The sequence below is a fragment of the Schistocerca cancellata genome, chromosome 9 (genome assembly GCF_023864275.1).
Source record: "Schistocerca cancellata isolate TAMUIC-IGC-003103 chromosome 9, iqSchCanc2.1, whole genome shotgun sequence".
In the NCBI taxonomy this organism is placed as follows: Eukaryota; Metazoa; Arthropoda; class Insecta; order Orthoptera; family Acrididae; genus Schistocerca; species Schistocerca cancellata.
Window position 1 is genome coordinate 37,123,407 of NC_064634.1, and position 288,358 is coordinate 37,411,764.

The following is a 288,358-nucleotide window of genomic DNA, read 5'->3' on the forward strand; positions in this document are numbered from 1 at the left end:
ATACTTCTGTGGGTACTTTGTTACACTCATCTTAAACATTGCCCTAGTTAAAACCATATAAATGTTCTACAGTCAAGATACATATATATCTCCCTTCACAAGAATACTTCTGTGGGTACTTTGTTATAGTACTTATACAGGTAAATGCAACTAGGGCAGGTCAGTCAAACTACTTCTGTTATGAACACAATTAGTAAATGTTCAAATCTACGTCTACTTCCTCATTACTAGCAAGTTTAATAAAAAAGTATAGATCTGGCCCTTTTTCTGCTTTTTTTTTTTTTTTTTTTTTTTTTTTCAGTCCGGGGTGATAGGTTACAATACAGCATCACCGGTCTATTGCGGTCTAACTGTGTTGGTGAGCCAGTAAATTTCCACTGTGCAGTGACTGCGTCACTGCAATTCACTTTGGAGGTGTGGCGGTGGGACTCGTGGTCCCGTACCACCCTCTGACGGTGATAGTACTACATGAGTCAGGCAGAATTTATTGCCTAACATGTGCAGGTGAAGGTGTCCCTTGGTCACAAACCTTATTTCTGAGGAAAATTGTATATTGAATCCATTTCCGTACATGTTCCGTTTCCGTGGATTTTAAGTCTCACGCAATTTACTTTTACAAGTCCTTCTTTCTCTTTATCTACCACGCTAGCGGCACAAACTTTCCTGTCTCGCTTTAGCGCGAAGAAGAGTAAATAAATCTCCTTTAGCAATCCGAAAATCTTCCAACCGATACTTTCCGAAGCTGTTCCTTTCTCTCTCCTCTCTCTATAATAACCATGGAGCATACATCTCTGTACCTCTGTTGTTCCAAAGAATAAACGTACTAGAAAAATACCTTGGCGTCGACGAGCTGTCGGCGCATATATTACTAGAAAATCTGCTCAGATACTTTTCAAACGTAAATAAATGTAGATGATTTGATTGACCATTATTAATTATTGCGTGGTAGAGGGTAATTTTCCGTGGGGAGATTACAGGTGGACTGCTTGCCTGAAATGTACGTATGTTGGAGTGTAAAGTTACTGTAGTCAATGTGCTGACATGTGGAAAATTATGTGCAGGACGCTATAGATACTATATTTCAATGGGCATTCCTGAGGTGGCATTTCTGGCACTTTGCCCATTGTCAGACTGCCGCAATCGTAATATTTTTTTTATTACACTGATAAACATGTGATGGTTTCCTAGAACGACTCTGGGCGTGTGTTGGAGATAGCCTGTAGCTGATGCTTTTTTCAGGGATTAATGAGACTTCCAGTCTGAGGACGGAGCTGTCCTGTGGCCGTCGGTTGACTTGGTGGGCGTGCAGCCACAAAAAAGGTAGCTTGCGTCCGCGCTCGTGGCGCTGTCTGGACAGGCGAATAGCGAACTAATAGCAGTGGCGTAGCGTGGTTGTAAAGGTTGGGGAGACTCTACAGTTATTATAGGGAGACACAATAGTACAATAAACAATAATTTAAACAAATGAAACAAAATGCATCAAATAAAACAACAACAACAACGACTACTACTACCACTACCACTTCAACCGCCACTAACAACAACAACAAACAATAATAATAATAATTACTAACTTATTCAAGAAACGGTGACAAATTTGTAGAACTCCAGCAGCAAGAGAAGAAGCACTTATATTTTCTTGTACAGAAGTGCAATGCGCCTGTCTTTTCTCTCCACGAGTATGTCTATAACTCGATCTACAAAGATCTGTCACTAGATAGCTCTCCAAGTAGTGTCTTTTCTATTGCTAACGTGCTCAAACACGACAGCCGGGTGTTGGACATTGAATTGCTTAAATAATTCTTCACTCGTTTAGGAGTACTCATGCTTCGTTCACTGCTTGCTGTAGTTGCGGGTACGGTCAGAACCAAACACAGTTATTCTGCACTGGGTAATTTTAAAGTGCCATGCTTACAACATAAGAGTTGAGTAGTAAAATAACACCACATTCCTTTTATTTTTGTTCCTAAGCCAGAAGGATCTATAAAAACTCCAACTGTTTTCATCTGTGCCACGAGCCCAGCGACATTTGCACCTTATATAAAACATACAGTGCCTGTAAACACCTACGACGTGAGGAAGATCCTCCTGTAACTCGACGGGTGGCTAATGGGAGTATGGATGTCCTTTTTGAAAAAGCCTTATAATGAAACTGGTCGCAGTATCACAAAAAACTTCAATCTTCAGGGTTCCTCCTGGCTATTGAAAGGCGTTATAGCTATGTTAGTGATGTTAGTGTGTAAGAGATGTGCGTCTGTGTAAGCCACAAAAATTTCCAGAAACCTTTAGCAGTCCTCTTCACGTAAATTAAACAATTAAATGAAAATGGCGTAAACATGAAATTGAAAGAGTATCACCTCCCCCGCTTCCCCCCCCCTCCCCAAATCATCAAAGCATAGAAAGGAAGCACTGTATTAATGATGCCCATTTGAAAACTTTCCGTTTCCTCTCTCAGCAACACCTGGTGTTTCTAAATTGGTTATACAAAACTAACCTTTAATTGTGGAAAGGGTAAACGACTTACAGAAATGTCTGATGCAGCACTGAACGGAATATGTCTTCAAGTTTTATTCCTGCCTAACACTGTTAGTACCCGACGTTCGTGCTAGGTGGCAAGCGCGAATGAGTTATTCCAACAGTCATCATGGACTCGGGTTGGACGTGGTGGAACAATATCCTGGCCAACATGTTGACGTGATTTAATCCTAATGGACTTCTGTGTGTGGGGTTACATTCAAGACAGAGTGTTTCTGCCTCCACTTTCGGGGAACGTCGAGCTGCGCCAACGGATAACGCAAGCAGTTGTCACCAGACATCAAAACTTGCTTCATAGGATTTGGCAGGAAACCGATTACAAAAATGGCTTTGAGCACTATGGGACTTAACATCTATGGTAATCAGTCCCCTAGATCTTAGAACTACTTAAACCTAACTAGCCTAAGGACAGCACACAACACCCAGTCATCACGAGGCAGAGAAAATCCCTGACCCCGCTGGGAATCGAACCCGGGAACCCGGGTGTGGGAAGCGAGAGCGCTACCGCACGACCACGAGTTGCGGACAAACCGATTACAGATGGAAAATTTGTCGTGTTACAAAAGGATAGCCACATTGAACATTTCTTAATAAAACTAGAACACATACTGCATTCAAATGCTGTACCAAACAATTATTTAAGTTGTTTACTTATTTCACAATTAAAAGTTATTCTTGTATAACTAATTTATAAACACCCTGTATACTGTAGTACTAAACTTTCAAAAACTGTTCAGAATATTCTATAGTGCACATTTTCGTACAAGTAGTAAATTTATTCATATCCTGCACATTGAAAACCGTACATCGTAAGTTTCAGCAACATGTAAGTATCCTAACATTGCTATGTGCGCGACTGCTACACCCTACATCAACTTAAATTATTGATTTCAAACCTTGGCATCCCTCCACAGTTTTCAACCCCAAACACTTCTTTCCATTACCTAATTTTGCATTTCCTGACGCATCAGAATGTGTTCTAGCAATTACCATATGTCTTCCTTTCCAAAAAATCTTTTCGTGCTACTGCTACCTTCATTTCTTCGTCCATCCTACGTAATATTACTACCTAAATGGGAGAAGTCTGTTACATCTGCCGCTACTGAATCGTTTCCATTTTTTGGTTAAGCGAGTCGTTTTTCCCCATTGTACTACTCTTTACTGTCTTCACCTTTCCTTTGCATAACATGAAACCATATTATGTGTTAAGTTAGTCGTGGTATGTTATCAACAATTCCGGACGGTTTATCTTATATTCGGCGGGAAGTGCTCTGTCATTCACTAATCTTATCTGTTCCACTGCGCTTTAATTAGTATTCAAAAGTTTTCTTTCACTTCTGCTCCTTCAACGTACGATAGCGTGGTAAGCTGCAAACATACATTGTTCTTTCTTAACACGAACTTGCTTTCCTTGATCATTCAGTTATCTACGGGTGGGTGGGGGAAAGGGGGGGGGGGGCTGGACAAAAATACGAAAACACCAAAAAGAAACACATTAAATGCCTAATACGTTGTAGGAAAACTGTGGGCATTCACAAAAGCGTCCAGTTGTCTCGAAGTGGATAAATACAGGGCATGTATTGTTTTTAAGGGAACGTTATACTATTCTTCCTGCAAAATAATCGCGCGCTCGGGTAACAATGATGGGGTGCATAGCGTTTACGCACAATTCTCTCTAAAGTAGACCATAAACTCACAATAATATTGAAGTCTGAAGACTGCAGTGGTCAAGGGAGGTGTGACGCTTCATCCTCGTGCTCACAAAACCAGTCCTAGGCAATGCGAGCTGTGTGTTCAGGGGCCCTATTGTCTTGGAATATCTGAAATCGTCATCGAGCCCTCTCTTTGGAAGTCGGCCAGAAATTGGACCCATCCGACAAAAATACGTTTTTCCATTGCTCCATAGCCCGGGTTTTATGGCTTCGTACAACGTGTTCTTGTTACAAGCGTCTGCATCATTGATGGGTTGTTTTGCAGTTCCAGCTCGCCATGAAATTACCTGCTTCTGGAGCTGCCTTCTTGGTGTTTTGGTGCTAGAGGGTTCACGCGTGCGACAAACGGGTCTGCAGTGGCTTTTGAAGCTGTCGTACTGTTATTTTTCATCACAATTCTAACGACCGTCCATCACGAACACTTAACACACAATTTCGTCCGCGTCGTGACGTAGTAGATGTTTTTTTCCGCTCTTCCTGTATGTGCTATAAGTCTCCAGTAGCCGGCCGGGGTGGCCGAGCGGTTCTAGGCACTACAGTCTGGAGCCGCGCGACCGCTACGGTCGCAGGTTCGAATCCTGCCTCGTGCATGGATGTGTGTGAGGTCCTTAGGTTAGTTAGGTTTAAGTAGTTCTAAGCTCTAGGGGACTGATGACCTCAGCAGTTAAGTCCCATAGTGCTCAGAGCCATTTGAACCATTAGTCTCCAGTAAATGGCCTGTTGAAACATCAGACAATGCGTCTACGTTGGTTACGGAAGCACCCATCACAGGAGCACTAACAGTTTGCCCAAGTTCGGATTCACTTAGCTCCGACATGATGCTCTCACAACTACTCACAGTGCTGTTCTGAGGACGACTGACGCATACAGCGTATAGAGCAAATTAGTTCGTGGTGAAACACAACTGCTCAATCTTCAGGCTTGCCTGGCATCTGCAGTTTCTCGCACATTTCCATATTTCAGCCTAAACCCTAGGTAATACTCCAACTCGAATTTTGTTTACATTGTTGATCATTCATCTGCCTCCGTAGTTTGCGTCCAGTCCTCTAGGGACTGTGTAGATTTTAATTCACGCTATATTGTCGAAGGGTTTCTGTAGGTGCATGGACACTTGGAACACATTCTAAATTTTATTCGGTTTTCCACTGAGAGCCAAATAATCGAAAGGAAAATACTTACGAGCGACAGCAATCAAACTTCCGTATCGTTTATTGATGACCTCAGATGCGGACGTGGGTACATTTACGAGAACTGTGTAGACCAACTGATGGTAATCTTGAGAAACAACTTCAGTGACGGATCAGATAACTGTGGTTAATCGAGAAGGGTCTGAGGAGGATAGCTGGAGACATATCGCGTGCCCAGTTATGCTCAAATGATGAATGAATTAACCCGCAAAATATTTGTAGTACAACTTCGCAATTATTGTTCTGTCAATCTACATAGAGTCTCATCTGCTGACACTTTTCAGTACTGCAGAGCCGCTACCTCTGTCACTGGCGACGGAGAAATGTTGTAATCAAAAGAAACAAAGTGCCTTTTCAAGCATCAGTCTGTCTCCGGCCCCAATTGACTCACCAATCACAACTACGCTGCCGGCCGGTGTGGCCGTGCGGTTCTAAGCGCTTCAGTTTGGAACCGCGTGACCGCTACGGTCGCAGGTTCGAATCCTGCCTCGGGCATGGATGTGTGTGATGTCCTTAGGTTAGTTAGGTTTAAGTAGTTCTAAGTTCTAGGGGACTGATGACCACAGAAGTTAAGTCCCATAGTGCTCAGAGCCATTTGAACCATTTTTGAACAACTACGCTCGACCAGCTGAACTGCACAGTATGGCTAAAAATATTTTTGTTTTTCACTCCTACATGTTCTGACTGGTTTGACGCGACTCGTCATGAATCCTTCTCCTTTGTCAACTTATCTTAGAGTAGCATTTGCAACTTACGCCCTCTATTATTTGCTGGATGTATCCAAATCTGTCTCTTCCTCTACAGTTCCTACTCTCTACAGCACTCTCTAGTAGCGTGGAAGTCATTTAAATGATGTCCTATCATCTTGTCCCTTCTCCATGTCAGTATTTTCCACATATTCCTTTCCTATCTGATTCTGCGCAGAACCTCCTCATTCCTTAACTTATTAGTCCATCTAATTTTCGAAGTTCGTCAATAACACCACTTCTCAGATGCTTCGATTCTCTTCTGTGTCGGTTTCCCATAGTCCATGTTTCATTACTATATAATGCTGTGCTCGAAACGTACATCGTTAGAAATTTCTTCCTCGAATAAAACCTATGTTTGATGCTGGTAGAGGAGTCTACTTCTTGCCAGTGCTGCTCTGCTGTCCTCCTTGCACCGTCCTTCAAGGGTTATTTTGCTGCCCAGGTAGCAGCATTCCTAACTTCATCAACATCGAGATCACCAATGCTGATCTTAAGTTACTCCCTGTTCTGATTTCTGCTACTTCTCATTTTTTAGTTTTTCTCCGATTTACTCTCAGTCCATTTTCTGCACTCATTAGACTGTTCATTTCGTTCAAAACAGATCATGTAAATCTGACTCACTTTCACTAAGCATAGCAATTTCATCAGCAAATCTTGACATTGATATCCTTTCACCTTCGGTTTTAATCCTACTCTTTAACCTTCCTTTTATTTCCGCCATTGCTTCTTCGACGATCAGATTGTACAGCAGCAGCGAAAGACTACATCCCTGTCTTACAACCGTTTTATTCCGTGAACATCGTTCCTGGTCTTCCACTCTTATTGTTCCCCCTTAGTTGTTGTTGATATTGTATATTATCCGTCTTTCCCTATAGCTTGCCCGTATTTTTCTGAAGACCTCGAACGTCTTTCTTGATTTGACATTGTCGAACGCTTTTTCCAAGTCGACGAATTGTATGAAAGTATCTTGATTTGTCTTCAGTCTTGCTCCCATTATCAACCGCAACGTCAGAACTGCCTCTCGTGCTTTCAGCTTTCTTAATGCCAAACTGATCGTCAGCTAACACACCCACAATTTTCTTTCCCATTCTTCTGTGTATTATTCTTGCCAACAACGTGACTTCATGATCAGTTAAGTATGAGCTGTAAAGCGGATTATGCAATAATTCTCGAACTTGTCAACTCCTGCTAGCTTCTGAATCGTGAGGGTGGCGTTTTGCCGAAAGTCTTATGGTATATCGCCAGTCTCATACATTCTATGCGCCAACGTGAATAATCCTTTTGTTACCACGTACGCCAATTATTTTCGAAATTCCAATGCAATGTATCTGTCCATTCTACATTATTTAATTTTAAGTCTCCCTAATGCCGATTCTAATGTGGATCCTCTATCTCTTCCCTATCGACTCCTGCTTTTTCTTCTTTCACATCATCGAGTAAGCCCTCCAACTCAGAGAGACCTTGAATGTATTCTTTCCACCTAACCGCTCCCTCCCCTTGATTTAACAGTGGAATTCGCATTGTGTTTGAGACTCAGGCCAAGGGTCGGGATTAATTTAAGGGAAACATGTGGAAGGGTGGCCTAACTTGATGCATCATTTATCATTCACAAACAAATGTTTTGATTTAAAATCAATTCTATCACGAGCCAACTAACAGTTGGCAAGATTCTTGCCAAATACATGCAAATAGTTAAAGTTTATAAATTAATATCACAGTGCATAAGGACATTTGCACTATACATAATAGTACAAATGGTACTCGAAGAACATTTCAACTGTGCAATACAATGGTGGCCCGATTACAAGCAGTTAATTGGTTAAATAAACCTGCGGCGGTACTCCGATCGCTCGACTAGCATCACAGCTGTGGGCTAATCTCATAACAGGACTTGAATGTGTGTTCAACAAACGTTAAAGAACAGACATTAAAAATGCATACATCTCAACTGGTTTTTCAGCTCTCATACAAACAACATACGGCCAAGCTGCCCGAGGATACCCACATGTAAAAACCGAAGCAAACAGTAGTATTTCACTGGCTGGCTACAAGCCTGTTACACATAAGTCAAGTTAAGTACTTAAATAAACTACCGGCCCCCAAAACACTATTAAAATGATAATGACGAAGAAATCACCTTTTTTTATAAAGAAATCAGGCAACCGACTGCTTGTTTGCCCTAAGGCTTTTAGCACACGCCCAGCAGGACCTTACAATAATAGAAATACTGAGTAAATTACTTCCTAATCCGGCGACATCCTTGCCGCGACACGATACCAAAAGAGTGGCAAAAAACTACTCAGCTTGAGACTGGAGCGGGATATCTGAAGAGGCGCGTGTGACCCGCCAACACCCAGACCTCGTGCGATGACGGATAAGTCGCGTTTAGCAGGAAGTAGACGTGTCCCTGCTCCGGGCCAGCGTAACAGCAACGCGTGAATAGCACAGTTTTGATAGAAATTAACATACACAGCAATAGTTAAACGGCCAATTAAAGATTATTTTCAAGGAAATAAACTATTAAAACATCAGTATAAGCATTGCAAGTTAGCCTACCTAGCTATAACAAGAAACAATGTACAAAGTCATTTAAAAACAAATAATTACATAATAATTGAAACAATCTTAAATAAGTCAAGGTACGCATGTACTGAGGCTACTTAGGGACTAATAGTCACTGTAATTCGGACAGGCATTAAAAGGTAGGTTGCCAATTAAAATGCATACCTATAGCCCGAAGGGCTCCTCATCGCGAGTAAGAGAGTGTGCAAATACAAATGCGCACGCACACGTGAGCCACACGTGCGTACCTTTAAGCTGAGGGCACACAACTTCAGTTATAGGCCATAAGGTCTACAACAAACAGAAATTACAATCAGCAGTATCAAATACTCAGTGGTAACAAACAACGATTTCAAGTACCATATTAAAATTGCATAGTACTAGCTTGGCGCTTACATAAAGCTCCAGACTGACACACTCAGTCCCAGATGGGGTCACTGAAAGATATAAAAGGAAACGGATTCCTGGCCAGCTCACAGCAGGGCACAATTAACAGTCTTGTAGGATGGCGGCTACAAACATGGAACATGAAATTAAAATAATGAGAATAAGCAACCATGACAGAGATATTATACAAACGCAAGAAAACTTCCACATCCAGGAAGCCATAGCAGAAAACAGACATGTGATAAACGAACGAACACACATCAGCACAGGCTCACTACTACACTTAATAAAGAAATGATAACATAAAACAAAAAAAAAAAAACTCTTCCGCCTTCACCTTCTGGATACACACACACACACACACACACACACACACACACGCAAACAGACACAGCCCACAAAAAAAAGTATCACACCAAATCACACACACAAATGCATACACGAACAGAGCACAGATACTTCAATAATTACACTCGAAAGTTTGGCAGTAACTTTCGATCTTTGGCAAAAACATTTGACAGGCGGCAACAGAAACCAAAACATTGCATTGAAACAAGCGTTCAGTTCATAGTGCTGTGGAATGGGGGAAAAACCGCAAATTGGCGTTCATAAGAAGAAGAACAACACCAAAAATGCAACAGGAGCGTAATATGTAAGAAATTGTCCACGCAACCTGTAAGTACAGCACAAAACATTACTACTTAATAGGAAATACCAACCACCAGAACTGTTTATTACCAACAGGTACAGTTACAAAAATGTAAATTAAATAGTAAACACATGTAAATATTCCAGGCCACTGATGATGCCTTGCAGAAAATAAAGGCGAAACGCGTATGGCACTAAAATTGTGTTTCATTCAGTTGCTGTCAGACGGTCCATAAGTAAAAATTATCAATATACCGTAATATTACACGAAACTGAGGAAGACAGAACTACAAAAGTTGAAGATGTTAAATAATTTTGTTTGAATTCATATAACTGTTAGCGAGAAATTTAATAAAAGTTCGTAATAATGAAAATAATACATGGAAAAGTACAAGTATTATCATTGCCTGTCGGTTAAGTTACCACTTGATTACAGCCTTTGAAGTAGATCACCAGCAAATAAAATAAATCGTTGTAGATGTACAAGAGAATGGCTTTAATTATTAAGTCCTAGTATGTTCTGACTAGAAAAGATAGAAAATTAAATTAATGTAAAGTTAATGAATCTTGATGTCTGAAGGGTTTTAACTTAACACCCACGCATATTACAACAATATATACAATGAAACAATGGTGCTAACGCAATCTTGAGCCTCAGTCAAATGATTGAAAGCAAGGAAGGAAGATCTGTTCTTAACATCGCTTCGACAATGAGGTCGTTAGAGACAGTGCACTAACTCGGATTAGGGAGGGATCGGGAAGGATATCTGGCATGCTTTTCCGAAAGAAATATTCCAGTATTTGCCTTGAGCATTTAGAGAATTCACAGGAAACCTAAATCCGTATGGCTAGAGGGGATTTCAAGCGTCATCCTTCCGAATGCGAGTCTATTGTTGTAACCACAGCACTACCTCACTCGGTAGAGATATGTAAAGCATCACCGCATGTATTGTGTAGAGGGTTCTAACATGCTGATTTGGCTAGTAGCTGCATTAGCCGTACAAGAGCTGATCCCTACGGCTTACTTGGAACAATAAACCAGTAATAGGAAGGGGTTCAGTGGAAATATATTAGCATATTGTTTCATATATCAATATAAGTATTTTGTCTTGGAACATACAAAGAAAATTCATATACCAAAACGGAAATGGCAAGTGAGGATTCCAGTTTGTTGGACTAAGTTTTCAGGATGAGTATTTATTAGGACAAGTGTAAAGAAAAATTACAGTTTGAAGCATAAAGCAACACAACTATGTTCCAGTGTCCAGGTAGTGAAGCCATACGCCATGTCTGTTAAACTCCTGTGTTGTTCCTGATCCAGGCTCTGTAGTAGCCCACACTGGTATAGGCGGTAGCGGCACTGATACAGTTGGGCCTGCTCCAGGAATCGATGCCGATCTGGGTGTCCCCGTAGACCAGGGGACTCCCCGAATCCCCAGTGCAGGTGGCCATGCTGGGGTCCCCCGCGCACACCATACCCAGCGTCACCGGCGCCACGTCGGCCAACATTTCACGGCAGGTGTCGCGGTCCACGACGTGCATGTCCGCCCGCTGCAGGTAGACGGGGATGGATTCACTCAAGGTTTGGCCCCAGCCAGAGACGGTGGCCGGCAGACCTGCTGCAGGGTCGTATCCGTCGGCAGGGAGGTTGACCGCTCGTATGTTCGAGCCTAATGGGAAAGGCTCAGAAGGCTACGTACAAAGTAAAGACCAAATCACGTCTACTGCAGGTACGAAAACGTGTCAGCGAAATGCTTGGAACGCTGAGAATGTATTGGAACATTCTATAGGAGACACAAATGCTACAATTAATCAAGCAACATAAGAAATTGTAGATGATGTTCTTTAAAAAAATTATATATTTTTCTTAGCTGGTAGACTATCTCTTAACTCATTCAGTTCAGTACAGCACATAAAATAATACCAATAATTAACATAGTTTGTGAACAAAAGTTGTTGAGTATGGCAGAATGAACCATGTTTTAGGGGTACAACTGATTAGGATTTGAATCAGAAGAAACATAGTATCGAGGGTTTCTAAAATGTAAATCCAGTAATTAAATTTTCCTCCAGACATTTAACTCTCACCTTTATCTACAATAATGATGGATCTGAAGAAATTAACTAAAATTGTGCTATGGCCAGTACTTGAAACCAGGGTCCTTGTTAGTTAGGCAGGCATGCTAGCCATTACACCATGTAACACTGTGAATCAGATTGCTGCATGGACTAACCAATTGCAATGCCCTCCGCAACACAAATTTCATATCTTCACCTTACTTTCCCTTCTGAAAGGGGGTGAGAGAATGGCAGTCTAGAGATTGTTGTGTTCAATATTTAGAATTAACTGTGATCTGTCATATCGAACTACTGTCTTGTGGAATACTTTTCAGTGGCCCAGGGTCCACCTGTCACTGAAACAGGACGGCGAAAACTACTTACTGGTAGAAAAATTTCATTTCGTTTTATAAATTTGAAGTATTGCCACAAGCAGATAATGCAGTTCGCGATATTTTCATTTTCCTTGGAATTGTGTGAGACAAAGGTTGATTATGCCCCTTCTGTGGCCCGGGAGGCATGTTTAGATTTCAGTATTCTGACTAAAATATTAGAAGGATTCCGTTAGGGATCGCATAGATCGCGAAAATTGTAAGCAGTGTGAATGAACAGTTTGTTTCTAAAAAAGTGGAAAAAGTATTTGCTACCAGATTTGATCTGGCTGACAGTGTCTTGTATAAAAATGACGATTTTGTTGACGTTTTAGAACTAGTTGTTAAACTAAAATGTTTCCAACTGATGGAGGCATCAATTGCGCCCTGCAGTATAATACACAATTTACCGAACAAGAGAAACATTTCCTGGGCATGGAATTGAACTAACCACTAATCAGAAGTTTTGAAAGAATACTTTACGGCACATTAACCTTACAAACGTTGGACATAGTATATAATACTTCTGAACTTAATAAAGCAGTATTAATAATGAAGGTGAAAGTGAGAAAGTAATTGACTGATATACTACTTCTGTAAAATGTTTTTGAGAGAAATGAGGTTGTTGTGCGATATTTTAATTTTTGTTTCCTCATTCAGGGGCCGAGGGGCATCCTGTCCCGTTCTGACTTCCACCTCAAGTGAAGCTACAAGAAATCTACAATGTTCTGTGCTTGCGCAGCAGGGAAGATAGCTGACACACGGTCTCGTTGTAATGTCCGTCTGCCAAGCTAACGAAATTATTGGTTCATATACCAAGAAATGTATATTTCAGGCAAAATTATGCTGAACAACAGGTGATTACTCAATAAAATCTCTATATCTCGCTTCATTAGACAAGTTAAAAGAAACGAATCTTAAAGTAAGACGTTGTTGCTTAGTCAGAATATTTGTTGATGCGGCTCTCCACATTAGCCTGACCTGAGGAGGTCTCTACATCTCTGTGTAATTATTGCAGTTTATGTCGATTTGAACCCGCTTACTCTGTTGTCCGATTTGTAATCTCTTTCCACAATTTTTACCCAACACTGTTTCGCCCTTTACTGTACTGATGATTACGTCAACCACTCCCATTCTTTTACCCTGGTTGTTCCTTAAACTTCTTTCTTTCCCAGATTGATTCACTCGCTCCTCGTCAGCTATTCAATCTACGCATCTAATCTCCAACATGTAGGGATTCTTAGTATAGTGCCCACAATCTGAAAGATTGTGAGATCTAATCCCGATCGAATCAAAGAGTATTTCAGTCTGTCCTTACCCACTTGACTACCATTGGGACGTCGGTATCCCACGATAGGTCATCAGAGAAGCAGCTGAAATTTGTAACATGTTATCGCTGTAAATCAATGTCTCACTGGTAAAGGGAAGCCTGCTAACGTTAGCGGAATTCTTATAACTGCTGTGTGTGCTTTCACCAAGTGTCATTGTTAACCCTAGTATCCATATCAACACATACAAATAGTTGGCACCTGCAGGTAGGTAAACCAATTACCAGATTCGCAAAGTGGGCTGCCTTTGTGCCTTCCTGGACACATTGTGTCAACAGCTTACACCCATGAACGGATGCTTGCCGCCGGCTGGAGTGGCCGAGCGGTTCTAGGCGCTACAGTCTGGAACCGCGTGACCGCTACGACTGCAGGGTCGAATCCTGCCTCGGGCATGGATGTGTGTGATGTCCTTAGGTTAGTTAGGTTTAAGTAGTTCTAAGTTCTAGGGGAGTGATGACCTCAGAAGTTAAGTCCCATAGTGTGAGAGTCATTTGAACCATTTGATGCTTGCCACATTGCAAACGAATCCCGTATTGACCATCTGTAGTGTGAGTTAAGAACTTCAAGAGATGCACTGTCCACTGATGTCTTGTTGTTTTTGTGCAGTCATCTTCTGCAACCCTGATGTACTTGTGAATAACCCTGTATGTCCTACCCCCAACCCCCAAACGTCCTTGGAAAACGAAACAGCGGAAAGTATTCCTTTCATATTGTTACTGATACTAAGACATTAATTAAAATGGCTAAACATTAATATTTTTCAAAGAAAACTGGTAGCCAAACATTTAACGTTACCTCCACCAGTAGATGGGGGGGAGGGGGGGCAAGGAGAGCATGAGCACAATTTGTTAATGCGGGTTGCCTACATCAGGGACAAGCATACATTCAGGGGCAAACCTATTGTTCTCTGGTGATTGACAGGCCCTTAACCCATTGTTTTGCTAAGAGACTTATGACCCCCTGGAGATAATTCTTCCTTGTGATTCACAGGTTCTTAACCTGTTGTCCTCCCAACTCTCCCCGTCCTCCTCACAACCCCTCAGGAACTGTCCAATATCCCTCCTCCCCCTTGATGGTGGAGGTACACATTCAGGCCTGAGTTATTCAAATAGACCCATTCTCAGTCTATCAGTTTGATTGACTGCTTCATTAAATTGATGAATTAATTAACCTGTCTCATTCTGACTAACCCCCAATCCTCCCCTTTCCTTCTCTCCCCCACCAAGAAATTTGTGGCTCTGTGCCGGAGTTGCAGGACCTCACAACAGCAAATTCAGTTACATAGCAGAGGGTGTATTGTTTCGTTCAAATGGTTCAAATGGCTCTGAGCACTATGGGACTTAACATCTGAGGTCATCAGTCCCCTAGAACTTAGAACTACTTAAACCTAACTAACCTAAGGACATCAAACACAACCATGCCCGAGGCAGGATTCGAACCTGCGACCAGAGCGGTCGCGCGGTTCCAGACTGAAGCGCCTAGAACCGCTTGGCCACACTGGCCGCCGGTGTATTGTCTATTTATTTAAAAAAATCCAGTTTGCAGGAGTTGGATCTCTCTTGCTCATCATTCTCTGCTGTTTGGGGAGAAACAGGTCTTGTAAAATACATCGAAAAAAAGTAGTTAAATTGATCGCTTTTTTCAACCCATTTGCAAATGAAATATGTAATTACACTGTTAAAAATCTTTTCATTGTGCAGCACTTACCATCCGTCCCCTGGCCACTGCCTCATACTCAATGCTGGCTCATGCCAATGCACACGCAGCTCACTCAGGGTCCTGCAAAGCGACGCTTGCCTGTCCAATAGTGTTTGCTTGGGCCCTTTGACAGACAGACCAGATGTCACACTAATACCCAAACAAAAGCAGCTAAGAAATTCTTGTCGAAACACGCGCTCTTCCTGTGAAGTGGCCACATCCTTTTCAGGCCACTGCTGAGGCTGTACGCACCATCAGTAATGGTTAGTACGAAATGCAAACCAAGTATCATTTATCTGGTAAACCTCTCCGGAATACTGATACACATGAGAACTCCTTCTGAGGGAAATACCTGTCTGATAGTCAATCGCGCCTTGGTCTCTGAAGTGCCACAGCCCCTCTGGCCCACTTTCTTGTGTGCATTTCACCAACTGCTTTGGGAGTTATTAGATCTGGTGTTGCAAAATACTGTCTCATACATAACTTCAAGATGTCACAGAAACTAAATGTACCACTGCACAAACAGAGAGCTCTCCAGATGATGGGTGAATATTTAAACGATTCTTAGGAATACCACCACTGCCACACTTGAACACATACTCTAAAAGAAAAGATCGCAACACATTTGTGAAACCGTTCCTGAGACACTTGGCGCTTTTGTGGGAAATACTCTTGTCTTTGAGCACGAGCTGCTTCAGGAGTTACTGAATACAATTGAATATGTCTCAAAACACACTTTAAAAAAATCGCTGCACACTAGTTTACCGCAGTTTTGCGATGTATACCACCACTTACTCTTAAAAAAGATAGCGGCACACTTGTGAAACCTCTCAGTTTTCCTCCACTAATCTAGAATATTTGTATGCATAAACAAATTAGGTGAAGTGCTTAACACATCAATACATTTGCAAATGCTACTACATGAATTTCAAATATAAGTAAATACACTCCTGGAAATAGAAAAAAGAACACATTGACACCGGTGTGTCAGACCCACCATACTTGCTCCGGACACTGCGAGAGGGCTGTACAAGCAATGATCACACGCACGGCACAGCGGACACACCAGGAACCGCGGTGTTGGTCGTCGAATGGCGCTAGCTGCGCAGCATTTGTGCACCGCCGCCGTCAGTGTCAGCCAGTTTGCCGTGGCATACGGAGCTCCATCGCAGTCTTTAACACTGGTAGCATGCCGCGACAGCGTGGACGTGAACCGTATGTGCAGTTGACGGACTTTGAGCGAGGGCGTATAGTGGGCATGCGGGAGGCCGGGTGGACGTACCGCCGAATTGCTCAACACGTGGGGCGTGAGGTCTCCACAGTACATCGATGTTGTCGCCAGTGGTCGGCGGAAGGTGCACGTGCCCGTCGACCTGGGACCGGACCGCAGCGACGCACGGATGCACGCCAAGACTGTAGGATCCTACGCAGTGCCGTAGGGGACCGCACCGCCACTTCCCAGCAAATTAGGGACACTGTTGCTCCTGGGGTATCGGCGAGGACCATTCGCAACCGTCTCCATGAAGCTGGGCTACGGTCCCGCACACCGTTAGGCCGTCTTCCGCTCACGCCCCAACATCGTGCAGCCCGCCTCCAGTGGTGTCGCGACAGGCGTGAATGGAGGGACGAATGGAGACGTGTCGTCTTCAGCGATGAGAGTCGCTTCTGCCTTGGTGCCAATGATGGTCGTATGCGTGTTTGGCGCCGTGCAGGTGAGCGCCACAATCAGGACTGCATACGACCGAGGCACACAGGGCCAACACCCGGCATCATGGTGTGGGGAGCGATCTCCTACACTGGCCGTACACCACTGGTGATCGTCGAGGGGACACTGAATAGTGCACGGTACATCCAAACCGTCATCGAACCCATCGTTCTACCATTCCTAGACCGGCAAGGGAACTTGCTGTTCCAACAGGACAATGCACGTCCGCATGTATCCCGTGCCACCCAACGTGCTCTAGAAGGTGTAAGTCAACTACCCTGGCCAGCAAGATCTCCGGATCTGTCCCCCATTGAGCATGTTTGGGACTGGATGAAGCGTCGTCTCACGCGGTCTGCACGTCCAGCACGAACGCTGGTCCAACTGAGGCGCCAGGTGGAAATGGCATGGCAAGCCGTTCCACAGGACTACATCCAGCATCTCTACGATCGTCTCCATGGGAGAATAGCAGCCTGCATTGCTGCGAAAGGTGGATATACACTGTACTAGTGCCGACATTGTGCATGCTCTGTTGCCTGTGTCTATGTGCCTGTGGTTCTGTCAGTGTGATCATGTGATGTATCTGATCCCAGGAATGTGTCAATAAAGTTTCCCCTTCCTGGGACAATGAATTCACGGTGTTCTTATTTCAATTTCCAGGAGTGTAATATATTGATACATATTTTGCATTTAATCAGTTTGCGGCAGGTGGGGTTCACCCACTTGAGTACACATCATGACTGCATCCCCACCCCTGATCGCCATGAGATGATAAATGTAATCACAAGCGAATGGAATGAAGTGAGGAATGGTAGCCACGTGTGTTCATATTGTCAGGGCGCTGCCACAAAAGTCAAAATAGTCCAGTGTCCTAATCCCAGATCACATTACTAAATACCATTAACCATGGACCGGATGTCGGCCTCCTTTGATCTCGTGGCTCCAAAGAAACCACCAAGTGCCAGCATTATGTTGATCGGCAAATTCCAGACTCGGTTCCTGTCTCTGTCGTTCTCAAGAAGCCACTCCCTGCTTGTCTGTGTGAACCAACGTCTCCAAACACGAAGATGGAGGTTTTCGTCTCTCCTGACAATACTGTTTTCCTATTGGCTAATGCTGGAAACTAAGGGAAACCTGACGCAATTTCGATAGGATTCCCGCTCACGCCGCGGTGAGGTACGCATAGCTGACTGTCGCTGTTGCTACTCGAGATGTCGGGACGCGGAAGGGGACGCAAAGCTGCTGCCTTGGCGGAGTTGCTGCTCACGATAGCAGGGACTTCCGGCAAGAAGAAGAGGAAGACTGCAGCGCAGTGCTTTCGCTGCCAAAAGCTTGGCCACGTCGCCAAGCACTGCTGCGGAGCAGTTGCGTGCTTGAAGTGTGCGCAAGCACACGACACACGTGACTGTAAGAAGCAGAAGGACGCCCCCTGCACCTGCGCCAACTGCGGTGGCGCACACGCGGCCAACGCCCGTTCCTGCGCCTACAGAAGAAATTGGCACGGACCGGAGAAGAAGACGCAGAAGCAAGTGACCACCACACACGAAGAGGTGGTCACTTGCACAGAAGACGTCGTCACCAGGCGCCTTAACGACGCCGTACAAGAAGCTATGTCCGCCTTCAAATCCACCATGGCGGAAGAGAGGGCGGCCATGCTGGCGGAACTGGGCGAGGCTCGGCGTCAGATTGCTGTGCTGACGCAGGAGCTTCGCTCAGCCAAAGAAGTCTCCGCCACAACAGAGGACACCGCCACCCAGACGACTCCTCCACGTGAGAAGGAGTTCGCGACGGTGGCCACGCAGACAGACGAGCCTGCCGAAGGGGAGGCGACACAGCACAAGAAGGACACCGAAGCAGCAGCGCAGGAAGGGGATTGGGAAGAAGTCCCATTCCTGCCGCTTCCATACATGTACAGCGCAAGCGCTGTGACGAAGAAGATCGCTGACTCGCTTCGCGATGGTACATACCCCCACCACGACAACCCTTATCTTTTCGTTCCACCTAACCTTTCTAAACCTTCACCCCCACACCAACCAGTTGAGTATCCAGAAGGCCTTGTTGGTCTTTCTAGGGAGGATTACGATCTGATCAATTCCTTCCCTATCTTCACAGAGTGGCAAATGCGCTACGTCATCTTCGCTCTGGTCCACGGAGAGTATGAAAAAGCAGGATAAACTATACCCACTATCCCAACCGAGGGAGAGCCCTCAGCAACAGCCAAGAAGAAGAAGAAAAATCGTCACACCGACAAGTACAGGAAATAGGTCATCGGCACTCCTTGCCAGTCCAGAAATACCTACCAGTACAGAAAGAAGATTCGACAAGATTCCCAGGGGAGTAAAGGCCAAACGGCCACAAACTTCCAATAGAACATCCTCACAGTGAGGAAGTCACAAAAGGAGAGCAGCAGCAGCAGCAATTTCGATATCAAAATTAGGAAGAAATAATCCATTTGCACTACCCTGTTCAATTAATTGTTTAACAATTTAAGGGAGTCAAATATATCGCTTGAAATACTCTCTTCCATTTTACGATGATCCTTCTTCATAATATAACATCTACATCTACATCTACTCCTACGTGATTACTCTGTGCCTGTCAAAGGGTTCAATGGACCAACTTCAAGCTGTCTCTCTACAGTTCGACTCTCGAACGACACGCGGGAAAACGAGCACTTAAATTTTTCTGTGCGACCCCTGATTTCTCTTATTTTATCGTGATGATCATTTCTCCCTAAATAGGTGGTTGCCAACAGAATGTCTTCGCAATCAGAGGAGAAAACTGGTGATTGAAATTTCATGAGTAGATCCCGTCGCAAAGAAAAACGCCTTTGTTTTAGTGATGGCCACTCCAATTCACGTATCATTTCTGTGACACTATCTTCTCTGTTTCGCCATAATACAAAACGAGCTGCCCTTCCTTGTACTTTTTCGATGTCATCCGTCATTCCCACCTGATGCGGATCCCACACCGCAGAGCAATACTCCAGAATAGGGCGGGCAAGCGTAGTTTAAGCAGTCTCTTTGGTAGACCTGTTGCACCTTCTAAGTGTTCTGCCAATGAGTCGCATTGATTTGCTCTACCCGCAATATTATCTATGTGATCGTTGCAATTCAGGGTATGTGTAATTGTAATCCCTGAGTATTTAGCTGAATACAGCCTTAAGATCTGTGTAACTTATGGCGTAATCGAAATTTAGCTGATTTCTTTTAGTACTCACGTGAATAACTTCACACTTTTCTTTATTCAGGGTCAATTGTCACTTTTCGCACCATACATGTATCTTATCTAAATCATTTTGCAAGTCGTTTTGATCATCTGACGGCAAATGACAGCATCATCTGCAAATAATCTAAGACGGCTACTCAGATTGTCTCCAATGTCGTTAATGTATATCACTAACAATAGAGGGCCTATGACACTTCCTTGGGGAACGCCTGGTATTGTTTCTGTTTTACTTGATGATTTTCCGTCTTTTACTACGAACTGTGACCTTTCTCGCAGGAAATCGAGAGTTCAGTCGCGATATTCCGTAGGCACGCAGTTTGATTAGAAGACGCTTGTGAAGAACGGTGTCGAAAGCCTTCTCGAAATCTAAAAATATGGAATCAATTTGACATCCCCTGTCGATAACACTTGTTACTTCATGAGTATAAAGAGCTACTTGGGTTTCACAAGAACGATATTTTCTTAATCCGTGCTGACTATATGTCAATAAATCTTTTTCTTCAAGTTACTTCATAATGTTCGAATACAGTATATGTTTTAAACCCTACTGCAAATCGACATTAGTGATGTAGGCCTGTAATTCAGTAGATTACTCCTAATTCTGTTTTTGGGTATTGGTGTGACTTTAGCAATTTTCCAGTCATAAGATACGGATACAGGTCTTTCTGTGAGCGAGTGGTTGTATATAATTGCTTAATATGGTGCAATTTTAGCAGCATACTCTGAGAGGAACCTGACTGGTATACAATCTGGACCGGAGGCCTTGCCTTTATTAAGTGATTTAAGCTGCTTTGTTACACCGAGGATATGTACTTCCATGTTTCTCATCTTGGCAATTGTTCTTGATTGGAATTCAGGAATATTTACTTCCTCTTCTTTGGAGAAGGAGTTTCGGAAAATCGTGTTTAATAACCCTGCTTAGTGGCGCGGTCGACAGTGACTTCACCGTTGTTATCGCGAAGTGGAGGTATTGATTGCGTCTTGCCACTGGTCTGCTTTATGTATTACCAGAATCTCTTTGGGTTTTCTGACAGATTTCGAGACAGAATTTCGTTGTGTAAATTATTAAGAGCATCAGGCATTGAAGTACGCCCTACATTTCGAACTTCTGTAAGACTTTGCGAATCTTGGGGACTTTTGTGTATCATACCCAAACATTATGCAAATAAAATAATGAAATTTCCGTCACAACTAGATCGTTTCTTCACTCCAAGTTTAAACGCAGCCAAAACCTCTCAGACAAACAGAAACTAAACGATATCAAAGTTAGCGTAAGGAGGGCTATGCGTGAAGCGTTCAGTGAATTCGAAAGTAAAATACTAGGTACCGACTTGACAGAAAATCCTAGGAAGTTCTGGTCTTACGTTAAATCAGTAAGTGGCTCGAAACAGCAAGTCCAGACACTCCGGGATGATGATGGCATTGAAACAGAGGATGACAAGCGTAAAGCTGAAATACTAAACACCTTTTTCCAAAGCTGTTTCACAGAGGAAGACCGTACTGCAGTTCCTTCTCTAAATCCTCGCACAAACGAAAAAATGGCTGACATCGAAATAAGTGTCCAAGGAATAGAAAAGCAACTGGAATCACTCAACAGAGGAAAGTCCACTGGACCTGACGGGATACCAATTCGATTCTACACACAGTACGCGAAAGAACTTGCCCCCCTTCTAACAGCCGTGTACCGCAAGTCTCTAGAGGAACGGAAGGTTCCAAATGATTGGAAAAGAGCACAGGTAGTCCCAGTCTTCAAGAAGGGTCGTCGAGCAGATGCGCAAACCTATAGACCTATATCTCTGACGTCGATCTGTTGTAGAATTTTAGAACATGTTTTTTGCTCGAGTATCATGTCGTTTTTGGAAACTCAGAATCTACTATGTAGGAATCAACATGGATTCCGGAAACAGCGATCGTGTGAGACCCAACTCGCTTTATTTGTTCATGAGACCCAGAAAATATTAGATACAGGCTCCCAGGTAGATGCTATTTTTCTTGACTTCCGGAAGGCGTTCGATACAGTTCCGCACTGTCGCCTGATAAACAAAGTAAGAGCCTACGGAATATCAGACCAGCTGTGTGGCTGGATTGAAGAGTTTTTAGCAAACAGAACACAGCATGTTGTTATCAACGGAGAGACGTCTACAGACGTTAAAGTAACCTCTGGCGTGCCACAGGGGAGTGTTATGGGACCATTGCTTTTCACAATATATATAAATGACCTAGTAGATAGTGTCGGAAGTTCCATGCGGCTTTTCGCGGATGATGCTGTAGTATACAGAGAAGTTGCAGTGTTAGAAAATTGTAGCGAAATGCAGGAAGATCTGCAGCGGATAGGCACTTGGTGCAGGGAGTGGCAACTGACCCTTAACATAGACAAATGTAATGTATTGCGAATACAAGAAAGAAGGATCCTTTATTGTATGATTATATGATAGCGGAACAAACACTGGTAGCAGTTACTTCTGTAAAATATCTGGGAGTATGAGTGCGGAACGATTTGAAGTGGAATGATATTATAAAATTAATTGTTGGTAAGACAGGTGCCACCTTGAGATTCATTGGGAGAGTCCTTAGAAAATGTAGTCCATCAACAAAGGAGGTGGCTTACAAAACACTCGTTCGACCTATACTTGAGTATTGCTCATCAGTGTGGGATCCGTACCAGATCGGGTTGACGGAGGAGATAGAGAAGATCCAAAGAAGAGCGGCGCGTTTCGTCACAGGGTTATTTGGTAACCGTGATAGCGTTACGGAGATGTTCAACAAACTCAAGTGGCTGACTCTACAAGAGAGGCGCTCTGCATCGCGGTGTAGCTTGCTGTCCAGGTTTCGAGAGGGTGCGTTTCTGGATGAGGTATCGAATATATTTCTTCCCCCTACTTATACCTCCCGAGGAGATCACGAATGTAAAATTGGAGAGATTAGAGCGCGCACGGAGGCTTTCAGACAGTCGTTCTTCCCGCGAACCATACGCGACTGGAACAGGAAAGGGAGGTAATGACAGTGGCACGTAAAGTGCCCTCCGCCACACACCGTTGGGTGGCTTGCGGACTATAAATGTAGATGTAGATGTAGCACTAAACATATCCGAGGTCTTGTGCAGGCCCTCCTCCACCCCAACGTTTCCACTAAACATACCTGGTGAAAAAAATCCTGACCGTGAACAAACTCGCGATCACGAAGTGCACCGTCGGCGACTGCAGGGAAGCCCCGTCCACGTCAACCATGCCCATGCCTGTATCGAATGCATGCGTGCATGCAATGTAACTATCGGAAACAAAAAGTTGATCAATCCGAAATTTGACGTCGCAAATGTGTTTTTAAAAATACTATAGGCTTCCTAAATTGGTTCTCTCCACTGCATTCGGAAGGATGGAGGAAGGTTCTGCTGAGTGATATAATGGTGAGAATAGCAAACATCACTGCAAGACAGAGTCCACTGCGATGTATTGAGAAGCTGAAAACACTCTCACATCCTGAGGCCCACACGCAGTTCGTCCACCCCTCTCGTACAACGCCAGTGCTGACGTAAAGAGGTCAATAATAATTGCTGCCGCGGACACAGTCATGGATGCGTGTGTAGGCCAGAGTGCACCAACCTCCGCCCACGGACGACATCCGAGGATGGTTGATGTGGTAGAAATTCAGATGTTGTCAATACGTCCAGCGCAAATGTCCATCATTTTGAATCTTTTCTCATGTAGCACACACATGTCCGCTTCTGTCGCGCTCGCCCACCACACTGGTCATTTTGCAAACCCTCGCTGCCACGCGCAATATCAGAGAGGTAGGTGCACTCTTTGTACATGTCAAAGGCTGAGCTAATGTGTTACTTCACCGACTTTTCATGACTACCATGCGTAAGGACCTGCTATTGAAAACTCGACCAGAATGACTATATTACCATCACCCTGTATAAAAAAACGGTCTTGGATCTACGAGAACACACAAGAGTTGCTGATAGTGTGAAGCTTTCTAGTAGAATTTCTGTCTGTGATTTGGAATCAAGTCTCTCCATTCAACCACATACTTGCGCTGGATCCCATGTAGACGCCTTTTAATGATTAGAGCCACTGGTGAATAATATTCGTACCACTTTCATATCACAAAACGACTCACATTTTTCCAACCTATCTGCTACAGCGAAGCTCCAACGTGGTTTTAGACACTCCCTCTGCATCTTGTAACTGTTCCTCAGTCTCTGCAATGGCTTCCCTGCAGCTTTGTCCATATGATCATTGCAATTTAAGTCGGAACTGAATAGAAGTCGGAGAGCGCTATATCCACCATCTTCTGCAAGCGATATAGAAACAGCCTGAGCCTAGTTAATGCAACAAGATGAGCCGTCCCGGCGGCAATTGTGTCGTAAACAAATTTAAAACGAAAAAACTTGGACGGAGAAAGGTATATCACGACGGAATAAATCCACACGAACTTTATGTTTTTGCCTGACCCCATAGGCGGCGTAAGATATTCATGTCTTATAGTAAATATTAAATTAAATCGTAGTATCAAGAAGTAAACTATTTATGTAATAACTTATATATTAATAAGGGAGAAGAATGCTCCTACACTGTTCTTCTCTTTCTCTTTTTTCGCTTGTTTCTGGTGTTAAGAAGCAGACATCTTGCAAGCATTTATGTTGTTAACCTTGTTAACGTAGTACGTTAAAGTTTCTAATAGAGTTATTTCAATGTACAGTGAGCCTTCTGTCGTGTTCCTTGGTTTGGATTAATTTTTCTTAAGACTTTTATAGCTCCACAATTTTAGCGGCCGCTGCTAAAACGGACGCCATTACGCGTCGATCTAAAAAGCGAAATCTAAGGTTGCAGGTTCGAATCCTGCCTCGGGCATGGATGTGTGTGATGTCCTTTGGTTAGTTAGGTTTAAGTAGTTCTAAGTTCTAGGGGACTGATGACCTCAGATGTTAAGTCCCATAGTTCTCAGAGCCACTTGAACCATTTTGAGCCATAAAAAGCGAAATGGTAGCGGAAGCGCAGAGACTGCCCGCTTTAACATTTAACAAACATTTTTTCACAGTTATGAGCCACGTCGGAGAGCAGCATTTGTTTTAAGATTTTACTTTTCAGCTTACGCCGAGAGCCAGGATTCGACTACCACAGCCCGAATATGATGATAAGAGGAGTATTCTTCGAGTGTTGTGTGGGTCCACAATAACTTCAATATTTGGGTCGATGCTTTTTAAAGTACAAATTCGCCGAGGCTAATTAGCATACTATTACATTTTCATTCTCACGTAGTATTCTTGGAAGAAAAAAAATCAGTTAACAATTTTATCATATTGGACCATACAATTACATTTACGCGAGTTTTTAATGACACTGAACAAATAAATAAACAAATAAATAAATAAATATAATCCTCTAGAACAGCCACTTCAATGACCTTCTTTTGACCACTTCGTGGTAATGGGAAAATGTTGTCGTAGCTCCACCAACGAGGTACAGTGTGTAAGGTCAGTGCAAAAATAAAGCTTTCTCCGGCAACACGAGGTAGTATAAAAGACAGTATGAGCACTTATGGTGGTGTTTCTTATCGGGAAAATTAGCAAGACCCCACATCATACAGGAACTGGCAGTGTTTTGCTACAGCATTGTGTTGCGTTTCCAAACTACATACAGGTACTACAAACCAAAGGAGATCTGTGTGCCTCAGGGTGCATTCATATCAGTCACACAAACATTTATCATCGTTATTTTGTACCATCCAACAGACAATAAAAAACTACGAGCTATAAAATCTCTGCTAACTTCATCCAACAGAGAACTCAATAAGAATTTTACCACATCTCTCTCTTCCCGCCGGCCGAAGTGGCCGTGCGGTTAAAGGCGCTGCAGTCTGGAACCGCAAGACCGCTACGGTCGCAGGTTCGAATCCTGCCTCGGGCATGGATGTTTGTGATGTCCTTAGGTTAGTTCGATTTAACTAGTTCTAAGTTCTAGGGGACTAATGACCTCAGCAATTGAGTCCCATAGTGCTCAGAGCCATTTGAACCATTTTTCTCTCTCTTCCGATATATCGAAAACAAATACGTCTGTGTGCTGGCATTGAGCAAATGCGGCGATCCTATTAAAAATAGAGGTTTTGATCTATGGGAACAGGTGGCCAGTGACTGAAATCGTTTGCACAGACCAGTGTGAAATTTCATTGCCAGCACAGTGGGAGGACCGTATCCTCATATGTAAGACGCAAGAAAGGGTCACTGTTTTGTTGTTTTATACATGGTTTTGTTCTGCTACGACACGTTTTGTAAGTTGTCATTAACTTTGTTTCTTTCTGACATGACTTCGAGGCCTGTGTCATGTTCTAAACTAACATAAACGTGTTTCAATCCTTTGCTCTCACAGAAAACTAGATGTTGCATAGTGTAAGTCATTATGCTGCTGCTGCCACAACACACACTCTAAATGATTTTAAATAAAAGTCAGTCGCAACGTATGGAAACTGGAAAAACTTTGTGTCATTGTGGAGTGTTTCCAAAATGCTGTCCGAAAGTTATTGACAGCCTCTAGATTTAAACTGATCTTTCACATTGACCAAATAGCTGACAGCTCAGTGCTTCATTTCCACTGATTCCTCATGTTGTAGTCATGCAAGCAATCACTGTTTTGGTGCATTTGAATTGCGTTTTGATATCCGGTCAGTGGTAAGATGTATTAAGTAATGTGATCTGTAATTAGGACATTGGGCTATTTTGACCTTCGTGGTGGCGCCCTGACAATAGACGCATAGGTAATAGAGCCCAAGTGGTGGCTAATATGCCGCACGTCATTCCATTCCATTATGATTACAAATACTATGGCATGGGGAGCAGAAGTAGGGGGGGGGGGTTGCAGTCAAGGTGTCTATCCCAGTGGGCGAACACCATCTCCTGCAAACTGATTAAATGAGAAATGTGTATCAATATATTACTGACATTAATTTGAAGTTCATGTAGCAGCATTTACAAATGTATTGAGGTGTTAAACACTTTACGTAATTTGTTTATGTATGCAAATATTCTAGAGTAGTGGAGAAAAAATGAGAGGTTTCACAAGTGCACTGCGATCTTTTTTAGAGACAGTGATGGTATACATCGCAGAAGTGAGGTAAAATAGAGTACAGCAATCTTTTTGAAAGTGTGTTTAGAGACATTTTCAACTGAAGTAGGTCATGCTCAGAGACAAGGATATTTCCCACAAAAGCACCAAGTGTCTCAGGGATGGTTTCACAAGCGCGTCGCAGTCTTTTGTTTTAGAGTATGTGTTCAAATGTGGCAGTGGTGATATTCCTCAGAATTGTTTAAATATTCTCTCATCATATACAGAGCTTTATGTTTGTGCAATGGTACATTTAGTTTCTGTAACATCTTAAAGTTATGTATGTGACAATATTCTGAAACACACGATGTAACAACTCCTGAAGTAGTTCGTGAATTGCAAGACAAGAAAGCGCGCCAAGGATGCTGCGTCACTTTAGAGTCCATGACGTAATCGATTCTCAGACAGGTATTTCCCTTGGAAGGAGTTCTCATGTGCATCGGTATTCCATAGAGGTTTACCAGATAAACAATGCTTTGTTTGCGTTTTGTATCGAGCATGACTGATGATGTGTACAACCCCAGCAGTGGCTTTAACAGGACGTGGCCACTTCACAGAGAGAGAATGTGTTTTTACAGGAATTACTTACCTGCTTTTGTTAGGAGTTGGTGTTACATCTGGTCTGTCTGTCATGGGGCCCAAGCACACACTCTTGGACAGGCAAGTGTCGCTTTGTAGGACCCCAAGTGACTGCGTGTGTGGTGGCATGAGCTGGCATTGAGTACGAGGCAGTGGCCAGGGGATGGATGGTTAGTGCTTCATGATGAAAAGATTTTTAACAGTTTAATTACATGTTTCCGTATGCAACTGGGTTAAAAAAAGCGATCGATTTAATTACTTTTTCCGATGTATTTTACGAGACCTGCATCTCCTTAAACAGCAGAGAATGATGAGGAAGAGAGATCCAACCCCTACAAACCCAATTTTTTGTTAATGAACAGTATACCCTCTGCTATCCAATTGATTTCGCTGTCATGTGATCCTTCGTCTCCAGCACAGAGCTGCCAATTTCCTGATGGGGAGAGAATGGGAAGGAACAGTAGGTACATTTATCAGAGGGAGAGAGGCTAATTGCTTGATCAATTTAGTTAAGTAGTCAGTCAAACAGGTAGAATGAGAGGGGGCTATTTGAATAACTCAAGCCTGAAAGTTCATCTGTGTCAGCGATGGGGAGGGGGTAGGGTTGGTGATTTCCTAAGGGGATGAGAGGAGGAAGGTGAGAGGAAGGTTGAGGGAACAGTACATCTACATCTACATCTACATCCATACTCCGCAAGCCACCTGACGGTGTGTGGCGGAGGGTATATTGAGTACCTCTATCGGTTCTCCCTTCTATTCCAGTCTCGTATTGTTCGTGGAAAGAAGGATTGTCGGTATGCCTCTGTGTGGGCTCTAATCTCTCTGATTTTATCCTCATGGTCTCTTCGCGAGATATACGTAGGAGGGAGCAATATACTGCTTGACTCTTCGGTGAAGGTATGTTCTCGAAACTTTGACAAAAGCCCGTACCGAGCTACTGAGCGTCTCTCCTGCAGAGTCTTCCACTGGAGTTTATCTATCATCTCCGTAACGCTTTCGCGATTACTAAATGATCCTGGCTCTCCGTTGGATCTTCTCTATATCCTCTATCAACCCCATCTGGTACGGATCCCACACTGCTGACCAGCATTCAAGCAGCGGGCGAACAAGCGTACTGTAACCTACTTCCTTTGTTTTCGGATTGCATTTCCTTAGGATTCTTCCAATGAATCTCAGTCTGGCATCTGCTTTACCGACGAGCAACATTATATGATCATTCCATTTTAAATCACTCCTAATGCGTACTCCCAGATAATTTATGGTATTAACTGCTTCTAGTTGCTGACCTGCTATTTTGTAGCTAAATGATCTATATTTCTGTGTATTCGCAGCACATTACACTTGTCTACATTGAGATTCAATTGCCATTCCCCGCACCATGCGTCAATTCGCTGCAGATCCTCCTGCATTTCAGTACAATTTTCCATTGTTACAACCTCTCGATACACCACAGCATCATCTGCAAAGAGCCTCAGTGAACTTCCGATGTCATCCACCAGGTGATTTATGTATATTGTGAATAGCAACGGTCCTATGACACTCCCCTGCGGCACACCTGAAATCACTCTTACTTCGGAAGACTTCTCTCCATTGAGAATGACATGCTGCGTCCTGTTATCTAGGAACTCCTCAATCCAATCACACAATTGGTCTGATAGTCCATATGCTCTTACTTTGTTCATTAAACGACTGTGGGGAACTGTATCGAGCGCCTTGTGGAAGTCAAGAAACACGGCATCTACCTGTGAACCCGTTTCTATGGCCCTCTGAGTCTCGTGGACGAATAGCGCGAGCTGGGTTTCACATGACCGTCTTTTTCGAAACCCATGCTGATTCCTACAGAGTAGATTTGTAGTCTCCAGAAAAGTCATTATACTCGAACACAATACGTGTTCCAAAATTCTACAACTGATGGACGTTAGAGATATAGGTCTATAGTTCTGCACATCTGTTCGACGTCCCTTCTTGAAAACGGGGATGACCTGTGCCCTTTTCCAATCCTTTGGAACGCTACGCTCTTCTAGAGACCTACGGTACACCGCTGCAAGAAGGGGGGCAAGTTCATTCGCGTACTCTGTGTAAAATTGAACTAGTATCCCATCAGGTCCAGAGGCCTTTCCTCTTTTGAGCGATTTTAATTGTTTCTCTATCCCTCTGTCGTCTATTTCGATATCTACCATTTTGTCATCTGTGCGACAATCTAGAGAAGGAACTACAGTGCAATCTTCCTCTGTGAAACAACTTTGGAAAAAGACTTTAGTATTTCGGCCTTTAGTCTGTCGTCCTCTGTTTCAGTACCCTTTTGGTCACAGAGTTGCTTCCGCAGCAGTTTTCTAACTCGGTTGTTGTTTCACGGTGGCTCTTTTCCATCTCTTACGATCTTGCTTGGCACACACTCATCTAACGCATAATGTACGACAGTTCTGAACTTTGTCCACTGATTCTCAACACTATCTGTTCTTGAGACAAAACTTTTGTTTTGAGCCAACAGGTACTCCGAAATCTGTTTTTGTCACTTTTTCTAAACAGAAAAATCTTCCTACCCTTTTTAATATTCCTATTTACGGCTGAAATCATCGATGGTAGGTTAAGGACCTGCCAATCTAAAGAAACGATTATCCCCTGCAGGTCATAATCCTCTTAGCAGGATACTAGGTTAAGAACCTGTCAATCAGAACAGAACAATAGGTTTGCCCCTGAATGTATGCTTGCACCTTATGTATGCAACCCGCACTAACAATTGCGCTCGTGCTCTCCTTGCCCCCCTACGTCCATCTCTCAATGATGTGCAGATTCGTCAGGAACGACCCACGCCTCAGATACCACATCTGGTAGGATGACTGGTACTGCCTATGGACACACATGAATTGAAAGACATGCACCAGGCTGTTGAGCCATACGAAATTGGTATTATTATTATTGTCTCTGCATTTCAAACTCTATTTTGTGCTTGTCTGAACTGTTAATCTTCCACATATCACTTCTATAGAAGGCTACACTCACTGAAAAATACCTTCAGAAAAGACTTGCTTATGTTCAAGCTTATATTCAGTGGTATCAAAATTCCTGGTTTAGAGAAATATTCTACTTGCTCTTGTTGGTCTGCATATTACATCCTCTCCTTTTTGGCTATAAACATTTCTTTTGTTGTCCAGAGAAGAAAACACGTGTACTACATTTAGAATCTTATATTCTCAGTATCGCCTGATTTAATTCAACCTGATTCCATTACCTTTGTTTTACGTTGGTTGACGTTCGACACTATTCATTCCATTCAACTGAGATTTTATGTTCTTCGCCATCTCTGACAGGATTATAATGTCTTTCACAAATCTTAAAGGTTTTCTTCCTTCTCCTTGAACTTTTATTCGCCTTCGGCCGTGATTAGCACACTGGACTCGCATTCGGGAGTACGACGGTTCAATTCGAAATTACAGTAGTTACAATTGTCAACAACAGATGGCGCTGTGGTCTGGGAAACTCTATAGTACGATATTTTCCACATATCCACCATGCGTAGCAATAATATGGCGTAGTCTCTGAATGAAATTACCAGAAACCTTTGACAACGTGTCTGGCGGAATGGCTTCACATGCAGATAGATGTACTGCTTCAGCTGTTCTATTGTTTCTGGATTCTGGCGGTACACCTGGTCTTTCAAGTGTCCCCACAGAAAGAAGTCACAGGGGTTCATGTCTGGCGAATAGGGAGGCCAATCCACGCCGCCTCCTGTATGTTTCGGATAGCCCAAAGCGATCACACGATCATCGAAATATTCATTCAGGAAATTAAAGACGTCGGCCGTGCGATGTGGCCGGGCACCATCTTGCATAAACCACGAGGTGTTCGCAGTGTCGTCTAAGGCAGTTTGTACCGCCACAAATTCACGAAGAATGTCCAGATAGCGTGATGCAGTAATCGTTTCGGATCTGAAAAATGGGCCATTGATTCCTTTGGAAGAAATGGCGGCCCAGACCAGTACTTTTTGAGGATGCAGGGACGATGGGACTGCAACATGGGGCTTTTCGGTTCCCCATATGCGCCAGTTCTGTTTATTGACGAAGCCGTCCAGGTAAAAATAAGCTTCGTCAGTAAACCAAATGCTGCCCACATGCATATCGCCGTCATCAATCCTGTGCACTATATCGTTAGCGAATGTCTCTCGTGCAGCAATGGTAGCGGCGCTGAGGGGTTGCCGCGTTTGAGTTTTGTATGGATAGAGGTGTAAACTCTGGCGCATGAGACGATACGTGGACGTTGGCGTCATTTGGACCACAGCTGCAACACGGCGAACGGAAACCCGAGGCCGCTGTTGGATCACCTGCTGCACTAGCTGCGAGTTGCCCTCTGTGGTTGCCGTACGCGGTCGCCCTACCTTTCCAGCACGTTCGTCCGTCACGTTCCCAGTCCGTTGAAATTTTTCAAACAGATCCTTTATTGTATCGCTTTTCGGTCCTTTGGTTACATTAAACCTCCGTTGAAAACTTCGTCTTGTTGCAACAACACTGTGTTCTAGGCGGTGGAATTCCAACACCAGAAAAATCCTCTGTTCTAAGGAATAAACCATGTTGTCTACAGCACACTTGCACGTTGTGAACAGCACACGCTTACAGCAGAAAGACGATGTACAGAATGGCGCACCCACAGACTGCGTTGTCTTCTATATCTTTTACATCACTTGCAGCGCCATCTGTTGTTGAAAATTGTAACTACTGTAATTTCGAAAGTTTGTCCGCCTGAAAATGTACTGTTGTCCCAAGCATATTGCAACAAACAGTGTATTTCTATCGCTGCTCGTTTAGTTTTTATTGCCGTTTCAAATATACCGGTCATTTTTGAAACACCCTGTATATACAGCACCTGGTAGGCAAATTTACATTCAGCAAGATAATAATATTTTCCGCGGCTGATGATTTGTGACAAAATAATTAGAGGCACACCACACGGACACTGTGTCTTCGACATCAAAACCCTCAGGTCTTATGTGAGGCCATTTGACATGGGTCTAGGTTTATGGTACAGATTTGCTGCTCACAACTCGCCACTTTGTCCCGGTGATGATGGAAGAAGCCAAAAGGGTCTCACTGGCGAACCTAAACTGCACCACAGCGCGTCGCGCCCTGCTCGCTACAGGCCACGCCAGGACAGCTCTGTGTTCCGATTCACGCATCCCTCATCACCCGTCCTGATACTTGAGCTGTGGCTGGCGACTTCGAGGTCACTTTAGCAGCACCGATGTTAGGTGGGCTGCTCCTCGCTATAGGATCTCCCGTACACAATGCATCTGCATCTACACCTACATCCACACCCACACTCTGAAAATCAGTGTGAAGTGCATGACAGAAGCTACTTACTATTGTACCACACACATGGAGCGTGGAAAAATGGCTCTGTGCTTGGTGTTATTAGTATAATGTCGTCTTGGTGATTTCTGAAGGCATCGTATATTCCTACAATCATCTGTTGTTGCTTCGTAAGCAGTCTTTTGTGACACAGTTTGTGCTTTCTTCATGCACCTGCCAGCTGAGGTTTTTTCATTTTCGTAATACTCTCCCATTGATCAAAGATGTGAACAACGATGCTGCCTTTCTCTGTATGTTTTCAGTAAGTGTTGATAGTCCTTTCTGGCTTGGATCCAGCACACATGGGATGGGTCACAAGACTATTTTGCACTTCATTGCGGATAATGTCATTTGCAATCAATGTCCGGAAATTAATACCTTTATTTGACCTGAGATATCGTTCTCTCTTTTATTTTTTAAAGTATCAGGACGATAATCCGAAAGCAGAAGATATACATAGGTCTGGCAAGCAATGGCTTCCCCAATACGGCGTATTTGCGAGTGCAGTCACGCTAAAGTTACAGTACTGTTAATGTCTGAAGGTACACTGGTTTCGAAACACCTCAAGTGAGGCGTAAATTACACAGAGATAAAGATTACACAGAGATAATGTACTACCCACATTTGATTTTATCATCATTCTGGATATCTGAGTACTGATAAATAGCGATTGTAAACAAGTGCATCAGTCCTGGTTTGCAATACAGCGGCTACCACGCCCCCCCCCCCCCCTCCCCCCTGTCCAGCCCCGAGACGTGCATCCGTTCAAATTTATTGTGGGGGATATTTAAAAACAAATTGTGGGTGATTGCAAAGCATTCAGGACGCATTTTGGATTTTGGAACATGTACAGGCATGGCCGAAATATCCTGATGCCTGCCTTCAGTTGAAAGGTGTCGGTATGGAGCATTTGTTTTTATATGTTTGACATCAGTTGCACACATACAGATTGGACCCTTAGGAGATGTTCATGTACTCAATCACAGTACCAAGAACCAGACAAGTCATTGGTTTCTGGACTTACATTTATAAGGATTATTTGCTTGTTTCATTGTCCTCTACTCGTCTTTATTGTTTACACCTATAACAGTCAAAAAGCCTGCAGTACGTGAAGTAGGTCTGCATAAAAATGAATAAATATAACCTCAGGCTCAGTACACCTTCTAATCGCTCATTCACAGTGATTACGTTATTACGTTTGGTCGAATAATAATGTATTTAAGTATTCTGGTTCAACTTTATTTAAAATTAATTGTGACATTTTTGCGACTCACAATTTCTTGAAAAAATTCTCAGATAATTTTTGAGCTGTTGCTACAACTAGTGTAAATGCAGAGGAGAGAGCGAATAGGCGAAGGCCTGTATGAAGGGAAGGACTTACATGGTGATGTGAGTGATGAAGAAACAGCACTCGAAGGGGAAAAGACAGGAGATCCACTATTAGACTTTAAAAAGATTTTGGATGGCTCAGTATCGAATAAGACGGAATGGGTAGATAACATTCCATCGGAAGTTTTAAAACCATTCGGAGGATTCGTAACAAAAAGACCATTCACGTTGGTGATAACTTACCAGTAAGAGACTGGTGACATACGATCGTCCACACAATTCTGAAGACAGCAAGAGCCAACAAGTGCGAAAGTTATCGCACCATCATCTTAACAGCTCGTGCATTTAATATGCTGACAAGAAAATATACAGAAGAATGGAAAAGAAGAAATTAGATGGTGATCAGTTTACTTTAGGAAAAGTAAAAGTGCCACAGAGGCAGTTCTGACACTGAAGTAGATAACGGAAACATGACTGAAGGAAAGTGAAGTCACGCTCGTAGCACCTGTCGATCAGGAAACAACCTTCGAAAGTGTAAAATGGTGTAAGACGTACGAAATCCTTGGAAAATAGGGGGTATGGTGTAGGGTTGGTTCAAATGGCTCTGAGCACTATGGGACTCAACTGCTGAGGTCATTAGTCCCCTAGAACTTAGAACTAGTTAAACCTAACTAACCTAAGGACATCACACACATCCATGCCCGAGGCAGGATTCGAACCTGCGACCGTAGCGGATGGTGTAGGGAAAAATAGGTAATATACAATATACAATAGTGGATAATATACAATGCGGAACAGTACGAGTGGACGACGAAGAACGATGTGCCCGGATTAAAAAGGTTGTAAGACAGAGATGTAGGCAATGAAAGAAATAAAAGAACGGTTCTTGAGTGGGATCAAAATTCAAGGTGAAGCGATATCAGTGTTAATATTCGCTGATGACATTGCTGTCCTCAGTGTAAGTAAAGAAGAATTACAGAATCCGTTGAATGGGATGAGCAATCTAATGACTAAAGAATATGAATTGAGAATGAATCGAAGAAAGACAAAAGTAATTTGAAGTAGCAGAAACGGGTACAGCGAGAAACGTAACATCAGAATTAGGGCTCACAAAATATACGAAGTTAATGAATTGTGCTACTTAGGCAGCAAAATAACCCATAATGGACGGAGCAAGGACAACATAAAAAGCAGACTAACACTGGCAAAAAATGGGTATTCCTGGCCAATAGAAGTCTGCCAGTATCAAACACAAGCGTTAACGTAAGGAAGAAGTTTCTGAGAAGGTATGTTTGGAGCATAGCAATCTAGGGTAGTGAAACGTTTTAAGCATTGTTGAGCAGAATAGATATATATGAAAATTCGATTCAGTTTTACTAACGTCAATTCTGCAGAATAACAATTCATGATCATACTCACTCTCAGGCAGTAATTCGTCAGTTTTTATCCACATCTACATCATGTACAGCGAGTTGTAGATTTTCGTGCAGACATATCGAAAAAAATATAATGATAAATTTAATGAAACAGAACAAATAGTTTTAAAAGATTGTTACACCTAATGCCATTCACCATAAACAGGTTGAGATGATCCCTATGCCTCCAGTCCCAGATAGTTTTGCCTTTTTACGATTCGGTCTCATTCTCTAAACTATCTGATAATCTAACAACAAATATTACCATCTGGATTTGGTGGTTTCATATGATACCAAGAAAACGGATCCAGTCTACAAAGGAAACTGCTTAGAAATCACTGTTCTAGAGTATTGCTCAACTGTGTGGTTCCATACTAGACAGAGCTGTCAGGGAATACTGGACATACACTATGTGGTCAAAAGTAACTGGACAACCCAAAAACATACGTCCTTCATGTTAGGTGCATTGTGCTCCCACCTACTGACAGGTGCTCCATACCAGCAACCTCAGTAGTCATCAGACATCGTGAGAGAGCAGAGTGGGGCTCTCCACAGAACTCACAGACTTCGAACTTGGTCAGGTGATTGGGTGTCACTTGTGTCATACGCCTGTACTCGAGATTTCCACACTCCTAAACATCCCTAGGTCCACTGTTTCTGATGTTATAGTGAAGTGGAAACGTGAAAGGACATGTACAACACAAAAGTGAAAAGGCCGACCTCGCCTTTTGACTGACAGAGACCTCCGACAGTTGAAGAGGGTCGTAATGTGTAATAGGCAAACGTCTATCCAGACCATCACACAGGAATTCCAAACTGCATCAGGATCCACTGCAAGTACTATGACAGTTAAGTGTAAGGTGAGAAAACTTGGATTTCATCGTCAAGCCGCTGCTCATAAGCCACACATCACGCCGGTAAATGTCAAACGACGCCTCGCTTGTTGTAAGGAGCGTAAACACTGGACGATTATACAGTGGAAAAACGAGTTGTATGGAGTGATGAATCACAGTACACAATGTGGTGATTCGATGACAAGGTGTGAATGTGACGAATGCTTGGTGAAAGTCATCTGCCAGCGTGTGTAGTGCCAACAGTAAAATTTGGAGGCGGTGGTGTTGTGGTGAGGCCGTGTTTCTCATGGAGGGGGTTTGCAGCCCTTGTTGTTTTGTGTGGCACTATCACAGCACAAGCCTACATTGACGTTTCAAGCACCTTCTTGCTTCCCACTGTTGAAGAGCAATTCGGGGATGGCGATTGCATCTTTCAACATGATCGAACAGGTATTCATGAAGTACGTTCTGTGGCAGAGTGGTTACACGACAATAACATTCCTGTAATGGACTGGCCTACACAGAATCATGAGCTGAATCCTACAGAACACGATTTGAATGTTTTGGGACGCCATCTTCGTGCCAGGCCTCACCGACCGGCATAGATATCTCTACTCAGTGCAGCACTCCGTTAAGAACGGGCTGCCATTCCCCAAGAAACCTTCCAGCACCTGATTGAACGTATGCCCGCGAGAGTGGACGCTGTCATCAAGGCTAAGGGTGGGCCAACATCATTCTGAATTCCAGCATTACTGATGGAAGGATGCCACGAACTTGTAAGTCATTTTTAGCCAGGTGTCCGGATACTTTTGACCACATAGTGTATACAAACATGGCAGCATGAGTTGTGATCTGTCAGGAGGTACCACAAAGGGGCAGAAAAACTCAGGATGGCAGATGTTTAAAGGCAGACTGCAACTACCTCTTGTAATATTACTTAAAAGTTTCAACTACTCGTACCGAATGAAGAATCTAAGAGTATACAGTAGCCTCCTACAGATCTGACTTATGGTGCTTGTGATTAAAGCAATTACAGCTTGTGCAGAGGTATTTACAAAGTTATTTTTCTCACAATACGTACATGAATGTAACAAGAACATGCCTTAGGTGTGGTATAGTGACGAGTGCCCTCTCCTATGCACTTCACAGTGCTTTGTAGAATATGGGTGAGGGTGGGAATGTAAAAGTACTTATATGCTACACAAGATAGGCTGTAAAACAGGGTATAGTTCTTTGTACAATCAGTGCGGTGACATGACATAGAAACAGCCAAACACACCTCAAACTTCAGGACTGGCAGCGGTTATCGTTACTCCAAACACAAACCTTGCCTGAGTAGGATCGTAGCGAGCAGCGTGCGAGCGATAATGGTGCAGGCTAAGCTCCAGTAAGACTCATTGAATCGTTTCATCATCGTCGGACTATGCTAGCAAGCAGTGAGCAGTGAGGTTGCAGCATAATCGCACCCCAAATGTAAGCTAAATGTCGGCTCACCTGGACGACCCCGACGTCATAGTCGATCTCAGGGTGTGATTGAGTGGGGTACTGGAAGTCCTCGTGCATGATCAACTGGGCGATGTCGAGCAGAACGCCGCCGCTTTCGCGGCTGGACGAGCCGACACGCAAGCTCGTGTGGGCGGTGGGTGTCTGGGCCGAGAGGACGCAGTGCGCCGCCGTCAGCGCCCACGTGCTGCTGATGATCGATGCGCCGCATCCGGTGCTGTCCAGGATCCGCAAGAAGGCCATCCAGGGGAAGTCTGCGATGTCGGCCGGCGTGCCGTTGAGGATGCGTCCGTGGCCGCGAGTCCTGAGCCACGGAGCCGCCAGCGACGGTGGCGCCAGCAGACACGCCGCGGCGATGACGAGAACTGTGCGCTTCATAGTGGAACCAGCGAGCGAGGTGCAGCTGGCGAAGCCGCTTTTATACCGCCCAGGTACTTGTCGGGCCCTATCAGACTGCTACGTGAACAATGGCAGTATTCAATGTCTGACAATGTCGTATCTCAAGTGGCGTACCATATGCATAGATATAATACAGCGGCTTGTTATCACAAAATCTTCAGACGTCCAGCTATTTATCTATTCTGTAAAGGTCAAGTTGTTTCCGACTGTAGAACCCATCTCACAAACAATTACTTCAAAGAGGGGAGTGTGGCCCCACGAAGAACATATACACTCTCACTGAAATAACACAGCATACTGGTAGTTCTGAAGTGCTGTTGGTGGTGAAGGGCTTGTACCAGCGCCGGCCGAAGTGGCCCAGCGGTTCTAGGCGCTACAGTTGGACCTGCGCGACCACTACGGTCGCAGGTTCGAATCCTGCCTTGGGCATGGATGTGTGTGATATCCTTAGGTTAGTTAGAATTAAGTAGTTCTATGTTCTAGGGGACTGATGACCTTAGAAGTTAAGTCCCATAGTGCTCAGAGCCATTTGAACTTGTACCAGCCAGTGACGTGACCCACTACCAGTGAAATAGCCCACCACAGTGCAGGGGAGTATATGTAGCAGTCAGTTGTATGGAAACAAAGAACTGACACAAACTGACACAGAGACGTCACATACAGAAGCGTAGCAATGGATGTGTGTGTGATGCTGTCCGCTCTGGCTATCTGCCCTGGGGGGGTGACAGAACTTGTTAGATTCTGTGGCACGATTTCTCAAAACATTTGTTTGTTCTGTTTTGTCACTTCCTACCTGACACTTGGGACTGCGCAAGCACTTGGGAGTTTACAGTGTGTCTGAGTCCTTTGCATGCACGTCTTTTCCCATGCAAACAAGAGAGTGTTTGTTTATTGTCTACATTACTGGAATACTGTGATCAATTTGCGGTTGGTGTTACTGTTTCATGTTTAACTGCTACTATTGTGCGTCTGACCTGATGCAAATGTTGACGTTCTTCTACACTGAGGTGACAAAAGCCGTGGGATACCTCCTGGTGTCCGCCGCTGGTAGCTGAGTAGTCAGCGCGACGGAAATTCATACCTAACGGCTGTGTTCGAAATTTTTTCCGCTCAGGGAGTGGGTGTTGTGTTGTCCTTATCATCATCCTTTCATAACCATCGATGCGCAATTCGCCGAAGTAACTGCCAGCACGGTAGCTCAGTGTGTTCGGTTAGAGAGCCAGCTGGCCTCTGTAATAAAGAAACTGAGTGGAAGGATTAACAAAAGAGCTTCAACGAATGTCATGTAACGTCCGCAACGACAAAAAAAAAAAAAAGAAAAGAAAAGTGGCGTCAACTCGAAAGACTGGCACTAGGGGAACGGTCTACCTGACGGGAGGCCATAGCCACATGGCATTTTTTTTATAGCTCCTAATGTCGTGTCAGACCTCATTTTGCCCAGCGTACTGCAGCAGCTAGATGCTAGATGTGACATGAGCTCAACAAGCTGTTGGAAGTTTCCTGTAGAAATATTGAACCATGCTGTCTCTATATCCGTCTATAATTGGGAAAATGAAGTCCATGAGTGGCTGCAAATGGTCTTCGGGAAGCCGAACATAACCATTTCTAGTCAATGGTCGACTGAGTTGAACCAGAAGACATAGTCGATTCCCTGTAAACCCAGCCCACACCATTATGAGGCCAACACCAGCTGGCACAGTGCATTGTTGACAGTTTGAGTCCATGGCTTCGTGAGGTCTGCGCCACACTCGAATCCAACCATCAGCTGTTATCAACAGAAATCAGGCCTTATCTGACCATGCCACGGTTATTTAGTCGTCTAGGATCCAGCCGATATGGTCACGAACCCAGGATAGCCGCTGCATGCTATGTCGTGCTGTTAGCAAAGGCACTCGCGCAGGTGGTCTGCTGCCATAGCCCATTGACGCCAAATTTTGCCGCACTGTCCTAACGGATACGTTCGTCGTACGATGTACGTTGATTTCTACGTGATTTCACGCCGTGTTGCTTGTCTGTTACCACTGAAAACTCTACACAAACGCCACTGCTCTTGGTCGTTAAGTGAAGTTAGAGGTAATGCCTGCAATTCGGTACTGTCGACGTACTCTTGAAACTGTGGATCCAACTGTCTAACGATTTACAAAATGGAATGTCCCATGCATCTGTTCAAACTAACGTTCCGCTTTCAAGGTCTGTTAATTCCCGTCGTGCACCCATAATCATGTCGGAAACCTTTTCAAGTGAATCACCTAAATACAAATAACAGCTCCAACAACTCACTGCCCTTTTACATCTTGTTCACGCGATACTGTCGTCATCTGTATGTGTGACTATTGCTGTCCCATGTCTTCTGTCACCGTAGTGCAGAACCAGAGCCATTTTTCGCCGTAACTATTAGTATAGTACGAAATATTTCACAGTGTAATAACGAGACATTGAAAATTAAAAGAACCAACAATACATAGTGATTATTTAACGCAACTGTGACGTCAAATAATGGTTTCACTCAGTATTCACGTAGTAAGTTCGTTATTGTGAGATAAACTAACGTCCCTATTGTTTGTTGTCGGTCGGTTTCTGATCGTTATAGGAAAAAAATACGTGAAAGCGTATTCTCCTACAGAATATATGACGATTGATGAATAATTCATTCCATTTCAAGACCATAGCTCGTTTAAGCAGTATTTCCTTAAAAATCAAAATAAATTGGGATAAAACGTGGTTGCTGTAGTAAAATACAGAAAATTCTAGCTGCACACGTTTGAACTTCTTGGAGGAATGAAGTCCAATGGTTCGTTCAGACAGTCTAATTGTCTTTCGGATGTTCTTAAATACGTTACTACTCACATAAAAGCCTGGAGAGGAAACATAACCATTGATAACTGGCGTAGAACTGTACTTGAATTACTGCCCAATGATTACAGAGACGTTGAATACAAGTTTTCTTAGGGGTTTATGACGCAAAAATTTGTATCGTGTTTTACGTTCGGAGGAAGTCTCACTGTTTAATTCTGAAATAATCACGCCAAAGTGATGACAACTTACAAGAAGATTTAGGTACCGATAAAAAAGTGGCTTTCTACAATAGCACTAATGCACGATAGGACACATGCGAACGTCCATGCAATAAGTATAGCGTTGGACGGAAAGCAAGCACACCGTCCCTTTGCGGGCTTTCAAATGTGGTGGTTTGGCCCTCATCTACGCACCCTCCGACTCAGAGTTGAAATATTAAAAGTTTTGGCTGGTTTCGTTTTCTAGGGGCTGGGATACGTAGTTGCCGCAATACAAGCCAAATACTGCTGAGTCAACAGTATACAATATGAATAGACACATGAATCGAACGGTCAAAGTTCCTATCACTCGGCAATTGCGAATTTTGAACGTAACATCGACGTTTACAAATGAAAGACTGCAATTAAATAAAATCTGCAGGTACTATCTTAACGACTTTAAACGATGAGTACGATAGTAGAAGTACTTATGAGAATGTGGTATATTTCTGCAAAAACACTTATTGGTTCTTCTCATGGAGAAGTAATAAAAACGTTGAGGTTCGCCGATGACATTGTGATTCTGTCAGAGACAGCAAAGGACTTGGAAGAGCAGTTGAACGGAACGGACAGTGTCTTGAAAGGAGGGTATAAGATGAACATCAAGAAAAGCAAAACGAGGATAATGGAATGCAGTCGAAATAAGTCGGGTGATGCTAAGGGAATTAGATTAGGAAATGAGACACTTAAAGTAGTAAAGGACTTTTGCTATTTGGGGAGCAAAATAACTGATGATGGTCGAAGTAAAGAGGACTGGCAATGGCAAGGAAAGCGTTTCTGAAGAAGAGAAATTTGTTAACATCGAATATAGATGTAAGTGTCAGGAAGTCGTGTCTGAAAGTATTTGTATGGAGTGTAGCCATGTATGGAAGTGAAACGTGGGCGATAAATAGTTTAGACAAGAAGAGAATAGAAGCTTTAGAAATGTGGTGCTACAGAAGAATGCTGAAGATTAGATGGGTAGATCACATAACTAATGAGGAGGTATTGAATAGAATTGGGGAGGAGTTTGTGGCACAACTTGACTAGAAGAAGGGATCGGTTGGTAGGACATGTTCTGAGGCATCAAGGGATCAGCAATTTAGTACTGGAGGGTAGCGTGGAGGGTAAAACTCATAGAGGATTCAGAAGGATGTAGGCTGCAGTAGGTACTGGGAGATGAAGAGGCTTGCACAGGATAGGAGAGCTGCATCAAACCAGTCTCAGGACTGAAGACCACAACAACAACGTCTTATTGGTTTCGATGGTCCAGCAATTAAATAAAATATAAACTGAATAACAGGGAAAGAATAGATTCCTACTGCACATAATTAGTTGTGGTTCAAATGGCTCTGAGCACTATGGGACTTAACTTCTGAGGTCATCAGTCCCCTATAAGCTAGAACTTCTTAAACCTAACTAACCTAAGGACCTCACACACATCCATGCCCGTGGCAGGATTCGAACCTGCGACCGTAACGGTCGCGCGGTTCCAGACTCTAGCGCCTAGAACCGCTCGGCCACTCAGGCCGGTAATTAGCTATGAACAAGAACATAGCTCGCGAGATATTGACTTCTAAACGTATACTACGTATTCAGCGTAGAAACCTCGAAAATCTCAGAAGTTCACAAGTCCGCACGCCGACGTATTTGTATCTCTTCGCGACCACGCGCAAACCGCTGCACACTCCAAGTCTCTCTCGCGACTGTGCGTCTATCGTGCCGTACCGTCCCGAACTCCCCTCGCTCTGCACTCTTCCATACTCGCTTCGATCCAGTCTCCCCATTCACGAGCGCTGTGACTGGCTAGAGCGCTCGCGCCATGTCTTCAGTCCAACGCACGAACAGAAACATAATGAAAAACACAAAACACTGGAGTTACATTTAAATAACTTGAAATTAAATAAATATTCCTATGGCTTGACCATAAACACGCTCTAACACACATTATTAGATACATAAAAAAATTAAATAAACATATATCAAAGAAATAGAACAAAAGGTAGGCCAGTAGCCTAATGTCTCTGTGCTTTCTAAAACACAGTAAATATTTAACCAATTTCTTCATGAATAGTACATATCGGATATAAACATAGCCATAGATGAATAAGTATATTTATAAGCAAGCTGCTACCGTTTTTCCATGTAGCTGTGGAGTACTTACGGCCTGACGCGATCGATTGTAATCGGCCACTTTGACCTCCTATAACTCATGTACTATTCAAGCCCTCCCTCCCCCCCCCCCGTCTGCCCCCCCCCTTCCCCCCTCGTCCGGCTAGCGTTCTGCACCACGTGCTTGCTTCCGGGCCCCGGCTGGCCGAGCGGCTCGTGCGACCACTGCTTCCTCCGACTTATATTTTCAGGGCGCGACAACTCGCCCGTTACGTCACACCTTGTTGTGCTCTAGTTATCCGATACACAAAAAAGAGTATTTCTCAAGGAATTTAAAAATTGCATAGAATGGAAAATGTTCACAGGAAATTGGTATTAGCCATACATCATAATGTTATTAGAGAGAATGCAGCTGTTACTCACGGGTACAGGAACAGAAGCACGCACTCAATATCAGCGGAAAGAGCAACGAAAACAAATGTCACATCTGTAGTAGCAAAAACTTTAACTAACTGCATAAAAAGGGTGAGTGTGGAAAAGTCTTTTCAATGTCGCAAGTAAAAAATGTTTGGCGAACTGACTTTAATGGTGCAAAACGTTATACTGGAGGAACACTTTTTGTGGTTGATATTTATTTTGAACTTCACAATTTCAGTGTCATTAAGTACTGATAAGTACGTGTTGTTACTGAAGGAACTAAGACTTTATATATTATATATTTTTTATCAGTGAGCATTTGTTCTTATTGACTACAGTAAATAATTTTTTTGATTTAGTGTATTCCTTTTGGCAGAAATAGAAGTTAGAAATATGTTAAAATACGAAACGACGTAGTCCAAGTGGAGACCGCCAATAGCAAAAAACAGTGGATGGAAGTTTTGGAAATACATTTGCTAGTCAGCTCATTGCTGAAATTTGTTAAACCTTCTACATCAGCATCAAGTATTCAAGAGGCACCAGACCAAAATGATACGGACGAAGATATCGTAACATTATCTCAATCCGTGACTGTGTTTGTAGAAAAGGAAAGTAACAAAAGTGAAGTGCCAGTTAGAACATTCATGCAGAAACTGAAGATCTCCAAGAAAATGCAGAAAATCTTGTAGGTAATTATAATGTAAATGAGAACAGATTGGAGAACAGTGCACCAGTTGAAGAGCTAATGAATGAAGAAGAAAACACTGGCAGCAATGGGAATGTTTTGCTTTATGACATATTTCAATGGCCTTTCACTGTTCCAGAACATAGGAGGTATAAGGGTTGACGTAATTAAAATAAGGAGTAGGGTGATATGATTAACGGACGGTTGGCATCTGATTGGTTATAAACCAATCAGGAAATGGTGAGAAAATTCTAACAACGTTGATGGCATACTCATCTCCAAACTAAACTTTACCCTGTTTTCTATGTAGGCTCTTTAGTATAGACGGAAGTTTCAACAGTACATCTAAATTTATTACTGGTTTTCATCTTGGTGAGTTTACAACCATGAAGCCTCAGGGAAACGTTAAACTTGTTTTGAGAAATGGAGATACATTTTATATAGACTGCTAGATATGAGCATGTTTTCGGCCCAACAAAATCTTCCATTCCGTGGGCACAGAGAGCATGTGATGTCAGTAAACAAATGGAACTATTTTGCAGCTGATTAGGATGTTATCTTAATATGACTCTGTACCAAGGGCACACTTGGTCAGACTAGATCAATCCACCCAGTCACAGTTGGGAAAACTATTTACAAGTTCTTTACTACCCACCATACAAAATTAAATTCTCACTTCTCGACGGAATTCTTAAACAAAAGATTTTAAATTATGTAAAAAATTCTGAGCATTTTTGTATCACCTTTGACAACACGCCGGATATCCCACTCTTCAGATTAGTGAAACCATTTGTTACGTTCACATAGAAAACATAAAAGTAGACGTAAAAATGAGTTACTTCTAGGTTACTTTCAGAAAACTAGGAAAAAAGCCGTGAACAAAACGGAAGATATTTTTCATGTTATGAAATCACAAAGGTATGCATATAACAGCGTACCTAGGACAAGGCAACGACAACGCTTCGACAATCGCTGGAGCGCATTCAGAAGTTCAAACAATAATTTGTAAACTTAATACTGCGCAAACCACTCTCTCAATCCGTACACAATATACGTTTTTGAAACTGTTCCATTATGTGTGCCATTTTGTGGAACCATAAAAATTTTCTACTGCACATGTTTTACTGAGCTTCTACCCACAACTGGAAGATCATTCTGAAAACCACTGGAATTACAAAGGCTTTCAGGTACATGATGGAGTGCTCACTACGAAGCTGTTAAACATGAATTTCAGTGAGGAACTGCCTAATTCTTCAGAAACCATATAAATCAAAGGAACTTCTCCAAACCTGTTGCCTGCATTGTGCGATTTCTCCTTTTTTGTGTCTTGGAATACTGTCTTAGGAGAAGTAAACCACGCCCAAAAGTATTTACATATTCTTGGAGTCAGTTACACAATGTGTGTTACTAAGATGAGAAGTCATAAGCTCTTAGAAATTATATTGTCGAAGATCTTCGAGTTCCAAAGGATACAGAAGCTGGTGCTGTGTTTCGGTGGTCTTGTCTTGACTGCACATATTTTAATATTTGGTTCTCTTTGGCTGTGGTGTCGTCCTGTGTGCATATATAGACGTAAATCTTACGTAGTGTTGTCGCAGTATGCTAGCTCTTAATTTGTTATATATGAATAACACGGCGACGGAGCTTCAGTTTAGTTATTATACTCTGGTCACTTATAAGAATACAGATTAAGAACCAGCACTTCGCCGCAAGAAGACACGACTATAGTTTACAGTTACTGCGTGCGATTCTATTGAACTGTTCATTATACACGTTGCAAAACAGGCTGCGTCGACGTAATTATCTGGTCTGCACCAATGATCCGGTTTTTTAATTGTCAGTTTGCAAAGTGTATTGTCTTTCCTATTTCTTTTTCTTTAGAGAGGATAATAAAAATTCATTAAAAATTACCAAAATGTTCCAGCTAGCTCAAAGCTTACGTCCGACGAGAGATTATAAGAGTCCGCAGTACTGAAATCTTCTACTGACATTTGTATGCCGGTATCGATATTGTTAACTTTTGGAAATATTCACACTATAATACAGTTAGTTTCATCTTTTACTTTTCTGTTGATAATTCCGTTTAATGTGAAATATCACAAATCTTCATTTCTAAAGAGTAAAGAATCTATCTTTTTCTCTCTTTAAATGTATACAAGTGTCAGAAACGATATTTCTGGATTATGAAAATTACGCCGACTAAGCGCAGGTAATACTTTCGTAGAGTGATCGGTACACTTTTTAAAATAACTTGGTATATTTTCAGTACTTCACTCTGCACAACAAGCAATATTAGGAATCGCAAGAACAGTAATAACAGCTATCACAGGACAGGAATAGGAATGGGAACCGGAATAGTAATCGGAATAGTAATGAGCTAACCATGATGGTTACGTGAATATACAGGCAAAAATGGACAATGGAATTACAGGTTTGTTCTCTTATAACTTTACGTTATTAGTCTTTTACTTGCTTTTAATTAAAATTTTTACTTAAATATTTCAAATGATGCCGATTAAAATTATTATAAAGAAAGAATTACTGAAATATTTGACTAACACTGACGGAAATGTGAGAGTTGTTACAATACGTGTGATAATATGAGTGTTCCTGTGGAAATAGTCGAAATGTGGAGAAGAAGAGAATTATGTTGCTTAAAATCCGTCTTGATTGCAAACAGCACATTCCCCAGATCTCTCACCAATTGAAAACGTCTGGTCAATGGTGGCCGAGCAACTGGCTCGCACATAATACGCCAGTCAGTACTCTTGAACTGTGGTACCGTGTTGAAGGTATCTGGGCAGCTGCACCTGTACACGCCATCCAAGCTCTGTTTGACTCACTACCCAGGCCTATCAAGGCCGTTATAACGGCCAGAGGTGGTTATTCTGGGTACTGATTTCTCAGGATCTATGCACCCAAATTCCGTGAAAATGTAATCACACATCATTTCTAGTATAATATATTCGTCCAATGAATACCTGTTTATCATCTGCATTTCTTGTTGGTGTAGCAATTTTAATGGCCACTAGTGTACTAAGAGCGCCCTCTGGCGTCGCGATACAGGACGGCCGGTGGTAGCCGCACGCGCCGCTGGTGGTCGGAGCCACTTCGCAACACTATACTACTCAACCTCCGCCTAGTTGTGGCTCCGATTCCATCGTTCATCCTTGTTGAGCTGTACCTTATTCCATGCTGCTATACTTGAAACGAGTATTCGTTTGCTAGAAGAAAAACAAGTAATGTATATCTTCCGTTGACTGTGTTGTACATCTACATCTACATCCATACTCCGCAAGCCACCTGACGGTGTGTGGCGGAGGGTACTTTGAGTACCTATCGGTTCTCCCTTCCATTCCAGTCTCGTATTGTTTGTGGAAAGAAAGATTGTCGATATGCCTCTGTGTGGGCTCTAATCTCTCTAATTTTATCCTCACGGTCTCTTCGCGAGATATACGTAGGAGGGAGCAATATACTGCTTGACTCCTCGGTGAAGGTATGTTCTCGAAACTTCAACAAAAGCCCGTACCTAGCTACTGAGCGTCTCTCCTGCAGAGGCTTCCACTGGAGTTATCGTCTCCGTAACGCTTTCGCGATTACTAAATGATCCTGTAACGAAGCGAGCTGCTCTCCGTTGGATCTTCTCTATCTCTTCTATCAACCCTATCTGGTACGGATCCCACACTGGTGAACAATATTCAAGCAGTGGACGAACAAGAGTACTGTTTACTTCCTTTGTTTTCGGATTGCATTTCCTTAGGAGTCTTTCAATGAATCTCAGTCTGGCATCTGCTTTACCGACGATCAACTTTATATGATCATTTCATTTCAAATAACTCCTAATGCCTACTCCCAGATAATTTATGGAATTAACTGCTTCCAGTTACTGACTTGCTATATTGTAGCTAAATGACAAAGGATATTTCTTTCTGTGTATTCTCAGCACATTACACTTGTCTACACTGAGATTCAATTGCCATTCCCTGCAGCATGCGTCAATTCGCTGCAGATCCTCCTGCATTTCAGCACAATTTTCCATTGTTACAACCTCTCGATATACCATGCATCATCCGTAAAAAGCCTCAGTGAACTTCCGGTGTCGTCCATAAGGTCATTTATATATATTGTGAATAGCAACGGTCCTACGACACTCCCCTGCGGCACACCTGAAGTCACTCTTACTTCGAAAGACTTCTCTCCATTGAGAATGACATGCTGAGTTCTGTTATCTAGGAACTCTTCAATCCAATCACACAATTGGTCTGATAGTCCATATGCCCTTACTTTGTTCATTAGACGACTGTGGGGAACTGTATTAAACACCTTGCGGAAGTCAAGAAACACGGCATCTACCTGGGAACCCGTGTTCATTGCCCTCTGAGTCTCGTGGACGAATTGCGCGAGCTGGGTTTCACACGATCGTCTTCTTCGAAACCCATACTGACTCCTACAGAGTAGATTTCTAGTCTCCAGATAAGTCATTATACTCGAATATAATACGTGTTCCAAAATTCTAGAACTGATCGACGTTAGAGATATAGGTATATAGTTCAGCACATCTATGACCGGTGCCCTTTTCCAATCCTTTGGAACGCTACGCTCTTCTAGAGTCCTACGGTACACCGCTGCAAGAAGGGGGGCGAGTTCCTTCACGTACTCTGTGTAAAATCGAACTGGTATCGCATCAGGTCCAGCGGCCTTTCCTCTCTTGAGCCATTTTAATTGTTTTTCTATCCCTCTGTCTTCTATTTCGATATCTACAAAATTTTTCATCTGTGCGACAATCTAGAGAAGGAACTACAGTGCAGTCTTCCTCTGTGAAACATATTTGAAAAAGATATTTAGTATTTAGTATCTCGTTCGCTAGTAGAGGAAGAATGGGTAGCTTTCAGTAATGAAATAGTGAAGGCAGCAGAGGATCAAGTAGGTAAAAAGAGAAGGGCTAGTAGATATCCTTGGGTAACAGAATAGTTACTGAATTTAATTGATGTAATGAGAAAATACAAACAAATGTAGTAAGTGAAACAGGCAAAAAGGAATACAAACGTATAAAAATGAGATCGACAGGAAGTGCAAAATGGCAAAGCAGGCATGGCTAGAGGACAAATGTAAGGATGTAGAGGCTTATCTCACTAGGGGTAAAATGGATACTGCCTACAGGAAAATTAGAGAGACCTTTGGAGAAAAGAGAACCACTTGCATGAATATCAAGAGCTCAGATGGAAACCCAGTTCTAAGCAAAGAACGGAATGCAGAAATGTGGAAGGAGTATATAGAGGGTCTATACAAGGGCGGTGTTCTTGAGGACAATATTATGAAAATGGAAGAGGATGTAGATGAAGATGAAATGGGAGATACGATACTGCGTGAAGAGTTTGACAGAGCACTGATAGACCAAAGTCGAAACAAGGCCCTGGGAGTAGACAACGTTCCATTAGAACTACTGACAGCCTTGGGAGAGCCAGTCCTGACAAAACTACCATCTGGTGAGCAAGATGTATGAGACAGGCGAAATTCCCTCAGACTTCAAGAAGAATATAATAATTCCAATCCCAAAGAAAACAGATGTTGACAGATGTGAAAATTATCGAACTATCAGTTTAATAAGTCACAGCTGCAAAATACTAACGCGAATTCTTTACAGACGAATGGAAAAACTGGTAGAAGCCGACCTCGGGGAAGATCAGTTTGGATTCCGTAGAAATGTTGCAACACGTGAGGCAATACTGACTCTACGACTTATCTTAGAAAATAGATTAAGGAAAGGCAAACCTACATTTCTAGCATTTGTAGACTTAGAGAAAGCTTTTGACTATGTACAGAGAGCAAATGGCAGTTATAAGAGTCGAGGGGCATGAAAGGGAAGCAGTGGTTGGGAAGGGAGTGAGACAGGGTTGTAGCCTCTCCCCGATGTTATTCAATCTGTATATTGAGCAAGCAGTAAAGGAAAGAAAAGGAAATTCGGAGTAGGTATTAAAATCCATGGAGAAGAAATAAAAACTTTGAGGTTCGCCGATGGCATTGTAATTCTTTCAGAGACAGCAAAGGACTTGGAAGAGCAGTTGAACGGAATGGACAGTGTCTTGAAAGGATTGTATAAGATGAACATCAACAAAAGCAAAACGAGGATAATGGAATGTAGTCGAATTAAGTCAGGTGATGCTGAAGGAATTAGATTTGGAAATGAGACACTTAAAATAGTAAAGAAGTTTTGCTATTTGGGGAGCAAAATAACCGATGACGGTCGAAGTAGAGAGGATATAAAATGTAGACTGGCAATGGCAAGGAAAGCGTTTCTGAAGATAAGAAACTTGTTAACATCGAGTATAGATGTAAGTGTTAGGGAGTCGTTTCTGAAAATATTTGTGTGAAGTATAGCCATGTATGGAAGTGAAAAATGGACGATAAATAGTTTGTACAAGGAGAGAATAGAAGCTTTCGAAATGTGGTGCTACAGAAGAATGCTGAAGATTAGATGGGTAGATCACATAACTAATGATGAGGTATTGAATAGAATTGGGGAGAAGAGGAGTTTGTGGCACAACTTGACCAGAAGAAGGAATCGGTTGATAGGACATGTTGTGAGACATCGAGGGATCACCAATTTAGTACTAGAGGGCAGCGTGGAGGGTAAAAATCGTAGAGGGAGACCAAGAGATGAATACACTAAGCAGATTCAGAAGGATGTAGGCTGCAGTATGTACTGGGAGATGAAGCAGCTTGCACCGGATAGAGTAGTACGGAGAGCTGCATCAAACCAGTCTCAGGACTGAAGACGACAACTTCAACAACATCTAGTTCGCTAATCATTACGGTTCCTGTCCAGCTTGCCTACCACGACAGTTGCCACACTGCTCTGTAGCCCAACTTTCCTTACCGTTGTGCACGAATCCGTACAGAACGCCACCGAAAACACAGTGCAATGGTCGCAGGGTTGCGCCGCGCTGGGTACCGTCGCACCGCAGTGGGTGAAGGGCGGCGTTTGGCGCAGTGGTCCAGCCGGCAGGTGCGGCGTGCGGTTGCCATGGCGACGGCCGGCTGGCCCGGGGCCGCTATCGACTGGGGGTCACGTGGTGGCGCGCCGGCTCTCAAGTAGTGCGGCAGGGCCTCTGGGCGGCCAGTCCAGCCAGAGATGAGCCGGGGCGCGCGCTGCGTGCCGCAGCTGCTGCGGCTGCCGCTGCTGCTGTCGCTGCTGCTGTCGCTGTCCCTGCTGCTGGTCACTGCTGCACCGGCGTCCGCCGACACTGCTGGGCAGACGCAAGGTGAGCGTACTGCCGACAGCCGGTGTTTGCCTCCACAGCTAGTGTTTTAGTGCTCGACACACAGTAGGAAGGCACTCATTGACTGGAGTGGAATTCTCTTTATTGATGGGTACCGCTTCGAAATGAGTCTCTACAACCAGCGAAGATGTGTCTGCAGACAGGCCGGGACAGTGGTGGTGCGGCAGCGCGGTTCCTTCCGTGCCTTAACGACGGACCTGCACCTACGTGTGAACATTGTCTCAGCAGATCATCAGTAGGAAAGCCGAGCGAAACCTACTGTACTTCGACGTGAACCAGGCTGCAATTAATGTCACTAATCTACGTTCTGGGAAAAAGTTTTCACACGAAATGAAAGGTTGGAAATTTTGTACTCAATTAATATATTCTGAAACTTAGGTGAAGAAGTATCACTGCCAAGCCCGTGCTAGTCTTAACACAGTCACTCGCAATCCCTTTCACTCACATTAGCAAGTTTATGGTGTTGCATTTCCCGAAAACGTAATAGCTGCAGAAATACGGATTGTTTTTGATTGAGAATGCTCAAATGGCTCTGAGCACTATGGGACTTAACTACTGAGGTCATCAGTCCCCTAGAGCTTAGAACTACTTAAACCTAACTAACCTAAGGACATCACACACATCCATGCCCGAGGCAGGATTCGAACCTGCGACCGTAGCGATCACGCGGTTCCAAACTGAAGCGCTTAGAACCGCACGGCCACACCGGCCGGCTTGAGAATGCTCGACAAATTTTAAGTCTATAGGTACCTAATGCTGTCACAGTTTTAAGCCACCGACCTGCTCAATACGCCACGCGGAATTTATGTCTTTTCTCGTCACAAAATTCACTTAAAAATTCCCTAATTTCTACACACCCCATCGGAATAATTATGCCGTCACTTTACAACACTTTTGGTGTATGAAACACTGCTAGATCCGGCAACTTATCATTTCCATCAGAACTACTACTACACACGTCCGAACTGTTTCATGGCTAGGCTTCAACTCTTCTCTAGAATACTCTAAGTCTTCTCTAGCAGCAGAGAAAGGCGCGCGAAGAATACTGCTTTACCATTGGTCACTTTACTCAACAGCCAATAGCAAAACAACATTCTCCCGCGTCAATCGGCGCTTTCCATCAGTAACCAATCGCAAAATAGTAAACCTAACGAATGCACTTTTTACCGACGTAATCATCGAATATGCTGAAGTTTTGTTTATGCATAAAGTTATTTTTCTCTGCCTCGTGATGACTGGGTGTTGTGTGATGTCCTTAGGTTAGTTATGTTTAAGTAGTTCTAAGTTCTAGGGGACTGATGACCATAAATGTTAAGTCCCATAGTGGTCAGAGCCATTTGAACCATGTGAACCATAAAGTTATTTACTATTGTTATTTATACCTGAATCAACTTTCCCTTTACCATAAACTTACTTTACAAATCTATTCTACAAAAATTCCCTTTGTCCACATCCACACTTCTTCAGAAATGTTCCCACACTAAATTCCACTACATAACTCGTTAAACAATTATCTTCATATTAACCTTAAACCACACTTACGCATCATTCATTTTGCTAAAACACATTTATAGCATTTTACATACACAAAAAGACGTAATAACACTTTATGAAAATACTAGAACAGTTTATGAAAAACATTCTATTACTCTAGTGCACTCTAGTAGGTACAGTCGAACCTAAATCACAGTCCCCTATCCAGTACTGTCCTCTATCGGCTGATACATAAACTACGTGCGCGTCCAGTCTCGTGTCACTATCCAGGTCTGAGACACAATCTCCCACTTAACCGCCTCCAAGGTAGGATCGGTAAACGGCGATACGCCTCAGGGGCATACAAACCTGACTATCGCCCGGCATACTGCCCGTCAAGCACGAGTGATGGTCTGAGGTGCTAGCTGTTTTCATAGCAGGAACCCTTTAGTTGTCATTCGCTGCGTTCTTGGAAAGAATGGTTCGTCCATGATGTTCTACACCCTTTTTTGTTACCCTTCATGGCAAGCTACCCTGGATTTATATTTCAGCAATGCCCGCCCGTACACAGCAAGAGTTTTAAATGCTTGTCTATGTGCTTGTCAAACCCTACCTTGGCCAGGTCCCCCAACCAGCCAGGGTTTTAAATTATCTAACGCGCCAAGTGAACAGAATCTGGCATGTCTTAAGGACATCCAACACTTCTATCAATTAATGCCAAGCCAAATAACTGCTTGCAAAATGGCCAAAAGTAGACCAACGCGTTGTGGAGCTCTTTCTCTTTCTCTTTGTTTGTCTGTACATGTACATCACATCTACTGATCTCCGTCACATTCGGACAATTCCTTCCTTCTGTGTCTTTTTTTCTCTTGGGGAGTATTGAGCCTGGAAACTGATTGGCTGTGAAACATTCTAAAGCCAAGATTGCATAAATATTTCTTTATTTACAACAATCCGTTCCGACAGACTTTGCTGTCATTTTCATGTCTTCAAAAAATTACCGTACAAAATATGTTCATTTTGAGTTGGACCTCACGGCAAATCAGTATGTAGATTAAACTTATGAAATTATACGAAGCTCTCTCTTAAATAAAACATTAAAATCAAGTGGCGCCTAGAGGACGTGGCCATATCCATATCCGCAGCCTTTAGAGAATGTCTTTACGTCATAAAAAAACATTATACAATTCAACACATAGTAGCACACCTCCTAACGTTAGCCGAACGTGTTATAACCACTGAAGTTCACGTTAGACAGGTATAACGTACAGCCTCAGGCTAATCTGTCCCCTTTAGGCATCTTAATCCCTATATCTCTCCATAACTATTGCAACCTACCGTAGCCAATCATTGGCCTCTCTCTTCAGTTCCTCTCTCACCTCATCTGAATGTGTCCATTCAACCGATCTATTTTTCTCCTCAAATGCATACAAAACCTCTACGTCAGTTAACTCCGATTTATCCGTCCGATCTTCAGCATTTTTCTGCAGCAACTAATTTCTGCAATAGAGTGACCTCCGTGCGGCCAACTAGCACAGCTTCTGAAAACTTTGCTCTTGCGAAACCCGACTCGCGCTTTCCTCACGTGACGCCCTGAAAGCCATGAAGCGAGTCGGTCAGGTCGGTGCAGTATTTCTTTACTTTAAAAAAAAAAAACATTTGACTCGGTGGCACACCGACGCACATTAATAAATGTCCCAGGACAAACAAAATTTGTGATTAGATTATTTCTCGGCACAGAGGACACAGATTCTTATATCAGATGGAAAATCATCGACAGAAATACGAGATGTGTACAAAAACAAACCGAACTTCAGCCATACTACATTAACTGCTTATTGTACAACAGTTGAAGCACTGTCCCCCTCAAAACAGTCCACTCTAGTGACAATACACCTTTCCCATCGTTCCTTCCACTTTTCTAAAGCCTCCTGGAACGCATTTCTGGGACGGCATGCTGGATTCTCGTCGCATTGCTCTGAATCTCCCGTATGGTCTGGAAACGACGCCTTTTCAAGGTGGATTCGAGTTTGGGAAACAGGAAAAAATTTACTGAGGCGAAGTCCGGAGAATACAGTGGATGGGGCAGAACGTAAACGTGAGGTTTTACTAGATACATGCGGAAATGGGGTGACGCGTGGGTCTGGGACAGCCAAGTCTGGTTTTCCCACACGTCAGGCCTTTTCCTGTGCATAGCATCTCTCATGTGCGCTAGGATTCGTCAGCAATTTCCGGTACGATTTCATCCAGTCACTATACAAACTTTCTCGAGATGGTCATCATTCTTTGATGTGGAGGGTCGTCCAGACGTTGGATCGTCACCAGCCGACATTTTTGCTCTTTTGAAAACGATTGAACCACTAGTAGCATTGCACTCGTCTCATACAGTTCTCACAGTATGCTTGTCTAAGAAAGGTTTGTCAGATTTGTAGCAAAACTTCACACACACACAAACAAACACAAACACACTTTGTTCTTCAAGCTGTTTCTTGTCACTTCGACAGCATTGCCCAAACTTGCTCTATCGCGCTCCCTCTTATAGCTGATACGCTGTTTCAAAAGTTCAGTTTTCTTTTGAACAGACCTCTAAGAAGTAATTTCAGCATGCCCTAGAGGGTGTTGGGACCCATGCAGTTCATACTGTGCGCCAGTCATCCAGTCGACAATACTGACATTCACCTGTCACTTTTCCCGCGTCTTACAGTCATATACGGGGTGGTGAAAATAAAAGTGGCCCTGAGAACAGAGTTCCAGGGTAAAAAGAAACACTGTAGAGGAAAGGAAATGTAGAACTCACCATAGCAGATGTTAAAAGCGACCACCATTCATCTCTTGGCACTTCTGGACCCTGGTCAGCAAGCTGCTGAGGGCGGATCGAAGCTGGACTGCTGCAGTCTCATCCGAAACGTTCTGCTGAAATCCTTGAAGACTATGAGGGTTGTTGCGATACACGTTAGACCTGAGCCCCCCCCCCCCCCCCAACACGAAGTAATCGCACACTGACAGATCGGGTGACCTGGGTGGCCAGCTAGGGCCGCTACCGGGCTGACCTCTGATAACACCTCTGTTAGGCGTGAGGATTGTGTAAATGTGCACCAAGGTTCAGCCGGCTGTATGGCCGATTGCTCCATCCTGTTGTAAGTAACTGTAGATCTTTTCTTTCACCGTTAATGCCGCAAATGATTTCATAATGTTGGCAATGTAACGCTCCGAAGTCAGAGTCTGATGAAAGAATAAGGGGCCCGTAATGCGGAGTGAAGACACTGCACACCAAACCTCAATCATCTGATCGTGCAGTGGTGTTTCGTGGATGTTATGCGGATTCTCTGCTGCTCAGAACATGTGATATTGTTAGTTGACACAACCACTCAGGTGAAACTAGGCTTTATCAGACATAATGAACAGATCACGTCGAAGCCGCTCATTGTTATGATTAATGGAAAATCTCATACAAAGATGTGAAACAAATACTAACAAAGAGATAGAGGGGCTGGCCAGTACTTACCTCAGCTCAGTACAGCCGATAGATACACATAAAACAAAACCGAAAATTTATGTTCCTAGCTTTCGGAACAAATGTTCCTTCATCGGGGAGGAGAGAGGGGAAAGAAAGGGAAGAAGGGAAAGGAGATTCAGTTACTCACAACCCAGGTTATGAAGCAACAGGGAAAGGAAAATAGGGAGGGTAGCAAGGATGGAGGCATGATTGTCAGAGGGAAGCCAAAGATATTCTACTGTAAGTACTGTGCCAGCTTCAAACCAAAGAGGATGCATACAGAAGTAAAGAGGTATATAGTATAAAGATAAACACAACTATGCAGGATGAAAAGATGCGTGAATGGCTAAGAGGAAAGGGAAAGAGGAGAAGACTGAAGAGTAAATGGGAGTGAGGTTGTTTAACGTAGGTTCAGTCCAGGGGGATGGCGGGATGAAAGGATGTGTTGGAGTGCAAGTTCCCATCTCCGCAGTTCAGAGGGACTGGTGTTGGGTGGGAGAAGCCAAATGGCACATACGGTGTAGCAGGTTCCTAGGTCCCTAGAATTATGCTGGAGGGCATGCACCGCTACTGGGTATTGGGCATGCGTAAGTGGTGTGAAATGAGATCATCCCTTGACAAAATTCTCCCCACACCACCCAGAGTTTCCTTTCGTCGGCCCCCTAACCTCCGTAACATCCTTGTTAAACCCTACAATATTCCCAGACTACCTTCTCTACCCAGCGGTTCCTACCCCTGTAACCGACCCCGCTGCTAAACCTGCCCCATGCATCCCCCCACAACCACCTACTCCAGCCCCGCTACTGGTAAAACGTACACAATTCAAGGCAGGGCCACATGTGAAACTACACATGTCATTTATCAACTGACATGCCCGCACTGCACAGCCTTTTACATCGGCATGACAACAACTAAACTGGCTGAGCGCATGAACGGACACAGACGAACTGTCCGCCTAGGAGATGCCCAATACCCACTAGCGGAGCATGCCCTCCAGCATAATTCTAGGGACCTAGGAACCTGCTACACCGTATGTGCCATTTGGCTTCTCCCACCCAACACCAGACCCTCTGAACTGCGGAGATGGGAACTTGCACTCCAACACATCCTTTCATCCCGCCATCCCCCTGGACTGAACCTACGTTAAACAACCTCGCTCCCATTTACTCTTCAGTCTTCTCCTCTTTCCCTTTCCTCTTAGCCATTCACGCATCTTTTCATCCTGCATAGTTGTGTTTATCTTTATACTATATACCTCTTTACTTCTGTATGCATCCTCTTTGGTTTGAAGCTGGCACAGTACTTACAGTAGAATATCTTTGGCTTCCCTCTGACAACCATGCCTCCATCCTTGCTACCCTCCCTATTTTCCTTTCCCTGTTGCTTCATAACCTGGGTTGTGAGTAACTGAATCTCCTTTCCCTTCTTCCCTTTCTTTCCCCTCTCTCCTCCCCGATGAAGGAACATTTGTTCCGAAAGCTAGGAACATAAATTTTCGGTTTTGTTTTATGTGTATCTATCAGCTGTACTGAGCTGAGGTAAGTACCGTTCATTGTTATCTCAGCGAACAGCCACTTCCACAACTGGATGCACTGAGGAGCATCTGCTGGTTTTATGCGTGAACAACAGACACTTGGTAGGGATACATTTGCAGGTCCAGGTGGACTATTCGTCCTCATGGTCGATGTGGAATGCCTGTCTCTTTCGACAGGAGTCGGGTTGACTTGGTAGGACTCTGAAGCATTTTCTGGTGAACTGCAACCTCGGTGTGCGGGCACGTTTCAGGATATTTTTTTGACTTTTTTGACTTTTATCCTGTCTGACTCCATTTTTGGACTAAGCATTGCATGGCACCCTTTCCACTTTGACACCATTAAACTTCTCAGCAGGCAACTGACCACACCGTTTACACGATTTTGCTGTCACGTAACTTCCCACAACGAACACCCGCTGCTCCGCTGTGAATACCATCTTCCCCTTTGCACAGCCCGCACTACACTCTGAACTGGTGTGGATCACGTGACTATTTAACACATGTTATGCGTGTCACCGGTTGTGGTTATATGCATGCATTCACGTCCAATCGTACGCGCTCGGCCGGGCTACTTTTATTTGCTCCACTCTGTACGATGAAATGTTTGCTTGAAACAGTTGCACAAATATCCAGTGAGATCTTGTTAAGGTACCAAAGCTGTGTAAAGATTGGCAGCTTGCTTCACATGTGCAGAAACGTATTTTTGTGCACTGCACAAAACGCGGAGAAGCAGTACCGTATGACTACATTATCAGTACGTCACAGTTAGAATCAGTCAACCCTCATTTAACTCTTTGTGGGGATATGGAATTGAACTATAATATTGGCTCGGGCCTTGGTAAAGCAGCTGGCAGAGTTATGTTTATTGAAAGGACACTGGGAAAATGAACTGAGTAAACAAAAGAGACTTGTGCGTCTGGTATCACTGACGTGCGTGGATAATGAATGCATACAAAAAACGGCAGCACCAGTGGTCAGAAATGTTTTTGACTTATGGGTGAGCACCGCGGAAAAAAAAGAAAATACGGGGTTATTACAAATGATTGTAGCGATTTCACAGCTCTACAATAATTTTATTATTTGAGATATTTTCACAATGCTTTGCACACACATACAAAAACTCAAAAAAATTTGTTAGGCATTCACAAATGTTCGATATGTGCCCCTTTAATGATTCAGCAGACATCAAGCCGATAATCAAGTTCCTCCCCGTCCGCCGCTCGTGGTCTCGCGGTAGCGTTCTCGCTTTCCGAGTACGGGGTCCCGGGTTCGATTCCCGGCGGGGTCAGGGATTTTCACCTGCCTCGAGATGACTGGGTGTTTGTGTTGTCCCCATCATTTCATCATCATCCAGGAAAGTGGCGAAATTGGACTGAGCAAAGATTGGGTAATTGTACGGGCGCTGATAACCACGCAGTTGAGCGCTCCACAAACCAAACATCATCAACATCATCTCAAGTTCCTCCCACACTCGGCGCAGCATGTCCCCATCAATGAGTTCGAAAGCATCGTTGATGCGAGCTCGCAGTTCTGGCACGTTTCTTGGTAGAGGAGGTTTAAACACTGAATCTTTCACACAACCCCACAGAAAGAAATCGCATGGGGTTAAGTCGGAAGAGCGTGGAGGCCATGACATGAATTGCTGATCATGATCTCCACCACGACCGATTCATCTGTTTTCCAATCTCCTGTTTAAGAAATGCCGAACATGATGATGGAAGTGCGGTGGAGCACCATCCTGTTGAAAGATGAAGTCGGCGCTGTCGGTCTCCAGTTGTGGCATGACCCAATTTTCCAGCATTTCCAGATACACGTGTCCTGTAACGTTTTTTTTCGCAGAAGAAAAAGGGGCCGTAAACTTTAAACCGTGAGATTGCACAAAACACGTTAACTTTTGGTGAATTGCGAATTTGCTGCACGAATGCGTGAGGATTCTCTACCGCCCAGATTCGCACATTGTGTCTGTTCACTTCACCATTAAGAAAAAATGTTGCTTCATCACTGAAAACAAGTTTCGCACTGAACGCATCCTCTTCCACGAGCTGTTGCAACCGCGCCGCAAATTCAAAGCGTTTGACTTTGTCATCGGGTGTCAGGGCTTGTAGCAATTGTAAACGGTAAGGCTTCTGCTTTAGCCTTTTCCGTAAGATTTTCCAAACTGTCGGCTGTGGTACGTTTAGCTCCCTGCTTGCTTTATTCGTCGACTTCCGCGGGCTACGCGTGAAACTTCCCCGTACGCGTTCAACCGTTTCTTCGCTCACTGCAGGTCGACCCGTTGATTTCCCCTTACAGAGACATCCAGAAGCTTTGAACTGCGCATACCATCGCCGAATGGAGTTAGCAGTTGGTGGATCTTTGTTGAACTTCGTCCTGAAGTGTCGTTGCACTGTTATGACTGACTGATGTGAGTGCATTTCAAGCACGACATACGCGTTCTCGGCTCCTGTCGCCATTTTGTCTCACTGCGCTCTCGAGCGCTCTGGCGGCAGAAACATGAAGTGCGGCTTGAGCCGAACAAAACGTAATTGTAGTGTGTCGTGACCATATGTCAATGAATGGAGCTACAGTGAATTTATGAAATCGCTTCAATCATTTGTAATAGCCCTGTACTAGTTGGCTGTCGTTTGAAGACAGACCCCAGTTATTCAACGAAAACATACTCACACGCGAGATACGTTATTAAGTGAACAATGTGGGACATGCTACCGGTCCCTAAGTTTTGCGAACAGAAGAACCACGAAGGCAAGGTTAGGCTCATTGTGGGGCGCGCTGAGGAGTTTAAGCAGTCGTATGCGAGTGGAAGGGGCGACACCCTAACAAGGAGTGCAGTGCGAAGTACCCTCTAGCCTGCACTACATAGTCGTCTGTAGAGTATGTATTCAAATGTGGATATCAAAAGCTGCTTTTCCCCTCTTGTTTTCGTTTCCCTTTTCTTTACCGTCCGCGTTTCACTTCTGTACTCGGTACTCTCCAGACAAACACTTCCATCTACACGTACGTGATTACTCTGCGATTCAGAATTAGGTGCGTTGTGGCGGCTTCGTCGAACTACCTTCTAGCTATTTCTCTAACTTTCCGGAAAAAAAGCAAAGACTTCCGTGCGAGTTCTGATTTCTTTATTTTTAAATAATGATCATTTCTCACTGCTTAGGTGCACACCAAAAAAATATTTTCACACTGTGAGGAGAAAACTGCTGATTGAAATTTCACGAGAAGATCCTACTGCAGCGAAAAACGCCTTTCTTTTAATGATTGCCACTTCAATTTGCCAATCATATCCATGACACTCTTTCCCCTATTTCGGGATAACTGACGTCTTTGAACTTTTTCGATGCCCCACGTCAGTCCCATGTGATGCGGATCGCACACCGTACAGCAGTACTCGAGAAGACGGCGGACAAGCGTAGTATAAGCAGTCAATTTAGTAGACCTGTTGGATTTTCTAAATGTTCTGCCGATAAGTCGCAGTCTTTGTTTTGCTTTCCCCACAGCATTATCAATGTGATCGTTCCAATTTAAGTGATTCGTAACTGTAATCCCTAACTATTTAGTTTAATATACAGCCTTTAGATTTGTGTGATTTATCGTGCAACCGAAATTTAGCTGATTTCATTTAGCACTGGTGTGGACAGCTTTACACTTTTCGTTATTTAAAGTCAATTGCCACTTTGCACAAAATGTAGGTGTCTTGTCTAAATCATCTTGCAGTTATTTTTGATCATCTGATGACTTTACAGAAAGGTAAATGACAGTATCATCTGAAAACACTCTAAGAGGCTGCTCAGATTGTCATCTAAATCGTTTACATAGATCAGGAACAGCAGAGGGCGTATAACACTTCCCTGGGGAACGCCAGATATTCATGCTGTTTCAATCGTTGGTTTGCCGTCTATGAGTGCGAATTGTGGTCTTTCCGACAGGAAATCTCGAATCTAGTAACACAATAGAAGCTATAGCCCACAGGCATGCAAATTGATTAGAAGGCATTTGTAAGGAACTGTGTCAAAAGCCTTCTGGAATTCTAAAAATATGGTATCAACTTGAGATCCCCTATCGACAGCAGTCATTACTTCGTGAGAATAAAGCGCTAGTTGTGTTTCACAAGAACGAGATTTTCTGAATCTGTTTGGCTGTTCGTCAATGACACGTTTTCTTCGAGGAAATTCGCGATGTTTGAACACAGTAAATGTTCCAGAATTCTACTGCAAATCGCTAACGTATGTGCTGTAATTCAGCTGCCGGCCGCGGTGACCGAGCGGTTCTAGGCGCTTCAGTCCGGAACCGCGAGCCTGCTACGGTCGCAGGTTCTAATCCTGCCTCGGGAATGGATGTGTGTGATGTCCTTAGGTTAGTTACGTTTAAGTAGTTCTAAGTTCTAGGGGACTGATGGTCTCAGACGTCAAGTCCCATAGTGCTCAGAGCTATTTGAACCATTTTGTAATTCAGCGTATTACTCGTATTTCCTTTCTGTAGTACTGGCATGAGTTGTGCAGGTTTACAGTTTTAGGTACGGATCTCTGGAGGAGCAAACAGCTTTGTATGATTGATAAGTGTGGAGCTATTTTTTTAATGTACTCTGGAAGGAATGGTATACAAACTTGACCTGAGGACTTACCTTTATTGAGTTAAGCTGCTTCGCTACAGTGAGGATATCGATTCTAAGTTACTCATGTTAGCAGTTGTTCTTTTTTCTAATTCTTTCTTTTTTTTCAGAAGACTTCTCAACACTCAAACTTAAATTATATATTAAAATATTTCTTAAAAAACTCTTATTTTCGCTATTGCTAATTAACATCTTATTTTCTCTCTACTTTGACCGTTGTTAATTACTTTGCTGTCCAAATATCAACACATATCTACTCCTTTTTCTGACTCTTTTCATAATCTAGCTCCCTCAGAATTGTCTCGCTTGAGGCGACTCCACTCTGATACTCTTATTTTGTTGATGTTCATCTTATAAACTCTTTTCGTGATACTATCACGTTCAGTTTATCTTGCAAGTCCTTCGTGAGTGTTGAGCTCTTCATATCATATAAGACCTAAAACTCAGCATACAGAGTTAGACAAGCAGATTACTTTACGTAAACGTTGTTTCGCAACAAGAAAACGGATATAAGGCATCTGCAGCACATGAGTTCGTGAGGTTATCTCCAGGCCATAAAAAAAACTAAAAATACGTCCAGTGTGGTCTGTGTTCGCTTTACGGCGTCATAGTTTACAAACATTTCGAATGTCCTTCACAAGCATCAGCGGTACAGTGTGAAAAGGAAGTCCACGCCAGTCGAGCAACATCTCAGTGCCCTGGGTAGGGAAACCGGATGACTGGACGAGTGAACTTTCGGAAAGATACTGATTCAATACGAGATAAACGTCTCTTAAGGAAACCGTGTTCCTATGAAGTTCTTAGTCAGGATTCCATGCGAACAGAAAATGTCCTGACGGACTGAACGCAAGGAGTTATGCTATACGGACAGTCATCTACAGACGCTGAACTAACTTCTAAGGTGTTCCAGCAGGTGGGAGTAGGTGCTCATCATGTTATAATGAAAATTTCCCTGTTTAACACGTTATAACAAGGAAACTAATTACCATAAGAGTACCAAACTTGGTAGCATTAATGTCCAGAGTATGGGGTGCATGATTTCCATGCGTCGCAGCGCCACCTTCCAGTTCCAACTATGGCCACCAGGTGCCGTGATCACTCATCGTGATTCATAGACTCACATACCTCACCAGTTGCTGTGCACTTGTTGACGTGTCAACATGAGCTTGGACAAAAGGAGCAGAGCATTATTGGTGAAGCTATATAATGAAAACCACATTAATGCTGCAGCTTTGCTTCGAGAATATCGCCGTCTGAAGGGATTACGGAAGGCTCCTATTTCTCCACTTGCTGTGTGAAGGTTAATGAAGAAGTTCGAATCAACTGGAGAACAGGGCGCCTCTCCGGGAAGAGGCCGATGACCGGCTGCGCCAAAGACGGTTGAGGAAATCGTTGTTGCCACGGCAGACAACGCTGCGCCCAATTCCCGATCGTCAGGCAGTGCACGTGGTGTGTCACGACAGTTGAACATCCCGTGATCCACTGTACGGAAGGTGCTTTGAACCATTCTCAAATGGTATTCGTATAAGATCCATATCGTACAGCAGATTGCATCACAGGACGCACAACGACGTGTTGACTTCGCTCTCCACTTTCTCGCAAGGATTGAAGTTGACGGGGGCTGGTCCTGCACCATCCTATGGGCAGACGAAGCTTATTTTTCTCTGCCAGATAAGGTGAACACGCAGAAATGCCAGGTGTGGGTGTCTTTACCTCCAGTCACTGTGCATGAAGTTCCTCTGCGTGATGAACGTGTCATCGTATGGTGTGGATTCACGGCTTCATCATTGCCCCATTCTATTTTGAACTTGTTGTCGCTCAAGGACCAAAGACGTGCAATGTAACTGGCCAGCGTTACTGCGATGTGCTTCGCCAGCATATCATACCCGCCCTAAGAGATACGCATTGAACTCAACGGTTTTCACGCAAAATGGGGCCCCACCGCTCGTGAAGTTCACCTGCTTCTCCGAAACAGATTTGCAAATCATCGAATTATCAGGCGATCGTTTCCAAATGATTGGCCGGCACGATCACCTGATCTCACTCCATGTGATTTCTGGTTGCGGAGCTATCTGAAGGACAGCGTTTACCAGGTAAATATTCACACATATGCTGATCTGAAGCGGAGCACATCAAGAGAAATAGCCAGCATACCTATGGACATGCTTCGTTCTGCTGTGCAGAATGCAAACCTGCGCCTTCACACTCTTCTGGACACTACTGGGCGCCATATTGAGCACCTTTCGTTGCAGTAATGGTACCGGTGTGTAATGATATGATGTAGCGTAGCAGCGCATCAGAAGTGTTTCAGTCGAATTGATTCTGCATTACTTAATGCTACCAAGTTTGGTACTTTTACGGTAATTATCTTCCGTGTTATAACGTGTTAAATAAGCAAAGTTCAATTATAACCACACGGAACATGAACGACCTGGCGAATGACATTAATAGCGATGTCGGGCTTTGCACAGATGATGCAGTCATCTACTAGAAAAATTTGTACGCAATAACTTTTAGTATTATCCTGTTAGATCTCGACAAAACATTATTACGGGGCTAATACTAGAATTTAACTCTTAATCTATCGAAGCGAGAAGTTGTGTTTTTCACGAAATGATTGACTGTGGTATTGCTTGTGCGTAACTGAGTCAGACACATAATACAAATAGTTGGGAGTAACGATGCGTAGAGATATAAAGCACCGTACTAAGAGAATACAGATTCAAGGGAAGGTAGGAAACAAAAAAAAACTAAGCTTGTCCACAAGAAAGATTGCAGGCGAAACACTCCCACGACCCGTGTATGAATACTGCTGAGGGGTATAGGTCCATATCTGCTCTGACATGGAACATCTATCGCAAGCAAAGACGGGCGGTGTGTTGTGGATGGCTACATGTGGGAGCTTCTAACAGAAATGATGAAAAATTTTGACTGATGGATATTCGAAGAAGGACACCGTACGTCTCACGGAATGCTGCTTTAATAACTTAAAGAACCGTATTTCATTACAAAACAACGAAAGTTCTCCAACGCCCTATGTATTTGCCCCGTAGAGGCAGTATACGTAAAATCAGGCAAATAACATCTAGCACTGAGGCGTATAAGCTGTCGTCCCCACTTCATCCGTAACGGAGCAAGACGGGAAGTAATCATGCTACATGACACGATACGTAATACTCTCTTTTACTCTTTCATTATGATTGTCATAGTACGCAGGATATACGATAATCAAGGGCGAAAATTGACGCCGCTGAAAGTATACGATAATAAAAACGAAATTGTTCCAAATGTTCGCGAATATGTGGTTAGGACAACCATCAGTCACCCTTTAATCAGTCTGGCAAGCTACTTGTGTGTTACTTTCCCTCCACGTTTAAACGGTTCTGTTCAATCATCATTTTGTTGACTAGTACTGACAAGACAAACGAAGTATCTGTGTAGCTATATTCTTATGTATTACTTCAAAGAATATTCTTTGCATGGTGTGGAAGCTTGCTTTCTCTTTTTGCTCAGTACCTATTGTAATCCCCTGTTTGCTTTGCATTAAGAAGCGTCGTAACCTTGTGAAAGTCGCAGGTTCTGAACACGACACGTCTGATACTCTGATGACAACCCGTGTTGCCAGTGTTACGAAATTACTGAAATGAGGGGCACCGCATCATTCGCGTTCTCACATGCGAGAGCCAGGAAGACATGGAAACATAAAATCCACTTGTGAAATGATTTGTCCGATATGCGATTTTGGCGAGGCGCAACCACTCGGCAAGAGCGCTGAGCGATAGCATATAAATGGGATACGTCTCGAACATTCGTTATAGTTGGTTTAATAACGCTTCTGACAGTTCAGTTTGTACAGAGAGAGGTCAGCTGACGTATCGTCGGAAACCGTGTCGTAAGGAAGTCCACGCAAACTCAGCGGGATATGTATGAAGAAGCAAAATAGCCGCTTCATTATCGTACTAGACATTTCGTCATTTTACAGAAAATCACGAGAATTTAAAACAAGTTTCCGATCTCCGGTGCTCCCTACCCCGATTCGTTGCCTACATCTGCACCTGTGAGAACATCACTCACTCTATTTGACTTCATGTCGAAGCAGTCAGTGTAGTCACTTGCGATTCATTTGGTTTTGGTCATTGTTGTTTCGTTTACTCACGATAGTATAACTCACATCTTTTTGTTTTTTAGTATAAATACTGATACAGGTCGACAGCAGTTATCTGGATCTCATGCTGGGAAATGGATTAATGTTCCTTATAAAAGCACTTGGAAATTAAAACATTGTGATGTTATGAAAGTGTAATATTAAATTACAGTCAGTTCCTCAACAGGCGTGGCTCCAACTTTGACACATGATGAGCGAGATGTTTGGAATTTCATCTAGAACACTGACGCAAAGACTGGTGACCAGAAACTACACGCCACCACCTCTGCTCCGCTGGCCGGTCAAATACTGACTGTGAAAGTTTCAGCCATCACCAGTATTCGAACCGGCGTACTTCCGAATCGAGCTCCAGCGCACAGGCTAGCCTTAACGACCTCGTCTACGGCGGCGAGCTTACAGTATAATTAATAAATGTAGCCAAAACGCAAAAATAATCTGTTACAAAGTTCACCTACGGAGAAGTAGCAATTGCCGAGTAGAAAGTAGTCCAGTTTGTTTTTAGAACTGATTTCATTGTGTGATAGCTCATGTGTTTTTAACTCGTGAGGAACGTTTATGACTGCATACTGTGCTTCATCTTGTGAGCAAGTAAGTTTAACTCGAGTAGTGGCGGCAATCAGCGGTCCCTGTGTGATACTTGTGACCAAACACATGTTTTCAGGTTGCGAATAATCCTTCACATCAAACATCATCATAGAGTATATTTATTGTGAAGCTGCTGTTGGAACGCGTAGTTCTTGAACAGTTGCCTACACTGGAGTTGCTCAGAAACGTATTCCACATGAGTGGTAATATCCAACATAATCCAGCTTTCTGATGCTATCGTCACCACACGAAGAGTATATGTCTCTCATGGAAAGCGTTTCGAAAAATCGATACTATTTTAGCCCCACTTCTTTTTCTATGCGTCTGTCCTTGGGGTGGACTCAGCTGCGTTACGAGCAAGCAGTTTACTAAGTTCTCCCCAGTTAAATAACAATACAGACAGCACTCTTACAGAGAAGGATTGTCGCAGAACAACTTTACAGACATCTACGTCTGTACTCTGTGAATCACTGCCTAGTGTATTGCAGAGTACTTCTTATTGTACAATATAATGCGGTTTCTTCCTCTAAGGTTTCTTCCTCTACCATTCACAAATGTATCGTGGGAAGAATGGAAGAATGAGTGCTTATACTGCGATAGTGTAAGCTGCTAGTAGAATTAAGGGGTGGGAAATGCTTTTACAGAATAGTGATAGTGCGTTCAGATACCATCACCGACCAGGATTTGCTTTATAATGCTCCTGTACAACTGTTCCACCAATACCTCCACGTCTGTGCCCTATCGCGCAACTGAGGGAAAACCAAAGCTTTAAGAGTTTTTACATAAAAATTATGTAGATATTACATTTCATCATGGCCTCGTGGATTAGAGGGACATTTGACGTGCCTCATTTGCTGTACATGATTTCAAGGATCTTTAAAGGCACTCAAACCTTTCTCTAATAAATTTTATGTCTTACTTCTCGACAAATCATTTCACGAAACGTTTGACCATATTTTTTCAGTTTATTGTTTGTGTACTTAATCGGCACATACCTCGTTTTCACGATTCGCTTTTTAATCATTATTTCACTGGTTATGCACGTAGTGGCTCGATTCTTAAGTGAACAGTTTTGTCACTGCTGGTACCACAGAATCCGAGGAAATAACTTCTGCGTTTGTACGCTACATACACTCCTGGAAATTGAAATAAGAACACCGTGAATTCATTGTCCCAGGAAGGGGAAACTTTATTGACACATTCCTGGGGTCAGATACATCACATGATCACACTGACAGAACCACAGGCACATAGACACAGGCAACAGAGCATGCACAATGTCGGCACTAGTACAGTGTATATCCACCTTTCGCAGCAATGCAGGCTGCTATTCTCCCATGAAGACGATCGTAGAGATGCTGGATGTAGTCCTGTGGAACGGCTTGCCATGCCATTTCCACCTGGCGCCTCAGTTGGACCAGCGTTCGTGCTGGACGTGCAGACCGCGTGAGACGACGCTTCATCCAGTCCCAAACATGCTCAATGGGGGACAGATCCGGAGATCTTGCTGGCCAGGGTAGTTGACTTACACCTTCTAGAGCACGTTGGGTGGCACGAGACACATGCGGACGTGCATTGTCCTGTTGGAACAGCAAGTTCCCTTGCCGGTCTAGGAATGGTAGAACGATGGGTTCGATGACGGTTTGGATGTACCGTGCACTATTCAGTGTCCCCTCGACGATCACCAGTGGTGTACGGCCAGTGTAGGAGATCGCTCCCCACACCATGATGCCGGGTGTTGGCCCTGTGTGCCTCGGTCGTATGCAGTCCTGATTGTGGCGCTCACCTGCACGGCGCCAAACACGCATACGACCATCATTGCACCAAGGCAGAAGCGACTCTCATCGCTGAAGAGGACACGTCTGCATTCGTTCCTCCATTCACGCCTGTCGCGACACCACTGGAGGCGGGCTGCACGATGTTGGGGCGTGAGCGGAAGACGGCCTAACGGTGTGCGGGACAGTAGCCCAGCTTCATGGAGACGGTTGCGAATGGTCCTCGCCGATACCCCAGGAGCAACAGTGTCCCTAATTTGCTGGGAAGTGGCGGTGTGGTCCCCTGCGGCACTGCGTAGGATCCTACAGTCTTGGCGTGCATCCGTGCGTCGCTGCGGTCCGGTCCCAGGTCGACGGGCACGTGCACCTTCCGCCGACCACTGGCGACAACATCGATGTACTGTGGAGACCTCACGCCCCACGTGTTGAGCAATTCGGCGGTACGTCCACCCGGCCTCCCGCATGCCCACTATACGCCCTCGCTCAAAGTCCGTCAACTGCACATACGGTTCACGTCCACGCTGTCGCGGCATGCTACCAGCGTTAAAGACTGCGATGGAGCTCCGTATGCCACGGCAAACTGGCTGACACTGACGGCGGCGGTGCACAAATGCTGCGCAGCTAGCGCCATTCGACGGCCAACACCGCGGTTCCTGGTGTGTCCGCTGTGCCGTGCGTGTGATCATTGCTTGTACAGCCCTCTCGCAGTGTCCGGAGCAAGTATGGTGGGTCTGACACACCGGTGTCAATGTGTTCTTTTTTCCATTTCCAGGAGTGTATAAAGCGAGAGGGTCACAGTTCTCCATATTGAAAGGTAGTTGCTAACTTTCGTATAAGGGTGATATTTTATTAGGGTTCACTTCTTAGGTAGATAAAGTAGCTGTCGCTGATCTTAACAGCCCAGTCCTAAGACGGCCAGAGTATGTGATGAACCACCGACAACAGAGTGCTTTGGCACGTCAGTTTTTAACGAATTCTTAGAACTACATTAACAACCAATCACGACGGCAAAACCTGAGAATTTTAAATAAAGATTTTGAGGTCTAGCAGCCGAAGATTTCCAATGTAAATATGACCCTTACTTCTGCTTTCAGGCTTTAGCAAATATCCTACTGATCAGACGGTCACGGGTAATAATAACACCGAGTGAATCGTGTATAGGGACTGATGACCTTAACTGTTAAGTCCCATAAGATTTGACACATTTTTTTGAATCGTGTAACGGGTGCTGCCATCTTCATGATCGGGAAAGTAGCTAAAAGAATAAGCAAGCGGAATAAGAACCAACACAGTGACTGAATAAGTCTTCCGGAGACTGGAAAGAACCCAAAGCCACGAAGCATGGTACGGCTATCCCTTTCGACATCACAGATTTATGAAAATTATGTCGAGGTGCGAGGAGTTATTCAAAAAACGGAAATATTTGGATACCGCATACACCTCTACATTTTTTCTTTATTCGTTGTACGATTGCACAATTTGGGTCTTCAGTCATTGTCAAGTGTCTGTACAGCATTTTTTTTGTTTTGGTCATCAATCTATTGATTGGTTTGATGTGGCCCGGTAAGAATTCCCAACCTGAGCCAACGCCTTCATCTCAGAGTCGCACTTGTAGCCTACGTCCTCACTTACCTGCTGGTCTCTTTCTTCCTCTACAGTTTTTGCCCTGTAGTACCATGGAAGTCATTCGGTGACGTAACTATAGATGTCCTATCATCTGCTTCTCTCTCCTTGTCACTATTCAGCATAAGTTTCTTTCGTCGCCGATTCTGCGGAGAATCTCCATACCTTAGCAGTCCAACTAATTTTCTTAGCACCTGATCTCAAATGCTTCGATTCTCTCCTGACTCGGTTTCCTCACAGTTTATGTTTCATTACCGTATAATGCAGTGTTCCAAACTTACATTTTCGGAAATTTCTTCCTCAAATTAAGGGCTGTGCTTAATACTTTTAGACATCCCTTGGCCAGGAACGCCTTTTTTGCCAGTCCTAATCAGAGGGTGGTCTAGGGAACCATGTAGCACAAGTCCTGTTTCAGCAGGTCAACCACTACCGGCCATTAAAATTGCTACCCCAAGAAGAAATGCAGTTAATAAACGGGTATTCATTGGACAAACATATTATACTACAACTGACATGTGATTACATTTTCAAGCAATGTCGGTGCTGAGATCCTGAGAAATCACTACCTCGAATAACCATCTCTGGCCGTAATAATGGCCTTGATATGCCTGGGCATTGAGTCAAACAGAGCTTGGATGGAGTGTACAGGTACAGACAGCTGCCCATGCAGCTTCAACACGATACCACAGTTCATCAAGAGTAATGACTGGCGTATTGTGACGAGCCAGTTGCTCGGCCACCATTGACCACATGTTTTCAATTGGGGAGAGATCTGGAGAATCTGCTGGCCAGGGCAGCAGTCCAACATTTTCTGTATCCAGAAAGGTGGCATTCAAAGAGTAAACAAAAAAATAAAAATGTAGATTACTAATGCAACTCCAGCTAAAAAAAGATTCTTCAGTAAAGGTAACTGGTTCCATCTGGCACTTCGCCAGCGTTATCTGATATCTCCAACAGCGCCTTTGAAGTGTATCAGCAGCGGAGGAATTCTGCTTCGCTAGAGCCTTAAGGAAAACAGCAATCCTTGCAGTAGCCCGTCTCTTCCTTCTCACATCGCTGACAAGGCAGGGCGTTCAGCCGTAAGTGTGATGCGGCACAGAACATTAACCACAGCCTGGCACTCCCCAGCTGAGTGGGGGGCGGGGGGGTTAAAGAAAACACTGCGTAAATAATGTGCGAAGAGCGTACGGTATCTCGGAGCGCGTTCGAGGGCATTGTGACCATTTTGTATGAACCACCAGTAATCAAGCTGCTTTTTCTCTCCGTCGTTGAAGATATAGGCGACGGTAATTCCTTTGAACAATGTTGGCGCATGATATTTTGCAGCCGGAAAGTAAGTTTCATCGGGACAGAGTAGGGTCTGAGGGTCAATCATATCAGGTGTGACCTGGAGGTAACAAGCCAACATCTTCTGTGTTCGTCGCCAAACTCCGGACGATGATGCGCAAGTAAAACGATGTTCATCGGTATCCAAGAGGTGACAACCTGGCCAATAAGATGAGCCTGCCACTACAATAGCATGAAGCCGCTGTCGTGTCGCAATTTTTTGTTGGTGATCTGATACCACATCGAACGCACCGTGATAGACAGAAAGTTATGGTGTATCGTTTTCCACACTCTTGGACAATGAACCGTAGGGTACTTGTTTTCCAACACGTTATGGGGAACAGCCCGCAGAAGATTGGTATAAAAATCTTTCGCCTTTGGTGGACGTGTGGCGGGGAGGTTCGAGCTGACATAGCCCTAATCAAGAATGAAGATCGACGCATGGGAGAGCTGTGGTGCGACGTGCGCCACCGACACCGGCGGGACGTTAGAGACTGGCATGAGAACCTGTAGTAAACGACCCGTGAGAGAGGTATGTTGATTTTTCCATCGTTTCCTCATGTTGCTCATGTAAAGGGCAGCTGCTCTCGTCCTGACTTTGACCAATCGCAGCCCACCTTTGTGCACTGGGAGGGTAAGAGTATCGTATCGTACTTTAAATAAATAACATAGGTTTTACTAAAAGAGCATTAAGAGTTTTGACATAAAAAAATCAGAAGCATTACTTTTCAGCCCCTCTCCGTAGTTCCCTTCAGACCACCTGATTTACACTACTGGCCATTAAAACTGCTACACATCGAAGATGTCGTGCTACAGACGCGAAATTTAACCGACAGGAAGAATATGCTCTGATATTCAAATGATTAGCTTTTTAGAGTATTCACACAAGATTAGCGCTGGTGGCGACACCTACAACGTGCTGACACGAGGAAAGTTTCCAACCGATTTCTCATACACAAACAGCAGTTGACCGGCGTTGCCTGGTGAAACGTTGCTGTGATGCCAGGTGTAAGGAGGAGAAATGCGTACCATCACGTTTTCGACTTTGATAAAGGTCGGATTGTAGCCTATCGCGATTCCACTTTATCGTATCGCGACATAGCTGCTCGCGTTGGTCGAGATCCAGTGACTGTTAGCAGAATATGGAATCGGTGGGTTCAGGAGGGTAAAACGGAACGCCGTGCTGGATCCCAACGGCCTCATATCACTAGCAGTCGAGATGACAGGCATCTTATCCGCATGGCTGTAACGGATCGTGCAACCACGTCTCGATCCCTGAGTCAACAGATGGGGAGCCCGCATCTCGTGGTCGTGCGGTAGCGTTCTCGCTTCCCACGCCCGGGTTCCCGGGTTCGATTCCCAGCGGGGTTAGGGATTTTCTCTGCCTCGTGATGGCTGGGTGTTGTGTGCTGTCCTTAGGTTAGTTAGGTTTAAGTAGTTCTAAGTTCTAGGGGACTTATGACCACAGCAGTTGAGTCCCATAGTACTCAGAGCCATTTGAACCATTTTTGAACAGATGGGGACGTTTGCAAGACAACAACCATCTGCACGAACAGTTCGACGACGTTTACAGCAGTATGGACTATCAGCTCCGAGACAATGGCTGCGGTTACCCTTGACGCTGCATCACAGGCAGGAGCGCCTGCGATGGTGTACTCAACGACGAACCTGGGTGCACGAATGGCGATTTTTTCGGATGAATACAGGTTCTGTTCACAGCATCATGATGGTCGCATCCGTGTTTGGCAACATCGCGGTGAACGCACATTGGAAGCGTGTATTCGTCATCGCCATACTGGCGTATCACCCTGCGTGATGGTATGGGGGTGCCCTTGGTTACACATCTCGGTCACCTCTTGTTCGCATTTACGGCACTTTGAACAGTGGACGTTACATTTCAGATGTGTTACGACCCGTGGATCTACCCTTCATTCGATCCCTGTGAAACTCTACATTTCAGCAGGATAATGCACGACCGCATGTTGCAGGTCACCACGGGCATTTATGGATACAGAAAATGTTGGACTGCTGCCCTGGCCAGTACATTCTCCAGATCTCTCACCAATTGAAAACGTCTGGTCAATGGTGGTCGAGCAACTGGCTCGTCACAATACGCCAGTCACTACTCTTGATGAAGCGTTGTATCGTGTTAAAGCTGCATGGGCAGCTGTACCTGTACACGCCATCCAAGCTCTGTTTGACTCAATGCCCAGGCGTATCAAGGCAGTTATTACGACCAGAGTTGGTTGTTCTGGGTGCTGATTTCTCAGGATCAATGCACCCAAATTGCGTGTGAATGTAATCATATGTCAGTTGTAGTGTAATATATTTGTCCAATGAATACCCGTTTGCCATCTGCATTTCTTCTTGGTGTAGCAATTTTAATGGCCAGTAATGTAGATTATAACACACGTTCGGCACAAATCGTGAATACACGTCCATAAAATCGGCTAAACAGAGCATGGTAGAAAAATAAATTGAGCATCTTTGGACCTCCATCCGATGTGATGTGTCCAGTTACACTCTCCAGGCTAGGCAGCCGCCTTCCACCTATGAGCGCTCGCAGGTCCTCGGCGGTCCTGGACCTCCAACTGGCGACACCGCTGCCACCAACTCGCTTCCACATCGCTAGCTCAGCACGCTCCTGTATCCCCATCCGTCACTGCTTATGCGCCATCTTACGGATAGGGATCCTACATGTTGTGGATTGGCAAGAGAGCCAACCCACTATGAGAGGAAGCCGAAAGGCACGCGTTTTAGCAGACGCAGGCTGGCGTGAGGTCTGTAACAGGTCAAGGAAATGAGACTAGCAAAAAACGCACGTAGCTGCTGGAATACTTAACTTTAATCCATAACTGGTGAACATCCCTCTTGACGGTACATGTTTTACAGCATCAATGGTAACTGGTAATGGCGCCTTGCTAGGTCGTAGCAAATGACGTAGCTGAAGGCTATGCTATCGTCTCGGCAAATGACAGCGTAATTTGTCAGTGAACCATCGCCAGCAAAGTCCGCTGTATAACTGGGGCGAGTGGTAGGAAGACTCTTTAGACCTGCCGTATGGCGGCGCTCGGTCTGCAATCACTGATAGTGGCGACACGCGGGTCCGACGTATACTAACGGACCGCGGCCGATTTAAAGGCTGCCACCTAGCAAGTGTGGTGTCTGGCGGTGACACCACACTACACTTCCCCAGTAATGGGACAGAGACAATGACAGAGCAGATACAATCGATACTTGAGCGCCAATGGTGTTGCGTGAACGTGACACGAACCTGTACCAGAAATATGACGTGAGGTACCGATGTTAGCTTGAATCTGTCGGATTCTAGTGCCACTGGAACAAAATGTTCCACATAAAGACTCATCACTACTAGTGATATCAAAAAATGGTTCAAATGCCTCTAAGCACTATGGGACTTAACATCTGAGGTCATCAGTCCCCTAGACTTAGAACTACTTAAACCTAACTAAACTAAGGACATCACACACATCCATGCCCGAGGCAGGATTCGAACCTGCGACCGTAGCACTGGCGCGGTTCCGGAGTAAAGCACCTAGAACCGCTCGGCCACAGCGGCCGGCTTAGTAATAGCACTCTGCCCTGTGTGACATACATTTAGATCTATACCTCGGAAGCCATCTCATGTTATGCAGTGGAGTTGAATGAGCACCTCGGTAACACATGCACACCTACTAAAAGAAATGCGATTCTCTTCTTCGACAGGAAATTTTGTGTTGTGGGCATCCACTGCTGTGCAATCGAAGCACGATGAACAAGATTGCTTAAGCCGTATCATAAAACTTTACAGTTTTCTGATCCTTATGTGGATCAGAAATTAAGATTTATCATACAACTGAAGCTGTCTTATTCGTCATAGTTCTCTTCTTTGGATCTACTACGTCGATTATATACGGAAAGGGTCGCAAAATGGCGAGAAATACTGAAGTATTGGTCAAACGACGGGTATGTAAGCTGTCTCATTTGTGAGAATTCTTCAAATGAATCTCAGTCGCAACTGCCTTTCCGAGAATTAGTTTCATATGGTCGTCCCACTTTAAATCTCTCTTCTCACACACTCACAAATATTTAATCTGCATTACTGCTTCTAGTGACTGTTCAGGTACCGTGTTATCACAGAGAAATAGGGATTTCCTTCTGTGTAATGCGTTACATTTGTTTAGGCTGGCGATCATCTGCCACTGCGTGCACCAGCTTTCCTCTGCAGGCTTAATGCATTTTGGTACACTTACCTAGCATTTTGTCTTCTCTTTATACAACAGCAGCCTCCAGGAACAGTCTCATGGGGTTTCCGACGTCATCTGCTAGTCCATATACACGGCAATTCAGCTGCGTCGGGGTTTATACGAGCCCGCAACGCCTTTCAAAACGCGAGATTTTCTTGTTCTCTCGCTCGCTACGCGAAAACTCTTAGCTTACAGAAAACCTTTGTGTAGTAAATATAATGCAGATAAATTTTGTACTGGAGTACGTTGTAACTGGAGGCCACAGTTAACGAGTTATTCAAGACGAACGCATTTGAAGGTTACCTTGTACATTTTTCTCGAATAATTCGATAACTGCAGCCTCTAGTGAAAGCGTATCCCACTACAATAATTAAGTAAATTAAATTTCCTACAGAAGGTCCATTTTTCTGTAGGAGTAACAGTTTGCGCATAGCTAGCGAGAGAATATGAAAATCATGCGTGTAGTGTTTAAAGACGATGCACCTTGCGCAAAACCCATCGGTAAGCGCAACTGAATCAGCGTGTATATTGTGGACGAGTATAGCGCTACTACACTTTCTTGAGATGCAACCATTTGAAGAGTTTTCTCCATTAAGACTCCTATCAGTTACCTCATTAAGGCCACTGGTGAATCGGGAAACGTATTGTTATGAGAGCAGGCGCGTGTATCAGCCGAGGCAGAAAATGTATCTGTCAGGCACTGAGAAGTTGGAAATTTGTTAGGAGGGAGAAATGGGTGTAGGGGCGGTATCCTCACACGTGACGCAGGACAGACGCTAGATCTCACGGTCATCAGAAACGTAACAGGGGAGATCGCGGCTTAGGCGTAGCATTGCGTCCTAAACCGGGAACTCGCGAATTCGTTTTTTATGACGGGCCATTAGCAGCAATGAAAGGGCGACGGCAAGTGAGCCATTACAGCCGGCGCGGGCAGGACGAGTAGTGCAGTGGGCGCTGCCTCTGGACGTAGTCCTGCCTCCCGGTCAGGATTATTCTGGGACTGACTGTGACGCTCACACGTGAGTCGCTCTGACTGTCCCTGAAGAACTGTGCCCGCAGCAGCCATCTGCGGTCACCAAAACCTCACCACCTCTACAACAAGACTTGACGATTGCACTGTGCTGCAGCTTCAGGCAATTTGCTGTTCTGTAGAATCGTTGCTTGCAGACCGAGAGTTTATTTGCTTTCATTCCGTGCGGTTGTGGGTTGTCGTGTCCACAATGATTGCAGCCTATAGAGATTGCGGTTTATCGTATCGCGACATTGCTGATCGCATTGGTCGAGATCCAATGACTCTGTTAGCAGAATATGGAATCGGTGGGATCAGGAGGGTAATACGTAACGCCGTGCTGGATCCCAACGGCCTCGTATCAATAGCAGTCGAGATGACAGGCATCCTATCCGCACGGCTGTAACGGATCGTGCAGCCACGTCTCGATCCCTGAGTCGACAGATGGTGACGTTTGCAAGACAACAACCATCTGCACGAACAGTTCGACGACGTTTGCAGCAGCATGGACTATCAGCTCGGAGACCGCGTCTGCGGTTACCCTTGACGCTGCGTCACAGACAGGAGCGCCTGCGATGGTGTACTCAACGACGAACCTGGGTGCACGAATGGCAAAACATCATTTTTTCGGATGAATTCAGGTTCCTACTTACAGCATCATGATGGTCGCATCCGTGTTTGGCGACATCGCGATGAACGCACATTGGAAGCGTGTAATCGTCATCGCCATACTGGCGTATCACCCGGCGTGATGGTGTGGGGTGCCATTGTTTACAAGTCTCGGTTACCTCTTGTTCGCATTGACGGCACTTTGAACAGTGGACGTTACGTTTCAGACGTGTTACGACCCGTGGCTCTACCCTTCGATATCTGGGAAACCCTACATTTCAGCAGGATACTGCACGACCGCATGTTGCACGTCCTGTACGGGTCTTTCTGGATACAGAAAATATTCGACTGCTGCCCTGGCCAGCACATTCTCCAGATTTCTCACCAACTGAAAACGTCTGGTCAATGGTGGCCGAGTAACTGGCTCGTCACAATACGCCAGTGACTACTCTTGATGAACTGTGGTATCGTGTTGAAGCTGCATGGGGAGTTGTACCTGTACACGCCATCCAAGCTCTGTTTGACTCAATGCCCAAGCATATCAAGGCCGTCATTACCGCCAGAGGTGGTTGTTCTGGGTACTGATTTCTCAGGATCTTTGTACCCAAATTGCGTGAACATGTATTCACATGCCAGTTCTAATATAATATATTTGTCCAATGATTACCGATTTATCTTCTGCATTTCTTCGTGGTGTAGCAATTTTAATGGCCAGTAGTGTAATATGGGATGAAAATGTAGGCGGAAGCAGAAGCAGATAGAGGGCACGACAGTCGGCCAGAGGTGCAGCCAAACAAGGGCGCCTGTGAAGTAAGCATTGTCACAGATGGAACGTTAATTCTTTTTGAACTGCCAATTCCTTAACCTTTACTATAGAGGGAGTGAAGGACTTGACCCATACAGTGACCATTTCATTTCAACATATTTATATGCAAGATAGATAAATCGTTAAGAGAATTACAATAATAAATCAGATAACAATCTCTTTAATAAACGCCACTCAGGCAAACTTTACAAACTGCTTGTTATAAAAGCAAAAATGAATTACTCCTTTGAAAACATTTAAAAAAACGCCACTCGGGCCAAGTAAATCATTTAAAATAAACTTTACATCAAATAACCAGGCAATCAATTATTATTTCCACGTAGACTGAAAAGCTCCACCCCCCTCCGGGCGAGATATTACCAAACAACTTATATCTCCCCATCAAAATTGACATACGCTTCTGAGGCTCAATAATACTTCGATAAAATTGACAATAGTAAAACTAATTTCATTCCTATAAGCAGAACCACGTACACTAATGATGCAAACGAAACTGGCTCAATTTAAAAAAACGGTTTCAATTAAGACACATTCTTCTAGAAATCCCTCAAAATTATTAAGACAAATATTTAAAACATTTAACCCGGGCAACCTTGACTGATTCCGATCTCTGAAACATAAATCATAAGCGACAACAGGGAACCAAACCAACCAACCTTCACCTTAATACTCAAACTTATACAGAAAACTACTTCGACAAAATTGACAATAGTAAAACTATTTGCATTCCTATAAGCAGAACCACGTACACTAATGATGCAAACGAAACTGGCTCATTAAAACCCAAGCATCACATGAGCACCTTATGTGGGCCTGTAAGGTACCACATGGCAATCTTTAGACACAGACTATAGATCGCTCGGTAAGGCTGCGTACACGTAAAAAAATAAAAATTTTTTTTGACACTTACCAGCTCAAGTAAGAACAATACTATTAAGGAGCGAAGCACACTCTTAATAAGAGGCATGAAATATCACATCACAGTCCTTGCAACACTTTGCTGCCTCAAGAGCAATCATACTTATATTTCACTAATCGTTGGTAGGACTTGAATTACTTAACTTGATGCCAGCTGCTGGATCGATGTGGCGAAGACGACAGGCGTTGCTTGGTCCGATAGTAACAGCGTGTTCCTTCACGCAAGAGAGCACATGCATAGCTTCACGTGGTTGCCAAGAAGCCGCAGTACCAAGCGCTAACTGCCGCCCGTACTCAGGTACACTGCGCTCGCTGTCGTCTATCCAACGTCTCCATAATACGCGCACTTCCTCGTGCCGTGCCCAACGTTGTTCTCGCCCTTTCCACTCGGCACTGCCCGCTATATCCTGAGCCGGCCCAGGCTCCAAAGACAAACTTCTGCCAGTGGGAATCGATAGTGCCTAAGCCAAAGATACCCCTGGCGCCAGTCCCACCACAGCTCAAAAGAACTAATCAAGGAGAGTCTTAACACTATAAGGAAATGAGCAGGGTGACAGAATCAATGAGGCATGGACCTTACAAAAAAAGTAAGCAAGTTATTAGACAGAATTAATGAAGCAAGGTCCTTTGGAAGTTCAGTGATCAGACAGAATTAATGGAGCTAGATTCTCAGGCAGTAAAGGGGTAAGAATTAAGTCACAGAGTGGGTGCTGCAAGAGAAAAAGGGCGTTCGTGGAGGTAAATACACTGCGTCAAGAGAGGTTAATGAAGGTTTCAAGAGACCTTATGAAACGTCCCCTTAGAACAATTTATATACGACTGTGCTTAAACTGACACACAATATTTTTAGCGCAACGCAGTCTGACTTTCAAAAATCCCTACAATAGAATGGCCCTGACTAACATTAACCTATACCTTACACAAATGACTTACCTCACAAAAATCTTCGTTACTCGAACTACTGCAATATAGCGAGCGCCACTACTGCCAGGTAAATAAAACATTCAAACTACTGAAGGCACTAACTACTGATAGGCATAGTTAGCAAATGAAAGATTTTAAAAGAGAACAAACAATGTATTTACCTTAATAATCATAATATATATAGCAGTTCATGCCATCCAATCTTACAAATTTCAAAACTCCGCCATCTGTCTCCCCACATCCACCACTGCTGGCGGCTCACCTCCAACTGTGCAACGCTATGCGCTGTTAACAGCCAACTGAACAACACTACAATGGCAGACAACAATGCAAACTAGCCACAGCCTCCACACAGCACAGCCAGTGATTTTCATACCGAGCGCTACGTAACGTTGCCGATAACAAAACATAAACAGCCTACTTACATAGCCCCCATGCGCCCCACAAAAAATTTTACAAATTGTTTTCGGCAGTGGCCAATACAGATTTGAAAAAAATTATCATAGTTACTATAACAAAGATATCAAATGCACACACTTATTGATACAATGTTGGTCAAAAGCTAAAATTTTCTCACAGTCCATAAAGATAGTCCTGATCATTCATCAGAATAGTAATTACAGTTTTTGTTTTCACAAAGTATCATTAGTAAAAGAAATTGCACACAGAAGTAGTGCATTTCCATGCAGTCTTGAAGAAGTAGTGTTGTCCTTCCAACGGAGAGACAGTGCTGACTCTTGACATGCAGACAGGTAATGGGCCACAACAGAGCAAACCCACAGCAGAGTCAGTCGAAGTTTTGAAGAATATTGGTAGGTAGGTCATCACAGAGTAGACCCACTATAGTCCTGGTAGAGATTATGGTGCAGACCCACTGCAGTCCTTGTAGAAATAATGGTACTGGTGAGTCAGCAAATGTGTAGACCCACTGTAGTCCTTGTAGAACTAATGGGGAACGTTGTATCAATAAGTGTGTGCATTTGATTTCTTTTTTATTGTAATTACGATTATGAAAAATTTTAACAAATATGTATTGCCCAGTGCCCAAAACAATTTGTAAAATTTTTTTGTGGGGAGCATGGGGGCTATGTAAGTAGACTGTATAGGTTTTCTTATTGGTAACGCCACGTAGCGCTCTGCATGAAAATCACTGTCTGTGCTGTGTGCAGTCTGTGGCTAGTTTGCATTGTTGTCTGCCATTGTAGTGTTGGGCAGCTGGATGTTAACAGCGCGTAGCGTTGCGCAGTTGGAGGTGAGCCGCCAGCAGAGGTGGATGTGGGGAGACAGATGGCGGAGTTTTGAAATTTGTAAGATTGGATGGCATGAACTGCTATATATATTATGATTATTAAGGTAAATACATTGTTTGTTCTCTTTTAAAATCTTTCATTTGCTAACTATGCCTATCAGTAGTTAGTGCCTTCAGTAGTTTGAATGTTTTATTTAGTTGGCAGTAGTGGCGCTCGCTGTATTGCAGTAGTTCGAGTAACGAAGATTTTTGTGAGGTAAGTGATTTGTGAAAGGTATAGGTTAATGTTAGTCAGGGCCATTCTTTTGTAGGGATTATTAAACGTCAGATTGCGTTGCGCTAAAAATATTGTGTGTCAGTTTAAGCACAGTCACGTATAATTGTTCTAAGGGGACGTTTCACTTAAAACCGATTGCCCTTCTACTCAACCTCTGAAGAACAAAGCACAAGGATAGCCATTAAGACAGTGAGAAGCCCTTCGACAATTTGTCGTGTTGGGGACAGGTAGAACCAAAGGGAAAAACGAGACAAAATCCTAGAACTGAGCCCCTAGATGGGAGCAAGAAACTGGAACTCGGTGTCAGTGGGGTGATATCGTGGACGAACGCAGGCAGACTAAAGTCGCTGTGATAAATAATTAGCTGCGGGGCTCTGCTGGGCTCGGATTTTGTACTAAGGTCTCACTGAACAGACAGAAAGCTGATAAACAACGTCTCGAGAATAAGCACGTTGTCGCTGATCAATAGTATTATGTGAGCAGTAACGCTTCATTTTTATTGAAACCACGTAAAACCACACAGAAGATTTCTGGGGAAAGGGTGGGGGCGGGGGGCAGTTTCTGCCAAGGCACAGGTCCTCCCATAGTCTCGGTTTTGCCAGCATCTGCACACTGAGAGTGCTGGTTGATTCGCTAGTCAGGATCCACGGCTGCTCTTCAGACTTTCTCGTACGATGTCTTCAGTCTGCAGACCGCTTTGATACATTTCTCCACGCCAATCGAAAAAAAAAGTGTGTGAAATCTTATGGGACTTAACTGCTAATGTCTTCAGTCCCTAAGCTTACACACTACTTAACTTAAGTTATCCTAAGGACAAACACACACACCCATGCCCGAGGGAGGACTCGAACCTCCGCCGGGACCAGCCACACAGTCCATGACTGCTCCACGCTAATCCCTCCTGGGTAAACACATCCACCTCTATGTAACCACGGCAACCTACAGCCACTTGAACCTGATTGCTGTGTTGAAGACATGGTCTCTCCCGACTCTCGATACAATATTTAGCATCAACACTTCATTACGTAATTGACGACTGCTTGATATCTCGCTATGTTTACCAACTGCGGATCCTTGTTTTTAGTCAAACTGTGCTACAAATTTCATTTTTCCTCAGTTTGATATTATACCCATCCCCAACAGTTATTCTTTCAAACCCCACTTCTCTTCTGTTCCATTATTTTCTGAACTCTTTATTGCCCACATTTCATTTCTGTACAAGGCAATCCTCCAGGAAAATCCCTTCAGAAAAGAATTGCTAAAACTTAATCTTCCTGTTACCAGTCTGCATTTTATGTCCTCCCCAATTCAGTCATCGTTACTTCCTTACCTGCTAAAAAAAATGTATGTTCTACTTTTACTATCTCCTTTCCTAATTTAATTCCGTCAGCATCATCTAATTAATTTTGTATGGTTTCTGTTATCCTTTTCCTAATTAAATCTACATCTACATGTATATGGATACTCTGCAACGGACAGCACGCAGGAAAAATGAACTCCTATATACGAGGTGCATTCAAGTTCTAATGCTTCCGATTTTTTTTCTCCGGACTGGAAAGAGATAGAAGCATGCACATTGTTTCAAAATGAGGCCGCGTTCATTGTCAACACGTCCCAGAGATGGCAGCACCGTACGGCAGATGGAATTTTACCGCCAGCGGCGAGAATGAGAACTGTTTTAAATACTGAAAATGGCGATGTTTTCCTTACATGAACAGCGTGCAGTCATTCGTTTCCTGAATTTGCGTGGTGTGAAACCAATTGAAATTCATCGACAGTTGAAGGAGACATGTGGTGATGGAGCTATGGATGTGTTGAAAGTGCGTTCATGGGTGCGACAGTTTAATGAAGGCAGAACATCGTGTGACAACAAACCGAAACAACCTCGGGTTCGCACAAGCCGGTCTGACGACATGATCGAGAAAGTGGAGAGAATTGTTTTGGGGGATTGCCGAATGACTGTTGAACAGATCGCCTTCAGAGTTCTGTGCACACAATCCTGCATCACGACCTGAAAATGCGAAAAGTGTCATCTAGGTGGGTGCCACGAATGCTGACGGACGACCACACGGCTGCCCGTGTGGCATGTTGCCAAGAAATGTTGACGCACAATGACAGCATGAATGGGACTTTCTTTTCGTCGGTTGTGACAATGGATGAGACGTGGATGCTATTTTTCAATCCAGAAACAAAGCGCCAGTCAGCTCAATGGAAGCACACAGATTCACCGCCACCAAAAAAATTTCGGGTAACCGCCAGTGCTGAAAAATGATGGTGTCCATGTTCTGGGACAGCGAGGGCGTAATCCTTACCCATTGCGTTCCTAAGGGCACTACGGTAACAGGTGCATCCTACGAAAATGTTTTGAAGGACAAATTCCATCCTGCACTGCAACAAAAACGTCCGGGAAGGGCTGCGTGTGTGCTGTTTCACCAAGACAACGCACCCACACATCGAGCTAATGTTACGCAACAGTTTCTTCGTGATAACAACTTTGAAGTGATTCCTCATGCTCCATACTCACCTGACCTGGCTCCTAGTGACTTTTGGCTTTTTCCAACAATGAAAGACACTCTCCGTGGCCGCACATTCACCAGCCATGCTGCTATTGCCTCAGCGATTTTCCAGTGGTAAAAACAAACTCCTAAAGAAGCCTTCGTCGCTGCCATGGAATCACGGCTGCCATGGAATCAATCAGCGTTGTGAAAAATGTGTACGTCTGCAGGGCGATTACGTCGAGAAGTAACGCCAGTTTCATCGATTTCGGGTGAGTAGTTAATTAGGAAAAAAATCGGAGGCCTTAGAACTTGAATGTACATTGTATTTCTGTGCGACTTCTGATTTCCCTTATTTCATTACGATGACAATTTCTCCCTGTGTAGGTCGGCGCCAACAGAATGTTTTCGCATTCGGAGGAGAAAGTCGGTGATTGATGTTTTGTGAGAAGATTACGCCGCAACGAAAAACGCCTTTCTTCTGATAAAGTCTACCCCAAATCCTGTGTCATATCAGTGACACACTCTCCCCTGTTCCTCGATAATACAAAACATACTGCTCTTCCTTGAGCTTTCTCGATGTACTCCGTTAATCTTATCTAGTAATTATCCCTTACCGCCCAGCAGTATTTTAAAAAAGGACAGACAAGCGTAGTGTGGGGAGTCTCTTTAGTAGATCTGGTCCATATTCTTTCAGCCAATAAAACGTAGTCTTTGGTTCGCCTTCCCCACAACATTTTCTATGTGTTCTTTCCAATTTATGTTGTTCGAAATTGTAATTCCTAGGTATTTCGTTAAATTTGATTGATTTGTCGTGTAACCGAAGCTTGAAACATTCCTTTTAGCACTCATGTGGAGGACCTCACACTTTTCATTATTTAGGGTCAACTGCCAATGTTTGCAACATACGGATATCTTTTCTAAGTCGTTTTGCAATTTGTTTTGAGCCTTTGATGACTGTACTAGACGATAAACGACAGTATCATCTGAAGATGACTGCTCAGATTATCTCCTAAATCGTTTACGTGGGCAAGAAACAGCAGACGGTCTGACATTAATCTTATAACATCTTTTCAAGATACTACACTTTTAGTTAAGCTCATGTTCCAAGTCTGTGATTTCTGACAGAATTTCGATGTCCTCAGCAAATCTTAAAGTTTTTATTTCTTCTCGAAGAACTTTAATTCCCGCTTCGAAATATCTCACAGTAGAAACAAATTCATTCTTAAAGACTGTATGGTAGCTTCACGGTGAATTATTTCTTTATTAACGATTACATTTATTACGATATTTCGAAATTAAGTACAACATTGCGTGAAATTCCAGTAGTTTGCAGTGAAAAATAGCTGTCAGTTTACGTTTGGTGTACCTTAGATCACGCACTGTCTAGCCTGAATAATCACGTTTTCCACCGCAGATCGCTGTGGGACATTGAAAGTATCTTAGATAAAATTGTATCCCTTTTTAGTTGTGAAAGTATCATTGATAAGATTGTTCTAAATTAATTATTCAACAAACCTGCATCTTACTGCGTCTATGAACTTGTTTCTTGCACTCCTCCCTTTTGCCAGAAATGTAGCATGTATTTGACTCAGCAATCAAGTTTAAGAGAATAATGCCGTTTGTGCAATGGGATTAAAATGGCACTGGAAAATTAACTTTTGGCTCTGATGTTCACTTGGTTCTTTCATTGGTGGGTAACTTTACTCTACTACTCATTTTCATATTCAATTTAAGCAAAGGATGTGGATTATGATTCAGGCTGTTAGATTTAAACACAATGTTGATCTCAATATATATATTGTTAAAATTTTAAGTCATACACAAAACCTACCATTTCCAACATTTTTGTAGCACGAATCACTCTTACAAAAATTTTTCCAAACGCTTACTGTGTCAAACCTTGGACTTACAAATCTTAACTCTGAACATTATCTAACAAAACCAATTTGAAATCATTATATATCTTCTCTCATTTACGTGGGCAGCGAATGCGGCCTGCCTTAAAGCTGTCTGCACATGTCTGCTTCCCCCGGGCACCTACCTGTGACTCATCGGTTTTTTTACTGCGCGCGCCCGGCTCTCTTAACCATCAAAGATCCTCCTATTCAAAGATATTATACTCGTTCCACCTTGCGGTTGGCGACTACCCACTATTTTCTGGAGCTATCCTGATCAGACCTTAGCACATACGTTTCGTAGCCCCCTGGTCCAGTGGACCAGAATTTTGTGGGGGAATCTGTGCAGTTAGGCAGCTAGTCAGTTGTTGTTTAGAGTCAGTGAGGTTATGGAAGGTACAGACAGGGATGTGGAGCCATGCCAACTCCACTGCCGTGGCCAGCTGCACAGTGTGTATCGGTCCAACACCATGGTGCCAAGAGCCCGATCGAGGTGGTCTCATAGATACTCGATTGGCTTTAAATCCGGAGAGATTGGTTGCCTGTGGAGTACAGTAAAAAATCATCCTGGCACTCTTCGAACCACACGAGTGCACTGTGAGCAGTGTGGCATGTTGCTTTATCCATTTCTAGTGCTGCTATGTGCCGTCCGTGAGCGGTTATTGCACGTTGATGTTGAACATAGGCTGTAGTCACATTAATGCGACAGGACCATGTACATTCTTGCCTACGAAATGTAACATTTATATACTCCTAAACTCCGTCCGAACAAGCCTCTGAAGGCCTAAAGGTACCGACCGACCGCCGTGTCATCCTCGGGCAATAGGCGTCACTGTGTGCGGATATGGAGGGGCATGTGGTCAGCACACCACTCTCCCCGCCTTTGTCAGTTTTCGAGATCGGAGCAGTTACTTTCAATCAGTAGTTCCTCAATCACAAGGGGTGAGTGCACCCTTCTTACTACCAGCGCTCGGCAGACCACGATGGTCACCCATCCAAGTGCTAGCCAAGCCCGATAACGCTTAATTTAGGTGATCTGATGGGAACCGATGTTGTCATTGCGGCACGACTGTTGACAGCTTACATACTAATTATTTTTAATTTGCAAATCTCGAGAATATGGATAAGTGCTGCACTCACTTCCAACCACACACACCATCATACAGGGAGAGTGATCTATTCATAATATCTCTCGTATTTTATAAACAGTTCAAGTTCTCGAAACGAGTTTTTGTCAAATGACAGCATGCGAAGAGAAGAGTATTTTTTGATTTGTTTAGTAGATGAGACCTTAATATCTAACACGATATGTAATCAAGTAGAACTTTTGTATCACCAATGTGGGAATTTAAGGAGATGGGACCTGGATAAACTGACTAAACCAGAGATTGTACAGTGTTTCAGGGAGAGCATAAGGGAACAAATGGCAGGAATGGGGGAAAGCAATACAGTAGAAGAAGAATGGGTAGCTTTGAGGGATGAAGTAGTGAAGGCAGCAGAGGATCAAGTAGGTAAAAAGACGAGTGCTAGTAGAAATCCTTGGGTAATAGAAGAAATATTGAATTTAATTGATGTAAGGAGAAAATATAAAAATGCAGTAAATGAAGCAGGCAAAATGGAATACAAACGTCTCAAAAATGAGATCGACAGGAAGTGCAAAATGGCTAAGCAGGGATGGCTAGAGGATAAATGTAAGGATGTAGAGGCTTATCTCACTAGGTGTAAGATAGAAACTGCCTACAGGAAAATTAAAGAGACCTTTGGAGAAAAGAGAACCACCTGTATGAATATCAAGAGCTCAGATGGAAACCCAGTTCCAAGCAAAGAAGGGAAACCAGAAAGGTGAAAGGAGTATATAGAGGGTCTATACAAGGGCGATGTACTTGAGGACAATATTATGAAATGGAAGAGGATGTAGATGAAGATGAAATGGGAGATATGATACTGCCTGAAGAGTTTGACAGAGCACTGAAAGACCTGAGTCGAAACAAGGCCCCGGGAGTAGACAACATTCCATTAGAACTACTGACGGCCTTGGGAGAGCCAGTCCTGACAAAGCACTACCATCTGGTGAGCAAGATGTATGAGGCAGGCGAAATACCCTCAGACGTCAAGAAGAATATAATAATTTCAATCCCAAAGAAAAAAGGTGTTCACAGATGTGAAAATTACCGAACTATCAGTTTAAGAAGCCACAGCTGCAAAATACTAACGCGAATTCGTTACAGACCAATGGAAAAACTAGTAGAAGCCGACCTTGGGGATTATCAGTTTGGATTCCGTAGAATTATTGGAAAACGTGAGGCAATACTGACCCTACGGCTTATCTTACAAGCTAGATTAAAGAAAGGCAAACCTCCGATTCTAGCATTTGTAGACTTAGAGAAAGCTTTTGACAATGTTGACTGGAACACTCTCTTTCAAATTCTAAAGGTGGCAGGGGTAAAATATGGGGAGCGAAAGGCTATTTACAGTTTGTATAGAAACCAAATGGCAGTTATAAGAGTCGAGGGGCATGAAAGGGAAGCAGTGGTTGGCAAGGGAGTGAGAGAGGGTTTTAGCCTCTCCCCGATGTTATTCAATCTGTATATTGAGCAAGCAGTGAAGGAAACAAAAGAAAGATTCGGAGTAGGTATTAAAATCCATGGAGAAGAAACAAAAACTTTGAGGTTCGCCGATGACATTGTAATTCTGTCAGAGACAGCAAAGGACTTGGAAGAGCAGTTGAACGGAATGGATAGTGTCTTGAAGGGAGGATATAAGATGAACATCAACAAATGCAAAACGAGGATAATGGAATGTAGTCGAATTAAGTCGGGTGATGTTGAGGGTATTAGATTAGGAAATGAGTCACTTAAAGTAGTAAAGGAGTTTTGCTATTTGGGGAGCAAAATAACTGATGATGGTCGAAGTAGAGAGGATATAAAATGTAGACTGACAATGGCAAGGAAAGCGTTTCTGAAGAAGAGAAATTTGTTAACATCGAGTATAGATTTAAGTGTCAGCAAGTCGTTTCTGAAAGTATTTGTATGGAGTGTAGCCATGTATGGAAGCGAAACATGGACGATAAAGAGTTTGGACATGAAGAGAATAGAAGCTTTCGTAATGTGGTGCTACAGACGAATGCTGAAGATTACATGGGTAGATCACATTACGAATGAGGAGGTGTTGAATGTGATTGGGGAGAAGAGAAGTTAGTGGCACAACTTGACTAGAAGAAGGGATCGGTTGGTAGAACATGTTCTGAGGCATCAAGGGATCACCAGTTTAGTATTGGAGGGCAGCGTGGAGGGTAAAAATCGTAGAGGGAGACCAAGAGACGAATACACCAAGCAGATTCAGAAGGATGTAGTTTGCTGTAGGTACAGGGAGATGAAGCAGCTTGCACAGGATAGAGTAGCGTGGAGAGCTGCATCAAACCAGTCTCAAGACTGAAGACCACAACAACATGTGGTTTTTCATATGTAAGCAGGGTGTGTTGTCCTCAACTGTTTTATAATACAGTAAGGACTCCTCCGAAAGCACTACTGTGTCAACGTGTTGACAATTTGAACTTTTGCGAACTCTGCTGTGGTTTGGCAAAAGCAGTAAAATTTCTCTGAAAGGGAAAAAAGGTTAATGCAATTTTGTCGTATGATGACATGGTTGGAGACCGTAGCTGTTATTTGAAGACAAATGTTGATGGTGTTGGGACAGCAACCAGCCACAAATTTACTTTCAGTTCCTGTATTGAAAGGGTACCGTTACCGGTTTCGAATCGTTGTGAATCATCTTTGGGCAGTTTTCACGCTTTCCTTATAACATGTGGTGTGTTTTTTACAGACTTATTGTCCTAAATTATAAATAATACATAATTAAAAGAAGGCCACACACAGATGGTTGCGTTACAGATTTTCGTTGCATGTGGCGTACGTGAGATGTCGGTTTGCAGTGTTGGTTTTCATAACATTTGTCCAACAGATGTGAATACATTCCCACTGTATTTTTATTGTTGCACACGTAAATTTTTCTCACTGAACACTTTAGATATGTCACAGAGAAGATTTCTACCACGCATCACATGTTTAGATACATACAAAGAGCTTACACACATATGAGTATCAAAGATGCTATGATATAGCGTAAGATTTGAAGGTGTCCTATATTTGGAAAGGATCATAGTTTCACTTACGCAACTGAAATACATTTTACTCTAGTAAAGAGACATTGATTTTTTTGGGTTGATACTGTTACATTAAAAAAAGGTTGATTGTGCACTCGAAAATAATTCGTTGCAATTTCGCTGGAATCCTGTGACTCAGTGTTTCTCAATAACTGAAGGATTTTATTACTCCACTTGCGTGATTAATGAAGTGTGAAAATCACAGCAAATATCGTACCGTATTTTTGTTCCTATCTTTGTTTAGTGTGAAGAATTAACTATTTCACTCGAAGTATCTTCTATTTCAGGCATTAATAATCAGTATTCATCTTGAAACGTAGGTGGTTGCTTTCTTCAAATTGTCAAGAGTGTTCATAACATTAGAGCAACAAATATAGTGTCTCAACGGGAACTGCTATTTTGAGCCAAAAAGCAGAATAGTTCCATTCGAAACTGTAAAGCAGATGCGTTTATGTCTATGGATAACAAGGTTAGGAAAATATGCAGGTCATTATTTACGAGAAGTTTGCAAATGCTCTTCAGAGTGGAAATACAGGGCGCTTTTGAAACAAAAGGAAGAGGAACCAAAGGAATTTGAAGTCAACTATAATGGGATGGGAGAGCGAAGGAAACCATTTTGAGAGTTTTAATAATCAACAGCCTCAGTTGTACCGTTTACCTAGAATTTACCTAGATCTCAGTCAGGATAACCCAACCTTCTTCAGAAGAAGACGTAGGCATTTTGAGAGTCATCATTTTGACTTCAACTTACAGTGTTTAAATGGAGTGTTGTGACGCAACAGACAGGTAGAGAATTGCAAGATAAAAGCAACGAAGCTGTTTATTTCAACTTACGACTGATGTTTCTTCCTTACTGATGACGTGAAAACTGATGGCGTTAACAGAAATCTAACGCACTGACATCGCTGTGGTATCAGGAGAGAGCAGCATCCGCGTTACCAGAGAAACTGAAGGCTGGACTATCGAAAGCTGGTACGGATGAGTGAAGCTGCATCAGCCGCCAATCTGGCATCGTTCAGTAAGAGGCCACGGCGCAATGCTCGCCGCATTTCGCAGGAAACTGTCATTAACCGTATATCAGTAATCGGGATTTTGGTACTTCGCTGAAGCCCATGAGCAACACGTGAAGCAATAACAACAAGCTGAAACGTAGTTTTAATCTGCCAGGAAATTTCATACAAGCGCACACACCACAGCAGAGGAAAAATATCGTTCTGGAAAGCTTGAACCATCCGGAGTACACCCTTTAGCCTTTAGGCCTTTTCACTAGCCTTTACCTAGTTCTCGACATAGTGTGGCATGACTCGAGAATGAATAAGGATTTGTTCAAAACAGAGCGCCACTTATCTGATACGTCAAGTGACCCCTTTCCATTCGAAAATTACGAGTTCCATCCAAGATGGCCGCCATATTGGTAACGAGACCCATAGGTTTTTCCCTGTCTCCCATCTTATACTAACTGACTTTATGTTTCTATTTATCAACGTGCTTTTGATGTAGAATTGTGGTTCCGACTTCTGTACCACACTGTGGGTTAGATAAACTACCTGACAGAAAAAGTGAAGCTCCAAAGAGGCAAGGATACGGTTGTTGTTGTTGTTGTTGTTGTTGTTGTTGTTGTGGTCTTCAGTCAGAAGACTGATCCTGTGCAAGCTTCTTCATCTCCCAGTACTTACTGCAACCTACATCCTTCTGGATTTGCTTATTGTATTCATCTCTCGGTCTCCCTCTACGATTTTAACCCCCCCACACTTTCCTCAAATACTAAATGGGTGATCCCTCGATGTCTCTGTAATCTATCTTCTAAGATAAGTCGTAGGGTCTGTATTGCCTTGTGTGTTCCCACATTTCTCCGGAATTCGAAGTGATCTTCTCCGAGGCCGGCTTCTACCAGTTTTTTCCCATTCTTCTGTAAAGAATACATGTTAGTGTTTAGAACTATGTCTTGTCTCCACAATTCTGTTCAGCATCTCCTCATTACTTTCGTGACCTACCCACCTAATCATCAGCATTCTTCTATAGCAAAAAATTTAAAAAGCTTCCTTTCTATTCTTGTCTCAACTGTTTATTGTCCATGTTTCACTTTCATAAATGGCTACACTCCAGAGAAATACCTTCAGGAAAGACTTCCTAACACTTAAATCTATGTTCGACGTTAGCCAATTTCTCTTCTTAAGAAACGCTTTTCTTGCAGTTGCCAGTCTGCATTTCGTATCCTCTCTCCTTCGGACATCATCAGTTACTTTGCTGCCCAAATGACAAAATTAATAGCAGGTCGGTTCTAGGCGCTTCAGTCTCGAACCGTGCGACTGCTACGGTCGCAGGTTTGAATCCTGCCTCGGGCATGGATGTGTGTGATGTCCTTAGGTTAGTTAGACTGATGACCTCAGATGTTACGTCCCAAAGTGCTCAGAGCCATTTGAACCATTTGAATAAAATTCATCTACTACTTTAAGTGTCTCATTTTCTAAGCTAATTCCCTTAGCAATAACTGATTTAATTCGACTACGTTCCATTATGCTTGTTTTGCTTTTGCTGATGTTCATTTTATGTCCTCCTTTCAAGAGTGTCCTTTGCTGTCGGTAACAGAGTTGCAATATCATCGGTAACCCTCAAAGTTTTTAATTCTTTTCCCTGTACTTTCATTCCTACTTCAAAATTTTCTTTTGTTTTCTTTTCTTTTTCTTTACTGCTTCTTCAAGGAACAGTTTGAATACCACCGTGGCAAGCCTGAAACCATGTTTCATTCCCTTCTCAACCATTGATTCCCTTTCATTCCTCTTGACTCTCATAACTGCCGTCCGGTTTCTGTACAAGTTGTAAATAGCTTCTCAATTCTTGTATTTTACCCTGCTACCTTCAGAATATCAGAGTATTCCAGTCAACTTGTCAAAAACTTTCTCTAAGTCTACAAATGTTACAAACATGGATTTGCTATTCTGTAATTTATCTTGTAAGTCGTGGTGTCAGTACTGCATCGCGTGTTCGTACTTTTCTCCGGAATCAAAACTTATCTTCACCGAGCTCGATTTCTACAAGTTTTTTTCTATTCTTCTATAAAGAATTCGTGTTATTAATTTGAAACCATGACTTATTAAAGTGTTAGTTCGGTAATTTTCACGGTTGTCAGTACCTTCTTTCTTCGGAATTGAAATTATTACATTTTTTTTAAGCATGACGATATTTCGTGTGTCTCATACATCGTACACACCAGGTGGAAGAGTTTTGTGATCGCTGGCTCTCCCAAAGCAGTCAGTAGGCATGACGGAAAGTCGTCTACTCCTGCGACCTTGTTTCGGCTTATATCTTTCAGACCTCTGTCAAATAGTTCTCCCAATATCATATCTCCCCTCTCATCTTCAGCTGCGTCCACTACCCTTTATATAATGTTGCCTTCAAGGTTGTCTCCGTTGTATAGACCCTTTATATACTCCTTCCCCCTTTTAGTTTTCCCGTCTTTTCTTGGGACTGGCATTCCATCTGAGCTCTTGATTTTCATACAGCTGCCTCTCATTTCACCAAAAACCTCTTTAATTTTCCTGTAGGTGGTATCTATCTTTCCCTGAGTGAAATGTGCTTCTAAATCCTTACATTTGTCGTCTAGCCATTCCTGCTTAGTCATTTTGCACTTCTTGTCAATCTCAGGTTTTAAACGTTTGTATTCCATTCCGCCTTTTTCATAAGCTGCATCTTTACATTTTCTCCTTTCATCAGTAAAAAACAATATAGTATCTTAGGATTTGTACTACGCCTTGTTTTGATCCTCTGCTGCCTTCATTATTTCGTCTATTAAAGCCATCCATTCATCTTCTACTGTATTCCTTTCCCTGTTCTAGCCAACCGTTTCCTAATGCTCCCTCAGAAGCTCTCAGCAACCTCTGGTTCTTTCAACTTATCCCGGTACCATCTCCTTAATTTCCTACTTCCTCTTTTTTTCTTTAGTTTTAATCTACAGTTCAAAACCATCTGGCCCTGGAAATGTCTTAAAGTTAAAAATTTGGTTCCTAATTCTCTGTCTTACCGTTGTACACTCCTGGAAATGGAAAAAAGAACACATTGACACCGGTGTGTCGGACCCACCATACTTGCTCCGGACACTGCGAGAGGGCTGTACAAGCAATGATCACACGCACGGCACAGCGGACACACCAGGAACCGCGGTGTTGGCCGTCGAATGGCGCTAGCTGCGCAGCATTTGTGCACCTCCGCCGTCAGTGTCAGCCAGTTTGCCGTGGCATACGGAGCTCCATCGCAGTCTTTAACGCTGGTAGCATGCCGCGACAGCGTGGACGTGAACCGTATGTGCAGTTGACGGACTTTGAGCGAGGGCGTATAGTGGGCATGCGGGAGGCCGGGTGGACGTACCGCCGAATTGGGGCGTGAGGTCTCTACAGTACATTGATGTTGTCGCCAGTGGTCGGCGGAAGGTGCACGTGCCCGTCGACCTGGGACCGGACCGCAGCGACGCACGGATGCACGCCAAGACCGTAGGATCCTACGCAGTGCCGTAGGGGACCGCACCGCCACTTCCCAGCAAATTAGGGACACTGTTGCTCCTGGGGTATCGGCGAGGACCATTCGCAACCGTCTCCATGAAGCTGGGCTACGGTCCCGCACACCGTTAGGCCGTCTTCCGCTCACACCCCAACATCGTGCAGCCCGCCTCCAGTGGTGTCGCGACAGGCGTGAATGGAGGGACGAATGGAGACGTGTCGTCTTCAGCGATGAGAGTCGCTTCTGCCTTGGTGCCAATGATGGTCGTATGCGTGTTTGGCACCGTGCAGGTGAGCGCCACAATCAGGACTGCATACGACCGAGGCACACAGGGCCAACACCCGGCATCATGGTGTGGGGAGCGATCTCCTACACTGGCCGTACACCACTGGTGATCGTCGAGGGGAGACTGAATAGTGCACGGTACATCCAAACCGTCATCGAACCCATCGTTCTACCATTCCTAGACCGGCAAGGGAACTTGCTGTTCCAACAGGACAATGCACGTCCGCATGTATCCCGTGCCACCCAACGTGCTCTAGAAGGTGTAAGTCAACTATCCTGGCCAGCAAGATCTCCGGATCTGTCCCCCATTGAGCATGTTTGGGACTGGATGACGCGTCGTCTCACGCGGTCTGCACGTCCAGCACGAACGCTGGTCCAACTGAGGCGCCAGGTGGAAATGGCATGGCAAGCCGTTCCACAGGACTACATCCAGCATCTCTACGATCGTCTCCATGGGAGAATAGCAGCCTGCATTGCTGCGAAAGGTGGATATACACTGTAGTAGTGCCGACATTGTGCATGCTCTGTTGCCTGTGTCTATGTGCCTGTGGTTCTGTCAGTGTGATCATGTGATGTATCTGACCCCAGGAATGTGTCAATAAAGTTTCCCCTTCCTGGGACAATGAATTCACGGTGTTCTTATTTCAATTTCCAGGAGTGTATAATCAATCTCTAACCTTCCAGTGCTGTAGGTCTCTCCCACGTATAAAACTTTCATTCTTAAACTACTTGTTAGCGGTGATTAAATTATCCTTTGTGCAAAATTCTACCGGGCGGCTTCCTCTTTCATTCCTTACCCTCAACCCGTTTTCACCTACTACTTTTCCTTCTCTTCCTTTTCCTACTGTCGAATTCCAGTCTCCCATGACTATTTAATTTTTGTCTCCCTTAACTATCTGAATAATTTCGTCTTATCATACGTTTCCTCAATCCCTACTCATCTGTGGAGCTAGTGTTCGCCCCTGGTAGCTGAGTGGTCATCGCGACGGAATGTCATGCCTAACGGTCCAGGTTCGATTCCCGGCTGGGTCCGAGATTTTCTCCGCTCAGGGACTGGGTGTTGTGTTGTCCTCATCATCATCATTTCATCCCCATCGACACGGAAGTCTCCGAAATAGCGTCAACACGAAAGACTTGCACCAGGCGAACGGTCTACCCGATGGGAGGCGCTAGCCACACGACATTGCTGAGCTAGTTAGCATATAAACTTGTACTATTGTGATGAGCGTGGGGTTCGTGTCTACCTTGGCTACGATAATGCGTTCACTATGCTGCTCATAGTAGCTTACCCACGTTTCTATTTTCTTAATCATTACTTAACCCACTCCTGCAATATCCTTATTTGATTTTGTATTTGTAGCCCTGTAGTCACCTGACCAGAAGTCCTTTTCCTCCAGCCACCGAAGTTCACCAATTCCCACTAAATCTTTCAACGTATCCATTTCCCTTTTTAAATTTTCTAATACAGGTTACAGGCGTACAGCGTATACGATGATACTTCAGTGATTACAGCATCAAGTCAAATTTACAGAGAACTTGGCAGTGTGAACCTCCTTAACACTATGACGAGGACCCCCTCTGACAGGGATGCATACATTTATTCGGTTGGGGGTGGTATCATTAAGCCTTTGTATCTTCTCCTGAGGCAAGATGGCTCACAAATACGTAACGTATTGTAACTTGTCCTTGGTATCGAGGATACTGGTACAGGGATCTTGTTGGCCATGGAAGTACGCCAACCATCACGCAGATAGTTAATAGAGACAAATGCCATGTGCACCAGGATTTTCCTGTCGAAAAATGACAGCACGAGGATCGCCATGACTCACCGCCATGCAAACCGACGATGGTCATCTGACGTAATGCACAGCCGAAATTCGCTGCTGAAACCGATGTGGCGTCATTCATTGGTAGTCCATTCTTCTAGGTCACGGCATCGCTCCAAACACAAATGATGCCCAGTGTCTTTTTATATCTTGTGTACGTGGTACTGCCGCCATGCGTATACGTTCATATCGCTACGCCATAACTTTCGTCACCTCTGTGGATGTATAAACCTGACTGTGTTTTGTACTACGTAAGTGCGGCTGGTCCCGGCGGAGGTTCGCGTCCTCCCTCGGGCATGGGTGTGTGTGTTCGTCCTTAGGATAATTTAGGTTAAGTAGTGTGTAAGCTTAGGGACTGATGACCTTAGCAGTTAAGTCCCATAAGATCTCACACACATTTGAACATTTTTTGTACTACGTACACAGATTTTGCTTTGTTGTAGGATGGTATTGTTAGACTGGTATGCAAAGGTTTTAGGATCGTGGTTGATTTAAACGGACAGTAACATCATTAACGCTGACAAGTAAAGCAAAAAAGGCAAAAGTGGTCCCGGAGAAGCATGTTTTTAAATAAAATCTTCACGGGCTTCCATCCACGACAAGTGTTTACAATCCCACGAGCTGTCGACCTAGCTCCCTTCGACCATTGTCAAGCCGTAAACGACTGCCTTGTCGCCGCGGCCTCGCCTTCGTATATCTACATCTACATCCATACTCCGCAAGCCACCTGACGGTGTGTGGCGGAGGATACTTTGAATAACTCTATGGGTTCTCCCTTCTATTCCAGTCTCGTATTGTTCGTGGAAAGAAGGATTGTCGGAATGCCTCTGTGTGGGCTCTAATCTCTCTGGTTTTATCCTCGTGGTCTATTCGTGGCATTTACGTAGGAGGGAGCAATACACTGCTTGACTCGCCTGTAAATGTATGTTCTCGAAACTTCAACAAAAGCCCGTACCGAGCTACTGAGCGTCTCTCTTGCAGAGTCTTCCACTGGAGTTTATCTGTAATCTCCGTAACGCTTTCGCGGTTACTAAATGATCCTGTAAATATGCGCGGTGCTCTCCGTTGGATCTTCTCTATCTCTTTTATCAACCCTATCTGGTACGGATCTACGGATCCCACACTGGTGAGCGGTATTCAAGCAGTGGGCGAACAAGTGTACTGAAACCCACGCGCTGCTGGCTGTGACGTCACTGGTGCTCGCTTCCTCGCCAGATATGGTAATGTTTTCGTCTCGGTCCGTCTCGCCCATTTCATCCTCGCGATGGTCGGGCCTCAGGCTGTGCTGAGCGGCAAACCGCCGTCCTTTCGATGGTGTTCCCAGATATTTATTTTTCTATAGCTTCTTTTATAACTCTATCCAAAAATCCCTACGTCCTCATAATTAACAGACGTTTCGTCGAATAATATTCGGTATACAGGGTGATATTTATTGAACTATACGCAAAAAACCTAAATTAGTTGCACACGCTTTATTCAACATGTAAACGGCACTACAAATATTCGGATTTAGGTTATGACATGTTAGATATGTCTGACATCGTTGGCGACGATGTGGAGCAGACAAATAGCGAAATTCTGCACGGCCAGCTGAAATGCCGGAAGATCGATGCTGTTTGCAAATGAGATTTTCACTCTGCAGCGGAGTCTGCGCTGATATGAAACTTCCTGGCTGATTAAAACTGTGTGCCGGACCGCTACTCGAACTCAGGACCTTTGCCTTTCGCGGGCAGGTGCTCTACCAAATGAGTTACCCAAGCATGACTCACGACCGGTTCTCACACCTTCAATTCTGCCAGTACTCCTGGTAGAGCACTTGCCCGCGAAAGGCAAACATCCCGACTTCGAGTCTTGGTCCGGCACACAGTTTTAATCCGTCAGGAAGCTTCATCGTTGTCGTGATGACCTCCTGAATGGCTGTTTTCAGTTCAGCTACGGTTTTGGGGTTAGTGCTGCACACCTTGTCTTTAAACTACACTGCCACAAAAATGTATCACATGTCTTCAGATTCGGAGAATATGGGGCCGATAGAGGCCCATGACAGTGGCCTCTGGGTACCCCAGAGCCAGAATGCGGTCCCAAGAGTGCTCCTCAAGGACGTCGAACACTCTCCTACTTCGCCGGCTGGAGTGGCCGAGCGGTTCTAGCCGCTTCAGTCTGGAACCGCGTGGCCGCTACGGTCGCAGGTTCGAATCCTGCCTCGGGCATGGGTGTGTGTGGTGTCCTTAGGTTAGTTAGGTTTAAGTATAAGTCTAGGGGACTGATGACCTCAGAAGTTAAGACCCATAGTGCTCAGAGCTATTTGAACCATTTTTGAACTCTCCTACTTCGATGGGGCCGAGTCCCGTCTGGCATGAACCACATTTATTGGTAATTATGGTCGTTTTGGATAATGGGGATGAAATCATCTTCCAAAACGTTCACATACCGTTCGGTTCTCACTGTGCCTTCAACGATTATCGCACCGATTATTCCGTGACTGGACATTGCGCACCGTATAGTCACCCGTTGAGGGTAAAGAGACTTCTCAATCACGAAATGCGGATTCTCAGCCTCCCAAACGCACCAATTTTGCTTATTGACAGACCCAGCTAATGGAAGTGCGCTTCGTCACTGAACCAAACCACGCGCATGCACTTAGTAATTCCTATCAGCCCCCCGTGCAGTTTAAACGTCCTAACGAAAACGGTTCAGAAGATATGACGATTTTATTTCATATAATTCAATAACTGTCACCCTATAGGTATTCTAAAGCTGATTTTTCACGGTAGCACCTCTCATATTCCGTACGGCGTTGCTTCCAGTGCGTACTGTTTGGCTGATGTAGCAACGGCCCCACGGACATGGTCTCTTCTACACTCCAGGCGTCTAAGCCCTAGATCGTTTTTCCCGGGCCTCATGAACTGAGGTATTTTTCTTGGGGGTCTGAACTCTGATGGAATGTTGTGTCTCTTCTTGTTTTTTCCTTATAACAAGAAAAAAAAATTATTTCTGACCAGTCATGGCCAAAGAAAATATTTTACTGACATTAAACGTCAAATGACTAAAAAACACCGTCACTTCCATACGAGTCAAACAGTTCTACATTTGCTCTTTTTAATAATACTGCTATATATCTGAAATTCACTTTGACACAAAAAAGTAAATCTGTTCTCTATTCGAGTGTTGGCTTAAGCACTGCAGCCACTTACTGGTCGTCCTTACTGGTATGTCCTTATCTCTTCCCACCTGACTTCCCCAGTTTAAAGCAGATTCTGCACAAAGCTGCAACATGCAATTTTTTATGTTAATACATCACTGTAAGACGTGAAGCAAGTGATAAGACACAAAAAAGTACCGTTTGGAACAAAATACACCTGTTTGGATTGGAAGTCTTGCTGCATCAGTGAGCCACAAAAAAAAAAAAATGGTTCAAATGGCTCTGAGCACTATGGGACTCAACTGCTGAGGTCATTAGTCCCCTAGAACTTAGAACTAGTTAAACCTAACTAACCTAAGGACATCACAAACATCCATGCCCGAGGCCGGATTCGAACCTGCGACCGTAGCGGTCTTGCGGTTCCAGACTGCAGCGCCTTTAACCGCACGGCCACTTCGGCCGGCAGTGAGCCACACCCACATAGTTTTTCGTGATCACAAACGCAACAGTGTTCTCACGGAAAATGGTAATTTGCGAGAGACGTAAAATATACAACACTCAGTCTGCAGTCCTTTAACCCTCTCTGTGTTCTGGACAGCTGTCTAACCTTCTGTACCATCGACTGCTAGGCTGCCCGGCATGTTTTCGGTGGTAGTCCCAGTACTGTTTCGCTTCCAGTGTTCCCTGAGTGCTACCCACACTGGCCGATCAGCAGTTCTATTGGCGTCTCACATTACAGCCTGGATGACGAGTTCTCATAGAGAATGTCAATTAACCTGTGAGGCAAATCAGAATATCATGCACCCACTAGGTGCTCTGCAACCTTCTTCAAACGATTTTAAACAAACTATTAGGCAAGAAACTTTATTTTCTTGCACCTCACAGCTTCATTCGTCAGCTTCATGCCGAACTGTCGGTCACCTAGTCAATTTTATTGAGTACCAAATCATCTCAATGGTTGAAGAGATCGCTATAGCAACAATACCAGTATTGCTGGCTCCTGTTCTGATCACAACTGAGATAGAATCTCCCTACACGTCGGTCAGGGGCCTGAAGACGGTGTAGTAAAACGCAGAAACTGGCTGCCGAATAAAATGAGGTTGGAAACTAGACGGCTGAAAGGTGTTTAATTTCACATTGTGTTTGGTACTGGAAGTAAGACTGAAGAAAAATCAAGACATGCTCATAGGGTTCATCGAAGTTGGAAAAGCGTTGGACAATGTAAATGGGGCAAGCTTTTGGAAATGCTGAGGGAAATAAAAGTAAGCTGTAGGGACAGAACCAAGAAGGAACAATAAAACTGGATGACCAACAACGAAGTGCCCAGATTAAAAACGTTATAAGACAGGGATGCATCCCCCATCCCAGTCTCACACTCGCACTCCTCCGGTTGGGATTTATAGTATATATAGATTTATAATATATTGTTCATGGCACTTCCGTCAACAAATTTACAAAAAAACTTGCGACTACTCGTTTTTTCCCCCTAATCGACCTTTTCTGGAAAATTGGAAATTAGAGGTAAGGACTATGGGACCAAACTGCTGAGGTCATCGGTCCCTAGGCTTACTCACTACTTAATCTAACTTAAACTAACTTACACTAAGGACAACAAACACACTAATGCCCGAGGGAGGACTCGAACCTCCGACGGGGAGAGCCACGCGAACCGTGACGAGATTCCCAAGACCGTGAACTTTTCCCGTCTCTGTAGAATGGATACAGCAGGCCGACAGCGGCCGTATGTACCTACCCTTCTACGACGAAGGGTTTTTGACACTCTCCACGGACTGAGCCATTCAGTCAACCATGTTACGAGAGCGCTAGTACCGCATCGTTTTGTGTGGCGCTGTATACAGAAGAACTGCCTTACGGGGACACAGACTTGCGTTCCCTGGCGGAAGTGCAAAGTAACATGACACTAACGGCTTCCTCTCGGTAGTTTTGACATTCCAGAGGCACAATTGACACAAGCCCATCCTGGACTTGTTAGGAACACCCCCAGTCGCACGTAACTACTGGTACCTCCTCACAGTGATCGACAGACAGATCAAGTTGTCAGAGGTATTGCCACTGGCAACGCAAACCGCCGAGAATGTGGTGCACGCTTTCACATACGGTTGGATTATTTCACGTTTTGGGTTTCGCCAGCAAGTAACCTCCGACCAGCTACGGCAGTGGGAGGCACAAATATTTCATGCGATGGCCCGGCTGTACGGGATACTCATGATAAGGACTTCACCGTATCAGGCAGTCGCAAACGGTGTTGTGGAGGGCCTACTCCGTTCATACAGGGTGTTTCAAAAATGACAGGTATATTTGAAACGGGAATGAAAACTAAACGAGCAGCGATAGAAATACACCGTTTGTTGCAATATGCTTGGGACAACAGTACATTTTCAGGCAGACGAACTTTCGAAATCACAGTAGTTACAATTTTCAACAACAGATGGCGCTGCGGTCTGGGAAACTCTATAGTACGATATTTTCTACATATCCACCATGCGTAGCAATAATATGGCGTAGTCTCTGAATGAAATTACCCGAAACCTTTGACAACGTGTCTGGCGGAATGGCTTCACATGCAGATGAAATGTACTGCTTCAGCTGTTCAATGGTTTCTGGATTCTGGCGATACACCTGGTCTTTCAAGTGTCCCCACAGAAAGAAGTCACAGGGATTCATGTCTGGCGAATAGGGAGGCCAATCCACGCCGCCTCCTGTATGTTTCGGATAGCCAAAAGCAATCACACGATCATTCAGGAAATTAAAGACGTCGGCCGTGCGATGTGGCCGGGCACCATCTTGCATAAACCACGAGGTGTTCGCAGTGTCGTCTAAGGCAGTTTGTACCGCCACAAATTCACGAAGAATGTCCAGATAGCGTGATGCAGTAATCGTTTCGGATCTGAAAAATGGGCCATTGATTCCTTTGGAAGAAATGGCGGCCCAGACCAGTACTTTTTGAGGATGCAGGGACGATGGGACTGCAACATGGGGCTTTTCGGTTCCCCATATGCGCCAGTTCTGTTTATTGACGAAGCCGTCCAGGTAAAAATAAGCTTCGTCAGTAAACCAAATGCTGCCCACATGCATATCGCCGTCATCAATCCCGTGCACTATATCGTTAGCGAATGTCTCTCGTGCAGCAATGGTAGCGGCGGTGAGGGGTTGCCGCGTTTGAATTTTGTATGGATAGAGGTGTGAACTCTGGCGCATGAGACGATACGTGGACGTTGGCGTCATTTGGACCGCAGGTGCAACATGGCGAACGGAAATCCGAGGCCGCAGTCGGATCACCTGCTGCACTAGCTGCGCGTTGCCCTCTGTGGTTGCCGTACGCCTACCTTTCCAGCACATTCATCCGTCACGTTCCCAGTCCGTTGAAATTTTTCAAACAGATCCTTTATTGTATCGCTTTTCGGTCCTTTGGTTACATTAAACCTCCGTTGAAAACTTCGTCTTGTTGCAACAACACTGTGTTCTAGGCGGTGGAATTCCAACACCAGAAAAATCCTCTGTTCTAAGGAATAAACCATGTTGTCTACAGCACACTTGCACATTGTGAACAGCACACGCTTACAGCAGAAAGACGACGTACAGAATGGCGCACCCACAGACTGCGTTGTCTTCTATATCTTTCACATCACTTGCAGCGCCATCTGTTGTTGAAAATTGTAACTACTGTAATTTCGAAAGTTTGTCCGCCTGAAAATGTACTGTTGTCCCAAGCATATTGCAACAAACGGTGTATTTCTATCGCTGCTCGTTTAGTTTTTATTGCCGGTTCAAATATACCGGTCATTTTTGAAACACCCTGTAGAATGCCACTATATTGTGCCACAAGACGGATTCGTGAATTGAAGCCTTCCCAGTAGGGCTGTTGGATTTGTCCAGTGCATTACGAGGGTGGGCAGCAGGCCTCTCTGGCGGTGCTGGTGTATGGAGAATCTCCACGTCTTCCAGGAGAGTCCTTCAGACAACAACCAGGCCCATCGGGCTCTACTGAGGATTTCCTCGCGGAAATGCGGAGACAAATGAAGACCACGCTCACGAGTGGAGTTAAGCCGCACAGAAAACAGGCTACGACGAAGCACGTTTCCTTCCGACGCGGCCCATTGCGCAGATCACTAGAACCGCCCTAGCGAGGCCCTTACACAGTTACTGGTCGGTCTCATAGATCACGCACTGTTTGCAGTGAACAGGTAGACACGGCAGCCATCGATCGGTGCAAGCCAGTCAGCCTAAGTGCAGAAGACGCCGCCGCAGGTCGCAGAACAGCCGCCACTCCGCAGCGTCGCCGATGGCGGACAGAACCGCCTGCCTCGAAGCAGACTGGCCGCCGTACATCCACATGCAGCAGACGCCTCGCAATACCAGCCACACCATCAGCGCCCACCCACAACAGAAACTCGTTCAGGACGGAAAGTTCAAATGGTTCAAATGGCTCTGAGTACTATGCGACTTAACTTCTGAGGTCATCAGTCGCCTAGAACTTAGAACTAATTAAACCTAACTAACCTAAGGATATCACACACATCCAAGCCCGAGGCAGCATTCGAACCTGCGACCGTAGCAGTCGCACGGATCCGGACTGAGCGCCTAGAAACGCTAGACCACCGCGGCCGGCAACGGAAAGTACGGTTGCGATTAGATCCGGCAGATATTTCTCACCTCACGTTGGTTCCAATTTTAATTTTCTTAGCCCACAGAGCACTCCGTAACTCTCTGCTGACAAAGAACAATGCCGGAACGCCCGCGTTCTCCAGCCACAGAACACTGCTGTCTGCAGCGGTTCGTCAACTGGAGTGTGCGTAGTAGAGCACGTGCATTTCGTAACATAACCAGTGCGACGGTAATAGTGAATTATATATTGCTGTTGTGGTCTTCAGTCCTGAGACTGGTTTGATGCACCTCTCCGTGCTACTCTATCCTGTGCAAGCTGCTTCATCTCCCAGAACTTACTGCAACCTACATCCTTCTGAATCTGCTTAGTGTATTCATCTCTTGGTCTCCCTCTACGATTTTTATCCTCCACGCAGCCCTCCAATACTAAATTGGTGATCCCTTGATGCCTCAGAATATGCCCTACTAACCGATCCCTTCTTCTTGTCAAGTTGTGCCACAAACTCCTCTTCTCCCCAATTCTACTCAATACGTCCTCCTTAGTTATGTGATCTACCCATCTGATCTTCACCATTCTTCTGTAGCACCATATTTCGAAAGCTGCTATTCTCTTCTTGTCCAAACTAGTTATCGTTCATGTTTCACTTCCATACATATCTACACTCCATACAAATACTTTCAGAAACGAGTTCCTGATACTTAAATCTATACTTGATGTTATCAAATTTCTCTTCTTCAGAAACTCCTTTACTACTTTAAGTGTCTCATTTCCTAATCTAATTCTTTCAGCATTACCCGAATTAACTCGCCTACGTTCCATTATCCTCCTTTCAAGACACTCTCCATTGCGTTCAACTGCTCTTCCAAGTCCTTTGCTGTCTCTGACAGAATTACAATGTCATCGGCGAACCTCAAAGTTTTTATTTCTTCTCCATGGACTTTAATACCTACTCCGAATTTTTCTTTTGTTTCCTTTACTGCTTGCTCAATATTCAGATTGAATAACATCGGGGATAGGCTACAACCCTGCCTCACTCTCTTTCCAATCACTGATTCACTTTCATGTCCCTCGGCTCTTATAAGTGCCATCTGGTTTCTGTACAAATTGTAAATAGCCTTTCCCTCCCTATATTTTACCCCTGCCACCTTCAGAATTTGAAAGAGAGTATTCCAGTCAACATTGTCAAAAGCTTTCTCTAAGCCTACAAATGCTAGAAATGTAGTACTCATTTACCTTTGTGTGATGCAGATGTAGAGTACAGTGAGTTTATTTAGCACCTACAGTGGCGGTACTATCGTAACACGCTTGTTTTTCTTGTTTGTTTCGTTATTTAGGCTTTGCGTTACACGTACCATACAGCCAAAAATGGTTATAAAGTGCCAAGGAAACATAATTGCAAAAAAGCAGAATAGCACAAAATGACGATGTTAGCACATAAACACAGTCTTAAAGTAAAATAAAAGCTCAGTTACACAATCACCAGAGAGCCGACGGCAGTGATGACAATGGCATTGGAGCAGAATTACAAATAGCACTACACAGCAACATTATGACAAACATACATATGCTCTTACAGAAAGGACAAAACATGAAAGGGCAGACACTGTACATCACACAATAAGGACAACAGCAGCTGAAGAACAGAACTGCAAATAACATCATACAGCAATGTGAGAATTACACCTTACAGATAGACGTATTTAAAATGAAAGAAAAACCCAAAATGACAAACACAATACAACTAACGGTATGTACAATAGTGCTAGTAGAACAGTGACATAAAATGCACAAGAAAGGAACAATGAAAATTTAATGTACAAATAGAGGTCTGCTCGCAAATTAAAACACAAAACTAGGTACCCCACTACCCGACGGTGCTTTCAAATAGTCTGTGAATAAGTTATACTTATCAAAACGGTGGAGTAAAACAGAAACACTGGTAGGGAGGCGGTAACTTACCGCATCTATTTTCTCATGCAAATATGACTGTGCGGTCGTGTACTTGAAACTTGCCAATATGATGTGGTTAAGATCCGCAGTGTCCAGACGTAATAATCTTCAACCGATATAGGTGCGCGGGGTAGCACCCGTGTCCCAGCCTAATGTGAATGACGGAAGTCACATGACGTATATGAAGCTTCACCGAGGCGAACCGTGGTCTAGAAGAGCTGTTCCGTTGTACGGTCGCCACGTGACCGCCCTTAGACCACAGGCTTGTTTCACTAGCGAGGAAGTGGAACAGGAACGCTGAAAAATCTCTACTGACAGACGATCGAAGAAAGACATCGTACATCTCGCCGGAATGTTTAAGTGCCGTTTTTCAGTTCAGAAGATGAGAATCTCCAAACCCTTATTTATTTATCCTGTAAAGATCGTGCGGATAAAAATAGGCAGAGAAGGCTTACACGGCGACATGCAAGCAGTTGTTCTTCACGCGCTCCATTCGTCAGTGGAACGGAAAAAGGGTTAATACAAGATACGAGGGCAGTTCAATAAGTAATGCAACACATTTTTTTCTGAAACAGGGGGTTGTTTTATTCAGCATTGAAATACACCAGGTTATTCCCCAATCTTTTAGCTACACAACACTATTTTTCAACGTAATCTCCATTCAATGCTACGGCCTTACGCCAACTTGAAATTAGGGCCTGTATGCCTGCACGGTACCATTCCACTGGTCGATGTCGGAGCCAACGTCGTACTGCATCAATAACTTCTTCATCATCCGCGTAGTGCCTCCCACGGATTGCGTCCTTCATTGGGCCAAACGTATGGAAATCCGACGGTGCGAGATCGGGGCTGTAGAGTGCATGAGGAAGAACAGTCCACTGAAGTTTTGTGAGCTCCTCTCGGGTGCGAAGACTTGTGTGAGGTCTTGCGTTGTCATGAAGAATGAGAAGTTCGTTCAGATTTTTGTGCCTACGAACACGCTGAAGTCGTTTCTTCAATTTCTGAAGAGTAGCACAATACACTTCAGAGTTGATCGTTTGACCATGGGGAAGGACATCGAACAGAATAACCCCTTCAGCGTCCCAGAAGACTGTAACGATGACTTTACCGGCTGAGGGTATGGCTTTAAACTTTTTCTGGGTAGGGGAGTGGGTGTGGCGCCACTCCATTGATTGCCGTTTTGTTTCAGGTTCGAAGTGATGAACCCATGTTTCATCGCCTGTAACAATATTTGACAAGAAATTGTCACCCTCAGCCACATGACGAGCAAGCAATTCCGCACAGATGGTTCTCCTTTGCTCTTTATGGTGTTCGGTTAGACAACGAGGGACCCAGCGGGAACAAACCTTTGAATATCCCAACTGGTGAACAATTGTGACAGCACTACCAACAGAGATGTCAAGTTGAGCACTGAGTTGTTTGATGGTGATCCGTCGATCATCTCGAACGAGTGTGTTCGCACGCTCCGCCATTGCAGGAGTCACAGCTGTGCACGGCCGGCCCGCACGCGAGAGATCAGACAGTCTTGCTTGACCTTGCGGCGATGATGACACACGCTTTGCCCAACGACTCACCGTGCTTTTGTCCACTGCCAGATCACCGTAGACATTCTGCAAGCGCCTATGAATATCTGAGATGCCCTGGTTTTCCGCCAAAAGAAACTCAATCACTGCCCGTTGTTTGCAACGCTCATCCGTTACAGACGCCATTTTAACAGCTCCGTACAGCGCTGCCACCTGTCGGAAGTCAATGAAACTATACGAGACGAAGCGGGAATGTTTGAAAATATTCCACAAGAAATTTCCGGTTTTTTCAACCAAAATTGGCCGAGAAAAAAAAAGTGTTGCATTACTTATTGAACTGCCCTCGTAAAAGGAAAAAGGTTTGAATGGTGTCCTCTGACGCATTCTTCATAAAAGTTAGCAAGTTGTAGTAGCAGAAATCCCTCTTACTAAGATCTCTCACGTATTTTTCTTCTCTGGCCATGTTTCCGTAAACAGCCGTGATCACTGATGAGCACGTGACTCGCAAGCACGTATCAACAACGCTCCTACAGTTTTGTGGCCACTGTCGGCGTAGGTAGTCAACTGAATCGCACTGTCTGGTCAGCGCAGCTTTCGGCAAGCAGGATGCAGAATCAGCGATAGCGCAGTGCCTGAGACGACAGGGAGCAAGTTTACGTCCAGCGTCGGAGGCTGGCTGGCGGGCGGGCTGTGCTCGGATAGCTCAGTCAGGAAGAGCACCATCCGCGAAAGACGAAGCTCTTGCTATCTGATTCCCACTTACAGAATGGGCTATCCTGATGACAGTCACATTGCGTTTTTACTAGATATAGTGTTGTACTGTTAAAGCACCCCCCCACCCCCACCCCAGTCTTCGGAGTCACGAGTTGTGATCTTCCGTCGTACACTGGCGCCCTCGCTCATATGGCGAACCCCGACAGCTGTTTAGTATACAGCTGACCGCCGCGACTGGTGCTTTCCCCTCGGGTAAGCAACTACTGGGTATGTAAACTTCGTGCATTGGTATATTTGGACACTCATGTCATGCCAGGTGATCCATTAACCTGTTTTTCTGATTAATAGGTTTGCCTATATACACTACTGGCCATTAAAATTGCTACACCACGAGGACGACGTGCTAGAGACGCGAAATTTAACCGACTGGAAGAAGATGCTGTGATACGCAAATGATTAGCTTTTCAGAGCATTCACACAAGGTTGGCGCCGGTGGCGACACCTACAACGTGCTGACGTGAGGAAAGTTTCCAACCGATTTCTCGTACACAAACAGCAGTTGACTGGCGTTGCCTGGTGAAACGTTGTTGTGATGCCTCGTGTAAGGAGGAGAAATGCGTACCATCACGTTTCCGCCTTTGATAAAGGTCGGATTGTAGCCTATAGCGATTGCGGTTTATCGTACCGCGACATTGCTGCTCGCGTTGGTCGAGATCCAATGACTGTTAGCGGAATATGGAATCGGTGGGTTCAGGAGGGTAATACGGAACGCCGTGCTGGATCCCAACGGCCTCGTATCACTAGCAGTCGAGATGACAGGCATCTTATCCGCATGGCTGTAACGGATCGTGCAGCCACGTCTCGACCCCTGAGTCAACAGGTGGGGACGTTTGCAAGACAACAACCATCTGCACGAACAGTTGGACGACGTTTGGAGCAGCATGGACTATCAGCTCGGAGACCATGGCTGCGGTTACCCTTGACGCTGCATCACAGACAAGAGCGCCTGCGATGGTGTACTCAACGACGAACCTGGGTGCACGAATGGCAAAACGTCATTTTTTCGGATGAATCCAGGTTCTGTTTACAGCATCATGATGGTCGCATCCGTGTTTGGTGACATCGCGGTGAACGCACATTGGAAGCGTGTATTCGTCATCGCCATACTGGCGTGTCACCCGGCGTGATGGTATGGGGTGCCATTGGTTACACGTCTCGGTCACCTCTTGTTTGCATTGAAGGCATTTTGAACAGTAAACGATACATTTCAGATCTGTTACGACTCGTGACCTTACCCTTCACTCGCTCCCTGCGAAACCCTGCATTTCAGCAGTATAATGCACGACCGCATGTTGCATGTCCTGTACGGGCCTTTCTGGATAGAGAAATTGTTCGACTGCTGCCCTGGCCAGAACATTCTCCAGATGTCTCACCAATTGAAAACGTCTGGTCAATGGTGGCCGAGCAACTGGCTCGTCACAATACGCCATTCACTGCTCTTGATGAACTGTGGTTTGGTGTTGAAGCTGTATCGGCAGATGTACCTGTACACGCCATCCAAGCTCTGTTTGACTCAACGCCCAGGCCTATCAAGGCCGTTATTACGGCCAGAGGTGGTTGTTTTGGGTACTGATTTCTCAGGATCTATGCACCCAAATTGCGTGAAAATGTAATCACATGTTAGTTCTAGTATAATATATTTGTCGAATGAATACCCGTTTATCATCTGCATTTCTTCTTGGTGTTGCAATTGTAATGGCCAGTAGTAAAATATGGTCCCCTATTATCTGATATTTATTCTCGGTTCTTACTAGTTTTTGGTAAATATTTTAATTAAAGCTATAATACGGTTAGCCCTTCATTTGCATTCAATATGCACAAGGATGCACATACAGGTCCAAAAACAAAGTTAACGTCTTGCTTCCCTGTTTTTAATCTTGCGTAATTTTATTCTTCCTTCTAATAACGGGGTAGGTTAATGATGTACGCTTCTCAGACACACACTCGACGGGTGTATGTTATTTACACTTATTAGATTATAACCATATTTATTACGGTAGCTACGGTTCTTTTTGCCGTAGTGTCCCATCCCCTGCACTACTCGCCCCAATGCTGTGACGTTTATTATTTGTTGACGGCTTCCCCTCCCCTTGGGGTTGGGTTATGTGACAACGAACGTTGGGGTCCTCTCCGTGTGCTTATCCATGTGACTGCAAGTAGTTCTATTTAGGTTTACTCTCAATGGCAGCACTTAATCAATATTTTAATACGAGGGATATTCTGAAAGTGAGGAACGATAGGTCGGGAAATGGAAACCACTGTGAAAATCAAAACTGTTTTATTTGCAACAGTTAGCTAGAACTTCCAGCTACTTATCTCAAGAGTCGCCGATACGACTTAGACGTTTGTCGTAGCATTGTACCAACTTTCCAATACCCTCGTAGTAGAAGGCAGCCGCCCGTGCTTTCCGCCAGTTCTCTGTGCTGGCCTACAGCTCTTTGTCTGTGCAAAAATGTTGTCTTCATAGCCAGCGGTTCATGTGAGCAGAGATGAAACTCAGAGGGAGACAATTACGGGCTGTGTTATGGGTAATCAAACATTTCCAATTGAAAACGATGCAGGAGCAACTTCATTTCCCCTGCAGAATTCGACTGAGAATTCTGTTGAAGAAGAAAACGCACCACAGTTATGCAATGTTGGCTGCATAGCATCAGGCGAAATTTCTCACCAGGCCCTCCTACTTGGCGGGAGACACTACTGTTCTAGGTATCTTTATGTGCTCCCTGTGTGCTCAGAACTAAAAAGAACGACGTAACGTGATCGACGGGCATACTAGAGACTTTGCCCAACACACCTGCGCAAAACGACATCGAATTTTCACTGTGGTTTCCATTTCGTGACCGATCGTTCCTTACTTTCCGAATAACAAATGATCAAATGTGTGTGAAATCTTATGGGACTTAACTTCTAAGGTCATCAGTCCCTAAGCTTAAACAGTACTTAACCTAAATTATGCTAAGGACGAACACACACACCCATGCCCGAGGGAGGACTCGAACCTCCGCCGGGACCAGCCGAACAGTTCACGACTGCGGCGCCATAGACTCCGAATAACCCTCGTATATAGGTTTTTTTTTTTTTTTTTGGTCATCAGTCTGCTGACTGGTTTGATGCGGCCCGCCACGAATTCCTTTCCTGTGATAACCTCTTCATCTCAAAGTAGCACTTGCAACCTACGTCCTCAATTATTTACTTGACGTATTCCAATCTCTGTCTTCCTCTACAGTTTTTGCCCTCTACAGCTCCCTCTAGCACCATGGAAGTCATTCCCTTCTCCTTATCAGTGTTTTCCACATATTCCTTTCCTCTCCGATTCTGCGTAGAACCTCCTCATTCCTTACCTTATCAGGCCACGTAATTTTCAACATTCGTCTATAGCACCACATCTCAAATGCTTCGATTCTCTTCTGTTCCGGCTTTCCCACAGTCCATGTTTCACTACCATACAATGCTGTACTCCAGACGTACATCCTCAGAAATTTCTTCCTCAAATTAAGGCCGGTATTTGACATTAGTAGACTTCTCTTGGCCAGAAATTCCCTTTCTGCCATAGCGAGTCTGCTTTTGATGTCCTCCTTGCTCCGTCCGTCATTGGTTATTTTACTGCCTAGGTAGCAGAATTCCTTAACATCATTGACTTCGTGACCATCACTCCTGATGTTAAGTTTCTCGCTGTTCTCATTTCTACTACTTCTCATTACCTTCGTCTTTCTCCGATTTACTCTCAAACCATACTGTGTACTCATTAGACTGTTCATTCCGTTCAGCAGATCATTTAATTCTTCTTCACTTTGACTCAGGATAGCAATGTCATCAGCGAATCGTATCATTGATATCCTTTCACCTTGTATTTTAATTCCACTCCTGAACCTTTCTTTTATTTCCATCATTGCTTCCTCGATGTACAGATTGAAGAGTAGGGGCGAAAGGCTACAGCCTTGTCTTACACCCTTCTTAATACGAGTACTTCGTTCTTGATCGTCCACTCTTATTATTCACTCTTGGTTGTAGTACATATTGTATATGACCCGTCTCTCACTATAGCTTACCCCTACGTTTTTCAGAATCTCGAACAGCTTGCACCATTTTATAGTGTCGAACGCTTTTTCCAGGTCGACAAATCCTATGAAAATGTCTTGATTTTTCTTTAGCCTTGCTTCCATTATTAGCTGTAACGTCAGAATTGCCTCTCTCGTCCCTTTACTTTTCCTAAAGCCAAACTGATCGTCACCTAGCGCATTCTCAGTTTTCTTTTCCATTACTCTGTATATTATTCTTGTAAGCAGCTTCGATGCATGAGCTGTTAAGCTGATTCTGCGATAATTCTCGCACTTGTTAGCTCTTGTATATAGGTTACAGGGATGCTTTCTTTCACATGTAGAGCAACCTGTTGATGCTGCATTAACACAGTGAAACCAGTGTCAAAAATTATCATTTAACAGCTGTTTGCGGTATATTCAAGTTTTTACCACTGACACTTCTCTGGTTCATCATCATCATTATCATCATCATTTAAGGCTGATTTTGCCTTTCAGCGTTCAGTCTGGAGCATAGTCCCCCTCATAAAATTCCTCCATGATCCCCTACTGAGTGCTAGCATTGGTGCCTCTTCTGATGTTCAGCCTATTACTTCAAAATCATTCTTAACTGAATCCAGGTACCTTCTCCTTGGTCTACCCGGATTCCTCCTACCCTCTACTGCTGAACCCATGAGTCTCTTGGGTAACCTTGCTTCTCCCATGCGAGTAACATGACCCCACCATCTAATCCTGTTCGCCCTGACTGCTACATCTATAGAGTTCATTCCCAGTTTTTCTTTGATTTCCTCATTGTGGACACCCACCTGCCAATGATCCCATCTACTAATATCTGCAATCATCCTAGCTACTTTCATATCCGTAACCTCAACCTTATTGATAAGGTAACCTGAATCCACCCACTTTTCGCTCCCATACAACAAAGTTGGTCGAAAGATTGAACGGTGCACAGATAATTAAGTCTTGGTACTGACTTCCTTCTTGCAGAAGAGAGTAGATCTTAGCTGAGCGCTCACTGCATTAACTTTGCTACACCTCGCTTCCAGTTCTTTCACTATGTTGCCATCCTGTGAGAATATGCATCTTAAGTACTTGAAACCGTCCACCTGTTCTAACATTGTTCCTCCTATTTGGCAGTCAATCCGTTTATATCTCTTTCCCACTGACATTACTTTCGTTTTGGAGATGCTAATCTTCATACCACAGTCCTTACATTTCTGATCTAGCTCTGAAATATTACTTTGCAAACTTTCAATCGAATCTGTCATCACAACTAAGTCATCCGCATATGCGAGAATGCTTATTTTGTGTTCACATATCTTAATCTCACCCAGCCAGTCTATTGTTTTCAATATATGATCCATCTGGTGAGCAAGATGTATGAGACAGGTGAAATTCCCTCAGGCTTCAAGAAGAATATATTAATTCCAATCCCAAAGAAAGCAGGTGTTGACAGATGTGAAAATTACCGCACTATCAGTTTAATAAGTCACAGCTGCAAAATACTAACACAAATTCTTTACAGACGAATGGAAAAACTGGTAGAAGCCGTCTCGGGGAAGATCAGTTTGGATTCCGTAGAAATATTGGAACACGTGAGGCAATACTGACCTTACGACTTATCTTAGAAGGAAGATAAATGAAACGCAAACCAACGTTTCTAGCATTTGTAAACTTAGAGAAAGTTTTGACAATGTTGACTGGAATACTCTCCTTCAATTCTAAAGCTGGGAGGGGTAAAATACAGGGAGCGAAAGGCTATTTACAGTTTGTACAGAAACCAGATGGCAGTTATAAGAGTGGAGGGGCATGAAAGGGAAGCAGTGGTTGGGAAGGGAGTGAGACAGGGTTGTAGCCTCTCCCCGATGTTATTCAATCTGTATATTGAGCAAGCAGTAAAGGAAACAAAAGAAAAATGCGGAGTAGGTATTAAAATCCATGGAGAAGAAATAAAAACTTTGAGGTTCACCGATGACATTGTAATTCTGTCAGAGACAGCAAAGGACTTGGAAGAGCAGTGGAACGGAATGGACCGTGTCTTGAAAGGAGGATATAAGATGAACATCAACAAACGCAAAACGAGGATAATGGAATGTAGTCAAACTAAGTCGGGTGATGCTGAGGGAATTAGATTAGGAAATGAGACACATAAAGTAGTAAAGGAGTTTTGCTATTTGGGGAGCAAAATAACTGATGATGGTCGAAGTAGAGAGGATATAAAATGTTGACTGGCAATGGCAAGGAAAGCGTTTCTGAAGAAGAGAAATTTGTTAACATCGAGTATAGATTTAAGTGTCAGGAAGTCGTTTCTGAAAGTATTTGTATGGAGTGTAGCCATGTATGGAAGTGAAACATGGAAAATAAATAGTTAGGACAAGAAGAGAATAAAAGCTTTTGAAATGTGGTGCTACAGAAGAATGTTGAAGATTAGGTGGGTAGATCACGTAACTAATGAGGAGGTATTGAATAGGATTGGAGAGAAGAGAAATTTGTGGCACAAAATGAGGGAGTGGTTGGTAGGACATGTCCTGAGGCGTCAAGGGATCACCAATTTAGCATTGGAGGGCAGCGTGGAGGGTAAAAATCGTAGAGGGAAACCAAAGATGAATACACTAAGCAGATTCAGAAGGATGTAGGTTGCAGTAGGTACTGGGAGATGAAGGAGCTTGCACCGGTTAGATTAGCATGGAGAGCAGCATCAAACCAGTCTCAGGACAGAAGACAACAATAACAACAACAACATCCATAAATAATATGAACAACAGTGGAGACAGGTTGCAGCCCTGTTTACCCCTGGAACTACTCTCCCGTCAACTCTAACTGCTGCCTGACTATCTATGTAAAGACCTTTAATTGCTTGCGAAAAGATCTTTTGGTTACGCCGCCAAATGCCGGGTGATCGGCACAGGTTGGCTCTTGCGAAAGACCTCGCGCTCTTTCACTATCCGTCGTAAGGACATGCTGGTTGGGTGCCGCTCCCTTGTACGGAAAGCGATCTAGTCCTGCGAGAGCTTCCGCCACCGCCGCGGTAGGTGAGAAGCAGCTGTGTGCGCACCGCAATCAATATGGTTCCAGGGCGACGCGGCAGGGCCCGGGGGCACACCGCGCCAACACACTGCCAGGCCCGCTCGCTTCATCCATTCCTTCCTTCATTCACACTGTGTTTCGTGATTCCCACCAGCAAGGAGAGCGGGGCAATTTCTACATCATTTTCAAAGTTGATTCAATGAGGAATATCGTACTGCAGTTCCTCTATTAAATCGTCGCATGAACCTCAAAATGACAGATATGCTGTCAAGTGACTGCGATCTAGAAAATCGATTGAAATCGCTCAACAGAGAAAAGATCAGTGGGATACCTACACGATTCTTCATGAAGTATGCCTAAGAATGTACTCCTCTCCTAGCAGCAGCGCACAGTAGGCCGTTCGAGGATCGTACCTGTTTACCAGTTTCTTTGGCTCTTCAGCGTATAATCGATGTACCATAACGAGTTGCGTCTAGTAAGAAAGATACATCAAAAATACCTCACCTAACTAAACGAGTAATACAGTATATCTCTCGTTTTTGTTTAACTTTACTTGAGTGTTTCGGTTATACGAGATTAATTAGTGGCCCTGGAAGGCCTCCTGTGCCGACGAGTTTACGAAAGCGCTGTCATTCTTTTTACTACAACAGCATGTTATTTCCTTGACTAGACAGTTGAGCCCGTTCTTCATTTCACTAGCTGTAGGCTCTTTTAACACAGACATGGACATCCCTGCAGACTAAAAGACTGAACTTGCTGCTATATGGACATCCTAGCTTCTAGTTACTTCGCTATTAACAGTTTCGCGTGGTTGTCATGCTGCTGTTGCTCCTTTTTGCCCACAGAGTCTTTCGTAAAAGCGCAGTCTGTCGTATTCTTTTACATACTTCACTGAAAATGTTACAGTCCGATCACTCACTTAAGAGATTTTCTATTTTTTCTAACTTAACACTATTACTGTTCAATTGTCCTGAAACAAATAAATGTTATGGAATTACAGTTTCAAATTTGGTACACTGATTCTGTTGTTTGCCAAATGAGTTAGAGGGCCTGAAACCAGTGCATACACAAGCACTTGGTAGACATGCCTGAACTGGTTGAGTGGACCTATTTCTGACCTGTTCCGTTGCAAATCGATATGAGGTGGAACGAGATGTGAGAACTGTGTAGTGAAGGCGAGTGGTCGACTTTGGTATATAGGGAGACTTAGGAAAGAGTGGTTCACCTGTAAAGGAGACCACATATACAGGGTGTTACATAATATTTATAGGAGATAGAGATTTTAAACGTCATACTTATTTCGAGTTCACTATTGATAGAGTTGCTTAAAAACGCTGTTTTCAGAAATGTATACAGGGTGTTACAAAAAGGTACGGCCAAACTTTCAGGAAACATTCCTCACACACAAACAAAGAAAATATGTTACGTGGACATGTGTCCGGAAACGCTTACTTTCCATGTTAGAGCTCATTTCATTACTTCTCTTCAAATCACATTAATCATGGAATGGAAACACACAGCAACAGAACGTACCAGCGTGACTTCAAACACTTTGTTACAGGAAATGTATCCAGAAAGGCCTGTACAGGAGCTGCAACATGTGGTCGTGCATTATCCTGCTCAAATGTAGGGTTTCGCAGTTATCGAATGAAGGGTAGAGCCACGGGTCGTAACACATCTGAAATGTAACGTCCACTGTTCAAAGTGCCGACAAAGCGAACAAGAGGTGACCGAGACGTGTAGCGAATGGCACCCCATACCATCACGCCGGGTGATACGCCAGTATGGCGATGACGAATACACGCTTCCAATGTGCGTTCACCGCGATGTCGCCAAACACGGATGCGACCATCATGATGCTGTAAAGAGAACCTGGATTCATCCGAAAAAATCACGTTTTGCCATTCGTGCACCCAGGTTCGTCGTTGAGTACACCATCGCTGGCGCTCCTGTCTGTGATGCAGCGTCAAGGGTAACCGCAGCGATGGTCTCCGAGCTGATAGTCCATGCCGCTCAAAACGTCGTCGAACTGTTCGTCCAGATGGTTGTTGTCTTGCAAACGTCCCCATCTGTTGACTCAGATCCAGGACGGCTTTCCGTGTTACCCTCCTGAACCCACCGATTCCATATTCTGCTAACAGTCATTTGATCTCTCGAGCAGCAATGTCGCGATACGATAAACCGCAATCGCTATAGGCTACAATCCGACCTTTATCAACGTCGGAATCGTAATGGTACGCATTTCTCCTCGTTACACGAGGCACCACAACAACGTTTCACCAGGCAACACCGGTCAACAGCTGTTTGCGTGTGAGAAATCGGTTGTAAACTTTCCTCATGTCAGCACGTTGTAGGTGTCGCCAACGGCGCCAATCTCGTGTGAATGCTCTGAAAAGCAAATCATTTGCATATCACAGCATTTTCATCCTGTCGGGTAAATTTCGCGTCTGTAGCACGTCATCTTCGTCGTGTAGCAATTTTAATGGCCAGTGGTGGATAATAAGCTTTTTGCTTGGCCATCTTCCGCAACAGCTGTTAAAATTGGTTGTTATTGGTTGTTTCCTTTTGAGCTTACTGCTCTTTAATATGTCAAACGAAGTCTTTCACATCAACCGCTGCTAGCAGGGAGGGAAGAAGCAGTGGTTTGGAGAATATGTAGAGAAACACCGTATGTAACTTGCACTTCAACTTTATAAAGAACACAGTGTTTTTAATGAAAAACAATCAAAAATGAACAAACATTTGTATCCATAAATCCCTGGTTAATAGCCTGGTATGAGTGTGCATAGGACTCAATATTTCGGCAGTCGACCGCGTTGCCATCATCAGGTGCGCTGATGTACTGAACGGTGGTGGGCCGGCACCAGGTATATATAGGACAATCCCCCTCCCGCTCCTCCCTCAGGCGCTTCCTATGAGTCGGTGCGGTCCAGGTACAGCGTCCGTTCTGCCGCCGTCTGGGCGCTGCGTCCTAGGTCTTCTCGTTCAGGAGGGTCTGCCGGCACCGCTCTCGTTATTCTTCGTTCCTCCCCAGAAGTCGGTGCACTCTGGGAAATATCCTTTTTTTTTTCTTAATCCGGTTGATCGCGGTTTCCCACGCCTTGCTAAGGATGTAACCGCTGTCACGATTTAGTTGTGGCTCCCTTACTCTGATCTCTATGGCTTCTATGATGACACAGTCCCAGTTTTTGGAAGTTTGTGTCAGGACTTTGGTTTGGTCATAATCCGTGCTGTGGAGTTCCGACAGGCAATGTTCAGCGGTTGCTGACTTACTGGGCTGTTGCAGTCTAGTGTGCCGTTGATGTTCTCGGCATCGGTCCTCAATGGTACGAGTGGTCTGCCCTATGTATACACTACCGCATTGACAAGGTTTCTGATTTACGTAGACCAAGGTTGTCCTTGACACTACCAAGAAGGCTCTTGGTTTTGCTTAGAGGACGGAAGATGGTTTTCACTTGGTGTTTACGTAAAATGCGTCCAATTTTTCCGGATAAGGCCCCACAAAACGGAATAATAGCCAAAGCAGCCTCTTCGTGAGGTTCATTCTCAGTTTCCGCCGGTGCTGCAGGTGTGGGATGCAGAGCCTTCCGAATTTGCCCTTCCTTGGAACCGTTCCTCCGAAACACGGTCTTCAGATGGTCCACTGCTTGCTGGAGACTGTCCGTGTCGGAGATGGTGTGAGCTCCGTGTACAAGAGTTTTGAGCACGCTATTCTTTTGTGCCGGATGGTGGTAGCTATCCGCATGTAGGTACAAATCAGTGTGCGTCTTCTTCCTATACACGCAGTGGCCCAAAGTGCCGTCAGCTCGTCTTCTAATCAAAACATCTAGGGAGGGGAGCATCCCATCCGTTTTGATCTCAATGATGAACGTAACATTCTCGTGTCTGGAAATGAGATGCGTGAGGAAGTCTGCCAGTTTATCTCCTCCATGTGGCCAGATAACGAAGGTATCATCCACATATCTAAAGAAACAGATGGGTTTTAGATGTGCTGATTCAAGAGCTTCCTCCTCGAAATGTTCCATGTACATATTTGCGACAACTGGTGAAAGTGGACTCCCCATGGCTGCTCCTTCTGTCTGCTCGTGTTATTCACCGTCAAATAAGGACTAAGTTGATGTCAGAACACGTCTGAAAAGGTTGGTGGTCTCTTCGTCAAATTTCTGGCTGATGACTTCCAAGGACTCTTGTAATGGAACTTTAGTGAATAGAGATACCACGTCGAAGCTCACCAGTACGTCAGATTCCTTAAGCGTTAGGTTGTTGATGCGTCCCAGGAAATGCACGGAGTTACGGATATGGTGTGTACATCTTCCAACGTAAGGACTAAGCAGTTCGTTGAGGTGCTTGGCGAATAGATGCGGTAGGGCACCAATATTGCTGACAATGGGAAGTAACGGAATCGATTCCTTCTGCACCTTCGGCAGTGCGTAAAGTCTAGGAGGAACAGCAGCCCTCGGGCGTAGCTTCTACATCTACATCTACATCCATACTCCGCAAGCCACCTGACGGTGTGTGGCGGAGGGTACCTTCAGTACCTCTATCGGTTCTCCCTTCTATTCCAGTCTCGTATTGTTCGTGGAAAGAAGGATTGTCGGTATGCCTCTGTGTGGGCTCTAATCTCTCTGATTTTATCCTCATGGTCTCTTCGCGAGATATACGTAGGAGGGAGCAATATACTGCTTGACTCTTCGGTGAAGGAATGTTCTCGAAACTTTTACAAAAGCCCGTACCGAGCTACTGAGCGTCTCTCCTGCAGAGTCTTCCACTGGAGTTTATCTATCATCTCCGTAACGCTTTCGCGATTACTAAATGATCCTGTAACGAAGCGCGCTGCTCTCCGTTGGATCTTCTCTATGTCTTGTATCAACCCTATCTGGTACGGATCCCACACTGCTGAGCAGTATTCAAGCAGTGGGCGAACAAGCGTACTGTAACCTACTTCCTTTGTTTTCGGATTGCATTTCCTTAGGATTCTTCCAATGAATCTCAGTCTGGCATCTGCTTTACCGACAATCAACATTATATGATCATTCCATTTTAAATCACTCCTAATGCGTACTCCCAGATAATTTATGGTATTAACTGCTTCCAGTTGCTGACCTGCTATTTTGTAGCTTCTTGGTAATCTCGTCAGGGAAGCCGGAATCCTTGAGAAGCGCCAGAGTTGAGGTCAGGAGAGCGTGGAGGCCATGGAACTGGTCCGCCTCTACCAATCCATAGGTCACCGAATCTGTTGTTGAGAAGCGTACGAACACTTCGACTGAAATGTGCAGGAGCTCCATCGTGCATGAACCACATGTTATGTCGTACTTGTAAAGGCACATGTTCTAGCAGCACAGGTAGAGTATCGCGTATGAAATCATGATAACGTTCTCCATTGAGCGTAGGTGGAAGAACATGGGGCCCAGTCAAGACATCACCTCACACACAAACAAAGAAAATATGTTATGTGGACATGTGTCCGGAAACGCTTACTTTCCATGTTAGAGCTCATTTTATTACCTCTCTTCAAATCACATTAGTCATGGAATGGAAACAAACAGCAACAGAACGTACCAGCGTGACTTCAAACACTTTGTTACAGGAACTGTTCAAAATGTCCTCCGTTAGCGAAGATACATGCATCCACCCTCCGTCGCATGTAATCCCTGATGCGCTGATGCAGCCCTGGAGAATGTCGTATTGTATCACAGCCGTCCACAATACGAGAGCGAAGAGTCTCTACATTTGGTACCGGAGTTGCGTAGACAAGAGTTTTCAAATGCCCCCATAAATGAAAGTCAAGAGGGTTGAGGTCAGGAGAGCGTGGGGCCGTGGAATTGGTCCGCCTCTACCAATCCATCGGTCACCGAATCTGTTGTTGGGAAGCGTACGAACACTTGTACTGAAATGTGCAGGAGCTCCATCGTGCATGAACCACATGTTGTGTCGTATTTGTAAAGGCACATGTTCTAGCAGCACAGGTAGAGTATCGCGTATGAAATCGTGATAACGTTCTCCATTGAGCGTAGGTGGAAGAACATGGGGCCCAATCAAGACATCACCAACAATGCCTGCCCAAATGTTCACAGAAAATCTGTGTTGATGACGTGATTGCACAATTGCGTGCGGATTCTCGTCAGCCCACACATGTTGATTGTGAAAATTTTTCAATTTGATCACGTTGGAATGAAGCCTCATCCGTAAAGAGAACGTTTGCACTGAAATGAGGATTGACACATTGTTGGATGAACCATTCGCAGAAGTGTACCCGTGGGGTCCAATCAGCTGCTGATAGTGCCTGCACACGCTCTACATGGTACGGAAACAACTGGTTCTTCCTTAGCACTCTCCATACAGTGACGTGGTCAACGTTACCTTGTACAGCAGAAACTTCTCTGGCGCTGACATTAGGGTTATCGTCAACTGCACGAAGAATTGCCTCGTCCATTGCAGGTGTCCTCGTCGTTCTAGGTCTTCCCCAGTCACGAGTCATAGGCTGGAATGTTCCGTGCTCCCTAAGACGCTGATCAATTGCTTCGAACGTCTTCCTGTCGGGACACCTTCGTTCTGGAAATCTGTCTCGATACAAACGTACCGCGCCACGGCTATTACCCGTGCTAATACATACATCAAATGGGCATCTGCCAACTCCGCATTTGTAAACATTGCACTGACTGCAAAACCACGTTCGTGATGACCACTAACCTGTTGATGCTACGTACTCATGTGCTTGATGCTAGTACTGTAGAGCAATTAGTCGCATGTCAACACAAGCACCGGAGTCATTACCTTCCTTCAATTGGGCCAACTGGCGGTGAATAGAGGAAGTACAGTACATACTGACGAAACTAAAATGAGCTCTAACATGGAAATTAAGCGTTTCCGGACACATGTCCACATAACATCTTTTCTTTATTTGTGTGGGAGGTATGTTTCCTGAAAGTTTGGCCGTACCTATTTGTAACACCCTGTATACATGTCGCCGGCCCGCCGGCGTTCAGTACATCAGCGCACCTGATGATGGCAACGTGGTCGATTGCCGAAATATTGTGTCCTGTGCACACTCATACCAGGTTGTTCACCCGAGATTTATTTCGTCATAAAATACGCCTGGAGAAATCGAAGAAACACATCATGTGTATCCAGTTTGCAGAGTGGCCACGGAAGATGCTTCATAAATAACAGCGAAAAGCGTCTTGTCTAAAATTCTCTTTAATTAAATTGCAGTAATCTCCAGAGGGAAAACAAATAATAACTAACTAAAATATCGTTATTTGTTATCCTGTTGGTGTCATAGTTTCAGTGGCCAGCAGTGTATTCATAATAAACATTAAAATTGTGAGATTTGTTAGCACGTGCACCCACGAGCGCTCGGTTTTGCCGCGAGGTCATGTGAACTGAGGGAGGGTAGGCAGCTGGTGACGACGGAGCGGGTGTTGCAGCGTGGCGGTGCGCGCCGGGCGAGGCCTTCCTCACGGACGACCAGTGCGGGGTGTGCATCTGTGGCCGCGACGGCGACCGCAGCACCGCCTTCTGTGCGCGCCGCCGCTGCCAGAACGACGGTACGCAAGGCGGCGCCAGCTGCCGCGGCACATGCAGCAGTAGTAGAGGAAGAGGGGCCCCGGGCAAGCTCTTCCTGCCTCACGCTGCAGTCTTGCAACTGTGTCTGTTCTGACAAGTGCACGAAGAACAATTGCTACGGAACGTCTACCTGTCCTTCTTGCTCTTTGTCTTCACGACTGATGGTCATCAAAGGAGCATGTTGCTTATACTATACTTCGCTTACAAGGGAACATCCCCATCACACCCCCCTCAGATTTAGTTATAAGTTGGCACAGTGGATAGGCCTTGAAAAACTGGACACAGATCAATCGAGAAAGCAGGAAGAAGTTGTGTGGAACAATGAAAAAAATGAGCAAAATATACAAACTCAGTAGTCTATGTGCAAGATAGGCAACATCATGGAGAGCGTGAGCTAAGTAGCACCGTGGTCCCAAGATAGGCAACATCATGGAGAGCGTGAGCTAAGGAGCGCCGTGGTCCCGTGGTTAGCGTGAGCAGCTGCGGAACGAGAGAGGTCCTTAGTTCCAGTCTTCCCTCGAGTGAAAAGTTTAATTTTTTTATTTTCAGACAATAATCATCTGTCCGTCCGTCCGTCAGTCCGATGCGAGGTAACTGCGCCGTAGTACGGGGACGCTACACCTAAACAAACATCGAAACACACGACGTCAGTCGACTACAGCGCACGGAAGAGAGAGTATTCCTGCTAAAGAGGCTCCCTGGCTGGCAGTTGACTGTTCGCTACTTTGGACGGGAGTGCATTAAATACGTGAGATGTATTCCGTGGGCAAATGTAGCTCGCGAAAATAAAGTAAGTAAATTTTTCACTCGATGGAAGACTTGAGCCAAGGACCTCTCGTTCTTTTTTATCTTTTTGCGTTTTTTCATTTTTTTGTTTTTTTAATTTTTTTAATAAAGAAAGTAAACTTTTCACTCGATGGAAGACTTGAACCAAGGACCTCCCGTTCTTTTTTATCTTTTTGCGTTTTTTTATTTTTTATTTTTTAAATCTTTTTTAATAAAGAAAGTAAACTTTTCATTCGAGGGAAGACTTGAACCAAGGACCTCTCTCGTTCCGCAGCTGCTAACGCTAACCACGGGACCACGGCGCTCCTGAGCTCACTCTATCCTTGATGTTGCTTATCTTACGCATAGACTACTCAGTTTGTATATTTTGCTTATTTTTTCCATATTTCCACACAACTTTTTCCTGTTTTCTCGATTGATCTGTGTTCAGTTTTTCAAGGCCTGTCCACAGTGCCAACTTATAACTAATCTGAGGGGGGTTCGATGTTAGTACCTGACACTGATTCTGATTCTGAGATGGCGTCAGTGTGAAGCAGCATACTTGCTGGAACTGCCGCACTCGAAGGCTTGGTTCAAATGGCTCTGAGCACTATGGGATTTCTAAGGTCATCAGTCCCCTAGAACTTACAAATACTTAAACCTAACTAACCTAAGGACATCACACACATCCATGCCCGAGGCAGGATTCGAACCTGCGACCGTATCGGTCGCGCGGTTCCAGACTGGAGCGCCTAGAACCGCGTGGCCACCCCGGCCGGCCGCACTGGAAGCTCTGCACGAATTATGGCCTCTGCTGTCCATGAGATTCAGCGCAACCTGGCAGCGTGGTGATCGCGTGACACGGTAAGGAAACTATATAAGCACAGCAGAGAGGAATGGAGAACCTATCTAGCGACGATACAGGCACCAAATTGGAAATTCGCTGAGTCAAGCCACTTTGACGAGGAGCGGTGTGGTGCCTGGTATGGAGCGTATCGTAAACGGTGCTGCTAGTTGGCTGCTCGCGAACTGCTATCCTGAGCATGCTTGGAAGGTGAGTGGAGGAAATGTGAACGAGGAGTCGGCGACAACATGTTGGACGTCCGCTACTCATCACAGGATGTGGAGGTCGTATCCTTGCACGCTCTGTAAAGCAGAAAAGGCGACGATCCGTGCAGGTCCGACGACATAGTACAGTGCTGCAGCAGACAAATGTGTTTCGAAGAGCACTGTTTAGCGCACATTCTTGAACATGGGGATGCTCAGCTGACTCCCCTCCTTCCCCCCCACCCCCTCCGCGTGTTCCCTTGTTGACCCAATGACACCGTCAGTTATGACTGCACTGGGCTCGGTGTCAACGAGAATGGTCGTGTCGGTCAATGGAAACGTATTGCTTGCTTGGATGATTAGCGTTTCTTGAATCACCAGTTCGATGTTCGTATCTGGATACGTCATCATCCAAGCAAACAGCTGCTTGAAACACGCCGTGCACCGCGGACGCAGGTGAGTGGGAGACAATATTATGCCACAGCGACTTTACCTGCGTTTCTATGGGACCTGTGGCAGTAATGGAAGCCACCATGACTGCTGCGGACTACGTGCGAACCAGATACATCCCCTCAAAAATGGTTCAAATGGCTCAGAGCACTATGGGACTTAACATCTCAGGTCATCAGTCCCCTAGAACTTAGAACTACTTAAACCTAACTATCCTAAGGAAATCACACACATCCATGCCCGAGGCAGGATTTGAACCTTCGACCGTAGCGGTCGCGCGGTTCCAGACTGTATCGCCTAGAACCGCTCGACCACCCGGCCGGCGCATACCCTCACACTAGATCTCTGACTGGTTCAAATGGCTCAGAGCACTATGGGACTTAACATCTCAGGTCATCAGTTCCCTAGAACTTAGAACTACTTAAACCTAACTATCCTAAGGACATCACACACATCCATGCCCGAGGTAGGATTCGAACCTGCGACCGTAGCGGTCGCGCGGTTCCAGACTGTAGCGTCTAGAACCGCTCGGTCATCCCGGCCGGCGCATACCCTCACACTAGACAGTGATGGCAGCTTCCAGCAGGGTAACTGCCAGGGTCACAGGGTACGAACACTGCTGTGAGGAATGTGATAATGAACTCGGGTTGATGCCTTGTACACCAAATACGCTTCATCTGAGTGCAGTGGAACACATCTGGAATGCTACTGGCGCCCAGCTCCGCGCCGATAAACTGTCGACCCGTAATCTACTGTAGCTGCGTGACATGTCCCTATAGACATCTGTTGCCAAGTGCCTCCAGAAACCCATCATGGCCTTGTAAGATCAAAGCCAAGCAGAATCGCTGCTGTAATGCGATCCATCTACATCTACATATATATCCATACTCCGCAAGCCACCTGACGGTGTGTGGCGGAGGGTGCCCTGAGTACCTCTATCGGTTCTCCCTTCTATTCCAGTCTCGTATTGTTCGTGGAAAGAAGGATCGTCGGTATGCTTCTGTGTGGGCTCTAATCTCTCTGATTTTATCCTCATGGTCTCTTCGCGAGATATACGTAGGAGGGAGCAATATACTGCTTGACTCTTCGGTGAAGGTATGTTCTCGAAACTTTAACAAAAGCCCGTACCGAGCTAATCCATAGGTGGATCAGCACTCTGCTTAGCAGGCGAACGTAATGCCGTGTCTCAGTGGCATATCATTCCTGGCTGCAGACGTGGACTCGTCATTCGCTGTCGTAAACGCCAGAACAAGTTTCTGATATCTGGGGTGTAAAAGCACTTCTTCTGCCTGGTGACTGTGGTTCAGTCTGTACTATTTCCAAATACTTTGTGGTAGGGGCCTATCACGCTGGAAGTGATGCTGTGTCTTTCCCTTCACTAATTGGAAAAGAAGTCCAGACAGTACTACACCAGTGAACGCTTCCTCCTATCACAGAAACGTCGTTCCTATCCAATCATGAACATTTACTGCGATATATGCGAGAAAGTATCTCCCAAAGTCTGATAGCGCGCCACACTGTGCATTTAGCTCCCAGTAGAAGGCCTTATCGGGAGAGCCAAAACATCTGGTCGAAAGTTTCTGGAAAGAAATGACACACTATGAAAACCCAAGAACTTTTGACGTCATCTACACTGCTCGCGAAAGCCCGCGTGCTATTGTGATAACGCGTGATTTAACAATTAAGTAACTACTGCAAGTTTCAATTTACAAGGTATAAAACGTAATGTTTTTGGTTGGCAGGGGAGCCAACACCGTGATATTAGAGGAAGCCGAAAGGCACGCGTTTTAGCTCACGCAGGCTGGCGTGAGGTCTGGAGCAGGTCAAGGAAATTAGACTTTAGCAAAAAACGGACGTAACTGGTGGAATACTTAACTTTAATCCATTAATGGTGAACGTCGCTCTTGACGGTACATGTTTTACAGTATCAATAGTAACTGGTAATGGCGCCTTGCTAGGTCGTAGCAAATGACGTAGCTGAAGGCTATGCTAACTATCGTCTCGGCAAATGAGAGCGTATTTTGTCAGTGAACCATCGCTAGCAAAGTCCGCTGTACAACTGGGGCGAGTGCTAGGAAGTCTCTCTAGACCTGCCGTGTGGCGGCGTTCGGTCTGCAATCACTGATAGTGGCGACACGCGGGTCCGACGTATACTAACGGACCGCGGCCGATTTAAAGGCTACCATTTAGCAAGTGTGGTGTCCGGCGGTGACACCACACATAACACAACACAGGCTCCATTACCCAGGCTACGATTGTGGGGGAGCAGGTGAGGGGCTGGCGAACGTCCTCGCAGACGCGTTCTCGTATTCCGTTCATCCGATATGTTATGAAGTGCCAAGTGTGTATTCATCTCGTCTCGATAACCGTGACGGGTGCTTGTACCATATTAAAGAAGCAAGTTTCTGTCTTCATTTAGCGAAACATATGACATAAATAAAATAAAATTATACAGAGCACTACCCCTTCTTTTCTACACTCCTGGAAATGGAAAAAAGAACACATTGACACCGGTGTGTCAGACATACCATACTTGCTCCGGACACTGCGAGAGGGCTGTACAAGCAATGATCACACGCACGGCACAGCGGACACACCAGGAACCGCGGTGTTGGCCGTCGAATGGCGCTAGCTGCGCAGCATTTGTGCACCGCCGCCGTCAGTGTCAGCCAGTTTGCCGTGGCATACGGAGCTCCATCGCAGTCTTTAACACTGGTAGCATGCCGCGACAGCGTGGACGTGAACCGTATGTGCAGTTGAGGGACTTTGAGCGAGGGCGTATAGTGGGCGTGCGGGAGGCCGGGTGGACGTACCGCCGAATTGCTCAACACGTGGGGCGTGTGGTCTCCACAGTACATCGATGTTGTCGCCAGTGGTCGGCGGAAGGTGCACGTGCCCGTCGACCTGGGACCGGACCGCAGCGACGGACGGATGCACGCCAAGACCGTAGGATCCTACGCAGTGCCGTAGGGGACCGCACCGCCACTTCCCAGCAAATTAGCGACACTGTTGCTCCTGGGGTATCGGCGAGGACCATTCGCAACCGTCTCCATGAAGCTGGGCTACGGTCCCGCACACCGTTAGGCCGTCTTCCGCTCACGCCCCAACATCGTGCAGCCCGCCTCCAGTGGTGTCGCGACAGGCGTGAATGGAGGGACGAATGGAGACGTGTCGTCTTCAGCGATGAGAGTCGCTTCTGCCTTGGTGCCAATGATGGTCGTATGCGTGTTTGGCGCCGTGCAGGTGAGCTCCACAATCAGGACTGCATACGACCGAGGCACACAGGGCCAACACCCGGCATCATGGTGTGGGGAGCGATCTCCTACACTGGCCGTACACCACTGGTGATCGTCGAGGGGACACTGAATAATGCACGGTACATCCAAACCGTCATCGAACCCATCGTTCTACCATTCCTAGACCGGCAAGGAAACTTGCTGTTCCAAAAGGACAATGCACGTCCGCATGTATCCCGTGCCACCCAAGGTGCTCTAGAAGGTGTAAGTCAACTACCCTGGCCAGCAAGATCTCCGGATCTGTCCCCCATTGAGCATGTTTGGGACTGGATGAAGCGTTGTCTCACGCGGTCTGCACGTCCAGCACGAACGCTGGTCCAACTGAGGCGCCAGGTGGAAATGGCATGGCAAGCCGTTCCACAGGACTACATCCAGCATCTCTACGATCGTCTCCATGGGAGAATAGCAGCCTGCATTGCTGCGAAAGGTGGATATACACTGTACTAGTGCCGACATTGTGCATGCTCTGTTGCCTGTGTCTATGTGCCTGTGGTGCTGTCAGTGTGATCATGTGATGTATCTGACCCCAGGAATGTGTCAATAAAGTTTCCCCTTCCTGGGACAATGAATTCACGGTGTTCTTATTTCAATTTCCAGGAGTGTACATTATTGCTCACAAAACACGAAATTTGGTGTGTCCATTAGCAGTGATTCAAATTCTTAGATGACTGATCCCAATATGGTGAGCCCACTGATATGCAATTTGTACATCTGAAAATGTGACTAGGCAACATTACCAAGCTACTTTTAGTTTATCATACTCATGAAGCAAAATGAAACAGACTGCTGTGGATAAGTGACAGTGAATGTGATACGAGAGGGCAAAGAGGCTTTGGGTAGGGTGACATGGTATAAGGGAGAGAGGAAGAGTGAGTGAGTGAGAGAGAGAGAGAGAGAGAGAGAGAGAGAGAGAGAGAGAGACGGAGACAGAGACAGAGAAACATAGACAAAGCTGCGAGACGAGATGCAGATGACAAGATACGTGTTTACGTTTCTACAACGGAGGGAAAAGCTGTAGCCACAGAGACCTCTAGAGGGAACACCTGTTGATAATGACTCTGTAGAGCTTTCATTGCCCTGCACCAGTCTGATGACGTGTGATTTCTGTCAGTCCCACAAATACGTGTACGGGTATTAACTCAGTAGCACCTTTTTCTAGGTCTAAAAAAACCGCTTGCTCACACGTCGATCACATTCGATTTCGTTCGTATTTGCAGCTCTCTGTGGCTAAAATATTCGTTCAAAGATGTTCAGCATTCCCTTTACGTCAGTGGCCAATAATCTTAGCAACGCGGGGTAACGGCACGTTCGCGGTTCATGGTGGTGGTGGTGGTGGTGGTGATTAGTGTTTAACGTCCCGTCGACAGCGGGGTCATTAGAGACGGAGCGCAAGCTCGGGTTACGGAAGGATATGGAAGGAAATCGGCCGTGCCCTTTCAAAGGAACCATCTGGGCATTTGCCTGAAACGAGTTAGGGAAATCACGGAAAACCTAAATCAGGATGGCCGGAGACGGGATTGAACCGTCGTCCTCCCGAATGCGAGTCCAGTGTGCTAACCACTGCGCCACCTCACTCGGTTCCGCGGTTCGTTTAGTAACAGCTGATTTACCAGACGTCCATACGCATGTGCCCATGGTCACGCAGCAAATAGACGATCACGAATAATGGTTGGTTAGTTTTCACAATGAATCTTAAAATACTCCGGGAATACGAGTACATATCGCATGCATGTTCAGAGCCAGCAATGGACTGCCAAGTGCTCATGTGACAACTGTTTCGTGGAAATTTTGGAAATTTGTGGTAAGTTCCTGTGGTACCAAACTGCTGAGGTCATCGGTCCCTAGGCTTACACACTACTTAATCTAACTGACTTCCGCTAAGGACAACACACATACACATGCCCGAGGGAGGACTCGAACCTCTAACGGGGGCAGCCACGCGAACCGTGACAAGGCGCCTGTTTCATGGACCCCTGCAACCTCTTGTCGTCTGTGACAATGGAATTCTTGATTTATCTGGCCGGATAACGTCTCTCCAGTCCCAGGAATTCGGTGTCTTCGTTGATGTGTACTGTTAGTGCATCCTCCTCCATTTGTTCCAGTCATACGTCGCCACTGAGAAATGTCACTGCACCGACTGCGCCAACGTGTGCTGTGTACTCCAACGCACAGAGCTCTACGCAGACGTGTTCCGGAGACTGCGTTGTCACCGCTGGGAGATGATACCTTTAGGAAGGACAATTTTGTTATTGGCAGTCGAGGAGTAATGTAACTTGTAATGTTCGACGAGTTTTCCTCCAACCATAATTTCCGAATACTTCTTCGCTTTCAGATAAAACAGAGTCAGAAGAGGCCAGATGAAACACCATTTAGGCAGTTCCAGTGATGCTCGCTGATTTGCGCGGTTATCATCACAAAATGTTCTGCTGCCACCTTGAAAACTGATGCTATTATACTTTGAATGAAAAATTATTGTTTTGCATGTCTATACGATAATCAGTAGTGAGTGAAGCGTACTTTCATATTTTCGAGTCCTAACTTAAAGAAAAGTAAAAGTTCTGTAACGTTTTCACTGAGGAAAATTGGACCCTTATCTGTTTACCGCTTTTAACTAAGGTCTATCTTTCAGCGCGTTGTCTTATTGTTATCAAGCTTGTGGTGCTTAACAAAAATGGTTCATATGGCTCTGAGCACTATGGGACTTAACTACTGAGGTCATCAGCCCCCTAGAACTTAGAACAACTTAAACCTAACCAACCTAAGGACATCACACACATCCATGCCCGAGGCAGGATTCGAACCTGCGACCGTAGCGGTCACGCGGTTCCAAACTGACGCGCTTAGAACCGCACGGCCACACCGGCCGCCGGTGCTTAACAAGTTTAATTAAATGAATCTGCTACAAACTCCTTACTAATATTGCAGCGCAGCTATGAACAAATATACTTTTCTGTCTTCTATTAATTCCTTTCCTGCTTCTCAGCTTGAACGACACTGTAGCATGTATGCCATATGTTTCCTCTTATTCTGGCGAACTACTGCGCTTGGCTGGTTACAGAAAATGGGAATGTAAGGCAGGAAGTTGGTCTTTGGCAGCCTGCATTCCTTAGTTATCAATTACAATGTTCTACATGTCAATTTAAATATGTATTACACAAATTTTCTGCAAGATTTCGAATCACTTTGACTGTCTTGTTAATGTTAAATGAGAATTGCACATGTGTCACAGATAATGAGTTTGCGGAAAATGATTTCTATTAAAAGATTGAATTCTAATGTCTTAGAGAATAGCTACTGAATTGAACTAAAATCGAAATAAATATAATTGTACCAATCGGTTCTATTACTTGCAACATTCTACTACAGAAGTTACGTATTTAGCAAATATCTTTGGGAATATTCCCAGTTTATATATTACTTATATGACTGGTGAGAGAATGGTCATTCCAGACTATCAGCCACTGGGTCTTTACGAGTAATCTAGCGTAAACTAGTAATGTTGTAAGGAGAATGAAGAAGGCAGCTACAAATAAAGTATTAAATAGCATGTAGGAAATTTTTGAAATGGTTTCACGAAGAAGCTTTAAGTTTGGAACAGCCAAAGTTGATATAAATTTGCTCCTTAGAGAATATACTATACCCACTTGCCGGCCAGGGTGGCCGGGCGGTTCTAGGTACTACAGTTTGGAACCGCGCGACCGCTACGGTCACAGGTTCGAATCCTGCCTCGGGCATGGATGTGTGTGATGTCCTTAGGTTAGTTAGGTTTAAGTAGTTCTAAGTTCTAGGAGACTGATGACCTCAGAAGTTAAATCCCATAGTGCTCAGAGCCATATTCCCACTTCATGTGGTCTACCAACAAGAAATATTGCACAATGTCAAACGTTCGTAACTTTTTGGCTGTTCGTGTCAATCGTTATGTTGAGTCAAGGCAATCAAATCCCGTATGCTAGTTTCGAGAAGTTGGAAATATTAACTACAGACTCGCTATACTATTACTCGGCTATGTAAGTTATTTTCAACAGTGGGTCTGACTGTGAAAGATTATCGAGAATACATTTCTAGAAGGAAAATGATCTGCACTACTCACTATATAACACTGTATATCTTTAGCAGAAAAATGATTGAAATTTGTACTGTTGGCGATAGACAGATGTAAAAGAAAAACTGATTCGCTTGCTGGCTTTCGGAGGTAACAGTTTCTTTGTCAGGATGTGAGTCAGCTGCCCTTCCCTTTTAACCTACTCCAAATTACCCTGCGACAGTACCTAACGATTGCTGCCAGTGCAATCGTTCTTCCAAACAGCATCCCATACGAATAACCTAGTTGCGTCTTTACCTGCTGTTACTCGTACTTTACGTACTTGGGTATGCACGGGTTTGTTCAAAAAGAATAGTTCGATGTAGTCATGTTCCGCCGCACACATCTGCTTTCATGTCTCACAGCTTAATTTCTACAGACATGATTTGATTCAACAACTTGACCACTTATCGGACTGAACTAATACATTACAACAATATTTAGATAAAGAAATGTTATAAATATTCTGTCACACTAAGATCATTTATAGTAATCAGAAATAAAAGTTTGTTCATAAATAAATAAACTGGTATTACTATGCAAGTGCGCTCGCGTTAAATGACAACGACTTTTCGTTAATTATTGGTGCAAAAATTATTTATGCCCTCTTGACAGAAGTGTCCTTCGGTTTTCTTTTCAGTTCTGGTGTCGTATTCAGATTTGCTTTAGTACTCGATTGTAAAAATTGCTACACCAAGAAGAATTGCAGATGATAAACGGGTATTCATTGGACAAACATATTATACTAGAACTGACATGTGATTACATTCTCACGCAGTTTGGGTGCATAGATCCTGAGTAGCCAGAACATCCACCTCTGGCCGTAATAACGGCCTTGATATGCCTGGGCGTTGAGTCAAACAGAGCTTGAATGGCGTGTACAGGTACAGCTACCCATACAGCTTCAACGCGATACCACAGTTCATCAAGAGTAGTGACTGGCGTATTGTGACGAGCCAGTTGCTCGACCACCATTGACCAGACGTTTTCAATTGGTGAGACATCTGGAGAATGTGCTGGCCTGGGCAGCTGTCTAACATTTTCTGTAACCAGAAAGGCACGTACAGGACCTGCAACATGCGGTCGTGCATTATCCTGGTGAAATGTAGGGTTTCACAGGGATCGAATTAAGGGTAGAGCCACGGGTCGTAACACATCTGAAATGTAAATTCCACTGTTCAAAGTGCCGTCAAAGCGAACAAAAGGTGACCGAGACGTGTAACCAATGGCACCCCATACCATCACGCCGGGTGATACGCCAGTATGGCGATGACGAATACACGCTTCCAATGTGCGTTCACAGCGATGTCGCCAAACACGGATGCGACCATCATGATGCTGTAAACAGAACCTGGATTCCTCCCAAAAAATGGCGTTTTGCCATTCGTCCACCCAGGTTCGTTGTTGAGTACACCATCGCAGGCGCTCCTGTCTGTGATGCAGCGTCAAGGGTAACTGCAGCCATGGTCTCCGAGCTGATAGTCCATGCTGTTGAAAACGTCGTCCAACTGTTCGTGCAGATGGTTGTTGTCTTGAAAACGTCCCCATCTGATGACTCAGGGATCGAGTCGTGGCTGTACGATCCGTTAAAGCCATGCGGATAAGAGGCCTGTCATCTCGAATGCTAGTGATACGAGGCCGTTGGGATCCAGCACGGCGTTCCGTATTGCTCTCCTGAACACACCGATTCCACATTGTTCTAACAGTCCTTGGATCTCGACCAACGCGAGCAGCAATGTCGCCATACGATAAGCCGCAATCGCGATAGGCTAAAATCCGCCGTTAATCTATACAGCACGTAGCTGGGTATGTGTGCTGCCTAATGTCATCTCCGCAATGGAATTCTCACAGCTACAAATAATTAAAATGACCCTACCATTGACAGACTACATCTAGAGATTTTCATAAAACGAAGTATCGTATTACTTCATTCTTATCGGAATGCCACTAGAATGAATCACAACGGGAAACTGTAGATTATTTATCCTCAAGAAAAACATGTAGTGTGCAAAAAATGTAGAAATATGAAATAATCAATTTCAGACGGCACCCCACGTGTAATTTCGAGATTGGCAGAACATATTTTTGATATCAGGCCGCCCCCGCCCCCACCCCCGATTAGCGGTGAGAAACAGAGGACTCACACCCTGACTGGCATTTTCAGAAAAAGCTCAGTGGACAAGCAATGTAATGTACATTTACTGTGAGATTCTGCCAAACTGGAGTGTACATATCACCTACTGAAGTGCAGACAGTAGTTGTATTGCACCCATGATGTGCTAATTGGGGCGTTGGCCGCTGTGCGGATGATGCATGTGACGTACCAGCAATTCTGTACCTACTCACTTGTCAGTGGAGGCAGTACGCCGTCCGCAGACTCCTAGGGCCTGAGATTACCTCAGTACAAGACAGAACACGAGTCTGATTGCTTAGTGGCCAGGAACAGAAGTTCGGCACAAGTATTCTCCCTTAAAGAAGCACGTCAATATATGTCACACTCCGCAGAGAGCTAAAGAATCGTCACTCGAGTGAACAGAATAACAACACTGTCACAGAGGAACGTTTTCACCCAGAATGAGATTTTCACTCCGCAGCGGAGTGTGCGCTGATATGAAACTTCCTGGCAGATTAAAACTGTGTGCCGGACCTAGACTCGAAAGACAAAGGTCCCGAGTTCAAGTCTCGGTCCGGCGCACAGTTCGAATCTGCCAGGAAGTTTCATCTTCACCCACTCCTCGTGTTCATAGCAACACTTCTCTAAATTTAACCGCCAGGTTCTGCACTGTGGCTCTCGCCATCGAAGAGCCTTCGGTCGGTCACCAGAGGTAAATGCCCTCTCACGCCATATGCTACTCCCTACTGGACATGCTGAGTCTACGTTTGTACACAGGTGACGAATCCCAGCGGCTTGTACAAAAACATTATCTCCCACTGCATGGTTCTTAAATCTTCCAGCCAGTCGCCTGAAGCCCACACTCCTTTCAGAAGATTTTCTGGAGGGTTCCATTTCTCACCCTTCATCCTTAACACTCCTACAAACAAAAACGCTTCTCTGCATTTCGGTGGGAAGAGTGCTCCGGCACACACTAAAAGGATGTCCTTTCGACCTCCTTGACGCTCTTTCTCCAGTTACGCTACCCTGAAATTTTTTCTCGTCTAACCAGAGAGCAATCATTCACCCATTCTGTCCACGCTACAGGAGATCTGTACCAACTAGCCTCGTAAGCTACCGCTCTTCTGGTTCGACCCTTTGTGTCGGTGCTCAGTCCTATTTGACTCCCAAACATGGAATGCGACAAAAGTTGTTAGTATGTGGTGCTAGCTAGTATCAGCCAATGAAATGATTAATAAACCGATTGTGCATCGTTAATATGATCTAACATAAATAAAAATTTAGAAATATATTGAATGTATGGTGGAAAAATCATGCCGCCTTACAGCAGACTGACTATTACAGATAATGACGAAAAGCTCACAATAAAACAAGCAAGTAATCCCAGTAAAGATAATCCAGAACCCGATGATGAGTGGATGAACACCTTACAACAGAGTCCGCAAAAATCCAAACTGCAGATATGCTCTTGAGAACAAACTCTTTACAAGTGTTCCACATGGCCATCGTTCATATGGAGGCGGACTACAGCCCGTCTCCACATCGATGTCCATAAATGTTCAGAAATTCCAGGCGTTTTTCCAGCTGCACTGACAATCATGCGTTATTCATTCCAAGACTTGTCGACAAGGCTGATTTGCAGCAAAGATAATATTAAATATCTACACACACACACACACACACACACACACACACACACACACACACAAATTAAATTGATTCAAGTCAAGGAACCTAGGAGGCCATGATATTGGGAACCAAAGGTCGATACACTTCTTGTCGAAGATTCGTGATACGTATTCCAGTAGAGCAACAAGACGAATCATTATAAATCTACCACATACACATCATTTCATGATAAAGAACTTCATCCAGATAGCCGACTACTGGGGATTACTGGAAAAATCATTCGTATGTGGAACCATGTTTATTAGGGTTATTTGCTTGATTCATTGTCCCCTACTTTCCCGTTTCATTTGCACCTATAATAGACCAAATGTATATACATTGTAGAGGCGAATGGGGAACCATTATAGTGACAAAATGGGCTATTGTGTAAATGGGAAAACCCACAGAAATAAGCAACTTTCATGAAAGGTAGATAGTTACGGCCCAACACCTGGGAATGAGCTTCTTGGAAACAGCGGAATGGGTTGACTGTTCACATGCAACTGTCATGGTGTGTAAGGAAAGTTGTCCAGCTACAGTGAGACCAGGCCTAGTGACAACGTGTTGAAGATGCCTACTCTGTAAAGCACGGCAGAGGTGTCCTGTGGTAGTTTGGATGAGACTGTAGACAGGCACAAGTGTTTTGGATCACACCATTCACCGCACACCATTGAACGTCTTGCTCAACAGAAGATGATCCCTGTGTGTTCCAATGTTGGTCCATCGACATTTCAGTTACAATTGCAGTGGGCACAGCATCATCGTGATTGAACCATGAATGAACGGAAACATGTCGCCTGGTCAGATGATTCACGTTTCTTGTTACATCAGGTTGATGGTCGTTTTCAGATATGCTGAAACTGCAGTGAATGGCTACTCACGGCAAGCACTGCACCAAAGACACACCGAGCGAGATGGCGCAGTGGTTATCATACTGGACTCGCGTTCGGGAGGACGACGGTTCAATCCCGCGTCCGGCCATCCGGATTTAGGTTTTCCGTGATTTCCCTAAATCGCTCCAGGCAAATGCCGGGATGGTTCCTTTGAAAGGGCACAGCCGACTTCCTTCCCCATCCTTCCCTAATCCAATGACCTCGCTGTCTGGTCTCTTCCCCCCCAAACAACCCGAAGGCACAGGCTGGTGGGCAGGAAGTATCACATGATGGGAGGGATTCATCTTAGCTTCAGTGGGATCTGTTTTAGTAATCGAAGCCACCATGACAGTTGTGGGGTATATATACGAGGGTCGGAACTTAAATACACTCCTGGAAATGGAAAAAAGAACACATTGACACCGGTGTGTCAGACCCACCATACTTGCTCCGGACACTGCGAGAGGGCTGTACAAGCAATGATCACACGCACGGCACAGCGGACACACCAGGAACCGCGGTGTTGGCCGTCGAATGGCGCTAGCTGCGCAGCATTTGTGCACCGCCGCCGTCAGTGTCAGCCAGTTTGCCGTGGCATACGGAGCTCCATCGCAGTCTTTAACACTGGTAGCATGCCGCGACAGCGTGGACGTGAACCGTATGTGCAGTTGACGGACTTTGAGCGAGGGCGTATAGTGGGCATGCGGGAGGCCGGGTGACGTACCGCCGAATTGCTCAACACGTGGGGCGTGAGGTCTCCACAGTACATCGATGTTGTCGCCAGTGGTCGGCGGAAGGTGCACGTGCCCGTCGACCTGGGACCGGACCGCAGCGACGCACGGATGCACGCCAAGACCGTAGGATCCCACGCAGTGCCGTAGGGGACCGCACCGCCACTTCCCAGCAAATTAGGGACACTGTTGCTCCTGGGGTATCGGCGAGGACCATTCGCAACCGTCTCCATGAAGCTGGGCTACGGTCCCGCACACCGTTAGGCCGTCTTCCGCTCACGCCCCAACATCGTGCAGCCCGCCTCCAGTGGTGTCGCGACAGGCGTGAATGGAGGGACGAATGGAGACGTGTCGTCTTCAGCGATGAGAGTCGCTTCTGCCTTGGTGCCAATGATGGTCGTATGCGTGTTTGGCGCCGTGCAGGTGAGCACCACAATCAGGACTGCATACGACCGAGGCACAAAGGGCCAACACCCAGCATCATGGTGTGGGAAGCGATCTCCTACACTGGCCGTACACCACTGGTGATCGTCGAGGGGACGCTGAATAGTGCACGGTACATCCAAACCGTCATCGAACCCATCGTTCTACCATTCCTAGACCGGCAAGGGAAGTTGCTGTTCCAACAGGACAATGCACGTCCGCATGTATCCCGTGCCACCCAACGTGCTCTAGAAGGTGTAAGTCAACTACCCTGGCCAGCAAGATCTCCGGATCTGTCCCCCATTGAGCATGTTTGGGACTGGATGAAGCGTCGTCTCACGCGGTCTGCACGTCCAGCACGAACGCTGGTCCAACTGAGGCGCCAGGTGGAAATGGCATGGCAAGCCGTTCCACAGGACTACATCCAGCATCTCTACGATCGTCTCCATGGGAGAATAGCAGCCTGCATTGCTGCGAAAGGTGGATATACACTGTACTAGTGCCGACATTGTGCATGCTCTGTTGCCTGTGTCTATGTGCCTGTGGTTCTGTCAGTGTGATCATGTGATGTATCTGACCCCAGGAATGTGTCAATAAAGTTTCCCCTTCCTGGGACAATGAATTCACGGTGTTCTTATTTCAATTTCCAGGAGTGTAGTTGCAACTATTTATTCACGACCGATGCAAAAGAGTTACATGTTTGCACCTGTTTCCGTCTTTCAAAGTAGTCAGCAGCGTTGTGTAGAACCCGTTGACAGCGATGTGGAAAACGTAGTATACCGATAGCAGGGCCTGTTGTGTTGATGGTGTGAACGGAGCGGTCTAAAGTTATGGTGATTCTCGTGTACGACTGTGGTGGTGTTACCCTAACGCATTGCGTTCCTCCACGGCAGGCCGTCAGTGCAGAGTATTACTGTTCGTTTTTGGAGCACACCGTGCGACCAGCTTTGCGAAAGAAGCCGCGACACTTTCCACGCAACCCACCCATAATTTTGCACGACAATGCGAGGGCGCATGCAGCGCAAGCTGTGGCTGCTCTGTTCGGTCGATGGGACTGGGAAGTACTGTACCATGTATCATACTCCCCGGATTTAAGTCCTTGTGACTTTGATTTGATTCCGAATATGAAGGAACCATTTCGTGGCATTCGCTTCAGAACTGTTCCAGAGATCCGACAGGCAGTGAGCCGCTCCTTTCGCACCATCAACAGAACAGGCTCTGCTAACGGTCCATCATCGCTGGCAACGGGTTCTACACAACTCTGGTGACTGCTTTGAAGGACAATAATAGGTGCAAACATGTAACTCCTTAGTATCGGTTGTGAATAAATAGTTGCCACTACTTAAGTTCCAACCCTCGTATACTTATTTTGGGAAAGCCAAGATCGCTTCATTTTAAGACCTTTATTACAATTACTAGTTTCGACGGAATCGTGCTGTCGTTTTCAGACTGGCATTACAAATTGCATGTATTTTCACATACATGTGTCGTTGACACTTTGAGAACAAAGTGTAACTATGTTAAAAAAACTAGTAATTGGAATTAAGGTCTTAAAAATCAAGCGACTTTGTCTTTTACAAAAAAATATGTAAAACCAGAGTTCGCCCCAACAACATGTGTAAGTTACATAGCTCTGGGCTTTGGGATTGAACATTAATGCAGTCACCTGTCTGTGATGACAAAATGGTTCAAATGGCTTCGAGCACTATGGGACTTAACTTCTGAGGTCATCAGTAACCTAGAACATAGAACTACTTGAACCTAACTAACCTAAGGACATCACACTACACCCAGTCATCACGAGGCAGAGAAAATCCCTGACCCCCGCCGGGAATCGAACCCGGGGACCCGGGCGTGGGTAGCGAGAACGCTACCGCACGACCGGAAGTTCTGTGAAGATTAACATTTTTGATAGACTATGTAAGAGAGGAAAAGATCGAATATTTTTCCAATCTTGGAAGAATTTCGGAAAGAAAACTTTATTCAATTGGCAGGTGATGTTCAAGAAAATACCACTGAACTTCTTTCTCAGATGCTAATGACTTTAATTGAAACATAATTTTTTATTTATAAAAATTTACCGAAGATAGTATCCATGTTTGAGTATGAGTGACTCGTAAAACTTCAGAAAGCTAATTTTGCTTAAAACATGCATTTTATTCTGCGCCATTCAACGACTTTACAAAGCAATACCCGCAAGTGGCTAAGAAAGCTGCCACCCCAGCACTGATCCCTTGTATAACATGCGAGAGTTATTTTCAGCTTACAGCAACACAAAAACAAATTTCGGATTGCACTGACTGCTGAACGAGAGGTCAGAATTCAACAGTCACACTAATTAAAATTACTGTTGAAATGCGAATGTTGTTCGACGAACTACATTCGTAACTGCACTTGGACCCGACGCTCCGTCGCTATCACAGTGAGGGGAGGGGCTGATGTAATTTACTTGCCTTGTCCAGGACGTACTGTGCTAATTTATACAGTGACCTCTTACTGGCTGCTTTAGTTGCCACCCAGACGTTACTCGATTAAGTCTCGACTTTTTGTTTACACTGACGTTGACAAAGCTGGATTATTTGTAGAGTTTAATATGGTCAGTGGTCCAGCTACTTAACTGTTTCACCGTACTCACGGGCCATACGTTTCAACTGAGTTCACTAGCGCTGAATAAAAAATAAAAAAATAATAAAAAACTGAGTGACAGTCGCAAGCACTCTGACACTCTTATTTTCCTTCGGTTGGTCGGGTTTCCTCAGTTATTAACCGCATAATGCGGTACAGCTGGACATCAAATGGTTCCAATGCTCTGAGCACTATGGGACTCAACATCGGAGGTCATCAGTCCCCTAGAACTTACAACTACTTAAACCTAACTAACTTAAGGACATCACACACATCCATGCCCGAGGGAGGATTCGAACCTGCGACCGTAGCGGTCGCGCGGTTCCAAACTGTAGCGCCTAGAGCCGCTCGGCCACTCTGGCTGGCTCTGTGATGACAGGGATGGAATCTTCTAAGAGGATAACTGTCAGTGTCAGAAAGCCCGAACGTCGCTACACTGATTTGAGGAGAGTGACAATGAAGTTGATGTCTTTGTCACCAAATTCACTTGATCTGAAACTGATGAGGCACGCGTGGGACGCTATCAGGCAACAGTTGGTGCTCACAAACCACTGGCCTGAATTACGTATAGGAATTGTGGAACCTTGCATAAACATCTGATGCCACACAACTCTAGAAATCTATCAAGGACTTGTCGAATCGATGCCCTGGCCTGAAATACGTATAGGAATTGTGTAATCTTGCGTAAACATCTGATGCCACACAACTCTAGAAATCAGTCTAGGACTTGTCGAATCGATGCCCTGTGTAATCACTGCTGTAGCGCGTTGTAAAGATGGACCAACACGTTATTAAGTAGGTGGTCATAACTACTTAGATTCCCGCATCTCGTGGTCGTGCGGTAGCGTTCTCGCTTCCCACGCCCGGGTTCCCGGGTTCGATTCCCGGCGGGTTCAGGGATTTTCTCTGCCTCGTGATGGCTGGGTGTTGTGTGCTGTCCTTGGGTTAGTTAGGTTTAAGTAGTTCTAAGTTCTAGGGGACTTATGACCACAGCAGTTGAGTCCCATAGTGCTCAGAGCCATTTGAACCATTTTTTGAACTACTTAGATCGTCAGTGTATGTTCATTTACTCGGTGCTCCTCTTCGTTTTTCTATTTTAAAAATTTGTAATTTTCTTCACAAAGTACTGAGATTAGTTTTTATTCTGTGAAATCTCCTTGCTATGGTCCTGAAACTTATTTCTTACGAAATACGCTTAACATTCCAGAATGAGATTTTCACTCTCCAGCGGTGTGTGCGCTGATACGAAACTTCGTGGCAGATTAAAACTGTGTGCCGGACCGAGACTCGAACTCGGGACCTTTGCCTTTCGCGGGCAAGTGCTCCTTTCTTTCAGGAGTGCTAGTTCTGCAAGGTTCGCAGGAGAGCTTCTGTAAAATTTGGAAAGTAGGAGACGAGGTACTGGCAGAAGTAAAGCTGTGAGGACGGAGCGTGAGTCGTGCTTGGGTAGCTCAGTTTGTAGTGCACTTGCCCGCGAAATGCAAAGGTCCCGAGTTCGAGTCTCGGTCCGGCACACAATTTGAATCTGTCACGAAGTTTCATATCAACGCACAATCCGCTGCAGAGTGAAAATCTCATTCTGGAAACATCCCCTAGGCTGTGGGTAAGCCATAACTCCCCAATATCCTTTCTCTCAGGAGTTCGCAGGAGAGCTTCTGTAAAGTTCGGAAAGTAGGAGATGAGGTAGTGGCAGAAGTAAAGCTGTGAGGATGGGGCGTGAGTCGTGCTTGGGTAGCTCAGTTGGTACAGCACTTGCCCGTGAAAGGCAAAGGTCCCGAGTTCGAGTCTCGGTCCGGCACACAGTTTTAATCTGCCACGAAGTTTCACGCTTAACATTTATTCATATGTCATGTTTTTTATAGTAGCACAGATGTAGAGGTGTCTTGGCGAGTTGTGTGTGCACAGTGGGGGAGGGTTGAGTCTGACAGGTACTCAGTAAGATGTGCAGCAGCTGTACCCATTTTCTAGATGTGGCTTGGTGAATTGTTTGTGACAGTGGAGGGTCTGGCAGATGCCCAGTAAGATATACAGTGGTTGCACCCCTTTTGTAGATGTAGCTTTGGTGAGGTGCCTGTGCCCATTGGGGTGGGGGCGTCCATCAGCTGCCCAGTAAGACGTGCAGCGGCTGCGTCCATTTCACAGATGTGACACGGTGACTTGTTTGTGTGTACAGTGGCGGGCAACGCGCTCGGCGCCTACGAGGAGACGTGCCAGCCCGGGAAGGTGTTCCGGCGGGCGTGCAACTACTGCGTGTGCCCCGGCAGCGGCCTACGCAGCCGCGCCACCTGCACCACCAGACTCTGCCACATGCCGACGCCCGCCGCCGCCGCCGCCGCGCACCGCCGCTTCAGGAGGGGTGAGGCCTGTGTCTCAGGGCGCGAGCGCGCGCCAGTGGTTCCACAACTGTCTGCTCATTAGTGCTTCAGTCAACAAAGTTTCCAGAGCTTCCACCCCACGACTTCTATCTAAACATCCAAGTCCGTCCTATCTTGACAACATCCTACGAGGGCAGTTCAATAAGTAATGCAAGACATTTTTTTTTTCTGAAATAGGGGTTGTTTTATTCAGCATTGAAATACACCAAGTTATTCCCCAATCTTTTAGCTACACAACACTATTTTTCAACGTAATCTCCATTCAATGCAACGGCCTTACGCCGCCTTGAAATGAGGGCCTGTATGCCTGCACGGTCCCATTCCACTGGTCGATGTCGGAGCCAACGTCGTACTGCATCAATAACTTCTTCATCATCCGCGTAGTGCCTCCCACGGATTGCGTCCTTCATCAGGGTGTATACGACCCGGGACAACCGGGAATTCCGGGAAAAACCCGGGAATTTTTTCATCCGGGAGAAAACCGGGAAAAACCCGGGAATTTTTCGGAATTCCGGGAATTTTTCATTGTTTTAGCTTTCAGTTACATTTTTGTAGTTTTGACTGCAGAATTGATTCTCTAGCAAAGAATGTTATTGTATCCTGCTACTGGAGAATGATACTGCAGCAATAAAATATAAACGAGAGGGAAAAAAATAAAACTGTAGTGGCAAAGGAAATGTGCATTTTACGACAACAAAACACCGTGCACGCACAAGCGTCTACAGATAGCAAAAATTTGTTAAAGGCCGTAGGGCGCAGACTGTAATTCTTCGTAACAATAAACTGCTTGCTATGAGCATGACGTCACAACTGTTCACATTAGGTTCGTTTGACCAGTTGCCTGCGGTCTGTTGCGCATGCGCATTTGACTCGCGTATAAGCAGTACCTTCTCTCGCTTCCCGCTTCTTGAAGTTTGGCTGTTAGCTGCATCGGTAGTAGCAGCAAGCAGCCAGATGCAAACGAGAAAAATTTTTCTCGCGCGCCCTAGCTGCCAGATTCGCACTTGCACAGAGTTGTCTGAGTTGTAGTGGGGAGAGGGTTAGTCTCCACGTGACCCGTGTTTACGTTAAGTGATTCCGCTGCTTCTCTTCGTGTACAGCTCCCACGTCAAATGAAAACAAAACGGATTTCTGTGGCCGGGAGCTATCAAGTGAATTAAAATGCATTAACATAATTACAGAGGGCAAAAATATATTATTAATTTCAGTTTCTGATTTTATTTTCTTTCCAAGTTAGTAGCAGTCAAGCATTAATCGCCTTGCAGAAGAATGAAGTTATTTTTGCAAGTTTGCTAAAGAAATTCCGCTGAGGCAATCATTTTATTTGAAACGAAGTGTTTAATTTAACAATTTTGGGTACTTCCAACTGTTCGGTGAATTTCAAGTGCACGTTATTATCTTCTGCCATGTATGGCATTATGCCATAATAAAGAACCAAACATGAGATCGTAGAGTACTGGTACTCCAAGAAAATTTACATCCCAAAAACCACACTGAAAAGCTTAATATCAGATGGGACCTACTTCATTGTGAATCTGGAAAAAACCAATGTGCACTTCAAGCCGAATTATGCATTTTAGTATGATTCACGAAATTTTGATGCCTTTTGGAGTATCCTCAGATGCCCTGTTTCTTTTATGGTGTAGTGTAAGCTCTCTTAGTGCTTTATACACACGAACATGCGGGCTTCCTACACCACTGCAGTTGCACACGCACAATAATTCGTTTTTGGCGCTCTCTGGCAACTGGTAAATCGAACCTATAACTAACAGTATTGCGAACGGTGGTTAGAAAAGCGTTACTTTCAAAGTAAATTTCTTTTTACGCAAGATGAATTATGTTACGTGTGTGAAAGTGGGATGGATATCTAAATCACAGAGCGTTCGAAACTGAACAGTTTGAGGACCAGCCACTTCAAGAATTTCGAGCCGAGGCATTTATGTCACAATTTTAAATTTACTGGCACATTTGTGTGATGTATCTTAAATTATATCACACCAAAAAAAGACCAATATTACACGTGAAAACTTAGCTTTTCTTGTAGATATACGGTACTGTGTACATTAATGTAAACCGTTAACTTTTCCTCTTGTATGTTCGCGCTATGTAACCAGTAATCTTGCTAGTGGCTGACTATAACACGTGCCCTATGCTCTGAATAGCTGCTGTCATCGGCTGGCGAGATCTCGTGGCTTGAGATATGACTCGCTTACAAAAGGACATCACAACCTCGGTTGCAACGCTCCGGAAACTAACAAGCTGTGTTTGGTGCAATTCGAATTTATACTTTCGTAATACGAAAATATGCTGCGTATATGTTGCTGCAAATCAAAGGTCTTTCCAAAACTTCTCTGCTCCGGCTTTTCTTTTTTTTCCGGGAAGTTCTACGCGATTATATAAAACGTTAACCATTCAAAGGATTGATAAGTTTTACAGTTCCGAGGGAACTTTTTCTGTGCTAAGTGACAGTAGGTCGCCCGGGAAAAAGCATATTTTTTAAACGGGATATCCGGGAGAAATCCGGGAATAATCCGGGATTTTTTTTTTCCTTGTCCCTGTATACACCCTGTTCATTGGGCCAAACATATGGAAATCCGACGGTGCGAGATCGGGGCTGTAGGGTGCATGAGGAAGAACAGTCCACTGAAGTTCTGTGAGCTCCTCTCGGCTGCGAAGACTTGTGTGAGGTCTTACGTTGTCATGAAGAAGGAGAAGTTCGGGAACAAACCTTTGAATATCCCAACTGGTCAACAATTGTGACAGCACTACCAACAGAGATGTCAAGTTGAGCACTGAGTTGTTTGATGGTGATCCGTCGATCATCTCGAACGAGTGTGTTCTCACGCTCCGCCATTGCAGGAGTCACAGCTGTGCACGGCCGGCCCGCACGCGGGAGATCAGACAGTCTTGCTTGACCTTGCGGCGATGATGACACGCGCTTTGCCCAACGACTCACCGTGCTTTTGTCCACTGCCAGATCACCGTAGACATTCTGCAAGCGCCTATGAATATCTGAGATGCCCTGGTTTTCCGCCAAAAGAAACTCGATCACTGCCCGTTGTTTGCAACGCACATCCGTTACAGACGCCATTTTAACAGCTCCGTACAGCGCTGCCATCTGTCGGAAGTCAATGAAACTATACGAGACGAAGCGGGAATGTTTGAAAATATTCCACAAGAAAATTCTGGTTTTTTTCAACCAAAATTGGCCGAGAAAAAAAATGTGTTGCATTACTTATTGAACTGCCCTCGTACAATACTTTTGACTAACAAGGAGACGGCACGACCGTTTGCTCGGGGAATTGTCCGCAATTTTGTGTGGTGAAAGAGGACGCCTAACACCTCACGTGGTTAAAATATTAGGACGCACTACTCGGAAAATCCCGAGAAAAATCGATCCAGAGATTTTTAGGTGCCGTATGAGTATAAAATGTTAGTCCATTGCTGAGTTGCCGTTTGGCCTACATGGTTAGCGTTCAGACCTTTATGCTAGAGGTCTCTGGTTCGATTTCTCCTCCCGCACGTTTTTTTTTTCCTTCTGTTGCTTGCAAATTTGCAGCGCATTGTTACAGGAGAATCATGAAATCAATTCCCGGGAAGAATGTACAAAAATTCATTCTTTAATTCACCATCAATTATCGTCACCAATATTCTGAGACATGATTCAATATTCCTGGTTTGCCTCAAAATTATCAGAAACTGAAAACATTTTCGTAAATGTAAATGGGGCATGTTTTTGTACAGATTTATTGCCAACTCCCTGTGACTGTAAAAAAATCCGCTTTCGTATGTTGCGCAAGACGTCGCAAAAACTATTGCTTTGTTTCTTTTTACGATAATTACCACTGCGGTTCCTGTTTATAATTATTACATGTTTTCCAATCGACTTTGCTATTCTGATTAAAAACCCAATGTTTCTCCTCATATACTTTACAATGAAAAATGGAAAACCCACCGCCATGAATTGTGTTGTTGGACAAAAAGAAAATAATTTTTATTCAATAATGTAACTAATTTGTTAAAGATAATGTAGGTTTGGGAAACTTTCTCAATAATTAGTCGAATAACAAAAGAAAATGAAATAGAAGAAATAAAAGTGCCAGAGGAGGAATCGAACCCGAGACCTCTGGCGTAAGAGTCCGAGCCTTAAACATCTTTTTTTACGCTATAGGACCTGTTTAAGCATATTTAAATTTTATAATTAATAGTTTAACATTGCGGGGAATGAAATAAAATGAAAAAAAATTGCGAGCAGTGGTAACCGAACCCGGGTCTGCTGTATGACAAGCCTTTACCTAAGTTTTTTCTTTTTTTCTTTTTTTTAAACTTTATTTGTATTCTTTTGATTTATTTTTTCTTTTGGGACTACAAAAAAACCCCTAAGTGCCACCGCCACTTTTCATCCTATAACAAAACAAAAAAAATCTAGTCCACTTCAGGCGTTGGCTCCTGACTAAACCTGCTCCAGAGAGCTACCTATATACCAGGGGAAATATGGGAAATCAAGGTTAGCGCTATCCTTACAAACAAAACAAAATCTTCCTTTTTCTGAATTTTTTTTTAATTTTTTATTTTTTATCTTTTCCTTTCTTTTACTTTTTTTTCTTTTTGTTGTGTAATTAATCAGAGGAAACATCTAGGCCAGACGGCGCCTAGGCAGTGCACTAACATTTTATACTCATACGGCACCTAAGAAATTTTGGATCGATTTTCCCGGGATTTTCCGGGTAGTCCGTCCTAATATTTTAACCACGTGAGGTGTTAGGGGTCCTCCTTCACCACACAAAATTTCGGACAAATCACCGACCCCACCGTCGTGTCGTCTCCTTGTAAGCCTCGGACATTACATGCTGTGTCAACCGCACTAATAACCATCCAACAGAAGCCCTACAATGGTCTGAAACTTCTAACTGCTAGAAACATGGATTGGATCCGTCCGCCATTCTGCTCACGTACGCATCATTGATCTCACCCACTCTCGACTATGCCAACGACACGTGGAATTCCATTCCACTCAGATGTTACTGTTGTGGTCTTCTGTCCTGACACTGGTTTCATGTAGCTCTCTATGCTACTCTATCCTGTGCAAGCTTCTTCATCTCCCAGTACTTACTGCAGCCTACATCCTTCTGAATCTGCTTAGTGTATTCATCTCTTGGCAGCCGCGGCTCGTGGTCTTGCGGTAGCGTTGTCGCTTCCCGCGCATGGGGTCCCTGGTTCGATGCCCGGCGGGGTCAAGGTTTTTCTCTGCCTCGAGATGACTGGGTGTTGTGTGTCTTTCACCATCATTTCATCCTCATTCACTCACAAGTCGCCGAACTTGTGGAGCGGCGGCCGAACCGCCACGCGAGGGGTCTCCCGGCGCTCAATGCCATTCGCTCATTATTAACTCTTGGTCTCCCTCTACGATTTTTACCCTCCACGCTGCCATCCAATACTAAATTGGTGATCTCTTGATGCCTCAAAACATGTCCTACCAACCGATCCCTTCTTCTAGTCAAAACTCCTCTTCTCCCCAATTCTATTCAATACCTCCTCCTTAGTTATGTGATCTATCCATCTAATCTTCAGCATTCTTCTATAGCACCACATTTCGAAAGCTTCTACTCTCTTCTTGTCCAAACTATTTATCGTCCACGTTTCACTTCCATACATAGCTACACTCCACACAAATACTTTCGGAAACGACTGTCTGACACTTAAATCTATACTCGATATTAACAAATTTCTCTTATTCTGAAACGCTTTCCTTGCCATTGCCAGTCTACATTTTATATCCTCTCTACTTCGACCATCATCAGTTATTTTGCTCCCCAAATAGCAAAACTGCTTTACTACTTTAAGTGTCTCATTTCCTAATCTAATTCCCTAAGCGTCACCAGACTTAATTCGACTACATTCCATTGTCTTAGTTTTGCGTTTGTTGATGTTCGTCTTATATCCTCCTTTCATGACACTGTCCATTCCGTTCAACTGCTCTTCCAACTCCTTTGCTGTCTCTGACAGAATTACAATGTCATCGGCGAGTCTCAAAATTTTTATTTCTTCTCCATTGATTTTAATACCTACTCCGAATTTTTCTTTTGTTTCCTAAAACCTTAAAATATTCTAGGGCCACGCACTCCATCTTCCTTTCTACGTCCGCTCTCTCCCACCCGCTCGGACCCCCTTACCACCTCATCCAATGCCTCTCCCTCCTCATTGCCATTTAAAATCAGCATACTTCCTTGACCGTACTGCCACCCCCTCTAGTAATAACAAAACCGTAAACGCTGTCTTGTCAATACCAAACCAACCCTACGACCATATCTGGGCACCCTCGACATCCATTGTCACTTCCACAGGTTCCCCTTCTCAGCTACAAAATCCATCCTCACATTTATCCTTCCTACACAATCTAACAGATTCTTTCCCATCCTTTCTCATTTTAGGTACCCTTCTCCTTTCCACTTCTGCATAACTATTGTCTGGCCTGCATTCTAGACGCCACTATTCCAAGTACTATGTTTCTTGCTATTTACTCTTCCGATGTTTCTATCCACCAACTCCATCAACATCCCATGTCTAGCTACCAGTTTACCTCTTCCAGTGCGTTACACAACTTAGAATAGCGAAGTAGTTCATTCTTCTGGTAAAATTTACCACTACCTTTTTTATTTGTAACTCAATAATCATTTTCTATGTCTTCAATGTACAATCATACTTTTCAATAACTTTACGAACTATTCCTATGTTACCGTTTCACCTTGTTTATGCTGTGCTTTTATATTTTTATAAATCAAGCTCAAAATTGGAAACGCACTGCTGCCAGCCCATTCTCTTCCGTTCTGGTAATGAAGAAACAAGCTAGTTACTACACTTCCTGTTCGATTAAAATAATTTCGTGAATGGGCATGGATGTACTTAACCTATCGCGAGATCGTGCAGCTTTCTTCCATCTAATTTCACATTGCCATCTCGTTCAAAATCTCTGCACTAATCGCATTATATACTCGTCTACGTCCCTGCTGGCAAGACACCTTGGTTTCCGATCTGAAAATATACGGTACCAACACTTTTTGTGACCACTGTAGACATAGAAAAATTTCTTCACGACGCAGAAACAGTTGGTTGTATATAGGGGCAGAACAAGCAGCAACAGCAGAGGAAGATCTTTCAACAGTAACGCTGTGTCTAATCTTTCGTAAAACATAACAGATAAATCTTTTATAAAACCTCAAACCACTGTCAAAATAATCAGATTTCGGTATTTAAATAAGCTGGTACGTTGGTAGGAAAAACTGATAAAAGAATAAAAAAACAATAACAGTTTCTTTTTAGTGAGTTATCCTTTTGGAACGTCTGTTGAAAAAATTTATCTGCATATCTCTGGTTACTATTACAACTAGTGATGAAATATTCAAAGTCAGAAATTTTTATGTAAGGCCAGTAGATACTGGAAGACTTGTGCTGAAATATTCAGAGATTTTCACATTTTTTTAAATTTATGTGTCAGTTTAGATCAGCTTCCCCTAGTTCACTTCAACCACCTGTTGTGTACCAAAATATAGTAGTGGTGGTCAACTGAATCTTCTTTCTTTTTTGATTTACGTTCTTCAAAATATGGCACTATTCAGACTTGAATCATTTGCATCTAATAGCAAACGTAATTCTTTCCCACACAATAAAGAAATGCCTTTTGTCGTTCCTTTTTTTAACAAGATTAATACGTTAATTTTTAATTATCCTTTATAAGCGGAAACTGATAAAAATATTTGGTGTCTGTTAAGCTAACAGCGTTAACAAAATTACCACAGTTTGCTTACTGTTAACTAATTTAAAACATAACGCCTTCTTATGAAAAAAATCGATTTTTTTAATGTACTATTCCTTCATAGTAGTTAAAACTGGTACGCATAGTACTTAAATTTCTCATTGTCTTCTAGGAAATGTTATTTAAAGCAATAACAAATTCAGAACTCCAATAGAAACTTTCAGTTGACATTAAATTTACACTACAAACTATGTTCGCATGGTCCCACAAGCTTCAAATGGACAGGTATACATATAAAATCAGGTCCTCCATAGCTAAATTCGAAAAATTCTTGCTCTTTCTAACCAAAATTATTCAAACAAAACTCTTAGTGACATCCAATAAACAATACACCACAAAATTACCAATATTTCATACAGGGCCGGCCGATGTGACCGAGCGATTCTAGGCGCTTCAGTCCGGAACCGCGCTGCTGCTACCGTTGCCGGTTCGAATCCTACCTCGGGCATGGATGTGTGTGATGTCCTTAGGTTAGTTAGGTTTAAGTAGTTCTAAGTATAGGGGACTGATGACCTCAGATGTTAAGTCCCACAGTGCTTAGAGCCATTTGAACCATTTAGAATCATACAGAAAATATCATTAATATTACCTCTACACGGTGTAGGAACAGTGAGTACCAAGGCCTCCATTACATTATAAACATTTTACAATGTCTTTTTTACAATAAAACAATTTCTTAGATACGTTACAAGAGCATTTCAATATCAAATTAGAGTGGAACATTGCAGGTATCTGTTACCCAGGTGCGAACGTAATATGTCGTTTAGGTGTCAGGTCTCATTGTACCATACACCCAGTGTCAGGAGTCTCCCACACGTAATTCCGCGTCACCGAAAAAGAACAGAAACCAGGTTATCAATACAGTGTCACTCACATAGTATTATTTAGTTAATGGTAGAGGAAGTGAAGGTACTAAGAATGGTTTGAATCCTTAGCTCTCCTGTTATTATTTACCATATTATTTACCTATCATTGACCCTTATTTGAGAGCTTATTGTGAAATGGAAGAAACATGTATTTGAGGCGGTACTTTTACTGATAAAATTTGTGTAGGGAAAAGTGCCCTTTCAAGGGCGTATTAACGCAATGGGATTCATAACATGACAGTGGTAAAATGTTTAGAATTTATGATGTTTTTCAGCTAATAATAATGCTGATAATAAAAGAGCAAAAATCTAGAAAAACTGTTAAAAAGAAGAATAAACAAACGTAATAAACAAAATAAGACAATATTCTATAATTATGACATGTACTGTACAAGTGTCCACCAGTCCTCAGATTAATGAAGGACCTGTAAAACTCTAGCCACAACACCTTCAGCACTTAATTTTGAGCCTCTAACCACATTGATTGACTCAAAAATGGTTCAAATGGCTCTGAGCACCATGGGACTTAACATCTGAGGTCATGAATCCCCTAGAACTTAGAACTATTTAAACCTAACTAACCTAAGGACATCACACACATCCATGCCCGAGGCAGGATTCGAACCTGCGACCGCAGCGGTCGCGCGGTTCCAGACTCAAGCGCCTAGAACCGCACGGCCAAACCGGCCGGCCCACATGGTTTGCCAGATGATTAACAACACGATGTCTGAACAAAACTTATCAATTACACGTAACTTACTGTGTAGCAGCCAGGTCTACCTATGTTGACGTAATTAGAATATTAATCAGCTTACAAAAAGAATACTGGAAACAGCGCGTCCATCGTAACAGCGCAGATTGCGTTCTGCAGTGGAAGAAATAAAAGAAAATCTAAATTACGGTAAGTCTAGTCCATGCAGTCAAGACGTTCCAAAGTGAAGTGCAAAGAATAGGAAAGCCAGAAGATGTAGGTGAATGAATGGTTCCTCACGTTTAAAAGTCGATGGTTTTACATAGAGAGTGTTGGCCAATGAAATGTGCGTATGTTCTCGAAAACCTTGGAAATCTTGAGAAAGACAATAGAGTACTGCAGAGAATAGAAACGATATTCAACGTGAGGGGAAGTTCTGTGAAGAGAATTAATATTTTTGATAGACTTTGCAAGAGATGAAAAGATCGAATATTTTTCCCTCTTGGAAGAATTTCGGAAAGAAAACTTTATTCAGTTGCCAAGTGATGTTCAAGAAAATACCACTGAACTTCTTGCTCAGATGCTAATGACTTTAATTGATATATAATTTTTTATTTATAAAAATTTACCGAAGATAGTATCCATGTTTGAGTATGAGTGACTCGTAAAACTTCAGAGAGTTAATTTTGCTCAAAACATGCATTTGACTCTGCGCCGTTCAACGACTTTACAAAGGAATACCCGCAAGTGGCTAAGAAATCTGCCACCCCAGCACTGATCCCTCGTATAATGATGCGAGAGTTATTTTCAGCTTACAGAAACAGGAGAAACAAATTTCGGATTGCCCTGGCTGCTGAACGAGAGGTCAGAATTCAACAGTCTGACTACATATCACAATAATTAAAATTACTGTTGAAATGTGAAAGTTTTTCGATGAACTACATTCATAATGGCACTTGTACCCGACACTCCGTCGCTATCACAATAAGGGGAGGGGCTGATCTAATTTACTTGCCTTGTCCAGGACGTGCTGTGCTAATTTATACACAGTGCCCTCTTACTGGGTGCTTCAGTTGCCACCCAGACGTTACTCGATTAAGTCATGAATTTTGTGTATACTGACGTTGACAAAGCTGGATTATTTGTGGAGTGTAATATGGTCAGTGGTCCAGCTACTTTACTGTTTCCAGGTACTCACGGGCCACACGTTTGAACTAAGTACACTAGCGCTGAATAAACAAAAAATAGCTGCGTGAAAGTCGGAAGCACTCTGGCACTCTGAGACAGTTTTCTGTTATTTGCGCTGCTTGTATTACCCTCTTTTGCGGCGTTTCCTTCCTTTGTGCGAACGGAACAGAACTGTAAACAACGTTTCTCTACAAAGTCGTGCCTTCTACCGGTACCACCTGGAGTGTTTGGTGGATCTGCTTGGGCAGGTAAAGTCACTTTGTATAAAACGAAGCAATATCAGCGTATTCCATTATGTAAGGTGGCAGGGGTAAAATACAGAGAGCGAAAGGCTATTTACATTTTGTAAAGAAACCAGATGGCAGTTATAAGAGTCGAGGGGCATGAAAGGGAAGCAGTGGTTGGGAAGAGATTGAGACAGGGTTGTAGCCTCTCCCCGATGTTATTCAATCTGTATATTGAGCAAGCAGTAAAGGAAACAAAAGAGAAATGCGGAGTAGGTATTAAAATCCATGGAGAAGAAATGAAAGCTTTGAGGTTCGCCGATTACACTGTAATTCTGTCAGAGACAGCAAAGGAGTTGGAAGAGCAGTTGATCGGAATGGACAGCGCCTTGAAAGGAGAATATAAGATGTTCATCAACAAAAGCAAAACGAGTATAATGGAATGTAGTCGAATTAAGTCGGGTGATGTTGAGGGTATTAGATTAGGAAATGAGACACTTCAAGTAGTAAAGGAGTTTTGCTATTTGGGGAGCAAAATAACTGATGATGGTCGAAGTAGACAGGATATAAAATGTAGACTGGCAATGGCAAGGAAAGCGTTTCTGAAGAAGAGAAATTTGTTAATATTGAGTATAGGTTTAAGTGTCACGAAGTCGTCTCTGAAAGTATTTGTATGGAGTGTAGCCATGTATGGAAGTGAAACGTGGACCATAAATAGTTTGGACAAGAAGACTCAAAATAGCTCTGAGTGCTATAGGAATTAACTTGTGAGGTCATCAGTCCCCTAGAACTTAGAACTACTTAAACCTAATTAACCTAAGGACGTCACACATCCATGCCCGAGGCAGGATTCGAACCTGCGACCGTAGCTGTCGCGCGGTTCCAGACTGATGCGCCTAGAACCGGGACAAGAAGAGAATCGAAGCTTTCGAAATGTGGTGCTACAGAAGAATGCTGAAAATTAGATGGGTAGGTCACATAATTAATGAGGAGATATTGAATAGGATTGGGGAGAAGAGGAGTTTTTTGGCACAACTTGATTAGAAGAAAGGATCGGTTGGTAGGACATGTTCTGAGGCATCAAGGGATCACAAATTTAGTATTGGAGGGCAGTGTGGAGGGTAAAAATCGTTGAGGGAGACCAAGAGAGGAATACGCTAAACAGATTAAAAAGGATGTAGGTTGCAGTAGGTACTGGGATATGAAGAAACTTGCACAGGATAGAGTAGCATGGAGAGCTGCATCAAACCAGTCTCTGGACTGAAGACCACAACGTATACAGTAATATTATGTACAATACTGTGTCATTATTAGTAGTTGTTTGAGAATATTTTTCTATATTCTAACCAACTCTTCACACAGATCACTCCCACCCTGCTCTGCATCGTGGTGTTTCAAAACTTATGGAGGGTGGTGTAGGTATGTCGCAGAGTCCACTAACAATTATTTTGAATTGATGGTAGATTCCATGTACGAGGTTTGTCCGGAAGATACGTATAAAAGTTGAATAATGTCTTTATGTTACAAGTTGCAGTCACCGCCAGGTTTAACTTCTGCTGTAATCAATCCCGTCAAAGCTCAGTTCGAGTCAGAGCACTCTGCGTGAAGGTGGGAGCGTGCGGCAACTTGTTGACAGTTACCCTTTTTCACCTGCCGTCGGCATGGAGCTCTCTCTGATTGATGAACAGCGCGTCAACATCAAGTTTCTTGCAAAGCTAGGCAAGAATGACCGTGAGATTTCTGAGTGTTTGAAGCAGGTTTACGGATACAATTCTCTGAAGAAACCAACCATGAACAAGTGGTTAAAAAGGTTCCGGGATGGCCGAGAAGAAGTGAACGATGACCCTCGCCCAGGACGCCCGTCGACATCGAGTTCCGATGCACATGTGGAACGAATTCGGACTTGTGATTTTAAAGACCGTAGATTGACAGTCAGAATCATTACTGACGAGCTGTCGGTGCCCAAAACAAACGTTCACGAAATCCTGACACAAAAACTTGAAATGAAGAAATTGTGTGCGAAAATCGTACCGAAGCCCTTGACGCCAGAACAGGGTTGAGTGCTGTGAGGATTGGTTGGAAGCAGAGGAACGAGGGGACTTTCTCAACCGAGTCATCACTGGAGACGAGTCCTGGTTTCCACGAATTCGATGAGGAGCTCAAATCTCAAAGCAATGAAAGGTAACTAGCAGGAGAACCGAGAGCAAAAATGTCGCGAAAATCAAGGTGAAGACAATGTTGATTGTTTTCTTTGATTCTAGGGGCATTGTTCACAAGGATTTTGTCCCTCCCGGCCAGAGAGTGAACGGAAATTTTTACGTTGAAGTTCTGACACGTCTCAGAGCTCGTGTGAGCCGGAGTTCGACCGGAGTTGGCAAAAGAGGGCAGGTGGATCCTTCATCACGACAATGCGCCCGCTCACACGTCGCTCGTTGTGCGCGAGTTTTTGGCCCGAAACTCAATCACCGTGACAGACCACCCACCTTATTCACCCGATTTATCCCCGTGTGACTTCTTCATGTTCCCGAAATGCAAAATGGTGCTTCGGGGGCGGCACTTGGTAGATGTGGAAGCCATCGAGGCGGAAACGACGCGTCAACTGAACAACATCACAACTGAAGACTTTCAGCAATGTTATCAACAGTGGAAACGGCGTTGGCAGAAGTCTATCGCGTCTCAGGGCAAGTAATTTGAAGGAGACCATATTGCAATACCGGAATAATTGTAAAATAAAGTTATTATTCAACTTTTTTTGAGGAATGGACATCTCTAAAAAGGGCCATCACAGAAGTTGGGAAGGAAAACATAGGTACAAAGAAGGTAGCTGCGAAGAAACCATGGGTAACAGAAGAAATACTTCAGTTGATGGATGAAAGGAGGAAGTACAAACATGTTCCGGGAAAATCAGGAATACAGAAATACAAGTCGCTGAGGAATGAAATAAATAGGAAGTGCAGGGAAGCTAAGACGAAATGGCTGCAGGAAAAATGTGAAGACATCGAAAAAGATATGATTGTCGGAAGGACAGACTCAGCATACAGGAAAGTCAAAACAACCTTTGGTGACATTCAAAGCAACGGTGGTAACATTATGAGTGCAACGGGAATTCCACTGTTAAATGCAGAGGAGAGAGCAGATAGGTGGAAAGAATAGATTGAAAGCCTCTATGAGGGTGAAGATTTGTCCGATGTGATAGAAGAAGAAACAGGAGTCGATTTAGAAGAGATAGGGGATCCAGTATTAGAATCGGAATTTAAAAGAGCTTTGGAGGACTTACGGTCAAATAAGGCAGAAGGGATGGATAACATTCCATCAGAATTTCTAAAATCATTGGGGGAAGTGGCAACAAAACGACTATTCACGTTGGTGTGTAGAATATATGAGTCTGGCGATATACCATCTGACTTTCGGAAAAGCATCATCCACGCAATTCCGAAGACGGCAAGAGCTGACAAGTGCGAGAATTATCGCACAATCAGCTTAACAGCTCATGCATCGAAGCTGGTTACAAGAATAATATACAGAAGAATGGAAAAGAAAATAGAGAATGCGCTAGGTGACGATCAGTTTGGCTTTAGGAAAAGTAAAGGGACGAGAGAGGCAATTATGACGTTACGGCTAATAATGGAAGCAAGGCTAAAGAAAAATCAAGACACTTTCATAGGATTTGTCGACCTGGAAAAAGCGTTCGACAATATAAAATGGTGCAAGCTGTTCGAGATTCTGAAAAAAGTAGGGGTAAGCTATAGGGAGAGACGGGTCATATACAATATGTACAACAACCAAGAGGAAATAATAAGAGTGGACGATCAAGAACGAAGTGCTCGTATTAAGAAAGGTGTAAGACAAGGCTGTAGCCTTTCGCCCCTACTCTTCAATCTGTACATCGAGGAAGCAATGATGGAAATAAAAGAAAGGTTCAATAGTGGAATTAAAATATAAGGTGAAAGGATATCAATGATACGATTCGCTGATGACATTGCTATCCTGAGTGAAAGTGAAGAAGAATTAAATGATCTGCTGAACGGAATGAACAGTCTAATGAGTACGCAGTATGGTTTGAGAGTAAATCGGAGAAAGACGAAGGTAATGAGAAGTAGTAGAAATGAGAACAGCGAGAAACTTAACATCAGGATTGATGGTCACGAAGTCAATGAAGTTAAGGAATTCTGCTACCTAGGCAGTAAAATAACAAATGACGGACGGAGCAAGGAGGACATCAAAAGCAGACTCGCTATGGCAAAAAAGGCATTTCTGGCCAAGAGAAGTCTACTGATATCAAATATAGGCCTTCATTTGAGGAAGAAATTTCTGAGGATGTACGTCTGGAGTACAGCATTGTATGGTAGTGAAACATGGACTGTGGGAAAACCGGAACAGAAGAGAATCGAAGCATTTGAGATGTGGTGCTATAGACGAATGTTGAAAATTAGGTTGACTGATAAGGTAAGGAATGAGGAGGTTCTACGCAGAATCGGAGAGGAAAGGAATATGTGGAAAACACTGATAAGGAGAAGGGACAGGATGATAGGACATCTGCTAAGACATGAGGGAATGACTTCCATGGTACTAGAAGGAGTTGTAGAGGGCAAAAACTGTAGAGGAAGACATAGATTGGAATACGTGAAGCAAATAATTGAGGACGTAGGTTGCAAGTGCTACTCTTGAGATGAAGAGGTTAGCACAGGAAAGAAATTCGTGGCGGGCCGCATCAAACCAGTCAGTAGACTGATGACAAAAAAAAAAAAAAAAAAAAAAAATCAACTTTTGTACGTATTTTCCGGACAAACCTCGTATTTCGTGTGCGTTCGAACGCTCAAATCGAAAGCAGTGCAGGAGCGTTTTCGAGAAACTGCTGGCGGCACGAGGAGACGCTCGCTCCTGCGGTAACATCGGCAGCCGCTGTTGTGCGTCACTGGGTGACTACCCAGTCGCACCTCTCCCGGACCGCCGCCACAAATGACCGCCAATTGAGGCGCGTTACTGCGGCCGGGGGGGACGCGCTGCTGACGTAACGCGGCTCGGCCACAGCGTGACAGCCCGCAACCGTTTCAAGGCTGCCGACCTATCGGGGCGTCGCAGACTTTGGCTTAAACCATCTACCGTACGCTGCGCGGCTGAGGGCACCCTGTGCCACTGCTGTACTCTGTTCATCATTTACATCTACATCCATACTCCGCGAGCCACCTGACGGTGTGTGGCGGAGGGTACCTTGAGTACCTCCATCGGTTCTCCCTTCTATTCCAGTCTCGTATTGTTCATGGAAAGAAGGACTGTCGGTATGCCTCTGTGTGGGCTCTAATCTCTCTGATTTTATCCTCACGGTCTCTTCGCGAGATACACGCAGGAGGGAGCAATATACTGCTTGACTCCTCGGTGAAGGTATGTTCTCGAAACTTCAACGAAAGCCCGTACCGAGCTACTGAGCGTCTCTCCTGCAGAGTCTTCCCCTCGAGTTTATCTATCATCTCCGTAACGCTTTCGCGATTACTAAATGATACTGTAACGAAGCGCGTTGCTCTCCGTTGGATCTTCTCTCTCTCTTCTATCAACCCTATTTGGTACGTATCCCTCACCGGTGACCAGTATTCAAGCAGTGGGCAAACAAGTGTACTGTAACCTACTTCCTTTGTTTTCGGATTGCATTTCCTTAGCATTCTTTCAATGAATCTCAGTCTGGCATCTGCTTTACCGACAATCAACTTTATATGAGCATTCCATTACAAATCACTCGTAATGCCTGCTCCTAGGTAATTTATGGACTTCACTGCTTCATATGGTTTAAATGGCTCTGAGTACTATGGGACTTAACTTCTGAGGTCATCAGTCCCCTAGAACTACTTAAACCTAACTAACCTAAGTACATCACACACATCTATGCCCGAGGCAGGATTCGAACCTGGGACCGTAGCGGTCGCGCGGTTCCAGACTCTAGCGCCTAGAACCGGTCGGCAACCAGGCCGGCTTAAAAGCTTCCAGTTGCTGACCTGCTATACTGTAGCTAAATGATGAAGGATCTTCACTTGTCTACATTCAGATTCAATTGCCATTCCGTGCACCATGCGTCAATTCGCTGCAGATCCTCCTGCATTTCAGTACAATTTTCCATTGTTACAACCTTTCGGTATACCACAACATCATACACAAAAAGCCTCAGTGAACTTCCGATGTCATCCACAAGGTCATTTATGTATATTGTGAATAGAAACGGTCCTACGACACTGCCCTGCGGCATCATAGTACGAGCGTTATTCGGAAAGTAAGGAACGATAGGTCGCGAAATGGAAAATACAGTGAAAAATCTGATGAAGCTTTGCACAAATGAGTTGGGCACTGTCTCTAGTACGCCCATCGATCGCGTCATGTCACTGTTTTCAGTTCTCAGCTCATAGTGAGAACGTAAAGATGGCTAGAAATTAGCGTCTCCCGCCAAGTATGATGGCCTGGCGAAAGATTTCGCCTGAAGCTATGCAATCCACGTTACATAAGTGTCATGCGGTTCGCTCTACACGACAATTCTCGGTCGCACTCTGCAGGGGCACTGAAGATGCTCCTGCAGCCTCTTCGACGGGACGTGTTTGATCACTCACAATACAGTCCGCCCCCGGTAGCTGCGTGGTCAGCGCGACAATTCTAAGGGCCGGGTTCGATTCCTGGCTGGGCCGGAGATTTTCTCCGCACGGGGACTGGATGTTGTGCTGTCGTAATCATCATCATTTCATCCCCATCGACGAAGTGGCGTCAAATCGAAAGACTTGCACCAGGCGAACGGTCTACCCGACGGGATGCCCTAGTCACACGACATTATTGTTATTACCCACAATACAGCCCGTAATTGGCTACCCCTGAGGTTCATCTCTGCTCAAATGAACCGCTGCCTATGACGACAATATTTTGACACAGACAACGAACTGCAGTCCAGAGAAGAAAATTGTCGAAAAGCACTGGTGGCTGTCTTCTGTAACGAGGGAATTGAAAAGTTGGTACAACGCTAAGACAGATGTCTATGTCTGAGCGGCGACTGTGTAGAGAAGTAGCTGGAAGGTGTAACTAACCGTTGCAAATAAAACAGTTTTGATTTTCACTATGGTTTCCATTTCGCGACCTATCGTTCCTTACTTTCCGAATAGCCCTCGTCATAAACCTGGTGTAAACATTACGCCACGATTTCTTCGCGTTTGGTTCAATCTTCACATGGAGCGGAAGCCAAGCTATGTCCAGTACAGTCAAGTACGATAATAAGGATACGTTTTATGCAGTGCTACACACACATATGCTGAGCGATAATGCAGGACAACAGCTTTACCGACGCATTAAACTTGGACAGCACTGTCCAGCCAACTAGTCCATCTAACTTGCGATTATGTGACCAGTTGCAGTTCAGACGTAAAAAGAGATGAGCAAAGGAACAATATAGCTTCGAAAGTTATTTAATATTGAAAGAGAATGAAATAATATTCGGCAAAACTCCAGCCCTACCTCACGGTTCTTAGGTGACCAGACGGAAAGCATAATATGCTCTCGATCTCACCTTGCATAGTATACTAATTACCAACAAGAATGATGACAGTTGTAGGATAAACACAGAATAATTTTTCTGAGCGAGATATGTGTGGCGCAAAAGCATACTGCCGGAATTCCACCGTACTGTTTAATACTGAAGCCACTGAAGGTACTAATTACAGCCAGTCGTCTGGTAATCTCTTGGTGCCTTCCCTACACGAATCCGAGAAATACATTTCAGTTCTGAAACTGACATCTGCTGCGGTGATAACAAGTCGATCAACAACAGAAACCACGAAGCCACCCAGACGCCGCATTTTCTCCACTTCTTTTACGACGTGCCGTTCTACCGGTATATCCCGCCAGCGTTCGGCAGCAACATGTGAAAAAGCTGCGTGCGTTAGTTCCATTACGTCTGGTAGCTTAACAGTTTTGTTATTTCTCGGGCCAAATCCGTTAACTTGGCTCCAGATCAGTTCTGTTGGGTTCCTATTGTAATGATACAGTGGCAAATGTAAAAATGCAGCATTTGTATAATGTGCTCGATGCTGTGAAAATGATCGTTTTCATGTTTCTACGACGCTCTGGTTCCTGTGAGACAATATCTGGTGTATAAAACAATGGACACATTCCAAATAAAGTGTATTAGGTTTTTCATTTTTGCTCTAAAAAATTAAACTTTTCCGTTTCCTTGATTTGAACAACCTTTATTAAAACGCTTTGTTAAAATACTGAAAATTAAAAATTTATTTTTGAAATGAAAACAGGAACTGCGCGTGCAATATCTAATTAGAAATAAGAAGACGTGCATTGTTCATAAAAAATGCTGATGAATTTTACAGTTACGAGATGTAGGCATTTTAAATTGAACGAAAAAAATCACTATGGCGAGACTTGAACCAGTGATCTATGAACTACACAACGTTATCAATCTCCTGCGCTAGCGATTGCGCTATACATTCAATGAGTTTTTGTTTCTCAAATGTATCAGATACAGTTCCTCGCAAAGCCGAATTTTCTTTGTAAATTTATGAAAAATATAGAAAACAACCTATTTCTCGGCACTTTTTATCCGTGTTACACATGCGCGTTTCACTACGGAACAGGAAGCGGCCTAGGCCATTTTCACACTGCGTATTAACAGCGTTTCAGTCAGAGCACAACGGTACAGAGACAGTAAGTGTACACGATTTTCGAAATAAAAACAGCATAGCTAAAGCGTGATCAATCAAAACGTTGATCGCCGTCAAAACATTAAAATACCTTAAAGTTTCATTTAACGTAACTTAGTAATAATATATCTACACTCCTGGAAATGGAAAAAAGATCACATTGACACCGGTGTGTCAGACCCACCATACTTGCTCCGGACACTGCGAGAGGGCTGTACAAACAATGATCACACGCACGGCACAGCGGACACACCAGGAACCGCGGTGTTGGCCATCGAATGGCGCTAGCTGCGCAGCATTTGTGCACCGCCGCCGTCAGTGTCAGCCAGTTTGCCGTGGCATACGGAACTCCATCGCAGTCTTTAACACTGGTAGCATGCCGCGACAGCGTGGACGTGAACCGTATGTGCAGTTGACGGACTTTGAGCGAGAGCGTATAGTGGGCATGCGGGAGGCCGGGTGGACGTACCGCCGAATTGCTCAACACGTGGGGCGTGAGGTCTCCACAGTACATCGATGTTGTCGCCAGTGGTCGGCGGAAGGTGCACGTGCCCGTCGACCTGGGACCGGACCGCAGCGACGCACGGATGCACGCCAAGACCGTAGGATCCTACGCAGTGCCGTAGGGGACCGCACCGCCACTTCCCAGCAAATTAGGGACACTGTTGCTCCTGGGGTATCGGCGAGGACCATTCGCAACCGTCTTCATGAAGCTAGGCTACGGTCCCGCACACCGTTAGGCCGTCTTCCGCTCACGCCCCAACATCGTGCAGCCCGCCTCCAGTGGTGTCGCGACAGGCGTGAATGGAGGGACGAATGGAGACGTGTCGTCTTCAGCGATGAGAGTCGCTTCTACCTTGGTGCCAATGATGGTCGTATGCGTGTTTGGCGCCGTGCAGGTGAGCGCCACAATCAGGACTGCATACGACCGAGGCACACAGGGCCAACACCCGGCATCATGGTGTGGGGAGCGATCTCCTACACTGGCCGTACACCACTGGTAATCGTCGAGGGGACACTGAATATTGCACGGTACATGCAAACCGTCATCGAACCCATCGTTCTACCATTCATAGACCGGCAAGGGAACTTGCTGTTCCAACAGGACAATGCACGTCCGCATGTGTCCCGTGCCACCCAACGTGCTCTAGAAGGTGTAAGTCAACTACCCTGGCCAGCAAGATCTCCGGATCTGGCCCCCATTGAGCGTGTTTGGGACTGGATGAAGCGTCGTCTCACGCGGTCTGCACGTCCAGCACGAACGCTGGTCCAACTGAGGCGCCAGGTGGAAATGGCATGGCAAGCCGTTCCACAGGACTACATCCAGCATCTCTACGATCGCCTCCATGGGAGAATAGCAGCCTGCATTGCTGCGAAAGGTGGATATACACTGTACTAGTGCCGACATTGTGCATGCTCTGTTGCCTGTGTCTATGTGCCTGTGGTTCTGTCAGTGTGATCATGTGATGTATCTGACCCCAGGAATGTTTCCCCTTCCTGGGACAATGAATTCACGGTGTTCTTATTTCAATTTCCAGGAGTGTAATACATACACTATGTGATCAAAAGTATCCGGGCAGCCCCAAAAACATTCGGTTTTCATATTAGGTGCGTTGTGTTGCCACATACTGCCAGGTACTCCATATCAGCGAAATCAGCAGTCATTCAACATCACGAGAGAGCAGAATGGGGCGCTCCGCGGAACTCACGGACTTCGAGCGTGGTCGAGTGATTGGGTGTCACTTGTGTCATACGTCTTTATGCGAGATTTCCACACTCCTAAACATCCCTAGGTCCGCTGTTTCCAATGTGATAGTGAAGTGGAAACATGAAGGGATACGTACAGCACAAAAGCGTACAGGTCGACCTCGACTGTTGACTGACAGAGACAGCCGACAGATGAAGAGGGTCGTAATGTGTAATAGGCAGACATCTATCCAGACCATCACACAGGAATTCCAAACTGCATCAGGATCCACTGCAAGTACTATGACAGTTAGGCTGGAGGTGAGAAAACTTGCATTTCATGTTCGAGCGGCTGCTCATAAGCCACACATCACGCCGGTACATGATAACGACGCCTCGCTTGGTATAAGGAGCATAAACATTGGACGATTGAACTGTGTACAAACGTTGTGTGTAGTGACGAATCACGGTACACAATGAGGTGATGCGATGGGAGGGTGTGGTTATGGCGAATGCCCTGTGAACGTCATCTGGCAGCATGTGTAGTGCCAACAGTAAAATTCGGAGGCGGTGGTGTTATGGTGCGGTCGAGTTTTTCATGGAGGGGGCTTGCAGCCCGTGTTTTTTTTGCGCGGCACTATCACGGCACAGGGGTACATTGATGTTTTAAGCACCTTCTTGCTTCCCCTGTCGAAGAGCAATTCGAGACGATGATTGCATCTTTCAACACTATCAAGCACGTGTTCATAAATGCACGGCCTGTGACGGAGTGGTTACACGACAATAACATCCCTGTAATGGAGAGGCCTGCACAGAGTCCTGACCTGAATCCTACAGAACACCTTTAGGGTGTTTTGGAACATTGACTTCGCGCCAGGCCGCACCGACCGACATCGATACCTCACCTCAGTGCAGCATTCTGTGAAGAATGGACTGCCATTCCCCAAGAAACCGTCCACCACCTGACTGAACGTATGCCTGCGAGAGTGGAAGCTGTCATCAAGGCTAAGGGTGGGCCGACACCATTTTGAATTCCGGCATTATCGAAGGAGGGCGCCACGAAATTGTATGTCATTTTCAGCCTGGTGTCCGGATACTTTTGATCGCATAGTGTAAGTAGGACCTACTTCCACGAGCGTACAACACTAGTGTACGTGTGCTACGGTTTCTGACCAATCATCGCGTTTATGTTTGTTTACGTCAGGTTTATTCTTACGATGAACAGAGTATAGTCATTACCTTTCCTGTGCCACTCACAAACAGAGCGAGGAAAAATCGTCTTTGAATGTACCTCGTATGATCCCTAATTTGTCGTATCTTATCTTCGTGGTCTTTACCCAATCTGCATGTCGGCGACAGTAGAATCGTTCTGCAGCCAGCCAAAAATGGCCTTTGTTTAGATTTTCTCAATAGTGTTTCTCGAAAAGAGCGTCGCCTTCCCCCCGCGGGTTCTCATGCGAGTTCCCGAAGAATCGCTGTAGCACTTGAGCATTGTACAAACCTACCGGTAACACTACTAGCAGCCTCCCTCTGAACTGCTTCGGCGTCTCCCTTTAACCGGACCTGGTGCGGAAGCCAAATCCTGAAGCAGTATTCAAGAAGAGGTCGCACTAGCATCCTATAGGTCGTTTCCTTTACAGATGAACCACGCTTTCCTATAAATCTCCCATTAAGCATTAGGAATGACGAGATACGTTTGAAGTTCCCTAAGGCTACAGATACAGCAATTAGGAATAGCTCAGTAGGCAGTATAATTGAACAGGAACAGACATCTCTTAAATGGGCAATCACAGAATTTAGAAACAAAAACATAGGTACAAGGATGGTAAATGCGAAGTAACCGTGGGTAACAGAAGAAATACTTCAATTGACTGATGGAAAAAGGAAGTGAAGAAAAGGTTCGCGGAAGTTCAGGAATATAGATACAACTCACTGAGACATGAAATAAATAGGAAGCTAAGACGAAATGGCTCCACGCAAAATTCGAAGAAATCGAAAAAGAAATGAGTGTGGGAAAGACTGACTCTGCATTTAGGAAAGACAAAACCATCTCCGGTGAAATTAAAAGCACGGGTGGTAACATTAAGAGAGCAATGGAAATTCCACTCTTACTTTCAGACGAGGGAGAGGATGCGTGGAAGGACTACACTGAAGACCTCTATGAGGGGGAAGATTTGTCTGATGTGATAGAAGAGGAAACAGACGTCCATTTAGAAGCGATAGGGGATCCAGTGTTAGAATCAGAATTGGCCGGCCACGGTGGTCTAGTGGTTCTAGGCGCTCAGTCCGGAACCGCGCGACTGCTGCGGTCGCAGGTTCGAATCCTGCCTCGGGCATGGATGTGTGTGATGTCCTTAGATTTGTTAGGTTTAAGTAGTTCTAAGTTCTAGGGGACTGATGACCGCAGATGTTAAGTCCCATAGTGCTCAGAGCCATTTGAACCATTTGAAGAATCAGAATTGAAAAGAGCTTTGCAGGACTTAATATCAAATAAGACAAAAGGGATGCATATCATTCCATCAGCATTTCAAAACTCATTGGGGAAAGTGGCAACAAAACGACCATTCGCATTGGTGTGTAGAATGTACGAGTGTGTAGAGTGTATGAGTCTGACTTTCTGAAAATTATCATGCACACAATTCCGAAGTCTGCAAGCGCTGAAAAAAATGAGAATCATCGCACGTTCAGCTTAACAGCACATGCATCAAAATTTCTGACAGAAGAATGGAAAAAAAATTGAGGATGTGTTACATGACGATCAGTTTGGCTGTAGGAAAGGTAAAGGCACCAGAGAGGCAATTCTGACGTCTCGGTTGATAATGAAAGCCTAGTAAATAAAGACGAAGACACTTTCCTAGGGTTTGTCGAAGAGGAGAAAGTGTTCGATAACGTAAAGTGGTGCAAGATGTTCGAAATTCTGAGAAACATAGGGGTAAAGTATAGGGAGAGACGGGTAATATAAAATGTGTAAAAGTGCCAAGGGGGAATAACAAGATTGGACGACCAAGAACGAAGCGCTTGATTAAAAAGTGTGTAAGACAGGGATGTAGTCTTTCGCCCCTACTATCCAATGTGCACATCGAAGAAGCAACGATGGAACTGAAAAAGGTAGGCTCACGAGTGGGGTTAAAACTCAGGGTGAAAGGATATCAACGATACGATTCTCTAATGACATTGCTATCCGAGTGAAAGTGAAGAATTAGATGATCTGCTGAATGGAATGAACAATGTAATGAGTAAAGAATATGGATTGATAGTAAATCAAAGAAAGACGGAAGTAATGAGTAGTATCAGAAATGAGAACAGCGAGGAACTTAATATAAGGATTGACTGTCAAGAAGCAGATTAAGTTAAGAAATTTTGCTATCTAGGTAGCAAAATAGCCCACGAAGCACGGAGCAAAGAGGACAGCAAAAGCAGACTAGCATTGGCAAAGAGGGCTTACCTGGCCAAGAGAAGTCTACTAGTATCAATCATAAACCTTAATGTGAGTAAGAAATTTCTGGGAATGTACGGTTGGAGCGCGGCGTTGTATGGTAGTGAAACGTGGACCATGGGAAAACTGGAACAGAAGAGTGACTAAGCATTTGAGATGTGGTGCTATAGACAGTGTTGAAGATTAGGTGGACGGATAATGTAAGCCATGAGGGGGATCTGCGCAGAATTAGAGAGTAAGGAAATATGTGGATAACTCTGCCAAGAAGAACGGACAGGTTGATAGGATGTCCGTTAAGACTTTAGGGAATGACTTCCATGGTACTAGAGGGAGCTGTAGAGGGAAAAAACTGTTGAGGAAGACGGGTATTGGAACACATCCAGATAATAACAGAGGACACATGTTGCAAAGTGCTACTCCGAGATGAAGAGGTTGGCACAGGAGAGGAATTCATAGCGGGCCGCATCAAATCAGTCACAAGTTTGATGAAGTCAACAAAAAAAGAAAACCGAAGTCGACGAGTCGCCTTCACTACCAGTCCGCACACGCTCGTTCCAGCTCGTATCGCTTTGCAATGCTATGCCCAGATATTTAATCGGCGTGACTGTGTCAAGCATGTGGCCGTGCGGTTCTAGGCGCTTCAGTCTGGAACCGCGTGACCGCAAGGGTCGCAGGTTCGAATCCGGCCTCGGGCATCGATGTGTGTGATGTCCTTTGGTTAGTTAGGTTTAAGTAGTTCTAAGTTCTATGGGTCTGATGACCACAGATGTTAAGTCCCATAGTGCTCAGAGCCATTTGAACCATTTGGTGTCAAGCAGGAAGTGCTGTATCCAAATATTATGGGTTTGTTTTTCCCACTCATCCGTAACAACTTACGTTTTTCCACAATTAGAGATTGTTTCCAAACATCATACCAACTAGAAATTTTGTCTATCTACACTACTGGCCATTAAAATTGCTACAACACGAAGATGACGTGCTACAGACGCGAAAATTAACCGACAGGAAGACCATGCTGTGATATGCAAATGATCAGCTTTTCAGAGCATTCACACAAGGTTGGCAATGGTGGCGACACCTACAACGTGCTCACATGAGGAAAGTTTCCAACCGATTTCTCATACACAAACAGCAGTTAACCAGCGTCGCCTGGTGGAACGTTGTTGTGATGCCTCGTGTAAGAAGGAGAAATTCGTACCATCACATTTCCGACTTTGATAAAGGTCGGATTGTAGGCTATCGAGATTGCGGTTTCTCGTATCGCGACAATCTGTGGGTTCAGGAGGGTACTACGGAACGCCGTGCTGGATCCCAACGGCCTCGTATCACCAGCAGTCGAAATGACGGGCATCTTACCCGCATGGCTGTAACGGATCGTGCAGCCACGTCTCGATCCCTGAGTCAACAGATGGAGACGTTTGCTAGACAACAACCATCTTCACGAACAATTCGACGACGTTTGCAGCAGTATGGACTATCAGCTCGGAGACCATGGCTGCGGTTACCCTTGACGCTGCATCACGGACAGGAGTGCCTGCGATGGTGTACTCAACGACGAACCTGGGTGCAAGAATGGCAAAACGTCATGTTTTCGGATGTATGCAGGTTCTGTTTACAGCGTCATGATGGTCGCATCCGTGTTTGGTGGGATCGCGGTGAACGCACATTGGAAGCGTGCATTCGTCATCGCCATACTGGCGTATTACCCGGCGTGATGGTATGGTTACACGTCTCGGTGACCTATTGTTCGAATTGACGCCACTCTGAAGGGTGGACGTTACATTTCAGATGTGTTACGACCCGTAGCTTTACCCTTCATTCGATACCTGCGAAACCCTACATTTCAGCAGAATAATGCACGACCGTATGTTGCAGGTCCTGTACGGGCCTTTCTAGATACAGAAAATGTTGGACTGCTGCCCTGGCCAGCACATTCTCCATATCTCTCACCAATTGGAAACGTCTGGTCAATGGTGGCCGAGCAACTGGTTCGTCATAATACGCCAGTCACTACACTTGATGATCTGTGGTATCGTGGTATCTCTCACTCAATGCTCAGGCGTATCAAGGCCGTTATTACGGCCAGAGTTGGTTGTTCAGGGTACTGATTTCTCAGGATCTACGCACGCAAATTTCGTGAAAATGTAATCACATGTCAGTTCTGTTATAATATATTTGTCCAATGAATACCCGTTTATCATCTGCATTTCTTCTTGGTGTTGCAATTTTAATGGCCAGTAGTGTACTATCAGCCTCCAGTCAAGCATCTTAGACACCTCGCGGTACAACACTGAATCAGCGGCAAACAACGACAGATCGCTGCCCACCCTGCCTCCAGATTATTTATCTGTATACAAAATAACAGCTTCCCTGGGGCATTCCTGACGATACCCTTGTCTTTCATGAACACTCCTCGTGGAGGACAACATACTGGGTCTTATCACTTAAGAAGTCTTCGAGCCACTCTCATTTCTGGGAACATATTCCGTATGTTGGTATCTTCGTTAACAATCTGCAATGCGGTACCATGTCAATTACTATTCTGAAATCCATAAATATAGAATTTGCCTGTTGCCCTTCATCCATAAAAGGGCAAACTGAGATTGACACAAGCGATGCTTTCTAAGACCGTACTGATTCGTGAACATGAGCCTTCCCTTCTCGAGGAAATTAAATGCATTCGATTTCAGAATATATTGTACAATTTTTCAGCAAATCGATGTTCACGACATTGGTCTGTAATTTTGCAAGTCAGTTCTCTTACTCTTCGGCGAGACATTCGAAAAATCTGCGATGGGTGCAGCATCCCACCTCATCAAAAAACTCATAGATGTCTGACTACAGGTGTTGGACAGAAATATGGAAACTCTGCGAGAAATGCACGGTTGATCACAAATGCAGATTCTAGCCGAGTCTACAGGTTGCGCTGCTGTATTTGACCACGAGCAGAACCTTTGCAGTGACCTGAATATGTCGCAAGTGTCGGTCGTAGTGAGAAAGATCCTTAGACGCCAGAAAGAGATCTGGCCCAGACGGTATGCCCGTAAGATTTTATGTTGACTGTGCTACAAATATAGCACCATTCTTATTCGTCATCTATCAGAGATCATTGGAACAGCGGAAAGTTCCACGGGGCTGGAAGAAGACCCAGGTCATAGCAATCTATAAAAAGGGTAGAAAATCGGATGCACATAATTACCGGCTAATTTCACTGACATCGATTTGTTGTAGAATCATGGAACATGTTTTGTGTTCAGACATAATGACCTTTCTAGACTCTGAGAAGCTCATCTGCACGGTTTTAGGAAACAGCGGTCATGCGAGACACAGCTGGCCCTCTTTGTGCATGATATACAACAGGCTCTAGGTGCCGGCTCCCAGGTTGATGCGTATTTCTCGACTTTCGAAAGGCGTTCGACTCAGTTTCGCACTGTCGCTTGCTACAAAAAATGCGCGCTTACGGTCTATCGAATGACATATGCGGTTGGATAGAAAGTTTTCTAACAGACAGGGAACAGTATGTCGTCCTGAACGGGGTAACGTCAACAGAAACAAGAGTAACTTCAGGTGTGGCACAGGGCAGCGTAATAGGTCCGCTGCTTTTTACGATTTAAATAAACGATCAGGTTGATGGTATTGACAGCTGCCTTAGACTGTTTGCCGATGATGCTGTAGTCTACAGGAAAGTAGTATCACACGAAAGTTGTGAACAAATCAGTGAGGATTTGCAGAAAATAAATGCGTGGTGTAATGACTGGCAGTTATCTCTCAATATTAGTAAGTGTAATCTATTCCGTATAACAAGGCGATAATCCCCATTAATGTATTAGTACAAAATAAACGATCAGTCTTTGGAAGCGGTAACATCAGTCAAGTATCTGGGTGTGACTATTCGAAATGATCTCAAATGGAATGATCAGATGACACAAGTAACGGGTAAGGCGAACTCTAGATTGCGGTTTATTGGTAGAATCCTGAAACGATGCAGTCCTTCAACAAAGGAAATAGCTTACAGTACGTTAGTTCGTCCAGTATTATATTGTTCGTCTGTATGGGACCCTTACCGGTTGGGTCTGATTCATGAGTTTGAGAAGGTCCAAAGAAGATCGGCAAGATTCGTGACTGGTACATTTAGCCATCGGGAGAGCGCTACAAATCTCATAGAAAGTTTGATGTGGGACACACTTGCAGATAGACGACGCGCTAAACAGAAGGGGCTACGCTCTAAATTCCGCAATCCACCGAGGATGTAGAGCATATATTATTAGCACCAACTTTCAAATCGCGTAATGATCATCATTCAAAGATAAGGGAAATAAGAGCTCGTACTGAGGCGTTCAGACAGTCGTTTTTCCCTCGCGCGATCCGCGAGTGGAACAGGGGGGAATATGACTTTGGCGCGAATTGTGCCCTCCGCCACACACTGCTTGGTGGCTAGCGGAGTATATATGTAGATGTAGATGTAGAAAAATGTTTTGTCTGGTCGTGAGTGCACTGTGTCGAAGTTAAGTAAACTTGAACCCGAGCATGTTGTTGGTGTTCGTACTGCGGGTGCGTCCTTATATATACATGCACACCTGAATAATTGGTACAGTAATTCTATTCTTAGTTATAGCAACTGTATTTATAGGATACGTTTTACCTTGAGGTCAAATATCATTTCGAGGTGCGACAGTAATTACTAATTTATTATCAGCAATTCCATATTTAGGAACAGATTTAGTTCAATGAGTGTTTGGGGTTCAAAGAGGCAACGTATCGAGGTTTTATACCGCAGCCAGGGAAAGCGGAAAATCATCATCCGCTAAGTCACAACGCGGGCGAGATTACGCTCCCAGTCCGAAACATGGCGGGAGCTCGGTGAAGATGTGGGCTGTTCCATGGGAGCCATGGTTACTTTGAAAGGTCGCATTACTACCAATCATTACGTGAACATTTTCACTGATCAGGTCCATCCCCATAGTACAGTGTTTGTTCCCCAGTGATGATGCTGTGTTCCAAGACTACAGGGCTCTTGTTCACAAAGCTCACGTCGTGCAGGTTTGGCTTTCTGAGCGTGTAGATGAATCGTCGCTTCTCCCCTGGCCACGATAATCACCAGATCTCAATATTATTGACGATTTGTGGTCTGCTTTGGAGGGAAAGGTACATGATCGCTATCCAGCTCTAGCATCATTACCTGAACTTCCCTCTTTTTTTGGAGGAAGAGTGATATAAGATTGCCTTGAAAACTGTGCAGGGCCTCTATTTATCCATTCCGAGACCATTAGAAGCTGTTTTGCGTGCGAAAGATTTTCCTACACCGTATTAGGCGTGGAAATGTGTTGCGGTTTTGGTGTTTCCATGTTTTTGCCCCCTCCCCCCCTCCCCCTGTAATATGTAAATCGGTATATAGTGCTAATTCATAGTGGAAATCTATTGCAGTGTTCTCCTGATGTGTCGCGTACATCAAGCGAATAGAAACAGAGACAAGGGACAGACTTGTCACTACGATCTACTTATTTTTATTGGACAGTTTTGGGCTGCATTGATTGCCACCTTTAATATCCCGCCGTTAATCGCCGCATGGATTCTGTTGCACAATGCACCTCATATTCCTATTCTCTTTAATGTTCTATGTCGGTTTTCTTAGTAGACATGTTGAAATACCGTATAAAAATCTTATGACATGGTAGCCAAACTTACTTTATCAGTGTTTAAGAATACGCTGTCCTTGATGTTAGTTGTTGGGGTACATATAGCTCTATCAGTGCCTCTCTAAGTTTGGTATACGACAGGATGCACACGATGTGTGCCTGACCCTAGCTGCTGATGTAGTGCTGCCAATGTAGTTACTGAGCGTGCTCCACTCTTACCCCCACGCAAAGATAAAGAAGTATAGCCCAGATCTGGCCGTCCACACTACAGGATCACCGCGAACGGCACGCACGTTAAACAATACGAGCACATCTGTTTCATATGTATTGTGTACTACGAGTTAAATATGAAAAAGGACAACTCAGGACTGCAAATCCTGCCGAAGTATTACAGTTTTCCCAGAAAATTCATAAACAAACAATACTGTCTCTAAAATAGCCATTTAAGTAACAAAAGAAAAACCTGTATTAGAACAAAGCTGATTCCATAAGAATGTCCAAATTTAATAGATAAATAATCTGATAATCCAGTTGTCGCTCTTCATACCTGTTAGAACATTGTAAGCGTTTTCATACATACTTTCCGAAATTCTCAGAAATCTTCTGTGAGACTTAAAGTATATAATTTCTAAAACCTTAAATAAAACAGTTTCCAAAATAAAAACATCTAACTGTAAAACTTAATTTCAAAATTAATTTAATTGAGAATAAGATCTCACAGCCAAAAGTCCTGCATTTACCTATTATTTTAAATACTAAGATTATCTTTGGCTAAAGTCATTGTTGCAAAGATCATGTATCTCATGACTATATAAACGCTTTCTCTGGCGAGCAGTACGTGTAAGAACAAAACGTAGCTGTGAGACTAAATTTGATTAAATAGTAGATGAGACCAGTTACAACAAACTAGTTTCGAGAGATTTGAACTTATCATCAATTATGACATTGTTTCAAACTTAACAAATGTTACTCTCCTTAATTAATATCGGATACGCCACTCACAACATTTTAAAACGTTGTTACAAAGTCATAAAATGTTACTCTCTTTAATTAACATCGAGATACTTCTCTCATAACATTTTAGGCGATTTATTTATCATTTGATTTTCACAGATATGAAATATAGATGAAATGTATTGTGATAGGCAACAAAACCAAGCTACTGTTGTATGTTGATGACAGGTTCTACTTTTCACGACAGTTCATTAGCAGCTTTGCAGATTACTCACTAGATGGCGTGATCTTTTTACGCAGATATTTCGTGCTCATGTAGTGCTTTACTGTTTACATTTGTAACTAGAGGTCTTGTATAACATTTTTAAATATCAGTGTAATAAAACAAAATGAAAATTATGGGACTATGTGTGGTAGATGTGCTACCGCCTGCAGAATAACATACTATGGAAGAACTAGACGATGGTATAGGGCAGTTGAACGTTCCATGAAAGAATGCAGCTCATTTTAAATAAATGGAGTTCTGTTGGTAGTCAGAACATAAAAGAATGTAGCATGTTTTAATGTACCAATTTGTCGCCATTCACTATAATAGCCCATTAATGATAATTAGACGGAATGTCTCGGAACCTACCGTTTGAATAAATAAACAAAAAAATCACAACAGGGGCTATGGAAGCATTTATTCAGTATGTTACTGAATTACTTCAATCATCAATATAAACAAAATTATGTTTAAAACTCTTCCGCATAACGTCGGCCCCGCCGATATATTATAACACGAAAAAGGAGGTTCCGTGTTTCTGTATCACGTAGTGAAAGGGCTAACAGAGGCTGTCCACTACTCAACCAACTACTATGTAGCGACCAAAGCAGTACTTGAAAGTAAATTTTCTACTACCTGTCTGGCAAGTGCTGCAAACACCAAACGTCCTTCCCTGATATCTTAATGTATGTACTATCATTCTGTCCATTCTTATTGTTTCTGTTTTCCACATTTCCCTTCTCTCGAATTTTCTGAAGTGAACGTCCTCATCTGTTATCCTATCAGTACCTTTAATTTTCAGCTTCCCACTGTAACTTCTTGTCACTAAAGCTTCGACACTCCACTATTCCGAGTCCCCGCAGTCCAGCATTCGTTTCTATACAACGCTGTTTTCCTGACGTTAATTTTTAGAGATTTCTTTCTCAAATTCAGGTCACGTCTGATGCTGGTAAACTTCTCATTTTTCTGGTGATACTTTGCTTCTTGTGGCGCCCTTGCTTAGTCAGTCACCAGTGTGGATAACTTGCCTCATATTACAGCAACGGGTTCCATAACCCCTAAGAATTATCGGTAACAACCTGTTCTCTCTACATCTCTCTATTTCGCACACAGTGTGTTCACTTCATTATTTTTGACTTCCTGGACGAGATGAAATCATATGCAGTTTTCAATGTTTCCAGCCGAATGATTTCGCCCAAAACGCGCAACTTCCACTCCAAAATTCTGAAGAATTTACGGACAGCCGATTCCTGCCGTAGAATCCTCCGCTCATACCTTGTATCTCGTGCATTACCTGTAGTAGTACAAGGAAGAAACAGTTTAGAGTACAATGATTGTGTTTGCTGTGAGACTCACGAACATTTGTAAGATAGAGAACGATATTATGTGGAAACTTTGTTCTAAAGATAATTTTGTTTTAATTTTATTTCAGTGCAAAACTCTTCTTGCAGCCGCAGTAACCTGGAGGCCTGGCCTGAAGATGGAAATTCTACCGACGACTGAATTTGTTATGAGAGATTGTTCTGGAAAGAAGGAGGATTATCTGTCGTGTTTCTCTTTAATTCTTTGTTTGTAAAACTGACAAACTCAGAATTTTCTGTTGATGCTTGTGGGTGGAGTGGTAATAAGGGGAAAATGTGGATTTTTGCAACTAGACTACTCACTGTTGTGGTGTATGCAAGGTGCAGATGTCTGGTTATTAAAATCCTAAGTAGATACCACACGCAGTGGCTAAGTCTGCAGGGATAACGCCTGGATTACTCTAACTGATTTTGTGTTGTCACGATATTCACACCTTAAATGTGGCGTCAGTTCTAACACCAAGCTTAAGTACCCGTAGAGTTGGTGCGACTCACATGGCCGATATTCCTGTTACTTCGTGACTCTCTGCATAGATGAAATAGATGAGTTTAATTGTGTCTGGTGAGTGAAAGTGGCATCCGGCGGTGTCTACGGAGCCTAGCCATGGCCTCCGCACCGTGGCAGAGGATACTTCTCACCGTACCACATGTTAGGGTGTCTTACCATCCCATTAGAGCAAGGGCTGCGGGAAGTATGACGACATAAACGCCTCTGTACATCTGCATCTACATCTACATCATACTCCACAAGCCACCTGACGGTGTGTGGCGGAGGGTACTTTTTGTATCTCTATCGCTTCTCCCTTCTATTCCAGTCTCGTATTGTTCGTGCAAAGAAAGGTTGTCGGTATGCCTTTGTGTGGGCTCTAATCTCTCTGATTTTATCCTCATGGTCTCTTCGCGAGATAGACGTAGGAAGGAGTAATATACTGCTTGACTCCTCGGTGAAGGTATGTTCTCGAAACTTCAACAAAAACCCGAACCGAGCTACTCAGCGTCTCTCCAGCAAAGTCTTCCACTGGAGTTTATCTATCATCTCCGTACGCTTTCGCAATTACTAAATGATCCTGTAACGAAGCGCTCTGCTCTCCGTTAGATCTTCTCTATCTCTTCCATCACCCTTATCTGTTACGGATCCCACACTGGTGAGCAATATTCAAGCAGTGGGCGAACAAACGCACTGTAACCTACTTCCTTTGTTTTCGGATTGCATTTCCTTAGGATTCTTCCAATGAATCTCAGTCTGGCATCTGCTTTACCGACGGTCAACTCCTAATGCCTACTCCCAGATAATTTATGGAATGAACTGCTTCCAGCTGCTGACCTGCTATATTGTAGCTAAAAGTTAAATGGTCTTTCTTTCTGTGTATTCGCAGCACATTACACTTGTCTACATTGAGATGCAATTGCCATTCCCTGCACCATGCGTCAATTCGTTGCAGATCCTCCTGCATTTCAGTACAGTTTTCCATTGTTACAACCTCTCGATATACTACAGCATGATCCGCGAAAAGCCTCAGTGAACTTCCGATGTTATCCACAAGGTCATTTATGTATATTCTCGCAAGTTCGAATCCTGCCTCGGGCATGGATGTGTGTGATGACCTTAGGTTAGTTAGGTTTCAGTAGTTCTAAGTTCTAGAGGACTGATGAACTTAGAAGTGCTCAGAGGCATTTGAACCATTTATGTATATTGTGAATAGCAACGGTCCTACGACACTCCCCTACGGCAAACCTGAAATCACTCTTACTTCGGAAGACTTCTCTCCATTGAGAATGACATGCTGCGTTCTGTTATCCAGGAACTCTTCAATTCAATCACACAATTGGTCTGATAGTCCATATGCTCTTCCTTTGTTCATTAAACGACTGTGGGGAACTGTATCGAACGCCTTGTGGAAGTCAAGAAACACGGCATCTACCTGGAAACCCGCGTCTATGGCCCTCTGAGTCTCGTGGACGAATAGCGTGATCTGGGTTTCACACGATCGTCTTTTTCCCATGCTGATTCCTACAGAATAAATTTCTAGTCTCCAGAAAAGTCATTATACTCGAACATAACAGGTGTTCCAAAATTCTGCAACTGATCGACTTTAGAGATATACGTCTATAGTTCTGCACATCTGTTCGACGTCCCTTCTTCAAAACGGGGATGACCCTTGCCCTTTTCCAATCCTTTGGAACGCTACGCTCTTCTAGAGACCTACGGTACACCGCTGCAAGAAGGGGGGCAAGTTCCTTCGCGTACTCTTTGTAAAATCGAACCGGTATCCCATCAGGTCCATCGGCCTTTCCTCTTTTGAGTGATTTTAATTGTTTATCTATCCCTCTGTCGTCTATTCGATATCTACCATTTTTTCATCTGTGCCACAATCTAGAGAAGGAACTACATTGCAGTCTTCCTCTGTGAAACAGCTTTGGAAAAAGACATTTAGTATTTAGACCTTTAGTCTATCATCCTCTGTTTCAGTACCATTTTGGTCACAGAGTGTCTGGACATTTTGTTTTGATCCACCTACCGCTTTGACATAAGACCAAAATTTCTTAAGATTTTCTACCAAGTCAGTACATAGAACTTTACTTTCGAATTCATTGAACGCCTCTCGCATAACCCTCCTCACACTACATTTCGCTTCGCGTAATTTTTGTTTGTCTGCGAGGCTTTGGCTATGTTTATGTTTGCTGTGAAGATGCCTTTGCTTCCGCAGCAGTTTTCTAACTCGGTTGTTGTACCACGGTGGCTCTTTTTCATCTCTTACGATCTTGCTTGGCCCATACTCATTTAATGCATACTGTACGCATGTGTTGCCAGCTCCGACGGAGCGGCACGCAGGGAATGATAGTTTATTCCTAGATTCCTCATATAGTACCGGGCCTGGAAGCTTCCTAAGAGGCTTTCGCGGGATATTTGGGATCTATCTCGAGGCGGCTGCCAGTTCAGATTTCTCCAACATCTCTGCGATACTATTCCACCAATCAATAAGACTTGTGACGATTCGTGCTGGCCTTATTTGCACACGTTCTACATTTCCCGTTAGCCCCTCTTGTCACAGATCTCACACGATTGAGCAATCATTGATTGGTTGGATGATTTGGGAAAGGAGATCAAACAGTGAGGTCATCTTTTCCATCGAGTAAGGAAGGGATGGGAAACGAACTCGGCCTTTCAAGGGAACCATCCCGCCATTTATCTGATGCGATTTATAGAAATCACTGGGTACGTAAATCAGGATGACAGGACGGTTTGAACCGTCCTGATCCCGAATTTCTTTGGGTTGGTGCTTAACTTCGTAGCGTTTTTGTTTTGCACCCTCATATTCAGGTTGCTACTGGTGTATTTATTGATTATCGGGTTTTTTTTGTTTGTGATTCACTGTTGGTATTTGATTTTACATATTGTCACTTTGGCATTCGGAAATACAACATGTGATCAAAAGTATCCGGACACGCCCCAAAACATTCGGTTTTCATACTAGGTGCATTGTGCTGCCACCCACTGACAGGTACTCCATATCAGCGAAATCAGTAGTCATCAAACATCGTGAGAGAGCAGAATGGGGCGCTCCGCGGAACTCACGGACTTCGAACGTGGTGAAGTGATTGAGTGTCACTTGTGTCATACGTCTGTACGCGAGATATACACACTCCTAAACATCCCTAGGTCCACCGTTTCCCATGTGACAGTGAAGTGAAAACGTCAAGGGGCGCGTTGAGCACAAAAACTTACAGGCCGACCTCGTATGCTGACTGACAGAGACCGCCGACAGTTAAAGAGGCTCGTAATGTGTAATAGGCAGACATCTATCCAGACCATCACACAGGAATTCCAAACTGCATCAGGATCCACTGCAAGTACTATGACAGTTAGGCTAGAGGTGAGAAAACGGATTTAACGGTCGAGCGGCTGCTCGTAAGCCACACATCACGCCGGTAAATGCCACACGACGCCTCCCTTGATGTAAGGAGCGTAACCACTGGAAGATTGAACAGTGTAAAAACGTTGTTTGGAGTGACGAAACACGGTACACAATGTGGCGATCCGATGGCAGTATGTGGTTGTGGCGAATGCCCGGTGAACGTCATTTGCCAGCGTGTGTAGTGCCAACAGTAAAATTCGGAGTCGGTGGTGTTATGGTGCGGTCGAGATTTTAATGGAGGTGTTTGCACACCGTGGTTTTTTGCGTGGCACTATCACAGCATAGAGCTACATTGATGTTTTAAGCACCTTCTTGCTTCACCTGTTGAAGAGCAATGCGGAGGTCGCGATTGCAGCTTTCATCACGTACGAGCACATGTGCACGACCTGTGGCAGAGTGGTTACACGACAATAACATACCTGTAATGGGATGTTTTGGAATGCCGACCTCGTACCAGGCCTCACCGACCGACATCGATACATCTTCTCAGTGCAGCACTCCGTGAAGAGTGAGGTGCCATTCCCCAAGAAACCTTCCAGCACCTGACTGAATATATGCCCGAGAGTGGAAGCTGTCATCAAGGCTAAGGGTGGGCCAACAATATATTCAATTCCAGCATTACCGATGGAGGGTGCCACGAACTTGTAAGTTATTTTCAGCCATGTGTCCAGATATTTTTGATCACATAGTGTAGTAAGTGGAGCTGTGGATACTAGAAAATAGCGTGCCAAGTGGATGAAATCGTAACACTTCCGATATATTCTTCGGTCTGAGTTCATAGAAGGGTGACAACAGCATAAGAAACCGGAAACATTTGCACCCTGGTTTGGAATAATGCCTTGTCATGAAAACGGTTATCTCGTTTTAACGAGGATCGCTGTGACATTAGTAACTCTCAGTGTTCAGGAATAGTGAAGGAGAATATATTGTTGATGACTCAGGTCTATGTTACGAGTGTCTCTTGTGTTTATTAAACTTACTCATAAACGCTACAACTTATGCACCAACCTAATAGTACGGCTCGTACGAGTGCTGTGTACCGAAACGACTTTGTAGAGAATTTATATTTCTCCGGAATCTGGCAAGTGAATCGAGCCTTGCAACTGCTTTACCCGTGACTGAGTTAATGCTATTATTCCATATATATGCGTTCACTGATTTCATTTGTGACTCGCCCATGGTGTAGTTACAGAATACTACCTTATCTCGTTTTGTAAAATACACAATTTTACATTTCTGAACACTGTGTTCCCACATACCTTCAAGGAGCATGTCTCCACTTAGTTCTACATCTTTCAATGACTCGTCATCCAGAATAGCGTGCTATGTTCAGTCAAATGCTTTTGGAAAGTTGAGAAATACTGAACTTCCCTGACTGCTTCGATTGGTAGTTTTCTAGATGTCTTGTGTTGGGTTACTCATGACTGATGTTTTCGGAATCCATGGTGGCTGGTATGGAGGTCATTCTGTTAAAGTACCACGTGACGTGTGAGTTCAGAATATCTTATAAGATTCTATAACAGATGGACGATAGTTTTGTGTGTTACATGTGTTACCCTTACCGTAGCCCGACTAATCTATGATTTCTTTCAACTAATCGGCACATTTCTTCGGTCGACAATTCTGCTGTACGTTACCGTTGGAAAGGTGTAATGTACTATCATGCGCAAAAGTATCCGAAAGGCCTGAATTGTGATCAGCCTGATTTGCATGCAACTAACATAACGTAGCTGTCTAGCGGGTCCTCTAATCGCCTTGCAGTAAGTCGTTTCGACTATACAAAGTGGATACCACGAGAGACCACTAGACAACATTCTTCTTTAGGGCAATCAGTGCGATGCAACATCACACCATGATACTGCAAAAACTGGAAAAACACGTAATTAGAGATGAGTTAGTCCCTAACGCTTGTAGAGGTTACAATGATTTTCAAAAGCGTTCCCATCTCATTACAATCTGAAACAACTAACTATGGCATATAAACTATGTAGCAATCCTTAAACAATGTAAATGTTTGCATGAATAAGATATTCCGAGACTATGTCTGGACTGATAAAAGTCTATGACAGTTCGAAGTATTATTCCTCTGTATAAGGTTTTCCCGCATCTCCTAAATGTCCCTGTGACGATTGGTTTTTGCATAAACTGGTCGTTAAAGGAACTAGTTAAAGAAAACGCGATAAACAGCGGTAAAAGTTCTATAGAAACCACAATATTAATGGAGTATAATCAGTAACGTCGCTGTACTAATTATTCATGAAGTATTATTTGCCCACATGTTTGAACTATAAATGACATGACGAAATTTTTTGTTCTGGAAGTGGACAGAAAACCAGCAGACATAGCCACTACTAACCGAAATACCGTCCTCCTGAAGAATATCGTGCCAAATTCTGTCCAACTGACGCGTTAGATCGTCAAAATCCAAAGCTGACTCGAGGATCCTGCCCATAATGCTACAAACCTTCTCAGTTTGGGAGAAACCAGGCGATCTTGCTGGCCGAGGAAGGGTTTGGCAAGCACGAAGCATGGCAGTAGAAACGTACACCGTGCGCAGGCGGACATTGTCTTAAAGTACCCCCTGTGGGATGGTGCACGCAGAAAACAAGTAGGTGGCCAGGTAGAAGTGAGCAATAGAAGTTTATTGCTATAAGCAAGAAGAAAACATGAACAAAAGAATATTGCTGTCCATGCATTAGCACGGTTTTAGAAAGCATGGCTACTGCCAAACGCAACTCGCCCCTTTTTCACATGATATCTTGCGGACCATGGATGAAGGGTATCAGACGGATGCCATATTCCTTGACTTCCGGAAAGCGTTTGACTCGGTGCCCCACTGCAGACTCCTAAGGTACGAGCATATGGGATTGGTTCCCAAATATGTGAGTGGCTCGAAGAGTTCTTAAGTAATAGAAGCCAGTACCTTATCCTCGATGGTGAGTGTTCATTGGAGGTGAGGGTATCATCTGGAGTGCCCCAGGGAAGTATGGTATGTCCGCTGTTGTTTTATATCTACATAAATGATATTTGGATAGGGTGGATAGCAGTGTGCGGCTGTTTGTTGATGATGCTGTGGTGTACGGGAAGGTGTTGTCGTTGAGTGACTGTAGGAGGATACAAGATGACTTGGACAGGAATTGTGATTCATGTAAGGAATGGCAGGTAACTCTAAATATACACTCCTGGAAATGGAAAAAAGAACACATTGACACCGGTGTGTCAGACCCACCATACTTGCTCCGGACACTGCGAGAGGGCTGTACAAGCAATGATCACACGCACGGCACAGCGGACACACCAGGAACCGCGGTGTTGGCCGTCGAATGGCGCTAGCTGCGCAGCATTTGTGCACCGCCGCCGTCAGTGTCAGCCAGTTTGCCGTGGCATACGGAGCTCCATCGCAGTCTTTAACACTGGTAGCATGCCGCGACAGCGTGGACGTGAACCGTATGTGCAGTTGACGGACTTTGAGCGAGGGCGTATAGTGGGCATGCGGGAGGCCGGGTGGACGTACCGCCGAATTGCTCAACACGTGGGGCGTGAGGTCTCCACAGTACATCGATGTTGTCGCCAGTGGTCGGCGGAAGGTGCACGTGCCCGTCGACCTGGGACCGGACCGCAGCGACGCACGGATGCACGCCAAGACCGTAGGATCCTACGCAGTGCCGTAGGGGACCGCACCGCCACTTCCCAGCAAATTAGGGACACTGTTGCTCCTGGGGTATCGGCGAGGACCATTCGCAACCGTCTCCATGAAGCTAGGCTACGGTCCCGCACACCGTTAGGCCGTCTTCCGCTCACGCCCCAACATCGTGCAGCCCGCCTCCAGTGGTGTCGCGACAGGCGTGAATGGAGGGACGAATGGAGACGTGTCGTCTTCAGCGATGAGAGTCGCTTCTGCCTTGGTGCCAATGATGGTCGTATGCGTGTTTGGCGCCGTGCAGGTGAGCGCCACAATCAGGACTGCATACGACCGAGGCACACAGGGCCAACACCCGGCATCATGGTGTGGGGAGCGATCTCCTACACTGGCCGTACACCACTGGTGATCGTCGAGGGGACACTGAATAGTGCACGGTACATCCAAACCGTCATCGAACCCATCGTTCTACCATTCCTAGACCGGCAAGGGAACTTGCTGTTCCAACAGGACAATGCACGTCCGCATGTATCCCGTGCCACCCAACGTGCTCTAGAAGGTGTAATTCAACTATCCTGGTCAGCAAGATCTCCGGATCTGTCCCCCATTGAGCATGTTTTGGACTGGATGAAGCGTCGTCTCACGCGGTCTGCACGTCCAGCACGAACGCTGGTCCAACTGAGGCGCCAGGTGGAAATGGCATGGCAAGCCGTTCCACAGGACTACATCCAGCATCTCTACGATCGTCTCCATGGGAGACCATGGGAGAATAGCAGCCTGCATTGCTGCGAAAGGTGGATATACACTGTACTAGTGCCGACATTGTGCATGCTCTGTTGCCTGTGTCTATGTGCCTGTGGTTCTGTCAGTGTGATCATGTGATGTATCTGACCCCAGGAATGTGTCAATAAAGTTTCCCCTTCCTGGGACAATGAATTCACGGTGTTCCAGGAGTGTAGATAAATGTAAATTAATGCAGATGAATAGGAAAAAGAATCCCGTAATATTTGAATACTCCATTAGTAGTGTAGCGCTTGACACAGTCACGTCGATTAAATATTTGGGCGTTACATTGCAGAGCGATATGAAGTGGGACAAGCATGTAATGGCAGTTGTGGGGAAGGCGGATAGTCGTCTTCGGTTCATTGATAGAGTTTTGGGAAGATATGGTTCATCTGTAAAGGAGACCGCTTGAAAAACACTAATACGACCTACTCTTGAGTACTGCTCGAGCATTTGGGATTCCTATCAGGTTGGATTTAGGGAGGACACAGAAGCAATTCAGAGGCGGGCTGCTAGATTTGTTACTGGTAGGTTTGATCATCACGCGAGTTTTACTGAAATACTTCAGGAACTCGGGTGGGAGTCTCTGGAGGAAAGGAGGCGTTCTTTTCGTGAATCGCTACTGAGGAACTTTAGAGAACCAGGATTTGAGGCTGACCGCAGTACAGTTTTACTGCCGCCAACTTATATTTCGCGGAAAGACCACAAAGATAAGAGAGATTAGGGCTCGTACAGAGGCATATAGGAAGTCATTTTTCCCTCGTCCTGTTGGGAGTGGAACAGGGAGAGAAGATGCTAGATTCTGTATGAAAAAAAGAGAGACAGAGATCGTCCTGATCTAATACGAATAACTGTCAGTCGTTTAGTACAATTCTGAAAGGTTACTCTGCAAGGACAGAATCGGTCGCAGTCACTGCTGTTGTCTTGTTCCGGTATCGGTGCATCGTAGAGTAATCGTTTACTCAGAATCAGACTCGGCATCAGTTTCGGTGGCCGACTGATGCCGAGCTGCTGGCGGCGGACCTACGACGGCGTCCCTGGAGTATGGGTACCAGGTAGTGGCTGGCGTCGCTTGGCTTCGCGGATGCGAAATAGTGCCGGCTGTGTCCGGAGGTAGTGGCGCCATAGCGTAAGGCGCAGTTAAGTCGCGTCCTTTTGAGGCGGCAACCCGCAAGGCAGTCCTGTGTGGCGCGTGCGCTGGGTCATCAGGCACCAGCCGTACAAGGTATATCCTGCTGAAATGTACACAACTAGACATTAAAATGGGTACACCAAGAAGAAATGCAGATGATAAACGGCTATTCATTGGTCAAATATATTATACTAGAACTGAAATGTGATTACGTTTTCACGCAATTTGGGTGCATAGATCCTGAGAAATCAGTACCGGAACAACCACCTCTGCTCGTAATAACGGCCTTGATACGCATGGAAATTGAGTCAAACACAGCTTGGATGGCGTGTACAGGTACAGCTGCCCATGTAGCTTCAACACGATACCACAGTTCATCAAGAATAGTGACTGGCGTATTGTGACGAGCCAGTTGCTCGGCCACCATTGACCAGACGTTTTCAATTGGTGAGAGATCTGGAGAATGGCCATGGCAGCAGTCGAATATTTTCTCTATCCAGAAAGGCCCGTACAGGACCTGCAACATGCGGTCGTGCATTATCCTGCTGAAATGTAGAGTTTCACAGGGATAGAATGAAGGGTAGATCCACGGGTCGTAACATATCTGAAATGTAGCGTCCACTGTTCAAAGTGCCGTCAATGCGAACAAGAGGTGACCGAGACGTGTAACCAATGGCACCCCACACCATTACGCCGTGTGGTACCCCAGTATGGCGATGACGAATACACGCTTCCAATGTGCATTCACCGCGATGTCACCAAATACGGATTCGACCATCATGATGCTGTAAACAGAACCTGTAATCATTCGAAAAAGTGACGTTTTGCCACTTGTGCGCCCAGGTTCGTCGTTGAGTACACCACCGTAGGTGATACTGTGATGCAGCGTCAAGGGTGACCGCAGCCATTGTTTCCGAGCTGATAGTCCATACAGCTGCAAACGTTGTCGAACTGTTCGTGCAAATGGATGTTGTCTTGCAAACGTCCCCATCTGTTGACACAGGCATCGAGACGTGGCTGCACGATCCGTTACAGCCATGCGGATAAGACGCCTGTCATCTCGACTGTTAGTGATGCGAGGCCGTTGGGATCCAGCACGGCGTTCCGTATTACCCTCCTGAACCCACCGATTCCATATTCTGCTAACAGTCATTGGATCTCGACCAACGCGAGCAGCAATGTCGCGATACGATAAACCGCAACCGCGATAGGCTACAATCCGACCTTTATCAAAGTCGGAAACGTGATCGTACGCATTTCTCTTCCTTACACGAGGCATCACAACAACGTTTCATCAGGCAACGCCGGTCAACTGCTGTTTGTGTATGAGAAATCGGTTGTAAACTTTCCTCATGTCAGCACGTTGTAGGTGTCACGACCGTCGCCAACCTTGTGTGAATGCTCTGAAAAGCTAATCATTTACATATCTCAGCATCTTCTTCTTGTCGGTTAAATTTCGCGTCTGTAGTAAGTCATCTTCGTGGTGTAGCAATTTTAATAGCCTGTAGTGTAATCCAAGGACGGCTTGCCATGAAGGGCAACAAAATGGGGCACAGAATGTCGTCGACGTACCACTGTGCTAAAAGGCTGCGGCGAATGGCAACCAAATGGGTCCTGCTCTGAAAAGAAAAGCTGCCCAAGACCATCAGTCCTGGCTGTCGGGCCATTTAACAGGCGACACTCAGGATGTTAACCCACCGCAGTCCGAGGCGTCTCGAGACAGTCTTAGGCTTGGAAACTCATTGACCAGATGAGTCCCACTTTGAACTGATCCCCGATGACCAGCAAAGAAGTGTCTGGAGACGCCCCAGAGAGTGGTGGGATACGAAACTTACCTGCGCCTGCCATATGGCCCGACAACCAGCAGTGACGGTCTGAGGTGCCATTTCGTTTCATAGCAGGATCCATCTGGTTCCCATCCGCGCCACTCGTACAGCACATTGGTGAATCGATGATATTCTCTGCTCCGATTTGTTGCTTTTCACGGCAAGCTATTCTGGGCGTACATTTCAGCAACGTAATACCCGTCCGCACACGACGAGAATTTCTACACCTAGCCTTTGTGCTTGGCAAACTCTACCTTGGCCAGATATGTTGCCAGATCTCTCCCCAGTTCCGACATCTGGAACATTATGGTGGGAGCCCTCCAACTAGCTCGGGTTATCGACGCTCTAACACACCAATTGGACAGAAGTTGGAACGATATCCCTCAGGACATCCAACAACTCTTCTTGATGCAATAATTCACCAACAGCCGTATGTTTTGTAGAAATATATTTTATTTTATGAATTTCTATGTGCTACCAGTTACGGCATTATATTGATGCCATCTTCAGACCCCACTCGTCATAGTCGTAAAATCACTATACACGGAAGGAGCCATATAACTGGATCCGTGAATCAATTCGTCCTGCAATAGCTCTTGGTGGCCAGCTGGACGAATTGATTCACCGATCCAGTTATATGGCTCCTTCCGTGTATAGTGATTTTACGACTATGACGAGTGGGGCCTGAAGATGGCATCAATGTAATGCCGAGACTGGTATCACATAGAAGTTCATAAAATAAAATAAATTTCTGCAATACATACGGCTGTTGGTAAATTATTGCATCAAAAAGTTCATGACAGCCGTCGTCCCACGATCCATAATGGATCAGCGAAGATCCAACAACTCTGGAAATCAGTGCCAAGCTGAATAACTGCTTGCATAAGCGCTAGTGGTGGACCAACGAGTTAGTGGCTTCCTTAATTTCTGAAAATCTTTCTCTTGAGTAAAGCACGCAATTTGTAATAATTTCTTTGACTGTAAATGAAACAAACGATTTCCGTCCGATTCGGATAATTCCTTCGCGGTGCATCCTTTCTTTTCTTTCTCTTGTTATCTTTGAGTGTGTAAGCAGCCCTCGGTGATGGCAGCCGCTTATGATTTCTGCAACTGCTGCGGCTGAGCTCCTAGTTTCTGCAGTAACGACCAAAAAATAGTGACCTCTCTGCAGTATACTGAAGACACGCGCGAGTTCCAAGATGACAGATATCGTATTCACATGACTGCAGATTTTCTTCTGATTTGACGAACACTTGGGCACCGTACTGCACTTTGACAGGTGCACTAAATTACCCGATCTTAATCCCATAGAAAATGACTAGGTCTATTTTATGCAGCGGATGAAACCTAGCAGTCACCATCCCCACAATTCAGTGTATTCACGGGAGGCCATCATAGATTAAAGGTTTCTGCTGGTTATGGCATTCCTGAACAATCTTCTCGACTCTCACTTAATCTAGGCCATTATCTAGGTTAGAGGCGGTGACACACGGTATTATCGTAACGTTGCCTGTGACTGTTTTGTCCGATACGCTGGTATGGAAGGAGGACTCCGACAGTGACGCTACTACTGTTGTATCTCGCGGAGAAAACCTGAGCATTAGAGGGGTTAGGGTACGAACAGAGGAATATTGACTGTCAGTGTGAAAATATATTTTTACGTCATAAGCTGCCTTTACTGTTTCTGTCTGTCTTTTCCATTTGCTTTTTTTTCAGGTAGTTCTTCTTATCAAACTTCTACGTACGATTGGAGTTGAGCTCTGGATGACTTTCTTTACGTGTAACATAGTTCAATAATTACATTACTGGCCATTAAAATTGCTACACCAAGAAGAAATGCAGATGATAAACGGCTATTCATTGGTCAAATATATTATACTAGAACTGACGTGTGATTACAATTTCACGCAATCTGGGTGCATAGAGCCTGAGAAATCAGTACCCAGAACAACCATCTCTGGCCGTATTAACGGCCCTGATACGCCTTGGCATTGACTGAAACAGAGCTTGGATGGCACGTTTAGCTACAGCTGCCCATGCAGCTTCAAGATGATACCGCAGTTCATCAAGAGTAGTGACTGGCGTATTGTGACGAACCAGTTGCTCGGCCACCATTGACAGGACATTTTCAGTTGGTGAGAGATCTGGAGAATGTGCTGACCAGGGCAGCAGTCGAACATCTTTTGTATCCAGAAAGGCCCGTATAGTATCTCCAACATGCGGTCGTGCATTATCCTGCTGAACTGTAGGGTTTCGCAGGGATCGAATGAATGGTAGAGCCACAGGTCGTAACACATCTGAAATGTAGCGTCCACTGTTCAAAGTGCCGTCAATGCAAACAAGAGGTGACGTGTAACCAATGGCACCCCATACCATCACTCTGCGTGATAGCCCAGTATGGCGATGACGAATACACGCTTCCAATGTGCGTTCACCGCGATGTCGCCAAATACGGATGCGACCTTCATGATGTTGTAAACAGAACCTGGATTCATCCGAAAAAGTGACGTTTTGCCATTCTTGCACCCAGGTTCGTCGTTGAGTACACCATCGCAGGCGCTCCTGTCTGTGATGCAGCGTCAATGGTAACCGCAGCTATGGTCTCCAAGCTGACAGTCCATGCTGCTGCAAACGTCGTCGAACTGTTCGTGCAGATGGTTGTTGTCTTGCAAACGTCCCCACCTGTTGACTCAGGGATCGAGACGTGGCTACACGATGCGTTACAGCCATGCGGATAAGATGCCTATCATCTCGACTGCTAGTGATACGAGGCCGTTGGGATCCAGCACGGCTTCCGTTTTACCCTCCTGAACCCACAGATTCCATATTGTGCTAACAGTCATTGGATCTTGACCAACGCGAGCAGAAATGTTTTGATACGATAAACCGCAATCGCGATAGGCTACAATCCGACCTTCATCAAAGTCGGAAACGTGATGGTACGCATTTCTCCTCTTTACACGAGGCATCACAACAACGTTTCACCAGGCAACGCCGGTCAACTGCTGTATGTGTATGAGAAATCGGTTGGAAACGTTCCTCGTGTCAGCACGTTGTAGGTGTCGCCACCGGCGCCAACCTTGTGTGAATGCTCAGAAAAGCTAATCATCTGCATATCACAGCATCTTCTTCCTGTCGGTTAAATTTCGCGTCTGTAGCCCGTCATCTTCGATGTGTAGAAATTTTAATGGCCAGTAGCGTAATTTGGTCAGCTCACAACTGTTCCCGAACCTATACAGTGATGGAATATCACATCAACCCGCTAACACTGGTACAAAGTATCCTCTGACGCGGCCACTGCAGTGCGTTACGTTATGTATGAGAAGCGTTGTGTGAGAGCTGGGCATATGAAACGCACCAACTCGTAACCTGGGCTAGCATGCGGATGAAGCCGGCTTTCGGCTACTCACGACCACTAACACTTTGCTTCAGAGGCTCACACCGCACTTGCGGAACCAGCGGTGACGTGGAGAGGTGCTGACGCTGTTGCTCTTGTGTTTCAGCTCGCGGCAACGCGGAGCGCTGCGCCCCCAACATCCGCTTCATGGACGACTGCAACCTCTGCATCTGCTCCGCCGACGGCATCAAGGCCCACTCGTCGTGCACGTTCGCCCAGTGCCCCGGCAAGCCACGTTAGTGTCACTAGCGACCTCCCAAGCACCTCAGTGCCTGAACACCTGTCGTTACCCGTATCATGTACCTCATAGTCACTAATGAACCACACGCAGGCACCTACAAGCATATAAACACAAAAGCAGATGTCCGTTATAAAAACAAAACGTATGCACAGTGCAAAATGTTTCAAGTGAAGACGCTTAACATAAAAAAAAATCGGTAACACGAACCAGTTATACGACCCCTACAAAATAATTTTATACATTTCCTTTCTTCTAAAACGATACAATACCCATTCAAGATTTCTACTAGTGCGATATCAATCTCACACCTTGACTCGTTTTATAGTCACACCGAACAAAGAAAATAGTGGTTGCCACTGCTAACATTTTACTACTTTTCTTTGGTTGCTGCTAATGACAAAACTTGTGAGTTACCTTCCGACTTCAGTGATAAGTTTGTCGACATCATTGAATACTGTAACTGAATCTTTTGTGTTCTCCCTCTTTTTAAATGTTGGTGCCGTAATATACTTTTCAGATCAACATTTGAGTAATCACGCCGGTAACAAACTGCTATTTTGGTTACAATCAAAATAAATCTACTTAAAATATTTGACGAAAAATGGAGGTCGAAAACTGAAATCTGCAGATAGCTTGGTTTTTATTACCCTATACTACTCACACAAATTAAAAATAGACAACCTATGATAGCAATGTTTAAGAATAGTGTATTCAAGCAAGGAAAAAAAGTTTGAGAACAGTTAAACTCTAAGATTCCTTGCTTGTTTGCTTCTAAACACTTAGTCTCAATGCCTTTCTACATCAGGACCTTAATACTGTGAAGAAATGTTGCACGTGGAAAACAGATATGTAGCGATTTCTTTTCTTTTTCAAATTCAGTTTGGTTTGAATGCTTAAAGGGAGGGCATAAGAAATTTTCGTGAAGTTACATCGGGTCATTTCAAGTTTACCATGCCTTCAGTAATTAATGAGCGAAAGATGTCGTCAAAGCCTACGAAACAGGTTTCGCTGTTTTGCTAATAAAATTTCATCGTCTGAGAGACATTCACGTTTCTTTCCGTATGAACTGTTCAATAATAAAACTTCATCGTCTTTCCATATGAACTGTTCAACAGGAAAGGACACTTCAGTCTGTTCCTTAAGGAGGTTATGATTGTGCAGGATTCTACTCCATTGGCAAACGTGCTACAGTACAGTTTGCCACAGTGTGGTAAGATGAAGATCGCAAAGACCTTTCAGTTATCTCAGTTTCTTTGAAGTGCTGCCCATACAGTCGCAGATCTAATTTTTGTCTCTATCATGATCCCATTTATCTGCCAATTGGCACGTTAGGTACTTTATTTTTCAAGTTCATAATCACAGTGGCAGTTTTCTTCTTGGTAATAACCATATCAAGGAACAGTATGCTGGTTCAGTAACACATTGATCAATGACATTTTCATTTTTATTGGTATTCTGAGCGTTATACATGGATACGCAGCATATGATAGTCATTTCTGAAAAAAGAACTTGTGAGAGACAATAAATGTTTCAAAAATTTATATTAGTTACATACAGGTCGGAAGGTCCTATTTTCGTGTCGTGTATAAGGATTCTCATTACTAATATTGTTTTTAAACTGACTTTTTAAGCCATCACAGAAAAATATTTACAAATACAGGTGTTACAGGCCATATTTCGACATTTCTGATATTGTTTTAGCCTTTCATCGACAAATTAATGTCTCTGCAGCATGACACAGTAAATACAACGTCCCTTCAAATCTAGGCACAGCTGCTACGACAGAGTATTCCTAATTTGAAGGCTCTTCATTGGACATCCGTGAGATGTAGTCTATTTAATGCAGCCACAGCAGTCTGTCAGCATCTGTATCTGTAGGTTTTACTAAGATCATTTTTTATACAACAAACCATCCCAAAGTGAAAACAGTTCGCTTTCAGTAAGAGTAGGTGAACATATAAGCCAGTTAAGGCAAATGTAGACTTTTTTTATTCTTTCAGGACGCAACATCATAATATGCAAGCAAATTTCAGTTCTCTCACGCTCAAATACATGCAGTTCTCAGACGCCATACACATACATTTTCACTGACAGTAAAATATTTTAGCGCAATTTACACAAAATGTTCTTTCCGTCAGTGTTTAGATCCAACTATATTCCAGACTATCTATGTATCATGAATTAATGATGAGCCACATTATTTTTCCATCAGGAGAAGATGTGGCTTTTACCAGGTAAATGGATCCTTTCACTCATTCTGAAAAGGAAGGCCATTGTTAAGTTCATCTAGCTTTTTGCACTTTGCTCAGTAACAGATAGAAACAATTTACAGCATAAAAACTATTACCAAATTTCGTTTAATCTGTAACTCTGTATTTCTACAATGTAATTTATATTTATACTTAAAAGTTTTGCACAGCATTTACTTGCTTCAAACATCAATGCTATTGATATATTACGTCAGTTCCTCTCAAACGTTCCTCAAAAGCGTTTCACTGTTTCTTAGTAGTGGAACACAAGAAAATATTCAGAGGTAATCAGTCCTCAGCAAAACTACTACACACAGCACTTTCCTTGGCATTATAAATTATTGCAAATGATAGCTTATGCCTGTGATAACACTAGCTTTAAAAGTGTGTAACAGCTGTTCAAAAAGTAAAATTATATGTGTAAGTATGTTAAAATTGTGTGCTACATTATAACAATCACTTCTGCACTTCCAATGAACTTTTATTACCTGATGATAAAATATTTAACAACATTTGTATCATTAACCTATTTGTATAACTGTTTGGCAACAGTTTTAACATGGAAATAAATGTGGTGGCCACTAAACTGCATGTGACTTCAACTCAATGCATGGTGCACGACTTAACACTATAACGTAATGGGAAAGAATAACATCACATTATTTGTGGTTGCCACTGTGTTGTCTGGTGCAAATTGCAGAACAGAAGGGCTCAAGTATCATAAAAACAGGGCGATTATGTTATACTCTGCTCAATATAATGGCCAACTGGGAGCTTTAAATATAAACATATTTACAATAAAATCACTTAATATTGCTAACTATGTGTACAGATGGCAGTGTGTTGAAATAATGTAAAGTCTCTGAAAATACTTTTAGCTATAAATGAAGAAGGTACTCACTGCTTTTTTGCATATCTGACTTACTTATTATTCTTACAGTACAAGACTACACTGTCTACTAGCATTCTTCTGTGATGACTGTGAATTAAATTACATTCTGCTATAAACGTATTGCTGTAAAGAGAAAGTCTGTAAATTCTGAAATCATACTCTTGGACATAAAATAACTGCAATTTTTACTACTAAGTTTTAAGATACAATAAGTTATTGTACTATCACAAAAAAATAGAAAAAGTTATATTTTATTGTTTGTGGTGTATCCTTGTAAAGTTATATTATATATAAATATAATATATAAAATGTATTAAATTACTTTGCTTAATCTGAACATTGAAGAATATGCTGCTGACCACAACACAAATTGTAAAAATCTCAAATTTTTCCCTTCATCCTTCCACACTAAGTCTCAGAATTGTATTACATGGGATGGCATTCCACAGGCCACACACGATCTTCTGCATACATGTATTCATATGAGAAGATGTCTTTCCCAACCACAGAATCTGGAACTCTGAAAACCCTTAGACAAGAAATACAAAGAGAAAAAAATAGGCATAATGTAGGCTGTCATAGGTAATACAGTGGTTCTCATGGATAAACAACACTACAGTAGCAAAACTTAAGAAATCATTAAATAAAATAAAATCACAAAACTGTCAGACCAGAAACAGATTGTACTGAAGCTACTAAAGACTGCCTAATGCTCTGACACTCAGGAGCCTTCTGAAAGTACACAATGTAAGTACACCTATGAGGCCAGACATAAATCACAGAAAAATCCCAACATTTACCCTCACACAACAATATAAACCATGAACAGACAGAACAGTGAAAAAGATGAAGCTAATAAACCATGTAAAAGACACAAAAACACACACACACACACACACGCACACAGACACATACACACACACACACACACACACACACACGCACACACACACACACACACACACAATATATATATAGGGGAAGGCAGGGCAAGTCGGGGAGGTGGGATAAGACGGGGAAGGGCTATAAGCTACAGTTAGAGTGCTGCCATCTGTGGATAGCTACGTCAACATCATCAATACACAGGTCCCAGTGTGTTGACATTGGTGAACCTTAGTTTCTCGGCGGTTACTGTGAGCTTAGCAAGGTACGTATAATTGTTATGCTGATTTGCAATGTTTTACACCTTTCGAGGTCCTAAAACATGTCTTTAGTGAATATTTGTCCAGACTGTATATATAGCACTGAATAGTACGTCTTATTAACAGTAAACTGCTGTATCAGTAGTCAATGTTCACTAAATAGTGTTCATGTAGGCGTAACATAACCTGACAGCATGGTAGGGGGCAAGACGGGGTGGGGCAAGATGGGGAGCTTCCCCGTCTTGCCCCTACTGTTTGTCCAACCATTATGTTCTTATCGTCTCATGTTTTTACCTCGCTGCGGGTTTTGAGCACGTACATTATACGTTGAATACAATTGTAAATAGAATGGTATTCGTTATTCCAACGTTTCCTAATTAATTACAAAGTATGCCTTAGGCTATATGGTGAATAAAAATACACAAAACGTGCTAAGTCAGTATTCTTGCTATGCTTTAATGACTGACTATTGGAAATATGGTATTTACTACATAATATAGATTACCAGGAATGATCTGACTCAATAGTACATTCCACGTGTTTTATTTCAGATGATTCGCAAGTATCGGCGACAAGCGTCTAGGCAAGATTGGTCATTGGAGTCAATGGAAGGCGCTGTAAATGCTGTTATAGAGGGTCATATGGGTTCTTTCAGGACTGCTCGTCGGTTCAACATGCCACAGACAACGATTGAACGACATGTGGCAAATAAACGTGCTAATCCTGGCTATACAGTTGTGAAAAGGTTAGGACCAATCACTAGTGTGTTTACCCCAGAACAAGCGGCAGAACTTAAAGACTACTTAACGCAGATGGAAGGACAGTATTTTGGCCTAACACTTAAAGAAATTTGTCAACTTGCTTTTCAGCTAGCTGAACGAAGCAACATCAAACATCCATCTAATACTGCAGCCAAATCTGCTGGAAGAGATTGGTTAAATGGGTTTCTTGCACGATATCCTGCCTTAACAATACGAAAACCAGAGACCACATCAATCGCACGAGCAATTGAGTTTAATCGAGTTGCTGTAGATCGGTTTCTCGATCTGTTAGAAAGTCAATTAGACACATTCAAGTTTACGGGAGACAGAATTTTCAATTGCGATGAGACTGATTTAACAGTCATTCCAAAATGTCACACAAAGGTGGTTGCTTTGAAAGGGCGCAGACACGTGGGAGCAGTTACTTCAGCAGAAAGAGGCCAGACTGAGACTGCAGAAATCTGTGTTTCAGCGTCGGGGTGCTACGTACCACCTATGTTAATTTATCCTCGAAAACGAATGCAACAAGCGTTTGAGACTGGCCTGCCCCCTGGTGCCTGGGCAGAAGTCCAAGAAACTGGTTGGATGACGAAAGAACTGTTTTTGACTTGGTTTAAGAAATTTATTGTATTTACTGGAGCGTCAAAGGAAAGACCAATGCTTGTCATATTGGACGGCCACAAAACGCATATCAAGAATTTAGAACTGACAGATGTGGCCCGCGAAAATGGGGTTGTCTTGTTGTGTTTGCCACCACACTGCTCACACCGTCTTCAACCATTGGACGTGGCATTTATGAAACCTCTCAGAAAAGTTTACGAAGATAAAGTAAGTAATTGCAGCATCGAATAAGAAATCGTGGGAAGACTTTGGAAACAAGTTGGAGACTATGGGTGAAGCTGCTGGAAAACCATTCTGGAGTGTAATTAGCAGTCTTCGAAAGGGAGGTAAGATGGAAATGGCAAGTATTTAGGACAGGTCAGGAAAACTGCTGGTGAATCCTGTGGATGCCTTGGGCACATGGAGGGAATATTTTGAAGAGTTGCTCAATGTAGGTGAAAATGCGATCAGCAATGTTTCAGATTTCGAGGTAGAATGGGATAGGAATGATGATGGAAATAGGATCACATTTGAGGAAGTGGAAAAAATGGTCAATAGATTGCAGTGCAATAAAGCGGCTGGGGTGGATGAAATTAAGTCAGAACTCATCAAATACAGTGGAATGTCAGGTCTTAAATGGCTACACAGGATAATTGAAATGGCCTGGGAGTCGGGACAGGTTCCATCAGACTGGACAAAAGCAGTAATCACACCAATCTTTAAACATGGAAACGGAAAAGATTGTAACAACTACAGAGGTATCTCTTTAATCAGCGTTGTGGGTAAAATCTTCACAGGTATTGTTGAAAGGAAAGTGCGAGTATTAGTTGAGGACCAATTGGATGAAAATCAGTGTGGGTTTAGGCCTCTTAGAGGTTGTCAGGACCAGATCTTTAGCTTACGGCAAATAATGGAGAAGTGTTATGAGTGGAACAGGGAATTGTATCTATGCTTTATAGATCTAGAAAAGGCATATGACCGGGTTCCTAGGAGGAAGTTATTGTCTGTTCTACAAGATTATGGAATAGGAGGCAAACTTTTGCAAGCAACTAAAGGTTTTTACATGGATAGTCAGGCAGCAGTTAGAGTTGACGGTAAATTGACTTCATGGTTCAGAGTAGTTTCAGGGGTAAGACAAGGCTGCAACCTGTCTCCACTGTTGTTCATATTATTTATTGTTCATATGTTGAAAACAATAGACTGGCTGGGTGAGATTAAGATATGTGAGCACAAGATAAGCAGTCTTGCATATGCGGATGACTTAGTTGTGATGGCAGATTCGATTGAAAGTTTGCAAAGTAATATTTCAGAGCTAGATCAGAAATGTAAGGACTATGGTATGAAGATTTGCATCTCCAAAACGAAAGTAATGTCAGTGGGAAAGAAATATAAACGGATTGAGTGCCAAATAGGAGGAACAAAGTTAGAACAGGTGGACGGTTTCAAGTACTTAGGATGCATATTCTCACAGGATGGCAATATAGTGAAAGAACTGGAAGCGAGGTGTAGCAAAGCTAATGCAGTGAGCGCTCAGCTACGATCTACTCTCTTCTGCAAGAAGGAAGTCAGTACCAAGACTAAGTTATCTGTGCACCGTTCAATCTTTCGACCAACTTTGTTGTATGGGAGCGAAAGCTGGGTGGATTCAGGTTACCTTATCAACAAGGTTGAGGTTACGGATATGAAAGTAGCTAGGATGATTGCAGGTATTAGTAGATGGGAACAATGGCAGGAGGGTGTCCACTATGAGGAAATCAAAGAAAAACTGGGAATGAACTCTATAGATGTAGCAGTCAGGGCGAACAGGCTTAGATGGTGGGAGAAGCAAGGTTACCCAAGAGACTCATGGATTCAGCAGTAGAGGGTAGGAGGAGTCGGGGCAGACCGAGGAGAAGGTACCTGGATTCGGTTAAGAATGAATCTGAAGTAATAGGTTTAACATCAGAAGCACCAATGTTAGCACTGAATAGGGGATCATGCAGGAACTGTATAAGGGGGGCTATGCTCCAGACTGAACGCTGAAAGGCATAATCAGTCTTAAATGATGATGATGATGACGATGACGATGATGATAAAGTAAGATCGTGGCTTCGCACCCATCCTGGAAAAGTTCTTACGCTGCATCAGATCGCCAGTTTATTCGGCAAAGCCTTCATTCATTTGGCTACAATGTCCACAGCAGTGAACGGGTTTCGGAAAACAGGCATTTGGCCTGTAAACAGAAATGTGTTTCAAGAAAGTGATTACCTTCCCTGTTCAACTACAGACATTCACAAGCTCACACATCTGAAGTTACAGAAACGGAAGACCAAATACCAGAGATGTTGTCAAGACGTGAAACACCTGAACAATTAACAACTGACGATCAAGCCTTTCAGGTTACCAGCCCAGAAATGGTGGTAGCTATTCCAAAGACGGATAAAAAAACCAAAAGGAAACCATCTAAGAGGCGTGGAAAACGCGTTGTATTAACCAAATCTCCTTATAGGAGTGAACTATCTGAAGAAATTAAACGAAAAGGAGTCCCCAAACGTGCTGCATGTAAACGAAAATTCTTCTCAAAGACGTTTAATGAACCTGAGATACCACCAAAAGGACATAATGACAACGAAAAAGTGACGAACGTTACTGACGTCTTAACCACCCCTTCATGCTCAAGGGATAATAAACTGAGGTCGAATGACAACGAGGAAGAGAGTGGAGAATGTTTGTACTGCTATGACTTCACTGAAGGAGGCTGGATACGGTGTATTAGCTGCGGATGCTGGGCCCACGACACTTGTGCAGGGGGAGAAAGTGATGATGACGAGGCTGTCCACACTTGTGTACTGTGCGAAAGTAAGAGGCCTAAATAAAACGTAATACCTGATTCTACAATTCGCAGAACCATGTTCGAAGCCGGCCGGACTGGCCGTGCGGTTCTAGGCGCTACAGTCTGGAGCCGAGCGACCGCTACGGTAGCAGGTTCGAATCCTGCCTCGGGCATGGATGTGTGTGGTGTCCTTAGGTTAGTTAGGTTTAATTAGTTCTACGTTCTAGGCGACTGATGACCTCAGACGTTAAGTCGCATAGCGCTCGGAGCCAGCCATGTTTCGAAACCTTATCGTCACATGATTTCGTTATTCAAGTCCATATTTAAGCTTTAGAGATGAATTCATGCTAGTTCCCCATCTTACCCCGCATATGGGACAAGACGGGGAATTGGTAGTTAATGTTTCAAATCGAGATGTTTCTAACTAAGTGTAACAAGTTTGCCGGTTTCTTTGCATGCTATTGTAATTCAATTGTTAAGTTAACAAACGATAATCAAACCTACTTGAATTCGTTTATTTTTGTTCTCTTGTAAGAGTTTACAGTTAGCTTCCCCATCTTGCCCCGCCTTCCCCTATATATATACACTCCTGGAAATTGAAATAAGAACACCGTGAATTCATTGTCCCAGGAAGGGGAAACTTTATTGACACATTCCTGGGGTCAGATACATCACATGATCACACTGACAGAACCACAGGCACATAGACACAGGCAACAGAGCATGCACAATGTCGGCACTAGTACAGTGTATATCCACCTTTCGCAGCAATGCAGGCTGCTATTCTCCCATGGAGACGATCGTAGAGATGCTGGATGTAGTCCTGTGGAACGGCTTGCCATGCCATTTCCACCTGGCGCCTCAGTTGGACCAGCGTTCGTGCTGGACGTGCAGACCGCGTGAGACGACGCTTCATCCAGTCCCAAACATGCTCAATGGGGGACAGATCCGGAGATCTTGCTGGCCAGGGTAGTTGACTTACACCTTCTAGAGCACGTTGGCTGGCACGGGATACATGCGGACGTGCATTGTCCTGTTGGAACAGCAAGTTCCCTTGCCGGTCAAGGAATGGTAGAACGATGGGTTCGATGACGGTTTGGATGTACCGTGCACTATTCAGTGTCCCCTCGACGATCACCAGTGGTGTACGGCCAGTGTAGGAGATCGCTCCCCACACCATGATGCCGGGTGTTGGCCCTGTGTGCCTCGGTCGTATGTAGTCCTGATTGTGGCGCTCACCTGCACGGCGCCAAACACGCATACGACCATCATTGGCACCAAGGCAGAAGCGACTCTCATCGCTGAAGACGACACGTCTCCATTCGTCCCTCCATTCACGCCTGTCGCGACACCACTGGAGGCGGGCTGCACGATGTTGGGGCGTGAGCGGAAGACGGCCTAACGGTGTGCGGGACCGTAGCCCAGCTTCATGGAGACGGTTGCGAATGGTCCTCGCCGATACCCCAGGAGCAACAGTGTCCCTAATTTGCTGGGAAGTGGCGGTGCGGTCCCCTATGGCACTGCGTAGGATCCTACGGTCTTGGCGTGCATCCGTGCGTCGCTGCGGTCCGGTCCCAGGTCGACGGGCACGTGCACCTTCCGCCGACCACTGGCGACAACATCGATGTACTGTGGAGACCTCACGCCCCACGTGTTGAGCAATTCGGCGGTACGTCCACCCGGCCTCCCGCATGCCCACTATACGCCCTCGCTCAAAGTCCGTCAACTGCACATACGGTTCACGTCCACGCTGTCGCGGCATGCTACCAGTGTTAAAGACTGCGATGGAGCTCCGTATGCCACGGCAAACTGGCTGACACTGACGGCGGCGGTGCACAAATGCTGCGCAGCTAGCGCCATTCGACGGCCAACACCGCGGTTCCTGGTGTGTCCGCTGTGCCGTGCGTGTGATCATTGCTTGTACAGCCCTCTCGCAGTGTCCGGAGCAAGTATGGTGGGTCTGACACACCGCTGTCAATGTGTTCTTTTTTCCATTTCCAGGAGTGTATATATATATATATATATATATATACCTGGAAATAGAATAAAGAACACATTGAAACCGGTGTGTCAGACCCACCATACTTGCTCCGGACACTCCGGAGTGTATATATATATATATATATATAAATATATATATATATAAATATATATATACTCCTGGAAATAGAAAAAAGAAAACATTGACACCGGTGTGTCAGACCCACCATACTTGCTCTGGACACTGCGAGATGGCTGTACAAGCAATGATCACACTCACGGCACAGCGGACACACCAGGAACCGCGGTGTTGGCCGTCGAATGGCGCTAGCTGCGCAGCATTTGTGCACCGCCGCCGACAGTGTCAGCCAGTTTGCCGTGGCATACGGAGCTCCGTCGCAGTCTTTAACACTGGCAGCATGCCGCGACAGCATGGACGTGAACCGTATGTGCAGTTGACGGACTTTGAGCGAGGGCGTATAGTGGGCATGCGGGAGGCCGGGTGGACGTACCGCCGAATTGCTCAACACGTGGGGCGTGAGGTCTCCACAGTACATCGATGTTGTCGCCAGTGGTCGGCGGAAGGTGCACGTGCCCGTCGACCTGGGACCAGACCGCAGCGACGCACGGATGCACGCCAAGACCGTAGGATCCTACGCAGTGCCGTAGGGGACCGCACCGCCACTTCCCAGCAAATTAGGGACACTGTTGCTCCTAGGGTATCGGCGAGGACCATTCGCAACCGTCTCCATGAAGCTGGGCTACGGTCCCGCACACCGTTAGGCTGTCTTCCGCTCACGCCCCAACATCGTGCAGCCCGCCTCCAGTGGTGTCGCGACAGGCGTGAATGGAGGGACGAATGGAGACGTGTCGTCTTCAGCGATGAGAGTCGCTTCTGCCTTGGTGCCAATGATGGTCGTATGCGTGTTTGGCGCTGTGCAGGTGAGCGCCACAATCAGGACTGCATACGACTGAGGCACACAGGGCCAACACCCCGCGTCATGGTGTGGGGAGCGATCTCCTACACTGGCCGTACACCACTGGTGATCGTCGAGGGGACACTGAATAGTGCACGGTACATCCAAACCGTCATCGAACCCATCGTTCTACCATTCCTTGACCGGCAAGGGAACTTGCTGTTCCAACAGGACAATGCACGTCCGCATGTATCCCGTGCCACCCAACGTGCTCTAGAAGGTGTAAGTCAACTACCCTGGCCAGCAAGATCTCCGGATCTGTCCCCCATTGAGCATATTTGGGACTGGATGAAGCGTCGTCTCACGCGGTCTGCACGTCCAGCACGAACGCTGGTCCAACTGAGGCGCCAGGTGGAAATGGCATGGCAAGCCGTTCCACAGGACTACATCCAGCATCTCTACGATCGTCTCCATGGGAGAATAGCAGCCTGCATTGCTGCGAAAGGTGGATATACACTGTACTAGTGCCGACATTGTGCATGCTCTGTTGCCTGTGTCTATGTGCCTGTGGTTCTGTCAGTGTGATCATGTGATGTATCTGACCCCAGGAATGTGTCAATAAAGTTTCCCCTTCCTGGGACAATGAATTCACGGTGTTCTTATTTCAATTTCCAGGAGTATATATATATATATATATATATATATATATATATATATATATATATATATATATATAGTCATGCTCATAAATTAAGGATAATTGCAGAACGCATAATGTGGTGCCACGCAATGTGGCACTAAACAAAACTGGCGCTAATAGCATAGGCACATAGGGAACACACACGACACAGATCTGTAAGTCCATGGCATTGGTGATAATTTGAGAAAACCGCCAGAAACGCATATGCTACAAAACGTCGCTGTTTCCTGCGCACGCACCCGGACATCAATATGGGATATGATCACCATGCACACTTACACAAGCCGCACAAGCGGTTGGCATACTCTGGATCAGGTGGTCGAGCAGCTACTGCGGTATAGCATCCTTTTCTTGCACAGGTGCCTGTCGGAGCTCCTGGAGTGTCGTAGGGGTTTGAAGACGTGTGCCGCACAACTCTGGATCAGGTGGTCGAGCAGCTACTGCGGTATAGCACCCTTTTCTTGCACCAGTGCCTGTCGGAGCTCCTGGAGTGTCGTAGGTGTTTGAAGACGATACGTCGACCGAGAGCATCCCATACGTGCTCGATGGGGTTTAGATCTGGAGAACAGGCAGGCCACTCTATTCGCCTGATATCTTCTGTTTCGAGGTACTCCTCCACGATGGCAGCTCGGTGAGGCCATGCATTATCATCCATCAGGAGGAAGGTGGGATCCACTGCACCCCTGAAAAGGCGGACATACTGGTGCAAAATGACGTCCTGATACACCTGACCTGTTACAGTTCCCCTGTGAAAGACATGCAGGGGTGTACGTGCACCAATCATAATCCAACCCCACACCATCAAACTACCATCTCCATACAGGTCCCTTTCAAGGATATTAAGGGGTTGTTATCTGGTTCCTGGTTCACGCTAGATGAAAACCCGGCGAGAATCAGTGTTCAGACTATACCTGGACTCTTCTGTGAACGTAACCTGGGACCACTGTTCCAATGACCATGTGCTGAGTTCTTGACACCAAGTTTTACGGGCTCTCCTGTAACCAGGGGTCAGTGAAATGCACCTTGCAGGTCTCCAGGCGAATAGACAATGTCTGCTGAGTCGACTGTAGATTGTTTGTTTGGAGACAACTGCTGCAGTAAGGTCCCGAGCAAGGCTACCTGCAGTACTCCGTGGACGTCTGCGGGCACTGATGGTCTTCTTGTGGTGTTGTACACTGTGGACGTCCCGTACTGTAGCGACTGGACACGTTTCCTGTCTGCTGGAATCGTGGCCGTAATCTTGAGATCACACTTTGTGGCACACAGAGGGCCCATGCTACGACCTGCTGTGTTTGACAAGCCTTCAGTCACACTCGTACTCTCCCCACATAACGCCATTAGTATGTGTTCTTTGAGTAATTTTCAACACACAGTCACCATTAGCGGGCCTGAAAACGTCTGTACCGTACTCTGAACGAAATAGAAGAAAGAGGTTTCTAAGAAAAAAATGTCTCGAAAATGCAGCCTACTATACTGGATGGCATAAGATAGAACAATGACACACAGAGATAAATTCACAATACAAAAACATAAAGTCCGCTTTATAGAAAGAACAAAGAGGGCAAATAAACGTCCCAGCTATATCTATAACAGAAAAAAACTAAAGAGTATTTACAGGAAAACCATCACAACTGAATCATTACAGAAATTTTTAAAGAAAGATGGTAATACTGACATACATGAAAAATTCTGTCCTTTAATAACTCCAATGTAACATTTATGATGCTCTATGTGTAGGAAAGACCGGCAGAGTATTTGAGAAATGATATAAAGAACATAAAAGCATGTGGTAATATGTCACACAGCCCTTCAACATATCCAGAGCACCTCCAACCAGAAAACCAAATTGAGTGACATATGAAATGTAGCGCTGCAAAATTCTAAAGTCAATCAAAAGTTCATAAAGAAAAGAGAGCATCTAGCTAATGCCTCACTAGATATATGTTTATCAGAGTTATACAACAGAATAAGACACAACGTGACAGAACACTAAAATCACAGAAGGACTAATCAACTACATGAAAGACACATATATTCTGGGGACTGTTACAACACACCTGGAGAGCTGTGCACATTAACATGCAACTTCTGAGATTCAAGTGACACACCCAGATCAGATGCATTCATCAGATTAACAACGATGTCCGATGTGCTTGCCAGTCTTGCTGTCGTTTTTAGGTGGTTTATCACATTCAGGTAAGTGAATACTAGGCTGAAACAAATGTCCCTCTTCACTTACACAATTCACTAACATTTTGAAAAAAAACGTTCTCACACTTTCATACGGACAGCTCTAGATGCATATAGATGGGGGAAGACAAATTTCCTTCCAGGTGAGGAGGAAAGCGATGGCTACAAGAAGGGCATGTTGCCACTGTATACAACTAACACTGTCAAATCTAATATACTGACTCCATCATGATATAGGATAAAGGCCATGGAAAAGAAGAAAAAAATAAAATACAGATGTGTTAACATCATTAAATGTAGAAAACGTCTAATCTACAACCCCTGTCAAAGAAATGTTCAAGATAATAGAACAACACACAGATTCTTACAAACACTTACCACAGGGTCACATATCAGAGACAAGCACACACCCAAACATTACTACTGACTGCAGCTACCTAGAATTTAGTAAAGATTTCTACAAACAGGTGGAAGTATTGACAATGGGATCCCCTGAATCAGGAAACCTAGCGAAACAGTAATTATTAAAGTAGAAGAAAGAATTTTTCCGAAAATAATGAAAGGAAAATACACTCTACTATACTGGTGGAGATATATGGATGGCATACAGTATTTGATTGACAATCCAGAAACTGGGATAAAACTACCACATGTAGAGACAAACACACTACATAAAAACAGAAATTTACAGTAGAGAATGAACATGCAAGGCAAATAAACTTCCTAGACATACTCATCACAAAGAAAAATAACCAAGAGTATTTACAGGAAGACCACCACAACAGACACAGTACAGCATCGGTCTTCAGACAAGCCATAGTTCCATATATACGTAGCTCTCACACTCGTCCTACACAGATTAAATGCAATACCGCCAGACTACCAGACATACACATCTGCAACATGGAGCCAGACACAGCAACGCAAACAGGAAAAAATGTGAATACCCAGAATCTCTAGTAACAAAACTGAATAAGAAAATCCACGAAGACATAAAAATAAAGCAGACTAAACATATAAAACAAAACACCACACAAATCCAGACACCCATAACATTCACAACAAACACCTACACACCAGCAAGATCGCTACTACACAACATCTACACAATACTGAAGTTCAACATATAAGCTTTTACTCACTCTCATGTGGAAAGAAACTGACACATAGAATTGCTAAGATCCTGGAAAAACAAGGTGTAATAATAGTTAACCAAAGTAATAATTCAATACAGAAATGTTTAAAGAAATAGGATGACAATGGCATACATAAAATATCTAGCATTTATCAACTTCAGAATAAGAGTTGTGATGCTCTGTATTTAGGACAGATCAGCACATTATTTGAAAAACGGGACAAAGAGAATAAAAGAACACGAAAAGGGAAAATATGGCATCAGCCATTCAAGATTTCCAGAGCTCCTCTAGCAAGGAAATCACCATCGTATCACAATACAAACATACATGAAAATTATCATATTCAGAAACAAGAAACAACTCTTAACACTGCAAGAAAACTTCCACATTCAAAACGTAATCAAAGAAAGAAACTTAATAATTGACCAAACAGACATTAACAGCTAAAATTTTTTAAGGTGATAAATATGTATCAGATAAATAACAACCCCTGTCGCCATCACAAAAAACTAGTATCACATAAACAACGTGACATACACTCTCAAGTTCACGCTCCACAGTACCACAGCAAAGTACTAATTGGCGGACACGCAAGACAAACACACACACATACACACACACACACACACACACACACACACACAGACACACACACACACACTCGCACACTCGCACACCCAAATCGCAAAATGTAATCGTAGACGCTAGGAGGAATAGCTCTCACTTCCACAACCACCAAAACAAAAGCCGATTGCATCCAACGACGTCTAAACGACGGTCATGAGATGTCATTGGATCTACATAACATGAAAACAAAAATATATTTTATCTCAGTGAAGTGCAGTGTACAAAAATCAAGCACAGATGTGAGATGTTTGGAAGAACTCTTCAAATGTATAAGGAAACAAGAAAGGTGTGCGTAATAATAATAATAATAATAATAATAAGAAACAAGAAAGGTGTGCGTAATAATAATAATAATAATAATAATAATAATAATAATACAACCCTTTAGATCACATAACATCAACAGATACGAAGAAAGTAAATTGGAAAAAGAAAACACTACATGCTAAGCACCCGTATCATCTAACACAGCCACATATCGATCAAGACGCATCCAACGCATGACTAAGAAAAGGCAATATATACAGTGAGACGGAAGGATTCATGATTGCAATACAGGATCAAACAATAAACACCAGATACTACAGCAAGCATATTATTAAAGATCCCAATACCACAACAGATAAATGCAGACTTTGCAAACAACAAATAGAAACAGTAGACCACATCACAAGCGGATGTACAATACTAGCAAATACAGAATACCCCAGAAGACATGACAATGTAGCAAAAATAATACATCAACAGCTCGCCATACAACATAAGCTAATAAAACAACATGTTCCCACATACAAGTATGCACCACAAAATGTACTGGAGAATGATGAATACATCTTATACTGGAACAGAACCATTATAACAGATAAAACAACACCACATAACAAACCTGACATCGTACTCACCAATAAAAAGAAGAAATTAACACAGCTAACCGAACTATCCATACCCAATACAACAAATATACAGAAGAAAACAGGAGAAAAAATTGAAAAATACATCCAACTGGCTGAGGAAGTCAAGGACATGTGGCATCAGGATAAAGTTGACATTGTACCAATTATACTATCAACTACAGGAGTCATCCCATACTTTATCCACCAGTACATCAACGCAATACAGCTACATCCAAACATATATATACAACCACAGAAATCTGTAATCATTGATACATGTTCAATTACCCGAAAGTTCCTGAATGCAATGTAACATATACCGTACAGTTAAAAGGAAGTCACGCTTGATCAAGTTCCACGTCACTTTCCATTTTTAACCTGACATAACGCCTGAGACAGGAAAGAGAAATAATACTGATAATAATAATTTAATATTCTTTAATAATAGAATTTCCAAACTGAAGAGGTGTTTACAATATTGGGAAAGGGATTTATAAGAAATACCGTATTTTTACACAGACCACTGAAGATGCTTTTGAATAAAATGTCAGGACAGTGGCACTCATATTTTTGCTTAGAAATCACAACTAGTTTCAAGCCCAAAGCCTATTATTCAGGTAGGTAGGCAGGCAGAGGCAACTGAGTAGGTAAAAGTTTATGAAGTACTTGGCTGCATAATAAACAGGGAAGTAAAACTTATGATTATGAAATACAAAAGATAACAGACGACACTCAGAGACACACAGAAAAATGCTAAGCGTAAAACTGTATAGAAATACGATGTTTATAGAACTTTGCAAACAATCCAGCAGATTTTGGGTTTTAATTTTAATTCTGTGTATAAGGAACTGACCTAGTGTATTATCGGATTTGAAGGCAATTTTAGGAATAAAACTGGATAACAATGTACCGAGTTCATAAGGAACATTCCGATGAAAGGGAAACGAGATGAATTTTAATCTTTCTGCAGCACCGTCAATAACTTTGTGACTTCTACTGTGAAAAAAAAAAGTTTAGCGCTAAGTACGTTATCGGCTGTGGCGCAATCTAGTTAGTTCTTTGAGAATGAAGTCTTTAGCGACGGCACTGTTGTATAAAACACGCTCGGAATTCTTGTAACTTCAGTTCATGGTCAAACCTCGAACTTCGATTTGCTCCATCTTGATTCGCAGGAGCAGCTGAGTGTCAAAATCTGCTTCTGGATGCCCTTACTGATAAGATTTACTTAGGATCCTGTTTTTGAGAAGTATCATTGCTTTTTCCATTTCGCTTTCATTTTCTGGGATGTCTTGTTGCTGTGGTTAGGGCTGTTTTGTAATGTCTTGACGGGTGTGATGCAGCTTGTAGGGAAGCAGCCTACTCACGCTGTAGTAAATTCACATCAGTTTCCATTGTGTGCCAGCCAGTCTGCTGTAACTACCTCTGACGTCATAAATGTTGCGCAATACCTTAAAATTCAAGCAAATTATCTGAAACTTTTCCAGCATGTAAGGAATAATACTAAATTAATGTGTATTAAATATCAGTGCGATAACTTCAGCCATTTTTGTAATTTGGGCGTTTTTCTAAAAAAATAATTGGCGCAACAGAAAGGAGCTAGAGACTTCAAAATTTATATTTAGACTCATCTTTCATAATGATTTAATAAAAACAGTACTTTGGATTTCACAGGTTAAGACTTTAGTGGAAATTCATGATTTTCTGGTTTTCATCTCAAAACTGAAGGAAGCAAGATAGATTAAGTAGGCTAATGAATAAGACTAGGATGTTTAGATTTAAATAGGTTGGAGGTCCGCTATGACTATGAAGATGTGAAAAGTTTCTTTTGAATACCTATAAAATTATAGCGATAGCGGATCTCAAAAGGACCAGTTCAGAGCTCAACTGCTGCGTGCAGCGTAACTTAATTATTTTTCTCGCCCAAGATATTTAACTTAGCCACGTCATAATTTTATTATAAATACTTACCTGCGCGCTAAATGCACGATTAAATTAACAGCTTCATAAGCCATCAGCAAAAGAAGCTATAAATTATTATGTAACTTGAAGTGGTGCGTTACTAGCCCAGCGGCCAGTCGTGAGAGCCAAGTTAGAGCCGGCGTTCTCTTAGCCGTCCGCACCGAGGCTATATATATAAGAGCATTGCGCGAGTAAGGAAGGCCCCAGTTCTCTCCAGACGCTGAATAGCACGTCAGCTGTGTCGGGAGTCGCTTCGCTACGGTAGCGCTGCTACAAACTGCCTCGGGTGCCGTATTGAGTTACGATGTATACGCGTAACTGTGAAAACATTTCAAATGAAGGATTAATTTTGGAATGATTTTCATTATCTAGCTTCAGTTTGCGTGTTGTTGTATTTTCACGTGCCGTCGCGGTACAGACATTCTACCAATCAATTTTAGCGTGGCGTTTGATGAGATTTTCTCATCAAATTTTGGCGAGCATTCTTTTGACATTCAATTCGGACATTTATAGTTGCATCAGCGAATTAGACTCTGAACTGCTCTGTTTGTTAGGCTGTTGGGATAATTGTGATGTTATCAGTGAATTTCAGAATATACTCAACTATTTTGGAAAATAGTTTTTGATTAGAAATCCCGAACAATCTCCTACTTCTTCAGAGCTATAAGCTGCAGCTATAATAATATTCTCAGGTTAAGTGGGCACTAGGAACTCTTATTACAGGCTCCACGTTTCGTTAAATCACTTTCTGGGTGCTAAAAAGTAAAGAGAGAGCCAGTGTTGAGAACGGCGAAAGACAGAATTATACAACATTCTAAAAGCCGGGAAATGCAGTGTTTTTCCCACATTTAAATAACAAACTTTATTTCACAAGCAATTTGCAGTACTCACTCGCCGCCCCACAAGCTGTCGAAATCGCTGCTGTGATGGCCTTATATGGCCCAAAGGCGTCTTCTGATTGGACGTTAGTTACGCCATGATGTCGCCGATGGTGTCAACATCTGGGCTGGTGACACTACCACTCCCGACGTAGCGTAAACATCGCGACGAATATACATGGCTCTTCACTGCATCGAGAAATCGCGGCCATGCACGGCTCAGGTTATATCCTCCGCCATTGGTGAGGGTTTTCTTACACATTCTTATTTGTACAGCTTCTTTTATTATAGAATGGCAGTATATTGGAGCCTGGGACAAAACTTATCTTTCGTCAAACAGTATTTTATGTTTGTGAGACTGTGCTCAGCAACTGAGGGCTTTTCCAGCTCACGACTTTTAATGTGCCGTTGATGTTCTGCACAACGGTCGGAAACTGTGCGGATGGACTGACCGATGTAAGTGCTTCCGCATTGACATGGAGTGTTGTAAATTCGAGGAATCCTGAGACCAAGACTGTCCTTAACAGGGCGCAGCATCTGCTTTACTTTCTTAGTAGGTCAGAAAACAGATCTGATACCTCGTCTTCCTAGGACTATTTTGCTGGATGTAGCGTCACGGAAGGGAAGGAATGCTATCGGTGGCTAATCGCATGTTGTTCAACATCTTAGCATTCCATTTTCTTGGTGTGGACGCTGACTTGATATCACGTGGCCCATACTGGTTCTTCCGGAAAACATACTTCAGATGATTGATTTAGAAACCCTAGTGGTCTTCCCATAAACAATTTTTTTCTCTGTGTACCAATGTATTTAATGGCGCTCGCTTTTGAACTGTGTGGTGTAAACTCTGGGCACTCAGATACAAATCATTGTGCGTCAACTTTCGGCCGTCCATCCGACTTTCGTTGTACGAGAACATCTAAAAACAGCAGCCTTTCCTGTTTCTCTGTCTCGAGAGTGAACTGGATATTTGGGTGCATGCTCTTCATACGTTTCTGGAACTGCTCAAGAGCTTCTAAGCGATGTGGCCAGACAATAAACGTGTCGTCACCATAACGATAAAATGAAAGTGGACGAAGGGGAGCTGAAAGTAATGCACGTTCGTTAGTTCTTTGTTAAGTTCTATATTATGAAGGCATAATTTAAACAGCGTGGGGTAGCCGCGCGGTCTCAGGTGCTTTGCCACGGTTCGAGCGGCTTGCACCGTCGGAGGTTCCAGTGCTCCCCTGGTTATGGATATGTGTGTGTCGCCCTAAGCGTAAGTTCGTTTAAGTTATAAGTAAATTACGTAGTGTGTAAGCCTATGGACCTTACCACAAACAAAACAAACAAACAAAATTTAAGACATCCTTCTAGCATTACTTGGTGAAATGCTTTTCTTTTTTTTTCTTTTTTTGTGCTGGGTCTCAAGAATCTTCAAAAATACTGACATCTGTTGTTACTGGCTTGCAGTAAATGCCAAACAAATGACTTTGACTGACGTTAGTAATGCGTAACGGTATATTATTTTACTAAAGTTCTACGGTAGAGTGAATATAGGATGGAGTTGGTCCATCTCATGTGATAACGTTAAAAAGTCATCAACCTATCTTTCGCAAAAAAAATTTTAAAAATTCTTTTCAGTGGCTCTTGCAAATATTTACTGTAAAACTAGGTTTCAAGGTAATTGAAAACTGTATTGGTAATAGTGCCAGGAAATAGTAAGACCATGGCTAGTTCTTGTTTCTGGATAAAAAATTTACTGTTGAAAGGAAAGTAGTCATAATGAAGTACTAATTCAATATGTTTGACTGTTGGACTCCATTATAATGTATTTTTGGTGAGTGGATTGTCTTAATTACCTAAATGATTTCACCCATGACGACATTGACGCAAAGATTAGTAATATAAGAAAAAGCATATCTTAATCCTTGTGGAATGGTAATGAGTCTAATTGTCTCAGCTACCTCGAGTCAATTTTTTATAGAGTAATTTTTACAAAAAAGCAAAAAGTGAGTACTTATCTAAATTCCTTGCAGATAATGATATTGACACAATTATAATTGAGGAAACACAAGCTCTAACTATGGATTACCTGCGTAAAAGTGGTAGGAATGTTAAGAAAGGTAGGAAGATATATTTGCTCAGCAAGGGTGACAGGATATGAATTTCAGAATATCTCAGCAGCCAGCGTCAATTATTCGGTGATGCGGACGAAGATGAAGAGAATAAATGGAAAATATTCAAAGGCATCGTTCAATATGTTCTAGACAAGTATGTTCCGAATAAGGTTTTAAGGGATGGAAAGATCCACCATGGTTTAATAGCTGTGCTAGAAAGGCGCTACGTAAACAAAGAGCACTTCATCTCAGATTCAAGAGAAGTAAAAACCTAGCTGAGAACCAAAAGCTGAACGAAGCAAAGATGAGCGTAAGGAGAGCAATGAGAGAAGTGTTCAATGATTTTGAAAGTAAGACGTTGTCAACAGACCTGAGTAAAAACCCTAAGAGATTTTGGTCGTATGCAAAATCAGTAAGTGGGTCAAAATCATTTATTTCTTTTCTCAGCTATCACACCGGCACCGAAACGGAAGAAAACACAGAGAAGGCCAAAATACTGAATTCGGTCTTCCGATGTTGTTTCACCGCGGAAGATCGTAACACAGTCGCTCCTTTCAATCGTCGAGAGAACATCGAAATGGCAGATGTTGAGATATTCGATCGCGGAAGTGAAAAGCAGCTACAATCGCTTAGTAATGGAAAGGCTTCAGGACCAGATGAAATACCTATAAGATTTTATAAAGATAATTGTAAGGTAACAGGGGATAATATGGAGCTCTTTCAAGTAGTTCATAATTTAAATTTAAAGCACAACAACGAAGATAATATTCTCGGCAAAATAGACCGGAAAATACTTGTTTTGTGTTTTAATGGGCGTTGTATTTCCGTTACGTAGTGTTTAGGTTTTCTATTAATTGCAACGAATTATAAAAGTGTGGTGATAAATGTGTAAAATTATGTAATGTATTTAGATTTAAGTGTTTAAATATTATAAAATACTGTAAACGAATTGTGGCCATGTTTAGGGATTATTTAGACTTTTCGGAATCGGACGTCCGTCTGATGTTAGGCTTTTGAACAGTCAGTGTGGGGGCTCTGAGCTAAATCGGTGCATTAGCAATACCGAAGTGTTTGAGCTGGACAAGATACTCGCTGCTCCGTGGTTACGCCGATATAAGGCCACCACGATTGTGAAGCAGTCAGTTACTCAGTCTGCTGAGTCGACCACGTGTTGCCGCGGGTAAAACAGTTGTCCGTGCCGTGTCCACGTGTTGCCGCGAGAAAAAACCGTCGTCCGTGCCATGTCCATGTGTTGCTACGGGTGAAGCAGTCGAAGCTGTATCCACGTGCTGACGACGATCAACGCCGTCGTCCGTGCCACCGACCAACACGACTACATGCTGCCAGGGGCCCACGCAACGTGTTCTCGTTCCTGATCGAGTTTGCTGCGTGTCCACGCCGCCGATTACGATTCACTGCATAGCTGTGCTGCGGAGCTCACTGCAGACGTCGCGTCACACGAGGATATGAAAGATAAGTACAGCTAGTAGCTACATTGCAAATTCGTGCCCTTTTATTAGCCATGGCCGATGAGACGCGTGAATCTCAGAGTGAAGGCGAATCAATGATTAGGAGTAACTGTAGTAGCCCTAGTATGCCAAAAGAAATAGGCTGGATACCAGGAAGTGACCTGAGTACATTTTTGTAAAACTTACTAGTATATTGGGAGAAATAGACTCGAAAATAGGGAATATAAAAACTGCAATAGTTGGAGAAATGGATTCGAAAATAGGGGATATGGAATTAAGGCTTAGTGATAAAATAAAGACAGTGAGTGTAAAATTTGATCAGTTAGATCTCAAATTCACTCAAATTACATATAAAGTCGAAAACACAGTTAAAATTGTTGAGGGAATTATTGAGAGAGTTGATGAGGTTGAAAGAGGCCTAGTAGCCAAGGTAGACACTGTGCAAAGTAATCTTGTGGGGCAGATTCAGGTACAGGAACAGAAATGCACATTATTTCAAAGAGAAACAGAGGCAGACATTGAATCCATTAAGATAGGAGTGCTGGATTGCCATTAGGGAATTACTGACAATAAGAAGGAATTATAAGGGGAAATAAATGTCTTGAGGGAAACAGTTAATACTGTGGCAGCAGGGAATGGAAATTTATTGTTGGTATATCCTCTGGGGCATGGATTTCAGTCAAAACCTTTTAGTGGGGAGAATAAATACCATGCAGTTGACTTTCTAGCTGCGTGTAAGGATAACTTTGTGACAGGGATGAGTAAGCAGGCAAAAATTAAATATGTTAAGAGGCAGTTGGAAGGAGGAGCTCAAACCTGGACGAACCAAAATGATTGTAAATTTTGTGATTTTAAAACCTTCTAAAACCTGTTCTTGAACAAATACTGGGGCCAAGCAAAACAATTAAGATTGCAAAACGATTTTTTGAATGGACCCAGTTACAAGAGTGGAAAGGAAAGTATGAGAGAGTTCTGTGTTAGAGAACTGAATAAATTAAATCATCTGCATAGGCCACTGGCGTATTAACAGAAATATCTACACTAAAAAGAAGATTACCAGATCATTTGGAATGGGATTTGATTCACAGTGCAACAGATTTAGTGGAAGAATTTCTTAATTTTGTGGATAATATGGACAGGGCATTGTGTTACCGAACTAGATACATGGAACATAGGGAGAGTGGAAGGTATCATGAAAGGGGAAACAGTATTAATTGTGAATACAGTAATAATCATAACAGGTGGAGAGAAGATAGAAGTGATCAGAATAATCAGGATAGAGATTGGAGAAGCAGGCCACAAAGGTATAACAGAAATTTTGGGGGGAGAAGTGACAATTTTGATCAGATGAGGAGTGATATAAAAGGTATGAGAATAGGAATTCCAGATGCAAATGGACAGGGTAGGCAATCAAGAAACTAATTGATGCCTCACTTAAGGTCCGCAGGGGGGCTGGCAATTATGTGAACAGGGCCAGACAAGGACATGATGGGATGAGTAATAACGTCAGCAAGGAAAATAGGGAAATTGGGATGTGTCATATAGATGCTGTCTTAGGAAATGAAAATCTATGGAGGGGTTTTAACAATTATAGAAATACAGATAAAAGGTATAAGAGGAAAAAATGGAACAAGGCTATTATCAGCAATGGACAGTGTGAGTTTAACATTGATGACATGTTTAAAAGGGAAGAGAAATTACAGGCAGAGGACAATATTGGTTTGTGTGCAGCAAAATTCATTGAAAGATCCGAGACAGAGGTAGTTTCATCAAAAGGGGAAACAGAAGTGGATATGGAATTAAGGGGTGATGTTCACAGGAATAATGGATGTGCTGAGTGGGTAGAGATGTCTATTGGAAATAGTATGGAGAATTGTGGAAAAGGTTAGGAGAGGGTTATTCAGTGTTATGTAAAGGCTAATATGAGTGGTGTATTTGACAATGTGGAAAATGCTGGTAAATTACCTACTGATGATGTTACTGTGCTTGTGGTTGCAGGTGTTGACTGTGGTGGTGATAATGACTTCAATGTGGATATGGAAATGTGTAATGATATGGAGAATGTTGCTGTACGTTTCTCAGAAGATAAAATTGAAACCTATGTTTTCTTAACTGATGAGGATGCAAGCCTGAAAGATGTTAATTGTGCATGGTTAGGACAGGAGGAGGCTGATTATGATTTGAGTGATTGGATGTCCTATGCAAAATTACATAAAGCTTTGATGCCTGAAGAATGGGGTAAAATAAAATTTAAAATTGCCAGAAAATTGGAAGAATTAAGTGAAGAAGAGAATGTTGAGTTTGCTGTTAAGGATCTGTTTGAAGGGGATACTGATGTATGATTTGGAGAAAGACCTAAAGATATTTGCATTATTCAAGAGGAAAGCAGGAGTGAAGTAGAAAGAGATTTATTACAGGAATCAGGGCTGAACAGTGAAGAAATAGAGGTGATACAGCCGATAATTGATATCAATATGGGAGAAATTACAGATATAGCATTATTAGACTCTGGCTCAAGTTTATCTGTAATCTCTGAATCTTTCTGGCAGCAAATTAAAGGTTTAGGATTAATAGAATTACCAGTTACAGGAGTCAAAATTAAGACAGCAACTGGGACATGTAGCAAGCCCATCAGCAGAGAAGTATTACTGGAATTGGATAGTAATGAGTACTGTTTTGATATTAGTTGCTTTGTAGTGAAGTGTTTGGCATTAAATGTAATTTTGGGTATGGACTTCTTGTACAAGTATGACTGTAGCATTTTTGTAAAGGACAGAGTGGTAGAATTTGATGCTGGTGGAAACAGACGAAGAATAAAATTTAGAGGGGAATTAAAAGGAGGTGAGACAATGACTCATTTACAAAGGATAGATGAGGTAGGTGATGAAATGTGCACTGAACAGCAGATATATGACAAAGTAAATGAAATGGGACATTTAAATGAGGAACAAAAGGTGCAGCTTACAGATTTACTGTGTAAACATAAGCATGTGTTCTCTGACAGACCTGGAAAAGTTGTAGATTTCAGTTATGTTTGGAGGGTATTGCCACATGAACTGATAAGGGCCAAACCTTATCCTATAGCAATAGCTAATAGAGAAGCTGGAAGGGAAAGGATACAGATGATGTTGAAATGGGGCATACTGGAAATAGGTAGGAGTGAGTATTGTAATCCAATAGTAGTGGTGAAAAAGAGGGATGGTTCTATAAGAATAGTATTGGATGCACGAAAGGTAATTAAAATAAAAGTCAAAGAAAATGATCAGTCAGAGAACATGGATGAGCTGTTGCAAAAATTTTATAATGTTAAAATTCTGTCAAGTGTTGATTTGTCTTCAGGGTTCTGGCAGGTGCAATTGGCTGAAGAGAGTAGAAAGTACACTGCTTTCTTATTTGAGGGCAGGACTTATATGTTTACAGTTGTGCCATTTAGTTTATCAATACCTGTAGCAGTTTTTGTAAGGGCTTTAAGTCATGTGTTGGGTGATGAACAAATGAGAAAATTGACAGTGTATGTAGATGACATTTTGATTACGAGTAGCAATTTTCAAGAGCATTGTCAGCTGTTGGAGGATGTATTCAAGACTATATGTAAAGGGGGAATGACCCTTAAGTTAAGTAAGTGTGAATTTTTTCAAGCAACATTACTATTTCTCGGTCATCAATTAACTCCTGATGGCATTCTGCCCAATAAAGAGAAAATCAAGGTTATTGTTGACTACAAGGTGCCAACGAACAGGAAACAATTGAAATCATTTGTAGGACTATGTTCATTCTACAGGAAGTATATAAGTGATTATAGCCTTAATTCACCTAACTTATGTAGACTATTAAAGAAAAGTGCAACATGGTGCTGGGCATCTGAGTGTGACAGGGGATTTAAGGCCATAAAGTATAGCTGAACAAATAGCAAAATTTTGTTCTATCCAGATTTGTCTTTGCCTTTCTGTATTGGGGCAGACAGCTCATGTTATGGGATAGGGGCAGTGCTATTTCAGGAGAGAGTAGTAGATGGGAAGACTGAGCTCAGAGCAATTGCATTTGCAAGCAGAATGCTGTCCAAACACGAATTAATGTGTGGTATCTCAGAGAAGGAACTTTTAGCCATAGTCTTCGGATTTCAGAAGTTCAGGACATATGTGGAAGGTAGGAAAGTGATTGTTTACACAGACCATAAGGCTCTGAGCTATTTGCAAGAATGTAAGCTGTTAAATAATAAACTTCTGAGATGGGCCATGTTTCTGCAGCAGTTTAACTATGAGATAAGATATGTTAAAGGCGCAGACAACATGTGGCTGATGCCTTATCATGGTTACCTTTCATTGGAGAAGAACATGAAGGAAATGGAGATGAGAAAGAACTACAGATATTGTGCATGTAAGGAGTGGGTCGAGAGAAGGAAATCAAATCCATCTGTAAGGACTTGAGGAGACTTCAGAATGGAGACCAAACCTTGAAGTTTATCAAAACAAACTTTGGAAGTAAAAAACATGACAAAATAGCAAAATACTATAGAATTTATAAGGGGATTTTATTTAGACAAAGAAATTTGGACAAAGAGGAGTGGAAGGCATGTTTTCCAGATGAACACGTGGCAAAATTAATCAATTACATCCACCTTAGCCATGGGCATTGTGGGTCTCAGAAATGTTTGGAAATACTGCAGGACTATGTTAGTTTTAACTACATGGCCAGGAGAGTAAAGAGACAGTTGGCTTCTTGTGACAAATGTCAAAAAGTGAAGTATAACACTATTGCAGTACAAGGAGAGATGCAGAATATTGTTCCTAAAAGAAACGGTGAACTGCTGGCTATTGATTTATTTGGGAGGCTGCCAACAGGTCGAGGGGGTGTAAAGTATGTTCTTTTAGCTGTTGATATATTCTCAAAGTTTGCAAGGCTGTATCCACTGAAAAAGGCCACTAGCCAGACTATAATTAACAAGCTAGAGAAAGATTACTTTGTGAATGTTATAAAACCAGAGAATGTTCTGTCTGATAATGGAGCACAATTTGTATCTAGTATGTGAGGGAAGTTTATGCAAAGCTCTGGGATAAAGCATATAAGGATTTCAGTGTATCACCCAGCGGGAAACCTGGCTAAGAGGTATATGAGGGAGCTGGGTAGGCTATGTAGGACATATTGCAGTAAAAAGCATAGTACTTGGGCAGAATACATAACTGTGTTTGAGGATATTATGAACACAGTGAAGAGTTGTGCGACAGGATTCTCACCATATGAGCTCATGAAAGATATCAAGCCAGACAATCTAATAGCAGCAGACATAGATTTTCCTCCATCTCAAGGCTTGACAAGTCAAGAGAAAATACAGATGGCCAGACAGCAAATGTTAAAGAAAGGACATGAGAGATAGAGGAGGCATGGAGAAAGGTATAAGACAACAAAGTTCAAGGAGGGAGATAAAGTGCTGGTGAGGAACAAGAAAAAATCCAGTGACATTGATGGCGAAATCAAAAAGTTATTTGAATTATACCATGGACCCTTTGAGATAACGGGTTGTCCGCACCCTAATGCATATAGGTTGGTATATCCAATGTCCAAAAAGCCATTTGGACTGAGAAATGTAACGGAGTTGAAAAATATATGGTGAAAGAATAAAGGGTAAGGAAGTGAGAGTCCCATGTATACTATTGTCAAGTTAAAAAAAAAATTATTGGGGGCTATGTATACGTATATTTATAATTGGAGTATTATTTGTGTTACTGTGTATGTTGCGATGCCATTGTTGGTGGTCAACAAACTTCATTATACTGCATGTATTTGCAATAAGGGAATCTGTTATCCAATATATTTTCACATCTGGTGTGGGTGTGTAGAAGCCTTGTTGAATGTCCTATGGGAACTGAAACCTACTGTATATATAGTCTATTTCTGTGTAAATGTGTGGAGAATATAGGAGGGAGGAAATCTGCAAATAGTTTGTTAAAAAAGATAGTTCAGATTTTATTAAAATTTCTGATGTATCTGTGGCGGCTGGAGTTGATACTGCTGTGTGGGGGTAGGGTTGTTGCTGGGACAGTCATGTAGGGCCATCACTAAATATGCCAATTCTAGAGGCATATGGGAAATAATTAACTTGCTTATTATAAGATGTTCATGAGGGAATTGAGGGAAAGAACACTAATGGCTAAGTGGATGCTTGTAGAAGTTGATGACCTTGGTGAGTTTGTTTGCCATATATGATTGAATCTAGTTAGCAATGGAAATGGCGGAAAAGAAAGGGTTTCCAGATACTGCCAAATATTATGTGAAAATTGATATAGGAATTTTAAAAAATTGAGCTTATTTATGTACAGCGATATAGATGTATGGGTGCTTAAAAAATATAATAATCTGCATCTGGGAATAAATTCTCTTGGTGCGGGGGGTAGAAATGTCGGAGCTCCTGATTTGGGAACATTTTAAGGGTGAAATAGAATACATTTAAGAATATCATATTTGTGTTTGATTTGTGTGCATGTCTGTCATTTGTATAAACGTCAATAAGAGCTGATCAGTGAACACAGGATGTTCCAGGCAGGGTTTGGATAGCCTGACTCTTGGGAAATGTGGGTCTGCACGTCTAGGCAAGATTTAGGAGGATTTGATTAAATTTTGATAGAATGGCTTGGCTAGCGAGAGAAAGCGCAGTGCTACTGGCTGACAAGTTTGGAAAGACTGCATTCTAATGCATAAAACTGTGAACACAAGGATCTGGTTACAAAAACTTCGTGCAACTTGCAGAAGCAACTGTGTAAAAAGTGGAAGTGTTAATGTGCAGTGAGTGTGCAACCTACATATAGACTAACATGGGCATTTACATAAGTTTCTTTGCATTTTGCCTGCCCAATCAGACTCAATAAGAGACTATCTAATTCTATATTTGAGTTGCATACATTGTTGAATAATGTGTGTATGTTTTCTGATGACAGTACTTACACTAATTAACTCACCACTATAACACTGTTCTACATGTTTTGGTGCCAATATAGCTATAATTAAATTGTTTAATATATAAAGTAATATGGATTCCCTCCATTTGGTGCTACTTCATGTTGCCATTACTAAGGTAATGTCTCCATAAAGTGGGGGTATGTAAGGCAACAGGGGATAATATAGGAGCTCTTTCAAGTAGTTCATAATTTAAATTTAAAGCACAGCAACAGAGAAAATATGCTGGGCAAAATAGACCGGAAAATACTTGTTTTGTGTTTTGATGGGCGTTGTATTTCCGTTACATAGTGTTTTGGTTTTCTATTAATTGCAACGAATTATAAAAGTGTGGTGATAAATGTGTAAAATTACATAATGTATTTAGATTTAAGTATTTAAATATTATAAAATGCTGTAAACGAATTGTGGTCATGTTTAGGGATTATTTTCACTAGTGTGGTGTCATGTGACCCGACTCAGGACTGTGGATATGAGCGGGAAAACGTGGTCTTTTGTCTTTGTGGTGGCTAGCTGGGAGCGGCAAAGTGCCGCGAGTGCAGGCATGGACGCCAGTGTATGCGAAGGAACAGAGTGAAAGTGTGTGGGTGTGAGACAAACAGTGTACGAATTGCACCGATTATTATTTGTGAACTGAAAAATGCATGGCTACAACGTTAAAGTGTTTCTTTTGAAGAAATAAGTTTCAATCTGAACGTGTGTAGTTCAATTCACTGCTGTTCAAAAGCCAGCCAATATCTGACTCAATAATAGGGGCGAAAATGCAACCGTTTACTACCAACCCCCTTTGCAGATGAGCCACGTGAAAAATAGTTAGTAAACGAGCCCGAGTTCAGTTGCATAATGCGAAAGAATTTGCTCCCCTTCTAACAGTAATTTATCGTAGATCGCTTGAGCAACGAAAGGTACCTAATGACTGGAAAAAAGCGCAGGTCATTCCCGGTTTTAAGAATGGCCGTAAGACAGGTCTACACAATTATAGACCTATATCGTTGACGTCAATCTGTTGTAGAATTATAGGACATGTTTTATGATCAAGAATTAAGACGTACTTGGAAAAAACTCAACACGTCGCTCTTAACGGAACTAAATCGACAGATGTAAAGGTAATATCCGGAGTACCACAGGGAAGTGTGATAGGACCATTGCTGTTCACAATATACAAAGTGAGCTAGTAGAAAACGTCCGATCCTCTTTAAGGCTATTCGAAGATGATTCAGTTGATTATACCATAGTCGCAAAGTCAGAAGATAGTAAGAATTTGCAGAACCACGTGCAGAGAATTGATGAATGGGGCAGACTCTGGCAGGTGACCCTGAACGTAAATAAATGTAACATTTTGTGCATCCATAGGAAAAGAAATCCACTACTGTACAGCTACACTAAGACAAACAGCTGGAGACAGCTTCTGCCGTAAAATATCTAGTCGTACCTTAAGTTGAATGACCATATGAAACAGATAGTGGGAAAAGCAGACACCAGACTCAGGTTCATCGAAAGAATCTTAAGGAAATGTAACTCATCCACGAAATAAGTGGCTTACAAGGCGCTTCTTCGCCCGATTCTTGAGTATTGTTCATCTATCTGGGATACCTATCAGGTAGGACCGACAGGGGAGATAGAGAAGATCCAACGAAGAGCGACGTGTTTTGTCACGGGATCGTTTAGCTGGCAAGAGAAAGTTACGGAGATGCTGAACAAACTCCACTGGCAGACGTTACAAGAGAGACGTTGTGCGTTACGGAGAGATTTATTATCTAAATTTCGGGTCAGAACTTTTCAGGATTATTCAGACAACATATTACTCCCCCCACATACATTTCGCGTATTGACCACGAGGAGAAAACTCGAAAAATTAGAGCAAATACAGAGGCTTACTGACAATCATTCTTCCCACGCACTATTCGCGAGTGGTGGGATGAGATAGTGGTACCGAAGTACCCTCCACCACACACCATTAGGTGGCTTGCGGAGTACGATGTAGATGTAGATGTAAATATATGGCTGCTATCTTAGATACTAACATGCATACGGTGTCGCCTCCCATGTAAGGATCAATATCGAGCATGCTCGCCTCTTTTCAACAAATTGTTGTTGTTGTTGTGGTCTTCAGTCCTGAGACTAGTTTGATGCAGCTCTCCATGCTACTCTATCCTGTGCAAGCTTCTTCATCTCCCAGTACCTACTGCAACCTACATCCTTCTGAATCTGCCTAGTGTATTCATCTCTTGGTCTCCCCCTACGATTTTTACCCTCCACGCTGCCCTCCAATACTAAATTGGAGATCCCTTGATGCCTCAGAACATGTCCTACCAACCAATCCCTTCTTCTAGTCAAGTCGTGCCACAAACTTCTCTTCTCCCCAATCCTATTCAATACTTGCTCATTAGGAAATGGGACACTTAAAGTAGTAAAGGAGTTTTGCTAGTGTGATCTACCCATCTAATCTTCAGCATTCTTCTGTAGCACCACATTTCGAAAGCTTCTATTCTCTTCTTGTCCAAACTATTTACCGTCCATGTTTCACTTCCATATATGGCTACACACCATACAAATACTTTCAGAAACGACTTCCTGACACTTAAATCTATACTCGATGTTAACAAATTTCTCTTCTTCTGAAACGCTTTCCTTGCCATTGCCAGTCTACATTTTATATCCTCTCTACTACGACCATCATCAGTTATTTTGCTCCCCAAATAGCAAAACTCCTTTACTACTTTAAGTGTCTCATTTCCTAATCTAATACCCTCAACATCACCTGACTTAATTCGACTACATTCCATTATCCTCGTTTTGCTTTTGTTGATGTTCATCTTATATCCTCCCTTCAAGACACCATCCATTCCGTTCAACTGCTCTTCCAAGTCATTTGCTGTCTCTGACAGAATTACAATGTCATCGGCGAACTTCAACGTTTTTATTTCTTCTCCATGGATTTTAATACCTACTCCGAATTTTTCTTTTGTTTCCTTTACTGCTTGCTCAATATACAGATTGAATAATATCGGGGAGAGGCTACAACCCTGTCTTACTCCCTTCCCAACCACTGCTTCCCTTTCATGTCCCTCGACTCTTATAACTGCCATCTGGTTTCTGTACAAATATAGAAAACGAAATCCATTATGTCTCGATACAGAGGGATGAGATAATACAGTATTTACAAGCAACCAAATGCGCTATGGCCACTGGATGTCCTGCCCGTTACTGTCCCCCCATGCTGGCGATTTTAATAGTCACCATGGCCATTGGAACTACGCACCTGACAATGAATGTGGTATTCTGCTCAACGACGGCGCTGGAAATAAAAATCTGTACCTGGCTTATGACGCCAAGGATTTGAGAACTCTCAGATGGGCTTCTTGGTGAAGAGATCACAACCCGGATCTCTGCTTTGTGTCTGGAGACTGCAGAGGGCACCCAGCCGCTAGTCCGCCCCCAGTAGCTGAATGGTCAACGTGATGCATTGTCAGTCCTCTTGGCCCAGGTTCGATTCCCGGCTGGGTTGGGGAATTTTCTCCGCCCAGGGATTCTGTGTTGTGCTGTCCCTAACATCATCCTTTCATCCTCATCGACTGCAGGTTGCCGAAGTGGCGTCAGATTGAAAGACCGGCACCCAGCGAACGGTCTGCCCGACGGAGATCCCTAGCCATACGATAAAAAAAAAAAAAAAATAAAAAAACTGTAAACTGAACGGTAGGCCGAATGTAGGAAGCGTGTAGGAGCAGGTTAGGTAAAAATCTCGGTACTGCCAGTAAGGTAAAAGTGGTTTCACTATATCTCAACACACTAATATACGTGAATACATAACTTTGTACTGAGGAGCACGTAGATGCGAAGCCGAATGTATCAAACCTAACACAGGCTAAATCCGTAGTGGCTCGCCCACTATGACAATGAAACAATGTTGGACGGTCGTCTGCTCGTGTAGTGCCAACCTAAGAACTTGCACCTACGCCGTGGCATTGTAGCTATCAATACCACATGTGTCTCAATAGCGAAATCTGCTCTGCGACGCAGATGGAATTTCCACAGTGCTAATTGTGCCTGCTGTCGACCTAGATAAAAACATCTGTTTCATTACGCAAGAGCCCAAAAAGTACCCTCGATTTGTCTGGTCTGTTCTTACTGATGTGAAGAAGTTTATCCATTTTGGACCCAGAAAGGAACATATACCAGGGTGGAATGAACATTGCGAACAACTCTAAGAAGAAAATATCGAGACTGGCGACAGACCATCTCCTCAGAGACCCGACGCTGCTTGAAGAGTATGATGGTGGGAGACGGTAGAAAATGTGTGATGTGTGGAGTCTTTCGACACATCGAAATTACACACATAACCAGTTTGTAGTTGCCACACACTTCTTTATCAACACATTAAAACTCTGACTGGTTCCCACAGCTAAAGAATGCGTTAAGTCCAACAAACGCAGATCTTTCCCAATTTGATTAACCAACATTCATTAAATAAAACAATATTCGTAAAACCATTATTAATAAAATATAACTGCCATAACTAAACCTCACAAGCTTCATAACTGACATTGAAACAGTGTTTCATATAATTCACATCAAAACTCTACAACTACTTCCACAACTAAAAGGATCCATTAAGTCCAACAAATACAGGTCTTTCAAAATTTGCTTAGCCGACTTTCATTAGTTAAAACAATATTCATAAAACCACAATTAATCAAATCTCAAAAATTGCTTCAACTAACACAGAAACTGGTTTTCATGTATCTCAGGACCCGGCTAAGAACATTAATCCACTTAAGTCCAATAAGCTCAGACCTTCCAAAATTGGTCTTTAAAATTTCTGACGATTTAACAGGATTATAATACATTCTATAGAATAATAGCATATGAAATCGTCTTAACATGGAACCGCTTCAACCCTCATCTTTACGGTAAATTGGTGATGGACGTGAGCAACAGGATCTAACAGAAACAGGAGATGCACTGACCCGAAGGTGAAATAAAAATAAACTCAACTTTGATCTACAACTAAGCTTGCGAGAAACCACAACGCTCCACCAGCAAGATGGATTTTCCGCACGTTAACAACGTAACCGTAGACACCAATCCAGCTCCTTAATTTTCACTCTTTCACCGTGATACCCCGATCGGACCTTGCTCGCGTCGACCAACGCCAGTTGTCTAAAACATAAACACATCAGCGGCAGACAACATTCTGACGCAACAGATATACAGGATATTAACCCAACCGGTTATCAATAAACCTTTAATTCTACGCGGCACAAATGAGCCTTAAGCAGTCTTAACATAAGTGACAGTGACTCTTAAGATTTGATTAGACGCCGACCGCTGTGACCGAGCGATTCTAGGCGCTTCAGTCCGGAACTGCGCTGCTGCTACGGTCGCAGGTTCGAATCCTGCCTTGGGAATGGATGTGAATGATGTCCTTCGGTTAGTTAGGTTTAAGTACACTACTGGCCATTAAAATTGCTACACCACGAAGATGACGTGCTACAGACGCGAAATTTAACCAACAGGAAGATCATGCTGTGATAAGCAAATGATTAGCTTTCTAGAGCATTCTCACGAGGATGGCGCCGGTGGCGACAATTACAACGTGCTGACATGAGGAACGTTTCCAACCGATTTTTCATACACAAACAGCAGTTGACCGGCTTTGCCTCGTGAAACGTTGTTGTGATGCCTCGTGTAAGGAGGAGAAATGCGTACCATCACGTTTCCGACTTTGCTAAAGGTCGGATTGTAGCATATCGTGGATGCGGTTTATTGTATCGCGACATTGCTGCTCCCGTTGGTCGAGATCCAATGACTATTAGCAGAATATGGAATCGGTGGGTTCAGGAGGGTAATACGGAACGCCGTGCTGGATCCCAACGGCCTCGTATCACTAGCAGTCGAGAAGACAGGCATCTTATCCGCATGGCTGTAACGGATCGTGCAGCCACGTCTCTATCCCTGAGCCAACAGATGGGGACGTTTGCAAGACAACAACCATCTGCACGAACAGTTCGACGACGTTTTCAGCAGCATGGACTATCAGCTCGGAGACCATGGCTGCGGTAACCCTTGACGCTGCATCACAGACAGGAGCGCCTGCAATGGTGTACTCGACGACGAACCGTGGTGCACGAATGGCAAAACGTCATTTTTTCGGATGAATCCAGGTTCTGTTTGCTGCATCATGATGGTCGCATCCGTGTTTGGCGACATCGCGGTGAATGAATATTGGAAGCATGTATTCGTCATCGCCGTACTGGCGTATCACTCTGCGTGATGGTATGGGCGTGCCATTGGTTACACATCTCGGTTACCTCTTGTTCGCATTTACGGCACTTTGAACAGTGGACGCTACATTTCAGATGTGCTACGACCCGTGAATCTACCCTTCTTTCGATCCCTGTGAAACTCTATATTTCAGCAGGATACTGCACGACCGCATGTTGCAGGTCCTGTACGGGCCTTTCTGGATACAGAAAATGTTCGACTGCTGCCCTGGCCAGCACATTCTCCAGATCTCTCACCAATTGGAAACGTCTGGTCAGTGGTGGCCGAGCAACTGGCTCGTCACAATACGCCAGTCACTACTCTTGATGAACTGTGGTATCGCGTTGAAGCTGTATGGGTAGCTGTACCTGTACACGCCATTCAACCTCTGTTTGACTCAACGCCCAGTCGTATCAAGACCGTTATTACGGCCAGAGCTGGTTGTTCTGGGTACTGAGTTCTCAGGATCTATGCACCCAAATTGCGTGAAAATGTAATCACATGTCAGTTCTACTATAATATACAGGGCTATTACAAATGATTGAAGCGATTTCATAAATTCACTGTAGCTCCATTCATTGACATATGGTCACGACACACTACAGATACGTAGAAAAACTCATAAAGTTTTGTTCGGCTGAAGCCGCACTTCAGGTTTCTGCCGCCAGAGCGCTCGAGAGAGCAATGAGACAAAATGGCGACAGGAGCCGAGAAAGAGTATGTCGTGCTTGAAATGCAGTCACATCAGTCAATCATAACAGTGCAACGACACTTCAGGACGAAGTTCAACAAAGATCCACCAACTGCTAACTCCATTCGGCGATTGCATGCGCAGTTTAAAGCTTCTGGATGCCTCTGTAAGGGGAAATCAACGGGTCGGCCTGCAGTGAACGAAGAAACGGTTGAACGCGTGCGGGCAAGTTTTACGCGTAGCCCGCGGAAGTCGACGAATAAAGCAAGCAGGGAGCTAAACGTACCACAGCCGACGGTGTGGAAAATCTTACGGAAAATGCTAAAGCAGAAGCCTTACCGTTTACAATTGCTACAAGCCCTGACACCCGATGACAAAGTCAAACGCTTTGAATTTTCGGCGCGGTTGCAACAGCTCATGGAAGAGGATGCGTTCAGTGCGAAACTTGTTTTCAGTGATGAAGCAACATTTTTTCTTAACGGTGAAGTAAACAGACACATTGTGCGAATCTGGGCGGTAGAGAATCCTCACGCATTCGTGCAGCAAATTCGCAATTCACCAAAAGTTAACGTGTTTTGTGCAATCACACGGTTTAAAGTTTACGGCCCCTTTTTCTTCTGCGAAAAAAACGTTACAGGACACGTGTATCTGGACATGCTGGAAAACTGGCTCATGCCACAACTGGAGACCGACAGCGCCGACTTCATCTTTCAGCAGGATGGTGCTCCACCGCACTTCCATCATGATGTTCGGCATTTCTTAAACAGGAGATTGGAAAACCGATGGATCGGTCGTGGTGGAGATCATGATCAGCAATTCATGTCATGGCCTCCACGTTCTCCCGACTTAATCCCATGCGATTTCTTTCTGTGGGGTTATGTGAAAGATTCAGTGTTTAAACCTCCTCTACCAAGAAACGTGCCGGAACTGCGAGCTCGCGTCAACGATGCTTTGGAACTCATTGATGGGGACATGCTGCGCCAAGTGTGGGAGGAACTTGATTATCGGCTTGATGTCTGCCGAATCACTAAAGGGGCACATATCGAACATTTGTGAATGCCTAAAAAACCTTTTTGAGTTTTTGTATGTGTGTGCAAAGCATTGTGAAAATATCTCAAATAATAAAGTTATTGTAGAGCTGTGAAATCGCTTCAATCATTTGTAATAACCCTGTATTTGTCGCATGAATACCCGTTTATCATCCACATTTCTTCTTGGTGTAGCAATTTTAATGGCCAGTAGTGTAGGTCGAAGTCCAGGGGACTGATGACCTCAGACGTTAAGTCCCATAGCGCTTAGAGCCAATTGAGCCATTTGATTAGACAACCTCTAAAACAACAAATAAAATAATAAAATAGAAAAGAAATTAGGGAAAATATTTCGGCCCGCTTCTGAACGCCAGGCACAAACTTACGCACTACTTGGTATGCATTAAACACGACTTCATGTCTATTGGTTGTCCGTCACTAGCACTCCCTTAAATGTCGTCAACATATCAGGTAGCGAGATCAAAGGCAACTGAAACAGCCAAGATAGTTTTCAGTGCACAGGAGAATTCAATTATCATGAACAGAACCCGTCGATGAACACTTCGACGACTCCAGTTCACTGACTTTGAATCGCATGCAAGGGACACGAAGGACATCTGTCCTTCACGTATCCAAGAAACCCCAATCACCGTCGGCAGCGGATCTGCATTACGACGGCTAAACACGCCTCAGCAGCGGCCCACGCTCCTTCGTCGAACCGACTCGACCACTCGCCACGCTGCATACAGGCACCACGCGACACGTGGCTGTCGCTGACACAGCTGATACCCGAACTGAAGACCCAGAGAGCGCGCGCGCCGCAGTTTAATAGCCATCCGCCAAAAGTACGAAGCCAAGCAGGCATCGAAAATCGACTCAGACGATCGTGATGAGAATCGAGGGAGACTGTCGCCAGCAGTGCACCAGCTCAATGTAAACTGCAACATTCAAATAGAAAGGCACGGAATTGTCTGCGTAAGCTTGGCGAAGCTTTCAAGAAAACAGGTCCGAATCATAGTATTTCAGGTAACCAAATCGCTAACCATATAGATGAAACGTCTAGATGACTCCGTGACAAAAACATACTTGCAAAATAAAACTGACTCCTCTAAAAGCTCAGAAAAGAATCCCGTTTCTCTTAATAATTTTCACCGACCGAACTGGATGAGGCTTTGAAATAAACTAAACATGTTAAAGAGCTTGGTGTGAATAATATACTTCCGCTATTTCCGATGAAAATGCGTAAAGGTGGAAAAAATGACTGGTCCGCTTCTTGTCCAAAATCCTAAATGGCTGGTCCGCTTCTTCTCCAGCATCCTAGATGGTGGATCACTGCCCAACGAGCTAAAGGCTACAAAAATAGTGGCAATTTTGAAACCAGGTAAACCAGCTGACTACTCTCAAATTTTCAGACCAATTTCTCTTTTGAGCTTTGCTTAATAACTCTTGGAGAGGCTGATTTATAACAGAATCAGCGGCCGCTTTCTGGCATGTATCCCAGCTGGGCTAGCAGGTTTCAGGCAACAGGTAAGTTGCTGTGACCAGTTAGTGACCCTAACAACTTTCATAGAGGCTGGTTTCCAAGGAAACGTTAAGACATCTGTCGCGGAGACCTAACCACGGAATATGACACAGTCTGGAGAGAAGGGACGATATACAAATTACAAAAAATAATTCGATGTCGGAAAACTGTACCTCTCATCAACACCATGTAAACAACAGTTGTTTACTCATTTACTTGGGAGAAAATGTGAGCAAGGAGAGAAATTAACCACAGAGCTACGTCTTAGCACCCCCTGTTATTCAACCTCTCTGATCTGCCCACTACCAGGCCAACAAAATACCTTGCGCTCGTCATCCATTGCCCGACAGCTGCCTCCTCATCAGGCTAGTGTTGTGTCCCGATGTGGCTAAACAACTGCCACAACAACTTGATCGATGTCCAGCTAGCCGGCCGGAGTGGCTGAGCTGTTCTAGGCGCTTCCGTCTGGAACCGCGCGACCGCTACAGTCACAGGTTCGAATCCTGCCTCGGGCATGGATGTGTGTGATGTCCTTAGGTTAGTTAGGTTTAAGTAGTTCTAAGTTCTAGAGGACTGATGTCCTCCGATGTTGAGTCCCATACTACTCAGAGCCATTTGAACCATTTGATGTCCAGCTGTACCGCATTATGCGGTTAATAACTGAGGCAATCCGAACAACCGAAGAAAAATAACACCGGTTAGTTGGAGGAAAGTGTACATCAGACGCTTCTGAAGGAAGGATCTAGTCTAAACTTAAGCTAAATACTGATGATAGTTCTGAATTGGGTGGAATATAGTACAATCGCTCACGAACCGCACAGGGGGAAAAAGGGTACTACGTGAACTTTGCTACAAAAATCACTGATAATTCAAAGAAAACCCTGATTAGCTGAAAAGGGGATAACTAAACGGTCGCCAGCCCGCTAGGGCAATGAATCTCCTGAATCTCGAGAAAGGTCATGGCAAAGAAATTTAAGCAAATAATCACTGGCGTGGCAACAGAAGGTTGTCACGCTTTTACACAGTACAACAGTTCACGAGAAAATAAATGCATCACAAAGCACTGAGTTTGCAGTTACTTATTCTGAAATACAAAATTTTGAAAGTAACAGTAAATGAAATTAGTGGTTGAATCAATGAGTGGCTTAACTTAAACTTTGTTATGGAAAAAAATGACTTTCAGTAACCTGAGTGTAACGTAACGCATAATTTAGAAAAAGGGAAGCAATTTACTTTTCAATATAGAAAGACTGAATTTCATTTACTTTAATCAAATCAGCAATTAATTACTTTTGAATACATTGTGGGAGCAACAGAGATCAATGTTATTACTAACGTTTACTATCAAAAACAGTTTTGATCAGCCGGCCGGGTGGTCGTGTGGTTCTAGGCGCTTCAGTCTCGAACTTTGTGACCGCTACGGTCGCAGGTTCGAATCCTGCCTCGGGCATGGATGTGTGTAATGTCCCTAGGTTAGTTAGGTTTAAGTAGATCTAAGTTCTAGGGGACTGATGACCTCAGAAGTTAAGTCCCATAGTGCTCAGAGCCATTTTTTGAACAGTCTTGATCATAAATTATTTATTCCGGTGACCGGTTTCGACCACAACTGTGGTCATGTTCAGACCACTACTTGACTAGTGATTTACCACCAGAAGGAGGTTCTTGCTCACTGGCCTGAAGATGACCACAGTTGTAGTCGAAACCGGTCACTTGAATAAATTGATCAAGACTGTTTTTGATAGTAAATGAGGAGTTGATTTTACTTTTAAAATAACCACAATAAAATACGTACCAAGCCAGTAGAAGTCACTCGCTAAGCTAAATACAGAATAAATGAAATTGTGTACTGTTAATTTGTGCTGTATCTTTAGTTACAATGTTTGCCAGTGAAATTTTAATTTACCTTAGGTAGGCTCTGTTATGCAATACAACAATGAACAGTTACTGAGGCAGAAAATTTAGACTGGAACTGGTCAGTACCAAATACATAAAATTGGCAGTAAACAGTTAATCAGTTTTCATATTCTTACGACAGTCGGTGAATGCATGGAAAGGTAAGGGACCCTGCTTGGTAATAATGTCTGAAGCCTGTGACAACGCAGGTGCCCTACAAGTTTTAACTATTGTAGCTTATTGTTCAGTTCAGGTTTGCCATACTTTGTGAAATAAATGTTGCTGGGTAGTGCCTATGTAAGTTTATAATTTTTCACTTAACCATCTTACGATGCTGGAGTTGTGCGGACGGCGAAGAATGCAGCCGACGACAATGCTGAGCTGCCTTTGTTTCCGATGTTGCTGCCCGAGAGGAACCCCGAGTCGTCTCCAGAGCCCGGGTAATTATGGGACAGGCAGTAGCTGGAATTGCAGCTTCACTTGCTTGTCCACTCCTACCGTGCTCTCAATACGAATCATGCGCGTCTGCATTGGTGCGAGCATAGCCTCACACAGCGTATGCGGTTGCGCCCGACAAACACTTCCGCACTCATTCATGACTCAAGCTGCTCTGCCTCCTCTCTGCTCACACCGCGACAGAGAATCTCCATATGCAAAGATAAACAACGGCACAGCTACTGCCATTACGTCGTTGCTATAGATACATTTGAGTAAAGTTCCCTTGGCTATTACCCAGCAGTTTACAATGTTTTCATTGTATTTACAATCAATTACATACACTCAGAAAAAAATACACTATTATATCGATTACGTATTACAAATAGCTTCTGTAATAAAGATTACATATGCAGAATCAGAAGTAAAATACAAGTTATCAACGGATGTGAAACGGCGGAAAATTTTGGATGGTGCATTTTATCTGCATTTTAGTGTTACAAGCAGAACCTGTAATTATCTATACTCGAAGACATACCAGATCTACGTCGAAAGTGGGTCCGTTCAAGAAACCCACCGTGAACAGCTGGATCTACATCTACATCTACATCCATACTCCGCAAGCCACCTGACGGTGTGTGGCGGAGGGTACCTTCAGTACCTCTATCGGTTCTCCCTTCTATTCCAGTCTCGTATTGTTCGTGGAAAGAAGGATTGTCGGTATGCCTCTGTGTGGGCTCTAATCTCTCTGATTTTACCCTCATGGTCTCTTCGCGAGATATACGTAGGAGGGAGCAATATACTGCTTGACTCTTCGGTGAAGGTATGTTCTCGAAACTTTAGCAAAAGCCCGTACCGAGCTACTGAGCGTCTCTCCTGCAGTCTTCCACTGGAGTTTATCTATCATCTCCGTAACGCTTTCGAGATTACTAAATGATCCTGTAACGAAACGCGCTGCTCTCCGTTGGATCTTCTCTATATCTTCTATCAACCCTATCTGGTACGGATCCCACACTGCTGAGCAGTATTCAAGCAGTGGGCGCACAAGCGTACTGTAACCTACTTCCTTTGTTTTCGGATTGCATTTCCTTAGGATTCTTCCAATGAATTTCAGTCTGGCATCTGCTTTACCGACAATCAACATTATATGATCATTCCATTTTAAATCACTCCTAATGCGTACTCCCAGATAATTTATGGTATTAACTGCTTCCAGTTGCTGACCTGCTATTTTGTAGCTAAATGATGAGGGATCTATCTTTCTGTGTATTCGCAGCACATTACACTTGTCTACATTGAGATTCAATTGCCATTCCCTGCACCATGCGTCAATTCGCTGCAGATCCTCCTGCATTTCAGTACAATTTTCCATTGTTACAACCTCTCGATATACCACAGCATCATCCGCAAAAAGCCTCAGTGAACTTCCGATGTCATCCACAAGATCATTTATGTACATTGTGAATAGCAACGGTCCTATGACACTCCCCTGCTGCACACCTGAAATCACTCTTACTTCGGAAGACTTCTCTCCATTGAGAATGACATGCTGCGTCCTGTTATCTAGGAACTCCTCAATCCAATCACACAATTGGTCTGATAGTCCATATGCTCTTACTTTGTTCATTAAACGACTGTGGGGAACTGTATCGAACGCCTTGCGGAAGTCAAGAAACACGGCATCTACCTGTGAACCCGTGTCTATGGCCCTCTGAGTCTCGTGGACGAATAGCGCGAGCTGGGTTTCACATGACCGTCTTTTTCGAAATCCATGCTGATTCCTACAGAGTAGATTTCTAGTCTCCAGAAAAGTCATTATACTCGAACACAATACGTATTCCAAAATTATACAACTGATCGACGTTAGAGATATAGGTCTATAGTTCTGCACATCTGTTCGACGTCCCTTCTATGACCTGTGCCCTTTTCCAATCCTTTGGAACGCTACGCTCTTCTAGAGACCTACGGTACACCGCTGCAAGAAGGGGGGCAAGTTCCTTCGCGTACTCTGTGTAAAACTGAACTGGTATCCCATCAGGTCCAGAGGCCTTTCCTCTCTTGAGCGATTTTAATTGTTTCTCTATCCCTCTGTCGTCTATTTCGATATCTACCATTTTGTCATCTGTGCGACAATCTAGAGAAGGAACTACAGTGCAATCTTCCTCTGTGAAACAACTTTGGAAAAAGACATTTAGTATTTCGGCCTTTAGTCTGCCAGTAATACCGGGGTGAGAGACCTGTGGGATAAGGTCAAGTTATTGAAAATCCTGAAGAGCGTGATTGACTCCGAATGTATAACTGTGATACTGCTAGCACGGAACTCGGCAGTAATCTATGGGTCAGAATAGACAGAACTAGACTCACTTCACAAATGAGGTGCTACAGGGTCTCCGGTTTGTGACTGTGTGGCTCCGAAATGGACAATCAAGCACATTAGGGATGAATGCCCCTTGCTTTCGGGGGAGTTGACGCGACTTCATGAAAGCTGACGAGACAGGCGAACCAACGTTTCTAGCATTTGTAGACACAGAGAAAGCTTTTGACAATGTTGACTGGAGTAATCTCTTCCAAATTCTAAAGGTGTCACGGGTAAAATGCAGGGGACTAAAGCTTATTTCCAATTTGTACAGAAGCCCGGTGGCAGTTATAAGAGTCGACGGACATGAAAGGGAAGCGGTGGTTGAGAAGGGAGCAAGACAGGGTTGTAGTCTATCCCCGATGTTGTTCAATCTGTGTATTGACCATGCAGTAAAGGAAACAAAATAAAAGTTTGAAATAGGAATTAAAATTCACGAAAAAGAAACAAAAATCTTGAGGTTTGTAATTCCGTCAAAGACAGCAAAGGGCTTGGAAGAGGAGTCGAATCGAATGGACAGTGTCTTGAAATAAAGATATAAGATGAACATCAACAAAAGTAAAACGAGGATAATGGAATGTAGTCGAATTAAATCAGGTGATGCTGAGAGAATTAGATTAGGAAATGAGACACTTAAGGCAATAAATTAGTTTTGCTATTTGTGATACAAAATAACTGATGACTGTCGAAGCAGGGAGGATTTATAATGTACGCTGGCTGTGGCAAGCAAAGCGTTTCTGAAGAAGAGAAATTTTTTAACATCGAGTATAAATTTAAGTGTCAGGAAGCCCTTTCTGGAAGTATTTGTATGGAATGGAGCTATGTATGGAAATGAAATACGGACGATAAATAGTTTAGACAAGAAGAGACTAGAAGCATTCGAAACTTGGTGATACAGAAGAATGCTGAAGATTAGATGGGTAGATAACTTAACTAATGACGAGGTACTGAGAAGAGGACACACAACTTGACCAAAAGAAGGGGTCGGTTGATAGGACACGTTCTGAGTCGTCAAGGGATCACCAATTTACTACTTGAGGGCAGTGTGGAGGGTAAAAATTGTAGAGGGAGACCGAGAGATGAATACACTAAGCAGATTCAGAGGGATGTAGGTAGCAGTAGTTACTCGGAGATGAAGAAACTTGCACAGGATAGAGCAGCATGGAGAGCTGCATCAAGCTAGTCTCTGCACTGAAGATCACAACAACAATTTGAACCAATCGTAATTGTAAGACAATTTTTGTAATAGATGTGGAGATCGGAAGAGGCACGAAGTCAGTCATACTGAAATAAAGGAAAGCGATCCGAAGACTGATTTCACACTTTTTTGTAAATGACGATTGCGGTAACTTCATGAATATGAATACGTCTGGTTTTGGTACTTTAGTGATTATTGTCACATTCCGGCATTTTTCAGAGTAATTTTTATTGTTCTGACTATTGGCGTTCGTGCGACGAACAGAGCAATAAGCAAGTTGTTACCTTTAGTTCAGTCTTCTTTCTTGGACCCATAATTACCCGCATCGCTGTGTTATCATGTGAGTGAAAATGTTAAGCAGCAAACAATATTTACGATAGTGTAGGAAAAGTAGGCTGGAACTGGAACTGTAGACGAGAAGACGAGTAATTTTCACACCTCGTCATTTCGGTGGTGACTTTGTAGCGTCCTGCAAAAAAGGTTGGTAACTGGTGACCCTGAAGCGCAGCGCAGCGAAATTCACGAGGAGACGGCACTACCATCACTACGAAAATAAAAAACAAGGGAATTGTGGGTCCGACGCACCGACGCACGTACCGTTAGCTTTCAGCTGCGTACCTGTTCAGAGCAAAGAGTACACCTTTCAAACACGGATAGTGTGGTGTCACCGCCAGACACCACACTTGCTAGGTGGTAGCCTTTAAATCGGCCGCGGTCCGTTAGTATACGTCGGACCCGCGTGTCGCCACTGTCAGTGATTGCAGACCGAGCGCCGCCACACGGCAGGTCTAGAGAGACTTCCTAGCACTCGCCCCAGTTGTACAGCCGACTTTGCTAGCGATGGTTCACTGACAAAATACGGTCTCATTTGCCGAGACGATAGTTAGCATAGCCTTCAGCTACGTCATTTGCTACGACCTAGCAAGGCGCCATTACCAGTTACTATTGATGCTGTAAAACATGTACCGTCAAGAGCGATGTTCACCTATTATGGATTAAAGTTAAGTATTCTACCAGTTACCTCCTTTTTTCTGAAGTCTAAAATCCGTGTCCTGTTCCAGACCTCACGCCAGCCTGCGTGAGCTTAAACGCGTGCCTTTCGCTTCCTGTCCTAGTGGGTTGGCTGTCTTGCCAATCCACAACAGATAGTAACTCAGTATTCCAAGTTGTGAAAAATCTTAACGTTCATCTACTGATGTCTCGCGTTTCCTCTGCCTGTTTTCTACTCTTTCCTAGTTGAGCAGAATTCCTATGGACTAGTTTTTCACACTTTCTACCGATGTTATTATTCTCCAGTGTTTTTCCAGTTTGTATTAACACTTTGATGAACGCCACTTCTGATGTGCCAATAAAGAACTCGTGTTCTGTCAAAAATTATTTCTTCACTGTCTCTTGATGTGCTTCTGACTATATCCCTCTCTGGGCAATGATTTACGATAGTGTTTTTGACATATATTTTTCTACAACAACCGTTACCTACTTTTTTGCGCAAAAATTTAAAACAGTTTCGGCAACATTTGTAATGAAGGCTTCCCGTCTCCTCTCTATCTGTTTTGTTACGCAACCTTCCCTTATACAATAACCTATGAAACCTTCCCTTAGGATTTCTATCTCTACATCTACATCTACATCCATACTACGCAAGCCACTTGACGGTGTGTGGCGGAGGATACCTTCAGTACCTCTATCGGTTCTCCCTTCTATTCCAGTCTCGAATTGTTCGTGGAAAGAAGGATTGTCGGTATGCCTCTGTGTGGGCTCTAATCTCTCTGATTTTATCCTCATGGTCTCTTCGCGAGATATACGTAGGAGGGAGCTATATACTGCTTGACCCTTCGGTGAAGGTATGTTCTCGAAACTTTGACAAAAGCCCGTACCGAGCTACTGATTGTCTCTTCTGCAGAGTCTTCCACTGGAGTTTATCTATCATCTCCGTAACGCTTTCGCGATTACTAAATAATCCTGTAACGAAGCGCGCTGCTCTCCGTTGGATCTTCACTATGTCTTGTATCAACCCTATCTGGTACGGATCCCTTGCTTAATAATAACAAATGAAATCTTCCCTTTGAAATTAATTCTCTTTCTCAACAATAATAAGTGCAAGCTTCGCATACAAATTTAAATGTTGCTTATTAAAAGTGATTTGCTGACTATTTCGACGAAACATAGAATATGTTGTCGTCGTGGCCCTCAGTCGTTACCTGCAATAACCCAAAACTGTTCCTCACCTTTTTTACTGTCACTGGATCGCCATCTCACTGTTACATAGAACTGCGAAATGAATATACTTACTCTGTTTTACTGTACTCTATTAGCTGCTGGTGGGCTGTCATACTAAGTGGCTCTATTTATTACCAAAGCTGACATTCTTTAATAGCAAAGGTGTCGTTATTCTTTAATTAATTTGACTGACGTTACGTAATTCATAGTTAAACTTTTTCTTGACAACAATAAAATTTTACAAAGTTTTACGGTGATGGTTTTGGGATGGATTATAATCAGTAATGCAATATTGCCGGCAAAAATTAATTATATTCTGAAAACGATTCTTCAAATATTTACTGTTGATAATGGAATGATTTTACAAACGTTCAAATAGGACTGACTTTTTACAATAATCTTACAACTAGTATTGCGCAAATATACCTTCAGTAGTCTTGAGTTGCTCAAAAAAATTCAATAATATTGGTTCCTCTTATGACAATAGTTAGCTGATGCCTCTGTACATCCGTTTATATTGTCTTGTAAATCATAGCTGGTGGCTGGTGGGCACACCGCTCCTCTCAACCTCTCGCTTCAGACCTGCTACCGACTCGCTTCACATCTCGCTCACTACTGACTTCCAACGAACGCTAAAGTGCGGTCTCTCCCGCCAACAATGCTTTCTGGTGCAGACAGTCCCTGCCACCATTACAAAATGTATCAATGAGCTGTCTTTCCCGCTCTTTTCTTAAAATGTATCCATACGCGGTCTCCCCTGCCCTTTTTAAAATAATATCAATGTGCGGTGTCTCCCGCCAACAATACTTTGGAGCAGACATTCCCTGCTACCACAATTATTTCCAAAATGACAAATATTAATTATTCCTACTTAATCCTATTAATAAAATATAAACATCTTTCATAAACTGTGGTTTGACAATAGACAATAGAAATATACGCGTCTTACTATAATATCTGCATGTACAACATAATGTTATTACGAGGGTAAGTCAATTATTATCCTCAAAGTAATTATAAAATTTTATTGTAATCAAATAGGAAACTTACGAGAACATCATTTTCCGACATAGTGTCTTTGCGTTTCAACGCACTTGGTCCATCGTTGTACAAGCTTCCTGAGGCCCTCATAAAAGAAGGTTCTTGGTTGAGCTGCGAGCCAGGAATGCACCGCTTCTTTCACTGCTTCGTCAGACGCAAATCGACGGCCCCTTAATGCCTGTTTGAGTGGACCAAACAAGTGACAGAAGGCGCAAGATCAAGACTATATGGAGGGTGATGCAGTGCTTCAAATTTGACTTTCTGGAACGTTTCAGCAGTGTGGGCGGCAGTATGAGGACGGCCTTTGTCGTGCAACAACACAACACCTTTTGACAGCAATCCTCGGCGTTTGCTTCGAATTGCAGGCTTTAGCCTGTCAGTGAGGATCTCGCTATAAGTACACTGTTTATTGCTGTGCCACTTTGCCCATAACGTTCCAGTACTGGACCTTGTGCATCCCAAAAAACCGTAAGCATCAGTTTTCTTGCGGACGGTTGGGTCTTGAACATTTTCTTTCACGGCAAATTGGGATGTTTCCATTCCATACTCAGCCGTCTACTTTCCGGCTCGTAATGATGGATCCATGTTTCGTCAGCAGTAATGATCGTGTCTAAGAAGTTGTCCCCTTCGTTACCATAGCGATCCAAATGTTTTAGCAGATATCCAATCGCGTTTGTTTACGCAAGTGTGTGAGCTGTTTTGGGACCCATCTTGCACAAACTTTATGAAACCCAAGTCTGTTGTGGATGATTTTGTAGGCAGAACCATGACTTATTTTCAGACGATGTACCACTTCGTCAATAGTTAGTCGTCTGTCTAAGAGAATCATTTCAAGTGAACGCTCAATGGTTTCTTCATTTGTGGCGGTAAACGGTCGTCCGGCTCCTTCACCGTGCGTAACACTTGTGCGACCATTCCGGAATTTTTCAATCCATTCGTAGACATTCCGTTGTGGCAAAACACTGTTCCCATACTGTACTGAAAGTCTTCGATGAATTTCGGCCCCTGATTCACCTTCCGACCACAAAAAACGGATCACTGAACGTTGCTCTTCTTTGGTGGAAATAGACAGCGTAGCAGCCATGATTAACAGCACGGCAGCGATAACGAAACTAACCTAGGAGCTTGAAAATTGCAAAGATATGACAATAAATAAACAAAGCATGCGCCATCAATGTAAAACGACAATACTACCAAAATAAACAATAATATAACTAAATTTCGGATAATAATTGACTTACCCTCGTATAATTACTACACCAGAGCCTATGAAACTCTAGAAAGAAAAATGACTGAACGAGAAGTTTCTGAAGATACTTATCTCGTGGTATTGAATCTCACGTTGTATCTCACCCAACTTACGTGCTGCATCTGTTAGGTCATCTAACTGCCTAACTGTAGAGCTTGACTTACATTGTTCCTCTCATTATTCATCACACAACAATCTATTTCTATGCTTAAGTTTGGCACAATATGGCTACTGGCGACATTCGTTTGTATTACATGTTCACACTGTATCATAATTTGAGCTGTATTACACTTACCAAAAACTTTTATCTTCCGTTTGCCTCTGAGGATGATATTTGCGGTACTTTGTCATGACAGATGACGGTAATGCCACCGTCTACCGGGGCAACAAACAGGCATTCGTTATTACTTAATGGTGTCCACAGACTTTCGTTTAACACTGATACATTCTGCACGCCACCCTTCAGAAATTCTCCCAATGGTAGCAGCATCTCAGCCTCACACTTCTCATGTTCTTGTTGTTGTGGTCTTCAGTCCTGAGACTGGTTTGATGCAGCTCTCCATGCTACTCTATCCTGTGCAAGCTTCTTCATCTCCCAGTACCTACTGCAACCTACATCCTTCTGAATCTGCTTAGTGTATTCATCTCTTGGTCTCCCCCCACGATTTTTACCCTCCACGCAGCCCTCCAATACTAAATTGGTGATCCCTTGATGCCTCAGAACATGTCCTACCAACCGATCCCTTCTTCTGGTCATGTTGTGCCACAAACTTCTCTTCTCCCCAATCCTATTCAATACTTCCTCATTATGTGCTGTTTGAGGCTTTCCCGGCGCTGCATCTGCTTGATAGGTTCCCGGGATTTACGCCGGATCATATTGTAGAAACCGCACAATATTTCAGCGAGACAACTGCCCGCCATCTTCAGGTGCTACTGTCGCGTCGCTGAGAAGCGCGCCAATTTATATGCTGGCTTTCTAGAACAGCGCAGGCGCCAGCGGGGCATAACGTCATCGAAGACCAATCGTAGACAGCGTCGAATACCAGAGTCCTCTGCTGAAGAAACGGGTCGCGGTCTGCGGAAGCGCGCCGCGGCGCGGGAAAATGCGGCCGGGAGCGACGGACCCCGTTCGCGCGCGCGATTTAAGCATCTGCGCTAAGGCTTCCCATCTGCGTTGACTCGGCGCGGTTGCTAATCTGTGGCTGACGATTCCTTAGTGCCGCCAAGGCTGGTTCCCAGGCTTTGCTCAGGTGAAACCCCGTGTCTCTGTTTAATAGGTCATTGCTTATACGTATTTCGACCGCCTCTTTGATGATGGAGTCCCAGTATGTGGAAGCATGCGAGATGATCTTAGTTTCTTCATAATTCATGCCGTGTCCCGTGTCAAGGCAATGTTCAGCAACCGCAGATTTCTCTGGCTGACCCAACCTCGTGTGACGTTTATGTTCGTCGCATCTGTCTTTGACCGTACGACACGTCTGGCCAATATAAGATTTCCCACACTGGCACGGGATTTTGTATATTCCTGGTCTCCTCAGGCCGAGGTTGTCTTTAACAGAGCCCAGCATCGATTTCACTTTTGCTGGAGGCCGGAAAACACATTTAATCCGCTGTTTCTTGAAAATTCTGCCCACCTTAAAAGACACGCCACCGACATACGGTAGAAAAAAACCAACCCCGTGGTGTTATCTGCTTCTTCAGGTTGTTCTTGAGGTTTGGAGCGTGCTGGTCGAAACGCGTTCCGGATCTGCTTCTCGGAGTACCCATTCTGGGCAAATACAGAGCGGAGATGGTTGAGCTCTGCCGATAAGCTGTCCTGATCTGAGATGGCTCTAGCCCTATGCACTAGCGTCCGTAATACACCGCTGCGCTGTGAGGGATGATGACAACTCGTAGCTTGTAAATACAAGTCTGTGTGCGTAGACTTCCGGAACACACTGTGACCCAAGGAGCCGTCTCCTTTTCTACGCACCAAAACATCCAGGAATGGGAGCTCACCATCTTTTTCTACCTCCATGGTAAAACAGATATTTGGATGGAGGGAGTTCAGATGTTCCAGGAACGAAGGAAGCGTTGCTGTCCCATGCGGCCATACCACAAACGTATCATCTACATATCTCCAAAAACATTTGGGTTTCCGAACCGCCATCTGAAGTGCTTTGTCCTCGAAATCTTCCATAAAAAGATTTGCTACTATGGGAGACAAAGGGCTACCCATAGCAACACCGTCAGTCTGCTCGAAATACTGGTTGTTAAATAAAAAGTAAGTCGAGGTAAGCACATGTTTGAAAAGGTGTAAGACATCCCCTTCGAGCTTGGCTCCTATAAGTTGTAATGAGTCCATCAGAGGCACCCGTGTGAACAAGGAAACCACATCGAAACTCACTAGTAAGTCTGTAGATTCAAGACGCAGGTTCTTCATTCGCCGTATAAAATCTTCTGAGTTTCGAATATGGTGTTCACATTTCCCCACCATGGGACTCAGAAGAGAAGCCAGATGTTTAGCTAGATGGTATGTTGGGGCACCTATATTACTAACGATAGGGCGAAGCGGAACATTCTCCTTATGTATCTTAGGCAGGCCATAAAGTCGTGGCGGAACTGGCGCTCGTTCTCTTAAACTCTTCTTCAGATGGTCAGGAAGTTGGCTGGATTTGAGGAGAGCGGATGTCCTCCGTTGTACGGCATCCGTCGGATCTTTCTGGAGTCGACGATACGCTGTATCCTGTAGTAGGTCCATCATCTTGCCAAAATAAGATGTAGCAGGCATAAGAACAGTGGCGTTACCCTTGTCAGCTGGTAAAATTACTATATCATTGTCTTCTTTTAAAGAACAGAGCGCTCTCCTTTCTTCAATGGTGACGTTCTGCTTGGGTGCAGGCATCCTGGTTATTGATCTACAAGCCTCTCGCCTTATTTCTTCAGCAACATCATTCGGAAGTTTTAAAACACCTTGTTCAACGGCACTGATGAACTCCTTGATGGGCAAGGTCTTGGGAGTAGGCGCAAAATTAAGTCCCTTTTCTAACACTGACATTGCAGCGTCACTCAGTGGTTTATCTGTGAGATTAAACACAGTCCGTCTGCTAAATTTCTCTTCTTGCAATGACCGGTGTGTAAGGCGTTGGAACTTAGAAGTTTGACGCGCTGTGATTTGCTGCCGCACCCAGTCCGAAAACGCCCAAGTAGAGCTGTCCACCCACTCCCAGGAATCCGCTGACAGACCCGACGAGATCTTTAGGTGAAGTGAGAGCAGGCTTCTGGAGACTTGGTCTAATACTCGTCTAGTATAACGGATTCTTTCTCTCACCAGTGCCCTGCTTGCTCGTTGTTTAATTCTCCTGGCCTCCGCAGAGTCCACATAATGGGTAAACTTGGCGAAAGTTGGTATAGTTTGCTGGTCCCGACATCTCAGTAAGAACGCGAGAGAGCACAAAAGTCTCTCCCTCTTGTTGCGGAGTTTATCGAACTCACGTACTGCGTTAACCATCTCCTCCCCGTAGAGGTACCAGATGTGCTGTTTGAGGCTTTCCCGGCGCTGCATCTGCTTGATAGGTTCCCGGGATTTACGAGCAAGCAGGGCACTGGTGAGAGAAAGAATCCGTTATACTAGACGAGTATTAGACCAAGTCTCCAGAAGCCTGCTCTCACTTCACCTAAAGATCTCGTCGGGTCTGTCAGCGGATTCCTGGGAGTGGGTGGACAGCTCTACTTGGGCGTTTTCGGACTGGGTGCGGCAGCAAATCACAGCGCGTCAAACTTCTAAGTTCCAACGCCTTACACACCGGTCATTGCAAGAAGAGAAATTTAGCAGACGGACTGTGTTTAATCTCACAGATAAACCACTGAGTGACGCTGCAATGTCAGTGTTAGAAAAGGGACTTAATTTTGCGCCTACTCCCAAGACCTTGCCCATCAAGGAGTTCATCAGTGCCGTTGAACAAGGTGTTTTAAAACTTCCGAATGATGTTGCTGAAGAAATAAGGCGAGAGGCTTGTAGATCAATAACCAGGATGCCTGCACCCAAGCAGAACGTCACCATTGAAGAAAGGAGAGCGCTCTGTTCTTTAAAAGAAGACAATGATATAGTAATTTTACCAGCTGACAAGGGTAACGCCACTGTTCTTATGCCTGCTACATCTTATTTTGGCAAGATGATGGACCTACTACAGGATACAGCGTATCGTCGACTCCAGAAAGATCCGACGGATGCCGTACAACGGAGGACATCCGCTCTCCTCAAATCCAGCCAACTTCCTGACCATCTGAAGAAGAGTTTAAGAGAACGAGCGCCAGTTCCGCCACGACTTTATGGCCTGCCTAAGATACATAAGGAGAATGTTCCGCTTCGCCCTATCGTTAGTAATATAGGTGCCCCAACATACCATCTAGCTAAACATCTGGCTTCTCTTCTGAGTCCCATGGTGGGGAAATGTGAACACCATATTCGAAACTCAGAAGATTTTATACGGCGAATGAAGAACCTGCGTCTTGAATCTACAGACTTACTAGTGAGTTTCGATGTGGTTTCCTTGTTCACACGGGTGCCTCTGATGGACTCATTACAACTTATAGGAGCCAAGCTCGAAGGGGATGTCTTACACCTTTTCAAACATGTGCTTACCTCGACTTACTTTTTATTTAACAACCAGTATTTCGAGCAGACTGACGGTGTTGCTATGGGTAGCCCTTTGTCTCCCATAGTAGCAAATCTTTTTATGGAAGATTTCGAGGACAAAGCACTTCAGATGGCGGTTCGGAAACCCAAATGTTTTTGGAGATATGTAGATGATACGTTTGTGGTATGGCCGCATGGGACAGCAACGCTTCCTTCGTTCCTGGAACATCTGAACTCCCTCCATCCAAATATCTGTTTTACCATGGAGGTAGAAAAAGATGGTGAGCTCCCATTCCTGGATGTTTTGGTGCGTAGAAAAGGAGACGGCTCCTTGGGTCACAGTGTGTTCCGGAAGTCTACGCACACAGACTTGTATTTACAAGCTACGAGTTGTCATCATCCCTCACAGCGCAGCGGTGTATTACGGACGCTAGTGCATAGGGCTAGAGCCATCTCAGATCAGGACAGCTTATCGGCAGAGCTCAACCATCTCCGCTCTGTATTTGCCCAGAATGGGTACTCCGAGAAGCAGATCCGGAACGCGTTTCGACCAGCACGCTCCAAACCTCAAGAACAACCTGAAGAAGCAGATAACACCACGGGGTTGGTTTTTTTCTACCGTATGTCGGTGGCGTGTCTTTTAAGGTGGGCAGAATTTTCAAGAAACAGCGGATTAAATGTGTTTTCCGGCCTCCAGCAAAAGTGAAATCGATGCTGGGCTCTGTTAAAGACAACCTCGGCCTGAGGAGACCAGGAATATACAAAATCCCGTGCCAGTGTGGGAAATCTTATATTGGCCAGACGTGTCGTACGGTCAAAGACAGATGCGACGAACATAAACGTCACACGAGGTTGGGTCAGCCAGAGAAATCTGCGGTTGCTGAACATTGCCTTGACACGGGACACGGCATGAATTATGAAGAAACTAAGATCATCTCGCATGCTTCCACATACTGGGACTCCATCATCAAAGAGGCGGTCGAAATACGTATAAGCAATGACCTATTAAACAGAGACACGGGGTTTCACCTGAGCAAAGCCTGGGAACCAGCCTTGGCGGCACTAAGGAATCGTCAGCCACAGATTAGCAACCGCGCCGAGTCAACGCAGATGGGAAGCCTTAGCGCAGATGCTTAAATCGCGCGCGCGAACGGGGTCCGTCGCTCCCGGCCGCATTTTCCCGCGCCGCGGCGCGCTTCCGCAGACCGCGACCCGTTTCTTCAGCAGAGGACTCTGGTATTCGACGCTGTCTACGATTGGTCTTCGATGACGTTATGCACCGCTGGCGCCTGCGCTGTTCTAGAAAGCCAGCATATAAATTGGCGCGCTTCTCAGCGACGCGACAGTATCCTTCCAAAACCCAGGCGATCATTGTAGGCAAAACCACTCCCTCCTTCCGCCTCCTTGATTTCTATCTCACCGTTTATGGCCGTCCCATCGCCCTCACCCCCACCCTTAAGTACCTTGGCGTCACCCTCGACCGTCGCCTCTCCTGGACTCCCCATCTCCAGACAATCCAAGCTAAGGCACGTTCCCGACTCCGTCTCCTCAAGCTCCTTTCCGGCCGAACGTGGGGTCTGGACCCCTCCACCATCCTCCACACCTATAAGTCCCTCATCCGCCCTATCCTCTGTTACGCCCATCCCGCCTGGATCTCCGCCCCCCCTTCCTTTTATAAATCCCTCCAAATCCTTGAACGCCATGCTCTCCGCCTTGCCTATCGCATCCGTCTCCCTTCCCCCACGCGGATCCTGTATGACCTTATCCCCTTCCCCCACCTCCTCCTCTTCCTCGAAAGGATACGAATCCTCTACACCTCCCGTAAACTCGATCCTCCTCACCCGCTCGTCTCCCCGATCCTCTCCCACCCCCGCCCGCTGCCGCGCCTGTATTCCCATGTCCCGCCCGGTCTCCATCTCTCCACCCTCCATACCCTCTCCCAAGGTGGCTTCCGCCAGCTCCCTCTCCCTGATGATGTCCTCGCCCCCTCCATCTACCCCTCCTATCAACTTTGACCCTGCCCCCCCCCACTCCCCGTGTCCTTTCCTTTCGGCACCCTCCCTCCCTTCTCTTCTCTTCCCTTCTTTTTCCATCTCCCTGTCCCCTCCCTTCCTCCTCTTCCCCCGGGCTTCCTCTCCCCCTTCCTCCCTCCCCCCTATCTCCCCTGCCCGTGGCATCTCTGCTCTCCCCTCTCGCTCTCCCACTCCCCTTCCTCCTTCTCCTCTCTTGGCAGGTCCCCGGACTCGCACACGTCTAGTGAACTTTCGCGCGCCGGAGATCGTCGCCTTTTGTGTCTCGTGTGTGTGACGTCGTATAGTGTTTTTGGTGTCCGCCGTCCCACTCCTAAGTTCACTTGTGTCGTCGAACTCATCAGTGATTTGTGCGCCGTGCCCACGTCCTTTCAGTGTTGTTATCGTCACATGTGAACGACACCGTGTTTTTTATGTCTATGTGACCTCTCTCTTTTGCCCGTCACTTTGTTCATTGTTCTTCCCCTTGTTTTTATACTCTTGTAAATCGCTATGGCTGAAGAGCGGCGTTTGTGTGCCGCTGCCAGCCAACCTGAGTTGTACAGGTTTTAAAATGACAATAAAGTAAAAAAAAAAAAAAAAAAAAAGCGACGCGACAGTAGCACTTGAAGATGGCGGGCAGTTGTCTCGCTGAAATATTGTGCGGTTTCTACAATATGATCCGGCGTAAATCCCGTGAACCTATCAAGCACTTCCTCATTAGTTATGTGATCTACCCATCGAATCTTCAGCATTCTTCTGTAGCACCACATTTCGAAAGCTTCTATTCTCTTCTTGACCAAACTATTTACCGTCCATGTTTCACTTCCATACATGGCTACACTCCATACAAATACTTTCAGAAATGACTTCCTGACACTTAAATCTATACTCGATGTTAACAAATTTCTCTTCTTCAGAAACGCTTTCCTTGCCATTGCCAGTCTACATTTTATATCCTCTCTACTTCGACCATCATCAGTTATTTTGCTCCCCAGATAGCAAAACTCCTTTACTACTTTAAGTGTCTCATTTCCTAATCTGATTCCCTCAGCATCACCCGACTTAATTCGATTACATTCCATTATCCTTGTTTTGCTTTTGTTGATGTTCATTTTATATCCTCCTTTCAACACACTGGCCATTCCATTCAACTGTTCTTCCAAGTCCTTTGCTGTCTCTGACAGAATTACAATGTCATCGGCGAACCTCAAAGATTTTATTTCTTCTCCATGGATTTTAATACCTACTCCGAATTTTTCTTTTGTTTCCTTTACTGCTTGCTCAATAAACAGATTGAATAACATCGGGGAGAGGCTACAACCCTGTCTTACTCCCTTCCCAACCACTGCTTCCCTTTCATGTCCCTCGACTCTTATAACTGCCATCTGCTTTCTGTACAAATTGTAAATAGCCTTTCGCTCCCTGTATTTTACCCCTGCCACCTTTACAATTTGAAAGAGAGTATTCCAGTCAACATTGTCAAAAGCTTTCTCTAAGTCTACAAATGCTAGAGACGTAGGTTTGCCTTTCCTTAATCTTTCTTCTCAGATAAGTCGTAAGGTCAGTATTGCCTCACGTGTTCCAGTATTTCTACGGAATCCAAACTGATCTTCCCCGAGGTCGGCTTCTACTAGTTTTTCCATTCGTCTGTAAAGAATTCGTGTTAGTATTTTGCAACTGTGGCTTATTAAACTGATTGTTCGGTAATTTTCACATCTGTCAACACCTGCTTTCTTTGGGATTGGAATTATTATATTCTTCTTGAAGTCTGAGGGTATTTCGCCTGTTTCATACATCTTGCTCACCAGATGGTAGAGTTTTGTCAGGACTGGCTCTCCCAAGGCTGTCAGTAGTTCCAATGGAATGTTGTCTACTCCGGGGGCCTTGTTTCGACTCAGGTATTTCAGTGCTCTGTCAAACTCTTTACGCAGTATCGTATCTCCCATTTTATCTTCATCTACATCCTCTTCCATTTCCATAATATTGTCCTCAAGTACATCACCCTTGTATAGACCCTCTATATACTCCTTCCACCTTTCTGCTCTCCCTTCTTTGCTTAGAACTGGGTTTCCATCTCAGCTCTTGATGTTCATACAATTGGTTCTCTTATCTCCAAAAGTCTCTTTAATTTTCCTGTGGGCAGTATCTATCTTACCCCTAGTGAGATAAGCCTCTACATCCTTACATTTGTCTTCTAGCCATCCCTGCTTAGCCATGTTGCACTTCCTGTCGATCTCATTTTTGAGACGTTTGTATTCCTTTTTGCCTGCTTCATTTACTACATCTTTATATTTTCTCATTTCATCAATTAAATTCAATATTTCTTCTGTTACCCAAGAATTTCTACTAGCCCTCGTCTTTTTACCTACTTGGTCCTCTGCTGCCTTGACATGATCATACGTAAATAAAGTACAGATACGTGCTAGCATATTCTGAGGGTCTGTCTAATCTACATTCTTACGCTATAACTGTTCGTTATTTAATTTCGCTTACTGATGTTTTGCGTCATCAGTTTTGCGCGTGTGAAATCCTAAGGTACCAAACTGCTGAGGTCATCGATCCCTAGACTTACACACTACTTAAACTAACTTATGCTAAGAACAACACAAACCAATGCCCGAAGGAGGACTCGAGCCTCTGGCGGAAGGGGCCGCACAATCCGTGACATGGCGCCTCCAACAGCACGGCCACTCCGCTCGGCACTTCATCAATTATCAGTAGTTCTTTCTCTTGGGTAATATACGTAAATAAATGTCTCGTTACCTCTGACAGTAACGGTAATATTTTGTAGAGGCTATACGCGTTGTTCTCTACTAGCGGGACACTTAACAAATGACTTAAGATGTTGCCAGCAATGAAAACAACCAGATCAACTGTTCTGATTGATTGGTATCTCCTGTCTACCGCAAGGTCGACAGGGAACCGCTTGTCTTTGATGCCATCTTTTATTAGTTTGGAAATTTGTGGTAAGGTCTTATGGAACCTGCCGTCCGGTGTGGCCGAGCTGTTCTAGGCGCTTCAGTCTGGAACCGTGCGACCGCTACGGTCGCAGGTTCGAATCCTGCCTCGGCCATCGATGTGTCTGATGTCTTTAGGTTAGTTAGGTTTAAGTAGTTCTAAGTTCTAGGGGACTGATGACCTCAGATGTTAAGTCCCATAGTGCTCAGACCCATTTGAACCATTTTTTATGGGACCAAACTGCTGAGGTCATCGATCCCTAAGCCTACACACTACTTAATGCAACTTAAACTAACTTACGCTACGGACAACACACACACCCATGCCCGAGGGAGGACTCGAATCTCCGACGGGGTGAGCCGCATGGACCGTTACAAGGCGCCTGTAGCCGCGCGGCTTTTTATTAGTTCTATAAACTTTACGAACTGAACTGTGACTCGTGTGTGACCGTATATGGTCAGCACCAACAAACTGCTGCATCACGTGAGCTAGTGTGATACCTTGTGACTCTACGCAACATTTCCCACCAACGCCCAAGTCACCGCCCTCCACTTCGTTCTCTTAGTATGTGGCACAGTGATCAATTTCACATTACATCAAGTCCTACGCCCAAGTCACTGACCTTCGTTTCGTTTTCTAAGTATGTGACATAACGAAAAGTTTCACATTACATAAAGACACTTCTAATCAGATGGTGTATTTCCCTCAGCTCAGCGTCCAGTTTCTAGAGAAGTTCTCGGATGCGTCTTCTCACAAACTTATGTAAACCACAAATATCGATCTGATCCAGTTGTATCATGCAGTACTTGCTGCTCATTGCCTTAATTATGGAACATTTTGTGTGGATAATAACAAAAATTTCCTGTGGCTCTATGGCCGGGTGCAAGTATTTCTATTGGGCGTCACTTCAGCGACTTGCGTGTTCCTAACTTACACCATTTATTTGTTTGGAAAAGGAGACCTATAGTTTAACATAGAATACGAACCACATGTTTCTGCTGACTCAACACATCTCGCATAGGTGAAGGCTAGGTTAAAGCATAGACTGAATAATGTGTGGTTTGACCGGCATCCGATCCCCGTCTTCTTGGTTTTTATCCAATAAAATTACACCAATCACTATTATTTATGTTTTATTTTTAGGCCTCCAGTTTCGACGATACATTACGTCATCTTCAGGCCTATATAGTTTATAACAGAGCAATAAGTACATAAGAACTCAGTCTTAATTAAAATCTACGTGATACAACGTAGTATGTACTATCAGAAATTAGTCATTCATTCATGTTGTGAAATCCTAATGGAACTGTTTATAAAACAGAAATGTCACAGTAAGGCTACCATCAGTCCAGTGTATTCGTTGACTGTAAATACTTACGGTTATACGTGGCAGACTGTCCTAGTTTTGCCAAAAAGTAAAAGACGGGTAAAGTGACCGACTAATCATGTATAAAGTAGGTAACAGGTCACAGCTGTTTACCATAATGCACACTTTAGCCCCGGAGACACTGCGAGTGCGTCTGGTATGAGTCAGTCAAGCACTGCTCGCTTATTGTACGCAAACAACTTCCATCAGTGACGGGTGCAATTTCACAAGGAGACTGACCAGCGGGATCGTAGAACATGCGTGAAATTCTGTCGTTCAGTACTGATGCCACATCAAAACAATAAGTTTCTTTTCAATGAAATTTTTTTACCGATGAATCTACCTTCAAAAATCATGTTGTTGTGGTCTTCAGTCCTGAGACTGGTTTGATGCAGCTCTCCATGCTACTCTATCCTGTGCAAGCTTCTTCATCTCCCAGTATCTACTGCAACCTACATCCTTCTGAATCTGCTTAGTGTATTCATCTCTTGGTCTCCCTCTACGATTTTTACCCTCCACACTGCCCTCCAATGCTAAATTTGTGATCCCTTGATGCCTCAAAACATGTCCTACCAACCGATCCCTTCTTCTAGTCAAGTTGTGCCACAAACTTCTCTTCTCCCCAATCCTATTCAATACCTCCTCATTAGTTACGTGATCTACCCACCTTATCTTCAGCATTCTTCTGTAGCACCACATTTCAAAAGCTTCTATTCTCTTCTTGACCAAACTATTTACCGTCCATGTTTCACTTCCATACATGGCTACACTCCATACAAATACTTTCAGAAATGACTTCCTTACACTTAAATCTATACTCGATGTTAACAAATTTCTCTTCTTCAGAAACGCTTTCCTTCCCATTGCCAGTCTACATTTTATATCCTCTCTACTTCGACCATCATCAGTGATTTAGCTCCCCAAATAGCAAAACTCCTTTACTACGTTAAGTGTCTCTTTTCCTAATCTAATACCCTCAGCATCACCCGACTTAATTCGACTACATTCCATTATCCTCGTTTTGCTTTTGTTGATGTTCATCTTATATCCTCCCTTCAAGACACCATCCATTCCGTTCAACTGCTGTTCCAAGTCCTTTGCTGTCTCTGACAGAGTTACAATGTCATCGGCAAACCTCAAAGTTTTTATTTCTTCTCCATGGATTTTAATACCTACTCCGAATTTTTCTTTTGTTTCCTTTACTGCTTGCTCAATATACAGATTGAATAACATTGGGGAGAGGTTGCAACCCTGTCTCACTCCGTTCCCAACCGCTGCTTCCCTCTCATGCCCCTCGACTCTTATAACTGCCATCTGCTTTCTGTACAAATTGTAAATAGCCTTTCGCTCCCTGTATTTTACCCCTGCCACCTTTACAATTTGAAAGAGAGTATTCCAGTCAACATTGTCAAAAGCTTTCTCTAAGTCTACAAATGCTAGAAACGTAGGTTTGCCTTTCCTTAATCATTCTTCTAAGATAAGTCGTAAGGTCAGTATTGCCTCACGTGTTCCAGTATTTCTACGGAATCCAAACTGATCTTCCCCGAGGTCGGCTTCTACTAGTTTTTCCATTCGTCTGTAAAGAATTCGTGTTAGTATTTTGCAGCTGTGGCTTATTAAACTGATTGTTCGGTAATTTTCACATCTGTCAACACCTGTTTTCTTTGGGATTGGAATTATTATATTCTTCTTGAAGTCTGAGGGTATTTCACCTGTTTCATACATCTTGCTCACCAGATGGTAGAGTTTTGTCAGGACTGGCTCTCCCGAGGCCGTCAGTAGTTCCAATGGAATGTTGTCTACTCCGGGGGCCTTGTTTCGACTCAGGTCTTTCAGTGCTCTGTCAAACTCTTCACGCAGTATCGTATCTCCCATTTCGTCTTCATCTACATCCTCTTCCATTTCCATAATATTGTCCTCAAGTACATCACCCTTGTATAGACCCTCTATATACTCCTTCCACCTTTCTGCTTTCCCTTCTTTGCTTAGAACTGGGTTTCCATCTGAGCTCTTGATGTTCATACAAGTGGTTCTCTTATCTCGAAAGGTCTCTTTAATTTTCCTGTAGGCAGTATCTATCTTACCCCTAGTGAGATAAGCCTCTACATACTTACATTTGTCCTCTAGCCATCCCTGCTTAGCCATTCTGCACTTCCTGTCGATCTCATTTTTTAGACGTTTGTATTCCTTTTTGCCTGCTTCATTTACTGCTTTTTTATATTTTCTCCTTTCATCAATTAAATTCAATAGTTCTTCTGTTACCCAAGGATTTCTACTAGCCCTCGTCTTTTTATCTACTTGATCCTCTGCTGCCTTCACTACTTCATCCCTCAAAGCTACCCATTCTTCTTCTACTGTATTTCTTTCCCCCATTCCTGTCAATTGTTCCCTTATGCTGTCCCTGAAACTCTGTACAACCTCTGGTTCTTTCAGTTTATCCAGGTCCCATCTCCTTAAATTCCCTCCTTTTTGCAGTTTCTTCAGTTTTAATCTACAGGTCATAACCAATAGATTGTGGTCAGAGTCCACATCTGCCCCTGGAAATATCTTACAATTTAAAACGTGGTTCCTAAATCTCTGTCTTACCATTATATAATCTATCTGATACCTTTTAGTATCTCCAGGGTTCTTCCATGTATACAACCTTCTATCATGATTCTTAAACCAAGTGTTAGCTATGATTAAGTTGTGCTCTATGCAAAATTCTACCAGGCGGCTTCCTCTTTCATTTCTTAGCCCCAATCCATATTCACCTACTACGTTTCCTTCTCTTCCTTTTCCTACACTCGAATTCCAGTCACCCATGACTATTAAATTTTCGTCTCCATTCACTATCTGAATAATTTCTTTTATTTCATCATACATTTCTTCAATTTCTTCATCATCTGCAGAGCTAGTTGGCATATAAACTTGTACTACTGTAGTAGGTGTGGGCTTCGTATCTATCTTGGCCACAATAATGCGTTCACTATGCTGTTTGTAGTAGCTTACCCGCATTCCTATTTTCCTATTCATTATTAAACCTACTCCTGCATTACCCCAATTTGACTTTGTGTTTATAACCCTGTAGTCACCTGACCAGAAGTCTTGTTCCTCCTGCCACCGAACTTCACTAATTCCCACTATATCTAACTTTAACCTACCCATTTCCCTTTTTAAATTTTCTAACCTACCTGCCCGATTAAGGGATCTGACATTCCACGCTCCGATCCGTAGAACGCCAGTTTTCTTTCTCCTGATAACGACATCCTCTTGAGTAGTCCCCGCCCGGAGATCCGAATGGGGGACTATTTTACCTCCGGAATATTTTACCCAAGAAGACGCCATCATCATTTAATCATACAGTAAAGCTGCATGCCCTCGGGAAAAATTACGGCCGTAGTTTCCCCTTGCTTTCAGCCGTTCGCAGTACCAGCACAGCAAGGCCGTTTTGGTTATTGTTACAAGGCCAGATCAGTCAATCATCCAGACTTTTGCCCCTGCAACTACTGAAAAGGCTGATGCCCCTCTTCAGGAACCACACGTTTGTCTGGCCTCTCAACAGATACCCCTCCGTTGTGGTTGCACCTACGGTACGGCCATCTGTATCGCTGAGGCACGCAAGCCTCCCCACCAACGGCAAGGTCTATGGTTCATGGGGGGGGGGGGGGGGTCAAAAATCATAGAAATCTGAATGTAGCGAATATGTACATTATTGGATGGTTGATAATGCATATTGGCAGAGGCAGATTGAAAATTGAAAGCTGGAGACTAAGTGATTTGTCTCTACGTCATTGGAGATACCTTAATGGGAAAAGATACACATAATGCCTTTTACGAAATGCTACCGCCTCTTCCAGAGGAAGCACCACCTGAAACTATAGAAGTGTACGCTACCAGCACTACGAATGCCTGTCTCACTAGTAAATTCTGGCTAGGTGAGCGCTCACCCATGTAGTTCTTGGTGTTTAGGTCGGATGTTGAGGCGTTATCAGTTGACCAACACGTTCGCCTGATTTGACGCCATTGGATCCTCTTCTAAGGGGTAAATTCAAGCACGAAATCAATGCAGAATTTCAGGCAATGCAAGACGATTTCAGAAATCGCATTGTTTTAGTATGTACAATGATAACGAAGGAATCACTTCAGTCTGTGTAAAACAGACAAACAAAAGGCTGCTGTTTCATAACAATTATATCATTTTTTCAAGAGAAGGGGCTTCACAAATTGGGCCATTTGGTAATGCATTCGTCTAACTCTGGCCTTATGCAAGCAGTTATTCGGCTTTGCATTGATTGATACAGTTGTTGGATGTTGTCCTGTGGGATTCGTGCCAAATTCTGTCCAATTGGCGCGTTAGATAGTCAAAATCCCGAGCTGATTGGCCGGGGGGGGGGGGGGGGGGAGGGGGGAGGGGCGAATTTAGGGTTTGTCGAGTACAAAGACAAACAGCAGAAACACTTTTGGAAAGAAAACGACATTTTGTCAATAGAGTGAGTGATTAATTATTTTGTAAAATTTTTTTGTTTGTTTATAGACGCAATCACATTCTTATGACACAGTCATAACCGTTTTCCGCCATGCAATGACCATCTTCAGATTCTATAACATTACAAAAGAAAATTTATATTAAAAACTAAAAATAAGTGCAATCTTTAACCAGGCTTATTAGTAATCTAACTGAATTTATGCGAAATACATGTAGTTCATGCGTAATGGTGGCATACACTGAACACAGATTCGTGCGTTGTCAAAGTAGCTATAAAATGTAATACACCGTTCTTATATAAATATAAAAATTCGTTAGATTACGTTCCCCCTCTTTGCGCTAGATGCGCCCGTCCTCTATAAGGTAGTCTTTATTTTTCAAAAGCCTAAAATATGACAAATTTACTATTGCTATTTGGGTCAAATGTATACAAGATTTAAAATTACAGAACAGGTCGTTAAATCAGTGAAATAACATTTCAGAACAAGGAGAAAACATTACTATAGATGAAAATAGTGACAGTACTTGCAGAGTGTATTTCTGACGCCCGATGGCGCTGTATTTCCGACTATTGTCTCTTTATACCGTTGTCCATTAGTACGGCAAGGATGACACGGGCGGGACGACGAGTGTGGCGCTCTGCTGCAGGTGGATGGCGCGCTCCTCCGCCTTAAGGAGGGCCGGAGGTGCCTATGCTGCCCACGTTAAAATCACTAAGTTTGGGGAACATTTATGAATAAACTACCAAATAGAAAAATTTGAATTTTTATTTACATATAGAGTGGTTCAGTATTGCTGTTATCACAGAGGTATTTTGGAGTATCTTTTCTAGTTTCCTTCCAATTATTTTTTTTTATTAATGACCCAAATTATTTTTTACAAATAATTGCTTTATAATTAAACTGAAATGAAACTACTGAACATATTGCCAAATGGCTGTGTTACAATGTAAGTTTGACCACTAGGAGCGCTGTATAAAAATTTCATCTCTCTAGCTTGAGTGGATTTTGAGAAATGTTCCTTACATTCGAAAAATTGTAATTTAGGGGAAATGGCTATCAAAGTTTCTCAATACATTCCTGCACTAGAGGATGGATTATCAGGGTCTTCTTCTTCATCCTCCAAAAGCTTCCTCTTCTGTCTTCTTTTATGGCCTGTTGTTCCATCATAACGTCATATGCCTTTCTCTTCTTTCTGCACTTCTTATCCTTTCTCTGTCAATATTTCTTAGTGCTCGTACAGTGTTCACCCCAGCTGTAAATCCTAATGCCTTCAGAACTTCACACTTCATACTGTTCCCTTGGTTGTAGGTTGCTATTGCATCATAAATGCCAAAGTGTAGTGTTTTTATGCTTACAAACATCGTTTTAGGAATCACTTTCCAAATCAAATTGTTTACGCTCTCATTAGAATTCTGCGTCTTTCCGTGTAGACATTTGTGTAACAATTCTGGCTCTGCTAAGTCATGAAAAATTGGTTTTATTGTTCCCTCCTGATTCTTGTACATACTGCATATTACCCGCTATACACAAGAAGTATAATACTACCAACAACAGACGCAACAGTGAACTAATTCGAAACGGTAAACAGCAAAGTGACAATGTTCCGCGTTCTTATTCATTGTAGTATCGCAACTTGGTGTTAGTGTTAATTTTCTTTTCCCTACGTTCTTCCTCTTCTTATATACACGGTTACTAAAACGTGACATCGTAACAAGAACAAAAGTGTACGACAATATTAAATGGAGCAAGATGTTCGAAATTCTGAGGAAAATAGGAGTAAGCTGTAAGGAAATACGGGTAATATTTGTCACAGAAAACAATGTAGCCAACCCTTGCACACTCGCTGTATGCGTAACATAAGGCGCTGTATGCGTAACAGGCCGAGAAAATCCCAAGCAGTTCGCCAGGAAGTCACGAGAGGGTGTTAGATGCATTCAGCGGCCGCCCATTTCCTCTGCAGGCGTGGGGGAAAATGGTAATAACTCCACTTATAGGGCGAGTAGAACAATAATTCAAAGTTTACATTAAAGAGGAAGGTTTCAATTAATTTTCGGTAGCAAAAAAAAAAAAATCGTAATTTTTTGGATTTGACGACCTCCGGTTCCCCTTAAAGGTTGTTGACCTCTGCTGCGGCTCGCACTAGGCAGTGCGATGCTCCACCGCCGGAAGGCTCCACCCTCAGCTGAAGCACGTATGTAACAAAAACGATTCGCTCAGGTGAACAGATCATCGTAAATGTTGAAGTATCCGTCTGTTGCAAATTCATTCTGTTCACTGAGGAGTTTGTCAGGTCCTCTGCATCTCGTAACATAAATCTCCAGTTGTTGTAAAATGTCTAATCGTTTACTTTTTGTAACTTCATGTAGAATTTGAAGCTGTTCGTCGATGTTACCAATATTATGGCCCTCCTCTTGCATATATAAGCCTAGCGCTGTCTTATTACTGGGATACGTGTGTTCTTTAAACCTTACATCAAAGGACCTGCCTGTCTGTACGATATAGCTTTTTTCACATTCATGACATGATATTTTGTAGAACTCCGATTTACTATATTTAATACTTTTCCGTGCCACGTTATGACGCACTAGACTTTTTTAATTATCGGAGGTCGTAAATGCAATTTTAGCCCCGTTTCTTCGGAATATATGTTCGAATTTATATGATGTTTTGCCTATATATTTCATAGTGGCGTACTTATAGTTTTAGGATGTCGGTTTCACCTGCTGTTTGATGCTCCTTTTTATCTTCTTTTTAACAGATAGCCGTATCGTAGGTGGAACCACAACGGAGGGGTATCTGTTGAGAGCCCAGACAAACGTGTGGTTCCTGAAAAGGGGCAGCAGCCTTTTCAGTAGTTGCAGGGGCAACAGTCTGGATGATTGACTGATCTGGCCTTGTAACACTAACCAAAATGACCTTGCTGTTCTGGTACTGCGAACGGCTGAAAGCAAGGGGAAACTACAGCCGTAATTTTTCCCGAGGGCATGCAGCTTTACTGTATGATTAAATGATGGTGGCGTCCGCTTGGGTAAAATATTCCGGAGGTAAAATAGTCCCCAACCGGATCTCCGGGCGGGGACTACTCAAGAGGACGTCGTTATCAGAAGAAAGAAAACTGGCGTTCTACGGATCGGAGCGTGGAATGTCAGATCTCTTAATCGGGCAGGTAAGTTAGAAAATTTAAAAAGGGAAATGGATAGGTTAAAGTTAGATATAGTGGGAATTAGTGAAGTTCGGTGGCAGGAGGAACAAGACTTTTGGTCACGTGAATACAGGGTTATAAATACAAAATCAAATAGGGGTAATGCAGGAGTAGGTTTAATAATGAATAAAAAAAATACGAGTGTGGGTAAACTACTACAAACAGGATAGTGAACGCATTATTGTGACCAAGATAGACACGAAGTCCACGCCTACTACAGTAGTACAAGTTTATATGCCAACTAGCTCTGCAGATGATATGTATGAAATGTATGATGAGATAAAAGAAATTATTGAGGTAGTGAAGGGAGACGAAAATTTAATAGTCACGGGAAACTGGCACTCGATAGTAGAAAAAGGAAGAGAAGGAAACGTAATAGGTGAATATGGATTGAGGGTAAGAAATGAAAGAGGAAACCGCCTGGTAGAATTTTGCACAGAGCATAACTTAATCATAACTAACACTTGGTTCAAGAATCATGAACGAAGGTTGCACACATGAAAGAAACCTGGAGATACTAGAAGGTATCAGATAGATTATATAATGGTAAGACAGAGATTTAGGAACCAGATTTTAAATTGTAAGACACTTCCAGGGGCAGATGTGGACTCTGACCGCAATCTATTGGTTACGAACTGTAGATTAAAACTGAAGAAACTGCAAAAAGGTGGGAATTTAAGGAGATGGGATCTGGATAAACTGACGGAACCAGAGGTTGTACAGAGTTTCAGGGAGAGCATAAGGGAACAATTGACAGGAATGGGGGAAAGAAATACAGTAGAAGAAGAATGGGTAGCTTTGAGGAATGAAATAGTGAAGGCAGCAGAGGATCAAGTAGATAAAAAGACGAGGGCTAGTAGAAATCCTTGAGTAACAGAAGAGATACTGAATTTAAGTGATGAAAGGAGAAAATACAAAAAATGCAGTAAGTGAAGCAGGCAAAAAGGAATACAAACGTCTCAAAAATGAGATCGACAGGAAGTGCAAAATGGCTAAGCAGGGATGGCTAGAGGACAAATGTGAGGATGTAGAGGCTTATCTCACGAGGGGTAAGATAGATACTGACTACAGAAAAATTAGAGAGACCTTTGGAGAAAAGAGAACCACTTGCATGAATATCAAGTGCTGAGATGGAAACCCAGTTCTAAGCAAAGAAGGAGAAACAGAAAGGTGGAAGGAGTATATAGAGGGTCTATACAGGGACGATGTTCTTGAGGACAATATTATGGTAACAGAAGAGGAGGTAGATGAAGATGAAATGGGAGATATGATACTGCATGAAGAGTTTGACAGAGCACTGAAAGACCTAAGTCGAAATAATGCCCCAGGAGTAGACAACGTTCCATTAGAACTACTGACAGCCTTGGGAGAGCCGGTCCTGACAAAACTCTACCATCTGGTGAGCAAGAGGTATGAGACAGGCGAAATTCCCTCAGAGTTCAAGAAGAATATAATAATTCCAATCCCAATGAAAGCAGGTGTTGACAGATTTGAAAATTACCGCACTGTCAGTTTAATAAGCCACAGCTGCAAAATACTAACGCGAATTCTTTACAGACGAATGGAAAAACTGGTAGAAGCCGACCTCGGGGAAGATCAGTTTGGAGTCCGTAGAAATGTTGGAACACGTGAGGCAATACTGACCCTACGACTTATCTTAGAAGTAAGATTAAGGAAAGGTAAACCTACGTTCCTAGCATTTGTAGACTTAGAGAAAGCTTTTGACAATGTTGACTGGGATACTCTCTTTCAAATTCTGAAGGTGGCAGCAGTAAAATACAGGGGGCGAAAGGCCTTTTACAATTTGTACAGAAACCAGACGGCAGTTATAAGAGTCGAGGGACATGAAAGGCAAGCAGCGGTTGGGAAGGGAGTGAGACAGGGTTGTAGCCTCTCCCCGATGCTATTCAATCTGTATATTTCGCAAGCAGTAAAGTAAACAAAAGAAAAGTTCGGAGTAGGTTTTAAAATCCATGGAGAAGAAATAAAAACTTTGAGGTTCGCCGATGACATTGTAATGCTGTCGGAGACAGAAAAAGGACTTGGAAGAGCAGTTGAACGGACAGTGTCTTGAAAGGAGTGTATAAGATGAACATCAATAAAAGCAAAACGAGGATAATGGAATGTAGTCTAATTGAGTCGGGTGATGCTGAGGGAATTAGATTAGGAAAAGAGACATTTAACGTAGTAAAGGAGTTTTGCTATTTGGGGAGCAAAATAAGTGATGATGGTCGAAGTAGAGAGGATATAAAATGTAGACTGGCAGTGACAAGGAAAGCGTTTCTGAAGAAGAGAAATTTGTTAACATCAGGTATAGATTTAAGTGTCAGGAAGTCATTTCTGAAAGTATTTGTATGGAATGTAGCCATGTATGGAAGTGGAACGTGGACGATAAATAGTTTAGACAAGACGAGAATAGAAGCTTTCGAAATGTGGTGCTACAGAAGAATGCCGAAGATTACATGGGTAGATCACATAACTAATGAGGAGGTATTGAATAGAATTGGGGAGAAGAGGAGTTTGTGGCACAACTTGACTAGAAGAAGGGATCGGTTGGTAGGACATGTTCTGGGGCATCAAGGGATCACTAATTTAGTACTGAAGGGTAGCGTGGAGGGTAAAAATCGTAGAGGGAGACCAAGAGATGAATACACTAAGCAGATTCAGAAGGATGTAGGTTGCAGTAGGTACTGGAAGACGAAGATGCTTGCACAGGATAGAGTAGCATGGAGAGCTGCATCAAACCAGTCACAGGACTGAAGACCACAACGCCAACAACAGAATAAGTAAAGAGAGAAATGTCTGAGTACGTTCAGTTTTGCTCAGCTGTTTGAAAATCAAATAACGTAAGACGTTTATCAGCACAGTAATTCATTAATTTTTCAAAGGGGGTGTTTCAACTTGTAACCGCGCATCTACAGAATTTTTTTCGTCTGAAATGCTTCCAAATTAACGGCGGCTTCTGAGGTAGTGCCGCTGTGCCATGGCACCAATTGTATAAAAAAGAAGGAAAGAGAAATCTAAGCTAACTGAGCATAAAACATTGTTTCGGAATATGTATTTTCTAATTTGAAAAGGCACGTTTCGCCGCGCGCGCTCCCGCGATAGTTTTCTGAAGCTTGAAGCCAACTGCAGGTAGGCACCGTCTGCTCTCATAAGAGCTGTGTGAAAGGCTTCTTATCGAAATCTCCATACTAACTGGATGTACACCTTCTGTCTTTGACCGTGCCGTCTCAGGACTGTTCGTTCACATCGTCCGCCATCTTTTAGTTAGGAAGAAAGTTCCTCTTGCTGTTAACGAAGTGTATGTTGTGAGTGTAAAATGGTTATTTCTTGCTCTGCAAACAACTGTACGAACCGGTGGAGCAAGGAAAGTGATTTTACTTTCCACAGGTAATAATTGAATGTCAAGAATTGACAACAATCTCGTAAATACACTCCTGGAAATTGAAATAAGAACACCGTGAATTCATTGTCCCAGGAAGGGGAAACTTTATTGACACATTCCTGGGGTCAGATACATCACATGATCACACTGACAGAACCACAGGCACATAGACACAGGCAACAGAGCATGCACAATGTCGGCACTAGTACAGTGTATATCCACCTTTCGCAGCAATGCAGGCTGCTATTCTCCCATGGAGACGATCGTAGAGATGCTGGATGTAGTCCTGTGGAACGGCTTGCCATGCCATTTCCACCTGGCGCCTCAGTTGGACCAGCGTTCGTGCTGGACGTGCAGACCGCGTGACACGACGCTTCATCCAGTCCCAAACATGCTCAATGGGGGACAGATCCGGAGATCTTGCTGGCCAGGGTAGTTGACTTACACCTTCTAGAGCACGTTGGGTGGCACGGGATACATGCGGACGTGCATTGTCCTGTTGGAACAGCAAGTTCCCTTGCCGGTCTAGGAATGGTAGAACGATGGGTTCGATGACGGTTTGGATGTACCGTGCACTATTCAGTGTCCCCTCGACGATCACCAGTGGTGTACGGCCAGTGCAGGAGATCGCTCCCCACACCATGATGCCGGGTGTTGGCCCTGTGTGCCTCGGTCGTATGCAGTCCTGATTGTGGTGCTCACCTGCACGGCGCCAAACACGCATACGACCATCATTGGCACCAAGGCAGAAGCGACTCTCATCGCTGAAGACGACACGTCTCCATTCGTCCCTCCATTCACGCCTGTCGCGACACAACTGGAGGCGGGCTGCACGATGTTGGGGCGTGAGCGGAAGACGGCCTAACGGTGTGCGGGACCGTAGCCTAGCTTCATGGAGACGGTTGCGAATGGTCCTCGCTGATACCCCAGGAGCAACAGTGTCCCTAATTTGCTGGGAAGTGGCGGTTCGGGCCCCTACGGCACTGCGTAGGATCCTACAGTCTTGGCGTGCATCCGTGCGTCGCTGCGGTCCGGTCCCAGGTCGACGGGCACGTGCACCTTCCGCCGACCACTGGCGACAACATCGATGTACTGTGGAGACCTCACGCCCCACGTGTTGAGCAATTCGGCGGTACGTCCACCCGGCCTCCCGCATGCCCACTATACGCCCTCGCTCAAAGTCCGTCAACTGCACATACGGTTCACGTCCACGCTGTTGCGGCATGCTACCAGTGTTAAAGACTGCGATGGAGCTCCGTATGCCACGGCAAACTGGCTGACACTGACGGCGGCGGTGCACAAATGCTGCGCAGCTAGCGCCATTCGACGGCCAACACCGCGGTTCCTGGTGTGTCCGCTGTGCCGTGCGTGTGATCATTGCTTGTACAGCCCTCTCGCAGTGTCCGGAGCAAGTATGGTGGGTCTGACACACCGGTGTCAATGTGTTCTTTTTTCCATTTCCAGGAGTGTACATTGGTCGTTACCTTGCATGATACAATATATCTTCTGTTTTGGTCAGGTTTCCTCTGCAAAAAGGCGATTTGCTGAAACTAAACGCAAAGGTTTCACGCCTACAAGGGCTAGTTCCTGTTGTGGAGATCACTTCTTGGAAGAAGATTATTTGGTAAAGGCATGGAATTTCGAGAAAGAATCTCAAGCCTAATGCAGTGGCATCACAGTTTGCGTTTACGACGCATTTATTGGCCAAGGAAAGGCAACCAAGGCGACAGATTAGAATAACAACTGAACAGTCTACTGTAGAAACTCATGATTATATTGAACAGGTTAGTCACTTCACATAAACATTGTTTTTGTTTTCAAACAAACATGTTTTCTCATAAGTACTTGCCAAACTTTGTTTGATGCCTGTACTACTTGTATTCTATTCTAGTTTCAGTTTTCTCAGAGTTGCGAGACATATATGGAATCTGGATCTCAAACGCAAATAGAAATGATTGACAAGGTCACTGACATGCAGTTTTTACCAGATGCTGTGGAGGCACTGAGAAGAAAAATCAAGAGCCTGCAGGAAAAAATTAGGAGAAGAGAGAAGAAAATCTATTCAGTGAAAGACATAAGTGCTCTGAAAGAGAAGTGCCATTTAAGAGAATTCCTGATCAAGAAACAGGGACTTAGGTGGAATTAGTGTGCAATATGTTGAATAATAGTGAGTCATCCAAGGGAAACAGGTACAAAACCGACATTAAAGTGTTTGCAATGACTGTGTGTTTTTACGCTCCTAAGGCGTATGAATATTTACAGACATTAATGCCTCTGCCTCACGTATCACTGGTTTCTTGTTGGGCAGGGACTGTGAATTGTGATCCTGGCTTTTTAAGTGATGTGTTCAGGTAATTCGAGTTTAACCAACAAGTGAAGACTGAATTTAAAGATTCTAGCCTCATAATAGACAGTATGGCAATTAGAAAACAGGTAGTGTGAGACCAGGAAACTAAGAGGTATACAGGTTTTGTAGATTTTGGAGCAGAAGTTGAACAATCAAAGGAAGTGAAAGAAGCTTCACACGCATTAGTTTTTATCCTTGTGACCATAAAAGGTACATTTAAGTATCCTGTAGTGTATTTTTTAGTGAATGGCTTTGATAGTAGTGTGCAAAAAAATGGTTCAAATGGCTCTGAGCACTATGGGACTTAACGTCTGAGGTCATCAGTCCTCTAGAACTTAGAACTACTTAAACCTAACTAACCTAAGGACATCACACACATCCATGCCCGAGGCAGAATTCGAACCTGCGACCGTAGCGGTCGCGCGGTTCCAGACTGTAGCGCCTAGACCCGCTCGGCCATCCCAGTCGGCGGTAGTGAGCAGGCAAAGTTAATAAACTCTGCTCTGGAGAGGCTAAGCAATTCAAGCATCATAATTTGGGCAGACACTTGTGATGGCACAAGGACAAATATAAGTACTCTTCGTTCGTTTGGATGCAGTATTAAATTTATCAAAAAGTTTTTTCTTCTCGGTTCCTTCGCCTAGTTTGAAACCACAATCTTCACTGCATTTTAGATATGTGTCATGTAGTGAAACTTGCTCGAAATGCATTAGCAGAAGTAGGTGTTATAGAGTCTACAAATGTCCATATTAAGTGGCAGTACTTCCAAGAACTAAATGAGTTGCAAATTGCGGAAGGCATGACATTTGCTAACAAGTTGTCAGGACAACATATTAATTACGTTAATAAAAAGATGAATGTCAGCTTAACAGTTCAAACACTCAGTTTCAGTGTTGCATATACTATAGATTTTTGAGAAGAGCTGGTAATCACAGATTCCACGGTAGTGAGACAGCGGTAGGGTTTTTGAGATTCATAGACAGAATTTTTGATATCTTTAACTCCAGAAATCCTCTAGCTTCAGGATATAAAGCCATCCTGAAACTCAGTAATCAGACATATTGGCTTGATATTTTTCATCAGACAGAAACTTATGTAAGAAGTTTAAAAGTAAATGGTGTTTCTCTCCGACAGCACCCAAGAAATACTTTTGCCTTTGGCATAATTTTGATTATGCATTCTATTAAAGCCAATGCAATGGAAATAATGACTAGGGAAAATTCTCCTCTGCAATATTTGTTGACATATAAGTTTTCCCAACATCATATTGAACTCTTATACTCATATGTGAGATCCAGAGGGGGTTGGAATAACAACCCAAACTCATATCAGTTGAAGTATGTGCAAGTTGGTTTTAGGCAGTAATGTTAGCACTGTTGGGGGAAACTGTCCAAATTTTAACATGTGTTCTGTGGTAGATTAGATTAGATTAGATTAATACTTGTTCCACAGATCATGAATATGACACATTGTAATGATGTGGAACGTGTCAGGTCAATAAAAGATCTCTGTACAAGATATTACATTACACAAAATATTGCATGACACTAATGTTTAAGTTGTTTTTTTCCCTTAATTATCTAAAACATCAGACAATGAGTAGAAGGAGTTGTCATCTAGAAATTCTTTTAATTTATTTTTAATTGTTACTTGGCTATCTGTCAGGCTTTTGATGCTGTTTGGTAGGTGACCAAAGACTTTTGTGGCAGCATAATTTACCCCTTTCTGTGACAAAGTCAGATTTAACCCTGCATAGTGAAGATCATCCTTTCTCCTGGTGTTATAGCTATGCACACTGCTATTACTTTGGAACTGGGTTGGATTATTAACAACAAATTTCATAAGTGAATATATATACTGTGAGGTTACTGTGAGGATCCCTAGATCCTTAAATAGATGTCTACAGGATGACCATGCGTGGGCTCCAGCAATTATTCTAATTACACGTTTTTGAGGAATGAATAATTTTCTACTCAACGATGAATTACCCCAGAATATGATGCCATATGAAAGCAGTGAATGAAAGTAGTCATAGTAAGCTAATTTACTGAGATTCTTATCACCAAAATTTGCAATAACCCTATTAGCATACGTAGCTGAACTCAGACGTTTCAGCAGAACATCAATGTGTTGCTTCCAGTTTAACCTCTCATCAATGCACACACATAAAAATTTTGAAAATTCTACCTTAGCTACAGACTTCTGTTCAAAGTCTATATTTATTACTGGAGTTGTGACATTTACTGTACGGAACTGTATATACTGTTTTATCAAAATTTAAAGAGTGTCAGTTTGCTGATAACCACTTAATAATTTTGTGAAAAACATTGTTTTACATCACTTAGTTCTTGGTTTTTGTATCATCAGCAAAAAGAACTAACTTTGCATCTTCATCAATGTGGAATGGTAAGTCATTAATGTATATCAAGAACAGTAAAGGACCTAAGACTGAACCCTGTGGGACCCCGTACTTGATAGCCCCCCAGTTTGAGGAATCAGCTGTTGTTTTAACATTACATGAACCACTTATTTCAACTTTCTGCATTCTTCCAGTTAAGTTTGAATTGAACTATTTGTCCACTGCCCCCCTCAAACCATAGTGATTTAGCTTATCTAAAAGAATTCTGTGATTTACACAATCAAAGGCCTTTCAGAGATCACAAAAAATACCAATGGGTGATGTCCAGTTATTCAGAGCATTTAATATTTGATCAGTGAAAGTGTATATAGCATATTCTGTTGAAAAGCTTTTCTGAAAACCAAACTGACATTTTGTTAGTACTTTATTTTTACAAATATGGGAGGCTACTCTTGAATACATTACTTTCTCAAAAATTTTTGATAGAGCTGTCGGAAGAGAGATTGGGCGGTAGTTGTTGACATCTGACATATCCCCTTTTTTATGCTATGGTTTTACAATGGCATATTTCAGTCTATCGGGGAAAACACCCTGCTCCAAAGAGTTATTACCTACGTGGCTGAGAACCCTACTTATCTGTGGGGAACAAGCTTTAAGTACCTTGCTGGAAATGCCATCAATTCCGTAAGAGCTTTTACTTTTCAGTGAATTTATTGTTTTACTGATTTCAGAGGGAGAGGTTGGTGGAATTACAGTTGTTTCAAACTGCACAGGTATGGCCTCTTCTATTAGTAGCCTTGCCTCTTCTAGTGAAGATCTAGATCCTATTTTCTCCAGAACATTTAAAAAATGATTATTGAAAATATTTTCAGTTTCTAATTGTTTGTTAGAACACTTGTCATTCAGTTTTATGGCACTTAAGTCTTCCTGGGCTCTTGGTTGCCCTGTTTCCCTTTCAATAATATTCCAAATTGCTTTAATTTTATTATCAGAGTTACTGATCTCAGACAAGATACACATGCTTCTGGACTTTTTAATAACTTTTCTTAGTACCACACAATAGTTTTTATAATATTGAACAATTTTGGGGTCAGTACTCCCTCTGGCTGTTAGATACAGATCTCTTTTATGGTTGCAAGATATTCTTATTCCTTTAGTTAGCCAAGGTTTTTTATGTGTTTTCTTGGAATTATGTTTAACTATTTACTTGGGGAAACAATTTTCAAATACCCTTAAAAATGTATCGTGAAATAAGTTATATTTCAAATTTGCATCGGGTTCCTTATACACTTCATCCTAGTCTAGCTGCTGTAGGCTTTCCCTAAAGTTTGCAATATTTATATTGCTAATTGAATGCACTGCTTTGAAAGTCTGATTCGATATACTGCATGGAGCTATGTCATGTACTGTAACTAGCTGTGCACCATGATCTGAAAGACCATTCTCAACAGGATAAGCATTTATGTCCTTAAACTTATCTTGGTCTATAAAAACGTTATCTATCAATGTACTGCTGTTCTTTGTTATCCGAGTTGGAAAATCAGTGACGGAGCTGAAATTGAAAGAACTGAGTAATACTACAAGGTCATTCCTCCTATTACACTCTTTCAGGGAATCAACATTGAAATCCACACAAATGATAATTTGCTTCCCCCTGTCTAACAGATAGCACAACAAAGCATCCAAGTTTTCTGGAAATAGCTGGAAATTCCCTGAGGGGGACCTATACACTGTTACAATTATGAAAGTGCCATCATTTAGTTTAAGTTCAGTGAGACATGCTTCCGTATGTTGCGCTACACAAAATTTTTTAGTTTATAAATTTTTTACACTGTGGAAACTATTGCTCAGACAGGCATAGTACATCTATTACATTCTCAGTTTCTATATCTTCTAAACAAAGCAGAAGCTCATCAATTTTATTCTTCAATCCCCCAATATTTTGATGAAATATACTAACATTATTTTTCACTTTACTTTTGTGAGTATCTTGAACTTTTTTAACATCTTTAGTACTTGCCTGGCTGAGTTTCCCACTGGACACTGATCTTACACTAAAAAAGAGTTTCCACCATGAGATGTAGTTCCTCCCCCCTTTAAATTTCCTGCTATCAGCCCAGCCAGTTTACCCTTCCCATTCTTGTTGAGGCGTAGGCCACGTCTAGTATAGTCCCACCTACAGAGTGAATCAACAGGAACTACACCAATGAGCGACCCTGCACCAGATCCAAGTAGCCGTTCCAACTCCAAATTAACTCTGCTGACAGAAGAGCTCAAATGAGGTCGGTCGTGGCGCTACAGAACCGACAAAAACCCAACACTGGTATGACTCGATGTTGATGCAATCATTGCCAGGTCACACTCTATGCTGTACCTCGGATCTCTGTCAATACTGTTGCTCGGCCCACCCACAATAACCAAGGTATTTTCCTTAGTAAAGCCTCTACATAGTGAACCTAAATCCTCTGTAACCTGCCCCAGTTCAGCACTAGGTTTGAAAAAAACTTGTGACCTGGTATTCTGACCCTAATTCATCCTGCAGAAGTTGGCCCGCACCCCTAGCATGTGAACTCCTACCAACAAGACTTTCTTTCTCTTTGCAAACTTCCCTACATTCTTATTCAATTTGCTGCTGAAAGCTTGTTGAGCCCTGTCTACATCTACTTCTGTGAGAGGCTCATCAGTTTCTGACTGAGGCAACAGGTCAAACCTATTTTGTACATTTATAACAAAGCTGTCAGAAGAATTTCTTGGCATGTTCCTTATGCCTGTTGCCACTTCCCACCCCTGTTTACCCTTCTCCCCCCTTAACCTGCCCAGTTCTCGCCTAGCCTCATCTAACTCAGCCTGAAGGGCAGCAATTTTCCCCTCCTGTTCCACAATCTTTCTATCTCTACTTCATATGCTACAGAACCACTGGTGAGTCTCGCTCATTTTCCCAATTCCCACGCCACTACAATCGCCCCAATGAAAAAGGTTATTACACCCATCACACCAGACCCCGCAGCTAACGATTCTACGGCACGTCAGGCACTTTACACTCATGGTACAAATCGATTTTAGTGACAGAAAGACAATTAAGTTACCGGGAAACAATGCAAATACGTGTACTAAAAATTAGGCCTACTCCCGACTATGTAAACAGTGGTTCAGAAGTTTGTAATGGAAATTACTTAAGAGATGACGATACTCTATAGATATAAAGGGGCAGCAAACGTATTTAGCACACTAAACTATCAGTAAATGCGCTTAAAATTGCGGTATGAAGTTTAATCTGAAAGCTCAAAAGTTCGGCCTGGCCGCGATATGTAAACAAAACGAACTTTACGTGATTACTGTGAAAATATGCGAGTAAGACAAAAACCTTTAATAGTACGCTTGAAGAGCACTATAATTAATGCAATAAATTAGTTTAAAGTGTTAAAACAATTTATTACTACTTAAATTACTTATCTTGTACGAGAGCTGTGACTCAGACGTCCGTATAGCGGACGCAGGGCTGTATGATTTCCGATCACAAAAGCGTCCTCTTGTAGATGATGATGATTCTTGTATGTTTGTAGATTAAGCAGTAAAATGGAGCTCATTTATTGAAGAGGGTACTCAGTTTTCCACATACAAGCAGAACATTTTTACTGCTACATTGCAGGGTATGTTGTCCTCACAATTTCAAAACAAGTTACATGTAAGGACTGTCTCTACATTCTTAGTCCACCTGTAGTTTGTAATGACGCAATATATGCACTTCTCAGTACTGCAGAAAGGGGCTCATTCAGAAAATTTGTAAGCTGAGGCAAGCTTATTGAAACAAATAATGCTCTATACTCTGTGGTGGAGCACTCAGAAAAATTGTTTCAAATTTTTGTTGTTAGTGGTGACATGAGGCAAAATCACTTAATTAGTAAGATTTTCATGTGTGTCCTTAAAAAATATGTGAATTATTCATACCTTTAACTTGACCATGACTTCCATGATGAAGGTGGAGTTGAAGATTTGCATGAGACACAGCTTGTATGTAAGATTGCATCCAGGTCCATTCAGGTGCGACTGAAAACATATGGGAAAAGGTTTTCAGTTGAGAAAATAGGTCACAATGCAGCTAATGTAAGAAAAAACTCAGTAAGATTCTTTTATTCAGTAATGTCTAATGTTGTGCCTGTAACAATTCAGCAGTGGTTAAATATGTATGGAAAAGACAAAAATAAGTTTCATATTTTGCATTTCAGTGTGTTTTTATGTCCTCATTTCAATATCCTTGCTCATGCTTAATGTTTACAGAATTCATCACTTTACAAATTATAAAAAAGTACATAGACATATAAAGGTGTTCCTTGGGACATTACAATCAGTTTAGCTTTTAATTATTCATGGTATCTTTGTACCGATTGCTATTTTTGTTTCAAATGGCTGGTGTTCCATCTGTTTGTATTATTTTGTACGTTTTTATTACCTCTGTGATTCATTCAAATGTCTTTCCACCTCCCTAAAAGCCCTTATGCTTGTGATTTTTCTTTAATTGCTTTGACTGTGAAGTAAGCTTTTGGCAGTGACTTAAGTTGAACATTGCCAGGTTGATACTAATATCTTGATATTTCAAACTAAATCTGGGAACTGAATCAACACTGTTTTTACTTCTTATTAATACCTGATTTCCTTTTGTTGGGATGTAAATTTATTCAGTACGTTAGATATGGTTAAAACACTAAGTTTTTAATACTAAAGTTACCCAAAATGACTGAGGAATTATGTACCAGTATTAAAACTGAAACTTTACTCCGAGAGAGTGTCTCTAGTACATATTTCCTCATTGCCAAGCTCACCTTAGCAATAAGTGTGAAATTTTGTGTCTGTTGAGATGTAGATTGTGTGTGCAGTACCTTCAAAAAGACGGAAAAAAGTGGTGCAAAGTTACCCATATTAACTGAACTGTTTATACAGGGTGGTCCAATGATAGTGACCACGCCAAATATCTCACGAAATAAGCATGAAACGAGAAAACTACAAAGAACGATGAAAGGGTACAGTACCGCCCGCACATTCAAAATAGGTACTGCATTCTTCGTTATTCTTGTCAGTACAACATATTTTTTGTAAAAATAACTCAATTTCAATTAATACAGCGAAGCCGGATACCAGTGTGGGAAAGAATGACAATTTATTTATTTAATTGATCACATGTGCACTCCCACAAAATAAATCCCTACATCCAGTTTGGTGAGATCTGTGAAATGAATGAATGTATGGTCGTCTGCTAACCGCAGATAGTGAATGTGAATATATATGATCATCTTTGAGACGATCCTTTGGCCACCTTTGGTGGAACCAAAGAGATGAAACTTACCAGAGCTTTGAGCACCTGAAATGTGGCTGACCAATACGGTAGCAAGGTCTTCCCCCACCTCGACAGAGGTGCGAGATGACCCAAAGAACGGCCATTTTTCAGCACTCTGCCGCTGGATCTAGTGTTGGTAAGACCTGTCTTAGGCGTGCTCCGTAAGGACAAAAGAGTGGAGATATGGTATGCATGTGAAATACTTAAGAGTAGTTTAGAATAATAATTTCTCTATTTCAGGAACTTTTGTGGGGAGAATTAAATGTCAGGCAGGTAATATTAATGGGATCATAGCAATCTTCGGAATTGACCAATGGTCACAATGAAACCACGTGTAGCAATAAGTTGAAATACTTCCGAGTGCTCAAGTTAAGCTGAATTACTAGCGTGTGTACTGTAAGTTGGAAATATTTAAGAAATGGCGTGTGCAGGACTTCAAATTAGAGACGAGTACTTCCACGTGGTGAGTACTGTGTGAGTCTCAATCTGTGTATGAGACAAAGGATAAAAAGAAGTACTCGTCCATGGTATCAGTTGAGGACTCGCGTGTGTGATGAATATGTTCTTAATATTACTTTGCGTGTTAGGTTTCCGTGTGACGCTTGATTCAAACTATAATACTCTGAGAGAGAAGCAAGGTGAGTCAGCCGTCTATCCAGCAACGCCACTTGGCTTGCATTGCACAGGAAGACGTGCATATAACGTCCAGAGTTCGTAGTAGGAAAGAAAAGTTACGAAGTGGGGCAGGTCGTGTGGAACTGGGATGAATACTAATTGAAGTGGGAAAGCTGAAAGTGATGTGATCATAATGTTGTGACTATTGCTTATGTTGTATTCCATGTTGCAGTGTGGTGTATGTCATGTAATTTAAGTATGTGTGGTATGCATGGGAGAGTAGCAAGGTAGTTTCAGAGGTAGTATGTTACGCATGTTCCTTTTGTACCGCTCGGTCTGGAGGAAAGTTTCGTGATGATGGTTATGAGAGTCGAAGTGTGAGATGTAGCAAAAGATCCACCATCCTATCCAGAAAGTGCACTGTAGCGTTAAAGAATTACGAGACCATAAGACAGAGAATCAACTATGTAAAGCCATGCCCTCTGGGCGGAATTTCTCATGTGTTATTGTTGTAGCTTATAGAATTTGTGTGTTTAGGTTATAGAATTTATCGGAATAAATAAGATAGTGAAAAGAAAAAGATTGGTGGCCTTTCCCTTCGAATCGTATGTTGCCATGATATCCAGAATTTATAATGTAGCCGGCCGAAGTGGCCGTGCGGTTAAAGGCGCTGCAGTCTGGAACCGCAAGACCGCTACGGTCGCAGGTTCGAATCCTGCCTCGGGCATGGATGTTTGTGATGTCCTTAGGTTAGTTAGGTTTAATTAGTTCTAAGTTCTAGGGGACTAATGACCTCAGCAGTTGAGTCCCATAGTGCTCAGAGCCATTTATAATGTGTGCGCCATTCATATTCAGTGCGATGGCCACGTGTTGATCAAAGCCGTTACATAAAGAAGAAAATGTGTTATTGCCAGTGCGTAGTGAACAGTCAGAGTTGTGTAAATTACTAATAGTCAGATGTGCGTTTCCGTTGCGTAATATTCATACAGAAGAATAATTTGTAACTTAATTGTGAGTACTAGAGTTCATGTTACTCGATAAATAAGAATGAACCCACTCGCTTGGCAGACCACTCATCTTGCAGGCCTGACTGCTTGATGCCACAGGCATGTGGGTGCCTCACAACGAAACTCGTCTAGTTTGAAGGGGGAAATCAGATGGCGGTATGGTTGGCCCGCTAGATGGCGCTGCCATAGATCAAACGGATTTCAACTGCGTTTTTTTTAAAATAGGAACTCCCATTTTTTATTACATATTCGTGTAGTACGTAAAGAAATATGAATATTTCAGTTGGACCACTTTTTTCGCTTTGTGATGCCGCTGTAATAGTCACAAACGTGTAAGTACGTGGTATAACGTAACATTCCGCCAGTGTGGACGGTATTTGCTTCGTGCTACATTACCCGTGTTACAATGGACCGTTTACCAATTGCGGAAAAGGTCGATATCGTGTTGATGTATGGCTATTGTGATCAAAATGTCGAACGGGCGTGTGCTATGTATGCTGCTCGGTATCCTGGACGGCATCATCCAAATGTCCGGTCGGTTCGCCGGATAGTTACGTTATTTAAGGAAACAGGAAGTGTTCAGCCACATGTGAAACGTCAGCCACGACCTGCAACAAACGATGATGCCCAAGTAGGTGTTTTAGCTGCTGTCGCCCTAATCCGCACATCAGTAGCAGACAAATTGCGCATTAATCGGGAATCTCAAAAACGTCGGTGTTGAGAATGCTACATCAACATCGATTGCACCCGTACCGTATTTCTATGCACCAGGAATTGCGTGGCGACGACTATGAACGTCGTGTACAGTTCTGCCACTGGGCACGAGAGAAATTACAGGACGATGACAGATTTTTTGCACGCATTCTATTTAGTGACGAAGCGTCATTCACCAACAACGGTAACGTAAACTAGTGTAATATGCACTATTAGGCAACGGAAAATCTACGATGGCAGCGACAAGTGGAACATCAGCGACCTTGGCGGGTTAATGTATAGTGCGGCATTATGGGAGAAAGGATATTTGGCCCCCACTGTATCGATGGCAATCTAAATGGTGCAATGTATGCTGATTTCCTACGTAATGTTCTACGGATGTTACTACAAGATGTTTCACTATATGACAGAATGGCGATGTACTTCCTACATGATGGATGTCCGGCACATAGCTCACGTGCGGTTGAAACGGTATTGAATAGCGTATTTCATGGCAAGTAGATTGGTCGTCGAAGCACCATACCATGGCCCGTATGTTCACCGGATCTGACGTCCCCAGACGTCTTTCTGTGGGGAAATTTGAAGGACATTTGCTATCGTGATCCACCGACAACGCCTGACAACATGCGTCAGCGCATTGTCAATGCATGTGCGAACATTACGGAAGGCGAACTACTCGCTGTTGAGAGGAATGTCGTTACACGTATTGCCAACTGCATTGAGGTTGACGGACATCATTTGGAGCATTTATTGCATTGATGTGGTATTTACAGGTAATCACGCTGTAACAGCATGCGTTCTCAGAAATGATAAGTTCACAAAGGTACATGCATCACTTTGGAACAACAGAAATAAAATATTCAAACTTACCTACGTTCTGTATTTTAATTTAAAAAACCTACCTGTTACCAACTGTTCGTCTAAAATTGTGAGCCATATGTTTGTGACTATTACAGCGCCATATATTACAAAGCGAAAAAAGTGGTCCAACTAAAACATTAATATTTCTTTACGTACTATACAAATATGTAATAAAAAGTGAGGCTTCCTATTTAAAAAAACGCAGCTGATATCCGTTTGACCTATGGCAGCGCCATCTAGCGGGCCAACCATAGCGCCATCTGGTTTCCTCCTTCAAGCTAGACAAGTTTCGTTCTTTGTAGTTTTTTCGTTTGACGCTTATGTCGTGAGATATTTGGCCCGGTCACGGTCAATGGACCACCCTGCATATGTTAGTGCTCAGTTAAATGTGCACTTTAAACTAAGTGATTTCATCGCAATTTCCACGTTGGTACATGTGAATAAGTTGAGTAAAAGAAGAGAACAATTTTCGTGTCAGTGTCACACGTAATTTTGGTTGTATCATACGGTGCCTGACAATAATTGTCATACTGTTGTGGATATCCAAATTCACCCCATTACGTATTTTTCCAACGCTAAAGATGATATCGCCACTGATAAGTGCATTACATATGTGAATAAAACTGTTCCTTATGCCTGGGAAAAATATTGTTTCGCTTTTAGGTACATTATGTCTACGATATTACAGTAGACTTTAATGTTCCTGAGCGTAAAACGAAATTGGTAGTTCGTTGCTTTAACGTTAACGTAGTATTATCATCGTCAAGAATGTAGATACTTTCGAACGAAAACTAGTGCCCCCTTTGTACCTGAAATACCACATCCCGTTTATTGCCTAACTGCAATATGGCGGCGGCAACGGACAACGACACCCTGTCACAGCCATCCAGTTAGTACAAGGTGCATTCAAGTTCTAAGGCCTACGATTTTTTTTCTCCGGACTAGAAAGAGATAGAAACATGCGCATTGTTTTAAAATGAGGCCACGTTCATTGTCAATACGTCCCAGAGATGGCAGCACCGTACGGCAGATGGAATTTTACAGCCAGCGGCGAGAATGAGAACTGTTTTAAATACTTAAAATGGCGACGTTTTCCTTACTTGAACAGCGTGCAATCATTCGTTTTCTGAATTTGCATGGTGTGAAACCAATTGAAATTCATCGACAGTTGAAGGAGACATGTGGTGATGGAGTTATGGATGTGTCGAAAGTGCGTTCGTGGGTGCGACAGTTTAATGGAGGCAGAACATCGTGTGACAACAAACCGAAACAACCTCGGGCTTGCACAAGCCGGTCTGATGACACGATTGAGAAAGTGGAGAGAATTGTTTTGGGGGATCGCCGAATGACTGTTGAACAGATCGCCTCTAGAGTTGGCATTTCTGTGGGTTCTGTGCACACAATCCTGCATGACGACCTGAAAATGCGAAAAGTGTCATCCAGGTGGGTGCCACGAATGGTGACGGACGACCACATGGCTGCCCGTGTGGCATGTTGCCAAGCAATGTTGACGCACAACGACAGCATGAATGGGACTTTCTTTTCGTCGGTTGTGACAATGGATGAGACGTGGATGCCATTTTTCAATCCCGATCAAAGCGCCAGTCAGCTCAATGGAAGCACGCAGATTCACCGCCACCAAAAAATTTTGGGTAACCGCCAGTGCTGAAAAAATGATGGTGTTCATGTTCTGGGACAGCGAGGGTGTAATCCTTACCCATTGCACTCCAAAGGGCACTACGGTAACAGGTGCATCCTACGAAAATGTTTTGAAGAACAAATTCCTTCCTGCACTGCAAGAAAAACGTCCGGGAAGGGCTGTGTGTGTGCTGTTTCACCAAGACAACGCACATCGAGCTAACGTTACGCAACAGTTTCTTCGTGATAACAACTTTGAAGTGATTCCTCATGCTCCCTACTCACCTGACCTGGCTCCTAGTGACTTTTGGCTTTTTCCAACAATGAAAGACACTCTCCGTGGCCGCACATTCACCAGCCGTGCTGCTATTGCCTCAGCGATTTTCCAGTGGTCAAAACAAGACTCCTAAAGAAGCCTTCGCCGCTGCCATGGAATCATGGCGTCAGCGTTGTGAAAAATGTGTACGTCTGCAGGGCGATTACGTCGAGAACTAACGCCAGTTTCATCGATTTCGGGTGAGTAGTTAATTAGAAAAAAAATCGGAGGCCTTAGAACTTGAATGCACGGGGAAGCGGAGCCACAGATAGTCTGGCTCAGAGCTTTACGTTCCTTCCGCCAGAGAGCAGTTAAGTGCAGCACCTGTAAAAGCACGATCTGCCATCCAGCGATCGTGTTAAAATACATCGAGGCACAGATTTCTTGTAATACAGTTTTACAATCTTTGGGTTGGTTTGATTTGGGGAGGAGTCCAAACGGCAAGGTCATCGGTCTCATCGGATTGAGGAAGGAAGTCGGCCGTGACCTTTCAAAGGAACCATCCCGGCATTTGCCTGAAGCGATTTAGGTAAATCACGGAAAACTTAAATCGGGATGGCCGGACGCAGGATTGAACCGTCGTCCTCCCGAATGCGAGACCAGTGTGCTAACCACTGCGCCACCCCGCTCGGTTTTTACAATCTTTCTGCAAGTTAATGCTAATGCATTGATAAACGCCACTTACTGGTTAATTAAATCGAGTACAGAAATAATACACTTAAATATTTTTATAAATAGCTGTAAGTAAGTTGAATATAATTATGCCCTTACATTTTGAGACTAAGAGGCATATCTGACAACAGCAGGGTAATAGTTACAGAACAAAAAAGCTAACGTATTCACCGCATGTTGAGCATCTGTTTTCCAAACAAAGGTGTAGTACTTCTGTTTATACGTTCGTGTAATACAGTTCTGTACAAACAGGTTGTAATTATTGCGAAGACAGGTAATTGATCATATATAGCTGCCTGCAGTGTTACCTGTAAGGGAAAATTCAGTTGACTGTGAAAATAGCAAACATGAACAAAGTAAATGAGTTATTAAAAACACCATTTATTCGCAGGACTCGCAGGTAAGAAACACTAGGTAGGCCGCTTCCGAATCTGAATCTCTAGCAGAAAAAAAAAAAAAAAAGTAATCGATGCCCTAAGTTCAAGCCAGAAATTTACCAAAAGAAGTAACTGATTTGTGGTTGTGAAGTAAGCAATGCTGTTTTTTGTCTTCCTTGTGTGTTCTTTGGGGGAGATATTCACTGGTGTAAGACCGGAATAAACGATATTGGGCATATATGGTCTAAAATAAAAGTACATAAAATGTCCAAGTGACACATGAATAATGGGCCTAGTCTTTCATTTCTAGGCAAAACCAACATTCAGCAGATATTAGGTTCGCAATATAGACAAACAGCTGACAGCCACAACAAACGTGTAGAAAACAATAGATATATATAGAATTTAATTGTAAACTGTATTCGGTTCTGTGGTGCTTTGGAACTGGCTCTCAAAGGCCACGATGAATCTGATGCCTCTCAAAATAAGGGGGTTTTTCACGAGCTAATTCAGTTCAGCTCGAACTGGATAAAGATCTTCAAGTTCATATCATTCAAGCATCAGTGTTCAAAGGAATTTCTTAGAATGTTCAGAACGAACTACTACAATACAATGCACATGATGAAGTTCGTAAAGAAATAAAACGTGCCGATTATGTTGCAATAATCGCGGATGGAAGCACAGAGGTGTTTTGAGAATTTTCATTGGTTATTATTTTGCTTTATGCTGTTGAAGAAAAACGTGTTGAAAGATTTTGGAACTTTATTAATGCTGGAACTCAGAATTCTCTTATTAAAGCTGAGAGTATTCTAGAAGAAATTGAACCATTAATTGGCGATGATTGAGCAAAACTAGTAGATCGGAGTTACGATGGTGCAAAAGATATGAGTGGCAAGCCGAATGGGTTCAGAAACTAATTAAAGACAAATATCCAGATGCAAACTACATCCATTGTTATGCGCATCAGTGCAACTTTATGTCTACGGCTGCCTCTGTTAATCGCATAGCCCGCATCGTTTTTGCACACCTTTGGGGTAGTTCTTCTTTCTTTTCTAACTCGCCATAGAGTTCAAAAGTTTTGCACAGCTTTATCCAAAAAAGCTTGCCCCGTTTGTGTGATGAAATGGAATTACCATTCGCGAGTAGTAAAAGACGTTTTTGAAAACAGGGAAAAGTCTTATTACTGTTACGAAAGTCACTGAAACAAGTGAAAGCATAAAACTATCTTCTACTATTGAAAAAGCTCGATCATACAAACAAAGACTGAAAGATAACGAATTCATTTTACGGCTATCATTTCTCTATAAGATAATGTCTCATGAAGACAAACTTCTTAATCAGCTTCAGAAGAAGATAACCGAACCGACCACAGCAACGTAAGACTAACAGAACTTTGAAGCGGTAATGCAAAACATCATAGATGACATTGATTCCATCCTTAACGAGATAGTTTCGAAAATGACGAAACGATGCCTGCCAAGGAGCCACGGATTCTTGATGGGCATAAAAAAAGAGATGCTTTGGAAATGTGCGATGCCGCCCTTTCTTCAATAAAATTACATTTTCAGTTCACTGGACACCTCATTGCAGCCAACTGATAGGATGTTAATCAGTTTGACAAATACATCACAGATTTTCCAGACAAATACCCGGAAAAAATAAAGTTGAAGGGTGAGCTTCAAGTCTTTTATTCTAGGCCTGAGCTGAGAGCAGTTTCTGGAGCAGTTCCATTTCTTTCGCTGATTCTAGAGGATGAACTTCGTGACACATTCGACGAGACTGTTAAAGCTTTGAAACTGCTAATCACGACGCCTGTCTCCGTATCATAAGCTGAGCGGTGCTTTTCAATGCTCAAGAGAATTAAAACATTCCTACGCAACACCATGAACGATGAATGACTGAGTGCCTTAGGGATGCTATCCTGTGAAAAGTCACTCATGTGTAAAATTGAACATTTCAATCTGAGGTGACATGTTTATTTAGCAACAAGAAGGAGCGACGAATCGATTTACAATATCGTTCCTACTAATTATTTTGAAGCTGTCTTCCTAAAGTCATGGACTTGTTGCTTTTAGTGAGTATAATGCTTTTAGTTTCAATTACTCCTAATTTGATTAAATTTGCTTCCCAAAATCCAGAATACAACTCCGAATAATTTATACATGCTATATTATTTCTCCTGTTGGCACTTACGTTGTAGCGGACCGCAGTCAACCGCGAAAGCAAAACAAATGAGTTCTGGCTGTCGACGGTAGAAGAGCGGGGGGGGGGGGGGGGGGGGGGAGGGACAAGCCACGCCTCTCTCTCACAGGTATGGCAACCTACATCAGAGTTCTGTGCTCAGGGAAGGCAGAACCGATGTAATAATGTACAAGTCGATCGCTGATTCCATCTGGTGTTGTGAGAGCAAGATTGCTCTCTGCACTCATTTCGAAATAAGAAAAGGGCACGACAAGCAAGCAAATTCAAAGAAAAGAGGAGCACATAAATCATTTGGTAACGGCTAGAGCGCAATTGTTAGCTGATGTTGGCGGTGTTGTTACGTGGTAGTTACGCCCCTATCTCCACCGGTGTCTTAAGCAACTATACATCAAAACACCACCTGCTTACGACTGTCACGTAAAAGTGACCGAACATACCCTGTGAGCAGCGAAGAATTGTGCTGTTGATATGTGTGCGCGCGTGTTCGTTCGTGTGTGCAAGAGATATTTTTGGAGTTAGTGTTACGTTTTATATCTCATAGAGACATGAGGAAAAGATGGCTAAAGCAACCTGAAACGTCTCTGTGAAGTCGTTTCGTAAGACGCTTATCGAATTCGGTACAAATTATTCACTTTACTGCCTGATTTTAGCTCAATTCATGAACTCTGCCAGAAAGACTGAGCACTAAAATAAGGCCTATTGATTATTATATGTGTGTTTTAATGTGGGGTTTCGGTTTTGTTTTGTGGGAAACGCTGAGTTGGTCATCGTCTACTTGGAGCAGACGATGTGGCTTCTCGTTCGAAGGAGAGCTCAGGATGACCAACTTAGGTTTCCAATACCTGAACAGAGAAGTTTACCCATGTTAGTCGCACGCTGTGTCGAAGGCTGTTTTTGTGTGTGAGGTTGGTGACGCCTCTGGTAGCTTCCGCTGCACGGGGAGCTAGGTAATCTGGAAAGAGAAAGGGGCACTCTTCGGTGAACGCTTAGTGAGTACGGATAGTAGCTCTGAAGGGGGGTTTTCAGGTGATGAGAAGCAGGTTGAATTAGGACTATGTTTAACTCGTGAAATACTTAAGAACTTCAGCTTAACTCAAGCGTGTGAAGCTAGTTATCTTTTTTAAAGATTTTTAATCTTATATTTTGTGGATGTTGCTTTTGTCTTTGGGTGTCGATTTTGTGACACTCGTTTGGTAATAAATGACCCTTCTGGTCCACCACGGCACCGCAATACGCTTTATTTTAACAGTTTGCTTGTTTAATGAGCTATAATTTCTGCAAGAATATCTGTTCTTTCGTGCGCTTTCTACAAAGCAGCACAACAGTTAGATTCGGATTGCACCACGTATTCTAGTTCGGCTGTTTGCAAGCAGCAGACGCAATTAGTATGTTGAATAAATATTGAACAGCCTTGTGTATTGGTTAAATATCTGTCCAGAATAGTGCATGCGTAGAATCGTAGTGCAGATCTCACCGAGATATTTTTATGGTATTTATGCAAAGGAGATGATAGTATAATTGTCTCCCACCCCCGTCTTCTGTGCTTCTTTTTGCTGTAGTTAAATTGTGCTCTGTTTCATTCTCACGTAATTCTTACTTAAATATTTCCGGTCAGGCACCAGTTATGTGTAGTTAGGATGTGCAACCCAATATCTAGTTACAATAAATAATCTACGTGAAAGATAAATTCTTTGATGTCTATCTTACCCCCCTACTCCGATTTCCAATCCTGAATTAATCAAGTTGCTTCATGCACGACATGGAGTGCTATTTATCTGGCTGCTTAAAGAGATTTGCGTACTTCACATGGTTCAAATGGCTCTGAGCACTATGGGACTTAACATCTACGGTCATCAGTCCTCTAGAACTTAGAACTACTTAAACCTAACTAACCTAAGGACAGCACACAACACCCAGCCATCACGAGGCAGAGAAAATCCCTGACCCCGCCGGGAATCGAACCCGGGAACCCGGTGCGAGGGAAGTGAGAACGCTACCGCACGACCACGAGATGCGGGCGTTTGCGTACTTATAATTAAAATATTAAAGTAATTAAACTAATAGTTTTCTAGCTCCGTTTTTTTTTCTAAGTGGTAAGGAAGGGTTTGGGCTGGGGGCGACCTTGAATTTCTGAATTTTTATCATTAATTGTGTGAGAGAAGCAGCTAGAAATGCAAGATAAGGTATATGGCTCGATGAGCAACGTCGTAAAGATAGTAATACGTTACAGATCTCTCTCTCTCTGTCTCTCTCCCTCTCTCTCTCTCTCTCTCTCTCTTTCTCTCTCTTTTATACAATCACTTGCTGTCATGTTCTCCAGGAATGTATCAATCTCTTAGTGTTCGTAACAAAGGCGTTGTTGTAATAAGTGTTTATGTCTGTTTCTCTATTTTTTTAAGTCCATCCGAAAGTTTTGGGCCACCAATCCCAGCTGAAGGGCAGTGAATGGAAGTTGGGTCGGACGCGGAGCGGTGTGGCGTAACGTCTGCCAAAGCGTACGGTGTCTCACGGCCATCTTTTCAAATGAGGAAGGCGGCCGTTAGGCACGTGGGCCATAAATCTGAATTTGCGGTCGGAACGAGGCACGAACCGCTTCCGCGGCCATTATTCGCCAATCAGAGGTAGGCGCCGAGCGCCGGCTTACAATACGGCAACAGCCAGCCGCTTGTCACGTGACCGCGCAAACCGCCGCTCCGTCCCGCCGTCTCGCTGGCTACAATCCCAGCCGCTACACATCCTAATATGCTGATGCGCGGAATGCTTACACTGAGGACAGCGGCAGTATGGCGGTACTCCACCCATGTCAACATCTGCAACAGGTCGAACATAATCACTTCGACTGACAGACTTTAGCCTGGTGTTGCCGACTAGTACGCAGTATGACAAGAGCTGATGCGGTCGATAGTTCTGCCCGATAAAAAAAATGAAAAAGATGCCGTACACTACTGTCGTCCCTATCTTCACCATCGTAGTCGTCATACTCGTTACTGTTTCCTCGTTTAGCCAACTTTCACACCAGGCCCGAAACAGTGAATATGTGGGGTATCAGTCGAAATTTGGGACAAGATTGCGGATTTCTCGGTAGAGAGGACTCAGCTTGTTGTCTCCAATGTAATTTCAGGCGCACCACAAGGACGTTTGTTGTGACCCTTTCTCTTCACAATGTACGAGAGCTGCCCAGAAAGTAATGCACTTCATTTGTTTTTTCTCAGCCAAAAATAATGCTACGAATGCGAAACGTTACGTATGTATTATTTGAAGTCTCCTGAGTCTTCCGATAGATGGCGTAGCTGCAGGACAGTTTCAAAATGGCGTCTGTAGGTGATGTACATTACAAGCGATGCGCCGTCATTGAATTTCTGACAGCAGAGAAAGGAACCCTGGGGAATATTCACAAACGCTTGAGCAAAGTCTGTGGAGCATCTGCTATCGACAGAAGTACAGTTAGTTGCTGGGCACGGAGGGTGAGGTCATGAGAATGCGGTTCGGCGGAGCTCCACGATTTGCAGCGGTCGGGGAGACCATCTGACACGTTGCAGCGAGCTGATGTTGCCACTCGCGAGGACAGATGCATTATGACTCAGCAGTTGGTGCTGTATCTCTGTCAGCAAAGGAAGTTAATACAGTGAAGCACTGGCTCCGCCGCCAGGAAAAGGATTGGTATCGACAGGACATACAAGCCCTTGTTTCGCGCTTGAGGAAGGCCATAGAACGGGATGGAGATTACGTGGAAAAATAGGGTGCGTAAATAAAACACCATTCTTTCGTGGGTGTAACTCTCATTAAATTCAATAAAGAATTGTCGATGAAAAAATGCGGTGCATTACTTTGTGGGCAACCCTTGTCTGTTAACCCTACCATCAGGTCTCAAAGGCCGACTCGTGATGTATAATACGATCGTATCTCTTCCATCAGTAACGATACATTTTATTTTAATGATATTTGACGACTTTTCCTAATTTGTCAAGTACGTCATATTTTTGAAAAAAATTATAAAAATTTGCCTATGGCATTGCGTTATAGTTAGTGTTGGTGCACGTTTCCTCCCGAACGGCCTCACGGGTCCGTGTGGTTAGAAGCAATTTTTCAAAAGCTAGATGTCTTTCCCACCCCCCCCCCCCCCCCCCCAATGAACCATGGACCTTGCCGTTGGTGCGGAGGATTGCGTGCCTCAGCGATACAGATGGCCGTACCGTAGGTACAACCACAACGGAGGGGTATCTGTTGAGAGGCCAAACAAACATGTGGTTCCTGAAGAGGGGCAGCAGCATTTTCAGTAGTTGCAAGGGCAACAGTCTGGATGATTGACTGATCTGGCCTTGTAACAATAACCAAAACGGCATTGCTGTGCTGGTACTGCGAACGGCTGAAAGCAAGGGGAAACTACGGCCGTAATTTTTCCCGAGGGCATGCAGCTTTACTGTATGATTAAATGATGATGGCGTCCTCTTGGATAAAATATTCCGGAGGTAAAATAGTCCCACATTCGGATCTCCGGGCGGGGACTACTCAAGAGGATGTCGTTATCAGAAGAAAGAAAACTGGCGTCCTACGGATCAGAGCGTGGAATGTCAGATCCCTTAATCGGGCAGGTAGGTTAGAAAATTTAAAAAGGGAAATGCATAGATTAAAGTTAGATATAGTGGGAATTAGTGAAGTTCGGTGGCAGGAGGAACAAGACTTCTGGTCAGGTGACTACAGGGTTATAAACACAAAGTCAAATAGGGGTAATGCAGGAGTAGGTTTAATAATGAATAGAAAAATAGGAATGCGGGTAAGCTACTACAAACAGCATAGTGAACGCATTATTGTGGCCAAGATAGACACGAAGCCCACGCCTAATACAGTAGTACAAGTTTATATGCCAACTAGCTCTGCAGATGACGAAGAAACTGAAGAAATGTATGATGATATAAAAGAAATTATTCAGATAGTGAAGGCA

General features: G+C 43.8%; 2 protein-coding genes across 2 annotated transcripts; one reads left to right on the forward strand and one right to left on the reverse strand.

The window, feature by feature from the left end:
• Positions 1–10,957: 10,957 nt before the first annotated feature.
• LOC126100779 (trypsin 3A1-like) lies at positions 10,958–38,644 on the reverse strand. Its single transcript, XM_049911401.1, has 2 exons — positions 38,258–38,644; positions 10,958–11,472 (listed from the first exon to the last, which is right to left on the reverse strand). Exons 1-2 carry the CDS (start codon positions 38,642–38,644, stop codon positions 11,074–11,076), a joined length of 786 nt encoding a protein of 261 aa, XP_049767358.1. The 3' UTR covers positions 10,958–11,073.
• A 13,399-nt stretch (positions 38,645–52,043) lies between these two features.
• LOC126100502 (pacifastin-like protease inhibitor cvp4) lies at positions 52,044–196,263 on the forward strand. The gene is made up of 4 exons (XM_049911113.1): positions 52,044–52,173; positions 144,878–145,060; positions 192,676–192,804; positions 196,000–196,263. Exons 1-4 carry the CDS (start codon positions 52,044–52,046, stop codon positions 196,020–196,022), a joined length of 465 nt encoding a protein of 154 aa, XP_049767070.1. The 3' UTR covers positions 196,023–196,263.
• The last annotated feature ends 92,095 nt before the right edge of the window (positions 196,264–288,358 follow it).

What these genes read in the sequence shown, in the direction of transcription:
- LOC126100779 (XM_049911401.1), bottom strand. Translation starts at nt 38,644, where the DNA reads ATGAAGCGCACAGTTCTCGTCATCGCCGCGGCGTGTCTGCTGGCGCCA. An exon ending in ATGACGTCGGGGTCGTCCAG is followed by an intron (nt 11,473 to 38,257) that starts GTGAGCCGACAT and finishes CTTTGTACGTAG; the next exon opens with CCTTCTGAGCCTTTCCCATT.
- LOC126100502 (XM_049911113.1), top strand. Translation starts at nt 52,044, where the DNA reads ATGAGCCGGGGCGCGCGCTGCGTGCCGCAGCTGCTGCGGCTGCCGCTG. An exon ending in CACTGCTGGGCAGACGCAAG is followed by an intron (nt 52,174 to 144,877) that starts GTGAGCGTACTG and finishes TTGTGTGTACAG; the next exon opens with TGGCGGGCAACGCGCTCGGC. An exon ending in CCAGTGCCCCGGCAAGCCAC is followed by an intron (nt 192,805 to 195,999) that starts GTTAGTGTCACT and finishes TTATTCTTACAG; the next exon opens with TACAAGACTACACTGTCTAC.